Consider the following 247978-nt stretch of genomic DNA (forward strand, 5'->3'; position numbering starts at 1 on the left):
CTGACTCATCGGAAAAGACCCTGACGCTGACTGGGAAAGATTGAAGGCGGGAGAAGGGGACGACAGAGGATGAGATGGTTGGATGGCATCACCAACTCAATGGACATGAGTTTGAGTAAAACTCCAGGAGCTGGTGATGGACAGGGAGGCCTGGCATGCTGCAGTCCATGGGGTTGCAAAGACTCAGACATGACTGAGTCACTGAACTGAACTGAGCTGAAAGATAATAAAATAAGCTAATATTATAAAGAGTAATGGTAATAGTGGTAATATGGAGAGTAATAGTAATAGTGGTTACTTTTACTTTAGAAAAGATCTTTGTGAGGTGGTAACATCTGGGCTTGAGTGATGAGAAAGTGCCAAATATCTAATGATTTGGGGAAAGAGCATTCCAGGCAGAGGCAAGAGAAAAGGTAAGAATTCTGAAGTCTGAACAAATTTGCAATGCGGTGTCAGTGGATTGAAACACAGTGAATCAGGAGTTACAGACTTAGCAGGGACTAGTTCATTTATAGCCTTGTACATCATGGTAAAAGAGTATGGATTTTATTCTAAATGCAATTGGCTTTATTTTTAATTAAATTTGAAATAGGCTTTGCTCTATGCTTTTTTCTGGCTAATTGACAGATGTTATGGTTATTACTTTTAGTGTGGAGCTTAGCTTGTCAACATAATTCTTCTGTTAAGTGCAATGTTGACATTTTAAAGGGAAGCATTATATTAAGCTTTCGCCTTATTCTTATTTAAATTCTAATAATTGCTATTCTTATATGTTATTCTCAAAAAATCAGTTTAACTGTTTGGGGGCTTGCTGATGAATAAAAGTTTTGGATTGTGGGGTTCTAAGATTAAGTCTTATTTGATTCCTATAGAAGTAATATTCTTTATGAAAGTTTTTGCTCTAACTTGTGTTTTCCTGTTCTGAAATTTTGAATGTGGATCCATTTGCCATTCACTATTACCATATTTTATACAGGAAATTCCCATTACCTTCCCTAGCTAGGAAAGACATATGAGAATAAAAACAGTCTTAAATCTTGAATCAATTAAAATTTGTTCAAATTAAATAAAAATTTAAAAGAAATCTCTACATTGATCTTATCTATCTCATTTCACAGAGAACTGACAAAAATCTCTCCATCACTGCTCCAAGAAAATATTATAAATGTGTAGAGGATACTTACTTTCGATTCTCAAGTAGACTCTGGAAAAATGTGCTTATTGGTAATTGTAAGAATAAAAAAACAACTACAATCAATTTCATTGTCTATTTAAGTTTCTCAGAAATAAAAATTAGTACGATAAATAAAATATGCAATTTAAAAATTCTGATTATTATTCCTTAATGGACTTAATATCTTCCCCAAATCTGTGATTATCCTTTTGTATAGGAAATGATTTTCCAAGTAACTTCACAAGCTTGTGCTTTAATTAACTTCAGTTAAAAAAATAAACATGAAAACATTTTGGATTTTTTTACTTGGCTTCAAAATTAATTTGAATAAATATTATTGCCTTAAAATGTGATCTAAAAATGAAACCTATCTCTACCTAAAAATGAAACCTATGAGTAGTACTTGTATAAAGACTAAATCATTTAAGCCAGTGATTTAAATCAAATTACTCCATCTCTTACTTTTTTTAATGCTTGGAAGCTAAAATATATGCTTCTGGGTTTATACATATTTGCATTTTGTCTTAAATATAATTTGATACTAATTATGGATCAAGGGGGAATATAAAGGCAATTGAGCTGTATCAGAATAAAGATGATAAAATGGTTTAAGGTCTTACATGGTTTAAGGTCTTTAGAAGTTACATGTGATGGTAGAAATTGAGAGTTTATTCTCATTAATAGGATTTGTACTTACAGAATTTAGTGAGACTATTATTTTTTACATTTCCCATTGCTGTGATATTTGAGACCTAATTCTACTTTTAGCCCGGCTTCACATGACCTTATTTCTAGTGCAAGAGCCCAGGGCAGTTTCTCTGTAACATTAGATTGGAATATCCAAATGGACCTATTACTGGGGCAGAGAAATCTCAATTTAAGATTCGAACAGAGGAAACAAAACAGCTAGTCTGATGCATTTACATTCTGTACTTCCCAACAGAACACTCCACTTTCTAACAACTTCTTATATTGTCGTTCAGTGCTATTCATTCAACAAACTTTTGAAGGTTGTCTATGTCAGGCATTGTCAGGATAGAGCGATGCAAAGATGAATGTCACAGGCCCCGTTCTAAAGTATCACTAGCTAGTATAAACTAGCAAAAACAGAGTGAGTTTTCATAAAAGCATTGACAGTGCAGCCTGGGAAAGCTGGGGTGGGGGTGGGGGTGGGGAAGCATCAAAGAGAAGGGGCATCTTGTGGGATTAGGCCAATAGCAGAAGAGTTGGAGAAAACATCTTTGAACATCAGAAGTAAGATACTACCTCCTCTTATAATCCAAGGTTACATACTCTCATAACACTGTGCACCTTTCCTTCATTGCAGTTATTTCAATGCGTATGTTCGGATTTTGGTTTTGTGATTAAATGATGCTAGACTGAAAGTTCCTTGAGGAGAGCACCATGTCCATTTGTTGTTACTATTATACATCCTAGCGACGACACATAAAAGATGCAGGACAAATAAGTATTGAGAGGGAAAATAAAGTGGGTGGGCAAATTCTCAGAAGCATGACTGGTCATTTTTTAATCCAGTGTTCTCAAGTGAGAGAGCCACAGAAAAGCATTCCTCTCACCAAAAAGGACTGCCTGATCTTTGGCAAGGTATAATTCATTAAACTTTTCTGTGGCCAGAATTAACATTTCCCTCCTACCCTCTCTCCTTATGAGATAAATCACCCATTTACCCTGATTTCAACCTTTTGGTTACCGATTTAGCACCGTGGATCACACTATGAACACCTTCCAGTAACTAGAAAGGTCAGTTGAAGGAGTTTAATAGCCATGATACCTCGCTCACTCACTGTCTGTTGCAAGCAACATAGTTTATGGGAGATAAAGTTCTCACTTAGGGCGTTCAAATTAGCTTGCTAAAAATCTAACTCTATACTAAATAAAATTCCAGTCTAATGTAGCAGACAAGAAAGCCTCCAATGTGAAAAAAATGAAACTGCGGTTTGGGAACTTCTGGATTATCGCTGAGGAAATAGAAATCCTTTATATGACATTTCTGATACGTCCTCCAAATTGTTCTCCCTGGAGGTTCACCCTGGTCTCGCAGCCTAAAGCATATTCAAGTTTGCTAAGATCAGAGACACTGAAAGTCCACCAACACCCCGCCCCGTGCGTCCCAGTGGAGTCAGTAAACAGAGATTGATTTCCGCAGCTCAAGGGGGAGGGGATCTAGGGGAATTTAGACACCACCTCCGTTGTGGTTAAGCACAGCACACTGGCTGGCGTCATTCAGCCCTCGTGCGCAGGCGTACTAAGGATACACTCCCCCTCCCCTTCCTGTGCACGCGCTCGGAGCCTGCAAGTCTCGCGAGAGAAGCGAGATTTATTCCTACGTACCGGGCCGTGCTGCTTATGGCGGCGCTGGAGAGGGGGCGCTGAGCTGTTGGGGTGAGTACGACCTCAGGGTCCAAATGGGGGTAGCAGGAAGCCAAGTTAAGGGCGGATGAAAAAATCAAGACAAACGGGAGAGACCTCTGAGTCAGGGTGGGCACTCCTAGAGCTCCGGGTAGATAACACCTCGCCCTGAATCCCCACCCCGGGCTTTTCCACCCGTCCCCCGTTCAACTGTCTAGGCCTGACATCAGGCTGCAGAGCCGAAGTGAAGATTGGAGGCCAGGAGGCAGCGCGTGGTGGTGCTGGTGACTAAAGTGGGGGGAGGGAGCGAAAATGGAGGCTCCGACCGCAGCCAAGATGGAGGCAGGGGTGCGGGGCTCGGGCGCGGAGGCTGTTGGGAGTTGTAGTCTGGCTGTTTCCCCCTCAGCCGCTTGGTGGGAGAAACGAGAACTACAAGTCCCGGCGGGCGGGGCGAGGGGGTGGTGGCGCGGTCCTTTGTGTGAGACTGGAAGAGCCGGAGGCGGAGGAGAGCGGCCTACTCTGACTCTGGACACTATAGTTTTTTAGCCATCACCTGCTTGCGGAACTGCCTACTAGTACCAGAGCGCAGTGCGGCAGTGGCCCTTCCTTTGTGTATGAACTGAGACCCCGCTCCATCTAAGTTGCTTAGAGACACCTCCTTTCTTCGGCCACTTCTGGCACGGTAGCCCAGCCGAAGTGTCATCTTTATTGCCATTCACCCGGAGCTGTTTTATCTTGGGTCTGAACCCCAGCTTCCCCGTCTAACCCTCTCCTTTAGCTTCTTGAGAAAGAGAACCGGCCACTGAACTTAGGCACAGGGCTCTCACCCGTCTAATTCTAGGGTTAAAACAAACTCTTTTAAGAGCTCGGTGGCGTTCTTCTTACCACCTTCTCGGGTTCTTGCAGTGTAAGAGCCTGGCCCATGTTGTGCAATGAAAGGCTTGACTTGGTCATTCTGTGTAGTTTTTTTGGAGCTCTAGTCGCAGACACTTTGAGGTTCTTACCATTCTATCCTAAGTAGGAAATCTTAATGCCACGGTTCTTTGTGCTTTAAGGTTTTCCTTTGGAAACACCCGGATAGCTCCTCCCTTGCTTAACTTACAAGTAAGGGAGGGAACATTCTAATAAAACAGCCTTCATTCCGCAAATAGAAAAGGCTGAACGTTATCCGAGGTAATTTCCTTGTTTTGCACCTAAAATGAGCGAAACAATGTGATCCTCTTAAACAGTTGGTAGGCAGGATAATAAAGCAGGAGAGGACGCCTGTGATAGTTAAATCTTGGAATATTTCCTGTGATTAAGCTTTTTATCAGGATGGTGTGAACTGGCAGCTATTGACTAGAGCTATTAATCTGTAAAATGTAGTGATCAAATTATTGGCGCAAATATTAAGTTACTGTTAAAAAACGCTGAGTAATTTTCAATTTGAGTTTCTAGAAGGCGAGCATTTTCAATACTACATTGAGGGCCAGTGTAATGCCTTGGTGTCATTTTGGTACTAACCAATATTGGGTATTCATGGTGTGGGTCAGGAGGGGGTTTATATACTTGAACAGGCGTAGACGAGTCATAAAATCTTGAAAATTTTTCAACCTTGTTTTTTTTTTTTTTTTTTTTTGCCTTGTAGCCATAGGCCCGAAATAAAAGAGATGGTAGTGGTTTGAGTGATTTTGCAGCTGCTCTGGATGCTTACCATCCAGATGAGTATTTATAGCAGCTGAGTTGAAAAGTAAAGTATTTGAGGCGCAGAAGATAGGTTTTCCTTTTTTGTAAATAAGTTCTGACTTAACAGGTATGACCTTTAGAGTTTGGTTGAAAATTCTGGTAAATTCCTACCAAATAAAAAATGAGAATGTGAAAACTGACTTGTCCTGCTTTATCTTATTCCTGTTTTCCCTTCTCTCCACTTAAAGACACACGATGTAGGGCCAACATTTTTAAGATTATTTTTTTCTTTCAAATTGTAAAATACAGAATGGAATTTACCTTTTTAACCTTTTTTTCAAGTGTACAGTTCATTAGCATTAAGTTCATTCACATTGTTGTGAGGACCATACTTTTAACAAGGTAGTTTAAAAATGGAAATGTGGTGTGGGCAGATTTCTAAGGAGTTGAATTTAAGGACTTTATTACAAAATAAAAATCTTGATCTTGTAAAATACAAGGTGTTGATTTATCATCTTCTCAAAAAACAAAGTGGGAACTACTTTGAGATCTTTAACCCAGACTGTCTTATGGAGAGCTCTAACTTGTAGGATTTTTCATAATAGAGAATTATAACTAGAAGAATTATAACTATTCTTTAAGACTTAATAGCAGGAGTGTCTTCAGTGGTGACGTTGCTGTGTTGGGAGTAACTTGTTTTCTTGAATCCCATCATTTCTTGCTGTTAAATAATTTCTGCCAAATTACGATTTTTAAAAATTTCTTTGTCTTGTATTGGAGTGTTTTCCACTTGCATGTATGAGTGTCTAGTTAAAAAACTGAATAATTCAAAACTTTTCCCATTTACTTAGATGTTTCTCTTGTGATACATTTTTTTAGAGGTATTAAACTGAGTACGGTGCGTTGAAAGATTATTTTGGGAGCATTATATGCCCTTTAATATTGAGGTAAAACATTATAGTTGAAAATAAATTCAGCAATTTATTCACATTGAACCTGTGGACTATCCATTGGTTTGCGGTTGCAGCTGGTATATAACAAGTTAGTTGTTTGGACTTCTGCTTCTTGGATGTATTGATAGTAAGTGTAAACTGCCAATTGCAAACTCTTTCTATGGGCAAGTTTGCTAGGTACTGCTGCTTTTTATCAGCGAAGATCTTTGCCCAACGGCCTTACATTTGCTTTTGCTTTATTGGGCATGGCAATGCCTTTTCCCGTAATTAGTCTGTACCTGCTCCGGCCACTGTGGTAGCGACTAGCTTTGTGTGGCCTTCGTGCCCTTGAACTGTGTACAGTTCTGAATTGAAATGTGCTGAAATATAAAACAAACATTCGATTTCAAGGGATATTAAAAATATGTCGATTGCCTGTGGGAAGTGATGACATTTGGATTTGGCTAAATAAGACACTTAATTAAAATGAATTTCACTGGTTTCTTTCAGCATTAATATGATTATTAGGATATTTTAAGTTCCATATGTGACTTGTACAATATTTCTGTTGGACAGTGCTGGTCTGCACTGTTCTGATTTTTGTGTCTGGAGGATTTCTTCAGCTTCTTTCCACACTGCTGTTTGTCCTATTTCAAAGTATTAGTGTATATAAAAGAAGTTAAGTGATGGGAGGGTATAATTTTAAGTGTCTAGTAATCACAATTGTTTTTACTACAGTGAACCTATATATACAAAAAGATAGTTGCAGCAATTTGATATTCTTTTATTTCCACTCAACATGGTGATGACTTAAATTGTTTTGAGGTGGTTAATTATCTAAATTTTTATCACTTTCCTTAGATCCCAAAGTGAAACTGAAAACTTAGTTTATATAAAATTAAACTTGTCTTGAGTTACTGCATCAGGAAATATGAACTGAGGGGAAAAAAAAGAATTATGAACTTCGGAGTTAAGGCAGGAATGAGTATTGGTCATAAATCAACAGAGAACCTTTTCAGTTCCATGCTGTCTATTTGGGTCTTTGCTGTTGTTTTCAATGAAAGTAATTTAAACAGAGTGGATTAGGTGGAGAGACTTAAAGACTGGTTTATCATTTCTTTAACATTCTTCCCAAGTGAATGCTGTACAGACTTTGAGTATAATTTGTCAAAATGATAAACTAGGTTATATGATAGCACTTTAGATGAAGTAATGCTGTAAAAATGTACTGGTTCAACATATGTATTATTTTAGTACCTACTATGTGCCTGGCTTCAGCTAGCTCTTTGAAATAAAGCAGCCAACTAGAGGAGACAGTAAGACAGGTGATGATAATTTTAAGGAAGGTGAAATAGGGCATGACTCTTTGGATTTTCAGTTCAAGTAAAAGAATTGGCGTTAATTGCTAAAACAGCAAGGCATAGTTGTTGATAATTAGTGGTGATAGTGTTCCCATACAGAGCAAAGGGAAAGAAGTTAATTACCTAGTGGTCAGGAAGACTCTCAGATTCACATTTAAATTGCTCCTTAGATTTTGTGGGTTTTTTGGCCACACTGCAGTATATGGGATCTTAGTTCCCCGAGCGGGAACCAAACCCATGCCCGATGCAGTGGAAGCACAGAGTCTTAACCATTGGACCAACCACCAGGGAAGTCCCCTAGTTTTTTTAAATTAGTGCTCTGTATATCAAGTGTCTGGGGACAGCGGGGTACGGGGGATGCTGTAGGGGGTACACTTAGGATTAAAGCAAAATTATTCGTCAGTACCACCCATGAATCTAATAATCTTGGCATGAGTGAATAGCCAGTTTATTTCAATTCCAGGTGGGTGTCTTTTTTCAAAGACACTTCAAAACTTCTTGGTTGGATAATTAAGACTATCTAGTTCAGTAAAAACAAAATTTTTTACAGTTGGTAGAACTGTATACCAACTTGAATTGTCTTTTGCTTATTATCTATCATTGTCTTTTTGCTACATTAGTTTCTGCTGTGGTAAGTTTAGTACCTAGTAAGGTACCAAAGTGGCCTGTGATAAAGAAAGAAACTTGAGTTTGTCTCTCAGAAATTTGAAGCGTATTAAAGGAACACGATACATAAACCTGTAAACCAAGTGCAGAAAATTTGGTACCAAAAAAGAATGATGCCATCAGTGGGAGTTAATGCCCCCTTTAGTGGGAATTAGGTAATCTGTGCTAGAATGGTCAAGAAGGGATTTCTTTTTTTTTTTGGTAACGTTTAAGATGACAAAATATATACTTTGTGGCGAGACCCATATGCATAAAGAAATCTCCCAAGAGTTATGTTTTAAGAATTAGGAAGGAAAATGTACCAATCTAGAATTGGAGAGCAGAAGAAAGATGTAAAGTAGAACAAAACACACCTTGAGTGATGGTGGTTCAATGCTGGCTGGAAGTCAGAAACACCTTGGGGAAGTGGGTGGAAGAGGAAAATATCCCAGTGCCTAGGACCTAAACCCAGTTAAATTTGAATCTCATGTTGGGATCCAGGCTTCGATTCCCCATGCACCCCCCGCCCCAAGTTGTCCGAGTGGGTTGGATTTGCAGTCAGGATTAAGAAATTCCCATTTAGAGTGCTGGGAAAATCACTGAGGATTTTGGATAAGGAGATGAGTGAGATGGAATTTTAGCTAAGTCAGTCTGGTAGTGTTATGTGACAGAATGTGGGAAGAGTTGATACTGAAGTTTAGCAAATGTGTTGTCTGACTGGACAAATAGGTCATTTAGAACAAAAGATGAATATAAAAGATACCTTGAAATATTGATAAGACTTGCACAATTGGATGTGTAGATGGAGACGGAGGGTCGTTACAGAAGTGGCCCTGAGTCAGGCCATTCAGGTTACTGTTTGAGTGGGGACTGGACATAGTCTTCCCAGTGATTGGAGAACCATTGTTCAAAGAAGCGTCTAGTCTGGGTAATAGGTGAATGATCCAAATAAAACTGAAAGATTGAACAAATGTAACATTTGATATTTGAAGTTACAGTATAAAGTCATGGAATATTTACCCAATGGCAGTAGATCAGCTGCTACTGAGTTTTCATTTTGCATTGTAGAAACTGAAATTCAGGGAGATTAAATAACTTTGTAGCATTTACTGGTGATTAGTATTGAGCTCTCCTCCTCTAAGCTGTTTCACCAGCTCTGACCTCACCTTGTAGTCATTCTGATTTCTGATGTTCTTCAAATATACTGTCCATTTCTCCGCATATCTAAAACCAAATCCTCCTTTACTTTTCCCCGTATGTCATTTTGGTTAACAGCACCATTTTAGCTAACATTTGAGGCACTGCAAAATAATCATTTTTGTACAGCTAATAAAAGCACAATTTTGTGGTGAAATAGACATTTCATTTCTCTTTTGTTTTCTTCTCAATTGTTTCTCTTCTCAAGACATTTCTTACCTGCTTATGGCAACAACTCAAATGAGATGTCTGTTTCCTTCATGAAGTCATCTCATAGGATTTCAGGACTTCATATCGTTTCATCAAGAATTAATGCTCTCTGTTTCTTGTTATATATCAAGTTGAAATGCTTCATAATCTGGCTCTGGTACATCTGTCAAACCATATATCTCATTTCACTTTAACCCAGCACTCTGTTCTAACCAGGCTAGTCTATTGATTCCTCTGCAGCAACACACCACACTTGTTGTAACAGTCATTCACAAATAAAGCTCCCTTGATGTCAGGTATAGAAAATCAAATACATGGTCTCTGCTTTCAAGGGACTTATGATTTAATTGTGTATTCTAGTTTGGTTTATGTTACAGTTTATGCCTAGAATACTCAACTGTTTTCTTTTTCTCAAAAATCTGCCTATTTCTCCTAATTAAACTGAAATAATGCCACCTCTTTAAAAGCCTCTGACCATGTAGCTTTAATGCCCAGATAGTGATGAATAAACCATAAGTAGTATTTCTCAAATAGTATGTCAGTAGTAGATATCCATATATTAGTTGAGCAAATTAATTTTTGATATTTTGTTCTATAATTAATTTTTTTCTCATGTGTGACTTTTTCAATGAGTATAAATTCTCTGACGACAGGAAATTCGTTCATATTTTCCACAGTTCATAACACAGTGCTAGGTAGTTATAAAACGCTACATTAAGTAGAACATTATATAACTGAATTTATTTGTGGGGAAGGCATATCAATAAGGAATGTGAAATAATTTCAGAGTTTGAGTGTACAATACCACAAAAGGTATCCATTAACACTTGAGAGATTGCCTAAGTGATGAATGTGTATGCTTCCAAGTTTTCTGCATTGCTTGATTCTAAGTTAATGAGATGAGCTTTTCCCTCTACCTACCTTCTATCCCTGATTATTTACTTAATGTCTTAATTTCTTATCTCTAGTATGAAGTGTAACAGAACAGACTTTACCACCTGAAACTGCTGCTTCAAGTTCAGATCAGGCAAGGAACAAACCTCGAAACAACCAACAAGACCAAAGAAGAGTACACTTAAGTTGAAGACACAACACTTGATCTGAAACAAGAAGTTTGTGCCTACTCAACAGCTTCGAAAGAGCACTTCCCAACGCTGCTAGTAGTCTTTGTTTTCTTCAGTGCTGTACTGTGAGATTGCCCGGTGCAGCAGCAGTTGTATTCTTTATTAGCTTGATAGATCGTTTTCTCTCGCTCTTTTTTTTTTTTTTTTTAATACTAGCAACTTTCATTCTTTGAAACGTCTGCTGAAAAAGAAGAATCAGCAAATACTACTGAAAGTGCAATATTTGATTATCACTGCGAGGTAGGTTTATCGTTTCCTGTTGGCAAGAGTTAGTTTATAATTCTGGATTTCCTAATTATTTGGTTAAGTATAAAATCTTAATCTACTCTCTTCTAAAAGTATTCTGAAAACAGTTTATATTTTTCAACTCTTCGTCTGAAAATATCAACGCTAGTTTATTTTATTTAACTTAATTGTCTTTTCTTAGATGAGGACAATATTTATGGCCAGAACTGGGATTTTTTCACCCAAGATGATATTTATTCATATATGCAGATCTCTTGATTTCTTGGTCTCATAGAAAACTCCATTGGTACTATTTAGAAATTAGGGCTTCAGAAAGGAAAGCCCTTTGCAGTCTTGTTTGCGGTAATCTTGGGTAAAGAAAATGTGCAGGAAAAGGGACGTTTGAAGGTGAGTAGTACTTTGTTAAGAGAGAGAAGGGTCTTTGGTAGAGATCTAGAGATAACTTCATCCGGCTTCCCTGGTGGCTCAGAGGTTAAAGCGTCTGCCCCCAATGCGGGAGACCCAGGTTCAGTCCCTGGGTTGGGAAGATTCCCTGGAGAAGGAAATGGTAACCAACTCCAGTATTCTTGCCTGGAGAATCTCATGGACGGAAGAGCCTGGTATACTACAGTCCACAGGGTCACAAAGAGTCGGACACGACTGCACGACTTCACTAGAGATAACTGAATGAACTGATCTAGGGAAATCTGAAAGCCCATGATGTATATTGAGTAGTCTGTTATTAACAGAGTAGAGAATACAGGTTTATGGGACAGAAAGATTAACTGGAAAGGGATGCTTGCTGGACAGTTCTAAAGGGCCCACTATATTTGACTTTATTCTTCAGGAAAGATATCAGCTGTTTATAAGCAAGGACTTAGTGGATTTTGTAGTTCAAACCTAAAATAGTTTATTAATTCAGATTTTAAAGTTATATATTCACAAGTGTATCTTTAAAAGACGAACGGTACTGCTTTTAAGGGATAAGTTGACAATGGGAAGGTGTGTTACAAACAGTGGACAGAGTGGAGGAAAGATAAAAGCTAGGGTAAAGGCTGAGAAAAAGGTAGACACTGCTTGTTTTAATGGTAGAAGTAATAGTACTGGTGACCAGTTGAATGTGAAAATGAGGCTGGAGGGAATTAATTTAGTCTATCCAGTTGTCCAAGTTAGAAACCTTTGTTCATAGAAATAGAGAAGTTCAAGTGGGGACTTGTGGAAATCTATTTTGTTTGTAAGATAGTAATCTAAAGTTGAGAAAATACTGTAATATGGAATGCTCAACAGTGGTTGTTTGGGGGAGGTAGGATTGTGAAGGGCAGTTGTTCCTTTTAAATCTTTAGTTTCTAGATTTTCTGAAATCAGAAATAAAGACTTGGAATTCAGAAAGGAGTCATCACTTTATAGGTAATTCAGGAAGAAATGCCAAAGAGAAGAGTGTTTAAAGAAATAGAGGTAGCCAGGAAGGAATGCCAAGGAAGATAATTTCGGGGAGCACTTGGTAGTAATCCTTTTGTAAAATGCATGCTTCTCTGGCAGCTCAGTGACAGACAGCCTGCCCGCAATGCAGGAGGCGAGGATTTGATCTCTGGGTCTGGAAGATTACCTGCAGGAGAAAATGGCTACCCATTCCGGGTGTTCTTGCCTGGGAAATCCCATGGATAGAGGAGCCTGGTGGGATACAGTCCGTCGGTGGCAGAGTCGAACCCGACTGAGTGACAGAGCATGCATGCATTGATCAAATCAGATGGGGAATGAAAACAGATCATTCTTAGATTGTTGTCTTAAAAAAGCTTCATTACTGTTTCAAAAAGCACCTGGACCCATACCTACAATTTATTTAAAGGTTGAAAGCTTAATTGTGGTAATCACCTTAACTGTGAACCAGCATTATTTCTTAATTTAGAACTACCAGTAATACCAATTTATTTAAATTACCCATAAACAGACATTTAGTTACTTAGTTTTAAGGCTATTTCACCACTTGCTTCTTCTGTTTGTTTCTTTCTCCCTCCTCGTCTGACTTTTTAAAAATAATTTTAGACTCCTACCAATTGTGCTGAGTTAGATAAAATAATGGAGATTGAAATTGCGCAGCTTTTATCTTTATTCATAAGGGTAAAAGACAAGATGCTAGAGCTTTGATTGCCTTGACATGAATTGTGAAAATGGATTTAAAGTAGAAGTGCTTTTTGTTTAACCTAATCTTTGTATTCTTTTTTCTCTAGTAAGCAGTTTAGTTCACGATACATAGGCTAAATACTAATACAGTAAATATTTACAAACAGATAAATGAGTGGGGATATTGACATTAAAACATGTTCTCATTGTACAGTTGTGAATTCCAATTAAAAGGAGTGCAGCTAACAAAACAGATTTGGTAATGCAGTAGATCACAGATTTTTTTTTTTTTTTTAATTTTTATTGGCATATAGTTGGTTTACAATGTTACGTTAGTTTCTTTCTATACAGCAAAGTGAATCAGGCATACCTATACATATATCCACTCTGTTACAGATTCCCTCCCCATTTAAATCACCACAGAGCATTGAGTAGAGTTCCCTGTGCTATACAATGGGTTCTCATTAGTTATCTATTTTATATTCAATAAATAGTAGCATATATATGTCAGTCCCCATCTCCCAATTCATCCCACCTTCCATACACCCTTGATAAGGTTACTCTCTACATATGAGAACCATGTTTAAGAGATGTTTGTTGTTTGTTGTTGTTGTTTTTTTTAACAGTTTAAAGTAGTACATAATTAGGAATGAATAAATATTGAAGAGTGGGATTGACCCTAAAAAGTACCAAGAAAGAATAAGGTTTATAAGAAGTTTGGTTGGCATGTAAAGATAGACATGGATTGTTTTGGTGAGTATTTTGATCAAGACAGTTTAAGATGACAGAAGGAAAGCAAAGCTAGAAACATTAAAAGAAAACTAAAGCCCCCAGTGAATAAGATGACAGGGTAACTTGCTGGAGTGTGCTAGTAGTTAACGGAGACCCATGACAGGAACTTTACATGTCTTGATTGATTTTCAAAGTCAGGTGTACAAACTTTCGAGCTTGCTCTTTGTATCAAAAGTCCAGGAGCACAAGATAAAAAATTTTCAGTAAGATTTGACAGAGTATCTCATGATAGCATAGTGATCAGTACGCAGAAATATAGATTGCATAATAAACATTAAAAGACTTTGAATAATGGACTGATTTTCATAGGGGTCTCCACATATGTGCTGCCAGATTCTGTCATCCTTCCATTTCAAGATTTAGTAATAAATAGTTATGTGTATATTTATGTATAAGCATTCCAGGGTTTTTGTATGAAGTAACTAACCCTATTAGGTTAGTTTTTTCTTTAGTAATAAATGATCAGTTATAAGAAATAGAAGGAGAAAACCTGATTTTACTGATTTATTAAGAAGTAATATAGAGGATTTTTTTTTTCTTAGTTATATGAAGTTACTGAAACTTTTTAGTCTACAGAATCAAGAAACATAATCACTCAGCGCTGTCTGTATTATATTATTGGTCACAGTACAATAAGAGAAGTAGTGGCATGTACCTCAGTGGATAACTATTTAGAACATATCCAGAACACAGCAGTTAGTCTGAAAAACGGTTGCATTCAGAAAACTGAAAGGAGCAGAGGAAGTTAAGGGAAGGTATGTTTAGATTAAGAAAACAGTAATTTTCTAAAACCGTTGTACAGTGAAATAGATTGGGGTTTTTTTGATAAGAGTTTATTTGAACATTTATTGATTTCAGTCGGGCAGTGGCAAACTGGAAGTGGTAAGGAGTGCTCGAGGACGTTATTGTCTGTAGCTTAAAGCCCAGTTGTCTGTGATTAGGTGACCTTGGTTTATTTTTGTTTGTTTTTTAATTTTTATTGGAGTATAATTGCTTTACAATGTTTAGATTTGTTATATCGCAAAGTGAATCAGCTATATATTTAGAAATATCCCCTCTTTTGGATTTCCTTAGCATTTAGGCCACCACAGAACATTGAGTAGAGTTTTCTGTGCCAGTAGGTTCTCATTAGTTATCTATTTTATACATAATATCAATAGTGTAAATGTGTCCATTGCAGTCTCCAATTCATCTGATTCCTTCCCCCCTTGGGAAAGGACTACCTTTTCTAAACTAATGAGAGCCAAGCAGACTAGGTTAGGAGAAACAATTCAAGAAATGTTGCAAGAAGAAAAAGTCTAAACTTGGACTTGGTGATGTTTGTTTGTTGTGTTCACTACTATACAGGTAGAACCTAGAACGGCATTGCCACATTGTAGGCGCTCATCATGGTTTAGTGCATAAAGCAGCTGTTAGGAATGTGAGTGGTGGAGTGAGAAGGGAGTACTGGATTCTGTTCCCATTTACCAATTTTACCTCTGTGCCCTTAAAACACCCTCTAAGTATTTTATTGTCTGTGAGTATTAAAGTAGATTTTAATGGTCTTTTTGTTTTTAAAATACCAGTTGAAATCATATAAATATTTTTTGTTGTTTTATAAATTACTGTGACTTATTGACCCATTGTTAAACTTTAGAGTGTTTCTAGAAATTTGTTATTAAAACATTTTAGTGAACACATTTTGCATAAAGCCTTGTTCACATTTCCTCAGGATGGGTTTCCTACAGTAGAATTATTAAGGAAAACACCCCCATGTTTTGGTACATGTGGTTAAATTGTATTTCAGAGAGATTACACCAGTTTACCACCATGAAAAAATATTAGCGTGTTCTTAACCTACTTCCTCAATATTTTTTAAATCTTTTCTTTGGTAGTTTGATAAATGAATAATTTGCTTTATCTAAATATTTGCTTGCCACAATTGAAGCTTATATATTTTGTCTTTAATGAATAATCTTTTAAGACTAATTTATTTGTCTTCCACAGTTCAGCAAATGAGTGCTTACTATGTGCTAAACACTGTGTAACACTGGAGATTTAGCTTTGAATAAAAAGTACCTGTTTTCATGAAGCTTATATTCTAGTAGTTTAATTCTTACCTGATTTGCTTAAGTTCTTTAATGGTGCACTTACATATTTACATGTGCTTTTTTGTTCTCTTTAGGTTTGAGAATAAAAGTTTATACTTTTTACATAATCGAACATTGATCCTTTCCCTTGCACCTTTTTCTTTTGACTTTAAATCTAGAAAGTCCCCTTTCCAAAATCTTTATAAATACACACATTTTTATTTAATATTTGTTAAGGCATTTAACTCAGTTCATCTGAAATATACTTTTTGTATGCTGTGAGTTGAGCAACTATAGAATTTTCCACCTATTTTTAAAAAAAGCCAAATAACATTTATATACTGGTTCATTCCTCCCACCACCACCTCCTTTTTTTTGTCTTTAATTTTTTTATAAACAAGCATCTGTTGCTGAGCTACCTGCTTTTTCCATTGAACTTCTTTTTTTATGTAATTGTTTGGTTTTATATGCTTTTTTCTTTTTTAAATGACCTACCATTTTGTCTAATGGTGTTTTCTTTAAAGTTTTGTTGGTGGTGGTTTAAAAAAGAATTTAAGTGTACTATTAGGAATTTTATTAAGGGTTAACATACTCTCTTATCTAAAGTTGCTTGAAAAATACATGGTTTTCCATTTTTAAAAAGTAGTTCTCAAATTGGATAAAGGGTCGAGGAAAAAAACCTAAGATACTAGGAGAAAAGAGACGTTCTGTTTCAGTTCCGTTTGATGTGCACATCTAAAAGTGCGATGAGACGCAAGTGATACAGCCTAGATTCCAGTGCCCTCCCTGGGGAACAGTTTAGTCTTAGAAGGAATGACAGCTGTAATCCCTTCTGATTTGGGTTCATTTTCCCTTAGGGTGAGAAAAATGAGTTACTACCTCCTACGTTTAGCTAGATTGCTAGGAGTGGAGATGTGGTTTTTGCAGCTTGCTGGCCTATGTATTACAGATCATATCATTGCATTCTTACTTGAATGGTTAGAACTATAGTCTAAACATGAGAAAAGCAGAGATTGAAAGTCATGATCTAAGTAAGTCATGGTGAAATAGTGGTTTTCAAATTAATTTGAAAATGTACATGTGTATATTTTTATAAATTGTGTGATTATACTTGCATTACAAAGCAGTGGCACAAATAGGACAAAGTTAAAATAAGCAGTATTATAAAAGTAGTTTACCTGTTAACAGAAACTTTCCAGCCTCACTCAGAATACATATCTGGATGCTTAGTTTGTAAGTGTTTAATTTAAAAACTTTATACTATCATGAATTAATATCTAAGGCACAGTATGGATTTTGTGTTTTATCACTACTATTGCTGGCATAAGTATCACAGTCTTGATCTTAGTTTTTTTGAGACTTGTCAGATCTCATTAATGGTGATTTATTTCATAATGTGGAAGTACAAGAACTAATGAGAAGTGTTGGCTCCCACTACTCTGCCTTTGCTTGCTTTATTAGCATTATCTTCTAAGATTCTTCTCTAGGAATCTTTCTCAACACCTTTTCTATTTGTGAGGGCAGTTTAATTAAACTAGATAACTAAATTTGTATGTGTACTTAGTCAGGGAAGTGTAAATTTAATACGCTGAAAGTAAATAAAGGAGGGCTTCGCTGTCAATCTCTGGTGAGGCTCTCCACTCAACCTCAGAATACTTTATGTTTGATCTGTGATATGATCTGACAAAGCAATTCAGCAAAGCCTTTTCTATAAATACGTAATAACCATTTAAAAAGCTAATTGTTATCTCTTGACAAAATATATTTATTCTAGTTAGGATTCTTTCTTCCTACACACCATTGAATTATCCGGTGTATAACCTTCTTTAGGGAGACAAGTGATTGAGAATATTGGATTCTGTGTGAAGTTGTGAGACATTTTGAAGACTTTGGGCTCAATTGTCTCATTGTAGCAACTGCCAGAGTCCTTACAGCATGTTAAAAATTATAAATGTTGTGGATTAGGGATTAAGTAAGTGCTTTAAAAATGCATTTCGGTTTGACCTTTTAATGTTAATGCTATAATTTATTTTGTTGATAGAAATCTGGTTAAATGATTTCTATTTTGCTGAAGTAACCTAATGGTAAAGGTAGATACACAGGTTGATTGTCAAATGTGTTAAATTTTTATTGATGATAGTTATAAACATTGTGTTATGTTATCACAGCTGTTTGAGATGGAGAACGTTTTTACTGTGTCATCCGATCCTCATCCCCCTCCTGCAGCCCCTCCTTCACTTTCTTTACCTTTATCTTCATCTTCTACCTCATCTGGGACTAAAAAACAAAAGAGGACCCCCACGTATCAGAGATCTGTAAGTCAGGGAAGCAGTCATCCTAGCTTTTTTTCTTTGTGTTAAGAGCATGACTAAGAAGCATCACTCAGTTTGATTGAAATACCCTGCAAACTTACTTTCTAACTTCCCTAAGCATTTCTTTCACCTTGAATCTTGAAAGGTAAGTTTAGTAGTTTAGGGCTTGCTACTCAGAGGGTGTCCAGGAAGCAAAAGCATCGGTATCCCCTTGGGAATTTGTTAGAAACAGATAATCTCAAACCCCTGCCAGTGAGTCAGATTTTGTATTTTAACCAGATCACTGGGTAACTTCACTTTGACGTGCCCTAGTTTAGAGTCTATATTGTGCATATGGTTTTGAATCCTCTGTCATTTGACTTTTGTAAGTCATTTAATCTCAGTGTCTATTTCATCATTAGTAAAATAGGGACAGTATTACATGCTCCTGGGCTTTTGTAAAAATTAAATGAGTTAACACATCCAGCACAAAACAGTGTCTACCATGAAAGAACTGGAACTAACCACCTATAGATGTGATGGCTTTGTTTTGCATGGTTTGGCTGTCCCACACAGTGTTTAACTACTTGAAACTTGGGTTTATGTTTCTATAATTTCAGTGGTCTCTTTTTCCTAATGAAAAATATTCTTATTAATGCCCAACATCAGACAAGTAAAAATGCTTATGAGTCAAATTTTCAATGAAAAGGTCTAAAACTAGTTGTAAGGATGTGGATATGTTGCTATAGTAGATCAGTGATAGACCTAACCTTCCCTAGGGATTTTGTCCTGTGTCCTGCTTCACTTAAATAAAATGAAATACACACTGTGATAGACAGTATCTGATGATTAAATAGGTCCCAGTACATTGCATTTAAATAGCCCCTCTTATATTAAAGAGTGTTTTATTTTGGTTTATCTAATCATAGAAACAGATGACAGTATTTGGAGATTTCATCAGTGTCTGAAACAAATGAAAAGATTTCTTTTAATTGTGCCTGTGAAGTGATTGATTATTTTTAGGATTGAAGAGCTTTTGTTGTCTTGGAGTACTTAGAAAACTCTTGTCTAATCACTGTTTTCAGTCGTCTTCCATTAAAAGACCTGAGCATGCATGCATTTTCTAGTTTGAAATAAGTATTGCATAGAAGGTTTCTTTTTTTTTTTTTTAGAAGGTTTCTTTTATTCTTTTTACTAACTTAAGTAATTGCCTTCAAGATGCATGGCTTACCAAATAGCATCAAGGTTTCTATTTCTCTTTCAAAATAAATAAATTCCTTAATGATATGTCTTGGTAGTTTGGTTTTCCATCTTGTGAATATTAGTTACCTTTGTCCTGATGATGTTTTAGTAATTTAATTAAAGGCAGCTTTTACTTATGTGGTTGCTTTGTCTTAATATTTAAACTCCAGAAATTTGATTTGTGGGAAGTGAAAATCCTACCATAAATTGGGACGGTTCCCCAAAATAATTTGAATTACTTCCTCTGAAATGTTTTATTGGCTAAATTAACATTTCAGTAATAAAAACATAATCTTCCCTTTACTTGTATTACCTTTATTTTCTTTGCCTTTTCATATTAAAAGTTCGGTGATTTGTTAATCAGACGTAGTATGCTACAGAGAGAATGTACAGATCTGTATGTATTGAGTTCTTTCTCTTTTTAAAACAGATGAGCTTTGATCCAAACCTTCTCCACAACAATGGACATAATGGGTACCCCAATGGTACTTCAGCAGCACTGCGTGAGACTGGGGTTATTGAAAAACTGCTAACCTCTTATGGATTTATTCAGTGTTCAGAACGGCAAGCTAGACTTTTCTTCCACTGTTCACAGTATAATGGCAACCTGCAGGACTTAAAAGTAGGAGGTAATTTGTCGATTCTCCTTTTTATAAAACTGATCCCAAATTTTTCTTGCATATCAACTTATGCCTGACAGTGCTATGGTTTTGGCCTTTTCATTGTACCAATTACTGAAGTTTGTCTATATAAATCAGCAAAATGCTGATTTTACTTGTGGTGATCTTTTTGAGGGATGAAAGAGTTATTGAGTAAAAGATACCTTTGAATATTTTTTAAGTAAATACTTGGTAGCTTTGTTACTCCCATAATAATGATTGTTTGGCTATTAGGTTTTAAGCCAGTAAAATAAAACTTTTATATTGTTAGTTTTCATTGTTTTGCCTGTTCCTACTTTGGGTAGTAGCTGAAAAAAAATAACTCTTCCGATGTCACCATTGAACTATATGGAAATTCATTTTGGCTGACATCATAGAAATTACTTTCATGTGTAGAAAAAATGTGGCTTATTAAAGGACTGAAGTTACAGGGTCTCTGTGTGTGTTATAAAATATCTTTGAGAAAAAAGAGCAATAGTTAACTCATTACTGACCAAGGATTTTTGCAGAAACCAGTGTCTGATATTTTTATCTTGACTGGCCAGAAATTAATTCTGTTATTTCACTAACACTTTGTGGATTATTGTGTGCAGTAGTTAACACCTGACACACCTGTAAAGGCTTCTCCAGCATCATGAGTTTCATTTTCACTTTCTGTATCAGAATCTGTCACTAAGGATTTTTGTGTTTTTGTTGGTCTAATAGTCACATTGTCTGAACTATATTTTGAAGAACTGTTATCTTCTGAGCCACTAGTATATACGTCTCTCAGATAAAGAATCTGTAAAATTCACCAAAAAATTCTTCACTCAAAATTTTGCAATGTCATTTAAAAAATTTTTACGGTGATAAACTTGCATTTATAATATACACAGGGTTGGCACAAAAAGCAAAATGAATGATAAGGACAGTCATAACTTGTGTAATGAACCTGTGATAAATTTTAAGATCTACTGACTTTGAACAGTGATGTTGATTATCTTTTTCTAAAAATGTATTGATAACGTCTCTGGTCAATAATGTGTTAACGTGAATATTTGGCATTCCAAATATTGTATAAGAGTGTTATATTGGTTAATCCTCATTTTACAGATGAAGTAACTGGGTATAGAGGGATTTTAAGGTGGGGGGAAGCTTGCCAAATCACATCATCATTACGTATTTGTAGTATGTGTAAGTGCCATGAAAACTAAGACTGAGATACTACTAACTTAGTCTAAAGCAGTGGTTCTGAAACATTAGTGTGTATCAAAGTTACCTACAAGGCTTGTTAAAACATAGATAGCTGTACCTGATGCCCAGAGTCTGTTTTTGAGTAAGTCTGGACTGGGCCCTGAGAATTCACCTGTCTGCTGTGCTTCAGGTGATGTTGCTGCTGCTTCCATTGGTCCAGGGACTACACTTAGAGAAAAAACTCAAATGCAGCATTAAGTTTAACTCTAAAGTGAGATACCATTTTACCAAAATTAGTTTAACAAATATAACACTCTTTATTTTAGATGATGTTGAATTTGAAGTATCATCTGACCGGCGGACTGGGAAACCCATAGCTGTTAAACTGGTGAAGATAAAACAAGAAATCCTCCCTGAAGAACGAATTAATGGACAAGTTAGTGACTTTGGTGTTTATATTTTCTTAGGGCCCTGAATTTGCTTATCTTTCACATTAGAAAAGGAAGATTCACCCCATCTCCTCAGTTTGCACGCAAGAGAGCTATAGTATATAAAAGTTACTATTTTAAAATTGTATCAGAAGCACTGGCATTTCTTGACCTGAAATAAAAATTTGGTCAAGAGTCATTTGGGTTTTTACATATAACCCTAAGTCTATACTTACAGTCAGTTGATGTACTGTAAGTTTGAAACTTGGCAGCATGACATCCTCTGTGGATCATATTAAAATGCATCCCTATGTATAGTATAGAGGATATTAAAATTCAGTTTATATTGAACAGTGCTGCTCCTGAAATGATTAGCAATGGAAATTTTTTTTTTTTTGACTGGTAGGTTGTGTGCGCTGTTCCTCACAACTTAGAGAGTAAATCTCCAGCTGCCCCGGGTCAGAGTCCAACAGGGAGTGTATGCTACGAACGTAATGGGGTAAACTTGTGTATTTTTCTTAAACCTTTGCCTGATCCACCATGTGATCTATAAGCGTACTTTAAAATTCAAAATAGAAAACGTAAGCTGCAGTTGATTAAAAATCAGTTTTAAATTTGGTTTCAAAGAGGCTTTGAGTGCAGCATAATCAAAAACTTTAAAAAGAAAAAAAAATCCATAGGACTTCCAAGTGTCTTAGCTTGCCCAAGTGTGACCTTAGTTAGAACATTAAGGTAAAATGCTTCTTTTACTTACTTTTTGGGGGGGTTGTGGGAAGGGATCTTTTTTCTGGTTCCTTTTAAGCACTAACTCCAGCTTTTTTGTTTGGAATGCCTTATATAAAAATTGTTTTTTTGAAATGTAACTACAGCCTCTGGGCAAATGCTTCCACGTGTTTAAGCTTTTTGAAGTTGGATTGCTGCTCAGCTGTGGACTCGCAAAAGTCATCAGCACCTTGGAGGGAAAGTGTGTTTATATGAATAAGTTAATTTACTTGTCAAAAAGTCATTTAATTTTAAGAGATTTGGTTTTAAATGCCAGTTTAAGAAGTATTTAACAAAGTAAATCACATTATACAGTGAACATGCATCCTGCAATATAGTAATAATAACTTGTTAATTCACAGGAAGTGTTTTATCTGACTTACACCCCTGAAGATGTTGAAGGGAATGTTCAGCTGGAAACTGGAGATAAAATAAACTTTGTAATTGATAACAATAAACAGTAAGTTCTCCCATTTAAATGTATTTTTTCTTTTTGGAAGTAAGAAGTTTGAAGTGAGTCAAAACCTAACTTGTAAATCTGGATAATTGTCATGATCTTTTAAATTGGTATTCATCAGCTAAACATCTGAGCATCAGTTCTATGATAAGCACTATGCAGGGTGTCAGAAATAGGATAATTAAAACATGATCAGAACTTTGAAGGATCTCTACTGGAGATGAGTGAAAGTCTTACCAAACAGCAGTGCTTGAGGCGTACTTTGAGATGAGGAGTCACTAGGGAAATGAGAAAAACATTCTGGGTAGAGGAAGTAGCATTTGGGCAAAATGGCCAAAAGTTTGAGTTGATTGAATTGACTGGATCATAGAAGGATGAAGTTTGAAGTTTATTCATTAGTAGTAACAGGAATCTTTGAAGGATTTTAATTGGGGAAGTATGATTTCAATTGTTGGAAGTGGTGGGGATGGTAGGCTTTTGGAGAGTAGGGATCCTCTAGATAAGAGGCAGAGATTTGAGAGTTAATATGAAAGATAAGGGTCTAATATGGATAGGCCAGTGGTGGTAGGGTATAGAACTCAAATCACGTAAGAGAAAAAAAAAATGACCAAGTTTAATAACTTGAGAGAGGAGTATATTAGATCTAAGGGAAGAGGAGTCCCAAATGCCATTTTTCTTGCTTGGGCTACTAGACAGCTAATGATGGCAGTAACTGGACTTAGGAGGTACAACAGAAAGATTAAGGGTGGGAGAAGAATTACGCTTATTTTGGCATTTTGAATTTGAGGTGTCTGTAGGTGAAGATATTAAATATGTAGTTGTATGTATAGATCTGAACAAGCTAGTGACAGGCAGGAGATAGAGCTGTTGAATTCCTTGGCATAAGCAGTTAAGGAAAGTGTACTTAAGAAAGCCCAGGGATGGTTATTTTTACTTTAGACTGGAAAAGATAGATATAAGGGAACTTAAAAATAGGAGAAAGTGCTGGGAATGGACTTTCACTGGCAGTACAGAATAAAGTTCCAGTAGTTTGTGCAGAATTATTAGCCTTGAGCTTTACCTCTTGTAAGACTAGAAGAAATCAGATTGAGTAACAGGTACGGATATTAGTAGTTTTAGTCTGAGACCTCAAATTAATCTTAAGTAGGAAACTAGGGAATAGGGCTTGAGGTGGATGGGGAGCCAATGAAAGGGTTTTATTTAATCCTAATAAAGTCTTGAATGTGCTAGGTCTTGTACTAAATATTTATGTACAGTTGTTAATCCTCAGAACTAAGTCTTCCATGTGTAAAGTGAGGTATGTTCTCATAAAGTGACTTGCCTAAAGTCACACAGCTTTTAAATTGACATTTCAATCCCAAATCTGGCTCTAAATAAGACCTTTTCACTATAGTGAGTTGCAAAAGCACATAGGATTTTTCCAGGATCTTCTGTTAGTCTGTTAAGTTTCTGAAATAAAAAGGACAGTTGTCCATGAAGGACTTTGTCCATAAGCTTGGTCTGAAGATCTTAAAAACAACACCAACAAATACTCTTCCACCTTATACAGTTTGTGCCATCTTTAAGGGCTTCCTGGTAGCTCAGATAGTAAGGAATCTGCTTGTAATGCAAGAGACCTGGGTTCGATCCCTGGGTTAGGAAGATCTGGAGAAGGGAATGGTTACCCATTCCAATATTCTTGCCTGGAGAATTCCACGGACAGAGGAGCCTGGTGGGCTAGTCAGTGGGGTCACTGTCAGATTTACATGCTGCTGCTCAAAGATGGGGACAGTTTAGCAACATGACATCTCTCTTTTCAGTGGAGGTGAATGTCACTTTTTTTTAAAGCATAGCAAATATCTCCTATAATCACTGCATTTACTCAAGGTTTCTTTGCTGTATAATTGATGGGATAGCTACTAAATTCAGTATTCATTGTAAACAGGACCATCTCTTATCTCTGTTTTCCCATGTTTGTATGCAGTACATAATTCCTACTCAGTGTTTGTTCAAGTAATGGCCTTTCTAAAACCTTAGCATTCCCCATCTGATGGCATCCAATTTGTGGACTTATTTTCAACAGCCCAAAAGGAAAACGGTCACATATATATATGCCCCGTTTCAAAAGCTAGGAAGTTTGGGCAAAAGTCCTTTGCATGTGAAGCTATATGAAAAGGATTGTGTATTAGGAAATCTTATATTAGTGATAATGCAGAAGTGTTAAGGGCTTAGAAAACTATTGTTTCTCTAAAGTCATTGTATCTAACCAGATCAATGCATTTTCCACCCCTCTTTGTTCCCCACTATCCCCACCTGATTCTTTTTTTCCAGTACTGGTGCTGTAAGTGCTCGTAATATTATGCTGTTGAAAAAGAAACAAGCTCGCTATCAGGGAGTAGTTTGTGCCATGAAAGTAAGTGTCATCAAATTTGACAAACTTGAGTTTTTTTCTTTGGCTGTGTTAAGTCTTTCAAACTCAAGTCTTTTGATTTTCTTCTTTGTCTTTCCTTTAAAAAATATTAACTTCAAAAGCAATCTGGTTACTAATTATATTCTTTAAAATGGCCATTTCATTGGTATTAATATTAGACTTTACCAAATAATAATGTTGCCACTTAAAAGGCTTCTTAATTGTAAATTGTAATCATAAATATATATGCTGAATAGTGCCTAATATTCCTGCTTTTTTTTCATATTTGTTTGCCTCTAGGAGGCGTTTGGCTTTATTGAAAGAGGCGATATTGTAAAGGAGATATTCTTTCACTATAGTGAATTTAAGGGTGACTTAGAATCCTTACAGCCTGGAGATGACGTGGAATTCACAATCAAGGACCGAAATGTAAGATAGTTAAATAACTTGACCTTTGACCTTCTTTTAAAGTAAGTAGTTAAAATGTATGAAACACTTAAAATGACATGTGTGCCCCCTATGCTCCTTTCTGGTTTAGGGTAAAGAAGTTGCAACAGATGTCAGACTGTTGCCTCAAGGAACAGTCATTTTTGAAGATATCAGCATTGAACATTTTGAAGGAACTGTAACCAAAGTCATCCCCAAAGTACCCAGTAAAAACCAGGTAAATAGTCTTTTTTCAGGAGAGTCATCTTTTGCCTCATCAGAAATAAGAGTAATATGGTGTGGTATACAGAAGTTTTATTATATTCAATTAATGTAATTTTGTTTTAAGTATTAAGTATTTAATGTGTAGAATTTAAATAGGAAACCATTGGTAGGTACATTCATGAATATATTGTTTGTTTGTTTTAGCTGGGTGATATGGAGAAAGGGACCAAAAAAAATTGCTGGTTAGATGGGAGGGAAAACAATTCATGTCTGTGTGCTTGGGCCCCAGTTGGGCTTGTATGTAAGGGGTCTGGGGGGAGTGAAAAGATGAGACCAGTGGTATCATTGTTAAGGAAATGTAAAACATAAGAGATTGGATTTTTTTTTTTTTTTCCCCCTTAAATAAAATCTCTCAGTATCAGAGTGCAGGATCTTAACTGCAGTATCATGAGTTCATGGTTGTGTCATGTGACCACAGAACACAAAAGCTTTCAAATTGAACATAGGTTTTCAACACCTTTTTTTCCTTTAGGGAGTTATCTATTATAAATAACATGGGTTTACTATGTGTTCTTCTTGTTTGACTTAGAACTAGGAAGGATGAGAAATCTCCAGCTAAAATAGTTTTTCCTTCTCATCAGAATGACCCATTGCCAGGACGCATCAAAGTTGATTTTGTGATTCCTAAAGAACTTCCCTTTGGAGACAAAGATACAAAATCCAAGGTGACCCTGTTGGAAGGTGACCACGTTAGGTTTAATATTTCAACAGACCGTCGTGACAAATTAGAACGAGCAACCAACATAGAAGTTCTATCAAATACATTTCAGTTCACTAATGAAGCCAGAGAGATGGTAAGTGTTAGATGCGTATCCAAAGTGGAAGGTAGGTGGGACAATGTTATATGTAAGTTTGTAATATGGTATTGAAAATTCTTTGAGGCATGACAATATTGGGTAGTTACCTTATTAAGGTGATTAAGAATATAGACATTGAATCAATCTTGGTTTGACACCTAACTGGTTACCTTGAAATATATGTGAGAAGGTTTTAGAATGGAAATTTGGAGAGGATGATTTCTAAGGTCTTTTGAGAGTCAGTGCTTCTCTGGCCCTTAAATATGAAGACTGAGTTGATTTAAGTTCATCATTGTAGAAAGTAGATTTTTCCAGATTGTTCCATAAAATACTCCACAAAGTAGGTTTTGTTTTTATAGTAGGACTTGAAATTTTTTATTAGTGAATATATGTCTGGAAATGATGCCCGTGTTGCCCAAACATATTTTTAAAGTTAAGCTTTGATGAATTAGTTTTATCAGATGTAATATACATTTGGTGCTGTTTACAGTTAATAGCTACAGCAGGGCGGTGGACTGGTTGGTCCTCAGCCTGTTAGGAACCAGGCTGCACAGCAGGAAGTGAGCAGCAGGCAAGCCCTCTGCTCCCCATTGCTCGCATTACAGCCTGAACCCCCTCCCTACCCCCCACCTCTAGGTCTTTGGAAGAGTTGTCTTCCGTGAAATGGATCCCTGATGCCAAAAAAGTTGGGGACTGCTGATCTGTAATATTTCCCAGTGTTTGACATTTGCAGTGTTTGCAAAAAAATGTTTCTTAGATGTGTTTGGCTTTACAGTATGGAGAACATTGTTGAATAGCTTGGTTGTCATCAGGATTTAGCAAGGATTAAATGTCAGAATGTAGCTTAGGCTGTATTCAAAACTGATTATAGAGTAATCATCTCTGTAATATGTAAATATGCAATATGTAAGTCATTGATGTGTTGATAGTAATTGTGTTTCAGTAACTATTCATGTATCTGTCATGTCCAGTTATTCTGGATATAAGGCCTTTACAGAGCTGATAATTTAATACGAAGGAAAAAAACCATGAGGATGGGACTTTATATAGTTTATTTTTCAAACCTAAATCTTAAATCCTCCTGTGCCTAAGCTCAAAAGATTTTTGAAATTGAGATTATAAAGTTGCCTTTAGTTGACTTTTGAGGTATTTGAAGTATTGTTCTGTAGATTTTTAATTTCTGGAAGTTACAGTGTCATAAAGCTTGGGCATTATTTGGAATCCATTGTTTGCCACTTAGTAACTATGTGCTTTGGGCAAATTGCTTAACCTCTTTCGACCTCAGTTTCCTCATCTTGTAAAACAATATTTTTGACAATTGAAAATTAAATGGAATATGCTGCATACATTTACTTCAGAAATACTTTTTCTACTGTTTATTGGCCAAGGAGTAGCATCTGGGGAGTCTCAGTTGCTTAGGGATTATTTTATTGAAATCAGTGAATTTGTATTTAAATGGAAATTTTTAAATGTGGATACAAGATTTGGATATTTAATTCCTGACATTTGATGTGATGATACTTCCAAATTTGAATGTTGTCTTGACAGTCTTCACAGCCAGTATTATTTTGGTTTCAGGGTGTAATTGCTGCCATGAGAGATGGTTTTGGTTTCATCAAGTGTGTGGATCGTGATGCTCGTATGTTCTTCCACTTCAGTGAAATTCTGGATGGGAACCAGCTTCATATTGCAGATGAAGTAGAGTTTACTGTGGTTCCTGTGAGTAGTTTTTGAGAAAAGTATGAGAGGTTTTCTTGGTCCTTCCTTTTTCAGTTTTAAGTTACTTTTTTTTTTAATCATTTGTAGGATATGCTCTCTGCCCAAAGAAATCATGCTATTAGGATTAAAAAACTTCCCAAGGGCACGGTTTCGTTCCACTCCCATTCAGATCATCGTTTTCTGGGCACTGTAGAAAAAGAGGCCACTTTTTCGAATCCTAAAACCACTAGCCCAAATAAAGGCAAAGAAAAGGTAAGTTTTAATCAAAATGATTTTTACAGTTTGTCTCTTCTCTTTAAAGGAAACCACTGTTCACACAATAATGGAGTGTTAGTCTTTCAGAATTGCCTATAATATGAACAGTGAATCAGTCTAAAGCAAAGTTTTTAATCTCAGCAATATTAACATCTTGAGCTGGATAATTCTTTGGGAAGGAGGAGGTGGGTAGCTGTTCTTTGCGTTTGGGGATGTTTAGCAGCATCCCTCTCTGGCTTTTACTCACTACTACTACTAAGTCGCTTCAGTCATGTCCGATTCTGTGCGACCCCACAGACGGCAGCCCACCGGGCTCTGCTGTCCCTGGGATTCTCCAGGCAAGAACACTGGAGTGGGTTGCCATTTCCTTCTCCAGTGCATGAAAGTGAAAAGTAAAAGTGAAATCACTCCGTCGTATCTGACTCTTCACGACCCCATGGACTGCAGCCTACCAGGCTCCTCTGTCCATGGGATTTTCCAGGCAAGAGTACTGGAGTGGGGTGCCATTGCCTTCTTCATTTACTCACTAGAGGCCAGTATCTTTTCTCCCGCTTTGTGACTGCCAGACATGTCTCCAGAATCTGCCAAATGTCTCCTGATCACTCCCAGTTTAGAACCACTCATCTGAAATGATAGTGTTTGTCATCCAAGAAATTTAAAACTTTGAAATTTTGGTAGACTGAATTCACACACTGGAATTCCCCATTTTTTAAAAAACCCACTGAATCTAAATATGAAGCTATCCATAAGATTATTTTTGCTCTTAGGTAACAGATTAAAAATTGTATAGAAACAGGTTAATTCAAACAATTTTAAATGCTGCTGTAAAAGGTAAGGGATCTTTGTCAAAAATTAATTCTTAAGCTGACAGCATCTGGGACAGTTTCACTAAGGACATTGACATATAATAGGTGGAGATAAATGAGGAAAGGATATTCCTCACGGAATAGAGGTACAGATGAGAAAGTCTCAAGGTTTCTTTATAAAGCACTAATTAGTTTAACAGGAAGATAGGACTTTTTCTTTGGGGAGGTGATTTCTGATTGGCTGTGAAAACTAGCATAGACCTGCCAGCAAGTTCTCCCTCTCAGTGTTAAAACTAGGATAAGACTTTAAGACCAGATGATAGCAGATTGAGTTGGCCTTGAGTTAAGGTAAGACCATATTTTTATTCAAATGAAAAATATTTTAGAGAACCCTAAGTAAGAAATTTCTGCCTGTTTTCTGGCTCAGGATTCTATAATAACTGTAATTGTGCTGATACTGTTTTTTCAGTTGTTCTTGATTCTTTTCATTGTTTTCTGTCTGTATCTCTCTAGGAGGCTGAGGATGGCATTATTGCTTATGATGATTGTGGGGTGAAATTGACTATTGCTTTTCAAGCCAAGGATGTGGAAGGATCTACTTCTCCTCAAATAGGAGACAAGGCAAGATAATTCTTACTAGAGAAAGGAGAGGGAGGGAGAGTTAAAGGTTATCATCTTAATCTTAAATCCTGAAAACATGGTTTCTTTAAATTTTATTAAGTTGTGCTCCAATTCTTTTGTGCTTACAAGTTTAATATATATATATGAACATCTTCCTATTTAAAAGCAGTTTATTCAATTAGAATAGGGTCTAGCAAGCTTTTGTTAAAAGCTTTTTGAAGAGTTAGTGTTTAAGCATTAGATATGTCAAAAGAATTACCTTATTTAAAATAAATAATATTGGTAAGAAAGTTAAAACATCAAAGTAAGGTTTTTACATTGTGGTTAATTTTTATTGTACTTGGTTAGAATGTCTGGTTTTCTAATTGACTTCCTTTAAAGAAAGTGAGATCTGTAAGGAATACACACTGGAGAGCAACAACTTGATCCTTGTGAAAAATGGAATGAGAAATAGAAGTAATAGTTCTGGTGGAAATCTGTTCCATCAAATTATTTATACAGACTATTTAAGTGGAAAGCAAGGTCTGGGGGTGTTGTCATTTCCACACATCCTTATTTTTCACAGGTTGAATTTAGTATTAGTGACAAACAGAGGCCTGGACAGCAGATTGCAACTTGTGTGCGACTCTTAGGTCGTAATTCGAACTCCAAGAGGCTCTTGGGTTATGTGGCAACTTTGAAGGATAATTTTGGATTTATTGAAACAGCCAATCATGATAAGGAAATCTTTTTCCATTACAGGTAAGGATTGCCTTTTAGGAACTTGGAGCTTCCATTCTCTGGTTTTAGAGTCAAAAATATTAATATTGGGTGGTTATGTAGTTTTTAATCTCAGATTTCATATTGGTAAAATTTTGGCAGTATATAAAGTTAATTGTCTACCTCTATATAGAAAACATGTGGTCAAAAGATATAAGAAGACCTGTATCTGCTTTGAACATTGTATAGGACCCTGTCTACTTCAGTAAAAGAATTCTGTTTTATATGTTGCTATCAGAGAATTGTGTATTTGATTTGGTATTATAGCATAGTGGTTAGCCATAGCCCATAGCATGGGCTCTTAGAACCATACAGTTTCAGTTTGAATCCAGGCTCTGCCACTTAATAGCTATGTAACTTTTATTATCTTTTTATTGAATGAAAATAACCTCCTAGCATCTTAGTTTCATTATCTTGAATCTGGGGATAATGGTACCTCTTCATAGGATATTCTTGAAGATCATATGAGTCAGTGCTTAAAACCGTATCCAATTTGTAAGCACATCGTGAATATTACAATAGAAGAAATAAAGGCTGCTTGCTCCCGTTGATGTTTGTGGTAAATATTTATTCAAATATCATTTCCTTCCCCTCCCCTGCAGTGAGTTCTCTGGTGATGTTGATAGCCTGGAACTGGGGGACATGGTCGAGTACAGCTTGTCCAAAGGAAAAGGCAACAAAGTCAGTGCAGAAAAAGTGAACAAAACACACTCAGGTAATGAATTGTGACTTCTAATGAAGTCAAAGGCCTATTCTTTAGGTAAAAGGGTGAAGGGTAAGGTGGGAGAGGGAGCAAAAACCCTATTGTTCTAGGTCAGTGTTCTCTAGGTGTGATCCCTAGATACAGCATCATCACCTAGCCACTTGTTAAAAATACATGTTCTTTGACCCCAACCCTACTGAAACTTTGGAGATGGGTACCCTGTTTTAACAAATCCTGCAAGTAATTCTGATGAACACTGAAGTTTGAAAACCACTGTTCTAGATTATTTAGATCATTTGCTTTGAGTTTATTGTCAATTCTATATCTCTTTTTCAAAAATAACCCCAAGATAATCTCCATGGGATTAGAGAGGGAGGCATGCCTCTAGAAGACTTACTTAAATAAGAATGAGTTTAAATGTGAAAAATAATGGGAACTTCAGAAAATCGTTGCTGTTTAGAATCTTTGATTTCTTGCAGCTTCCTTTTTGGGTTTTATGTAATACAATTCCCCAAATAACACTTTCCCTTAATGTTTTTCTAGAGAAATAGGAGTTAAGAATGTTCATTCAGTTGAACAAATAACCTAGATGTATGCTGTGTTTTAGATACTGGGGGTACAGCAATGAAGAAATAAGACAAATTGGCAAGCAAGATGAGTGAAATACTATATGTAGTATGTTCAGAAAGATATTAAGATAAAATAAGTTGGAGAAGTATATAAGTATTGGGGTTGCCACTACTTCTAGAGACCAGGGAATACCTCACTACAAAGGTGACATGTGGTCACCTGGAAAAGGTGAGAGGGTGAGACGTGTTTAAATATGAATACTTACTAATTCTTTGAACATCTTTAATAAGAGCTTAGAAGTATTTTAAGACTAGCAGACAACCAGCTAGCCCTCTATTAACATTTGTCCTGATGATTTTTGCTTTTTGATTTTTAATCCTGTGGAATAGCATTTCAATATAATTGTTGAGAGAAAGGTATACATGCTTTTGTTTTGTAGTGAATGGCATTACTGAGGAAGCTGATCCCACCATCTACTCTGGTAAAGTCATTCGCCCCTTGAGGAGTGTTGATCCAACACAGAATGAGTACCAAGGAATGATTGAGATTGTGGACGAAGGTAAGAACATCTTTATCATGTTTTGAAATTTGCCTTACCTTCAGATGAGCATGTCGAAGATTTAAAAATGTGGTGTTGCATTTGTCCTTAAAAACTGAATTAAGGAGAAGTGATTTTATTTTCCTACCCATGCTTGGCTGTTTTTTTTTTTTTTATTTCTTGGAAATGAGATCAGCCTGGGTTTATGTGAATAAATGACTGATATGTGAGCTACTAACTGAGTTATAATAGACTAAGAACAAAATCTCACACTAAAAATATGCATTTAATGGTTGATAATCAGACATTGACAATTGGCTGGGTTTAATACAATTTTGTCCTCTATTATTCACTGGTTATTTACATCAGTATTGACAAAATGTTCTAGTAAGTATTCAATTCTATAAACATTTTTGCTTCCTGTAAAATTTTACTATGTCTGTTACTTACAGGATACCATGAAGATCCTACTACTTGTCTCTAGGTCAAGGCTCCCTATATTTTCATTTTTCTGCCTTTTTTTTCCCATTCTTTGACAACTCCCTGAGAACTGCTATAATGGCTTGCTCCAAACAATACCAGAAAGACCAACAGGTTTGCAATGGAAATACAGTAGGGAATACTGGATGATTAATATAGCAGAATTACTGTAAGGATGAGGTTGATAAGAGGGTTTGAAATGCCAACAAAAGATGATAGCTTGATTTAAAAAGAGAATAAATCTTGTGCCATCTGGGAGTCATAGAAGAACATAAAGTGGAAAGAGCAGATCATATGAGAGAAGGAAATTAGCCTTGATGGACCTGTTCTTTTATCACATGAGTTCTTAGGAATTTCTTTTTTCTGTGAAACCAGTATCCTCATATATGCACATCTCCAAATATGAATTAACTTTATAGCAAGTCATTATTGAACTATGATGCCATAATGTTTATCAAACCCCTAAAAGGGCCATGTGGGTGTGGGCAGCTAACTTTAACTCATGAGATAACATCAAAATACCCTTTTTCCTCTCTTTCATTTTCCCTTTTACCTTTTTTTGCATTCCCAACCCCTAATCCACTTAATCTTCAACACTTCGATATAGTCTAAAAGCAAGGTTTTGTAGAAAAGGAAACTTTCTTGAAATCTCCAAGCCTAGAGTTTTCTGGGACTATACAGATCACATTTTCCCCACTTGGTGGTGAGAACAGCTCTTTTAGGAAGACAGCTAACCTTAATATAAGACCAGGGGTTTCAGTGTTGGACAGACGTAGATCTGCACACAGGCTCTTTCACTTGCTAGCTGTATAACCTGACAAATCTTTCCTTACTCAGTTTCTTCATTTTTAAAATGAAGATAATATCTTCAACCTCAGAAGGTTCTATAAAGATTAAATATGAATCAGTATAGTGTTTAATAAATGGTAGTTACTACCAATATCACAGTCTTTTGCTGCTACTAAGTTGCTTCCGACTCTGTGCGACCCCGTAGACGGTGGCCCACCAGGCTCCCCCGTCCCTGGGATTCTCCAGGCAAGAACACTGGAGTGGGTTGCCATTTCCTTCTCCAATGCATGAAAGTGAAAAGCTAAAGTGAAGTCACTCAGTCGTGTCTGACTCTCTGCGACCCCATGGACTGTAGCCTACCAGGCTCCTCCGTCCATGGGATTCTCCAGGCAAGAGTACTGGAGTGGGGTGCCATTGCCTTCTCCGTCACTTAGTCTAGTTGTCTCTAATACTTCTGTATGACTTGCTCTATTTGGCAGTGTTTCCTCAAAGTTTTTAGTTTCTCTCGGTTTGAAAAGAAAATCTTCACTTGCCTCTGTAATCATCAAGAGAATGGTTAAATGCATTCCCAATTTTGAAGCTACTTCTTCCATCTGATATTTTTACCCTCATTTCTACTTTTGTTGATTAAGTGGTGAATTCACTATCCAGGTGAACTGATAGGTAGCTGAATGAACCCTTTGGCCTGGTTTTTATCTGTAGCCTGCCTTGACTTTCAGCCAACTTTTTATTCCAGGGCAAAGCTCAGCAAATAAGATGACTTGTTTTTATTAATAAAATTTTCTTGAAACACAACCACAGCTGTTCATTTACATACTGTCTTTGCTTTCTCACTGCCAACAGCAAAATTGAGTACTTGTGACAGAGATAGGAGTCTGTAAGATTAAAATATTTACTATCTGACATTAAGAAAAAGTGTGATGGTCCATCTAGGAGAAAAGTGCCTTAGGTTTGAGACCGCCACAATCAGAACAAAGAAAGGAGGTGGAATGCCAAAAAATTTGTCTACGTTGTGCTTTTGCTTGTGCTTGGCTTGTTTAATGCCCAGTTGGGTATGGATCAGAAATGTTTTTGACTCGCTCATATTGTGCACTTGGAAAGAAGATAATCCAGTGGATCATGTGAGCAATCCATAGTGCTTTAAAATTAGGTAATGAGATGGTAAGTGATAGTGTTGTTGGAGTTTTTCATTTTCCCTATACACTTGGTTTAAAGCTGTTCATTAGCTAGTACAGTGACAATGAGCTACAAGTTTTCCTTTATTTTCATGGTAGTGTTTAGCATTCAGGATTTTATTGAAGCTTTAAAGTAGAATTTCTCAGGTATTAAAAATCTTAGTGAATATAATATTTTTAGCAAATTATTTAGAAATTTATTAGGACCATCAACAGAGAGGGCTGTTGTGAAATATTAGCTTTTAGACTTTGTACTTGCTTCTCCCTACAGGGGATATGAAAGGTGAAGTCTATCCATTTGGCATAGTTGGGATGGCCAACAAAGGGGATTGCCTACAGAAAGGGGAGAGTGTCAAGTTCCAGTTGTGTGTCCTGGGCCAAAACGCACAGACTATGGCCTACAACATCACACCCCTGCGTAGGGCTACAGTGGAGTGTGTGAAAGATCAGGTAAGTGGTAATACCTCCGGATCCAATTGGATCTTTTTATGAGTTGGTAACCAAAGCCTTAAATTTTTCAGCCAAGCAGGAACCATCGACATTCAGTTTTTTTTTTCACTTTATCTTCCTTTTCAATGATTTGAAGATCATATTAAAAACTGAAAAACCACATGGAAAGAAAAAAATGGCAATAGTAGCAAAAGGAAAGTAAAAGTAGTACTAATAACTAACATAACGGGGAAAATAAGTTCAGAGTGAGACGTCCAGAATAGAAAGACATATTAACAGTTTTTCATTCTTGAGCACAGAGCTTCTTTTATAGACCACACAAAGAAAGAAACCATGTATATAGAAGTTTTCATAAAATAAACTTTGGGCAAAGAAAACTTTTCCTCGTACTAAAGATCTCAAGGGAATCTGTGAGAAGACTTTTTTTTAAAATTTCAGTACAGTGAATATAACATTTTGTATGGCTGTTTCTAGTAATACCATAACCCAGCTTGATTTTGGAAGGGAGCAGAACAAGCATATGTTCAAGTAACAACTTTTCTGATTTTGCTTAATTCAAAAGCTTGGTTCATGCATTATATGTAGGCACAAGATAACCTTTGTTACTCTGGCTGTGCTAGAGTGAATGGCAGTGATTTCAAAGATACATTTCTTCCCTAAGTTTTGCAGACCCAGGCAGCTGAACTGGAGCATCAGCATTGACATGTTTTATAAATCCCCTTCTAATTAGGGTCATGCATTGTGTTTCATTCAAAGTGAGTTTCCTTTTCCCTCCTATGGTGTGTCTTTTTTACACTACTGTCTTTTTAAATTTTCAGTTTGGCTTCATTAACTATGAAGTAGGAGATAGCAAGAAGCTCTTTTTCCATGTGAAAGAAGTTCAGGATGGCATTGAGCTACAGGCAGGAGATGAGGTGGAATTCTCAGTGATTCTTAATCAGCGCACTGGCAAGTGCAGTGCTTGTAATGTTTGGCGAGTCTGGTGAGTTTGTTGTTGTTCATTAGTAACCTTTGTCTTTTAACTTTTGCAATCTCTGCTTTATCATGTTCCTTGACTTTCCATCACTGCTTTTTGTAATTTGCTTCTGCCACTTTGTGGTAAATTCTTCATTGTCTAGATTTTATAGTTTACCATTTCTGGCACTATGTTTTGTTTTCATAACACCATTAGCATGAGAGGAGCTAAGAGTCTCTGGAAATATTTCTTCATATTTTTCCTTTTCTATGGTTTTTTTTCATACCCAGTACCTTGTTTTATGTGTCTGCGGAACTGGTCTTTCTGATTGCAGACCAGTCTAGGGATGAACCTCACCCAAATGATTCTTTCAGCTCCTACACAGTAATAAACCTGGAGTTGGGAATGAAAAGATAAACCAACTTGTCTGTCCTGTCTTGCTAGCCAGTTGGCTAGGTGAGGCAAGAGTCCCCCCTCATTAACACTGAGTCATTTGGATAGTTAGGTAGAAGACACATTCTGCATGTACTTACTTCTTCCCACCAAGTGTTGCTTATTCTCATCTCTTGACTTTGTTATAGTGAGGGCCCCAAGGCTGTTGCAGCTCCACGACCTGATAGGCTGGTCAATCGCTTGAAGAATATCACCCTGGATGATGCCAGTGCTCCTCGCCTAATGGTTCTTCGTCAGCCAAGGGGACCAGATAACTCAATGGTATGAAGGCATACAAGTTTTAGGGGGTAAATGGGGGCAACTGATAAACCAACATACTACTTGAGGTCCTATTTTAGTGTAGCTCAAAGAGCTTAATTTACGAAAGTGCTTCAAGTATCACTATCATAATCAGTTAGGATCCTTACATATTGGGTCAGCCCCTGACACAGTGGTTGCTTATAATAAGAGGAACGTTTGTTGGTGTTCTGATACTTTGAACATAGTTTAGGTAATAGATCAGGAAAGCTTACTATAGATTTCCTCCTCTGCAAAAGAATTGGTGGTGATAGAGAGCAATACTTTGGTATTATATATTAATATCACACATACATATATGTGATATATGTATCATGTTACATTTTGGGATTGTGAATGTGCCGTGATTGTCACGCACCTGGGTCATTAACTGCAATTTTATTTCTTCACAGGGATTTGGTGCAGAAAGAAAGATCCGTCAAGCTGGTGTGATTGACTAACCACATCCACAAAGCACATCATTAATCCACTATGATCAAGTTGGGGGGATTCTGGTGAAGGGTTCTGAATATCTCCCTCTTCATCCCTCCCAAAATCTGGAATACTTATTCTATTGAGCTATTACACCAGTTTTAACACCTTCCTCGTGTTATGTTTAAAAAAATAAATAAATTTAAGAAAACCATTTTAAAATTATGCACAGTTGCAGCCTGGAAAACTTAAGGTGGCGCCTTATAGTATCAATTTTAGGAGCTTTATTTGGTGCATTTAACGCAACTGGTAATTGCAAAATCCACTTCGCCTGTGTAAGAGAAAAATATAGACTGTTAACTTGTTGGCCCTATGAAATTCTGCACTTGATATTTAGTATATACTCTACCTTCATTACTTCTGGCAAGATTTCTGCCTTAGCACTCAGTTGCATTCTTTTTCCTTTTCTGTTTATTATGCTTTAATTCTGAGGACCATATGAGGGTAGAATATATTAAAAATTACCAAAATTTGTATAGGCAAACCATTTCCTTAAGTTGATGGCCAAATGTTAAAATGTTATTTTTCATATCATTTATAATCTTGTCACAGTCCACTTAACGAAGTTTGGTTAGATTTCAGTGAAAATTATCTTCCAGAGTAGTTTTTTTTTTTTTTCCTGGCGTGGGGGGTGGGTAACTTTACTACAATTAGTATGTATGGTGCAGAATTTCATGCAAATGAGGTGTGCCAGCAGTGTGATAATTTAAACGTATTTAAACAAAAACAAAAAGACGAATGCACAAACTTGCTGCTGCTTAGATCACTGCAGCTTATAGGACCCAGTTTCTTTTACTGATTTCAAAACAAAACAAAAGAAAAAATAATAAAAAAGTTGTGCCTGAAATGAATCTTGTTTTTTTTATAAGTAGCCGCCTGGTTCCTGTGTCCTGTAAAAACAGGCACTTGACCCTTGGTGTAGCTTCTGTTCGACTTTTTATCACGGGAACGGATTGGTCTGATTACTTGGCCCTCATCTTGAATTGGCCATATACAAGGTCCCTGGCCAGTGGACTGAAGGCTTTGTCTAAGATGACATGGGTCAGCTCAGGGGATGTGGGGGAGGGTGTTTTATCTTCCCCGTTGTCGTTTGAGGTTTTGATCTTCTCTGGGTAAAGAGGCCATTTATCTTTGTAAACACATAACATTTTGCTTTCTCCAGTTTTCTGTTAATGGCGAAAGAATGGAAGCGAATAAAGTTTTACTGATTTTTGAGACACTAGCACCTAGCGCTTTCATTATTAAAACGTCCTGTATGGGAGGGGCGGGTCTGGGTGCGGTCTGCCGCGTGACTCCTGGGTCAGAGGCCCACGTGGCCGGGGCGGGGACTTGGGCGCAGACTGATTACGTATCGGGCGGGGCCGGAAGTGCCGCTCCCTAGTGGGGGCTGTTCATGGCGGTTCCGGGGTCTCCCAACAATTTTCCCGGTTGTGGTCGTAATCTACCCGAAGTGGAGGCAGTGGAGCTAGAGGTAAGGCTCTGGCGTGTGTAGCGTTCAGCTTTCGAGCATAGTGATAATTCGTTGTTGCCAGAAATCGAGCGGAATCTACGAACTGGAAACAAAGGCCCTGGGCGGAGGTGTCCTTCGATTTGAGCCCTACGGGGGAGTTCTCTGGGGAAAGGCGGGCGGGGTCGAGGGGTACTAAGACAGGGAGACAGCCTGGCCGCCGTCCCCCAAAGCTGAGAAGATTTACAGGAGGAGTAGGAAGGGGGGTTTCCTTTACCTTAGGCTGAGGGCGGGGCCCAAAGTCTTGAAAACGAGGTTGAGGGTAGCTGGAAGGTTAATCCAGAATTCTGAGCTCCGCAGTAACCTGCAAGTGTTTTTAAACTCCTGAATCACTTTGAGAACCAAGCGGAGATGAACGTGTACGGAACCAATTCATTTCAAATTCTGGTTTTAGTTACTGTTGATTACAGAAAGCTTTGAAGTTCTGTGATTCGCCAGTTAACCCTAATTGCTGCTTTCCCACAGGTTCTTGCTGGTGTGAAATGACTGAGTACAAACTGGTGGTGGTTGGAGCAGGTGGTGTTGGGAAAAGTGCACTGACAATCCAGCTAATCCAGAACCACTTTGTAGATGAATATGATCCCACCATAGAGGTGAGGCCCAGTGGTAGTCCGCTGACCGTACCTCTCTGTTTCCATTTAGTCTTACCCATTCCCTCCCCCGTACCCTTCAGCTGTTCTTTAGCTAAAGGAATGATCAGAAGACAAAAAGTAATTTGGGGCTCTGTGTTTAGTAATACAGTAAATTAAGCTTTTTTTACATGTTTGTGGGAAAGAGTTCATTTTTATTAGCTGCTGAAGATTTTATAAGAAGTTTACAGTTTTTAACCGTTTTGTAAACTGTTGCAAACTCATTGTTGAACTCGTTTAGTTTCTTCGCATGATAGCTCTGTTAAAAAGAACACAGGTCATAGTATAAATATCTGAATAATAGCAGGAAGGAGAAAAAGGATTGAGCGGTCTAGGTGTTTCTTACATAGTTGGAAGCAACTGAAACTGGGGGTTGAGGTAAAAAGAACATGAGATTTTGAGTCACTGTGCCTTGGAGTACTGTCCTGTTTTCAGTTTATTAGTTATGTGATAGTGAGCAATCACTCTCTTCGTCTAGTAAAGTACCGTAAATTTGTCTTGCCTGACACACAAGCAATGTGAAAAATCAAGTATGTTAAATGTTTGTGGATGCTGATGCAGTGTGATTATTACTTATTTAAGGATTCTGTTGTGTTTGTAGGAGTTCATGTTACAGATTGATTTCAATAAGTGGTATCTAAAACCCTTTACATAAATAGTTTGTAATGTTATTCAATTTAGAAATGTAAAACTCTAGAGATTATTTTAATCCACACCCTGGTCTTTGTACTACCTAACCACTAAGTGTTTAATGCAAGCTATCTCTAATATAGGCATTCTTAAAAATTAGTCCTTAGCAAAATTTTATTTTAGGCTTACCAGCTTTAGTAGTAATGGTTGTAATATTTTGATGTTTTTCAGAGTTTTATTTGTTAAAATGTAGTTTACATAAAGTAAGTCTTATAGGTACAGCTCAGTGGCTTTAAATTTGTGTACACCATGTAAGCATCACATAGATAACAATATAGACTGTTTCCAATGCTCAGGAGAGTTCTCTCATGCCCCTTTCTAGTCAGTAAACCCCCTTGTCCTGCCAGGAAATAACCACTGCTCTGACTTCTGTTATCTTATTTTAGTTTGACTAAAACCTACCTTTATAATTTTAATTTTGCTTATTTTTGACTAAAACCTATCTTTATAATTTTAATTTTGCTTATTTCACCAGAGCACTCATACACTTGACCATATTTCATGCTTCAGGGAAGTTTTGGCAATGTGAATTCTCTGTTAATTTGAAAGTATATTACAGTCCTGAAATGCAGTAAGTTACTGAGGAGCTGTTGAATAGGCTGGCAAACTGTGTTACATACTGTTCCTGAATCCACATCTTTAGTGTGTGATGAGGTTATTTTCTTTGAATTCCCAGAACATAAATTTTTTTTTTTTAAATAAAAATTTTGCGTTTGAGCCAAATTGAAATTTTTTTAAATATGATCTGTGCATCTCTTTCTTCCCAAGGAATTAATGTAACTTAACCTCGTTTGGAACTTTCAGGAATTTGATTCATGAATATTTGAAAAATATTCATGTGGATGAATATTCCCAAATATTCATGATGACATCTGTCATGATGAGAAAAATAGTTTGGTGTTATAACCTTTTCTGAAATAAATGATATTTGTGTATATAATCTTGAACACAAAAGACACTGTATCCTAGGCCAAGTTGTAATTGGTGGTAGAATAGTAAATTGACAATAGACAATTCAAACGAGAGAAGTGCAGCTCATACTTCAGTGAAATACACTGTGAACCTAATCTCTATCTTATCTGCAATAGAACTATCCTTTGAATTACCATGTTTTCTTCATCTTATCCAGGAACAGTGACCACAGTTTCTTTTCTGCAGGCATATAGCATTTGGGACTTTTTCCTAGGGTGACATTAAGTACTTTCTGTGTGATTATGTATATATTAGCAGTTTGAGGGACAAAGCAAAGAGACAGAGTTGGACTTGATTAGAGTTTGTTTAACCTTGGCAGTAACATTGCATTCCCTATGATTTTTAATAAAAATGGAATCTCCCTCTCTCCCTACCCTCCTACCCTCCACACCCCAGGATTCCTACCGAAAACAGGTGGTTATAGATGGTGAAACCTGTCTGTTGGACATACTGGATACAGCTGGACAAGAGGAGTACAGTGCCATGAGAGACCAATACATGAGGACAGGCGAAGGCTTCCTTTGTGTGTTTGCCATCAATAATAGCAAATCATTTGCAGATATTAACCTCTACAGGTACTAGGAGCATTGTTTTTTCTGAAAGGATGATCTTTAAGTGTGTTCTGAAGTTTTGGGATAGGGATGAGGATACCACACTAGGGAAGATACAGATTTTTAATTATGAAAAGAATTTCTTTTAGGTTGTGGTATTGGAAATCTGGGGTTATTACTGAAAGTTAATACTGGGATTTATTTTACATAATCTACTTCGGCTAGAATGCGTGGTAATACATACAAGAGGCTTGCTAATGGTAGTGATTTAGAACTAGAGGTTTTGTTATGAGAGATCACTAAGGAATCTCAAGAGCAGAAGACACCTCTGAAAAACACTCTTCAGTAACAGAGACAATAATAGGAAGCAAAAAATGGGGAGAGGGTAGATAAAGCAAGCCAAAGGAATGTAAAGATGGCCTTTCTGCACAGAACTTTAACTTTCAAAGCTCGATTGGACCATATAAATTCTGGTATGACATTCTTATTTTACAGAAGCAAAGTTCAGAAGGAGGTTTGTTAGATTTTCATAGTCATGATTGTTATTAATAGACCCAGAACCAAAAACTCAGGGCTTCTTTTTCTTAGACCTGTGGTTTTAAGCAGAATAATATAGTGGTTAGGAATATAAACTCTGCCTGGGTTACAGCTTGACTCCATCATCTCTTAGCCATGGAAGCTTGGGGCAAACTATTAAATCTCTGAGCCTCCTTATCTAACAGTATGAAGACAGTGGTACTTACTCAGAGTTGCTGTGAAAATTAAATTAGTTAATAAATATGGGAATCCCTCAGAGCAGTGTTTGCCACAGAGTAAATGCTACGCAAGTGTTCTGCCTGTAACCTTGAGTCCTGTTGTACACTCCAACCATATGAAGATGTCAACTCTCAGAAACTAGTCCAAAACTGGTTTTCTTCCCCTAAACCTGTTCTACTTTCCATTTTCTCTCTGGAATTAATAAACTACTGAATAAAATGCTCAGCACTTGGCAAGCACCTAATAAATATTTGCTAAATTTCTACAAATCATTTTCCTCTTCAGCTCTCTTGTCTTATCCCTTCACATAGGGTACTGCCATCACACCAAACAAAGCTCAGTTCTGTAGATAGCCAGTGAAATGCATTTCAAGTTCATGATTGTGTGTGTAATTCAAAGGGAGAGTCTAGAGCAGTGCTGTGCAGTATGGTAGACAAGCCATTTGTGGTTATTCAAATTCAGTAGAATTAACAATTCAAGAGTTAGTTCCTTGGTCCCACGTTAGCAACTGACTTTTCAGGTGTTGTTCAGTAGATTCATGTGACTAGTAGATGTAGTTGGACGGGGCGGCTGGAGAATGTTTCCGTCATCATGAGAATACCCGTTGGACAGGGTTGGTCCAGAGAATCTGGAGCAATAGTTTCCACACTGCTGTGTCGTATGTCTTGTCATTGAAGAGAGTACTATCAGTTGGGAGTTCCAGATCTTTTAATCTGCTGTTAATAAGAGCAGTTATAGTGTGTTCTAATTTATATCTTGGACTTCCAACTGTAATTTTGTTTGAAGAAAATGTTTGGACACCACCCATCCAGAGAAGTGGATAGACTGTCTTTCATTAAATACTGTCATACTCTAGGAATCTTCAAAAAGTTATTTGGAGGCAGTAAGCTTTACTTTTTATACTTCAGACCTTAATCTAGAGTGTGATTTTGAGTTGCCAGTTAAATCCAGAGCCCAGCTCTTCAGAGAATCAAGAAACCTAAAAGGGGCCTGTGTCAAGATAGAAAGTGAACTGGTACTTGGCTTCCTTGTGGCTATTGCATCAAGTCTAAACCAGTCTTCTTAGTATGCAAATAGTTAAAAACAAAAACAGGGAAACACAATACTAGAAGCCAGTAGGGCTAGCTGAAGTTTGTTACATTTTATTTTTTTACTTTAGACTGTTTATTCCTTCCTAAAAGTTTATTCTTATGTTACCATAATACATTCCCTTCTTTTAGGGAACAGATAAAGCGTGTAAAGGACTCGGATGATGTACCTATGGTGCTAGTAGGAAACAAGTGTGATTTGCCAACAAGGACAGTTGACACAAAACAAGCCCATGAACTGGCCAAAAGTTATGGGATTCCATTCATTGAAACCTCAGCCAAGACCAGACAGGTATAGTACAGCTTTCAGCATCTGGCAAGGGTTTGTTTAAGCAGAAAAAGTTTGATTGATGGACTCTTCACTAGAGATGTGATCTGCATTCTTTGTTGTTTGGGTTGGTTTTGGTTTTGTGGGGGTTTTTTTATGAATTTGACTGTGTCTGGTCTTAGTTGCTGCATGTGGGATCTAGTTCCCTGATGAGGGATCAAACCCTAGCCACCTGCATTGGGAGCATGGAGTCTTAACCACTGGACCACCAGGAAAGTCCCTGGTTTGGGTTTTTTAATAGAGTTCTATTTTTTTTAATCTGCAGTTTAAACCCAAAATAAATTTATTAATATTCTGATACGGTTTCTTTTTTACGCCTGCTTTAACATGCACAAGTATTTCTAAATGAAGACCCTTGATTAAAGATACTTAAAACGTTAGTCCTTTCTCCATCAACACCAGCTACTGTTTAAGGTATAGGCCCTCCTGAATGAAATCTTTAGATTTGAAGGTTCTATATGTCTCCTGTTACCCATTTTCTTTTGCTTGAATGTTATTTTTGCAAAAAGTGCTGTTTGTATATCAGCCTGCTAATGTGATACAGTAGGAACGCTCAGCCTATTTTTCAACTAGTAATTGAATAATTGCCATTTTAAATCCACATAAGGAAGTACAAATTAGAGCTTACAGCTTGGGCTGTGTAAGCTGTCTTTATTGTTTTCTCTGTTTTATAGGGTGTTGAAGATGCCTTTTACACACTGGTAAGAGAAATACGTCAGTACCGAATGAAAAAGCTCAACAGCAGTGATGATGGCACTCAAGGCTGTATGGGGTTGCCGTGTGTGGTGATGTAACAAGGTGAGTGAGCATGTAGTCTCTTGATGTTGGTATAAGTACTGTTGAGGCAATTTGGAGGAGTATTGCTGTTATCTTTTCTGTGTTGCTATTGAACTGAGAGTTTCACCTCATTTAAAAATCTAAAATTAACTGCTTTCCTTTTGGCAGCCTTTCTGAGAGTACTGCAGCCTAAACTGTTTTTAAAACGTAATTATTTTACAGACAGTGTTACCTTTTCAATAATATTAGAAATTAGAAGACTTTGTTTATGAAATATATTACCAGAAGCGTAAAGGATCACTATTTGATGATGACATGGTATATATTCTTTTCTCATAGATACTTTTAAAGTTCTCACATCAGAAAAGAGCCACTGTCAAGGTAGGACAAGTTTGGAAATGAATGGATTATCATTTATGTTGATTTCGTAACCTTGTTTTTCCAATACTCTCTATGTGCCATTTATACAGATTCCATCTTTATTTCAGCTGCACTGACACCCTGGTCCTGACTTCCCTGGAGGAGAAGTATTCCTGTTGCTATCTTCAGTCTCAAAAAGAAGCTCCTGCTATTTCCCCAACTCTCAGTAGATCAATATAATATTCTCTATTTGAGAAGTTCTCAAGAATAACTACCTCCTCACTTGGTTGTCTGACCAGAGAATTGAACCTCTTGTTACTCCCAGTATTTTTCCACCCTGGGTTCTCCCCCAGCACACACAAACGCACCTCTGCCACCCAGGTTTTTCATCTGAAAAGCAATTAATACTCTGAAACAGAGAACCAAACTGTAGAAACATGAAATTCTGTAGAAAACAATGTCTTGAGCTCTAAAGTAGCAACTGCTGGTGATTTTTTTTTTTTTTTTCCTTTTTATTGTTGAACTTGGAACTATGTTGGTTTGTGGAGAAATGTCATAAATTACTGTTTTGCTGAGAATATAGTTAATGTTGCTCTCTGGTTTGTTTGTAATGTTATCAGCTATATTCTATAAACTGGCATCTACTCTGTATTTAGAAATACAAAAATGAATACTGACCTTTTGAGTCTACCCTCATCTTCTCGACTTTCTTGTAATTAAATGTAACTTTCACGATGAAGTGCCTTTTGCCTGGGAGTGACTCGTAGACTTCCTTTAAAATACTTCAGTGGAATAGATGTCTCAGAAACTGTTATACATAAGAATGAATGTCTGAGATATGTCTATGACCCATCTAGCTTTGAGGGAAAGATACACCAATATGATAGCAGATGCCATTTCTTACATCTATAAAGTTGATTTTCTGGAGACCTATTTTGGGGCTCTCCGAGAGAAAGATGAGACTATAAATGATTAGGAATAATTTCACTTAATTTTTACCTAACCTCCACTTTTTGTTTTGTAGTTTACTACCTGCAAAACATATAATTTGATTCCTTTTAGCTTACAGATAATCTAATGTTCAATGAACTTCCATTCATATTTTAATTTGGATCATATCAGGAAGTCTACATTTGCAGGTGTTCAAAAATTGTAAAAGTGTGATGCAGTTTTATTTAATAGCTGTGATCAATGATTTTCAAGCCTCAAATATGTTAATAGACACATTTTCACTGTATATCATGGTATTAATAATTATTGATGTATATAATTGTCCTTGGTCCCCTTCTCTGTTCATCACCTCATGGCAGTGGCTTGATTAATTATTTCAGCTGAGTAAAGCATGGTGCTAATAGACCAGGGTCACAGTGTCAAAACTTCAGTGAGCCAGTAAGCATCACAGAGAAAGAAATTCTTTCACATTTGCTCACCATTAACTCCAGCTAATAGTTTTGCCAGATGTGTGTGGTTAGTCCTGCAAGGAAAGGAGAAGTCAGTTAATACAAATTCTTAACCAGGACTGGAAAAACTTGTTTTCCTGAGAAGGGTCAGCTTAGAAGTCTTTATCTGGACTCTATTTTTAGCCACATGGAAATCAAATTAAGCTGATCTTTTTTCTCAAGTTTTTGAGAGTGAGGATGCCTCAGATCAACATTTTTAAAATATTCTTTATTCTTACGTTCTTTTAAGGGTTTAAAACAACGTTGAGTAATTAGTCTGGGCATACCAGGTAACAAGCTGATAAGTTTGTGCTGAACAAGAAGTAGCCTTTGGATTGAAATTGCTGTTTTGAGAAGGGATAGAAAATATAATTAATAATTATGAGACTTGACTTTTCTATTTGCAGATAATATCCTGATAATTCTGATGAAAATAGACTTGGATAATTTTTGATAAAAGAATCGTTCCAAAATGGCCACTTGCTGTTCTCGTCTTCTAATGTGTAAATACTTACTGAGGTCCTCTTCTAATATGAGTTGTCATTTATTAAGCAAATTCCACATTGCCTTGAAATGAATTCGGAAGAGAAGAAAAAGTCATAGTATACCCAGAGAATGAAAAATCCAGAGAATTGTGCTCCTTAGTGTTAATTCTGAAGCCTTCGTAGTCCACACCCATAGACAGAAACTCTCTGCCACTTTGCTTCTGCTCCTCTTGGAGCATTGCGCTGTCATTTCCTTGAGGATAGATTGAGGCTTGTCAACTCAGTTGTATTGTCTTCCTCCTCTTCTTCCTCTTGTCTGTGTGACTGACAGTGTGACTCTTACTAATGTCAGATGCAGGGATGCGGGGAGGTGGGGGGGAGTAGCTCATTTTAGGCTCTTGCACCCTTTACCATTGTATGTGTGTATCTTTTAGTTTTCTCAAGAATGTTCTAAGCACAGAAGTATCTAAATGGGGCCAAAATTCAGACTTGAAAATGTTCTTTTAATAGCTTCTTAAAAAGTTACACTTTGGTGTGAGTTTTGGCAGGATAGAGTGACAAACTTTTAAACGCTGAATAACTTCAGTTAGTGTGTTATAGTTTTTAGAATATGTTTGTGATTGCTGAAAACAATTATAGTTTACCTCAAAATCTGAAAGTCTCTTTCCCCAAGTTAAGTGCCTGGCCAGCTGTCAAAGATTACATATTACTTTATGTTTGTTTGTTTTTTAAAGGTTGCACATTCAAGATTGTGAAAATAAGGTGTTCTGTCTGAAAGCTACCATGCCTGTCTGTAAATGAATCCACTGAGTGCTGTACTTGTTCCAACAGCTTACTACAGAATGCTACTTGGTGATATCATACTCGTTACAGTTTTCACTTCAGGAGTGTACTAGGTAGAATGATCCTGTGTGTATTGTAGTGGGCTCCATGTTTAGTCTTTTCAGCATCCTTTAAACTGCTGTGAATTTTTGTCTTGACTTGAAAGCAAGGATAGAGAAACACTTTAAAGAGATACTTTGGGTTTTTTTCCATTCCAGAATTGGTGAGCATAGTTAGATTTTGCTTTACATTTACAGTCATGAACTCTTAAGCTGGCAGCTACAACCAAGAACCAAAAGAGGGTGCATTCTGCTTCTTGTAATTCATCTTTGCTAATAAATTATAAGAAGCAAAGATAATTAATTAGAGAAACTATTTTATTTGGGTGGTTTCTATAAACAAGGGACTATAATTCTTAAACATTATTTTTCATTTTTGCTGTTTCTTTAAGAAACCTAATGTGCCACAACATTATTTTAAGGTGTTTCTTAAAAGAATTGTTTTTAAAAGTGTTCTCATTTTCAGAGTAATTGTAGATATATTTCAAAATATAACTGATAATTTTTAAAGGCCTGAGTACTGACCTAAGAAGCAGTTGTATGAATTCTCTGGGGGGAAGGGAGGAGCTCAGTGAAAGTTGTATGACTTTTATATTTCTGTGCCATCAAATAAAGGTAAAAATGTCTTTTGTGCAGTTTTGCTGTTCAAACAGAAACTATTGGCCTCCTTGGCCCTAAATGAAAGGGCTGGTATTTTAAGTTGACTATTTTATTGTAAATTAATCGATCCTAATTTTTTAAAATTTGGTTGAATGTTCTCTTGTTAAATGTTTAAAAAATAAAAACTGGAAGTTCTTTGCTTAGTCATAACTGTTTTTGCCACTGATGTGCCTTTGTTGAAAGTTAATATTAAATTCAGACTTTTGGATGTGATGTTTGGACTATATTGGAAGGTCTGAGTTCCTCATTTTGTCAGTATAAAGTAAGTCAGAGCCTGCTTTAGTATGTCAAGTATGATTCATAGCTATATGTCAGATTCTCACACATTAACATGAAATGTTAGAAACTACCATTGGATCTTTTGGTCTGTCTTTGTGCTATTGCACAGTCTACCAATCTTGGTAGTTTTTTTTTTTTTTTTAATTAATTTTTATTGGAATATAGTTGCTTTACAATGTTGTGTTAGTTTCTGCTGTGTAGCAAAATGAATCAGCTATATGTATACATATAATCCCCTCCCTTTGGATTCCTTTCCCATAAGATGTGCGCTATTTTTGATGGTTGTGTAAGATTCCACCAAATGAATGAACTGTAATTGATTTACCTAGTTGTCTGTTGATGGATTAAGTCATTTCTGGTTTTGGGGGTCAGTGTGTTGGGGAGGCTATTTTAAATAGTGCTGAGATAAACATCACTGCACACATACCATTGGGCACATCTTCCAGTTTTTCCTTAGGATAAATTCCAAGAAATAGAATTGCAGATTCTGAGGTTTCAGGCTTGAATCTTGGTGTAGTTTTGAGAGCCAGAGAACATAGGTTCCAACTATAATTTTGCTCCTCTAGCCAGTAGTTTCCTCATTTTGCAAAATAGGGAAATTGAATAAGGATATCACAGATTTCCCAGTCCTAATTTAGGAGATATAAAAGAGTGATTTCAAACCTAGACTTTTTCAGTCAATACCAGAATACTGTGATTATGAGGACCTTGGTTCATTCTACCAAAGACATCAAATTTATTTTCACTTTTTTTTTAAAGGCAGAGATGTGGATCATTAGTATTTGACTGAATTAATCTTAAGGAAACCAAATTTAAGCAACAAAATAATGTTTCTAGCTACTGGGATGAGTATAAATACTTTAGATTGTAAAATGTATATGCCAAACAAAATCATAGACTTGGTATATCTAAAACAGATTTCCTCCTGAGTCAGTTATCTATGCCTCACATCAGGTGTTTTGTTCTAATATTTGACCCCCAGATAACTGAGAAAGAGGAAAGAATATTGTCTTACTGATGAGAGCTGCTGTTTGCTTAGCAAAATGAAGCTATAGAAAAGACACACGATGAAAAAGCTAAGGAAACTTGTTTATTTGGAATATAAGGGGACCTCCCATATATCTCTGTGCTTTTAAGGTTCCTATTCTTAGGACTAGCAATTCTCAAGGTCATTAAAAGGCCAACAGTTGCATGAGTTATTTGATATCCATGAATACATGTAAAGGGGCCAGGAGGTCATGCTAGTGATCATTTTGCAAAACTACTTAGGACACATTTCAGATTCTGTCCAGCCCCTTGACTTGAGAGCATGGAGAGAATCAGTGTCTAATATCCAAATCAAAGGGTATGCTTTTGTAATGCTCGCATTGTACTCTGGGCAATGAAATGTGGTCCTATACCTTAGTAAAGGAAAACTGGAACTCCGGGAGCATCCTAGAACATCCAAAATACAGATAAATACCCTTTGCAGTGCCAAAGGGAGTATCAATGGTTCAGATGCGGGAACTGGAAGTAGACCTAGTGAATTAATCTTTCTTATCTGGAGACGTTGCGTTCATGATTTACTTGGCATTTGCACCGAAATAGTTAACTTATTAACCTATAGTGGGGAGAGGGGAGATGTTTTCAATTTAATGTTTAATCTGTTCTTAAAACTAGTATAAATACAGATTGTCATCAGTTTGTAGGCATCATATAAAGAAAACAAGGGATAGTGCCTGCAGTATTGGGGGTTAAGGTGATAATAAATGTTTCTAAAGATAGAGGCAGCTACATGCCTAACCAGGGAGGATGTGGTTGAAACTGAGCAGTTGCCTGCTAGAGCCTTCAGATGCAGAATGCTGAAATACTATCCTGGTCAGGAAAAGCAGTCTTCTAAAAATAGCTCCTATGGATGTGATAAAATTGGCACTGTTGACACTTTCTATAGGAGCTCGAGATGTGTGAGTTCTGTATGATACTTGTCTGAAGGAAAACGGCACGTTGTTAAAGTCCAAAATGAAACTCTAGCACAGCCTATGAACTGAAGTTACCAAGGTCTGTGTCCCTATCGCCGCCTGGTTCTATAGCTTATTCTCTCACATTTCCTCTCGGAGAACCAAGTTCAAATTCCACTGGGAGACAGCCATGTGATGATTTTGTTTCACTGGTTTGGTAAGTTTTCCTTCCTAATCTACTTAGCAGGTTTTTATTGAACCTACTACCTGCCTGGATGCTGCGCTACTCTTGAGTGTACAGCAGTGAACCAGATAGACTGTCTCTTCATTCATTCTGTATTGAGAAGAGATCTCAAAAACAAACATTTCTGAGTTACAATTTGGTGATTATTTCAAAGGAAAAGAACATTGTTCCTGAGACACAACTTGTCTAGCCTTGCTGATCCGGCTGCCACCCTCATGACACTGCCCAAGGTCACCTCCTTCCTGATTTTTCTGAGAATAATCAAGGCTACCCAAGAGGCACTAGAACCTGTCTCAAGCTTCATTGCTTCCTGTGTCTCTTCTTTTCAAGTCAAGGCTCTCAAAAAAGGAAACTGTATATTGTTTCACAGTTTCAAAGTGCTCTTACATGCATCTTGTTGAACCTCCCATAAAAGCCATGTGAAAGAGGAATGGTCTTTTTATACTGATGTAAATCACATAAAAATAGATTGGTTTATTCCAGATTTGAACCCAGGTCTTTTGACCTTAGATTCTGTGCTCATTTTGGATCATCGAGTGCAAATGACCCTTGAACAACACACATTTGAACTGGGCAGTTTCCCTTATATGCAGATTTTTTTCAGTAGTAAGTACTACAGTACTGCACAGTCCAAGGTTGGTTAAGTCAAGAATACAGAGGAACCATGCACACTGAGGGCTGACTGTAGGTTATAGGTGGGTGGTCAACTTCGTACAGGACTTAGGGCGCCCCTAAGTCCTGCGTTGTTCAAGGGTCAGCTGTAATTTTCAAACCATGCTGCTCAAAGCCCTTGAAGTATCATAAAGGAGATATCTGAGAAAGCCTGAGTGGGTGGGGTCTTCTCTTCCTCCCTTGTCCTTCAACTCAGGCTCCATTTTCATCAATTTTGGGATTTGGGGTTTGTTTTTTTTTTTTTTTTTGGCATATTAGATATTTTATTTTTATAGGCTTAAATATCAAGAATGATAATTTTTAATTTACCTGAAATTTGGTATGAAATGACCTTATCTTTCAAGTAGTTTTACTAATTTTTAATAGTAATAGAATCTGCCTTAAAAAATTGAAAAGAATTGGAAACCACATGTAGAATTGCAGTTAACCTTTACGCAAAGTTAATCACTTTAAAGTTTTGTTGTTGTTCTGTCGTCTTTAGTGACAATTCTTATGCACAGAGTTATAATTCATATGTACGCAGTCATCTCTGTGTGTGAAAATTTTGTAATTTTTCACAAACCATCTAGTTCTGTACCTTATTCATTTCATTTAATAACATAAATTCCACACCTTTTCTATGTCAGCGTATTAATAGCAACATCTTTCTTTTGAAAAATATGTAATACTATATATAACCTCTCTACTGACAAATACATAGGCTATTTATTTGATGATTTTCACACATCAGATATCATTATATTCAACATATATTTGCCAGTATGTGCATAGAGCCAATTCCCACAAAATAGTTGTTTGTACTTGATGCGTTTTTTATTTTAATACATACAACCTTACTTTTCCTCCAAATAATTTTTTAAATTATTTATTTTTGGCTGTGCAGAGTCTTTGTTGTTGAGTGCAGGCTCTCTGGTTTCAGTGAGTAGGGACTCTCTAGTTGCAGTGCGTGGGCTTCTCATTGCAGCAGCTTCTCTCGTTGCGGAGCACAGGCTCTTGTGCATCCCAGCTCAGTAGTTGTGGTGCGTGGGCTTAGTTGCTCCTCGGCATGTGAGGTCTTCCCAGACCAGAGATCGAACCCATGTCCCCTACATTGGCAGATAGATTCCTAATCACTGAACTACCAGGGAAGTTCCAGATAATGTTTTATGAATATATTCCTTCCAACAGTACATGAAAGGATGTTTTATCCCAGACCTTGGGCAACTCTGGGACGTATCAAAATTTCAAACTCTAACCAGATTAATATGTAAACTGTGATACTTTGTCTACTGTCCAATCTGCATTTCTTTATCAATATAAGCATTTTCATCTTTTCATTTTAGGCTTCCATTCAAGATTTAATTTGAACATTTCATAAGTAAACGTTTTAAACACCCTTCGACTTCACCAGTCTCCTCCTCTAACTATCTGTCAAGCTGGAATCACTAGTCACATCCTCATGTCTAGGTTCAAAACTAAACACTCTGGGCACAGTCATGGTCATTGCACAAGTAAGCAAGAGCGAGGCCATATATAACACCATGGTTAAGAGCCCTGACTCAGGAGCCAGAAATCCTGAGCTTAAATCCCACCTCTACCGCTTAATAACTATGAGACCTTGGACAAGTCAGTCTTTGTACCTGAATTTCTTCAACTGTAAAATGGAAGTAATGATACTTCCTCAAAAGATTACTGTGAAAATTAAGTGTATTAATATATGTTAAACAAAAAAACCTCAGAACAATGCTAAGCATTGTTGCTACTGCACAGACCCCAGGGCATGCTTCCCGTTCTCTCCTAACAGAACACAGTATACTGTTGATGTTTTGATTGCTTTGTTAAAAGCAAATTACTGAATTTTAGTTCCATTCGAGAGACAGAAGACAAAGTCAGTTTGTCTCATGGAAAAGGATGAGTCTTAAAAATTTGACTTCTTCATTTTTAGGCATGTGTGGGAAATTATGACTGACAGAGAAATGAGGCTGAATCCAGTAAAATACCATAAAATTTCATAATTTGATTATGTTCCAAACTAAAACTCATCCCTTAGGTTTAAGTTAACTTTTACACACCTTTAAAAGGTGACCAAAAAAGCCCACAGTTAAAAGGGTTATTATATTCCAAACTGGAGTTGTGAGGAACTCAGAAGTGCTGCCACTGAAGCAATGTTACAAAGGATTAAGCTTATCCTGAACATTTACTCTGGTACCCTGAGCCCTGTAGAACACTGTGGCACCTGAACTGTGAGTGCCTGTGAGGGCATTGAAGGGGGTGAGGTGAAGCGCAAGTTGGAAAGGGCTGGGAACTCCCTGCAGGTTTTGCAGCAGGGGGGGTAACCAGCTATAGAATAGAAGAAGGGCTTTCTGGACAAAAGCCAGGCAGCAGTAATCTGTGTACACAGCTCGTTCCTTTTAAGTGTCTGATACCTCCTCCCTGTAGAGCCTCAGATTACAGGTGTCTCTTAACTTGATAAAATACAAGAAATCTCCACTTTAAAAAATAGTCTGTAAATTTGTTACTTGGTACTCTGCTTTCCATTGGAATAATGTTCTGAATGATGGAAAGTGTGAGCTCCAACCAATGTAGCCATAATTTGACTGAAATATTTAACATTAACAATTTCTAAAAGACATATAAAATAGTTTTCTTTTGCTAAAAAACTAAAACAAAAATAAATGAAACATTTATAAACTGATACTTGAAGAAAAAGCAAGTTTAATTACAGAAAAAGAATGAGTAGAGAGATTTGTCTCATTTAAGAGGACTTCTGGACATTTTTATTTAAGGGCTATACATGATAATAGGACCAGATTAAGTTTTGTTTTAAATTCAGTTTTTTTTTTTATGATAAAAATACTTGTTCATGGTAGAAAATGCAAATAAGACAAAAGAAAAAACAATCGCCATCATCCCATTGCCCAGACAGAACACTTGTAGAAGTTGTCCGGGGTGTTTTCAATGTCTATACTGAATACATAAATTAAATGTCTTTCTGGGACTTCCCTGGCAGTCATGGTTAAGACTGTGCTTCCACTGCAGGGGGCGTGGGTTCCATCTCTAGTCAGGGAACTAAGATCTCTCATCCCTCCTTGTACAGCAGATAAATACAGAGGTGGGAGAAGAGGCCCTGGTGAACAGCTTCCAGTTTCCATACCTTTTCACGTGCCACCTTGAAGCCATGCTCAGCACCCACTCATCCTGCAGTCAATGATCAAGCATGGTGAGGGTGTAAAGTTGGACCGATTCTGCTCAATCCTGAATTCCTACCATGGGCAGTCTTTATGGGAGCTCCCCATTTGCCTGGCTAAGATTTTCTCAGACTTCAGTCTGAGGCTCGTCAGTCCCAACCATACTGAACTAATTACAGTTCCTCAGGTGGGTTATGAATTCTTGAAAAGAGTACATCCATGGGACTTCTCTGGTGGCGCAGTGGATAAGAATACGCCTCCAGTGAAGGGGACTCAAGTTCAATCCCTGGTCCACCCTAGCCCAGGAAAATTCCACAGGACACAGCGCAGCTAAGCGCTTGGGTCTACTACTGAACCAGCGGTCTAGAGCCTGAGCTACAACTGCTGAGCCAGCATGCTGCAACTACTGAAGCCTGTGTGCTTAAAGCTCACCAACCCCAACAAGAGAAGCCGCCACAGTGAGAAGCCCTCGCACTGCAACCCAGAGTAGCCCCCGCTCACCACAACTAGAGAAAGCCCGCACAAAGAAACGAAGACCTGGTGCTGCCAAATAATAAAATGTTTTAAAAAGTGCATTCTATGAACAAGGGACTAGACTGTAAAATAGGTGGATTTATAATAAATACCTGAGGAAGCACCAATGGAATAAGAGCATGAAATAGCAAAGATGATCCCATAGGTTCAAGGAACCTTGTTTTCTCTCTAGTGCTGCGTAATCATGGGGAAATCTACTCAAGAAGTTCTGCCATTCATATGGATAGAGTCTTTGATGATAGAGTAGAGAAGTGTTGGAGGTATCTAAAAATCTATACTACCAATCTGAACAGTTCTGAGAAATGATCTACTCCTGTCCTCCATTATATTGATAGAATTGACTGAAAACCATCTCTCATCATTAGAAATCACCTTATTTTGTTTCACAACACCCATTACTACCTGAAGTATTATTGTGTACCAGGATATAAGCAGAGGGCTTGTCTTTCTTGTTCACTAAATGCCAGTGCTCAGCACAGTGTCTCGTTAGGCTCAAAAGTTGAGGCCACACTACTGGTAAGAGGAGGAGGCGGAATTGGAACTAAGTCTTGTTTACCTTAACCACTTAAACTTGGTCTTCTTAAGTGCCCAAGAAATTTGTTGAAACAATGAATGAAGAGTTAGCAAATGTTTTTGAACTGAAAATATAATGATCAAATATAATTCATCAAGGTATACTCTGGCATTGGAAGATGGATTGGAAGATGGGAAAAACAATTAGAACCTATTGCAGTGTCTGAATTTGAAGTCATTCATGTTACTCAGAATTACATTGGTTACGAGTAGCTAAAAAAAAAACCCTGACTAATCAGTGGGTAAAACAAATTTATTTTTCTCATATGTTAAGAAGTCTGGAGGTGGGCAGTCCAGGGCTGCTTTGGTGGCCTCAGGACACTGTCCCTTTCTTTCTGCTCAAGCATTCTTCACATGTGGTTTTTGTCCTGCTTGTAATTTGTGTTACAACAATGGTTGATTTGCACTCACCCTACCCTAATATTTTCTTATTATAGGCAGGAAGAAGAAGAGCAAAAGGCAAAACATATGCCAACTGAGTTGGCCTCTTTTATTCACTTATTTTTTAAATATTTTTATTGGAGAATAATTGCTTTATCACGTTGTTACTTTCTGCTGTACAACAAAGTGAATCAGCCATATGTATACGAATATCCTCTCCCTCTTGAAGCTCCTTTCCACCCACCTACCCCCATTCCACCCCTCTAGGTTATCACAGAGCATCAAGGTGAGCTCCCTGTCCTATATAGCCTCTACCCACTAGCTATTTTACACATAGTGGTGTATATACATCAATGTTACTCTCTCAATTCATCCCACCATCCCCTTCCTCCACTACCCTGTGTGAGTTGCCATTTTTTTAAAGAGTTTTTCCAGGCAGCCGACCCAGCAATTCTGCTATTCTATTGGTCAGACTGTGTCACATGGCCACTCTCACTGCAAAGAAGTCTAGCAATATAGTTTTTTGGCTGAGCACATTGATAACACTTGTCAACATTAGTTAACTTTTGTTAATAAGAAAAAATAGAAATTATTTTTGAACAGACAACTAGGGTATCTGTCACAAAAAAATGGGAAAATTGGAGGGTAACAAATAAAGGGAAGAGTCATTTGAAGGGGAAGCAGATTTGAAAAGGAGAATGTTTGGTTTGGCTATATCAGTTTGTCAGTTCCGTTGGGAAATCCAGGTGGAAATGTCACACATACACACACACACACACACACACAGTTCAAAAGGGACAAAAAATATTTTGGTTCAGTAACAACTTTGTAATGTGTTCTAATATAGCTGACTAAAAGCAGAGGATGGCCAAAAAGCTAAGCTACAAAATGGTCTCTTTTTTGCAAAGAGGCTTATTCCAGTTTTCAGTAGGAAAGCAAAGATAAAAGATTATTCAGTTCAGGCCCACAATTCTGTTCCAGATCAGAAGTTCCACACTGATATTACTGTCTTTAATAGACATTGTTACAATTTCATAAATTCTGCTGAATCTACCAAAGGACTTTATTTACCTAACAGTAATTATCGCAGACAAGTGTACCTCAGAGATATTGCAGGTTTTGTTCCAGAACACCACAAGAAAGTGAGTATCCCATAAAGCAAGTCACACGACCTTTCTGGCTTCCCAGTGCATATAAAAGTGAAGTTTAAAGTATCCTATAGTTTTAAGTGTACATTAGCATTATGTCTAAAAAACAATGTACATATCTTAAGTTTAAAATACTTAATTGCTAAAAAGTGCTAGCCATCATCTGAGCCTTCAGTGAGTCTTAATCTTTTTGTTGTTGGAGGATTTGCCTCGATGTTGGTATGGCTGCTGACTGATCAGAGTGGTGGTTGCTGAAGACTGGAGTGGCTGTGGCAATTAAATAAAACATTAATGAAGTTTGCTGCATCAATTGACTCTTCCTTTCGGAATGATTTCTCTGTAGCATGTGATGTTATTTGATAGCATTTTACCTACAATAGAGGTAGGAAGTTATATCATCTACATCTGTTTAGTGTGGCCACCTTCATTAATTACTTAGGTATATCTTCTGGATAGCTTGCTGCAGCTTCTTCATCAGTATTTGCTGCTTTACCTTGCACTTTTATGTTATGGAGACAGCTATTTTCCCTTAACCCTCATGAACCAATCTCTGCTACCTTCAAACTTTTCTTCTGCAGCTTCCTAATAAATCTCAGCCTTTGTAGAATTGAAAAGAGGGCCTTTGTCTGGATTAGGTTTTGGTTTAAAGAAATGTTGGGTTGTTTGGATCTTCCATCCAGACTAAAACTTTCTACATATCAGCAGTGAAGCTGTTTTTCTTTCTTACCATTCATGTGTTCACTGGAGAAGCACCTTTTAATTTGCTTCAAGAACTTTTCCTTTGCATTCACAACTTGACTGTTTGGCACACAAGGCCTGGCTTTTGATCTATCTCAGCTTTCAGCTTTTCTAGCTTTTGATTTAAAGTAAGAGACATGGGACTCTTCCATTTACTTGAGCACTTAGAAGTCATTAGGGTTATTCAGTGGCCTAATTTCAATACAGTTGTGTCTCAGAGAATAGCAAGGCCCAAGGAGACAGGGAGAGATGGGAACCAGCCAGTCAGTGGAGCAGTCAGAACACATACAACATTTATCGATTACGTTCTCATTTTATATGAGTGTGGGTTAATGGTGCCCCAAAACAATTACAATGGTAACATCAGAAATCAATAATCACCAAACACTATAGCAAACAATAATAATGAAGTTTGAAATATTATAATTACCAAAACATGATACAGCGATATAAAGTGAGCAAATGCTATTGGAAAAATGGTGCCAGTAGACGTGCTCCATGCAGAATTGCCACAAAACTTCAATTTGTAAAGCAAAGCACTATAAAATGAGGTCTTTCTGTATTTAGGTGTATGTAACCCAGACTTTGTGTTATTGTGAAAGGAGCATGAGATTTTGGTCCAGAGAGCCTTAGCTTTGCATTAACAATTGGAATGCTTTGGGCAGAATACATCTCTCCTCAGAGCCTAAATTTTCTCATTTGCAAAATAAAGGTAAGGTACTCCTTGCCTTACGGGATTTTAAGAAGCATAAATAAATGCTTTGCATACTATAAAATGTTATATGTAAGAAGGATGTTCTCTTTGTAACAATATATTTAGTAAAGGTACCTGAGCACTCTAGGCTGCAGTTGGGTTTCCATAAGATTTGAAGTAGGATTTCCCTGGTGGTAAAGTGGATAAGAATCCACCAGCCAACGCAGGGGCTGTTGTTCCGTCGCTGAGTCGTATCTGACACTGTGACCTCATGGACTGCAGCACGCCAGGCTTCTTGTCCTTTACCATCTCCTGGAATTTGTTCAAACTCATGTCCGTTGAGTCAGTGATGCCATCCTCTGTTGTCACCTTCTCCTCCTGCTGCCTTCAATCTTTCCCAGCATCAGGGTCTTTTCCAATGAGTCGGCTCTTTGCATCAGGTGGCCAAAGTGTTAGAGCTTCAGCATCACTCCTTCCAATAAGTATTCTGAGTTGATTTCACAGGTTCAATCCCTGATCTGGGAAGGTCCTACATGCTGTGGAGCAACTAAAGCCTGTGCTCCACAACTACTGAGCCTGAGCTCTAGGGCCCACAAGCTGCAGCTACGGAAGCCTGTGCACCTAGAGCTGGTGCTCCACAACAAGAGAAGCCACCACAGTGAGAGATCTGTACTCCGCGATGAAGAGTGACCCCTGCTCCAGCAACTAAAGAAAGTCTGTGCGCAGCAGTGAAGACCCAGTGCAACCAAAAATAAGCAAGTACTTTTAAAAAAAGATTTGAAGTAAATTTACCACTTATTAAGTAAATTCTGTCAGGTGAATTTCTGCTAAGTCAGGGATATGTCTTACAAAAGTGTGTGTGTGTGTGTCTGTGTGTTGAGACTTGATGAATGTATCAGCATATTCACCAACCACAGATGGCTGTTCTCAGGACTGAAATCCTGAGAACCTTGACTTTCCAGAGCCTGCAAGACTTCGTTGTGTTCCGCTAGGGTGGAAAATAGTCATCAGTGGTCCAGTCAGAGAAGAACACTATGCATTAAGAGAATCCAATCCGCAGGAAGATTTAGAGAGTATTGAAATGCAATTCTTGGCCTACCACAGATATCTTGTCTAAAATCCCAGGGTAAACACTGAAGGCGTCACCTGTTATTCACTGTCAATGCCTAAAGTTATAAATAGGTCTACAGCTCATCTGTCTCCTTTTAGAAGAGAAGGGTCAAATTACAGAGGCAAAGCAAAATAATAAAATGAATGTCAGCGTGTTTTACAGTGTCCGTCAGTCATCCCTCCAGTGTCGCGTCTCTTCCTTTCCACTGTGCTAGAATACAGGATCCCAGCACAATGTCTCTGTTGAAACTTCCAGGTAGGTGTGCAAAAGTGTTTGGAGAGTTCAATTCTTTTGATATGCAATCGTTCCTTTAACTATCATTTCAGGTCTGGGAATCCTTTATTTGGGGTTCATAGTATTTTTAATTAATACACTTCAGGAAGAGACAAGGCAGGGTTTTCAAAGGGTTTCTGGTTTTTAGTTTTAGGAGGGAGGTAATCTTCTAAAACTGTATCATGCAGTAGCATCCTTGATGATCCTGGTAGAAAACTATGTAAGATATTTATTATCTACTCTGTTAGTCTAAACAAAACCTGTGCTGCCACACTTCTGAGAAGGGTCATAAATAATGTCTTTAGCAATAGTATTAGCTGAAAATCATGAGAATAACAGCAGTTTTAACCCAATCTGTATATTCTGATGGTTCACAATCCAGGTTTACACACAGAATAATTTTCAAAATAATAATAAAAGCCTTTTTCATTATAAAAGTAATACACGATTCATGTGAAATAAAAGAAATTTCACTGAAAAATAAAAGTGATAAACACTCATTTAGAGAAATTGGGAAATCTAGAAAAGGAGTAATTTTTTAAAAACCCACAATCCCCATCATCTAAAGATAACACTTTTAACATGTTAGTGTTTTTCTTTCAAACTATATTCTTTGCAAGTGTAAAGAATTAAAAAGCACACTCACAGTTGAGATTATATTATACATGTGACTTTGTATCCTGTTCTTTTGGCTTCACATGATAACTTAATCATTTATCATGGAAGTCTAAACATCATGTTAAATGGTTCTATAATATTTCCAATTTTCTTAACCAATCCCTAGGTTCTTTATGATTTTTTAAGTATAAATATGCTCTGACAATAATATTTGTATCTAAGTTTTTTCCACACTAAGGATTATTTCAGTAGAATAGATTCTCAGAAATAGCTGCTTGGTAGGTGTTACTTAATTGTTTACCAAGTTATCTATTTTCATTTACTTGCTACCAGCATTGTATAAGATTTTCCATCCCTCTTGATCATGTTTTTAAAAATCACATTTTACAAAGAGGACTTCTTTAAAATTATAAACATAAATTTAAAGAGAGAAGTTAGAAAGGAAAAGAAAATGAAGAAGTATATGATGACTACATCCCCAGGGTTTTCTAATGGCAGCAAGTTGTAGAAAAACGGAAGAATGAGCTCTAATAACACATCCCACCACCCCCCTTCCTTGTACCAACCTACCTATTTCTATTCCAAAGCACTGATTAGCAGCCATGATTTCTGAAAGTTGTTCACATATTTTATCTTGTTCTATTTTACTTCATACAGCTGAAGGAAAACGTGAGTATTGGGGCTATTTTCCCTGCCATTTGCCAAAGTATCAATATTTTAAGGATACTATTCTTTAATTCAGAAATATGGATATTTTTCAGCAGTGTTTAATAATGATATCATTGAAAGCCAACAAAGATTTATAATGACCATAGATCTTCCAAAGCGTAGCAAATGAACTCATGGATTTTCCTGACTCAAAAAAAAAAAAAACCTACATTTTTGAAAAAGACACTTAGACATTAGCTAAGGGGATTTACTGAGTCCTGCCTGAGTAAACCCTCTCATGGTGAATTTTTGTGATTAGATAACATAAAATCCCATTTTTAAAATAAAATTGTAACTTTTTATGTATGCTACCTTCCATCTCAAATCAGACTTGTCCTTTGACTGACTAATAGTACTCATGATGCCTCTGAGTTCCTCTGAGATGTGATGTGGCAGATGAGAGGCCTACGACCCATCTTTCCTACATATTAATAAAGCACTGCTGAGAAATAAGCATGTTTTTCTGGACCTGTTGGATGAAAAAGCAAGCATGATATTCCTTTTCTCAAGAGTCTTGCACTTCCCATGTTGATAATAATAATCCTCGACTTCTGGATAGTACTATGTAGTTTCTTGTTTAATCTTTATTAAACAAGTCTCTGAAGTTGACATTATTATTATAACATTCCTCTTTTATGATGATGAGCATTGAGGTTCCTAGTGATGGTATGATTTGCCCAAGGCCACCCAGCTGTCACAGACACTTTCCCCACTTGTAGCCCAGGGTCCCTTCTGCTTCACCACTCTTCTTGTTTCGCTCCTCTCATCTATACTCTATCTAAATGTGGATGTCCTAACCTCAAAACATTGCCACTCAGATGTTCCATTATCTCAAACATGCTCAACAAAGAACTCCACGATTATCTATACAAACCCAAGGGAGCCCATAAATTAGGTTGTCACCCAATCTTATCTACTCACCTTTTGAAATATCAGTTTCACCTTTTTCTTTCTCTAATCACCACCACTCCCTAAAGTATTTTTGGAGGGCAGAGCTCTTGAATTAGGAATCAGATTTCAGCTGTGTTACATGAAGGTAAAACAATTGGTTGATTTAGTGGAAGGAAATATCAACCGTATAATTTTTGGTGTTAATGTAAGCTACTTGTTGAGAGTAGAGTTTCTACTTTTCGACTGTCTATAGTGACTTAGGGAGATACAACCTTAGTAAAAACCAGTGTTTAAAGACATGAAACTAATAGACGTGTGCGGTCCCAAATAATGGATGCTTGTTTTGGAAGAGCCAAGTCTCGAGCAAGTAGGATTTGGTCCTTGGGGCTCTGTTGCCATACTGTACTTCCTGAGGCCTCCAACAGCTCTGCCACTGACCCATCATGACAAATCAGTTGCACACTCATCTTCATCCTCCTCCTCCTCATCATCATAGCCAACTGGCCTATTTCCATTTGCTCTCCATGGTGCATGAAGAAGTCTCTTCTGACTTCTGCTTGTCATTCATCCTTGAGGTGCATGTGCTTGCCTGTGACGCTGCGGGAGGAATGATACTATTTCTGGGGAACAGTTGGCTGTGGGATGGGGAGGCATTCTCAGGCCATCAAATGCATCTACTTAGTGTTTTGTTTGTTCCTTCGTGGATCATGGCGCTTGCCAAAACAGTAGGCATAGCATCCAATGATGCTTTTTAGTTTCAGGAAGTGCTTGAGTTTAATGAGACAAATAGATGCATGAAGTTCAGCCAACATAGTGGGCTTCTCCGTTACCCTGCTGTGACGAGCCAGGTTTGAAAACTGGCTGACCTGACTGTTAAGAGTTGGTGAAGTTATGAGTCAATCACTATCATTTCCAGTGTATGCTTCAGCCTATACTAAGCCATACCATTTATCACTTTCTTAATAACCCAAAGCTAATTCGAAATACTAAATATCTGTCTGATCAATGCTACCAAATCATATCATTCAGTTTAATCTGATGTTTTATTTTCCTTTAAAAAATGCTTTAAAAAAGCAAATTCATAGACATTATCTCACCTGATGTCACAAGAGCCTTGTAAGGTTTGTAGGTAATAGTATTGCCACTTTATAGATAAGGAAACTGAAGCAGAAGAAGGTGTAGTAATTGGTAAGTACAGAACAGTACTTGAATACATTACACTTACCTAAGTTATCATTGAAAATGTGTCATTTTGGAGACTTGTATAGATGTCAATGGGGCAAGAGTGGGGGGATCTATCTTTATGTCTGCAGTTTGCTTTGTTATTACATAAAGAATGTTTTTGTCTGCTACTATTGCTCCAAATATTTAACTATATGCCATTCTTATTTGCTCCCTGCTCTTTTCTGGAAATACCAAGAGATTTTTACAAGTATTGGGTTGACTAGAAAGTTCGTTAAGGTTTTCCCTGAGACCTTATTGGGCCACCCCAATATCAGAGGTAATGACTACTCAGATGGAAACAATTGGGTATCTGGAAAATAGAATGGAGCTTAACAGAAAAGCAGATACTTGATGGCCATCACCACCCTATTCAATAAAACTGGTTCTCTTTTCTCCTAAAAGTCTTGGGGTTATTCATTGCCAAGCCAAAGATCATTCTTCCACCCATTGTAATTACAACATGTAAAAGTAAAATTGGCATTCCGAAGATCATTTATTATGGAAGCTACATGTCCACAAGAAATGGGATTCCCAACACTGGGCAGTAAATTTTAGTGACTCCCTCCCCTGACATCACCAAGATGTGAGGATTTGAAAAAAATGAGGTTGTGATATGTGACAGCAACACAATTTCTGTCTTAGGAGGAAGAAAGGCTCTAAAGTACACATTTATTTATCAAAACTACTGATATCACTGGCTCTCTTTAGTAAGAAAACACCAAAGATCAACAACCCTACCACATCTTCATTTTACTTGTTTATTTGTCCATGCCTTGCAGCATGCAAATCTTAGTGGCTCGATGAGGGATCAAACCTGTGCCCCCTGCATTGGGAGCCCAGAGTCTTAGCCACTGGACCACCAAGGAAATCCCTCCACATCTTTAAAACCATCAGAAAAACTCTACTAACCTAATGAGAAGGACTATGCTGCAAGGTTACTATGAACTCAAACTTAGTCCCACCAGAAACAGGTGATCTTAGGTGCTAATCATATAAGAGCCCAATCCCATCTTTCAGTTCAGTTCAGCCACTCAGTCATGTCCGACTCTTTGCGACCCCATGAACTGCAGCACGCCAGGCCTCCCTGTCCATCACCAACTCCCGGAGTTCACTCAAACTCATGTGCATCGAGTTGGTGATGCCATCCAGCCATCTCATCCTCTGTCGTCCCCTTCTCCTCCTGTCCCCAATCCCTCCCAGCATCAGAGTCTTTTCCAATGAGTCAACTCTTCTCATGAGGTTGCCAAAGTACTGGAGTTTCAGCTTTAGCATCATTCCTTCCAAAGAAATCCCAGGGCTGATCTCCTTTAGAATGGACTGGTTGGATCTCCTTTCCAAGGGACTCTCAAGAGTCTTCTCCACCACCACAGTTCAAAAGCATCAATTCTTCGGCGCTCAGCCTTCACAGTCCAACTCTCACATCCATACATGACCACTGGAAAAACCATAGCCTTGACTAGATGGACCTTTGTTGGCAAAGTAATTTCTCTGCTTTTGAATATGCTATCTAGGTTGGTCATAACTTTCCTTCCAAGGAGTAAGCATCTTTTAATTTCATGGCTGCAATTCCATCTTTAAGATTCTCCTAAAGTGTGCTGTGGGCTTCCCTGGTGGCTCAGACAGTAAAGAATCTGCCTGCAATGCAGGAGATCCAGATTCAATCCCTGGGTCAGGAAGATCCCCTGAAGTAGGAAATGGCAACCCACTCCAGTATGCTTGCCTGGGAAATCCCATGGACAGAGGAGCCTGGCAGGGTATAGTCCATGGAGTCACAAAGAGTCAGACATGACTGAACGACTAATACTTTCAAAATGTGCTGTAAGAATTTGACTTGTGATTCTGAGAATGAATTTCCTAGCTACCCACACAGAAACCCACTAAAGAGAAAATAGGCATTAAGCTCCATGAAGTTTCTGGCACACTTGTCAGACAGCAGGGCAGATATGTCTCCAGGGCAGTCCTTACATGTGCCTTACATGTAGCAGAAACTGTTAGATGAATTCTGAGAAAGTGCTTGAAGACTAACACATGAAAACTTCTTCTAGCTATTGATGATGCAATGCGTAGCTTTGCTGAAAAAGTGTTTGCCTCTGAAGTCAAAGATGAGGGAGGCCGTCACGAGATTTCCCCCTTTGATGTGGATGATATCTGTCCAATTTCTCAACATGAGATGTTTGCTCACATGTTCCACCTGGAGGCTCAGTCCACCCCTACAGAAACCAGGAGGTAAGTGGTGTAAGGGGAATGCTTCGCACATTGGGACACGAGGAAGGGGAAGTGTCAGGACCAATGGTTCACTCTGAACGAAGATTCAACTTGGAGGAAAACTCTGCCAGAACTAAAAATCCCCCCCGTCCACCCAGACACACACACATACACACACACACTATACCCTAGGGCAAAGTGACAAAGACTAAAAAGAAAACAATGGCCTTCCTACCTTCATCCTCATCTGCCTTTAGTTGAAGCCTCCCTATCCACCCAAGCCCTATCCAGGTGGCTCAGTAGTAAAGAATCTGCCTGCGAATACAGGAGACATAAGAGACCTGGGTTTGATGCCTGAGTTGGGAAGATCCCCTGGAGGAGGAAATGGCAACCCACCCCAGTATTCTTGCCTGGAAAATTTCATGGACAGAGGAGCTTGGTGGTCTACAGTCCATGGGGCCGCAAAGAGTTGGATACGACTGATCACACACACATCACACACACACACATCCACCCAAGCAAGAGGAAATGATCTACCATGTGATTGTTGTGGTTATTCCAAAGCAAATGTGATGGATGCTGTCCACACATTCAATTTCCACACTATCAGTGTAGAAACTGGAACTCAAGAGCCTCATCTTCAGACTCTGTTCTTAGTCGACCTTACTGCTGTGCTTCCTGACAGGAATCCTTCCCTCCGGCCAGTCTAACCTCCTCCAGGCCTCAGGGATACAGCCCTCTATTTTCGCCCTCATGTCCTACCCATCCTATGCTTGCGACTCATGGTTACTGCCTTCCCTGAACAGATCCCTCTCCGCAAACTCTATTTTCCCTTATTTGAATCGCTCTAGTACTCACTACCTGTTGCTGTGTGCCGCAGTTTAGTCTTCAAACCTATTACTGACCACTTACTTGGAACTCCCTCCTCATAGTACTCCCCTCACTACCCCACTCCCCGCTCCCAGCCAGCTTCACTGGGAAAGATTGTTCTGCTGTCCTTCCCTTCATTGTGTGTCTTTAAGGAAAGAACAGGCTTCCCTGGTGGCTCAGCTGATAAAGAATCCACCTGCAATGCAGGAGACCTGGGTTCTATCCCTGGGTTGGGAAGATCCCCTGGAGAAGGGAAAGGCTACCCACGCCAGTATTCTGGCCTGGAGAATTCCATGGACTGTATAGTCCATGGAGTTGCAAAGAGTCGGACACGACTGGGCGACTTTCATTGTCACTCTCAAGGAAAGAACAGTAATCCACCTCCTTTAGTATCCCCTGTAGGACCTAACACAGAGTATGTATCAAAGTAGAAACTTAATGCAGACATGTTGATTTGAGGAAGTAACATTAATTAAGCAACTTATAAGTTCCAGGTATTATGCTAAGCATTTTCTAGACATTAAATCTCACAGAATTCTTATATAGTAGACATTAATACACCATTTTTTTAGATAGACAAGTTCACAGAATTTAAGGGACATGCACAAAATGGCACAGGTACTAAGTGACACGGCCTGTGCTTATGCAACACCCAGACTGGCTGTTCTGCTGGGAGTGGGCAACACCCAGACTGGCTGTTCTGCACTGTGCAGAACAGTGTCTTGCTGGGAGTCTTCTGGTATATCCCCTAAGGCCCACTATTCCCAGGTATTCAGGAAAAGAGGAAGACTTAGGTGACACCCCCTTCCATTTGGTTAGATCCTGTTCCTGACTCCCACCCTACATTGAATTTTCACTGTTCGTCCTCAAAATTGTTTCAAAATAATAAAACATCAAATTTATCACTATGAAACTCCCAATGAAGATAAAGTGAAATGTTTTTATTTTTCAATTTCAAACTCAGGAAAAGGCGCTTCTTCGGACGGAAGACTATTAGTTTGTCCGTTCCACAAACTGAAACATCGTCCACCAAACTATCCCTTATCGATGAGTACATTTCTTCGTCTCCCACCTACCAGACTGTGCCTGATTTTCAGAGAGTGCAGATCACTGGCGATTATGCCTCTGGGGTGAGTTGCTTCTTGCCTCCCAGATGTAGCTGCTGGGAGATACTCAGCTTGATTGTCTCAGCTTCTTTTCTTCCTCCCCTCCCTTTTGAAGGTGTCAGCTCACTTGCCCTTTGTTATACTTCATTATCTCATTTCAATAGCAATATGCTATGAATTCGGGAAATATTTTATTTTACTTATTTTTGGATGTGCTTGGTCTTCATTGCTTTGCACAGCTTTTCTCTAGTTGTAGCAAGCAGGAGCTACTCTTCGTAGCTGTGAGCAGGCTTATCCCTGTAGCTTCTCTTGTTGCGGAGCACAGTGTCTAGGCACTAGGGCTTCAATAGGTGCAGCACACAGGCTCAGTCGTTGCAGTTCTTTGGCTTAGATGCTCTGCGGCGTGTAGAATCTTCCCATATCAGGGATTGAACCCGTGTCCCCTGCATTGGCAAGTGGATTCTTATCCACTGTGCCATCAGGGAAGTCCAGAAAATTTTATTGAAGTATTGCTGATTCACAATGTTGTGTTAATTGCTGCTGTATAGCAAAGTGATTCATATATATATATATGAATATACTTACGAATATATATTTTTCCATTATGGTTTATCACAGGTTATTGAATATAGTTCCCTATGTTATACAGTAGGATCTTGTTGTTTACAACATGCTATGACATATTTCTATTTTGCTTTGATCATCTCACATAATTTCTCTTTATCGCATTTGCTTGCCCATGAGAATATGCAGTAGAATGTGGCTGCATATTGTGTGTTACAGAACATGTGTTACAGAAAACAGTGGACAAATTTTGGCAAAAGAACCAAAGAGAGTAGCTACTGATCTAGTCTCACTGAGGTATCATAAAGCAAGACAGGGAGCCTCAGGAAGGCATGGAGGCTCTTGGTGGAAACATGTACCCAGAGCAGACCTAGGATGGATAGAAGGGCTGCAGGTAGCATAAACCAATCAAAGAAAACAGCTCAGGAGAAAGAGAGGGAGAAGAGGAAAGAAGCGTGGAGAGACTGAGAAAAGAAGATGAGAGAGGGGTTAGAACATTCTCATGGGGTTATTGTTCTTCGACCAACTGTCCTCTCCAATTTCATTGCAGATGCTTACACAGTAGATTACTACTTGGAACAGATACTAGTATGCCACAGAGATAGTAAACTCATGTTACAAACAACTTGATCTGCCTGTCCTGTCCAGAACAGTTGTTCAATTAATAAATCTTTGCCACATGAGCTTGCAGAATCAGCATCATATTGGTGAAACTTCTGTTTAGCCATCAGTCTATGCTCCAAATATAGTTTTAATGACCAGTCCTAAGCCCTCTTATCATGTAACGGATCCACTTAATGTCAGTCCCAAGATATTTAAAAGTGACAGAGCAATCTGAGACAACCTAAAGGGGTGGGGTGGGGTGGGAGGGGAGTTTAAGAGGGAGGAGATATATATATACCTATGGCTGATTCATGTTCATGGCAGAAACCAACACAACATTGTAGAACAGTTATTCTCCAATTAAAAATAAACCAAAAAAGTGACAGAGCAATGAAATGGACACTGTTTTTATTTGTTTTCTGTGTGGTAACATGTGTGCTCTACAAGTGGCAGAAATTTTAGATGCTAGATAATTGAAATGAAATGTTTAATAGCAATTTGGAAGAGTCCAAAGTTCCATAAAACCACCAATATTAAGAGACAAACTTGATCCCTATGTGCTTGGTGGAAATGAAAACAGGAATGAAAAGAAAGAAGATGAGAAAAAGGACAAGGTTCACAGAAGGTGGGGAGTAGCTTCTCCTCCTATAAAAGCTGGAAGGCACCTGAAACCTCGGCCTAGAGTTTTTAAAGAACCAAGTATGTGGCTACACCTGTTGGCTGAAGGTGGCTAAGCTGTTGAGCTGCACTTCACCTGGTCATGGTCTGTACCTGACCATAGTCTTCACCTTCATAACTGAACAGAGAGGTAAAGGGGGGAATTAGGGTTCCCAAGGCCTCTCATCCCAGATAAACAACAATTCAATGTTATCAGTCCTTATTGCACACCTCCTCTGTGCCAGGCACTGTGCCCTAAGTGCTGAGGATGCGAAGGTGAATAAGATCCAGCTCTTGTCCTCAAGGAGCTGATAGGTAGCCTGTTAGATGGCAAAGAAACAAACATGCCCTTGGAAGCAGATCCCTTAGACCTAGTACCCCTGTCAGAATCTCTTGGCTAAGGTCAGCAGGTCTTTAAAAAGAATTCACCTGTTTAGGATCAATAGCTGGACCTCAAACCATCAGGGGCAACCTTATGTTGGGGTTGGTCCCAGAAAGTCGTCAGGCTCTCATGATGAGCATGTAATGATTTCAAATTACAACTTCTTGGGCATGCCAGGCCTGGCTGGGAGTCAGGTATGGGGCAAGAGAAATAGACCAGTTTAGGAAATTTGCTGCAGTTCTAAGAAATTTTTACTCTAGAATCTTTCTATTTGTAATTCCAGATTAAATTCTCTTTGAAACCATCCCAAAGAATGAGTTCTTACAGGATGATGCTCTGTCTCTAGCTACAGAAGGCAGTGTGTGCATGGCAGGGTTTGAAGGCCATGTGACACCTTATTCCTCCCCCAGTATTTCCCACACTGACCAGCAAGTGGTTTGAGTTCTCAAGTTTGACCAACTTTGTCTTTCAATTGAGGTACTATCTTCAGAAATGCATACTTAAAATGTTTGTTTGTCACCGGGAAGAAGTATTTTCCATGTTAGAATGGGTTCTTTTCATCATATTTGTTGGATGATTGCTTATATCTAACAAAAACCAAAAACAAACACAGGACTTCAAGGAAAGACTCATAGGACAGATATGTCTTGGTAGAAATAGAAGAGCTAGAAGAACTTCTGAACCTGCTCCTGGAGGGAGACCCAGGGTCCAAGTCAAGTGAGAAGCAGCTGGGTGGGCAGGGGAGGCTCAGCAGGGCCAGCTCACCAGGAGAGCTGGAAGATGCCAAAGACAAGCTTTACCCACTTCTGCAATTTTTATAGGTGCTACTCTGAAATTTTCTTGGTAGGTTACAGTTGAAGATTTTGAAATGGTTTGCAAAGGTCTTTATCGGGCATTGTGTATACGGGAGAAGTATATGCAGAAGTCATTTCAGAGGTTTCCAAAAACCCCTTCCAAGTACCTGAGGAACATTGACGGTGAGGCTTGGGTAGAAAAAGAGAACTTCTATCCAGGTAAGTAATTTTCTTATATAATTTCTGGAATATAGTTTGAGGTTTAACTTGTTATTGTTCAGTCGCTCAGTCATGTCCAACTCTGTGACCCCATGGACTGTAGCCCACCAGGCTCTTTTGTCCATGGGATTTCCCAGGCAAGAATATTGGAATGGGTTGCTCTTTCCTTCTTCAGGAGATCTTCCTGGATCAGGAATCAAACCCAAGTCTCTTGCATTGGCAAGCAGATTCTTCACCACCAAGCCACCAGGAAAGCCCTTAGGTTTAACTGCTGCTGCTGCTGCTAAGTCGCTTTAGTCGTGTCTGACTCTGTGTGACCCCATAGATGGTAGCCCACCAGGCTTCCCCGTCCCTGGGATTCTCCAGGCAAGAACACTGGAGTGGGTTGCCATTTCCTTCTCCAATGCATAAAAGTGAAAAGTGAAAGTGAAGTCACTCAGTTGTGTCCGACTCTAGCGACCCCATGGACTGCAGCCTACCGGGCTCCTCCATCCATGGGATTTTCTAGGCAAAAGTACTGGAGTGGGGTGCCATTGCCTTCTCCGTAGGTTTAACTACTAATGATTAAATATGCTCCCATGGTTTTAAGTCTAAACCATAAGTTCATGGTTTATAAACTTAAGGTTATAAGTATAAACAGTTAGAAGTATCATAGTCATCTTCAGCTCCATCCTCTCTTCTGCCCCAAAATGCCCAATTATCTGATTCAGTCTGTATAATATCTCTCAGAAACTCCTCTTTTCACCATTCCCCAAGCCTAAATTTAGGCCCATATTTCTCTTTGTCTGGATCATTGCAGTGGCTTCCTAATTACTCTGTTAAATGCTAATCTTGTTCTCTCTCAGTTCATCCTCATTTTGGTACCAGTTACTATAACACAAATCTGAGCACATCCTTCTCCTGACAAAAGTCTTTAATGCCTCCCCCAACAAAGTTAAGTCCAGTCTTTAGACTGGCATTCAAGGCCTACCACCACATCTGGCTTTCTTCTGTTTTTTTTTTTTTTTTAATTAAACAAAAAATTTTTTTTGGCCATGCTGCACAGCATGTGGGATCTTAGTTCCCCAGTCAGGAATCAAATCCATATGCCCCCTGCAAGTGTGGAGTCTTCCTTAACAACTGGACTGCCAGGAAAGTATATATCTTTTATTTGTCTATTACTTATTTATTTTTGGACTTTCACACTCAATCTATTTATAAACTTACCTTCTTTACTCCTTTGAACTTTTTGTTCTGGTTGGAAGCCACTTAGTCCAGCACATTCCTGTGCCTGTACTGTTTCCATGCTGTTCCCTGTGCCCACTGCCCTTCCCTTCACTTTTCTACTATGTGTCCACATATCCAGATCCAATGTCATCCTTCAAGGTACTGCCCAAATGTGATCATTTCCTGCCTTCCTCTGACCTCTGGATAAAAATAATGCTATTGACTTTCCATAGCATTTTATTTACATGTCTCATTTTTTACTTTCTGTCTAGTATTAAGTACATATTTAAACATAATCAAATTTTAATAATTTCACAATTTAATAATTTCCATAGTATATCATAATTTATGTAATCAATTCCTATTTTTAAGCTCTTACATTTCCAACTTTTAAAAATTTACTTCCAACAAGGTTACAATAAGCATCTTTATCATTAATAAATCATCTTTGTGTAGTTGCTTTTTATCTTTAGGATTAAGCTTCTAGAATTGAAATTTCAGATGAGGCAAATATTTAAGGTTTTTTAACTATCAAACTATGTTGTTAAAGATTTCCAGTTCTAGAACCTCCTCTCCTTAATTCCTTTTATTATTAAAATCATATTAAACGTGTGTCCAGTTTGATAACTGGATTGGTTTGTTCATCTTCTATAATATTGACATTTAGGTTGCTTATCTCACCTTTGTTTCTCCTAAATTATATTTTATATCTCTAGTATATTTAAGTGTAAGTATTTGAAAGTTGATATTTGACACAGTAATGTACTATTTTATTTCGTGTTCCTTATCTCTCAGCTTTGTATAGAAAATATGCAAGCTTTTTCTTTCTATATTATTTTTCTTACTCTGACCTTTTAGTCATCACTTGCAAACAGCAGATTTTCTGATGCCTTGGACACATATTTATTTAAAGTAAAAGGAGTGCTCTAAAGGCTATAACAATGTGGAATTTGTCCTCAGCTTTCTGAGGTTGAAATTGTTAGCCGTGGAAAGAAGGGGACTTTCATCCACATTATCCCTTCTCAAATCCTTTAGCAAAAATTGCATGTGCTTTACAAGATGGAAAATATAAGTATAATAAGAATTACGTTTAGAATTTATTTTATATCTCCATTTGTATTAAAACCACTCTAGATGGAGAACAAAGGATTTTAGGGCAGGGAGACTATTTTGCATGATACTATGAGAGCAGATACATGTTATTATTCATTTGTTAAAATTCATAGAATGTGCACTACCAAGAGTGATCCCTAAGGTAAGCACTCTGGACTTTGGATGATAATAATGTGTCAGTGTAGGTTTGTTGATTCTAACAAATGTACCATTCTGACTGAAAATGTTGATAGTGGAAAAAGCTATGCACGTGTGAGGATAGGGGTATATGAGGACTCTGCACTTGGTGCTCAATTTTGCTGTGAACCTAAAACCACTCTAAAAAATTAAGTCTATTAAAAAATAGCCATTCTAAATAAAGACTGATAGAGACAGTTTAAATAAAGGAAAAGTCCAAATTCTACTTTTTAACTCTATTTTTATTTCTGTGCAATCATTTCATATGTTAATAAAATACTCTATCAGGAAGACTTTGGTAAACAACTTTATTAAATAATTAAAATGATTTGTAAGTAGTATAGCAAATTAAACAGCATTCTAAAGAACTTGAAAATCATTTTTGCACTAGAGAAAATGTTAGGCTTATTTTATACTACTAAATTAGTCACATTTGAAAAATAATGTAAACATGAACTTTAGCTTAGCTTTGGATAATTACAACTTAATGACGTACAGAATTGCAAACAAATGAAATCTTATAGTATTTAACTGGCTATTTTTATGTGGTTATTCATTCTATATGCTGATATATTATTGTGTATTTTATTGAAAAAGTCTTTACCCCTCCTATGAAGAAGGGAGAAGACCCTTTCCGAACAGATAACCTCCCAGAAAACCTGGGTTATCAGCTCAAAATGAAGGATGGTGTGGTTTATGTCTATCCTAACGAAGAAGCAGCCAGCAAAGATGAGCCCAAGCCACTTCCTTACCCAAATCTGGACACCTTCTTAGATGATATGAACTTTTTACTTGCTTTAATTGCCCAAGGACCTGTGTAAGTGTTAAGACCTAAACTACTGCTACTGTTACTACTACTGATGGTAAGACTAAGGATTTAAGAGCTTACTATGTTCAAACACGCATTAAACGCTTCATGTGCGTTATTTCTTTCACTCTTAATAATCATTGTATGAGGTGGATATTTTTTATAACTCTAAATTTATAAGCTGAGACTTTGATGAGTTAGGTAATTTGCCCAAAGTCACACAGGTGGCTAAGCCAGGATTTGAACCCAAATCTTCCCTCATTGTTACTTATGTCCAACCTTGATGAAAAGATTAAGTCCTTGGAGCCCAACGCTTTTCAAATTAATGCAGAATAAGTCAGTTCCATTTGGAAACAAACATAATTGTTTATGGTAAAGGTGATAAGGGTACTGATGGTTTTGAAATTGTGTTCCTTAAATGTCTGCAATTTTTTACAATTATGTGATTTAATTTTTCACAGTAAGACCTATACCCATCGGCGCTTGAAGTTTCTTTCCTCCAAGTTCCAGGTCCATCAGATGCTCAACGAGATGGATGAGTTGAAGGAGCTGAAGAACAACCCCCACCGGGATTTTTACAACTGCAGAAAGGTAAACATGTTTGCTGCTCAGAGATCATTCCTGGACAAAAACATTAATGCAGTTATTTCTTGAACAGGATAAGAAAGATACTGTTTTTCTGATTAATATAAAATTTCTACAGATTCAGTGGAATTTAGTGAAAGCAAATAGATTATGTCTAAAAGATGCAAATGCCTTTCCTACTGTTTTCCACAGACAGGATTACCACATTATTGCCATAAAAGTTATACTTGTCATCAACAACAAAAATAACAAAAACAAATAAAACCTCAAAAGCCACTCTTCTAGGATTTAGAAGGCATTCATTCTAGTCTTTTTCCTTCTACTTCCTGACTGTAAAACATTGGGGGAAGTGATTAAGTATTTGTGAGTTTTGGTTCCCTCATTTGTAAAATTGGAAAATATATCTGCTCAATCTAGCTCACAGGAGGATTGTGAATATCAAATGATCCAAACCTTGAGGAAAACTAATCAACTAGAAACATTTTGAAGATGTACTCTGATCATTTAAATGATTGCAAGGACGTGGGGGTAGGAAATATATGAACAGAGATTTGGGACCAAATCGTGGCTCTGTCATCCGTATAAGCTTGGGCAAATTGCTTAATCTATCAAAACTTCCACTTATAAAAATTGTTCTTATAAAAGTACCTAACTCATAAGTGTCATCTCTGTACCATGGATGCATTATTTCAATCCTTTCTCCCCTTGGGGCTGAAAACTCTGGCAACTAGTTCACTTCTGGCTGTGTCTCAGGGGTGGAAAATTGTCCCCAAGAATTTTGTGTGGATCAAATGTACGAAGTAAATTGGATATTACAGATATGCAAGAGAAGCAGGCAATATTATTTCATCCAGCCTAAACGTTCACATTCTTACAAGGGCACAAAAAGGTGCTATGTGTTCATTGTTGCTTGACCACCTATACCAACTGTCAGGTCACACCCCTATCATTTACTCCTTTCTCTTAGCACAGCGGGATTTGTGGGCACTGTAGCCTCTAACAGAGCAGCATAACGAAGCATTACAGATTGTTGGTTTTTCTTGACCTGAATGTACACACAGGTGGACACTCATATCCATGCAGCTGCTTGTATGAACCAGAAACATCTACTGCGCTTTATTAAGAAATCTTACCAAATTGATGCTGACAGAGTGGTCTATAGCACCAAGGAGAAAAATCTGACCCTAAAGGAACTTTTTGCTAAATTAAAAATGCATCCCTACGACCTGACTGTTGATTCTCTGGATGTTCATGCTGTAAGTCGATGATGTCAGTTTCATCTAATACTCAGAACCCACGTGCATTTCTCCTACAAACACTCCCTTCTCAGAGCTTTAACCATGTGGGCTTACCATGCTGACAGAAAGAACCCATGCACAATTTCAAGGTTCTCTCATTGTCAGCTATCCTGTATTCCATTCTTGGAGCCCGAGCCCTTCCCCTCATACCACGCCCTGGTTCCTTGCAGTCATTCCCTAACTCTCTGTGTCCACGCAGCTCTCATAAGGATACACTTGTGTTCTGTTTCCTGATGCAGGGACGTCAGACTTTCCAGCGTTTTGATAAATTCAATGACAAATACAATCCCGTAGGAGCAAGTGAGCTACGGGACCTCTACCTGAAGACAGACAATTACATTAATGGGGAATATTTTGCCACTATCATCAAGGTGAGGGGGAACCAGCCAGATCTACGGTACCTGGCCTGATTCTTGGGGAGGGGGAAGAAGAAAGGGAGGGAAGGAAGAAGGAAGGGGGGAAGGAAGCAGGGGAGAAGAAGGGGAAGGAGAGAGGAGGCGGAGGGAGAGTGCTGTCACTTGGGTCAGGCACTACCCAAACGAATGGCATCATTTCTTGTGAAACATCCACTGTAATGACATTTGAAGGCCTTGATTCCTAGGACAGAGAAGCTGAGGGTGTGAATTTGGGATTAAGGACCTGGTTCTTCTAGACTTTTGGAGTTGTAATTTCGGGAAGAGTCAGGATCAGAACCCACCCTGATCTTCATGACACTTGAACATTAAGAGGCAGGAATGACAGATGCAGTTGGGAGATGTGTGTTTTGGGAGATAAGGGTCATATGAAAGTTGAATTTGTTTGCAGCAGTGCCTTGGGATTGCATCATCTGCAGTCTGACGCTTTCTGTCTGTGGAGTCCATCAGGTCCCATCAGTCTTTCACTGCAACTAGACGCCCCTCACCTCTCGGTCTCCTTAAATCTTAACCTTGATAGTTTTCCTCTGACTTCCTTTCTCATAACCTCTGTTCTTCTTAGGACCTCTAGGTCCTAAGAAGTTTCCTCTCCCTAGACCCCTAAGGTTCCTCTCACTAGACCCCACAGGTATAGACTCCTGAGAGACTCCTCTCTTGGCTTTGCAGGAGGTAGGTGCAGACTTGGTGGAGGCCAAGTACCAGCATGCTGAGCCCCGCTTGTCCATCTATGGCCGCAGTCCTGAGGAGTGGAGCAAACTCTCCACCTGGTTCGTCCAAAACCGCGTCTACTGCCCCAACATGACATGGATGATCCAGGTCCCCAGGATCTAGTACGTAACCGCTCACTGGAAACCCTAACGCCTGCTTCATCCCACCTGCCCTCACCTCCTCCACACGAACAAAGAACAGGCAGCACATCTGGACAGATACAAGCTTTGTTGACAGCACTCAGTGCTGGGTCTCCAGAGGGTGCCTGTTTTTGTCCACTCTAGGTTTAGCACTTTTAATCACAGACAGGAGTTAGGAAGATCATTTCAGTTCAGTTTTCTAACCAGGTTGTTTTTTTAAACAGGGCACTTGATGCAGATCACAAAATAACTTACTAAGAATGATTAAAACTTAGCTAGGAGAAAAACTACATACACTTTAGTATACGTTTTCTTTCTCTTGGTCCTCTTCTCTGTGTCCAGCTCCTTCTTTCCCAAGCACGTCTGTACTGGGGTGTAGCTTTCTTGTATCAGAACTTCAACTACTGTCTTCTGATTATCTTATCTACGAGTGCTCAAGTTCTCCATAATCAATGAATATTTATCAATGGTATTATCACCTGCTGATTACTCATTCCCTTCAGGAATATTCATATCCCTTATTTTCTATCTAACTTAAGTGTTGATGTATTGTCTGGCCATCTGCCTCTGTGTTCTGTGTGCCCTGTGACAATGTAAGAGCTTTATCCTCTCTCTTTAGCCAAAAAAAAAAAAAAGGAACACTTTAAAAAATTGTTGTTTATTATTTTATTTTTGGTTCCTCTGGGTCTTCGTTGCTCTGTGTGGGCTTTCTCCAGGTGCAGAGAGCAAGGGCTACTCTCTAGTTGCAGTGCGTGGGCTTCTCACTGGAATGGCTTCTCTTGCGGCAGAGCACAGGTTCTAGAACACGTGGTCTTCAGCAGTTGCAGCATGTGGGCTCAGTAGTTGTGGCACATGGACTTAGTTGCCCCAAGGCATGTGGAATCTTCCTGGCCAGGGATTAAACCTGTGCCCCCTGCATTGGCAGGTGAATTCTCATTCACTGTACCACCAGGGAAGTCCCAAAAGAGTAACTTTTTGAATGGAGTAAAACTTCCTATCTAATATCATTAAGACAGAGAGGCAGTAAAGTGTGGTGGTTAGAAGCATGGGCCCTGGCCCTGGGCTTGGCTATACTTGAATCATGACTCTACCAGTTACTAGCTGTGTGACCTTTGGCAAGTTTCATGACCTCTCTGTGCCTTAGTTTCATCATCTTTAAAATGGGGTCATAAGGGTATTTAATTTATTGTGTTGTTATGAGGATTAAATTAGCTAATACTTCTGACCACTCAAAAGAGTGGGTGGCAAATACTGAGTGCTGTATAAGAGTTTGTTAGATTGCCTCTGGCTACAGCACATCAGAGGTGTTCTTGATAAAGTGTTTCATGTTCACCATCTTGTATACCACACACAAAAAAATCATTGACCCTTTCATGACATAGTTCCCATGTTCTTCATTCTCTACCTGGCCTTAGCTGTGAGGATTTAAATTTTTTTTTTTTTTTTTACCACAGAGCATTCATAGAAGATACAGTATAGGTTCATGTGGTCCAGCAAGAAATTTATACCTCCTATGCCAAAACTAAGGTCCCCTGGAGAAGGAAATGGCAACCCTCTCTAGTATTCTTGCCTGGGAAATCCCATGGACAGCTGAGCCTGGTGGGCTACAGTCCTGAGGGGTCACAAAAGAGTTAGACACAACTTAGAGACTAAACAACAACAAATGTCAAACCCAAACTGCATCCTTCTTTATGGGTAACCAAGAAGAAGGTACCAGGTGGACCTAAGATGGAAACACTAGGTCTTTTCTTAAACAAGGCATTTGGCCCTTTGCTTGTCTTTGGCCTTTGCTTTGAACTATCAGTCCCAAAATCTTCTCCTCCTAAATTCTCTTCATTCCTGCCTCTAGTGATGTGTTCCGATCTAAGAACTTCCTTCCACACTTTGGAAAGATGTTGGAGAATATTTTCATGCCAGTGTTTGAAGCCACCATCAACCCTCAGGCTCACCCAGACCTCAGTGTTTTCCTCAAGCACGTAAGCATGACCCTGTGGGCCTTCCTAAAGCTGCACAGGAACCAGCCTGCGTACCTAGCTGTGATGAATTCTTGATGCTTATCTCTGACATTTGGTCCTTGCCTCCGGGAGCCAAAAGTCTGTCTGAGGGCCGGGTCTCTGCTTTCAGACTAAATCCACCGCCTGTTCATTTTTCCTGACAGATTACAGGCTTCGACAGTGTAGATGATGAGTCCAAACACAGCGGCCACATGTTCTCCTCCAAGAGCCCTAAGCCCCAGGACTGGACCATGGAAAAGAACCCATCTTACACTTACTATACCTACTACATGTATTCAAACATCATGGTGCTCAACAGCCTGAGAAAGTAAGTAGATGAGAACTGGAAGGAGAATCTATCTGACACACTTCTTTCCTCATACACTGGCACCCTCGGTGGTTGAGGGATGCTGCCACTTGGCCCAGAGAAGAAATTTCTTTCCCTTGACTTTTTCTTCAGTTTCCTTACTTATTTGAGGAGGGGGGATGGACATTTTGGAGTCTTCAGTAACTTTCACAATTCCTTTTCTTTGGAAGTTTAGGAATCTACACTTATCACTGTGCAATTTATGATAAAATTGCATACTTTTTGCCCATCTTGGTATATCTGAGCAAGGAAGAAATATAGGACTATTATAAGGGAGTTTTCTGGAAACCTTTCCCCGCTAAAGTGTGAGTAGCAGAAAAAATGACATGGTGATATTGGTAAACTTTTGGTGGTAACTCAAGATGTTTCTGTTCAGGTAATCAAATCTTAACTTTCCTCCATAACCTCATATCCTATATTGCCTCTTTTCCCAAAAACTCTGTGTTTTAGGAAGAGGTTTGGGGCTTCCCAGGTGGCTCAGTGGTAAAGAATCTGCCTGTCAATGTAGGAGATGCAGGTTCGATTTCTGGGTTGGGAAGATCCCGTGGAGGAAGAAACGGCAACCCACTCCAGTATTCTTGCCTGGAAAACCCCCGTGGACAGAGAAGCCTGGTGGGCCACAGTCCATGGGGTTGTAAAGAGTCGGACATGACTGAGTGACAAAACAGCAAAGATTATGCATTGGAATTGTCTGGTTTGCTGAATCCTTTGGATGCCCCCACTTCCTTTCAGAGTGTTAATTTTTCCTACCAGATTTTCTGTAAATCACTTTAGGCCCAGAATGGTTGTCAGGTTCTGGTCAGTCACCTGTGATTCCTATAATAACTCCATCTCCCTAGGGAACGAGGCATGAACACGTTTCTGTTCCGACCTCATTGTGGGGAAGCTGGAGCTCTCACTCATCTCATGACAGCGTTCATGACAGCAGATAACATCTCTCATGGCCTGAATTTAAAAAAGGTGAGTTGAAAAAAAAAAAAAAAGGTGAGTTGGAGGCTCTCTTCTCAACCTGAACTTTTATGTGGGAGCAAGAGGGATAGCTTTTTTCCTCCTTATCATTTTGTCACAAGTCATTATCAACACTGGAATCAAAATAAAGGAGAGCAAAAAATATTTTTGAGATTATTTACTGCATTTCATTTTACAGAGGCCTGGAGAAGTAAAGGAACTTGCTCAAGATTACCTAGCTAGTCAGTGTCAGGGAGGGGTTAATGCAAATCTTCGGACTTTTACTTTAGAGTTCTGACAAGGGATAAATGCGAGGCAGGTTGGCCTACCTTCAACTGGTTTTTGCCAGATTTCATGTTGTAGCATGTTTCGAAATGCCTCTTGTGAGAGTCAGAACTTTCTTGTAGAGAAAAAAAGTTTCACGGTGAATTCTTTTGCCTAAGATAGACCATTAACTTAGACAATTAAACAATCTGGTTTGACTCAATGCTTCTGAAAACTGATCTCATAAATTTATTCTAAATAGTATTTACATTTAAAAACTATTCTTTTATACAACAGTATTTAAAGAATAGGTGATAATTTTGTTGAAAGCCAAAATCTGAAGTAGATCATGGGGTTTTAACATTTCTAGTTTGCATACCTTTTCCAATATTTTAAAATTTTTTTTCACTTTTCCTTTTCAGAGTCCTGTGTTACAGTACTTGTTTTTCTTAGCCCAGATTCCCATCGCTATGTCGCCATTAAGTAACAACAGCTTATTTCTAGAATACGCCCGAAATCCTTTTTTAGATTTCCTCCAGAAAGGGCTAATGATCTCACTGTCTACAGATGACCCAATGCAATTCCACTTCACCAAGGTACACATATGGAATTTTGAGCAATTAAAGTATATTTTGCTGAACTGTTATTTACCGTCTAGAATTTTAAAGTTGAATCAATGATATTTCACTATTCTTTTGTGCAGGATGTGTGTTATTTCTTTTAATGCATCCCTTTTTCTTTCCCTCTTTTAAATAAATAACCCAAGGAGCCCCTAATGGAAGAATATGCCATTGCTGCACAAGTCTTCAAGCTGAGTACCTGTGATATGTGTGAAGTGGCAAGAAACAGTGTTCTGCAATGTGGAATTTCTCATCAGGTAGACCTGCCTTTGACTGATTATCCTTCTGAGTCTGGAATTTGGTGACCTGAATATTGAAAAATTAGTTGAAGAAACACTTGTTGAAAAATTATTTCAGGAATCATGTGCAGTTACTAGGGACAGGGTCTAGAAAGAATTATTCTTTCTCTCTGGCCAGGACCTGTGGGCAAGGAAGATAAAATACACTTATTTCTCAGCAGACCATGCACATTGAGGCACTGGATGAGTGTGCTTAGTGGTTTATTGTTTTCCTCTTGCCTGCAGCTAATATAAGGAAGGAACCTTGTGGAGGATGTAATTATTGTCCATATCAGGGTAAAAAGTGACAACAATCATTCTGTTTCCTTTTTTCTTATAGGAGAAAGCAAGATTTCTGGGCAACAATTACCTTGAAGAAGGCCCTGCTGGAAATGATATCCGAAAGACAAATGTGGCCCAAATCCGCATGGCCTATCGCTATGAAACCTGGTGTTATGAACTTAATTTAATTGCTGAAGGGATTAAATCAGGAGAATAAAACAAACAAAATAATGACATGGGTGAGATTTTCATTGTAAGGTATAAATAGCAATGGTTACTAGTTATCAAATCCCTATTATAAGCCAAAGATTGCATTAGATATTGACATTATTTCATTTAATGCTTTGCACAACTTTATAGATATTATTGTCCCCATTTTGGGGAAGATAAGTAAACTGAGATTAGTGACCTATATAAAGATATACCTAGGAAGAGGTAGCAATGGAAACCTGGGTTTGTCTGACTCTAGAGTCATGACTTTCAGGCAAAATAGTTATTAAGGCAAGGCAAAAATACAAGCAAATGATTAGTTATAGGGAGAATGCAGGCTTTTGGTTTACAGAATGGAACTTGCTAAAGGCATTTAGACCACTGAAAAGTCCTTTTGACAGGATACAGCTGAAGAGTGACTTTCTTAGACAAAAACAGAAGTGGTGTAACCCAATATAGAAAATCTGTAATTATGAGTTGTTACGGAGAATTTATCTTACAAAATGATTCTTAGTTTTAAGAATGTAATTCACAATTAAGTTATACTCAGCAGTAGTGGTACATTTTAAATGACTTTATTTACCAAAAGAAAAGTTACATGTGTAACTTTTTAGAATCATTCCTGTTACTCAAGGTCAAGTGGAATTCCTATTAACCAGACTATACTTCTATACACACACAGTTGTGTTGCCATCTAGTGGTTGGGCTGATAACTTCATTCACCTTATTCAATAAACAATTACTGACCAAACATCTAAAATATCAGTCTGGTACATACCTAGACAGCAAAGGTATAAGGAATAAGATCTCATTCTTTTATAGACTACAACTAGTATAAAACTGTTCACAGCATGAAGTTACAGCATGAGTAGGTACAAATGTGAAAAGGAACATTTTGTGAAATATCTTAGAAAATAAAGACATTTCAAAAGGAAAAAAAAAATTAAAAGCAAATTCCTATATGCTTCCACATTCTGTACAAGTGGTCCTAAGCATAGGTGTGATTCCAACAACATGTTTGTACTAGCCCTGGTGTGTGAAATCTCTCCCTGGTTTCTGAAGTTGAAGTTCTCTTTGCTGAGTATTTTTAAGTCCCTTAGACAACCTGATTTTTTCTTTTACCTTGACCTCTTTGTTACCAAAATAATACAAACTGCCAAATTAAACTTTCTATTCTCAGATTTAAAAAGGCATGAACTACCATTATGTATATCTCCATCTTACCCATGAGAGGGCAGTAGAATACACCCACGTCATTTATTACATCCATAGAGAGGATGAAGATGAAGATTTGGTTTCATATTTAGTACTTGGAATTTGATCTACTCATTTTGGCTTATAATCTTCCTGAATGCAAAGTCTGGAATAAATCTGAATTTTGAAATAAATTTCAAAACCACACTATTTTAGCCCAACATTTTATCTTAAACAATTGTTTGGGGAGTTTTCTAAATACCCAAGGATTTTTTTGGTGGTGAGGGGGAGGGGTCCGATCGTTGTTCAAAATTTACTGCAAACAATATTCACATTTATTTCCTCATTGAGAAGTGATTGAAAATATGTCTTGACATTCCTTCCCTCCCCTCCCCCACCATTATAGAAGATAATTCCTGTTTTATTCCCCATAGCTCATGGTTTCACAACGGTTTGGGATATGCAGCTTTTACTCCTTTGGCTAAGTTGGCCTGTGACAGTCATCTGTGATGTGTGACCAAACACCGCTCTTTCTGGTCTTCTATTTTGGTACCTTCATGTGAACAGTTGTGGGAAGAGTTTGGTCACCAGATCCAAGAGGCTCCAGTGGCCTGGCGCGGGGTAGGGTGGAATCGGGCGGGCCCAGGTGGGGTGGGGTAGTTAGCAAGTGCCTGGGAAACAGGCTCAACTCATCCTTGACTAGCAGCCTTAGTGAAACTGGGCTGCTGCTCGCAGTAGGCACCGCGCCATGCACATACCTGAGGACGAGCGTGTTGCAGGCGCAGCGCTTAATCATGTCACAACAGGGCGTGGGAGCCGACCTCAGGCACTGGGAGTATCAAAGGCAATTCTGCTCTGGGATTTCAAGCCTCAAGTGTCGGGAGCGTTATATTCAGCTGTACATTTCAAGTTGGGGCTGTATTGCAACTGCCGGAGACGTTTTTGCCCCCCTGAGCTCAGCCTGAGAAATGATGCTGCTCTTTCACTGGAGACACCAGGCCTTCTACATTCGTTGGCAGGAGACAGTACGGTTTCCTTGAGTGAGGTGCCATTTGAATTTCTTGATTAGGCTTTGTCTCACGGGTAGCTGTGAAGAGTCAACATTATGTAAAGTTCTTGTCCATCGCCGTGGAGCCTGTTGGACGGCAGGCACGGTGACTAAGGAACTTTGTCTAGAGGCTCGGCCGGACGACAGCCGTGGCTGCCGCTTGCCTGCCGGAGCGCAGCCTCTTGGAAACCAGGCTCCTGAGCAAGGTTCTGGCCCCGACACTGGACTCGAGCGGGGGCGGTTCCCCGCAGGAAGGTCCTCGGGCGGTGCCGGGGGCGGGTCCAAGGGCGGGTCCAAAGGTGAGGGGTGGGAACATGAGCCAATAAGAACAGGGCTTGGCCGGGCCGGGGCGGGGCCTGCGGCCGGGTCCGCGGGGGCGGGACAGAGCCCACCCCAAGTGGAACTCAGCAGACCTGGCGCCTCGGCTGAGAGGACTAAGCCCGGCTGCCCGGAGGCGGAGGCGGCCTCGAGGCCCAGCGCAGGTAAGAGCGGGGTGACCTGGGGCGGGTTGTGAGGCAGAGGCTTTGGCCCCTCGCAGCGGAGGGTGTCGCACGTTGGGAGCCGGACCTTGGAGCGTTGGGAGCCGTCCGGTCGCAGAGCGGGAGCCGGCTGGCGGCGGTGTCGGCACCTCCCCGGCCTGGAGGGACTCACGAGCGTGCCGCCCCGCGCCCAGCGAACTCTGGATTTGGGAGCCCGCTGGTCGGCGGAGGCGGCTGTGATGGAGCCTGACTGAGGGTCTCCCCGCCGCTCACCTCGGGGCGCGGGGACCTTCGTCCGGGTGGCGCTCGGGGGCGCTCGGCAGTCCTGGGGAAGAAGCAGGGAGCTCTCCGCATTCAGGAGGAAACGCGGGGCTTTCGTCAGTATTAAGCCGCGACAGGCTGAGACGGTGGGTTTTTCAAACATTTTTGCTTTTCTGTGTTTTGAGCCTTAACAGAACCTGACGAGCACAGTAAAGTCGTCAAGTAGGATTTTGATTTAAAAAATCGGACAGTGGAACATCCAAGAGTTTCTAACTATTATAGTATGACAGAAGATGATCAGAATATGAGTCAGGGGCGGGAGTTTCGGCCAGGACCCACGTACCAGATGTGATACCTCGGTTAAAGTCGACTTTTCTGGGCCTCGTTTCCTTAGCTGTAAAATCGGGATGCTTTTGCCAGGCGGTATTCTTAGGGTCAAATGAGATGAGTGAGAGGGTCCTATAAATGTTAGGTATTGTATATTCTGTGAAACAGCTATTAAGCGCCAGGCACATAGTAGGCTCTTTGTAAACCTTTACCCTAAAGCTAGCGGTTCACCTATGGTGTTTTAGATAAAGTCCTACATCTGGGTTTACTGTGTAAATTGTTTAAGCTCATTTTTTACAAATCACCATTGTTGGAAGTGTGGTCCATTTTTCATCAATTAATGAATTTTTCTAGAATGGCACGCTACACTGTTACTGAATCGTTTACCAAGAAGTTTGTTAGCAGTTAATCTGTGTCTTTGCTTTAGGTAAATAGTTGTAGTTTAAGTTACCTGGTAAAGTAAGCTAGGAGTATTGCTTCAAATCGAGACTTATATTAGCTTTTGTAAGATTTAAGTTGTCCAAAACAAAATATATTAATATATAGCTGCATTTTTTGGTACAGCTTTTATTATAGACATTTGCATTCTTTTCTGTGGGTTTGTGAATGTGTGAGGAGTTTTGGGGGAAGACTGGAAAGGAAAAAAGGAATAACAGTTTGTAACCAGCACACTTTGACTAGGGATAAATGTAGGCGTGTTCTGAAGTCGTTTCCCAGGCAGAAACCAGGAAATGTAGTAATTGTGTCCCTTGGCTTTTCATTAGTTTGTGTATGTGTGTTGATAGATTTTATTAAATAAGGATATAAAGGAAGAATATTATTTTTTCTGATGTGACAATAGGCAGTTTTCTAAAACTTGAAATTATATTTTATTTTGTTATTAAAATAATTTCTTAATTTTCTGGTGACTGTGCCCGGTCTTGCCTGCTGCACAGCTTTTTCTCTAGTTGCAGCAAGTGTGGGTTATCTCTAGTTGCAGTGCCTGGGCTTCTCCTTTTGGTGGCTTCTCTTGTTGTGGAGGACCAGCTCTAGATCGCACGGGCTTCAATAGTTGTGGCACATGCGCTCAACAGTTGCAGCTCCCAGATTCTAGAGCACAAGCTTAACAGTTGTGACACATGGGCTTTGTTGCTGCATGGCATGTGGGATCCTCCTGGATCAAGGATCGAACCCATGCCTTCTGCATTGGCAGGAAGATTCTTTACCACTGAGCCACCAGGGAAACCGTGGAAATTTTATTTTAAATGATCTGTAGTAAGTCTTGCATTATAGACAAGAATTTTAGATCACTGGGTACCAAGACCAAATTAAATGGAGAAGTAGAGGGAAAATTTCTAGTGAATATAGTTTTTGTTTTGCTTTAACAGTTTTACATGTTTCAACAGTTCAGTGCAAGATGGATGTTTTGAAACACCAATTACAAGCATGTACTCCATATATAAGGTTTGCTGTGATTTCTAATCTGTTGATCTTGGCGGACTGAAATCTTATATTCACATTATTTATTAAGCATTAATATATTCTAAGGCACAGTTTTAGCACTTACGTTCCTATGTGGGCAGCTTCCCTGGTGGCCCAGTGGTAAAGAATATGCCTGCCAGTGCAGGAGACGTGGGTTCGATCCCTCGGTTGGGAAGATCCCCTGGAGAAGGAAATGGAAACCCACTCCAGTATTCTTGCCTGGGAAATCCCGTTGACAGAGGGCCTGGTGGGTGTCTGTCCATGGGATTACAGAAGAGTTGGACAGGACTTATGAACTAAACAACAATATCTGAGTCACCAGAGAAGCCACCTATACACTAATATAAGTGCTAAAACTGTGCATTGGAATGTATTAGGTGCTCAGTAAATAATGTGAGTATAAGGCTTCAGTCTGCCAAGATCAACAGACAGTAAAGAATCTGCCTGAAATGCAGCAGACCTGGGTTCAATCCATAAGTCGGGAAGTCAGTCTCTTCTCCCTTGAGAAGGGAATGGCTACCCACTCCAGTATTCTTGTCTGGATAATTCCATGAACAGAGGAGCCTGGCAGGCTACAGTCCATGGTGTTGCAAAGAGTTGGACCCAACTGAGAGACTAACAATTCTTGTATGGGCAGGATTTAATTCCTTCCATCTAGGAGATTACATTTTACCCCATGCTGCTGCTTCTGTTAAGTCGCTTCAGTCATGTCCGACTCTGTACGACCCCATAGACGGCAGCTCACCAGGCTCCCCATCCCTGGGACTCTCCAGGCAGGAACGCTGGAGTGGGTTGCCGTTTCCTTCTCCAATGCACAAAAGTGAAAAGTGAAAGTGAGGTCGCTCAGTCATCTTAGCGACCCCATGGACTGAAGCCCTATAGGCTAGCATAAGTACAGAGAAAGTTGTTTAACAACTGATGATAAGGATAACATCAACCAGCATTTATTGGGATGTGCTTTGGGCTAGGCAGTGTTCTAAATTCTTACATGCATTAGCTTATTGAATCCTTAGAACCACCTTGAGGAGTGTTATTACTATGATCTCCTTTTTAAGCAACATAGAAATGTTGAATGACTTTCCCATATCAAACAGCCTATATGCCAGAGCTAGGTAGGATTCAGACAGACAGTTGGGCTCCAAAAATCCTGATCTTAGCCCTTTCACTATACTGAGTTTAGAATTCTGTGAGTGAGATACAAATGAAATCCAAGGAGTACTTAAAAGAAAGTTCTGTGAAGAACTTCTTCAAAAAGAAGGAAAGAGAGAGAGAAACTGATATTGCAAGGTATAGATGAAGGCATATCCAAGCTTCAACTTAATTATGCTTTATATATATATGAAAATTTTTTTTCCTGGTGAATGACATGAGATTCTTTTTGTTTTTTAGCTCTCTCAGTCACTCAATTACTGCAATTATGGCATTATCTTAATACTATGAGAGGTGATTATTTTTCAATAAGAAGTTTAAAATGTCCTTTTGCAGAGGATAAGTTAAATGTTAGAGTCAAGAAAATGTTTCCCTGACTTCAAGATGCTTATAACCAGACATGTAAATAAGTCCCTACAATTTCAGGGTGATAAGAGTTATAACAGTGATACATGCCATGTGGTGCTTAGTCGCTCAGTTGTGTCCCACTCTTTGCGACCCCATGGACTGTAGCCCACCAGGCTCCTCTGTCCATGGAATTCTCCAGGCAAGAATACTGGATTGGGTTGCCATACCCTCCTCCAGGGGATCCCAACCCAAGGATTCCCAAACCAGGGATTGAACCCAGGTCTCCTGCATTGCAGGCGGATTCTTTATTGTCTGAGCTACCATGGAAGCCCAAGAAAACTGGAGTGGGTAGCCTCTCCCTTCTCCAAGGGATCTTTCTGACCCCAGGAATTGAACCAGGGTCTCCTGCATTGCAGATGGATTCTTTACCAGGTGAGCTAGCAGGGAAGCCCATAACAGAGATATAGTTAAGAGTTTAATTGGACCATTGATGAGGGAAGATGATTCTATATATGGTAAGAGGAGGATTAGTGAGATGATACCATATTTGAATTTGGCTTTGAAGGATGAATAGGAGTTTACTGAGTTAGGGAAGGAAACAGAAGATATGGATGCAAACCAGGAATATTAGGTGGAAGTATATGGTATGTTTCAGGAATGTGTTTTGGTCCACATTGTCACTAAACTTCAGAGTGTATAGAGATGAGGGATCGGGCTAAAAAAGATGGTGCCTGGAAATAAACTGGAAAAAACAAAAAGGTTGCAGAGCTTGGTTCCCAGTCATGTTAGGATTGCTGAAATTTCTAGAAATTAGGTTAAATATGGGATTTCAGTGCCTTTCGTTTGAAATAAAGAAGATTTTTTTCCTGTTTGACATAATCTTTCACTATAGAATATGATGTTAAAGGTGGTTTTAATACTTTGAAGTATAGGATGTGCTATAAAACAACACACAGATTAGGCATGTAAAAAGTTATGATTCAGAGAAAGAGAGTCTTCGCTTGGTGAACGGCCTGTGTATCATGTTGAGGACTTTGGACTTGATTCTAAAGACAACGAGCCAGTGAGGGACTTTATGTAATTAGGAAAGATAACATGGCGGTGGTGTGATATAGATGCTGGATTGGATGGAGAGGCAAAAGGTAGAGAGATAAGTTAGAAAGCCGGTGCTATTGAAATAGCTCAGATAAGAGAGGTTAAGAGCTGAGCAGGAAAATAGTAATAGGGATGAAAAGGAGAGGACAGATGATAAAAATATAGAATTTACAAGTGAATTTACCTGTGGAATTTACATTTGCAAACGTAGAATTTAAAAAGTGATTGGCTTTGAAGGTCAACAGAAAAGTGAAAACTTAGTTTCTCAGCTGGGAAACTGGATAGAAGAGCTTGATTTAATTTTTAATGGGAGGGGGAAGTTAATTGTTTAAGATTTGAACATGATGAGTTTGAGATGTCTATCGACCATCAGATAGAGATGGCAAGAGAGGATCAGAGCCCAGAGGGGAGGCTGAGATTGGAGATTCAGATTTAGGAGTTAGCCAGAGTGGGAATGGCAACACACTCCAGTGTTCTTGCCTGGAGAATCCCAGGGACGGGGGAGCCTGGTGGGCTGCCGTCTATGGGGTCCCACAGAGTCGGACACGACTGAGCGACTTCACTTTCACTTTTCACTTTCATGCATGGAGAAGGAAATGGCAACCTACTCAAGTATTCTTGCCTGGAGAATCCCAGGGACGGGGGAGCCTGATGGGCTGCCGTCTGTGGGGTCGCACAGAGTTGGACATGACTGAAGCAACTTAGCAGCAGCAGCAGCAGCAGAGTGGGAATTAAAGCCCTAAGAGCAGATGAAATTGCTCTGGGGCAGGGGCTGCAGGGCGGGGACACAAAGAATTTTGCTTTGTATGAATGGAAGGGATTATTCATTCATTTATACTTATTTTCTTATTAATTATGACTATAAAACAATTAAATGTGTTTTATTTGAAGATTAAATAGCTTTTACATCCAAGTGAATCCTGTTTTTTTAAAATTTCACTTGACAGTCATTCGTTTATTCCCAAAGTGTTTTGCCCAAACTATTATTGGAGTATCTCTTTGTGAAAAAAAAAAAAAGGCAAATTCACAGCCAGTCAAGAAAGTAGATCCTCCTTATTATAGAGTTATTTTTCATCCTCTGTACTTTGTAATTCCATGCTTATACAGATGGAATTATAGTTCTGTATAAACTATAGCTTATATAGTTTAAGTTGGTTCCACTTCTGTTACTTCAACTTTAGGATGGTGCAAAATTGGTGCGTATTCAATAGAAACTATACTTGGAATTTTTCCTGGGCTAGCAGTATGCTTGTGACACCCTCTCCTAATGCTGGGCAGAGGCAGGGAGTCAGCTCCTAGTCAGCCACACAATCAGAAGGACAACCAACTGATGCACTTATAACCATTTAGTACCCATACAACCATTCTCTTTTTCACTTCCAGTTCAGTAGTCAATAAACAACATGAGATATTAACATTTTATTTTAAAATGGGCTTTTATCAGATCTTCCTGAACTTACTGTGGGGTTATGTTCTGATAAACTCATGATAAGGTAAAAATATCAAAAGTCGATATTTGGTAGGTTAGTACATCTAACCTACCAAACACTGTAGCTTAGCTTCAGTTCAGTTCAGTGTTAGTCGCTCAGTCGTGTCTGACTCTTTGCAGTCCCATGGATTGTAGCCTGCCAGGCCCCTCTGTCCACAGAATTCTCCAGGCAAGAATACTGAAGTGGGTTGCCATTCCCTTCTCCAGGGCATCTTCCCGACCTAGGTATCCAGCCCGCATTGCAGGCAGATTCTTTACTATCTATCTTAAATGTGCTCAGAACTCCTACTTTAGCCCCAAATTAGGCAAAATCATCTAACACAAGACCTATTTAAAAAAAAAAAAGACCTATTTCATAATACGCTATTATTTCATGTAATTTATTGAATACTGTATATGAAAAACAGAATGACTATATATACAGAGAGGTTGTGAGTGTATTGGATTTTCAGCCTTATGATCCTGTGGATCCTATGGCCTGCTGGGAGCTGCAGCCCTGCCCAGCATGATGAGTATCACACTGCAGTCACTGCCCCTGGAAGTTTGTACACTATCAGAATCAAAAATACATTTGAAAATATTTTTCTGTATTCAGTACTCCTTATTGAGCCAGTAAAATGGCAATCTTTTTCCTCAGTGAAAGTGAGGACATTGAAAGCTGGGTGGAATAAAAGACCAAAATTGGAAGTGTCCTGCACTGGTTCCCAGAGGATTGGACAAGATGGAATCTTTTGTCTTTTTTCTCTTAAAGCTGCATGAATAATTTTTCTCCTAAGGAAAAGGAAACATGAAATTTTTCTTCACTTCAGGGACATTAAACCGGATTATAAGATTGAAGAATTAAAAATAATGGTGAGATAAGAGAAAGAAGTTCAAAGGACTTACTTTTTCACATTTGGCATCTGAGATGTTTCTCTTGCACCTCATGTTTTTGAGGAGGAAATTTATATTTTTTTGCTTATAAATCTTAGATTCCTGGTTAGGAACCTGAAAGTATAATTTTAACATTCAGTTCAGGCAGTATTAATCCATTTATATCAGTTATATATTTTATTTATGCTCTCCTGTATTTCTTTAAGTTAGATTTCTGACATTCATGGTTTTCATAGCAGAGATAAATGTTTATAACAGAGGACATGGGGGACAATTACTAGTTTTACTTCGAAGTTTAAATTCATAAAAGTGACATATTTGTAATTTTTTTTTCTTGTTTGGATGTTAATGTTAGAGGATAGTTTTGAGGAGGGTGAGATTTACTCTTGGTGCTGCTTAAAAGAAGTGTGTTTTTTTTCTTTCTCTCTCTCTTTTTCTCCATTAGAGTGAAAAAAAACAAAACAGTCCAACTGTCTAGGATATTTTTGAGTTGGTTACTTAGCAATATGAAGCATAATTTTGTATTTAAATATTTATCTGTATTCTTTGATACTCTGATTAAATAAAAGTCTATTAAGGCTGATGATATTAGAGCCTGCTGGGAGGAAATGACACAGCCTGGTTTTCAACAATATTTACTGCAAATCATCTTTTCCCTGGTACCTACTTAAACTGTAAGGGGTACCATGGAACAAAAGAGCAATATTATATGAATTAGAGTGATGATCAGTTTGGTGATGATCGTAATGCAATGGTTATTGCACAGTTAATTTATATTAATGTAATTAAAGGTCAAGCAGAATGTAGCAGGATTTTCTTTGCTGTTGGTAACAATGGTGAGACTCTTTTATTTATTAACTTTAAATAACTTCTTCAAGTGTGATGTTTTTGAGTTCAGTGATAATTGTTGTTCAAAAAGAAACTAGACCAATTTGCCCTCTAAATGTACTGTCTAATTATTAGGAGAAGAAAGCAAGCATAAAACAAAAAAATCCAAGGCTTGCTGCATCTGGAAGTACAAAAATGTTGAGGAAAGGGTGACTCAATAAAAAGTATAAGATATCTTACATGAAGATCTTCTCTTTCACGAAGATAATTTTTAAAACAGGTTTATCAAATGTGCAAAACCACATGAAAATGACTCCATGTATTTGTGTTAATGTTGCAAATGAAAGTTATGATCTTTAACAATGAACAGATTTTTGGAAGCAGCATTCTGGACTTTTCAGTAACCTTTTCAAAGAAAGAAAAGTATATAAAACTATGTCAATTTCCTTTTTATTTCAGTTTCATTGTTATTTTATTTAGTTGCATTATCAGTGGCATGAGAGAAAAAGTGCTACACACTTATTGAAAAAAGTTTTTGTTTAAAATGCATGGATGAAAAATAATGCATGGATGTTACATGTATGATGTTTGGTGTTTAGTTGGTGGAAAATAAAAAACTGCACCTTTTCATATTGACATATCTCTGTTCTATCATTATGGGACATTTCAATAGTGCTTATAAGGTGGCTACAATCTGATACAGACTTTACAATCCAAATTGATGGGATCTCTATTATAAGTTTCTAATATAATATTATTTTAAAAATACTTTTAAGTAGTAGAATCTCAAAAGCGACAGAATGATCTCTCTTCGTTTCCAAGGCAAACCATTCACTATTACAGTAATCTAAATCTATGCCCCAACCAAATGCCAAAGAAGCTGAAGTTGAACGGTTCTGTGAAGACCTACAAGATATTCTAGAACTAACGCCCCCAAAAGACCTCTTTTCATTATAGGGGACTGGAATGCAAAAGTAGGAAGTCAAGAGATACCTGGAATAACAGGCAAATTTGGCCTTGGAGTACAAAATGAAGCAGGGCAAAGGCTAACAGAGTTTTGCCAAGAGAACACACTGGTCATAGCAAACACCCTCTTCCACCAACACAAGAGAAGACTCTACACATGGACATCACCAGATGGTCAATATTGAAATCAGATTGATTATATTCTTTGCAGCCAAAGATGGAGAAGCTCTATACAGTCAGCAAAAGCAAGACCGGGAGCCAACTGTGGCTCAGACCATGAACTCCTTATTGCCAAATTCAGACCTAAATTGAACAAAGTAGTGAAAACTACTAGACCATTCAGGTATGACCTAAATCAAATCCCTTACGATTTATATAGTGGAAGTGACAAATAAATTCAAGGGATTAGATTTGATAGACAGAGTGCCTGAAGAACTATGGACAGAGGTTTGTAACATTGTACATTTGCCCAAGAAAAAGAAGTGCTAAAAGGCAAAATGGTTGTTTGAGGAGGCCTCACAAATAGCTGAGAAAAGAAAAGAAGGTAAAGGCAAAGGAGAAAAGGAAAGATATTCCCATTTGAATGCAGAGTTCCAAAGACTAGCAAGGAGATAAGAAAGCCTTCCTCAGTGATCAATACAAAGAAATAGAGGGAAACAATAGAATGGGAAAGACTAGAGATCTCTTCAAGAAAATTAGAGATACCAAGGGAACATTTCATGCAAAGATGGGCACAATAAAGGACAGAAATGGTATGGACCTAACAGAAACAGAAGATATTAAGAAGAGGTGGCAAGAATACACAGAACTATGCAAAAAAGATCTTCATGACCCAAATAACCACGATGGTGTGGTTACTCACCTAGAGCCAGACATCCTGGAAGGCTAAGTCAAGTGGGTCTTAGGAAACATCACTAAGAATAAAGCTAGTGGAGGTGATGGAATTCCAATTGAGCTATTTCAGATCCTGAAAGATGATGCTGTGAAAGTGCTACACTCAATATGCCAGCAAATTTGAAAAACTCAGCAGTGGCCACAGGACTGGAAAAGGTCAGTTTTCATTCCAGTTCCAAAGAAAGGTAGTTCCAAAGAATGTTCAAACTACCACACACTTGCACTCATCTCACAGACTGGCAAAGTGATGCTCAAAATTCTCCAAGCCAGGCTTCAACAGTACGTGTACTGTGAACTTCCAAATGTTCAAGCTGGCTTTAGAAAGGGCAGAGGAACCAGAGATCAAATTGCCAACATCTGCTGAATCATCAAAAAAGCAAGAGAGTTCCAGAAAAACATCTACTTCTGCCTTATTGACTATGCCAAAGCCTTTGACTGTGTGGATCACAACAAACTGTGGAAAATTCTTCAAGAGATGGAAATACCAGACCACCTTACCTGCCTCCTGAGAAATCTGTATGCAGGTCAAGAAGCAACAGTTAGAACTGGACATGGAACAACAGACTGGTTCCAAATAGGGAAAGGAGTACGTCAAGGCTGTATATTGTCACCCTGCTTATTTAACTTATATGCATAGTACATAATGTACTGGGCTGAAATGCTGGACTGGATGAAGTGCGAGCTGAAATCAAGATTGCTGGGAGAAATATCAATAACCTCAGATATGCAGATGACACCACCCTTATGGTAGAATCAAAGAACTAAAGAGCCTCTTGATGAAAGTGAAAGAGGAGAGTGAAAAAGCTGACTTAAAACTCAGCATTCAAAAACCTAAGATCATGGCATCCAGTCCCATCACTTCATGTCAAATAGTTGGGCAAACAATTGAAATAGTGACAGACTTTATTTTCTTGGGCTCCAAAATCACTGCAGATGGTGACTGCAGACATGAAATTAAAAGATGCTTGCTCCTTGGAAGAAAGCTATGACCAACCTAGACAGCATTTTAAAAGGCAGAGACATTACTTTGCCAACAAAGGTCCATCTAGTCAATGCTGTGGTTTTTCCAGTAGTCATGTATGAATGTGATAATTGGACTATAAAGAAAGCTGAGCACCAAAGAATTGATGCTTTTGAACTGTGGTGTTGGAGAAGACTTTTGAGAGTCCCTTCGACTGCAAGGAGATCCAACCAGTCCATTCTAAAGGAAATCAGTCCTGAATATTCACTGGAAGGACTGATGCTGAAGCTGAAATTCCAATACTTTGGCCACCTGTTGCGAAGAACTAACTCATTGGAAAAGACCCTGATACTGGGAAAGATTGAAGGCAGGAGAAGAAGGGGACAAAAGAGGATGAGATGGATGGCATCCACCGACTTGATAGACATGAGTTTGAGCAAACTCTGGCAGTTGGTGATGGACAGGGAAGCCTGGCATGCTGCAGTCCATGGGGTCGCAAAGAGTCAGACACGACTGAGCGACTGAACTGAAGTAAAGTAGTAGAATTGCAAATATGGTTAGAAAACATGGAAGAATTATTTTAAACATTGTTTGAAGCTACTGATAATAGTGCTTTCTCCCACCTCCAAAGATCCACACTTTATGTTTTATTGTTTCCTCACAGCACCCTCCCAACACTCAAGCAAAGGGAGGAAGGGAGAGACAGAGACAGTGATAGACAGAGATGGACATAGAGACAACAGCCAAAGCAGCACAGCTGACAGTGCAGGCATCCTCCTCCTTTCTTCTGAATGTCCAGGGCAGCTGTTTTCCTGGTCTCCTTGAAGCTTGAGGCAAAAGCAGTAGACTGATCATGAGTGAGCATACTGCTCAGCAGATCATCACTGGACTCTTGTTTCTGTCTCATTTGTTCTAAGTACTTAAGAGTCCCCTCTGGAATCACTGTTTTATGTATACAGAGCTTTGGTATGTGCGGAAAACTCTCCGAATCTCTTGGATATATTGAAAAACATTGCAAGTTATTCATTATTGTAAAGGAGACTTGCTGAGTAGCCAAGATTTTTAAATGTATTATTCAGAGCTAATTGTACCCGTTCCCTGGGTGTACCCACTCATCCTAACAGCAGAGTTTGATAGATGTTAAGAGATAAAGAGCTGAGCAGATTGTATGGATCTAGAATTTTTCTAGTTGAAAGACATTCTCATTTGGCAGATGTTTTCCAATATTTTTGGATAACAAAATTGCATATTTAGCTGATATTTTTGGCAACCTAGTGAACTAAATTGGAAGCTCTATGTCTCAGGGTTCCAAAACATTGTTTTTGCAGGTACTACTCTTGCTGTTTTACTCTTTCAAACATGTTGCTACATCTGAAAGAGAGCATTATCTCTGAAAAAAACTTGAACAAAATAAAATGTAGAGATATTATAAAATTTTCTCTTGTCTCCAGACTTTTAATTATTATTTTCCTGAGGGGAAGTTTAAAACGTTGAAGAAAAACATTTGGCTGAAAGATCCATTTGCCCTGCATCAATAGAGTTCAGTATCGTGCATCGAACCTGGACTGGCATCTCGTTTCATACATGATATTTTACATGTTGCAATGCCATTCTCCCAAATCTTCCCACCCTCTCCCTCTCCCACAGAGTCCATAAGACTGTTCTATACATCACTGTCTCTTTTGCTGTCTCGTTCACAGGGTTATTGTTACCATCTTTCTAAATTCCATATATATGCGTTAGCATACTGTATTGGTGTTTTTCCTTCTGGCTTACTTCACTCTGTGTAATAGGCTCCAGTTTCATCCACCTCATTAGAACTGATTCAAATGTATTCTTTTTAATTGCTGAGTAATACTCCATTGTGTATATGTACCACTGGGACGACCCAGAGGGATGGTATGGGGAGGGAGGAGGGAGGAGGGTTCAGGATGGGGAACACATGTATACCTGTGGTGGATTCATTTTGATATTTGGCAAAACTAATACAATTATGTAAAGTTTAAAAATTAAATAAAATTTAAAAAAATAAATAAATAAAAAGCAAAAAAAAAAAAAAACTACAATGAAAAAAAAAAATTGAGTTCAACGTGTATTCCAAGGAGAAAAGGAATTCTTACAGCTTAGTTCTTAATGTACTCTGAAGTGGTTATGAATAATACTGCTGACCATCATTTTGTATTAAGACCAAAGAATTTCCGTTACTAAATAGAATAAGTTCAGTACTATTTTTACCTTTCACAACAACTTATTGTTTCATCTAGGGTTTTCAACCCTGACCCAATTTCAAGCAAGCGTACCAGACTCTGTTGTGAACCTGCTAAGTATGTAACATGGTCCTTGTGTTTTGCAGACTGGAATTAGTTTATGAACAGGAAAGGTCACTCACTGCATTACATAGACTCTTTTCTGATTTTAATGTTTATATTGTGTATTAATTTTTGAATTTTAAATGTATTTAAATAATGATCAAATAATATTTGATGGTAACTTTATGTTTTACTTTATCATATGTAATAAGGTTAATTGTTTTGTGAAACCTGTTTCAGCTGTGTGTGTGCATGTTTTGTGACTCAAATGTATTTCTTACCATGGGTTTTGATGAAAAGCCATGGTGATAACTTCTTTGCACACCAAGAAGCAAGGTATTTCGCCTGCTGGATTAATTGCTAGTTTTCCTATCTTTGACTCCAGTTTGCTTTGTTCACTCTTGTGCCCAGGTTTAGGACACAGATGAACAATCATGTAGGCCTGGCCCTCTATGAATCATGTTTCCAACTTCAATTGAATATACTACCATTAATCTATTAATTACTGAGATTGTTGTTGAGCAGCTCTTAAAATTTTTATCCTCAAGTAAATGGGCTTTTTCTCTAAATCTTAATATGGTGTTTGTAATTTTTATAGGTTAAAGTTATATAATACGACCTTAACTAATTTGGCTTGGGTTTTGTACTGTGCTGTGCTCTGCTTAGTCCCTCAGTCATGTCCAAGTCTTTGCAACTCCATGGACTGTAGCCTGCCAGGCTCCTCTGTCCATGGGGATTCTCCAGGCAAGAATACTAGAGTGGGTTATCAGGCCCTTCTCCAGGGGATCTTCCCAACCCAGGATCAAACCCAGGTCTCCTGCATTGCAGGTGGATTCTTTACCAGCTGAGCTACCAGGGAAGCCTGGTTTGGGTCTTAAGCATATACAAACCTTATCTTTTTTCTAGTTCCATAAGAAGTGTCATCTTTCTCAAACTCCTGACACCTCTTTTTTCCATGTGACTTAACTTTTCCCTCCCTCTTCCTTGTGCTTATTATATCCTTCATTAATTGTTTGCCACAGTTTTGAAATACATAGTTTTTCTCCTGAACTTTAAAGCATTGTATTTATTTATTTTTATTGGAATATAATTGCTTTACAATGTTGTATTAATATCTGCTGTACAGTGGAATGAATCAGCTATAAGTACACATATATCCCCTCCCTCGTGGCCCTCCCTCCCATCCCTACCCCTATGCCGCTCGTCTAAGTCGTCACAGAGCTCCGAGTTGAGCTCCCTGTGCCATACTGTCTGTCTGACACATGATGTGTATGTATGTCAGTCCTAACCTCCCAGTGCACCCCAGCCTCCCCTTCCCCCTCTTGTGTCCACATGTCCATTTCTCTACGTCTGCATCTCTGTTTCTGCCCTGGAAATAGGTTTGTCTGTACTGTTTTTCCAGATTCCACGTATAAAAGCGTTGTATTTAAAATTGCTTCTCTTTTTTGACCTTACTCTTCTTCATATTGACTTTACAATAAATGTTGTGTTCATACTTGACCCCTTTTCTTCCTAATTTTCTCCCTAAGCTTTAGCTGTTATCTCTGTCCTCACTGCCCTTTTGGCATTTATTTAATGTCCTGTTACCAGATACAAGGACGCTTTCTTAGTCTTCATTCTCCTTACCTTTCTTTTCTTTGTAGGACCTTTTCCTTTAATGATTATCCATGATTCATATTTTCCTGGTTCTGTTACCACTCACTACTCTTTTTTCCACTCTTTATCTGATTCTCCCTTTTCTTTTCATCTGTGGTCCCTAATAATGATTAATGTTCTCAAAGGTTTAGTTGCTAATTCTTTGCCTTTTAAAACTCTCTGCTTATGTAATGTATATGTAACTAACTATATGTCTTCTTGCTTTTTTTCTCCAAGATGTCTATTTTAAACTTTCTTTACTTTCCTTAACCCTTTGACTTTTCTCTCACTTTACTCTCAGTGAATAATTGTACATTATTATTTCAAAGAGAAAACAGAATCCATTAGGGGGCATGTTAATAAGCATGCAGACCCCAAACTTGTAAATGTACCTGTGTCCTTACCTTTCCTTCCTAATTACCTTCTGTCCCAGTGGAAGAGCTGTCCCTCTTCCTGTCAGATGCTGATTCCTCCAGTTCCATTTGGAGGTCTGTGCCTTCTCTCCCATTTGGGGTTTGCTTTCTACCTTTATTTCTTCTCTTTTCTACCAACTCCTTCCCACCAATGTTTAAACAAGCATTTTAAGAAAGGTATTTTCTTTCTTAAAAAAAAAAAAACAAACTTCCCTGGACCCCATGTTCCTGTCTAGCCACTACTCTGATGTCCACTTGCCTACCTGGATGAACTCCTTGAAAGCGTTTTCTACAGGTGCTGTTTCCATTTGTTCTTTCCCATCAGCTTCTCAGTTCACTGTGCTCTTCCTTCAGTCTTTTCCATGCCACTGAACCTGCTCTTGCCAATGTCCTAAGGACCAGTAGACACTCAAGTCTTTACCTTATTTAACTTTTGATGGCACATCAGCCACTGTTGACCTTTCTTTTCTGTTTGAAAGGTTTTCTTCCTTTGGATCCCATGATTCCACATACCCCATGTATTTTTCTCTCTTCTCTTACCTATTTTTATGACTTAAATGGCTATCTGTGATAGAAGAGGTCTGACCCTGAATGTTCTACAACTGACCTGTTTTGTATTAGTAATGTTTTTGCAGTTTATAAAGCCTAACTCTTAACAGAGTATGGTGATCTATGAAAGTCATTTTAAAGTAAAATATATATAGTTATTTAGTAATAAAGGATTTGTGACATGATATGGTAAAAAACACATTTATTTTTTAAAACTTAACTATTGTTCTTTTTTATTTCCCACAATGCCTTTTATGAAGTGATTGCTCAGAACGAACAAGTGCTATATGAGTAATTTATATTTATTTTTTAAAATTAGATAGCCAAAAGAAAACTCAGCCATAGTGCTAATACCCAGAGATAATCACTGTTACATTTTGGTATATATACATATTTATTTTAAATTTTATTTATTTATACATATAGTTTTGTGTTTTGTTTTTTTTTGGCCACAACACATGGCTTGTGGGATCTTATTTCCCCACCTGGAATTGAACCCAAGCCCTCTGCACTGAAAGTGGGGAGTTCAAACTACTGGACTACCAGGGAATTTTTGAGTAACTTATGCTACACAGTGTTTTATAACGTTATTCTTTTACTATGAACATGTTATGACTTCATAATATTTCATTATACTAGAGACCTCTTCAAGAAAATCAGAAATATCAAAGGAACATTTCATGCAAAGATGGGCTCAATAAAGGACAGAAATGGTATGGACCTAACAGAAGAAGAAGATGTTAAGATAGAGGTGGTAAAAATACACAGAATTTTTGGTTCACACAATATGTGAACCGTGAACTTCCTGATGTTCAAGCTGGTTTTAGAAAAGGCAGAGGAACCAGAGATCAAATTGCCAACATCCGCTGGATCATTGAAAAAGCAAGAGAGTTCCAGAAAAACATCTAATTCTGCTTTATTGACTATGCCAAAGCCTTTGACTGTGTGGATCACAATGAACTGTGGAAAATTCTTCAAGACATGGGAATACCAGACCACCTGACCTGCCTCGAGAAATCTGTATGCATATTAGGAAGCAACAGTTAGAACTGGACATGGAACAACAGACTGGTTCCAAATAGGAAAAGGAATACATCAAGGCTGTATATTGTCACCCTGCTTATTTAACTTATATGCAGAGTACATCATGAGAAGTGCTGGGCTGGAAGAAGCTGCAGCTGGAATCAAGACTGCCAGGAGAAATATCAATAACCTCATATGCAGATGACACCACGCTTATGGCAGAAAGTGAAGAACTAAAGAGCCTTTTGATGAAAGTATAAGAGGAGAGTGAAAAAGTTGGCTTAAGGGTCAACATTCAGAAAACTAAGATCATGTCATCCAGTTCCATCAGTTCGGTTCAGTTCAGTCGCTCAGTCGTGTCCGACTCTTTGCGACCCCATGAATCGCAGCATGCCAGGCCTCCCTGTCCATCACCAACTCCCAGAGTTCACTCAGACTTACGTCCATCGAGTCAGTGTTGCCATCCAGCCATCTCATCCTCTGTCGTCCCCTTCTCTTCCTGCCCCCAATCCCTCCCAGCATCAGGGTCTTTTCCAATGAGTCAACTCTTCACATGAGGTGGCCAAAGTACTGGAGTTTCAGCTTTAGCATCATTCCTTCCAAAGAACACCCAGGACTGATCTCCTTTAGAATGGACTGGTTGGATCTCCTTGCAGTCCAAGGGACTCTGAAGAGTCTTCTCCAACACCACAGTTCAAAAGCATCAATCTTCAGTGCTCAGCCTTCTTCACAGTCCAACTCTCACATCCATACATGACCACTGGAAAAACCATAGCCTTGACTAGATGGACCTTTGTTGACAAAGTAATGTCTCTGCTTTTCAATATGCTATCTGGGTTGGTCATAACTTTCCTTCCAAGGAGTAAGCGTCTTTTAATTTCATGGCTGCAGTCACCATCTGCAGTGATTTTGGAGCCCCAAAAATAAAGTCTGACATTGTTTCCACTGTTTCCCCATCTATTTCCCATGAAGTGATGGGACCAGATGCCATGATCTTCGTTTTCTGAATGCTGAGCTTTAAGCCAACTTTTTCACTCTCCTCTTTCACCTTCATCAAGAGACTTTTTAGTTCTTCTTCACTTTCTGCCATAAGGGTGGTGTCATCTGCATATCTGAGGTTATTGATATTTCTCCTGGCAATCTTGATTCCAGCTTGTGCTTCTTCCAGCCAGCATTTCTCATGATGTACTCTGCATATAAGTTAAATAAGCAGGGTGACACTCTACAGCCTTGATGTACTCCTTTTCCTATTTGGAACCAGTCTGTTGTTCCATGTCCAGTTCTAACTGTTGCTTCCTGACCTGCATACAGATTTCTCAAGAGGCAGGTCAGGTGGTCTGGTATTCCCATCTCTTGAAGAATTTTCCACAGTTTATTGTGATCTACACAGTCAAAGGCTTTGGCATAGTCAATAAAGCAGAAATAGATGTTTTTCTGGAACTCTCTTGCTTTTTTGATGATCCAGCAGATGTTGGCAATTTGGTCTCTGGTTCCTCTGCGTTTTCTAAAACCAGCTTGAACATCTGGAAGTTCACGGTTCACATATTGCTGAAGCCTGGCTTGGAGAATTTTGAGCATTACTTTACTAGCGTGTGAGATGAGTGCAGTTGTGCGGTAGTTTGAGCATTCTTTGGCATTGCCTTTCTTTGGGATTGGAATGAAAACTGACCTTTTCCAGTCCAGTGGCCACTGCTGAGTTTTCCAAATTTGCTAGCATATTGAGTGCAGCACTTTCACAGCATCATCTTTCAGGATTTGAAATAGCTCAACTGGAATTCCATCACCTCCACTAACTTTGTTCGTAGTGATGCTTTCTAAGGCCCACTTGACTTCACATTCTAGGATGTCTGGCTCTAGGTCAGTGATCACACCATCGTGATTATCTGGGTCATGAAAATCTTTTTTGTACAGTTCTTCTTTGTATTCTTGCTACCTCTTCTTAATATCTTCTGCTTCTGTTAGGTCCATACAATTTGTCCTATATTGTGCCCATCTTTACATGAAATGTTCCCTTGGTATCTCTGATTTTCTTGAAGAGATCTCTAGTCTTTCCCATTCTGTTGTTTTCCTCTATTTCTTTACATTGATCGCTGAGGAAGGATTTCTTATCTCTTCTTGCTATTCTTTGGAACTCTGCATTCAGATGCTTATATCTTTCCTTTTCTCCTTTGCTTTTTGCTTCTCTTCTTTTCACAGCTATTTGTAAGGCCTCCTCAGACAGCCATTTTGCTTTTTTGCATTTATTTTCCATGGGGATGGTCTTGATCCCTGTCTCCTGTACAGTGTCACGAACCTCAGTCCATAGTTCATCAGGCACTCTATCTATCAGATCTAGTCCCTTAAATCTATTTCTCACTTCCACTGTATAATCATAAGGGATTTGATTTAGGTCATACCTGAATGGTCTAGTGGTTTTCCCTACTTTCTTTAATTTAAGTCTGAATTTGGTAATAAGGAATTCATGATCTGAGCCACAGTCAGCTCCTGGTCTTGTTTTTGTTGACTGTGTAGAGCTTCTCCATCTTTGGCTGCAAAGAATATAATCAATCTGATTTCAATATTGACCATCTGGTGATGTCCATGTGTAGAGTCTTCTCTTGTGTTGGTGGAAGAGGGTATTTGCTATGACCAGTGCATTTTCTTGGCAAAACTCTATCAGTCTTTGCCCTGCTTCATTCCATATTCCAAGGCCAAATTTGCCTGTTACTCCAGGTGTTTCTTGACTGCCTACTTTTGCATTCCAATCCCCTATAATGAAAAGGACATCTTTTGGGGGTGTTAGTTCTAAAAGGTCCTATACGTCTTCATAGAACCGTTCAGCTTCTTCAGCATTACTGGTTGGGGCATAGACTTGGGTTACTGTGGTATTGAATGGTTTGCTTTGGAAATGAACAGAGATCATTCTGTCTTATTTGAGATTGCATACAAGTACTGCATTTCGGACTCTTTTGTTGACCATGATGGCTACTCCATTTCTTCTGAGGGATTCCTGCCCACAGTAGTAGATATAATGGTCATCTGAGGTAAATTCACCCATTCCAGTCCATTTTAGTTCGCTGATTCCTAGAATGTCGACATTCACTCTTGCCATCTCTTGTTTGACCACTTCCAATTTGCCTTGATTCATGGACCTGACATTCCAGGTTCCTATGCAGTATTGCTCTTTACAGCATCAGACCTTTTTTCCATCACCGGTCACATCCACAACTGGGTATTGTTTTTGCTTTGACTCCATCCCTTCATTCTTTCTGGAGTTATTTCTCCACTGATCTCCAGTAGCATATTGGGCACCTACTGACCTGAGGAGTTCCTCTTTCAGTATCCTATCATTTTGTCTTTTCATACTGTTCATGGGGTTCTCAAGGCAAGAATACTGAAGTGGTTTGCCATTCCCTTCTCCAATGGACCACATTCTGTCAGACCTCTCCACCAAGACCCACCGGTCTTGGGTTGCCCCACGGGCATGGCTTAGTTTCACTGAGTTAGACAAGGCTGTGGTCCTAGTGTGATTAGATTGACTAGTTTTCTGTGAGTATGATTTCAGTGTGGCTGCCCTCTGATGCCCTCTTGCAGCACCTACCCTCTTACTTGGTTTTCTCTTACCTTGGAAGTGGGGTATCTCTTCACCACTGCTCCAGCAAAGTGTAGCCGCTGCTCCTTACCTTGGACGAGGGATATCTCCTCACCGCCGCCCCTTCTGACCTCGAACGTGGAATAGCTCCTCTAGGCCCTACTGTGCCCGCGCAGCCACCGCTCCTTGGAGGTGGGGCTGCTTCTCCCTACTGCTGCCCCTGGCCTCGGACGTGGGTATCTCCTCTCCGCCGCTGCCCCTAACCTCGGACGCTGGGTAGCTCCTCTCGGCTGCCTCCTCTAGGGCATGGGGTCCTCCCGGCTTCTACCCCTGACCTCCGACGTGGGGTAGCCGCCCATGCTAAATGCGCCGGTCGCAGCCGCCAGCGCTAAATGCTATCCATGTTATTACAAGGATAATCAAAAACAATATTTTTAAAAATATAATCTGATTGTATAAAAAGCACCAATGTGAAGATAATAGAACTTTTGTTGACACAATCAGCCATATACAGAAGTGAGAAAATCCAGATGATCATAGAATGATCACTTCCTAACCACCTTCTTCTTCCACTTTGAGGAAGATAAGAGATCTATCCCACCCACTCCCATTTCAGAAAAGGGGACTCTACAGAGTAGAGGTCAGCTGTGTAACATCCAAACTCACATTATTGCAAGGTATTTGTGTGAGTGGGTATGTATAGATATATGTGTATCCTTTTTTAAATTCTATAGAAAAGGAACCATAATTGAGAAATGTTTTTCCCCATTGTTTTGGGGACATCTTTCCATATCTGCACACAAATCTCTACCTTATTCTTTTAATACTTATGTAGTATTTAGTCAGGATGGCCTATGTAATTGAGCAGTTTGTGTATTACACGTAGACACCCAGGTGAGGTGTTGAAGGTCCACTTGTCAGTACTCTTGACTAGCTGCCCCTTCCCAGAGGTCCTCTCTTCACCCTGCTCTGGCTCTGACGGCCCCCACCATCCCACCCATCAGGCTGGGACCCCCTTGTTCTGCTCCAGCACTGACATTTCACAGAGGCGGCCCCTTTGTGGAGTCATCCCCTTTACCCTTTCAGAGTCCTGACAGACCACATTCACCTCCCTGTGGCACAGATGCTTTTCCTGCTCCTCCTGCTCTAGTGCTTTGGTGACCTGTCCCGCCATTGTGGCTCCATAGCATCAGGCAGGGAGGCCTAACTCACTCTGTTCCACTTAATGACTTTCAGCTAAATTGTTCAGGAAGAGAGGAAAGAGCTGGTGATAATTTTTTATCTTAGTAATAACTTCATTTCTAAATGATACTGTTGGGCCTGAGGGTTAATATATTGCAGAGTTAATACTTTTATGTGTTTTAAATGGTAATTTGAAGAATAGCATTTACATTTAATAACCATGTGAATGCAGTTTTACCCAATGAATGTGTAATTTGGTAATGTGATTTGAAAATCTGAGAAATCTGTCTTCTTGTTTTTTAAAAAGCTTTAGTATAAAATGGGAATTTGCATTGTACAGTGGATATGAATGTATGCTTTTAGGAGAGCTTGTTATATTTCAGTTTTAAACCTTGAAAAGTACATCTTTTTATACAACCCTGAAAAGAAAAGCAGGATACAATTATATATATACTATAATTGCATCTATATAAAAATATCTTATGAAATAAAACAGGAAGGAAATATACCAAAATATACGAGCGATTATGCTGGATGTGGTAGGCTTATAGATATTTCCCCCCTGTTTTCTATATCTTCAAAATTTCTGAAAAGTAACAGTATTATTTTATGACTTTTAAAATCCCTTTTTGAAAAATTGCTTCTTTTTAGTTTTTAGAAATTTGTTTCAACCTTTGAACACTCTAGGAAGTGAGAATTTTGCTTTTATTTTCTAATGTCTTACTGAGAACTTAACCAAGTTTGAGTTTATGATTTAAAAACTAGGTTAAGTATTTACAAAGGTGAAAAGTTCTGGGACAGTTATTTCTTACATTAAGATTTTTTAAAGAATAATTAAGTCAAACAGATTAAGATAAAACTTAATTTAGAAGATATACAGGTGGTCAACAACACATGAAAAGTTGCTTAATATCACTAGTCATAAGGGAAATGCAGGTCAAAACCACAATGAGATACCACCTCTTATCTGTTAGAATGGCTGTTATCAAAAAGATAACCAGTAAAAAGTGTTGGCAAGGATGTAGAAAAAAGAGAACCCTTGTGCACTTTTGGTAATAATGTAAATTGGTGCAAACTCTATCAAAAATAGTGTGGAGGATTCTCAAAAATTAAAAATAAAACCACCATCTGATCTAGCAATTCCACTTCTGGGTATTTTTGTGAAGAAAATGAAAACACTGATTCGAAGAGATATCTTCACTCCCATGTTCATTGCTGCATTGTTTGCAATAATGAAGATATGGAAACAACCAAAATATTCATTGATAGATGAATGGATAAATAAGATGTGGTATATACATACACAGTGGAATATTACTTAGTCATTAATTTAAAAAAGAATGAAATTCTGCCATTTGCAACGTAGATAGATCTTGAGGCATTGTGCTAAGTGAAGTAAGTCGGACAGAGAAAGAAAAATACTGTGTGATCTCGTTGATATGTGGAATCTAACAGGCAAATAAGCAAAACCCAAGCTCATAGATACAGAGAACAGATTAGTGGTTAGGAGAGAGGGGAATGGTGGGCAAAATGGGTGAAGGGATCAAAGGTACTTACAAACCTACAGGTATAAAAAAAAAAGTGGTGGGAAGATAATGTACAGCATGAAGACTATAGTTAATAATATTGATTGCATATCTGAAAGTAGCTAAAAGTTCTCATTACAAGAAAAGATTTCTTAAAATATTGTAACTATATATGTGGGTGGATGTTAACTAGACTTATTGTACTGATCTTTTCACAGTGATAGGCATAACGAATCACTGTGTTACGCACCTGAAACTGTTACATGTCAATTATACTGCAATAAAAAAGAAAAGATAAACTTCATTTAGTTATGCAGATAGTTACTAACATTGCATTCATGTAATGAAATTCTATAGTTTCATGCTCTTAAAGTTAATTTTATGTGTGTTTTTCCACATGTGGCATTTTGTAAAACTTCCTATTAAAATTTAGCTCTGAGCCAGTTCTTTTCTTACCCACCCCACCCCCGCCCCCAGCCAGGTTTGGTACTTGTCCTGTCCCTGCGACTTCAGGATACATGTTAAAGCACTCTGAGTGGTTATCTGGTTTCAGTTCCTTGGCTTGAGGTGGGCAGGAAGTATCTCCCCCTTTTCCCTCAGGAGGCAGAGAAATATACACCACCTGGTTTCTTTAAAGTCCTCTCTATTATCCCTTGAAATCCTTATAATTAAAGAATTGAAGTTCATCTCTTATCATCTTGGCAAGGGTAATGTACTGATGTTAGCAGAGCCAGGTTTTGGCCGCCCTACTTGTAAGCCTTGCACTTCTCTTTAGAATAGGGAAGTACTTGACTTCTATTGTTTTGATTTTGGCCTTTGAGGCCCCTTCTGAACAGAGAGGACAGGAAGAGTTGCATTTGACATCCTGTTATATTAGCTGATATTGTTATGTCTACAAAAGCAAGTAATATATAGTCATTAAATGCACAAGCTTTGGAGTAAAGCGGAACTAAGTTTGTATTACCTTCAGTAACCTTTTAATACTTAACCTGTTCAGTCTCAGCTTCTTCATTGACAAAATGGAGATGATAATGACTGTCAAGAGTTTTGAAAATTAAATATAATAATGAAAATAGGTACTAAGCACAGTTCTTGACAGATATAGTCACTTAATAAATAATTGATTATCTATATTTAGGGCTTCCCTGGTGGCTCAGATGGTAAAGAATCTGCCTACAGTGTGGTAGACCTGGGTTCCATCCCTGAGTTGGAAAGATTCCCTGGAGGAGGGCATGGCAACCTACTCCAGTGTTCTTGCCTGGAGAATCCCCATGGACAGAGGAGCCTGGTAGGCTACAGTCCATGGGGTCTCAAAGAGTTGGACATGACTAAGTGACTAAGCACAGCATCAATATTTAAAATATTACACTACTATACAAATGTATCTTTTGTGTACCACCTGGATTTTTCCTCTCTATTTTCTTATTGAAAATATTTAAACAGTGATAATTAGGTTCTACTGCAGATCAAAAATATGTAGGAACTACATTAGACTGAGAGAACTGCTTTGACCTCAGCCATGCAATTAGGGAACATTAAATACCTGCCTGTTAAATTATAGCCTTATTTATGGGAGAGGAACATTGATATATATGATAAACCTTGTCAGTAGATTATTTAAGAAATATATTTTAAACTTAGATTATATGTTTTCCAGTTTTTCAGATTAACTTTACAAACTTATTTTTCTTGGATAAATTTAGTTGAATATCTTCAAAACACTGGTATTTAGTAAAACCTTATAGGTTAACTGCATTACACTAGTCTTTTATTCAATATAATTGTTATTTTTCAGTTCAAGGATGTGATTTAATCTATTTACTAATTAGCATATATAACACTGGTTCTGCAACAAGAAAATTAGTTTTTCTGTAAATCCTGATACAGTCTTGGCTAACCTGGTGTCTCAGTGGTAAAGAACCCGTGTTCCAGTGCAGGAGATGTGGGTTCGATCCCTGGAGAAGGAACTGGCAACCCACTGCAGTATTCTTGCCTGGGAAATCCCATGGACAGAGAAGCCTGGTGGGCTACACTCCATGGGGTCACCGAAGAGTCAGACACGACTTAGTGCCTGAACAGCAGCAACAACAACAACAAAAAATCATAGTATAAGAAGCTGGTTTGGGAAGTTAGTTCTTTTCCAACTTTATTTAAGGTCTATTTCTCCAGTGGCCCATATAGCCTTTTGGGACCAGTACATTTCTGGGTAGGGCCTAATTTGCAGTCATCATACCTTGATTGTCTCTAAACTAGATTACTAACTGGAACACTAGAGTAAGGTCCAGCTGCAATGGAAGTATAGCTACTGTTGTGATTTCTAACCTCCTTGATATTTAGTTCTCCCAAATCACATTCATCTTTTCTTCTGCCTGTAGTGTTTTAATATATCTCCCCTATTATAGACTTCCTTTATGTTTCACTGTCATTCAGGAAAGCCTGAGACCTATCCAGATGTAAATGACCTCTGTGGGCATGTACACCTTTCAAAAAATAGTTCTTGGTGACTGTAGTTAACAATGCTGTTTTAAGAGAGTAGATCTTACATGGTCTCACTTAAAAAGAGGTTATGTGAGAGAATGAATATTTTAACCAAACTTATTGTGCTGATCGTGTGTATATATACTATGTATGTATCAAGTCATCATGTTGTACATCTTAAACTTATACAGTGTTTTATGTCAGTTATATCTCAATAAACCTGGGGGGGTTGGGAAACAGTTATTGCTTCTCCTGACTGTTCTTACTTGATTTTCAAAGGGAAGAGTGTTTATATTGTCTATTCATAGAATTTGGAGCCACCTGGTTACTTTAGCAGACCCCTAAATATCCTCAGGTTCCTTTGTAAAATGGTAAGCATTAAAGCTAATGCATATATAAGTTGGAATATCTTACTCTATACTCATGGTCTTCTGTGGGTGTGTAAGATGATATATTAAGATGTAAAAAGAGCATTCGAGTTGTTACTTACATTTGTTTTCACCTTAAAAAGTAGTTAGTTAAAAAAGAAAAATGTAATAAGTTAGGCTTTGTCAAATATTTAATATACAGGTTGACACTGCTGCGTCCAGTCTTATCAGATTTCATCTAAGGCATTAATCCCAAGGGGAAAATGGTCATTCTCCAACAAAAAGGACTTGACAGTAACATCCTTACTTGTCTTTTAGCTATTGTTCACTTTTAGTTATTGCAAATAATAATGGTCATATGTGTCCAGTTTATATATGTTTAAGTGGATTTAGAAATTATATTTTAAATGATAGAGTCAGTATAGTCCTTGAACATACGAACATTGGCATGAAGTTGCCAGACTTAAAATGTCACACAGTTTTCCTTTACCATAAGAAGGATTCAGAAATTGTTGATTTTCTGTGGTAAGTCATAATCAGCAAAAAAATTGAATATAAACACATTTAATGTCTTCCTTAAAGACAAAAGTTAATAATCACTGAGAAATCATTTGTTTTCTAAAGAAACTCATGAAATTTAGAGAGGGAATTTTGATCATTGAGAATATTCCCATTGCTATTTATTGTTGCCCAAGACAAAGTATCGGAGAAGACAATGGCACCCCGATCCAGTACTCTTGCCTGGAAAATCCCATGGGTATAGGAGCCTGGTGGGCTACAGTCCATGGGTCGCTAAGAGTCTGACACGACTGAGCGACTTCACTTTGACTTTTCACTCTCCTGCATTGGAGAAGGAAATGGCAACCCACTCCAGTGTTCTTGCCTGGAGAATCCCAGGGACGGCGGAGCCTGGTGGGCTGCCGTCTATGGGGTCGCACAGAGTCGGACACGACTGAAGCAACTTAGCAGCAGCAGCAGCAGCAGCAAGACAAAGTATGTGTGTCATCTGTAAAACTTCCATATCTGCACACTTAGCATGCTTGGAAACAATTTTCTAATCTGTTTTGAAATCTTTCAAAGTAGTCTTGGGATTTTTAATCAGTTTCTTAAAAATTTAAATAATATAATACTGTCCAATTAGTTTGCAAGTATAGTTGACAAACATTGGATAAGATGGAGGTTACTAATCAGATTTCAGTAAAAACACTCTCTTAATTGGTGAATGAAATTGACCAATGAGTATTTTGATTCTGTCCATGAAGCTCTTCTTTCATTGACTCTATGTACTGTGGGGAGTTAATCCTATTCAGTTACTGTTTATGTAATTTATGTTAGTCAGATCAGGCTGCCATAACAGAGTACCACAGGCTGAATGGCTTAAACAGCAAAAATTTATTGTCTCACACTTTTGGAGGCTAGAAGTCTGAGATTAAGGTGTTGGTGTTGGCATAGATGGTTTCTTCTTAGGCCTCTCTCCTTGGCTTTAAATCAGTAAATGACTGCCTTCTCCGTGTGTCTTCACAGAATCTTCTTTCTGTCTGTAACCATATTTTCTTTACTTATAAAGACACCAGTCATATTGGATAAAGGCCCACCCTAGTGACTTCATTTTAACTTTACTACCTTTTTAAAGGCTCTCTTTCCAAATATAGTCATATTCTGAGGTTTTAGGAGTTGGGACGTCAGCATGTGAATTTGGACATAATTCAGCTTATAATACCCTTAGAACCAGGAATTGAAATAAACTGAATTTAGAACTAGATCTTTGTATTGCTGTTTCAAGGCAAAATCATCATGTTTAATCACATTGCTTTTACTAATATTTGTAATTAATCATATTTTAGTGATACGGTTATTTTACCCTCCTTTTACGTATTTAATTTAACATGATTTTTAAAATACCTCATGCTTTTAAAGTTTTTATTTTTATGTTTATAATATACATGATGTGGTTATAGTTGTGTATGTCTATAATTTATAACATAAATCATTCTTGTTTATAGGGGTTTAGAATAGAAATTTAGAGACCCCTGACTTAGATATTCCCCCCCTTTAAAATGTCTATCACGAAGGTAATGTGTTACATGTTATTAAAGATAGCAAGGGTTTTGGGGTTCAAATTCTACTTTTCCTACTTAACAGTAATATACACTGTGCTGTGCTTAGTCCCTCATTTATGTCTGACTCTTTGTGGGTCCATGGACGATAGCCCACCAGGCTTCTCGGTCTGTGGGGGTTCTCCAGGGAAGAAAACTGTATTGGGTTGCCATGCCCTTTTCCAGGGGATCTTCCCAACCCAGGGATCGAACCCAGGTCTCCCACATTGTGGGCAGATTCTTTACCATCTGAGCCACTAGGGAAACCCAAGAATACCGGAGTGGGTAGCCTATCCCTTCTCCAGAGGATCTTCCTGACCCAGGAATCAAACTGGGGTCTCCTGCATTACAGGCGGATTCTTTACCAGCTGAGCTACCAGAGAAGCCCCTATAATAACATATATGAGCTTAAAAAGTTATCTAACCTTCTAAGCCTAAGTTTCTTCATCTAGAAAATGAAGATATCTTCCTCTAAGTATTATTGTAAGGATTAAATGAGATTATACATGTAGTCCTGGCAAATAGGAAATGTACAAAAAAGTCTTTATTGTAATGCTTATAATTATTTAAGTCACTTGTTTTGGTATTATTCATTTATCTTTAAGAGCTTCCCTAGTAGCTTAGCAGTAAAGAATCTGCCTGCAAAGCAGGAGCTGCAGGAGACATGGATTCGATCCCTGGGTGGGGAAGACTGCCCAGAAAGGGCATGGCAACACACTCCAGTGTCTTGCTGAAGAATCCCATGGACAGGGAAGCTGGCAGGCTACAGTCCACAGGGTTGCAAAGAGTTGGACACAACTGAAGCAACTTAGCACGTGTGCACATTTATCTTTAAAGTATTCTAAGATGTTTTCGTATTCTATGAATGGTGCAATTTCAAATCATTAGAGGCCCTTAAAGTAATAGGCACTGCTAATTTTCATAAACCTTTCCTTATTATATATTCTTATAGTCAGGATTTAGTCATTCATTTAAGTATTTACTGAGGGGTTACTGTCTGGAGCATAGTCTTCTAGGTGCTGGAATACAGTAGTGAAAAAGTTTATGTTCCAATAGGGGAGACAAACAAGTAAACAAATAAATAACAATTTCAGTTAAGCGATAAGCTGTATGGAGAAAATACAGCAGGGTGAAGGCATAGAGAAATATGTGGGGAAGGAAGCCTTTGAGATAAGATGGACATGGAATATGAAAACTGAGTAAAAATTGAAAAATGAGAAAGGGAGAAATGACAGTGACGTGGATTAATGTGATAGCAGTGAAGATGGTAAATGGTTAGAGTTACAGATATGTTTGAAGGAGGAGCCAATAAGAGTAACCATTTGTCCTAGTAAGTTTGGGCTGCTGTATAGCAAAAATTCCATACACTGGGTGGCTTGAACAACAAAATTTTAGTTCTCAAAATTCGGAAGGCTTGGAATCCCAAGATCAAGATGCCATCCTATCCAGTTTCTGGTGAGGGTCCTCTTCCTGGTTTGCAGATGGCTGTCTTCTCATTGAAACCTCCCAGAGTGGAGAGAGAGATTGTCTTTATTGTGTCTCTTTTTGTAAAGACACTAATCTCATTCATGAGGGCTTCAACCTCATAATTACCTCCCACCTCCAAATACTGTCATAATGGCAGTTAGGGTTTCAACATATGAATTTGAAAAGTGAAAGCGCTCAGTCGTGTCCGACTCTTTGCGACCCCATGGTCTATACAGTCCATGGAATACTCCAGGCCAGGTTACTGGAGTGGGTAGCCTTTCCCTTCTCCAGGGGATCTTCCCCAACCCAGGGATCGAACCCAGGTCTCCTGCATTGCAGGCAGATTCTTTACTAGCTGAGTCACGAGGGAAGCCCAAGAATACTCGAGTGGGTAGCACATCCCTTCTCCAGGGATCTTCCCCACCCAGGAATGGAACCCAGGTCTCCTGCATTGCAGGTGGATTCTTTACCAACTGAGCTATCAGAGAAGTCCTATGAATTTGGGGGAAACATAAACATTCATCATTGGGTTAGTTATAAGGATAACCCGTAAGGTCACACAGCTGTGGCAAGTAAAACCTCCAGTTGTACCCAGTAAAATCAGTGAACAGCAAAGAAGAATTATAATCATTTGGAAATTTTTTGAGTAACGTGGATAACCAACTATATAACACTATCCCAAAGTTAATATTATTCTAAGTCTTTGGCTTGTGCCTCAAAATTCTGAATATAATCTGCATCAAATCAACTATCATTTTTTATTCTTTCATTTTAGAAAAACCTCAAAAATTCCCATGACAGATGTCTCAACAGAGTTTATAGAATTGTTAAAATTCAGTTTTTTTGAAGAATCATATTTCTTGCTTTGTAGTTATGCAGAATAACTACTGGACATGTTTATGTTGTCTATTATTAGTAATGTTTGGGTTTTTTTACATTTCTTTGCTATTTTGGGAGTCACTTTTAGTTACCTATAAGGCTGTTTCCTCTGATAGGAGTGAGATAAAAGGCTGATATCTCCCCCCCTCCCCCACCAAAAAAAAGGCTGATATCCTGTGTGTGCTTGCTTTGAAGATTTGTTTTTCAAGAAACACCAAAATGGTAAAAATTTTGAAAGGCAGAAGCCAGTCTGACACTTGATTTTTTTTTTCCTTTGTTACTTTATTCCTTTATCATTTGCTTTAAAATATTTTTTGCTAAATTTAATGACAAATTTTAAGCAAGTTTTTTTCCTGTGGGTTTTACTAAAAATTTATCCTGAGGCTTTACAGATTAAATGCTGTATTAATATTTAATTAAATATGTTTAGTAGAAATTTAAAAAAGCAAATACCATGAGCAGTTCAAATTCCTACCCATCCTCCTGAGCAGATTTTATTATGTTCAGTTTTCTCTGATGCATGTCTTAGCATCCTCTGCTGTAACAAGTACAAGAGTGACTTTCTGAGATTAAAGACATTAGGTCTTTCAAGACAGCATTGCAGGAGCTTCTCTGATGGTCCAATGGTTAATAATCTGCCTGCCAGTGCAGGGGACGTTGGTTTGATCCCTGGTCCAGGAAGATCCCACAAGCCGTGAGGCAACACAACTACTGTTGTGTTGTAAGTAAGCCTGTGCACCACAACTACTGAGCCCACATGCCATAAATAAATAAATCTTTAAAAAAAAAAAAGACAGCATTGCAGAAGCATTTGCTCCGCTTGGCTGTTAATGCTATCTCTCTTTTCATTTTCATCCCTGAGTTTCTTTTTTTTCTAAATATACCCAGGAAGAATGACTCCAAAATATTAAGATTCTTGAGGTCATGGACCAGTATAAAGAAGTATTTGTTGTAAGGAGTATTCAGTATTGGGAAACAATTACAGAATACCGTTAAGTGTAATGGGAGCACACAGAAAGAGGGATTAACTCTGGGTAAAGGGCTAAGGAAGATCTCACAGGAAAAGTTTTGAACTGGTCTTAAAAGTACATTGTATGTTCATGAAGTAATTAATAGTGTGAGATGAGTGTAATTGTGCGGTAGTTTGAGCATTCTTTGGCATTGCCTTTCTTTGGGATTGGAATGAAAACTGACCTTTTCCAGTCCTGTGGCCACTGCTGAGTTTTCCAAATTTGCTGGCATATTGAGTGCAGCACTTTCACAGCATTATCTTTCAGGATTTGAAAGAGCTCAACTGGAATTCCATCACCTCCACTAGCTTTGTTTGTAGTGATGCTTTCTAAGGCCCACTTGACTGCTAGTAAAGTAATGCTCAAAATTCTCCAAGCCAGGCTTCAGCAATATGTGAACTGTGAAATTCCAGATGTTCAAGCTGGTTTTAGATAAGGCAGAGGAACCAGAGATCAAATTGCCAACATCCGCTGAATCATCAAAAAAGCAAGAGAGTTCCAGAAAAACATCTATTTCTGCTTTATTGACTATGCCAAAGCCTTTGACTGTGTAGATCACAATAAACTGTGGAAAATTCTTCAAGAGATGGGAATACCAGACCACCTGACCTGCCTCTTGAGAAACCTATATGCAGGTTAGGAAGCAACAGTTAGAACTGGACATGGAACAACAGACTGGTTCCAAATAGGAAAAGGAGTACATCAAAGCTGTAGAGTGTCACCCTGCTTATTTAACTTATATGCAGAGTACATCATGAGAAACGCTGGACTGGAAGAAACACAAGCTGGAATCAAGATTGCCGGGAGAAATATCAATAACCTCAGATATGCAGATGACACCACCCTTATGGCAGAAAGTGAAGAGGAATTCAAAACCTCCTGATAAAAGTGAAAGAGGAGAGTGAAAAAGTTGGCTTAAAGCTCAACATTCAGAAAACAAAGATCATGGCATCTGGTCTCATCACTTCATGGGAAATAGATGGGGAAACAGTGGAAACAGTGTCAGACTTTATTTTTGGGGCTCCAAAATCACTGCAGATGGTGACTGCAGCCATGAAATTAAAAGACACTTACTCCTTGGAAGGAAAATTATGACCAACCTAGATAGCATATTGAAAAGCAGAGACATTGCCAACAAAGATCTGTCTAGTCAAGGCTATGGTTTTTTCAGTGGTCATGTATGGATGTGAGAGTTGGACTGTGAAGAAGGCTGAGTGCCGAAGAATTGATGCTTTTGAACTGTGGTATTGGAGAAGACTCTTGAGAGTCCCTTGGACTGCAAGGAGATCCAACCAGTCCATTCTAAAGGAGATCAGTCCTGGGTGTTCTTTGGAAGGAATGATGCTAAAGCTGAAACTCCAGTACTTTGGCCACCTCATGCAAAGAGTTGACTCATTGGAAAAGACTCTGATGCTGGGAAGGATTGGGGGCAGGAGGAGAAGGGGACGACAGAGGATGAGATGGCTGGATGGCATTACAGACTCAATGGATGTGAGTTTGAGTGAACTCCAGGAGTTGGTGATGGACAGGGAGGCCTGGCGTGCTGTGATTCATGGGGTCGCAAAGAGTCGGACACGACTGAGTGACTGAACTGAACTGAATGGTGATAAAAATGAAGAGAGGTGGAGGGAAAAAAAAAGAAATGAAGAGACTCGTTCAGGAGGTTAGGTTGACGAGGCTATGTACTGATTCCCATACACATACAATATTTAAGTAAGTTGTGACAGTAATGTCATAGGCTTTATTGCATACTTTGTGCAAGATATTTTATATTAATATATTCTTTCATTTTATCTTTCCAATAACTGATGGTAAGTCTTATTCCTTTGTTATAGACTAAGGCTGAATTAGTTAAGAGTACAAGACCATACCACAGAGTAAATTGTAGAGAATTTAAATCCAGATGTCTTCCTCCAAAGCCTGCCTTCTTTGTACCATAAGCCATGATGCTGCCCATATAAATTAAATATTGTAGTCTCCATATACATTTATGACACTTCTGTGGTTTATTTCATTGATTTCTGAGTTAAAAGCTATTTATTCTCTTCACCAGTAATAGCTTTCCTACATTGAGAGAATATGCTTGGCTTTTTCTCCCACCCTTAAAAAAGAGATTTTGAAAAGATTTTTATTAAGGAAGCAAAATATAAAAAGAGCATATTTTCTCTCCAGAATCTTTCTTTGCACTCTTAACCTAATAATAGGAATCAGTAACAACAAATTGAATTACAATACATAGGTCCAGACTGGATTTAATTAAAAAAATCAAAGACTGTTTATTATTAAAATATCTGAACAGTCTTCTCTAACAGCAGTTGCCTATTATGATAATTTTGAGTTTTATGTATTTTTACAGGGACTTATTTTGTCTGTGTTGATATGTAAAAGCCTTTGAGTTTCTGAAAAGTTTGAATACATGAAGTTGATCTAGCACTAGACTGTTCTTTTTGCACATTGGTGTCCTAATATCCTTTTTTTAAACTTGTGCTTTATTCTGAGGCAGACTTCAATGTCTCTAGAGAAGAAACTTTCCAAAAACATGATAAATACATTTGTAAACTATTAGGAACACATACACATCTGAAATAAACATATCTGAAGTGATATTTTTCCTTATTCACATGCAGTGTATTCTGATTTTTTCTATTTTGTACTATTCTATTTCATTAAAAACATTTTATGACTTTCTCTTCTAATTAGGTTTAGAAGGACTCAGAAAACATTTGCTCCCATAGTAGCAAGAAAATCTTGGACAAAATAAAAATCACGTATTTCTCTGGGGCTTCCCTGGTGGCTCATATGGTAAAGAATCTTCCTGTAATGCAAGAGACCTGGGTTCGACTGCTGGGTCAGGAAGATCCCCTGGAGAAGGGAATGGCTATCCACTCCAGTATTCTTGCCTGGAGAATTCCGTGGACAGAAGAGCCTGGTGGGCTATAGTCCATGGGGTTGTGAAGAGTTGGACATGACTGAGTGGCTAACATAGAGAAGTGCATAAAGAAACTTCAGTGAACTGAATTCCAAAATGAATTGTTTATAAGTGAGTGGAAAGCCACAGCAACTTTCATACCTGGGGACAAGCATGTGGTTTGGATATTGGAACCCTGACACAGATGGTAAGGCTTTACAGAGTCAAGGGGAAATCTGCCAAGCCTTAGTAAACTGTATGGACTCTTGGAATTGGAATGTGGATTGGAATTTGGAAGAATCCCAAATTCAACAACAAACCAGGTGGCCCAACACTTATCTGCTGTGTCTGCCATCTTCAAATTTTTACTAAGAAAGCAGCATTGCAGGTGAGTGTGGGAGGCATAGAGAAATTGTGCATTGATGCTCTGCCAGATTTGAGTCCAAAGGTGAACCAAAAATACCTGAAACTATAACCAGCAAGAAAAGCAGATAGAAAACACCAACTCAAAATCTGAGAATCTCTACAGACCTCAAGCAAGATAAATATAACTGAAATAACACTTGGGCCAGATTGCTGAAAAGCAAAGATAAAGAGTAAATCTTAAAAGAAGTTAGGAAAAAATAGCTATATTATGTACAGGAAAACTAACATAAGAATGGCTGCAAAATTCTCATTCTGTAGAAAAAATGCTGACTGCAAGTCAGAAGAATGATAACTAAACTAACTAAAGAAAAATACTATCAACCTAGAATTTTGTATCCAGCAAAATTATCCTTCTAAAAAATGAAGGTGAAATAAAGTTATTTTAGATTAATAAAAGAGGAGGAAATTTGTTCACCACCGAAATGAACTACAAGAAATATTAAAGGAACTACGTGAAGATCAGTGGTAAATCAGAATTTATAGATGAGAAAACTGAAGCCCCAAAAGGTAAAGTCACACAGCTCTGGTCACACAGCCAATTAAATTACAGGGTTAGGACTGTACTCCATTTCTTCTGATTTCAACAAACTCTTTGTTTGGGGAACAGTGTAATATACTGAGTGGGAAAAGCAAATGACTTTGGGGTAGGCACATACAGGTCTGAATCCTAGCTCCTCCAGCTGTTGAAACCTTGGGCTGTTGAGAAAATCGCTCATCTCTACTTTTCAGATGGAGAGTATGCAGAGAGCAATTAATATCTACTTCATATGGTTGAGAGGAACACTATAATTGTTAAAGGACCTTGTACACTGTAGGCATAAAATGAATCTTAATCTCTTCACCTCTTTGTAATATGATACCTTTTTGAAAAATCAGTAGAGGTTGTTTTGGGGTGGGGGAGGGAATCATCTTTCTCAGAGATTTTATCTTTAGTTTTATCTCTACTGAAATAAGCCATCCTTATGACATCAGTTCAGTTGTGATTCTGTTTTCATTTGGCTGTGTTCCTTCTAGTGTCTGAGTAGTTAGAATCTTTTTGGCATCCATTTTCTTCAGATAGCAGTAGTCATTCTGGCATTACACCTGAACCTGGTATTTAAAAAATAGGCATCTATACCTAAGCCCCCTCTTTTCTTCGGTCAAAGGAATAGCTAAAAGCTTAATGGAAGTTTTGCAGTGAATAGTGTAGTATTATTGGGAGCCAAATGCATTTATGAGAAAGAAATGTCAGATTATTTCAATGTTTAAGAATACAGTTGTATGACAACTCATTTTAGATTTCCTGACCAGTCGGTTGTTCAGAGAAAAGTAATACTGATCCTACAGAATTTAGGCTTGAATACAAAGAGTGATTTTTATTTATAGTTATTAACATATCTTATTCATCATATGTTCACTGTTTCCAAGGTCTAAGATTCATTACACATGGGTTTGCAATTCATTACAAATATGGGCCCTTATTAAGTAGAGAACTTCCTTTGCATCCAAGTAGTAAGCCTTATGTGAAAATTGAATAGAAGATTATTTTACTGAAAGTTAAATTGTCCCTAAATTGAAATTCATTGTATTCGGGTTTTGTTTACTTTAGTAACAGATTAAACACTGTTTAATTCAAAGATTCTCACTTCATTATTAAGGATAAAGAAGATCAGTAACACCTGTTTTGAGGGGCATTAACTTCAAAGAGGAGAGCTTTTGTTTTTAAATTTGATATTGGCAGTGTTTTCCCCTAAAATATTCAGATTCAAGAGGTTAAATCTTGTTGGCTTTTTTTTTTTTTTTTTGGAATGGCATACAATTAGAGAGCTCAGTGTCTCTGGCTTTGACAAGGGAAAAACAGGTTGAAATGAACTGAACTGTCAAGTTTTTAATAATAGCTGCGATATAGAAGAAAACCTTGGACTTTGTGACCTGGGCAATTCATTTATCTTCTCTGAGCACTAGTATCCTCACCTACAAAAAAGTGCCCAATAATATAATAATCAAGGTTGTTATGAGGAGGAAAGGAGATAGGCTAACTGAAACTGCTTTGTAACTGAACTACTATGCAAATTACTTTTGAAGTAAATGACATGTCTTATCTTTTCTGTTGTTTTTTTTTTTAACTTTTTATTTTGTATTGAGGTATAGCCAATTAACAATGCTGTGATAGTTTCAGTGAACAGTGAAGGGACTGTTCACATACATATGTACGTATCCATTCTCCCCCAAACTCCCCTCCCATCCAGGCTGCCGCGTAACATTAAGCAAAGTTCCATGTGCTATACAGTCGGTTCTTGTTGGTTATCCATTTTAAAAATAGCAGTGTGTACATGTCCATCCCAAACTCCCTAATTCTCCCTTCACCCCATCCCTCCCACCAGCAACCGTAACTTCATTCCCTAAGTCTGTGAGTGTCTTTCTGTTTTGTAAGTCAGTTCATCTGTATCATTTCTTTTTAGATTCCACATAGAAGGGATGTCATATGTATTTCTGAAGTAAATGACATGTTTTAAATGTTTTAAAAGTCAGGATGATTTTTCTCATTCAAATTAAGAGCAAAAATACGTAGGATTTTCAGTGTACTAAATTTTTTTCACATTTAAAAACTAACTTCACTGAGATAAAATTTCAAACAGTAAAATATACCCATTTTATAACACGTATAAGATCAGTAGCTTTGACACATGTATACAGCTGTATAACTACTATCCCAATCAAGATGTGTAATATTTCCATCACTCCACAAAATTCCCTTATATGTCTCTGTGGTTAATTCTTACCCTCCTGGCCCTAAGCAACCACTGATCTGCTTTCTTTCATAATAGATTAGTTTCGCCTGTTCTTGAATTTCATATGAATGGAATCATACTGTATGGACTCTTTCGTTTATGAATAATGCTTTTGAGAGACATCCAAGTTATTGCTCATATCATTAGTTCTTTTTAATTGATGAGTAATACCCTATTGTATGATTATATCACAGTTTGTGTATTCACTTAATGATCTTTTGGTTGTTTCCAGTTTGGGACTAGCATGAATAAAGCTGCTATGAATATTCATGTAAAAGTATTAATATTTGTGTGAACATAATATTTTCCTTTCATATGAAATGCCTAAGTGAGATTGTTATAGAGCCTGGTTTTTGGACTCTTTAATCAATAGAGAAGTTGATGAGAGGCTAGATAAGAAATTTGGACAAGGCTTTAATGGTCCTCACAAGGAAACAAAATCAAGTAACAGGTTTCCTTGCTTGCTCCCTGAGGTTGGGGGATGGGGTGAGGGAGTGAGCTGGTTCCTTAAGTAGGGTGAGGGTAGGGGTGGCTTCGGTGGTCTGCCCACCCCTTTGGTGATGCATTGTGTAGCGATCATGCCCTGTACCTTGCTTTTGCTCCCAGCACCTTGGATGTGGCAGTTACATATTTGCTCACTTTGTATCTTGTTCATTATTTAACCCAACTGCTTATGCACACAATTATTTTTAGTTCCTTATAATTTCTTTGTATTCTGTTGCTCTAGGAGACATTTTTCCAGTCCTAAGGACTGCAGCAGTGTCCCAGGTCCCAACCCCCAGCCTGTCTGATAATTTTCTCATATGGCACTCATTGGGCTTCCCAGGAGGCACAGTGGTAAAGAATCCACCTGCCAGTGCAGGAGATGCAAGAGACATGGATTCGATCCCTGGGTGGGGAAGATCCCTGGAGTATGAAGTGGCAACCCACTCCAGTATTCTTGCCTGGAAAATTCTGTGGATAGAGGAGCCTGGTGAGCTACAGTCCATGGGGTCACAAAGAGTCAGACATGACTGAGCGGCTGAGTGTGCACACACATACACAAGGCAATCCTGTTTATTAGTAACGTTATAAGCAACTGCCATGGACGGAGGAGCCTGGTGGGCTGCAGTCCATGGGGTCGCTAAGAGTCAGACGCGACTGAGCGATTTCACTTTCACTTTTCACTTTCATGCATTGGAGAAGGAAATGGCAACCCACTCCAGTGTTCTTGCCTGGAGAATCCCAGGGACCGGGGAGCCTGGTGGGCTGCTGTCTATGGGGTCGCACAGAGTTGGACACGACTGAAGCGACTTAGCAGCAGCAGCAAGCAACTGCCAGACTGTTTTCCAAATAGCTGTACCATATTACACCAGCAGTGTTAAGAGTTACATGCGCTCCGATATTTGGCACTGCAGTTCTTTGTAATTTCAGTGATTCTAATGGGTATGCAGTGCTACCTTGTGTTTTAATTTGCACGTTTTTGATGGCTAACGACAGTGTACATTTTTCAGGTGCTTTATTGTACTTACTGGCTACTCCTAAAATCTTTTGTAAAGTGTCTGTTCATATCTGATGCACATTTTAATTGAGTGAGTTACTCATTTGTTATAGTTCTTTATATAATGAATTTAAATCTTTGTCAGATGTATGTATTGTGTATAACACTTCTCACAGTGGTTTGCCATTTCATTTTTAAAACATCTTTTGAAGAGCAGAAGATCTTCATTTTGATTAAATCCATTTTAGCAAGTTTTTGCCTTTATGGCTAGGACTTTCTGTATTCTAAGAAATCGCTTCCCTTCCTAAAGTTAACAGAGATTTTTTTTTTTCCTGTTTTTTCTTCTAGAAGGTTTATAGGTTTATCTCTTAGGCTTAGGTTTATGATACAGTAATCCTTCCCTATCTGTGGTTTCAATTTCTGTGATTTCCAGTTACACACAGTCAATTGTGATCCAAAATACCAAATAGAAAATTCCAGAAATAAACAGTTTATAATTTGAAAACTGCATGCTGTTCTGAGTAGCATGACGAAATCTCCCACCATTTTGCTCTGTCCTTCAGGGAACATGAATAATCCTTTTGTCCAGAGAATCCATGCTATTTCTGCTACCCACCCATTATAGGACAAAACAATATATATGGGATTTGGTATTATCAGCCATTTCAGCATCCACTGGAATGTGCCCTTCATGGATAGGGAGGGGACTCCTGTACATTTCAAGTTAATTTTGGTACATGGTGTGGGTAAGGGTTGAGGTTCATTTTTTCCATATGAATATCCATTTGTCCCAGTGCCACAGATTACTCCTTTCCAGTTCTGTGGAAATCAATGGTCTGTACACATGTGGGTCTATTTCTGGGCTCTGTACTGTTCTATTGATCCATTTATCTCTGCTTTCACTGGTACACATAGTCTTGATTACCACAGCTTTATAATGCCTTGAAAGCACTTTGTTATTTTTGAAAATTATTTAAGCTATTCTAGGTCATTTGAATTTCCATGTATATTTGAAAATCAACTTGTCAGTTTCTACTACAAAGCCTGCTATGAATTTGATTAGGATTGTGTTGAATCTGCCTCTCAATTTTGAGAGAATCAGACATCATAACAAAATCAAAGCTTTTAGTTCATTAATGTGGTATATCTCTTTTAAAAATTATTCTTTAATTTTTCTCAGCAGTATCTTGTATTTTTCAGTGTGTAAGTCTTTTACTTCTAAGTATTTATCTCCTATTTTTCATGCTGCTATAAATGTTATTTTAAATTTTATTTTTCAGCACTCTCAGTATCTATGCTGCTGCTGCTAGTAAGTCGCTTCAGTCATGTCCGACTCTGTGCGACCCCATAGACAGTAGCCCACCAGGCTCTATAAGTACAGTTAAATCTCAGTATCTATAAGTACAATTAAATCTTAAATACTGACCATGTATCCTGAAAAGCGAAAGTGAAGTCATTCAGTCATGTCTGACTCTTTGTAACCCCATGGACTGTAGCCTACCAGGCTCCTCCGTCCATGGGATTTTCCAGGCAAGAGTACTGGAGTGGGGTACCATTTCCTTCTCCAGGGAATCTTCCCAACCCAGGGATCGAACCTGTGTCCTCCCACATTGTAGGCAGACGCTTTTACTGTCTGAGCCACCAGGGAAGTCACCTGAGACCTTGCTAAATTCTCTCATGAATTCTACTAGCTTATAATAGTGGATTTCTTGGAATTGACTAAATATATCATCATGTTTGCCCAAAAAAATGTTTTACTTCTTTTCCAAACTTAAAAAAAATTTTTTCTTGCCTTATGGCATTGATTAAGACTTTTCATACAGGGTTGAATAAAAGTGGGGAAAAAAGACATTGTTGCCTTTTTCCCAGTCTTAAGGGAAAGGTGTTCAGTCTTTTACCACTTAGTATGATATTACAGTTGTTTTTTTCATAGATGCCCTTTATCACATTGTAGAAATTTAATTACTCATTTTCTAAAGAGTTCTTTTTTTTTACAATTATGGATGGGTAAGAATTTTTTCAAATGCTTTTTCTGCATCTGTTTTAATTGAGATATAGTTGGTATATAATATTATATTAATTTCAAGTGTGAAACTGAGAATTTTTATACATTATACTCCATTTATACTTATTATGGAATATTGCCTATATTCTCTGTACTGTGCAATATAACCTTGTAGCTTATTTATTTTATACATAGCACTTTATGCCTCCTAATTACCTCCCTTTATTTTGCCCCTCCTTCTTCCATCTCCCTCCTGATGTTTTCTATATCTGTGAGTTTGTTTCTGTTTGGTTAGATTCATTCATTTGTTTCAGATTTTAGATTCTGCCTGTAAATGATAGCATACAGTATTTGTCTTTCTCTGTTAGACTTATTTCACTAAGCATAATACCCTCCAAGCCCATCCATGTTGTTACAGATGGCAAATTTTGTTCTTTTTATGACTGAGTAGTACTCCATTGACTTCGCTGGTGGTTCAGACGGTAAAGCATCTGCCTACAATGCGGGAGACCTGGATTCGATCCCTGGGTCGGGAAAATCCCCTGGAGAAGGAAATGGCAGCCCACTCCAGTACTCTTGTCTGGAGAATCCCATGGATGGAGGAGCCTGGTGGGCTGTAGTCCATGGGGTCGAAAAAGAGTCGGACACGACTGAGCGACTTCACTACTACTACTACTACTTCACTAGTACTCCCCTGGGAGAAGGCAGTGGCACCCCACTCCAGTACTCTTGTCTGGAAAATCCCATGGATGGAGGAACCTGGCAGGCTGCAGTCCATGGGGTCACTAAGAGTCGGACACAACTGAGCGACTTCACTTTCACTTTTCACTTTCATGCATTGGAGAAGGAAATGGCAACCCACTCCAGTGTTCTTGCCTGGAGAATCCCAGACACGGGGGAGCCCAGTGGGCTGCCGTCTATGGGGTCACGCAGAGTCGGACACGACTGAAGCAACTTAGCAGCAGCAGCAGCAGCAAATACAGAGGTATTCAGAATTCCTAGATCTTACTTCAGTTTTGTCACTTTGTTTCTTTCAAGAAATTTGTCTAAGTTGTCAAATCTACTAGCATAAACTTATTTATAGTAGTCCTTTATGTCTTTTAATGTGGGATCTGCACTGATGCCCCCTTTTTCATTCCTGATATTGCTAATTTTTCCTTTTTTTCCTTTTTATTTATTTTATTCTCTTATTTATTTTATTTTATTTATTTTATTTTTATTTATTTTATTCTCTTATTTATTTTATTTATTTTATTTTATTCTCTTTATTATTTATCTACCTAGTGGTTTATCAATTTATTGATCTTTTTAAGTAACTTTTTTGTCTTATTAATACTTTTCCATTATTCATGTGTTGCTGTTTCATCAATACTAACTATTATTTATTTCCTTCTATTTGCTTTGGGTTTTTTTTTTTTTTCCTTTTTGAGGGAGAACATTAAATCATTTATTGTTCATGTCTTAGGTGAAATGATAACACCCAAATTTCACCGCATGGTTTAGAAAAATGTAGATTTGAAAAGAACAGTAGATTTTGTGCTGGATTGGCTGTAAAATAATTTAGACAAATGTTAAGCTAGAGTGTTTAATCTGGAGAGAAAATTAAAATAAAACTTGAAACTTAATGGGGTAAAATGTGTTCCAACTTAAAACACCAAGAAATAATATCCTCATTCATTGTTTTTAAACTTCTTTTTCCTTTTGTAATATAAGTGTTTATTTCTAAGTATTTGGGGATTTTCCTTTTGGTTTATAACTGATTTCTAATTCAGTTCCATTTGGGGTTAGCAAACATTCTCAGAATGATTTCAATCCTTTTAAATTTATCAAATCTTTTTTTATGGCTCAACATATGGTCTGTTGGTAAATGTTCTATGTGTATTTGAATTATATTGTTGGGAGTAGTATTCTAAAATATCACTTGTGAGTCAAGTTGATTGATAGTAGTATTCAAGTCATATATTTACTGATTTTTTGTTTTTCTGTCAATTACTACTGATGAACAGTGATGAAATACTTACTAAAATTGTGGATTTGTCCATTTGTCATTTTTAGCTCTGACATTTTGGGTTCTTGCATTTTGAAATTTTATCATTAAGTACATAAACATTTAGGATTATAGTTCTTCTTGATGAATTGACTCTATTATTTGTTTGAAATGTCTCTTTTTATTTGTGCTAATTTTCTTGCCCTAGAAGTCTACTGTTAATATAGATAATGCAGTGTTCCTAGATAGTGTTTGGTATTTGTATCTCTACTTTAACTTGATCTGTGTCTTTTTATTCAAAGTACAATTTATAGAAGTGTAGAATTAGGTCTTGCTTTTTTATCAAGTTTGATCATCTTTGCCTTTTATTTAGAGCTTAGCTTATTTATTATACACCATAATTATTAGTATGGTCATATTTAAGTATATCATCTTGTTTTCATTTTTTGTTTGTCCCATGTGGTTATTTTGTGGTTGCTGTTTTTCTTGTGTCTCTTCTCACTTCCACATCTTTTTTTGCATTGAGTATTTTTTAGAATTTCATTTAATATTTTCTTATTAACTTCTTGGCTATTCTTTGTTTTTCTTTTAGTGGTTGCTTTAGAATTTACACCATACTACTACTTCAACCTATTCAAGTAATATCCCACTTGATATGTAAAGTAAGAAACTTAGTGCTGTACTTCCATTTTTCTTTCCCTCCTTTGTGTTCTTGTCTTACATTTATTTTGACATTATTTTAAATTCCACAGTACCTTATTATGTTTACTGTAAATAGTCAATCAGTTTTAGAGATAATAATGGCAAAAATGTGTTTTTCTAAATTTATTTATTTATTTTTGGCTGCATTGGGTCTTCTTTGCTGCACAAGGGCCCTAGAGCACAGAGTCATCAGTTGTGAAACATGGGCTTAGTTGCCCTGCGACATGTGGGATCTTCCCAGAAGTGAAGTGAAGTGAAGTTGCTCAGTCATGTCTGACTCTTTGCGACCCCATGGACTGTAGCCTACTACGCTCCTCCGTCCATGGGATTTTCCAGGCAAGAGTACTGGAGTGGGTTGCCATTTCCTTCTCCAGAGGATCTTCCTGACCCAGGGATCAAACCCAAGTCTCCTGCACTGTAGGGAGACGCTTTACTGTCTGAGCCACCAGGGAAGTCCGGGATCTTCCCAGACCAGGGATCAAACCTGTGTCTGCTGCATTGGCAGGCAGATTCTTTACCACTGGACCACCAGGGAAGTCCCATGTGTTTTTTATTTATCTATGTGTAGCATTTTTTGGTTCTCATTGTTTCTTTGTTTATATCCAGATTTCCATCTGGTATCATTTTTCTTCAACTTGGATAACTTTCTTTAGCATTTCTTATGGTGTAAGCAGGTCGAGCTTCATAGGCATATGATCAGTATAGTTACATAGGTTCCCACACTTAGAAGAGCCCTGTGGGATTTTATGCTGTGCAGTAGCCATCTAGAAATTCTGATAAATGTTATCTTTGAATTTGAGTTTTGTAAGTGAAGTCTGATTGGACAATGTAGTGTGTACTAGGGGCTTGGAGTCACAATTCATAAACAATCTGACTTCCTGCCATCTCCTTAGTATGGATTCTCAGCTGTCTTCTCTCTCTGACTCCCTGGCATATCTGGCCCTGCCCTATTGCCCCTTTCTCACCTGTACCCTCTGACTACTGCCACTCTCTACTCTCAGCAGACGCTTGGGTGTTTGAGGGTTGAAACTGGTTGTATAAATGGCTGTCCCATCCCATACTGACAGCACCATGGTATATCTGGCAAGCCACCAAGCAAAGGTGTTGGTCTTGCAAGGACAAGTCTATTGCCCACCTCCATCCAGAAATCAAATGTGTTCTGGCAGAGGTTTAAAGACTCTCAGGGTTACCTGTCTGTCATGAGTTAAAGAGACAGGCCTGTGAAATGGGGAGATACCTGACTGTACTTGCCCAGACCTTGCCTCAGCTAGAGCGTGGCCTCTTGGTTTAGTGGGTAGCAGGCAGGGGATTCCAGCAGCCATTAGGCCCAGGTTAGCATGTGCATGCCCCACATCACAGGACTGGGCTCCCAGGTTCTTGTGAGGATCTGCACTCGTCTCCCAAGTATCCCTAGGCTTGAGAGCATTCTCTTGGCTAGATTCCATGTCTGAGGGGACCCTCTCATCCTTCTTCCAACCTTCCTGAATCTGGCTACATTTGTCTCTTGTGGCCAGCTGGAGTAACCCATCAGGACAGGCCACAAAATAGGAATTGTTTACGTTCATTGATTCTGCATTCAAGTTACACGCTCAGATGTTTGCATTTAAAATGGTGCTCCTAAATATATAGATGAATGGTAAAAGCTTGCAAATGATTTAGATTAAAAAAATTTTTTTACAGAAAACATTAAGTAATCAATTTAAAACTGAGACAAATTGAAAGGGAGACTTCTAGGAAAAAGGAAGAAGCTTCGTATATACCTTTAAAGCACTTTGAATAAGGCGCCTCACATTTTCAACTTGTCCTGGGGCCCACAAATCACGTCACTGGCCCTGAGTGCAGATCAACAGTGACAAATTCACAAGTCTTGAAGGATTTGTCTAGAATTCTAGATTCGCAGTTTTTTTCCCCTTAGCATTTAAAATTTTGTGTGTGTGTGTGTGTGTGTGTGTTTGGTGAGGGGCGGAGTGGGGGAGAGGTGAGCCATGTGCTTTATAGGATATTAGTTTCCTGACCAGAGATTTTACAAGAGACTCTGGGTCAGAAAGATCCTCTGGAGTAGGAATTGGCAACACATTCCAGTATTCTTGCCTAGAAAATTCCATGGACAGAGGAGCTGGCGTGTTGCAGTCCTTGGGGTCGCAAAGAGTCAGACATGACTGAGCAGCTGAGCGCACAGGTCAAGACAGGACCAGGAACTGAACCCAGGCTGCGGCAGGGAAATCGTCCAGTCCTGGCCACTGGGCTTCTATGGAAGTCCCTAAATATTTTCCATTGTTTTCTTAAAAAAAAATTTTTTTTAATTTATCTGTTTGGCTGCACCAGGTCTTAGTTGTGGCATGCAGGATCTTCCATCTTCCTTGTGGCAGGCAGGGTCTTTAGATGAGGCATGTGAATTCTTAGACATAGCATGTGGGATCTAGTTCCTTGACCATGGATCCAACCAAGCCCCACTGCATTGGGAGATCGAAGTCTTAGCCACTGGGCTTACCAGGGAAATCCCTCCATTGTTTTCTGATTTACCCTGTTGTTCCTGTATGTAAGATATATCCTTTCCTTTGGCTCTTAAGAATTTTCTATCATCAGTTTTCAGCAGCTTGATTATGGTTTGCTTTAGTAGGGCGTTCCTTATATTTATCCTGTTGGCACTTGTTGAGCCTCTTGGCTCTATGGGATAAGAGTGTTCATCAAAGTTAGAAAAATTTCAGCTGTTATTTCTTGAAATATTTGTCCCCTGACTCCCACCCCCTCATTTCTAGTAAGACTTTTTTTTAACCTTTTCTGCTCTCTGTGCTTCAGTTTTTGTTTTAGTTTTTGAGTTTCTGTTACTGCTTACTCAACTTCACTGGTCATTTCCTCTACAGTGTATAAAATCTGCTGTTCAAATAACCCAGCAAACTTTTCATTTCAGGTCAAGTGTTTTTAAGCTCCAGAAGTTCTCTTTGTGTTCTTTTTTATATCTTCCATTTCCCTACTCATTATGTTCATATTTTTCTTTAAGTTTATGAATATATTTAAAATATTTGACTTAAAGCCTTTCTCTGCCAACTCTTGAGAGTCTTCTCCAACACCACAGTTCAAAAGCATCAATTCTTCGGCACTCAGCTTTCTTCACAGTCCAACTCTCACATCCATATATGACCACAGGAAAAACCATAGCCTTGACTAGACGGACCTTTGTTGGCAAAGTAATGTCTCTGCTTTTCAATATGCTATCTAGGTTGGTCATAACTTTCCTTCCAAGGAGTAAGTGTCTTTTAATTTCATGGCTGCAATCACCATCTGCAGTGATTTCCCTTGGACTGCAAGGAGATCCAACCAGTCCATTCTGAAGGAGATCAGTCCTGGGTGTTCTTTGGAAGGACTGATGCTAAAGCTGAAACTCCAGTACTTTGGCCACCTCATGCGAAGAGTTGACTCATTGGAAAAGACTCTGATGCTGGGAGGGATTGGGGGAAGGAGGAGAAGGGGACGACAGAGGATGAGATGGCTGGATGGTATCACCGACTCGATGGACATGAGTTTGAGTGAACTCTGGGAGTTGGTGATGGACAGGGAGGCCTGGCGTGCTGTGATTCATGGGGTCGCAAAGAGTGGGACACGACTGAGTGACTGAACTGAACTGCCAACTCTATCATGTCTGTCACTTTTGGTTCTGTTTCTAGTAACTGATTTTTCTCCTGATTATGAGTCTCATTTTGGGGCTTCTTTACATGTTTAGTAATTTTGATTGGATGCTGGATATTGTAAATGTTATATTGTAGCACATCTAGATTTTGATGTCATGTAAAAATTATTGACTTATGTGGATATTTAATTACTTCTGAATCAACTTGATCCTTTTAAGGCTTTTTTAAAGATTTTCTGTGGTGGCTGCAAAGCATCCTTCACTCTAGGGCTAGTGTAGTCCAACTGCACTATGGGAAGCTAGGACCTCCTACTGTCTCTACTGAATTACTGGCTGTTTGACAAGGCCTCCCTTGTGTAGATCATTGGAAGTTGAACATTGCCCAGACCTTCGTTAACTCTGGGTACTAGTCTTACTGGGTGCCATTAGCTATTCTTTCCCAGTAATTTGTTGCCCAGCCTTGTGCAGTGTTACCCTGCACATTACCCTGTACATATTCAGCCCACGACTCAGGTAGATCCTCTAGATTTCTGGAGCTTTTCCTCTGTGCTGCTCCCTCCTCTCTGATACTGTACCCTGAAGGTTCCATTTGCCTCGGCCCCTCCACGCGCTGGTCTCTTTTTCCTTAATTCAGCATGATTACCATGTTCTATGCTGTTTTTTGAAAAGAACCTCGAAGGTGAAAACTGGACCATCTTGGTGTCCACTTCATTTTTCTTTTTCAAACACCAGAGTTCTTTGCTGTTATCCAATATCTGAAAGCATTTATTTATTAACCAGTTTTATTGTTATCTATGTTGAGAAGGCAAGTCTAGTCCACTTATTATGTCATACCAAAAGTGGGGGTCTTCTTGGTCCCTTTCATCAACCTTTCTGATTGAGGCAAAATTCACATAACAAAAAATTAGCCATTTAAAAGTATACTCTTGGGGACTTCCCTGCCAGTCCAGTAGTCAAGATTCCACACTCCCAGGGCAGGGAGCACTGCTTTGATCCCTGATTGGGGAACTGATATCCTGCATACCACCTAGTGTAGCCAAAAATAAAAGTATACCCTTTTATCAGTTTTAAAATCAACTTTGAGAATGTAAAGAAACTGCTTGCAATGCAGGAGACCCGAGTTCCGTCCCTTGGTCAGGAAGATCCCCTGGAGAAGGGAATAAGCTACCCAACTCCGGTACTCTTGCCTGGAGAATTCCATGGACAGAGGAGCCTGGTGGGCTACAGTTCATGGGGATGCAAAGAGTCGGACACAACTGAGCAACTAACACTTAGAATGTTCCAAATGCTTCCTATTTTGCCAGATTTTATTTAATCAATAAAATAGTTTAAAGGGTATGGAGTGAGAAACTTTCTTATGTAGATGTGAATTTAGTAAAATAGAACATTAATATTCTCTTTCTTACAGAGAATTTCACTTACCTGAATGGATTTTGGTTGGTTTCTCTTAAAGGGCTAAGAACACCAAATCCTATATATGATAGTTTATATTATGAATTACATCGTAAGCTGACAAACTATAGTTGAGTATTTCTTGGATCAAAGTAATACTCACAGAATCAATAGATAATAAAAACAAAGGGACATGATTAAGAATCACCTCTTTGGGAAAAAGAATAGGGGAAAAAAATTGATTAGTACCTTTTTTTCTCCTAGTATTTACTCCCAAGTATTCTGTTTTATTATATTTTAAAATCATGCTTAGTTTGTCACATTTACACTTTTGCTCCCCTGAGGGAGTAAGTTGCTGTTTTCTTCTGCTGAGGTTGTCCATCGTGCTTCTCGTGAGCTCTGGTTTCTCTTTGTGCGATTCCTCCCTGACTTAATGGTCTTTAATAGTTGGAGAAGCCTTTGACTCATTTTGTAGTATTAAGAAGCAAAATTTTAAAAATTGTTGGAGCTGTTACATTTTCTTAAGCTGTGATTCTGTTAGAACTGTTGAGGCAAGCTTGAGAGAGCAATCTCTGTGGACGAATATGTGAATAAGTTGGCTTAGGAAGTTTTCTAAAGATGAAGTTTGGAGAGAGCTAGGGCTGGAAAGCTGGACCAGCACTTAGGGGTTAGAATGTCTAATGATAGTGGAGGTCAAGGCAAGAAACTAGAGGAGTGGGGGAAGGGATATAAGTCTTGCAGGCTAGGAGAGCCATGGGGGAGGAAGAGGTGGGTAGCAAAGCAACTCAATTTAATTAGGCTAAAAAGGACCCTCAAATGTGAGAAGGCTATAAGGAAAAAACAGGTAACTCTTGGTTTGGTGATTCTTATTTTTTGAATAGGACAAAATCACAGCTTATATATAAGGTTAGGCAAGTCACATTCCAAAAAGTTTAATTTGGCAAAAATTAGAGCTTTGCATTGATGTATAAAGATAGATTCTCTGTAATATCAATGAAGGCATCAATCTAGTTAGAATGCATTAAAAATTTTTGGCTTTGAAATAGTTTGTCAATTTTAAAAAGCTCCTTTTTTTAGGAGAAAGTAGTACTTCTCTGCATACTGCCTACCAATTAATATATTAGGAGTTTCATGGTGCTATGCCGCTCTGTTGCCCCTGAAACACCATGAACACTCATCATTTATATTTGTATATGAATTCTATAGACAACAAATTCCATTTGTTGCCAGTACTTTTCGAGTTAAACATTTTTTTTTTTAGCCCAACCAGTTTTCATCTTTTTCTTCACAATTTGACCCATTCATACTTGAAACACATTAACAAGGGAAGAGTAATGAAAAAGTTAACAAGAAGTATCAAAAACCTCAACTAGTCTCACAGTAAAGAGAAAAAAAATTCCTATTTTGTCTGTAGTGAAGAAAACCTGAGTCTCAAGGACACCTTTAAAAAGCCTTAGGAATCCTCTGTAAACATCAGAAAGTAGAAAAGGAGTTTCAGAGTTTTAATAATGAGCAGTAGAAGCTGATTTGAGGTTCAGAGTCTATGCTTTCATCTTTTGTCAAGAATTCTGCACAACAGCTTTTATATTTAGGTGCTATGTTTTGTTTTTTTTTTTCCACTCATGTGAGTTTAATTTCTTAAGATTTTTAAAAATCTTTTTCTTTGTATCAGACCCTCATCAAAGTTTACTTGCTAGCAGAGCTGGTTTTTCTACAAACTTAAAGAAATATTTTAAATTGATAGAAGTCCTGATTAGCAGTTGCTCTGCCTACAATAAATTGTGTATGTGTGTGTCGTGTATGTTTCGGTTTGGTCAGGGACATTGACAGAGCTGGGCCAAGACTTCTTCCTGCCTGTTAATCAAGGCCACACAGACAGAGCTCAAGGAAGGATGACCCCTGCCTCAGGAAGTATTGAATCAGTTGCTATTTTTAACCAGTATACAGTAGAACTTGAGACCAGATCCTTTACTCAGTTACTAGGAAAAGTTCTCTGCCAAACTTTGCATTTGAGCAAACAGTTAATGGGCCTAAATGAGTGAAGCCTCTGCATGAAAGGAAGAGATGTGACAGTGGCTGTAAGTATTTTTGCTGATACGGGTCAAGGATGTGGTGGCAGAGATGTGGAAAGTTCAGTTAGTGATGAAATAAGTAATTACATTTCAAAGTAACTGTAGTTGACGGCACCTTGGATTGTCTTTAGCTCTGCATATATGGAATTCTTTCCTGGTGGTAAAGAAACTGCCTGCCAATGCAGGAGATGTGGGTTTGAATCCTGGGTCAGAAAGATCCCCTGGAGAAGGAAATGGCAATCCACTCCAGTCTTCTTGCCTGGGAAATCCTATGGACAGAGGAGCCTGGCAGACTACAGTCTATGGGGTGGCAGAATTGGACACGACTTAGTAACTAAAAAACAAAACAATATGAAATTCTGGGCTGCTAATAGCAAGGTTGAAATATGGGTATATGATGAGCTAATATTATCTCTCAACATAGGACTAGAAAAGGAAATCAGCTGTTGGTGTGTTTCCAAACTAATTGACTCTTCCTCTGAAATTATACATAAACTTTTGGTATTTGAGATGTATTTCTGATAGTAGTCTGTTGCTCCTGTTTTGTTAAGTGAAAGTTTCATAAATAGTTGATTTATGGGGACTTTCCTGGTGGTCTTGTGGTTAAAAATTCAATCCCTTGCAATACAGGGGATGTGAGTTCAATCCCTGGTCAGGGAACTAAGGTCCCACATACCACAGGGCAGCTAAGCCCTCACGATCCAATATGCAGCCAAATATCAATAAATAAATATTAAAGTTTCTTTTAAAAAAAGAATTGATTTATTACAAAATAATGTTGTATAGTACTATTATAATCTCTTATAAAACCTCATTCTACTTAATATTAGGAACTATGCAGAACATGAAAGCAGATAGTTTGAGAAATGCCATAAATAATATTTTCTCTATAATATTATGCCACTATCTTAGGAATGCCTTAATGAAGTTGAATTACTTAATGGATGACAGGTACATCTTTACATATGAATTATAAGTGAGTTATTTAGGGATAGGTGGGCAGTGTTTTAGTGGAATTTAAATTAGGAAATTATAAAACTGTGTTAACATATTCATCTCATTTTAATAGGATTATTCAAGATAGAGTTGTAGCCATTTTCAACAAGGATCGATGATAAGAATTTTTCTTTTTAAAAAAAGATTTTCAAGTTAAAGATGAAAGGAAAATACTGGAATTTTTCGGATTCTAACTTGTGAGATAATGAATATAGTTTTTCACAGTGACTTCTGATGGAACCTTAGTAAAATTCATTGTTTGTCATGCACCCAACTGGGAACATGGATGTTGGCTTTTCTCGTTCTGCTGTTCATACACTGTCAAGAAGCCACTGCAAAAACATCAAGCAAAAAATTTCCCAGTGGGAAGGAAGAACTAATGGTATATCTAACCCAGATAAGTGGCATGCAAAGGACTTTGGAGTGAGATATAATAACTGTAATCAAGAGAGTCTTCTTAAGAAAATGCCTATTGCTGAGGGAAAGAGCAAAAAGCTGGATGTAACCAACACTCAAAATGTTGATCAAGGTATTAATGAAGACGCCAAAAGCCACAATCAAAGTGAGGATGAAAGTGAAAAACGTGAATATGATGATACACACTTATTTAAAAATGAATCAGAACCCAACTGGGTATGTTCTCGGGTCAAACAAATTGAAAACTGGAAAGAAGTTTTAGATCCAGAGACTTCATTACCTCCGGGAAATTTCTATACCTCACAGATATTGTGGAAGAAAATAGAAGCACTTTCCCCAGATAAAGTCTTAAATTTGGCTTTGGAGCATTGTGGCTCTTCAGAAAAAGAACTGAATTTCAGAGTTCTGGATAGTTCATATGGAGTAACGAAGAGCTTAGAAAACATTTACTCTGAGCCTGAGGGACAAGAATGTGGACCTTCTATAAATCCTTTGCCAAAACCTCGTAGGACATTCAGATATTTATCTGAATCTGGCCCTATGCCATATAAAGAAAGAAACTGTGACAGAAAATACTGTGAAAATAATTCTTGTGCAGAATCTTCTTTGGCCTCTTCTCAGGAACCTGAACCAAAGAAATATGGTGGAAAAATCAGAGGGAGATCTAAAAGGTATGTTTTTATTTGAAAGGTAATGATTTTCAGTATTCTCCTTATAGAACCATTGAGCTTTTTCCTTTTCAAACCAATTTCCATTTCCATGCATGGGTTACACCTCTGATTTGATATATAGATGTTGATTGACCCAAGGGGAAAATACCTACAAGAGTATCAGGAGTACAGGTAATATCTACTGACACAATCATAGAAAAACTTTTATTTTTTAATTAAAAATTTTTATTGAAATATAATTGACATGTAACATTATATGAGTTTCAGGTGTACAACATAGCAATTTGATATGTTTATGTATTGTGAAATAATCACCACAATAAAGCTAGTTAATAACACAATAGTGTATATTTGAAAGTTGTAAGAGATGTTAAGAGTTCTCATCACAAGGAAAAAAATGTGATTACATGTGCTGAGATAGTTTAATGGTCATATCAAGTAATATTCATAAAATATATGTACCTGGAAGAGAGTGGATCTACATGTTAGCCACATTATTTTTAAAAAACTTTTTATTTTGTATTGGAGTGTAGCCGATTAACAATGTTATGTTAGTTTCAGGTGGACAGCAAAGGGACTAAATAATACATATACATGTATCCCTTCTCCCCCAAACTCCCCTCCCAGCCAGGCTGCTCATTACATTGAGCAGAGTTCTCTGTGAGGTCCTTGTTGGTTATCCATTTTAATTATAGCAGTGTATACATGTTGACCCCAAACTCCCTAACTATCCATTCCCCTCATCCTCTCCCTGGCAACCATAAGTTCATTCTAAGTCTGTGAGTCTATTTCTGAAAAACTTCCATTTTCTATGTTTAAAAATATATAGGGAAGCTAGTGCGTTCTTCTATTTCATTTAGGGCATGCTGGCTCTAGGCTCACTTTTTATTCGAGAGTAAATTTAATAAAGTACCCAAAGAAGAACATGAATGTAATTGGCTGTGTGCGTGGTAAGTTGTTGCTTCAGTCATGTCTGACTCTTTGCAACCCCATGGACTGTAGCCAGCCAGGCTCCTCTGTCCATGGGATTCTTGAAGCAAGAATACTGGAGTGGGTTGCCATGCCTTCCTCCAAGGGATATTCCAGACCCAGGGATTGAACCCAGGTCTCTTGTCTCCTGCATCAGCAGATGGGTTCTTTACCAGTGGCACCACCTGGGAAGCCCTTCAGTTTTCTCATGGTTCATATAAGGCTCCAGCCTAATTTATTACTTTTAGGTATATGATAAAAACATCTTTGTAATTATTCACACAAGTCCTTTACTTATTAATTTCTGTCATGCCATAGTTTTAAAAGATACAACCTTAAATTATATCTCCTTTCTTAAGGAAATCCTTTGAGTTTGAGGACATTCAGCACTTTCGAAATCGGAACTCTCAGAAGATTCATGAAGAACTTGGAAGAAATTCTGGCTCAGCACTTTATTACACACAGTCTGAGGACAATATCTATGAGGATATCATATGTAGGTGTTCACAAACTCTGCAATTCAATTTAATGAGTGTGTAGTTGGGGCAGCCCTTAAATAGAATGTGATATTTTGTTTTACAATCAAGCATGTCTTGCTCTAGATTTTCCTTTTTAATACTGAAACCTTTGTTATATAAATTCCTTTATTCTCTAACATCTAGTTTAGTGGACTCTTCAGTTCAGAAGTAGACTTTTGTTGGTTAGATGCCTGAGTGGTTTGTAAGTGTAAAGTACCACTGATTTTAAGACCTATATCCCTAAAGCAGTGTAGAGTAGAGAGCTGAACCAGTCAGTTTTTTCTTTTCCTTTTACATGTAGTCACTTTGTCCTCATTTAATTATGTTCCTCTAAACTTCTTCATTTTCCTTTTTTTTTTTTTTTCAAGATCCTACCAAAGAAAATCCATATGAAGACATTCCAGTGCAGCCTTTGCCCCTGTGGAGATCCCCTTCAGCATGGAAGCTCCCACCCCCTAAAAGTGCTTTCAGAACACCCAAGGTATAACCAGAGAATTAATATTAAAAAAATTAGAATCTTATTTATGATCCCTACAAAAAACGGTTAAAGTGGTTTAATTAGGGCCAAAACTGAGAGGCACTGAAATATGGGTTTGTTGTTCTTTGTTTTGAGGGGGCAGCACAAAACTAAATTTGGTTTTGGGGAGGGGTTTTGTTTGCTTTTTAGCACTTCAGAAAACTTGAATGTAAACACCTCTGGACAAGCCATAAACCTTTCAGTTCACTCTAGTTACCACAGCTCCGTAGTAGGTTTGCATCACCTATGGCCTAAATTACCTGTCTGGTCCCTGAAAGCACTCACCACCCCCAAAAGCAAAGACTGCCTTGAGCTAATGAGGACTCTGAGCTGTTGTTCTCTGTAAATTCAATTACATTGTTGTAGAAGAACTTTGGATTAGAATCCTGAGAAATTTCTTTACAGTGAAAAAGAAAGTATGGTATCCTCACTTGGAGGTGGTGGTAGTTGTGGTTTAGTCACTAAGTCGTGTTCGACTCTTGTGACCCCATGGACTGTAGCCTGCCAGGCTCCTCTGTCCATGGGATTCTCCAGGCAAGAATACTGGAGTGTGTTGCCATTTCCTTCCCCAGGGATCTTCCCCACCCAGGAACTGAACCCGGGTCTCCAACATTGTAGGCAGAATCCTCATTTGAGATGATTTTAAAGGAAAGATAAATATCTGGGAGAGAATAGCTTTGACTTTGAGAACATAGGCATTACCTAGATGATCTTACCCTTACCAATACCTCTTCTTTTTTAGCTTCCTCCCAAACCTCATTTCCTTCACCGGAAGACTATGGAACTGAAGAACTCACAAGCTTATATAAGGTCAAAGCTCACAAAGGATACTACATTGCCAGTCACGTTAACAGAATGGAAGCTTTTCCGAGCTGGAGAAGTTGCAAACAGGAAAAGGAAAAATCTTCCAAGGGTAAGAACTCCAGTATTTTCATTCTTTGACTCTTATTTCAGCATTTCCACAAATGAGAATAAATAAACTTTAGACTGAAATGAATAGCAGGATAAAACCTGACCTACTGGAATTCTAATTCTTCTAAGATTTGGAAAGCAGCCTTAAGTTTTAAGTTTTACTCATGCAAGAAAAATGCATGAATGGCTTTTGCCAAGGTTTTTGTGTGTATGTGTGTGAATTTGTGAAATTGATTTTAGGTGAGTGAGTGAGTGAGTGAACGTTATTCAGTCATGTCCTACTCTTTGTAACCCCATGGACTGTAGCCGCCAGGCTCCACTGTCAGTGGAATTCTCCAGGCAAGACGACTGGAGTGGGTTGCCATTCCCTTCTCCAAGGGATCTGATCAACCCAGGGATCGAACTCTCCTTTCCTGCATTTCAGGCAGACTCTTTACCATATGAGCCCCCAGGGAAGCCCTTAGAGGGCTTCATTTTGGTTATCTTTGTTGTTGTTTAGTCGCTCAGTCATCTCTGACTCTGTGACCCCATGGACTATAGCATGCTGGGCTCCTCTGTCCTCCACTGTCTCCTGGAGTTTGCTCAGATTCATGTCCATTGAGTCAGTGATGCCATCTAACCATCTCATCCCCTGTGCCCCCTGCTCCTTTTACTTTCAATCCTTCCCAGCTTTGGGGTCTTTTCCAGTGAGGCAGCTCTTCACATCAGGTGGCCAATGTGTTGGAGCTTCAGCTTCAGCATCAGTCCTTCCAAAGAATATTCAGGACTGATTTCCTTTAGGATTGACTGGTTGGATCTCCTTGCTGCCCAAGGGACTCTGAAGAGTCTTCTCCAGCACCACAGTTTGAAAGCATCAATTCTTTGTCGCTCAGCTTCTTTATGGTCCAACATTCACATCCATACATGACTACTGAAACAGCCACAGCTTTGACTATATGGATCTCTGTGAGCAAAGTGGTGTTTTTGCTTTTTAATACACTGTCTAGGTTTGTCATAGCTTATCCTCTGAGGAGCAAGCGCCTTTGAATTTCGTGGCTGCAGTCACCTTCTGCAATGATTTTGAGGCCCAAGAAAATAAAATCTGTCACTGCTTCCACTTTTCCCTCTTCTATTTGCTATGAAGTGATGGAACGGATGCCATGTTCTTAGTTTTTTAAATGTTGAGTTTTAAACCAGCTTTTTCACTCTGTTCTTTCACCCTCATCATGAGGCTTTTTAGTTCCTCTTCACTTTTTGCCATTAGAGTGGTATCATCTGCATGTCTGGGGTTGTTGATATTTCTCCCAGCAAACTTGATTCCAGCTTGTTATTCATTCAGCCCAGTATTTCACATGATGTACTCTGCGTGTAGGCTTCCCTAGCAACTCAGCTGGTAAAGAATCCACTTGGAATGCAGTGACCCCAGTTCGATTCCTGGGTTGGGCAAATCCCCTGGAGAAGGGATAGGCTACCTACTCCAGTATTCTTGGGCTTCCTTGGTGGCTCAAATGGTAAAAGAATCCATCTGCAATGCAGGAGACCTGGGTTCAATCCCTGGGTTGGGAAGATCCCCTGAAGGAGGGCATAGAAACCCACTCCAGTATTCTTGCCTGGAGAATCCCCATAGACAGAGGAGCCTGGTGGGCTACAGTCCATAGGGTCACAAAGAGTCGGACACAAATGAGCAACCAAGCACAGCACACAGCACTCTGCATATAAGTTAAATAAGCAGGGTGACAGTTTACAGCCTTGTTGTACTTTCCCAATTTTGAACCAGTTGTTCCATATGAGGTTCTAACTGTTGCTTCTTGACCTGCATACAGGTTTCTCAGGAGACAGATAAGGTGGTCTGGTATTTCCATCTCTTGAAGAATTTTCCACAGTTTGTTGTGATCCACACAGTCAAAGGCTTTCGTGTAGTCAATGAAGCAGAAGTATACATTTTTCTAGAACTCCCTTGCTTTCTCCATGATCCAATGAATGTTGACTATTTGATTTCTGGTTCATTCCTCTGCTTCTTTGAAAGCCAGCTTGTATATCTAGAAGTTCTCAGGTCATGTACTGCTGAAGCCTACCTTCAAGGATTTTGAGCATAACCTTGCTAGCTTGTGAAATGAATACAATTGTATGGTAGTTTGAACATTCTTTGGCACTGCCTTTCTTTGGGATTGGAATGAAAACTGACCTTTTCCAGTTACCTTGCTACTGCTGCTGCTAAGTCACTTCGGTCGTGTCCGACTCTGTGCGACCCCATAGACGGCAGCCCACCAGGCTCCCCCATCCCTGGGATTCTTCAGAGAAGAGTACTGGAGTGCCATTGCCTTCTCCGTTCCAGTTACCTTAATTCTCATTAAAATCAGCTGCCCATGTGAAGGAAGCACTAGAATCTCATGTAAAAGAGCCTTCTATTAGGCTGGCTTCAGTGATTCTCAGTCATTTGTGTAATAGCCAAAGTTAACTCAGCTTTGTGCCTGAGTTTATAAATTTTCAGTAATGACAAAGTATATGCCAAAAATTTCCATTCAGAGGAAGGAAAAAAGAAATTTTACTCTTAGAAATATAAATTTTTGCCAATTATACTGAAAAAATGACTTCTCTCTCAAAGGAGAAAAGGAAGTAAGTGTGTAAATCATCTTGATGAGAGCCATTGAACCAAAATGAAGAAAGTTGGGTTATTTGTAATACATAATATTTTTAAGAGACATGATAATATTTAAAAACTCTTTATGTTACTCTGTTCTTCTGTAATTCAGAATGTTTTCAGAATTACTATCTTGGATTGCAAGGAGATCCAACCAGTCCATTCTAAAGGAGATCAGTCCTGGGTGTTCTTTGGAAGGAATGATGCTAAAGCTGAAATTCGAGTACTTTGGCCACCTCATGAGAAGAGTTGACTCATTGGAAAAGACTCTGATGCTGGGAGGGATTGGGGGCAGGAGGAGAAGGGGACGACAGAGGATGAGATGGCTAGATGGCATCACTGACTCGATGGACGTGAGTTTGAGTGAACTCCGGGAGTTGGTAATGGACAGGGAGGCCTTGCGTGCTGCAATTCATGGGGTCGCAAAGAGTCGGACATGACTGAGCAAATGAACTGATGCTGAAATGAAGAAATGAAATCTTTTAAATAGTATTTATTCTCTTAACCCCATCTCAGTTGTATGTATTCATTTAGCCCATGATTTTTGTATCTGATTTTAACTTTAAACAAAAGTGATAGCTGTTTCTTGGTTTAGTAACTGCTGATTGGTTCCTTGGGAAATACTCTTTCCACAGTTACTTTAATTCTTCTGATCCATTTCCTGCCCTTCCCTCTTTAACATGTGAAGTGTTAAAGACACAGAGTTTTTTAAAAAATATTAAACTGATCTCTCTGGGAAAAAAAAATTTCAGGTGTTTATTCTCCTGTGTATGGTGAGGACTACTTAAAAATCAGAGGTTTAAAGAATTGCCAGAAAAAATAAATAAATAAATAATGAATTGCCAGGATATACATAATATATAGGGCTTCCCAGGTGGCTCAGTGATAAAGAATCTACCTGCCAATGCAGGAGACGAGGGTTTGATCCCTGGGTCGGGATGATCCCCTGGAGGAGCAAATGGCAACCCACTCCAGTATTCTTGCCTGGAGAATCCTGTGGACAGAGGAGCCTGATGGGCTACAGTCCATGGGATCACAAAAAGTCAACAGGGCTTAATGACTAAGCAACAACAACAATGTATATATAATGTATAACTGAATCACTTTATTATTCACTAGGAACTAACACAATATGAAGTCGACTGAGCGACTTCACTTTCACTTTTCACTTTCATGCACTGGAGAAGGAAATGGCAACCCACTCCAGTGTTCTTGCCTGGAGAATCCCAGGGACGGGGGAGCCTGATGGGCTGCCGTCTATGGGGTTGCACAGAGTCGGACACGACTGAAGTAACTTAGCAACAGCAACACAATATTGTAAATCAGCTATGAAAGTGAAAGTCGCTCAGTCCTGTCTGACTCTTTGCGACCCCATGGGCTATACAGTCCACGGAATTCTCCAAGCCAGAATACTGGAGTGGGTATCCGTTCCCTTCTTCAGGGGATCTTCCCAACCCAGGGATTTAACCCAGGTCTCCTGCATTGCAGGCGGATTCTTTACCAGCTGAGCTACCAGGGAAGCCCACAACATTGTAAATCAGCTGTACTTCCAAAAAAAAAAAAAAAGAATTGCCAGGCATTCTGCATAGTTCTCTTTGATAAATCATGCTGGCACAACAAAACAGATCCTGTGTTCACAGGAGCTAGAACACAGACACATAAGGCATTATATTAAGATATGGTTCTTGGAATAACATTAGCAAGTATTTAGAAATTGTGGATTGTGGAGTTCGATGAGCCCCGAGGAAATTTGCAGTGCTTTTGATTTCATCCCTCAGTGTTTATGTACTGTGGATCCCTTGAGCACTCAAAGCTTGCTCTCTTTCTGATTATAGGTGAGATGATTCAACTTTTCCTGTTCTAATATTTTCCCAAAGGTTTTTTTGAGAAGTAAGGAAGACAGAATGGTTTTGGGAATTCTTGATTGTCAGGCAGGAACAAACTGTTAGCATTTCTGTTTGTAAGCCTCGTTGGATTAAACCCCTGTAGGATATTCCATTTGCAATACAAATTTTGGTTTTGGACTATCTTTGGGAGCAACATTCCATGAGGAAAGCAGTTTTTGCTTATTTCCTCTTTGATGACTAGAGCTCTCCCTGGAAGGGAAACTGGTTTCATAGTTTGAAAATAACTGATCTAGTCCATATGCTTCTTCCCCACCCTTCCTTTCTTTCTCTGCTGTGGAAATCTGTGTAGGATTGTTTGCTAGAGTAGATTTCCTAATGTTTTATGTTGTTTGTCTCTAGTGTGTACATAGCAATATGGTTTCCATCATTCTTAGGAAAAATATTCTATAGTATTTTCTATAGCTAGAAGGTAATTATAGGCTCCTCTTTCTAGCTCACAATCAAAATTTTAATTTTATTACTTTAGCTCATATTTCTGGAATAGATAGTTCCCTTTCCTTTATAACATTTCAGTGTACTTTTGAGTATACTTCTCAAATGTACATGAATATTTTTACTATTTTTGGTCCTTGTGTACCCAAAATACATGTTTACTCTCAAACATCTTTCCTATAACCCCTAACAATAACTTTATATGTCTGGATCCTCATATTTGTTTATAATGGGTTAAGAATATGGGTGACTTTTCATTTGAATTACAGCTACAAATATCATTAAAGAAAAATCTTTAAAAGAATAAACTCATCCAAAAATGTGGGAATAATCTGTGTATTTAAAACACATGTTTCTCACATGTTATTTTTCTTGCAGTGGACTGACTCACTGCTTATGGATTGCCAGGATTGCTAGAGAGACAAGGACAAAGGAAAAAAGAGCATTTTTCTCAAGCAACTTTGTTGGTTATCATCTTACAGTAATATAATGCTCCTAACAGTTGTTAATTCTGGGCACTAAATATGTTAAATCAAGATTAATAGTTAAGAAATAACTTGGAATTTTAAGAAAAAAGAAAAATATCCGTAGAAAACCTAATCAGTTTCTCCTTTTAAAAGTAGCTGTTGATCTTTCCTCCTTTTTAAGCCCAGTCCAGTCTGTATCTCTCTCTTGCTCTCTTTTAAATATACTTCCCAGAAGCAAAGCAAGAATTGTAATGAATAATGCATGTTAAATGGAACATGGTTTTTGTATTTAGGCCTATTTGAGAATCTCCTACTTTTATGACATGTTTCTAAATAAATTGTGATATTAGTGTTCCTGGTAGTAAAAAGAGTATTTCTTTTGACTAAAACTTTCTAAGTGTGATTATCCTCTTTTTGCAAAAGTTCATGGGAGCAAAAATAACTGCTCCTCACCCTGCCTTCCAAATGAATAAATGTCTCACTTCTTACTCTGGGCATGCAAAAACTTGAGCCCATTGGTGAGGCTTGGTAAATACAGAGAGTGCGGTAGCCAGATTTCCTGCATGTTGTGACATGGAATGACAAGCAATCTCTCTAGGAGCCTGTGCTGAATTCCTCTAGAAAGGAAATATCCTTTCCCACTTATCTTACCCATATTAAATGGATTTTGTATTAGAATAGCATGTCATCTTACTAAAGATAATTTTAGATTCAAAATTGAAAAATGTAAAGGCTTTATTTTTAAAATGGATCTTTCTCTGAATGAGAATCACTAATAAGTTAATATTATCAAGCCACAAAACTTGTTGGTGTTTGTTTTAACTTGTACTTTTCTGGTCTTTTTTTCAGTTTGTATTAAAAATAGATGATATATTTGAGTCTAAGAGAGGGAAGAAAAAGGTAAAGTTACACCCTTACACTGGAAAAGATGCACCTCCCTCTAAAGGTAAGAATTGTTACAGCTGTTCATAGCTATTGCATATGTTAGGCAGATCATTATATAATTTAATGGTTGATGTGAATTATAATTTTTGGTTTACTTTCCTGTCTCTCCCACTTAAACATAAAACTTCTTTAGCCTAAATTTAGGATTATTTCTTGTTCTTCCTCAAATCCCTTTTATTTAGTTCTGGTTGTTGATGTTCACTCACTAAGTCATGTCTGACTCGGCCAAGTAATAGCTACTGGATGAATAAGTAAATAAATTTAAAAATAGTTATAAACCAATGAGAATGATTTTTCATAGACAGACTTCATCCTTATTTTGTAGTCCTTTGATTTATAGTCTTTTGTCAGTGTAGACTCATTCAGTGGAGAAATGAAAATATTAAGTATATATATACTGAAGGTATGTGGTATTCAACCTACAGTCATCCAATAAGTTCAGTAGTTTTGTCCTTCAGATGCCTAGATAAAACTTAGATTGTCTTGACTGAGAACCTTTCAGCACTCATGATGAACTATTAGACTTTTCTTTACAACAAACTTGCTTGTCTGGCACAGAATGTGTAGAAGTTAGCAATTTTTATATATGAGATTCATAAGTGAGAAACAACAGCCAAATCATACCAGAGAAGAATGTTTCATATTTTTGCGAAGACTTCCAAAGACAGAAATTTCTTAATTTCCATTAAAAATCTATTCCTCATTCTACGATTGAACTACGTGAAAATAAACTTCTGCATTCAACAATTCAAAGCTCTTTCTTCTTTGTGATGATTAAAATCATCCTGTCACCATTTAAAATGTGAATTTTCATATTTTCAGAAGCAATTATTAAAACATTTTAGTCTTTATAGAAGAAATACTTCTGATTATTGTTAATAATAATAGCTACTAAATTGAATGAAGTAATAGTTTCTTTATGTACTTTATCTAGTGTATAACATATGACCACACTGGGAGGTGAGGGACTATCCTAATTTTACAGAGTAAGAAGCTGAGTGAGAAGAGGAAGCATCGATTTGAATCAAGGAACATGACACCACAAAGTCTTATTCTTCTTTATCACCAACAATTACTCAGTTTTTCTCATAAGTCTTGATTTTTGGCAGTTTGACTATCTCCTCTCTAGATGTTTTCATACATCCAGTAAAGATGTAGTCAAATGCTTTTTATTTGTATAATTCAAAAAGAGATACAGAAGATGAAAAGTAATGCCAGATATTCTGCTGGATCCTTTCAGATACATTATGATTGTCTTTTCTAAATAACTGTATGTAGCAAATATTATTATTTTATAGATTAGGAAATAAATTAAAATTGCAAATTATATGAAATATCAAGACACTGGAACCAGGACAAATTCTTAGAAAAGATTATCAATTTTCCCAGATTAACAGCAGCCCCAGATTAACTGCTATTAATCTGGGAAAATTGATAATCTTTTCTAAGATAAGTTGATAAGTATAATATCAACTTATTATATAATATCAAATATATTTATATCAAATATAATATATGTCAAATATAATAAATATAATATCAACTTATTGTATAATATCAAATATAATATAATAAGATAATCTTTTCTAAGATAAGTCGATAAGTATATTCACCAGATATGCTACTCTAGGTACATTATCACTGATCTGTTATTTTATTTGTATGCTTTATAGATTAGAAAGATTTTAGTAAATTTGACTTTAAGAAAAGTTTTTGAAGAGTCAAATCCTTTTTTTCACTGTATTTATTGAAAAGAACAAAAAATCAACAGCATAAACTGCCAACTTGTAACATATACACACGAAAGGAGGAGTCCCTACAAGTTTATTTTCTTTTGCATGGCTCAAAGGAAATGTGCATTTACCCAGTCTCTGGCCAGCTTCTTCAGTGGACAGGAGAAATTTCTCTCATGCTTGAGGACTCCTGGCTCAGTAGTCACAGTTCTCAGGTTTTTGTTTTCCTCCGTAAGCTTTTGTCTGTGTATCAACAATGCCTCATAGAACCAGATAATTTTATTTACCTACTCTGCCAATACATGCTAGGTTTTAGTGAATCTATTCCAACCTAAACATTTCCTAACTCTCAGTTCTCAAGTATCACAAAATGATTTACTGCCCTTCTTCAAAAGTACAGTTTTGTGTGTTGAAGTCACTTATCAAAAAGGGACAACATAGTACTTTTTGATCCTTACGGATTTTCAATATTAGCTTATAAACCCCTTAACCTTCATTCCATGTCTTGGAATGCAGGTCATCAAAACCCAGAGGTGGATATGTTAAAGCCATATAAATGATCTTTTGTAAGGTCTTTGCCAGATAAATTACCTTTCCTCCCTTCCCATTTTCTCCTTCCTTTCTTTTCTTTTTTTCCCAGACACCTCACAGGCTCCCAAGAGGTGCCTGGTGCCAAGGATATAGATAGGGTTCAATAGCTCACAGTGTTTATTCTTACTTATTGATCAGTAGGACAGAGCCCCAGTATACTTTGTGCCATTGTGGTTAGTTTGAAGGTATAAAACCTAGATAGTACACAATATTTAGATAGCTACCTTTTCTGTAACATTTCTTGTGTACTTTTCACGCGTGTCTTATGGAGAGACAGCATTTTTTTATCTTCTCTTCTTGCTTATTACAAAACTAAAATGAACACAGCAAGACATTACAGTAATATAGAATAAGATAAAATGGAAAGCCAATGTTTCCAGAACTTCCTGCTACTACTCCCAGAAAATTTTATGTACATGCAAATGTTTTTTTCCCCAAATAGCTTTATACTGTGTCTTGCTTTTTTTTAAAAAAAAGTATAATTAATATACTTTGGAGCTCTTTCAGTATCAAGACACAGAGATCCACATATCTGTACTGCATTTTTTTGTATAAATGTAAAAGAATGTATTTAGCTGTTTCTAACGTTTTATTTAATCTGTGGATAATTAAGGTTTATAAAGAGATATAGGTTTTTTTCTCTTCAAACAATGCTGTGATGTACACTTTTTACTTATATATAATTTTGTGTATTGGTTAGAATATATCTATAGAATGAGTTCTTAGCAGTGGACTTAATCAAAGCACACATACTTTAAAGAACACATAAATTAATATTTTTATAACTGCTAACCGAATTGTCTCATAAATAGATTGTAACAGCTTACATTTCTATGAACAACTTTTGAAAATGATATTTTCCTCATTATCTTAGTTAATACTGTGTTTTATTAGAGATTTTTATTTTTTACCAGTGTCATGGTTGAAAAGTACATCTTACTTATTGTCTTAGTTTACATTTCTTTAATTATGAATTTGGACAGTTATGTTTATCAAGATTTATCAGTCTTTTTCTATAAATTGCCTATTCCTACCCTTTATTCATCTTTTGTTGTGCTGTTTTTCCATATTCATTTATGACAGCTATTTGAATATTAAGACAGCCTGGTGTCTACAATGTATACTACAAATATTTTCTCAGGTTATTTGCCTTTTGAATTTACTAATGATTTTTTGTTAGATTAGAAATTTTACATTTTTATACAGACTTACATACATTTTTCATTTACGACTCCTAGTCCTCGTTTTTCCTGATACTTAAAACTTTTTCCCTTTCTTTACATTTTAAAATTTTGCTTTAACTTTTTAGATTTAATTTAGAAATTTTTCATTCACTTGTTTACAATGTTTTATCTTTTGGTTGCTTTGTTGTTGTTGTTTTATAAATTGACAATACACCTAGTATTGTACAGAATATTCCCTTCTGAAAGCAAAGCCCCTTAGCCCCAAAATACTTAAAATCCAATTGTGGAAAATAAGAGCAGTTCAAAGCCATCTGAGTACTGTAAGAATTCAGAGTAAAGTTCAGTTCAGTTTGGCCTTCGAGGTGGCTTAGAAGCATCTTAAAAGAGGTAGAATGTTACTTCATAAACTCATTTGGTAATCTTTCTTAACTTCACATTTTCATGTTAATCTAAACTCATAGTTTGTTCCACGTTGAGACTTCTGATTAGCCAGGTTGATGCTTCTACCTGTGATACCTTATTTAGGAATCAAAAGACAAATACGTCTACATTCTATGAATGTAGAAATACAATCTACTCTAACCAAGACTTCCTGCAGCTAGTTTGGACTGCTGTTAAAGTCTAGATTTAGGGGTGAGGGGAATTAAGGAGGGAAGTGGGTGTGGGAAGAAGGTGGAATGGAGTAGTTTCTTCTCTGAGCCTTGATACAGCTAAGTGGTTTGGAGAAAGTTTCAGCCTCCTTATTATTCCTTGCTCTTAAATCCCCAGGTCTATGGAACTTTTCCATTATTCTCTTCCTCGTGTTCCTCCTGCTGTTGTTGGACAATACAAATGGAAATTCTTTCTTTTCAGGTGAACCCGGTGGGTACGAAAGTGATGCCGAGTATCTACCAAAGAGTGAGTGAGTCAGTGGGGCTGCTCCCTTTCGCGTGATGATCCTGGTTATAGGTGGAGTCGCACCTACCTTTGTGATGAAGCATATTTTCTACACCAAGTTTCACTTTGTCGGTGATTTCTTCATTATAAGATCCTGTTGAGATTTAGGGAACTAAACAATACACTGTCAGATGTTGTGACAGCATTAAAAATCTCCCATAATTGAGAATGGATACATGTATATGGCTGAGTCCCTTTGCTGTTAACTATCATAACATTAATCAGCTATCCCCCAATACAAAATAAAAAGTTTAAAAAAATCTCCCATGGTGGTGTGAGGCAAACCTATATAGTTCTTAAGATGGAATGTTCTGAGGGGAGCGGCAGAGCTGCGTGTTCAGACACATATGCAGCCATTTCCCAGCAACCAAAACAGAGCATGTGAGTCATCCTCTGAGACAAAAATATCTGATTTTTTCATAGTCACTCAAGTGTAATTCATTAAGTGTCTTAGCTGCCTCTGACATTGAGATAGGCAACACTGATCTGTTTCTTATTCACAGGCATTTATATTCTAAATTACTGTGCCATTTACTTTCTGTTAGAGTATAAACTACGCCATGCATTTTTGGTGGTACTTGTTCGAGTACTCAAAGGCTCTGTATCCTGCATCTAATGGATTTTCACAGCAAATTATTTCGTTTCTGTTTAACTGAGGCATGGAAAAAGTAGGAGACGTGAATTGTCAAAGCCAAGAACAGGGCAGTTCTAAGTCTGATACTCTGACTTTATGATTAATAATCATGTGCTCCTACCAGTAGCCTCAGTTGCTTCAGGTGTTTGATTCAGTAGCCTGATTTAAGGTGAAACCTAAGTCATCATCAAGTTCAACTTGGATGTGTAAAGATGACTAACTTAGTGCTGTCGCTACTGAGAATCAGGCCCTAAAATTTTCTTGATATGAGCTAAGCCCTTTGGAGTAAGAAGGCTTGCCTAGAGCACTTTTTTAAGTGTTCTTAATATTTTGATCCACATCATAACTTCTTTGGGGCAGAATGCATCACATCTCGAAAGAAAAGCAAAACAATTAGAGGGTGAGTCTTTCGGTCATTGGCTTAGAATGACAAATAAGCAAATCTCTGGGATGCTTAGATTATTTCTTCTGCAAGTACTGTGTCCCCCCTAGTGGAAACTATCCCAAATTATCCAGAATTTAGAGTGATGAAAATAAAGGATAAATGTTATCCACTTTTGAGTGGGATTGCTCACACTGTATAAATAGTATGCTTCTATAAATTCTTTCTTTTGAGAAACAATCTGCTGATTAGTATCTTTTCCTCTTGTGTTTAGCACCATTTATTGATATAAGTATATGTCCATCATTCATAATACATGCCAAAGAGAGAAGGGAAAACAACAGTTTGTTTCATGTGAGGATAGTTTTGTTTTAATTTTATAAAAATTGTCTCTTTATATACTTACCTTCTATAGGACTCAATTATTTTATCAGATCTTTTCCCCCACCTATGATTTCATGGTCTCAGCAGTGGCATCTGTGGTCTGGCCAGTGCTTTTACTGGTGTCATGCCATGAAAGATGGGATAACACAGAGTGTGTGTTGGTACATGCCTAGGTATCAGTTGGGACACAGAACATCAGTCCCACTGCAGAGCCCCCAGGTGCCTGTGAGAATCTGCACTTGTCCTCCACGTGTGTCATAGCCCTAACAAGCACGTCTGGGTGCAGATGTTCGTTAGTCAACATTCATTAACAATGACTGAATGCAGGTTAGCCCCGCATGGGTCGTGACCTCTGGGTGCTAGAGGGAAGATAGGGCTACAAAGGAAGACAGTGCTCCATGATCTCATCGCAGGTCGCCACAAGCGCGTAGCACAACTGCAGCAGTCTTCCAAGAGGAATCCGCACTACCAGACTTTAGAGCGGGATCTGATTGAATTACAGGAGCAGCAGCTCTTTGAACTTTTTGTGGTGGTGTCTCTACAGAAGAAGCCATCAGAAGCAAGCTACGTTCCCCAGGTCATACAACAATTCCCTAGCAAGGTACGTGCACAGAGACCATGAGGCATCTAGGAATGGATGGCATTCCTGTGTCTCTGTGTATTTATCCCTCTCCTCTTGTTTACTGTTGTCTCCATCAGCTTTTACTAACTCTATACTTCTTGTAGGACATGGATCTGATGATATCTTGTGTCAGGCGTGAGCTGCAACCAAGGGGGAATAAAACTCATTATTCAAGTTGGGTTTTTATTTTTTGCTCTACTACTTACTAAGTGACCTTTAGCAAGTTACAAAGCCTCAATTTTCTCCTCCTTAATGAGAGTGAGTGAGTGAGTGAAAGTTGCTCAGTCATGTGTGACTCTGACCCCACGGATTGTAGCCCACCAGGCTCCTTTGTCCATGGAATTCTCCAGGCAAGAATACTGAAGTGGGTTGCCTTGCCCTCCTCCAGGGGATCTTCCCGACCCAGGGATTGAACTCAGGTCTCCTGCATTGCAGGCAGATTCTTTACCCTCTAAGCTACCAGGGAAGCCCCGTTTTTAATGAGGGAAATGATAAACGTGGCAGAGTAAGGTAGCAGTTCAGAGCACGGACTGTGAGCCAACTGTCTGCAATTGCCACTTATTAACTCCGTGACTTAGAGCAGTTAAACTGGTCTGCGTCTTGTTTTCTTCATTGGTGAAGAAGGGGTAATCATAACAGTGTCCATCCCATGTGGTGAGGATTAAATGAGCTCATTATATAATAATTAATATAAGGCACTTAGAACAGTGTCTAGCATATAGTAGCACAATATAATGTTATCCCGTATTAGTGAGGACTTAATGAGATAATGTATATAACATGCTTAATGCAGTTTCTGGCACATAGTAAGCACGTGATAAATGGTTACTATTATTAATAGTATTATTTCCTTTACTCTGCCGTTTCCACAAAAACATTCATTCATTAATTGCATCAGTATTTCATAAATACCTACTATTTGCCAAGATTACATGTGGAGAACACAACTAAAATAGATATTCTTGGTCCCTGCCTTCACAGAGCTTACAAAGTAGACCCTAAATGTGGCTCTGAACTTTGTGACTGTAAAAATAAAGAACATGATCATTACATCAGGGCTTACAAAGTGATGGCCTCTGAGCTTATTAAGCCCACAGACATATTTTGGGGGGGTTGCTGTAATACAGTAATAAAATAATAATAAAGTTTTTGTCGTCAGTTTTTTGTTTAAAAGTCAAATTTCACATAGAAATCTGTATTTCGGTTTTGTCCTGAGAAACTGGAAAGACCGCCAGCACTCAGCCCACATTCCTAAGTGGCAGGAGCAGGACTGACTTCATGGGTATGTGACCACTGCAGTCACAAAAGGCCTCTGTCTCCTAGAAGGGCCCTGCTCCACAGGCAACTCTCAATTTATATTTGAATTTGTGTTTTGTAAGCGAGGAGTAAGGTCTGATGAGACAGTGGGGCGTGTGCCAGAGTCTTAAAGCCTGGCTTCATGCATGGTCTCACCTGCTTCCTCCCCAAAATGGGTTCTCTAGGTGTCCTCACTCCTACTTCTTGGTTCCCCAGGTCCTGTCAGGCTTCTGCCTTTCCAGCCTCACTCACTGGCTGCTGCCACCCTCTGCAGCATGCATGGGGAGGGTCAGGATCAAGCAAGCATTAACCCCGCAGTGTCTTAAGCAACGCATGGTCTTGCTTAATGCCTTAATGCAGTGTCTTAATGCCCTGCCCTGGGCATTGCTACTCCTATTCAGTGGGTGGTCTAGAGGTGCAAGCCTTTTCATCACCCCCAGTCCAAGTACTGAGCATGTGCCTGTGTGGAGGTTACAGCCCCTTGAGGCTTGCCCAGCTGCTGTGGGTTGGAGTGGCGGGCTCATGGTAAGGGAGTTACCCCGGCTCAACTTCCCTACCCTAGTCAGGACACAGGGTTTGAGTCCTGCGCCTGGCCCGAGGTGAAACCCCGCAGCTGGTGGGTCAGTTGTGCACCAGATTGTGAGCCAGGGTCCCTGAGCACCTGTGAATGTCCACATTTATCCCCAAGATCCTCATGCCTGAGGAAGCATGCCTTTGAATACAAAAATCAAAAACCCTGTTTTGTTTTAGAAATTAAAAGGTAGGTCATTGACATTAGTTACATGAAGGCAATATGGTAATTAGACTTATCTGCTTATTTTTGTACTAATTTTTAAATGTCTTGATTTAACTAAATTTAGACTGTTCTCTAAAGTACAATACCAAACTTGCACAAAAGGGTCTTCCATGCTAGAATTTTACAGGAAGTCACAAACCCATAATTAGGTAACAAAGATTATATGCTAAGGAAAATGATTATATATGGGGTGGATTCTAAAAATATGGTTTTTTCTAAGTAACGGTCATCTGACTTTTCAAAACATCTTGGATTATTGATCAGAGTATCTTGAGCTGGCTAGGTTTTTGCTATCACTGTATTATAACATAGATTTTCATTTATTTCATAGTTCATGATTCATAAAAATATTCTGACTAGTATGTGAATACTTGAATTAAGATTCTTTCTCTAGATAAGAAACTGTTTTCAATAATTTCTCTCATATCAGATTATAGGATCTCCTCAAGTACCCTCTCTCTATAAAAACAGAATTCTTTTTACTTAGAAACTGTTCCTTAGAAAATTTCAGTGATTAACAGTCTTGGCCCTCCTGTTTTATTAAACTGCACAAAAGCACTCTGAGATTGCTGCTGCTGCTGCTACTAGGTCGCTTCAGTCGTGTCCAACTCTGTGCGACCCCATAGACGGCAGCCCACCAGACTCTGTCATCCCTGGGGTTCTCCAGGCAAGAACACTGGAGTGGGTTGCCATTTCCTTCTCCAGTGCATGAAAGTGATAAGTAAAAGTGAAGTCTCTCAGTTGCATCTGACTCTTCGCGACCCATGGACTGCAGCCCACCAGGCTCCTCTGTCCATGGGATTTTCCAGGCAAGAGTACTGGAGTGGGTTGCTACCTCGACTTATTGGATACCTCTTTTCCTGAGAGCAGGCTGAGTTTTTTTGTTTCTGCAGTCCACTTACATAGAATATTAGTCACTTCCAGTGTTATTTTTTTCAGGGTGATCATGGCTTTAAGCAATCCAGAGACACTGAAGAAAGGCTCAAAGTTATCCCTAAATTTTGTTTTCCTGATTCAAAGGACTGGGTGCCAACCTCAGAACTCAAGAGGTAAATAGACTACTTTATCTGATTTCTTTTGTTGAAACTACAAAAGTAGAATCAGAATGTTCGAAAAACAGATAGAACCAGTAGTGAAGCTATGTGTACTCTGTGGCAGGGAAGGAAGGAACAGAATTAGGACATTTCCTATGTGGGGCTCCCAAAAGAAAAGCACAGTGTTAATGGGAAAACAAGTTTGAGAGTCTCTTCAATTTGCCAATTCTGCAGAAAAAGAAGTTCCACTTTACATACAATCAGAAATGCCACCAAGTGGACATAAAAGGAAAAAAACACTGAACTTAAGAACTCAAAAACAAAAATAAAACATGGCAGTGTCTGCATCTTGTATCTCCCTCAAATTGTTAGAAACAGCTATAGCCCAGATTGTATGTTCCCCTGTCAAACTTGTACAAAAAGGAGGCTGGAGTTTGGAAGGTGTAAGTATATTGGAAAGGAATTATAAGAAATTTCTCCCCAGTATCTAGAGGAAATTACTATTTTCAATTAATAAGACATCATCATCTCATATCCTGCTTGTAAATAGATGACTGCTTCTTTCAAAACTGGAATTACTGGTCATGTATTTAGGCTGAAAAGCATGATTATGTGAACCATATCACATGCTGATGACCTGCTGGAAGACAGCCTCAGCTGTTGCCTAACTGGCTGTGCCCTTCCACGCTGCGTTGCCTCCAGACTAAGCTGCTGCCTCTCACAACCAGTTTAGCCTAATCGCCACTGTCATCTCTGAGCCATCAATCCTGATGCTTTGTGCTGTCAGTTGCACTGCTGACCACATAGGCAGCTTCTTTCATATTGACCTGGCTGCTCCATGGTTGGCTTTTCCCTCTCCCCAAGAGTTATGTGTGTTCATTCTAAAATATATGGAAAATACAGAGAAGTAAATAAAAAGCAAAAATTAGAAATCACTGGCATTCTGGTTTACTCAGAGATAATCATTGTGTTTTGAGATGTTCCCTTCCAATCTTTATTCTTGTCCGTATATAGATGTATGTATATAATGTTGTTCAGATTTGAATTCCTTTTGATTGTTAATGAATTTATTTCTTGAGCCTCTCTAGGTCTTCATTTTGTAAGTTACCTATGCATTTTATCTTTTGCCTATGTTTCTAATGAGATATCAATTTTCCTATTATTTTTTATATATTAAGGATATAATCTTTTGCCTATCACTGTTCCATATGACCTCTCAAAACTAAGTAGAAGAATTTGGAAAGGAAGAATAGCTTATTAAAATCCTTTTTAGCTTACCTATGTGTTTGGCTAAACTGAGCATTCAACAAAAGGAAAATAGACTTGATCAATAGCTGACCGGATAAATAAGAAAGTGAAAGGAGGTGATGGCTTCAGCAGCTCATCCCATACCTGTTCTCTCACTCCAGTACAAAGTAAGATATTCTCAAGGGCTGGACCTTTGAGAATTTGAGAATTTTCCCTCAGGAAGAACATGACTTGCAATAAATGTAATATTGATGCTTCCTCTTACATCACAAAATTGCTGCTGTTAGACACTAATTTTTAATTTCTTGTTCCAAGGAATGTCATAAGTAGTTGTTTGAATCTCAAACTATTGACTATTTTTTTCAGTGAAACCTTCTCCTTTGTCTTAACTGGTGAAGATGGGAGCCGGTGGTTTGGTTACTGTAAGAAGCTCTTGGTAAGTCCCAGACCTGTGTTCCAGGCAGCTTTGGTCAAGAAACAATAGAGTCAGACTGGGAACTTCAGAAGCATAATTTCTAGATGAGTCTGGGGGCTACTCAATGATCTGTGTATTACAAAGAAGCTATGTTAGCTTTAAACAGTAAGAGCAGGGTGGAGGTTAGCCACAGAGTGTTTTGGAATAGAAAGGGTATGGATTTATTTTATTTGTCGGTAATAGATAATGAAAGCACTGACATTGTAACTGAAGTCAGTCTGCTTATGTTTGAGGAATGGAGTACAATGAGCTAGTCGAGGGAGCTCTGAGTTACTTTCTTCTTGCTTAGATGCCTTCATTAAGCTGGAATGAATCATACCATCTTTTTTTTTTTTTTTAGCATTTTTCCATCTTTCAGTGTTCCCTGAGAATGAGACCTTTGGTTCCTACTCTATACTAAGGAGTATTAAGAGGTATAAATAGTCCAAATTAGTAAAGACTTGTGCTACTTAATTTTTGCTTTGTTGTTGTTGTTGTTTAGCCAGAAGGCAAAGGAAAGCGACTCCCTGAGGTATACTGCATGGTCAGTCGCCTAGGCTGCTTCAACCTTTTTTCAAAGGTGAGTGGAGAATGGGTGCTATGAAAGATGGTGTCCTTTCTGAGCCCTGAGTACATCTTTGTTTCTGATGGCTTCACTAGGCAATGTTAAGTGGCATAGACTTTTAACATTCTACTTTAGAAAGGGTTTTCCTTTAGTAGATTCGAACTACAGGTTTGAAGGCTTAAACTTAGATCTCTAAACCACATGATGTTGCCCTGTAATCCTCACTTGGGTTTGCTAAACCTTGCTGCTTAAAGCGGAACTTTGCCTGAAGTTTATCTTGTCTCATGTCTCTCCCAAGCACCAAACTGCAGGATATTATTGTGTTACTTTCTTTGCCCCTTCCTTGGTGATATAAAAAGGGGCTCCTTTCTAAAATTAAATTGATCTATTTTTGTAACTTTTCTTAGAGATTTAAAGATACCTCCAAGAGAAAGGAGGCCTTTAATGAACTTTTATTAAAGGTGGCAGAAGCTTATCTGTCTTAAAATCTGGTGATCGTATTATTTTCAAGTTTGTGCAGTTCCTTTAATAGGATTTCAGTTTTTCAGTTCCTTTAATAGGATTCTTTTATGTTTTTGAACTGAGTCCTTAATTAAAAAAAAAAAAGATATGTTTTGTGTATGTAGATTCTAGACGAAGTAGAGAAAAGAAGAGAAATGTCTCCAGCTTTGGTTTACCCCTTCATGCGAAGTGTCATGGAAGCTCCTTTCCCAGCTCCTGGACGCACCATCACAGTGAAGAGCTACCTCCCTGGGGCTGGAGATGGGGTAAGTTAGTTAATTTTGAGGAGACTCGCTAGCTGCCAACACGCAGTCCTTATGCTAGTAGACCTTACGTGATAGAAACCTTTCTCCTTTTCATAAATTACACAGAGTGTGTTTCAGTCGCAGAAGCACTAGAGAAACATCCAGTTCATCTGTGAGATTGTTGATCCTAGACCCCAAGAACCAGAGGTTTCTCTACCATTCATAGATTGAACCACTCATAAGTTGATCTGCAAGAGGTCAATTTCAATATGACAAATGTTGTCCGGTGGGATAAAAGATTTCACCAGAAATTTATGGCATGAAACTATAAAGTATTAAGTCTTGAGATCAGTGTAGGCTGCTTCACAAACTGCAGCAGCCCCTCTCTCTTGAATTTAATCTGTAAAAGAGTGATAGGGTCCTTTAGTATTGTCATTAGGGATCTTTTCCCACCTCAGCTCCCCTAATTGAAGTGTTTGCATTTCAGTCCATTGAACTGTGCCGACCACTGGACTCACGGCTGGAACATGTTGATTTTGAGTGTCTCTTTAAGTGCCTGAGCGTGTGCCATCTCATTCGAGTCTGTGCCTCTCTCCTTTTGGAGCGGAGGGTAATCTTTGTCGCCAACAGCCTAAGGTGAGAAATAAGTAAGATATGTCACATCAGACTGGGGTTTTACTTGTTCTTAGTGTTTTAGAATTTGGCCATATTAAAAAAAAAACAAAAACAAACGTTTAGGTAGGATCTCAATTACTTAATGCTGTAGAGACATGGATAATACAAAAGCTAATTGTGTTCAGCTATACCAGTCTCTTTTGAGGATTGCAATTAATTTACCTTTAAAATGTGTTTTGTTGAAACTTGTTAAAAATTGGTATTGATTCTCTGAGTATACACTAGTTTTTAGCAATATAAATTGTGGGAAACAACTGGATTGAGATTAAAGATTTTCAGAAAATTAAGTTAAAAATTAAATAGAATGTTAATGAGTAATCACAGAATTGTTCATCTGCGATCACTGGTTTGTAATGCTGTAATGTCATATCTGACATGCTCACCATATGTTGCTGTTTATGTGATATCAGTTTGCTTTCTCCTCTGGCTAGCACCCTGTCAAAATGTGGTCATGCAGCGGTTGCCACACTGTATCCATTCACCTGGCAGCATACCTACATCCCGGTCCTGCCAGCATCTATGATTGACATTGTGTGCTCACCTACTCCATTCCTTATTGGAATCCTGTCTTGCTCCTTACCACAGCTCCAGGACCTACCCATTGAAGAGGTAATATGGGAGAATTAGTACCTGTGAAAAAGATTGCAGCACTGGCAAATGAAAACAAGTGATTTTTAACAGTGACGGATATGTCATTAATTAATGATAATATGTACTTATTATTGTTATGCTATCATATTTTTGTATCTGCTTATTAAAATGAGAAAAATACTATAGTACACATGAATCTGAAGTTATATCTTATTTATAGCATTGAACCATCGGCTAATTCTTGTGTTATTCTGAAGAATAGGTCTTTTTTTTTTTTTTAAATCATGCACAAAAACTACTCTGGGTTAATTTTTAAATTCTTTCAAATATAACATACATATAGAACAAAATGTATAGCTCAGTTAATTATCACAAAGTGAATGCTAATGATAACCAACATTAGAATAGAATAGAGACATTACAGCCCTGGAAACAAAGTCCTCATCATGCCTTCTTTTTCTTGTTTTAAAAATTTTTTTTAATTATTCTTATTTATTGTTTGGCCATATTGTGTGGCATGTGGGATCTTAGTTCCTGACCAGGGATCAAACCTCTGCCCCTACACTTGGAGCTTGGCATCTTGACCACTGGACTGCCAGGGAAGTCCCCCTCATGCTTTCCTCTAATCACTGTTCTCTAACCCCACTCCTTGCAAAAGGTAACTATTATCTTGAATTTTGATGCTCATTTTCTTGTTTTTCTTTATAACTTAACATCCTGGGCATGTATCCCTAGACAATATAGTTCAGTTTTGCCTGGTTTTAAGCTTGATATAAATGGATTCATACAGCAATATTTTTCTTTTCTTTTTTTTTTCTTAGTCTGGCTTCTTTCAAGCAACATTATATCTTTAAGATTCACCCATGTTGTGAGTTTAACAGTAGTTTGATCATTCTGATTGTGTATAGTAATCCATTGTGTGAATGTACTGCAGTTTTCTCATCCATTCTACAGTTGATGGACATTTGAGTTGTTTCTAGTTTGGAGTTATTATTAATAATGCTGCTATAAATATTCTTGTTCATGACCCTTGGTACATATGTGCATACAGTTTTATGGGCAAATATTTGGAAATGGAATTGCTGGGTCATAGAGAAAACATATCTTCAACTTTAGTAAGTAAAGTCAAGCTTTTCCAAAGTACTTGTGCCAAGTTAAACTTCTTCCAGCAGTGTATGAGAGTTCCTGTTGCTCCATATCCTTGTCAGCCCTTGTTGTGATCAGTTCATATAATTTAGCTTATCAGATAGTTGTATTTTATTTTGGTTTTATTGGTATTCCTTGATTATGGTTGAGGGTGAGCATCTTTCTATATGTTTATTAGCCATTTGAATGTCAATTTTTGTAAAATCCATAGGCTGTCCTTCTGCTGAATTGATTACTTTCATTGATTTGTAAGAGGCCTTTTCATACTCTGAATATGAACTCCTTTGTGGTTTGGCTTTTCATTCTCCAAAAAGATTTTTTTTAAATATGGAAATGCTCTTAATTTTAATGTGGCCAGAACTGTCAATCTTTTTTTTTTTTTTTTTAAATGGTTAGTGTTTTTGTGTGTGTGTGTGTGAACTGCTTAAGTTTTTCTTAATATTAGCTTCATGGAAATAGCCTCCTCTGTTAGTTCCTGAAAGCTTTATTATAATGCCTTTAATTTTTGGCTCTTAAGCCTGGGGATTGATTTTTTATTTTATTTTTTTGTATATAATAGGAGGTAGGGAGAATTCCCTGGCAGTCTAGTGATTAGGACTCAGCACTTTCACTGCTGAGGATGTCAGTTCAGTCCCTGGTTGGGGAACTAAGATCTCACAAGCTGCGCGATATGACCAAAAAAGAAAGAAAGGAGGTAGGGATCATTTCATTTTTTTAAATATGGATAGCCTACTATCCGAGTACCACTTACTGAAAAAACTCTTCTTTATTACACTGATGGGTTAACCTCCCCCCTCCAATTTTTTTGAGAAATGATTTACATATAACATTGTGTTAGTTTAAATGTACAACATAATGATATGATTTTAGAAAAGGCAGAGGAACCAGATATCAAATTGCCAACATCCGCTGGATCATGGAAAAAGCAAGAGAGTTCCAGAAAAACATCTATTTCTGGTTTATTGACTATGCCAAAGCCTTTGACTGTGTGGATCACAATAAACTGTGGAAAATTCTTCAAGAGATGGGAATACCAGACCACCTGATCTGCCTCTTGAGAAATCTATATGCAGGTCAGGAAGCAACAGTTAGAACTGGACATGGAACAACAGACTGGTTCCAAACAGGAAAAGGAGTACGTCAAGGCTGTATATTGTCACCCTGCTTATTTAACTTCTATGCAGAGTGCATCATGAGAAACGCTGGAGTGGAAGAAACACAAGCTGGAATCAAGATTGCTGGGAGAAATATCAATCACCTCAGATATGCAGATGACACCACCCTTATGGCAGAAAGTGAAGAGGAACTCAAAAGCCTCTTGATGAAAGTGAAAGAGGAGAGTGAAAAAGTTGGCTTAAAGCTCAACGTTCAGAAAACGAAGATCATGGCATCTGGTCCCATCACTTCATGGGAAATAGATGGGGAAACAGTAGAAAACAGTGTCAGAGTTTATTTTGGGGGGCTCCAAAATCACTGCAGATGGTGACTGCAGCCATGAAATTAAAAGACGCTTACTCCTTGGAAGGAAAGTTATGACCAACCTAGATAGCATATTCAAAAGCAGAGACATTACTTTGCCAACAAAGGTCCATCTAGTCAAGGCTATGGTTTTTCCTGTGGTCATGTATGGATATGAGAGTTGGACTGTGAAGAAGGCTGAGAACTGAAGAATTGATGCTTTTGAACTGTGGTGTTGGAGAAGACTCTTGAGAGTCCCTTGGACTGCAAGGAGATCCAACCAGTCCATGAAGGAGATCAGCCCTGTGATTTCTTTGGAAGGAATGATGCTAAAGCTGAAACTCCAATACTTTGGCCACCTCATGCAAAGAGTTGACTCATTGGAAAAGACTCTGATGCTGGGAGGGATTGGGGGCAGGAGGAGAAGGGGACGACAGAGGATGAGATGGCTGGATGGCATCACTGACTCGATGGATGTGAGTCTGAGTGAACTCCGGGAGTTGGTGATGGACAGAGAGGCCTGGCGTACTGCGATTCATGGGGTTGCAAAGAGTCAGACACGACTGAGCGACTGAACTGAACTGAACTGAATGATATGATATGATATATACCTATATTTGAGGGCTTCCTTGGTGACACTGGTGGTAAAGAATCCACCTACCAATGCATTAGGCATAAGAGACGTGGGTTTGATCCCTGGGTCATGATGATGCCTTGGAGGAGGAAATGGCAACCCGCTCCAGTATTCTTGCCTGGAGAATCCCATGTACAGAGGAGCCTGGCAGGCTACAGTCCATAGGGTCACAAATAGTCAGACATGACTGAAAGGACTTCATACACACACACACATGCATATATTTCAAAATGATTACCACAGTAAGTTTAGTTAATATCCATCACCTAACATAGTTAGAAAAAGTTTTTTCTTGTGATGACAACTTTTAAGATGGACTCTTAGCAAGTTTCAAATATACAATATAGTATTGTTAACTGTAGTCACATGCTGTACATTACATATCCAGCACTTACTTACCTTATAACTGGAAATTTGTGCCTTTTGATTCCCTATACCCATTTTATCTATCTCCCAACCCATCTCTGGCAACCACCAATCTGTTCTCTGTATCTATGAATTCGGTTGTTTTAGATTCCACATGTAAGTGAGATCATATGGTATTTGTTTTTCTCTGCTTAACTTATTTCACTTAGCATCCACATTGTTACTATGGCCGGATTTCCTTCTTTGTATAGCTGAATAATATTCCATTGTATATATTGTATGTATATATTGTATGTATATATATACACCTCTTTATCTAGTCATCTGTATGGACAGTTAGGTTGTTTCATTGTTATGGCTGTTGTAAATAATGCTGCAGTGAACATGGGGGTGCAGCTATTCTTCAAAATAGTGATTTTGTTTCCTTTGGATACATGCCCAGAAGTGGCATTGCTAAATTATGTGCTGGTTCTATTTTTAATTTTTTGAGGAACCTCCTTACTGTTTCCAGAGTGGCAAAACCAATTTACATTTCCATAAAGAGTACACAATAGTTTCCTTTTCTCTACATTCTTGCCAGTATCTGTTATCTCTTGTCTTTAGTTAATAATCGTTCTAACAGGTGATAATATCACATTGTTGTTTTTTGGTCTGCATTTCTTTGATGTAGAGTATCTTTTCATATGTTTATTAGTCATCTGCATGCCTTCTTTGGAATAATGTCTATTCAATTCCTCTGCCTGTTTTTTGTTTTTTTTCCCTCTACCTGTTTTTAAATTGGATTCTTTGGAGTTTCTTTTTTTCCTGTTGAGTTGTATGAGTTCTTTATATGTTTTGGATATTAACCCCTTAACCAGTATATGAATTTCAGGTATTTTTCTCCCATTCTGTAGGTTTTCTCTTTATTTTACTGATGGTTTCCTTTGCTATTCAGAAGCTTTTTAGTTTGATGTGGTCCAACCTGCTTATTTTTGCCTTTGTTACCTGTGCTTTTGGTGTCAAATCCAAAAAATCATTGCTAAGACCAATGTAAAGATGCTACCCCGCTATGTTTTCTAGGAGTTTCATGATTTCAGGTCTTATGTTTAAGTCATTAATTCATTTTGAGTTGATTTTGTGTATGGTATAAGATAGGGATCCAATTTTATTTTTTGGCATGCAGCTAATTTTCCTATAACCATTTGTTGAAGAGATTGTCCTTTCCCTGTTGTATATTCTTGGCTCCATTGTCATAAGCTAATGGACTATTTGTGAGGTTTATTTTTGAACCCTGTATTCTGTTCCATTAAGCTATGTGTCTGTTTTATACTAGTACTACACTGTTTTGATTGCTATAGCTTTGTAATAGTTTGAAATGAGAACGTATGATGGCCTCTACCTTTATTCTTCTTTCGTAAGATTGCTTTGGCTATTTGGGGTCTTTTGTGGTTCCACAGAAATTTTAGAATTGTTCTATTTCTGTGAAAATTGCCATTGGAATTTTGATGGGGATTGCACTGACTGTAGATTGCTTTGGGTAGTACAAACTTTTTAACAATATTGGTTCTTCCACTCCATGAGCACAGAATATCTTTCCATTTATTTGTGTATTGTTCAGTTCCTCTTACCGGTATCTTATAGTTTTCAGCATAGATATCTTTTACCTCCTTATTTAAATTTATTCCTAGGTATTTTATTCTTTTTGATATAGTTGAAGATGAAGTTGTTTTCTTAATTTATTTTTCAGATACTTTATTGTTAGCATATAGAAACATTCCTAATTTTGGTATTAACCTATTTTTTACTTTGTTACTATGGAAATTTTAAACATATGTAAAAATGAAAAAAGAATAAAATTAATTACCCTCCTTAAATACTTATAAAGTTTAGACTAATTGTACTACCTCTCTCCCATAATATTTTGAAGTATATCCTTATGTTATTTCATAATTCTAAATATTACAATATGAATATCTAAGCCTAAGATCATTTTAACATAATCACAATACCATTATCACACCTAAAAAATTTAATAACAGTTTTTAATATCAGAAAAATTCAATATTCAGATGTCTAATTATTTCGTAAATTTTTCATAGCTTGAATTAGGTCCCAGATAAAGTCTATACACTGTATTTGGTTGGTGTGGTTTTTTTTAGTCTCTTTTAATCTCTAGGTGTGCCACCATCATTTTTTTTAACTTGAAATATTCTTTACTAGTGTTGATGAGTTAGCTTTTAAATGGGCTAAAACTTTAATGCATAACAATATCCAATCACTTTATATACTGGAAACTATTATAATATTTAAGTCAGTTATATTTCAATTAAAAACAAAACCAAAAAACCCTTTAAGTTTAAAACTATTCCCATTGCATGAAAGAATCAAAGCATTCTTCCTGATCTAACAACGCCTAATGTATTTCTCTCTGAATGTCTCTGGTTTAACTTGTCTGGCTCCTTTATTCCATAGGTGCTGATAGTTGATCTCTGCGCAGACAAGTTTTTACAGGAGGTGGGTGACAAAGGAGATGATTACATAATGTTTGGGGATAATTGGCCAGAAAATATGTGAAAGTACTTAGAGAAGGTGACTCAGGCAAGACCTATAGTTCCTACATACACACTTGACTTGACACTGTGGCCAATCATACGAGATTGACCTGAAAAATTTTTCTTGGGTTCATAGCTGTCTGTCTCAATTTAAGGAAGGAGGAAACAGATTAAATGTCATTCTCAAAAGAGGTGACCCTCCCTTCAAGTCTTATGGGTTGATATATAGGCCTCTAATTTAATTAAATTTAACAAGCATTCAACACCAATTATTTCTAGATGTTCTGCTAGTCGGTCAGAAACTAAAGATGAGTAAGACACTCAGCTTGATCCCTCAGGCCTTACAGTTTAAAGGGGGAGAGGGAGCAGATATAGCCATAAAGTTTTAGAAATGATATATATTTTGAAATTTGCACAAGATACAGTAGGGGCAAAAAGAAATAGTCACTTATTCTGGATAGTGAAGAGGAGAATTAGAAAAGCCTTAGAGCAACCCTCTGTATGTAACCTGTATATAGGTTTGTGAGCATTGAACATAGGGTGAAAAGAATGTTTCTTGTTTCATAATCAATCAGCTCATCACATTTGAAACACCATTTATTTGGGAATGATCTTTGGAATATATCATATGACTTGGAGATGAGAACTATTTGGTTTGGAAACTTCCAAAGAGTCTTATAAGACATATTATTTATGTTTCTTAAATTTAATTAAGATGTTCCCTGGTGGCTCAGATGGTAAAGAATCTGCCTGCAGTGCAGGAGACCAGGGTTCAATCCCTGGGTGGGAAAGATCCTCTGGAGAAGGGAATGGCTACCTACTACAGTACTCTTGCCTGGAGAATCCCATGGACAAAAGAGCCTAGCAGGCTACAGCCCGCAGGGTCATAAAGAGTCGGACACGACTGAGCAACTAACACTTCCACACCAGAAACATCATGGATTCTGTTCAATGTAGGGAAGGAAGCTTCAGACAGACTCCTTTTAGCCGAAATACATACAAAGCCACCTGTGGCACCTGGGGGACTTTAATAGGGCCCTAAGTTTGAGACTTTCTCTCTCAAAGCTCATGAAAATCTCAATTTTCTTCTCTTAAGGTATCTGATGAGGATGAAATTCTACCACCTAAACTACAAGCTGCCCTGATACAGATTTTGGAAGAACGAAATGAAATATTGGCTCAGGAGCAGAATTTTTCACAAGGTATGAGACAAGTGGCTGAGGATTTAAGGTCAACACAGTAAAAACCAAATGCCCAGCATCCTGCCAAAGCATATATAAAAGTAATATGAGATTGCCTGTGCCTTCATAAACTGATAGTCAGCTTCCTTGCTCACCCTCGATGTGCCAAGTCCTCTTCTTTTTCAGGACTTTGGCATTTGCTCAGTTCCATGTATGGAATGCTATTCCCCTAGGCACATGGCTCCTGCTCTTTGTTCTTGTAGGTCCATGCTCAAATGTCAGTTTCTTAGTGAGGCTTTTCCTGACTGTCCTGTTTACACTTGTCCCCATTCCCTTAGCACTTCCTGTCCTCCTTCCTGACCTAATTTTTCTCCATGGCCTTCATCACCATCTGATGTGCTAGAGTGTAAGTTCTATGAGAACAGTGACTGTCTGTTTGTTTTCTATTTCCAATACTTTGAACAGCATTCACTAAATAGGTACTCAGTAAGTATTTGTTAAATGAAAAGATGAATAATATTTATTGGGTGGCTTACTGTATGCCAAGCATTATTTTAAGCACTTAGCATACATCTTATTTGATCCTTGTAATATCTGTATGAAGCAGGTATTATTATTTAATCCCCATTTTACAGATGAGAACTCAAAGGCTGTTTACTGATGGGGATCATTAGAGAAGGAGCAAGTTTAGAGGAGTAACTAAAAGTTCAGTTTTGAACATTAAGTTTGAGATACCTGAACGTGAAAGTCACTCAGTTGTGTCCGACTCTTTGCAACCCCATGGACTATGCAGTCCATGGAATTTCCCAGGCCTGAATACTGGAGTGGGTAGCCTTTCCCTTCTCCAGTGGATCTTCCCAACCCAGGGACCAAACCCAGGTCTCCCGTGTTTCAGTCGGATTCTTTACCAGCTGAGCCACAAGGGAAACCCAAGAATACTGGAGTGGATGGCCTATCTGTTCTTCAGTGGATCATCCTGACCCAGGAATTGAACAAAGCAAACTGGGGTATCCTGCATTGCAGGCGGATTCTTTACCAACTGAGCTATCAGGGAAGCCCATTCATTCTCTTAACAGTTTCATCTTCCCAACTCAGGGATCAAACCCAGGTCTCCCGCATTGTGGGCAGGTTCTTTACCAGCTGAGTCATAAGGGAAGCCCAAGAATACTGGAGTGGGTAGCCTATCCCTTCTCCAGTAGATCTTCCCAACCCAGGAATCAAACCGGGGTCTCCTGCATTGCAGGTGGATTCTTTACCAACTAAGCTATCAGGGAAGCCCCTTGAGCTACCTATTGGATACCTATCTAATATCTGGCAGACATTCACCTGGAGATATCAAGTAGGCATTTATATACAAGAATTTGAAATTCAGAGGAAAGATTTAGGCTAGAGACATACATTGCTATTTTAAATCTGAGGAACCAGATGAGATAACCCAATAGAGTGAGTATAAGTAGAAAATTTAAACAATTTAAGGATTGAGCCCTGTTTGGGAATGATGTGCTTGAATTTATAACTTTTGACAGTTGGGAAGAGAAGAATCCAGCAAAGGAGACTAAAAAGAGCAGCTAGTGAAGTAGGTGGAAAACACAGGAGTATGGATTGCAGAAGCTGAGTGAAGAAAGTATTCCATGAAGGAAAGAGTAAACAGTTATATTTAATGCCACAAAGAGGCCAATAATATGAAAACTGAGAATTGACCAGTGGATTTGACAATGGGAAGGGCTCTGGAAACCTTGGTAACAGCAGATTCAATGAAAAGGTGGGAAGAAAGTGAGACGGGGGTAAGTTCAAGAGAAAACTAGAATGACCTTCATCTTTTTGTAAAATTTTAGCAGAAGAGCAAAAGGCCAAGAATAGCTAAGACACTCCTGAAAAAAAAACAAGATTGACGAGCTTGCGCTACAGAACATCAAGATTAACTATAAGGTCATAGTAATTGAGATTATTTGGGTTCAGAAGAAGCAAACAGAGCAATAAAAATGGGAAGAATAGAGAATGCACATGCATAAGGAAACTTGATTTGTGTCAGTCAGTGCCAGCACTGAATAGCAGTGGGAAAAGAATGAACCGTTTGGTAAACAGTTCTAGGGCAACTGGTTTTCCACATGAAAAGAAACAGAGATGGATCTGTACTCCACATTATACACAGAATTAATTAGGATAAATTAAAGACTTAATGTTACAAGTAAAACATTTAAAATGTTTAGAAAATGATAGAAACTATTTTATGTTTGGGGACAGTAATGGATTTCTGAAATGTGGCACAAAGAACACAGACTATAAAGGATAAGATTGATTAATTTGACTGTGCTAATTTAAAAATTTTACTATTTATTTATTTGGCTGCGTTGGGTCTTTAGTTGCAGAAAAATGTGGGATTTTTTTTCTTTTTAGTTGTAGCACGTGGAATCTTTTTGTGGCATATGAGATCTTTTTTAGTTGTAGCCTGTTGGGTTCCACTTATTGGACCTGGGATCAAACTCAGGCCCCTGCATTGGGAGCATGGAGTCTTAGCCACTGGACCACCCAGGAAAGTCCCTGACTATGTTAAATTTTAAAATTTTCTGTTCATCAAGGGACACCATGGAAAAGGAATAAAAAACAAGATACAAACTAAATGAAGACATTTTCAACAAATATAACTAACAAAGGAATAGTATCTAAAATTTAGTTTTTAAAATTCCTCCAATTTAAAAGTAAAAAGATGGTCAACCCAAGAGAAAAATGGGGGAAAGATATGAACAATCATTTCATAGAAGAGGAAATATGAAAGGCCAACAAATATATGAAAAGATATAGAACCTCATCAAAATCAGGAAAATGTAAATTAAAACCACACTGAGATACCATTTTATATCCACCATATTGGTAAAAATTTTAAAGTCTGACAATATCAAGTATTGATGAGAATGTTTAAATTAGTTCAGTACCTTTGGAAAAACAATTTGGCATCATCTAGTAACGTTAAAGGTGTATATATCCTGCTACTGCTGCTACTAAGTCACTTCAGTCGTGTCCGACCCCGTGCGACCCCATAGATGGCAGCCCACCAGGCTCCCCCGTCCCTGGGATTCTCCAGGCAAGAACACTGGAGTGGGTTGCCATTTCCTTCTCCAGTGCATGAAAGTGAAGAGTGAAAGTGAAGTCGCTCAGTCATGTCCGACTCTTAGTGACCCCATGGTCTGCAGCCCACCAGGCTCTTCCCTCCATGGGATTCTCTAGGCAAGAGTACTGGAGTGGGTACAACCCAACAATTCCATTTTAAATATATACACAAGAGAGCTCTTGCACATGATAACTAGGAAACAAGTACAGTAATTTTTGTAGTGGTATTATATGTGATAGCAAAAACTAGAAACAACCTCAGTGTCCACTGACAAGAGAATATAGCGTTAAAAAAGAATCTTAAAAACACACACTGAGGACTTCCAGTGGTTAAGAGTCTGCCTGCCAATGCAGGGACACCAGGTCTATCCCTGGTCCCAGAAGATTCCACAAGCTGGAGCAACTAAACCTGTGCGCCACAACTACCGAAGACTGCACACCCTAGAGCCGGTGCTCTGCAGTAAGAGAAGCCATTGCAGTGAGACGCCCACACACCGCAACTCGAGAGTAGCCCCGCTCATCGCAACTAGAGAACGCCTCTGCTCAGAAACAAAAACCCAGCGCAGCCAAAAAAAAAGATTAAACATACACACACACTGAATAAAATAATAAGTTTCAGTAGAAGATAATGTTTTATATAATGTTCAAAGACATACAGAACCTTGTTAGGGGTTGGGGTTAAGTTGTTGGGGTTGCATGTGTGTAGTAAGACTACGTAAAGTAAATGAAATACCAAAATTCCAAATAACGGTCACCCTCTATTGGAAAGTAGGGGAAGAATACCACTGAGAGGACATCACACAGAGAACTTCAGAGATACACGTGATGTTCTGTTCTAATCTTGATGGTGGGCATTTGTGTGGTCATTTCATTGCTGGGCTTATGAAATATTCATGCATGTAAAAGAATGTATAATGTATATACATTAAAAGAGAAACAAAGGATGGGAGATAAGGTATTGAAAAACATAATTTTTAAAAGAAAGGGAATTAGGTGTAAGAAAGTGGGTTGTTGTTTAGTCGCTAAGTCGTATCCTACTCCTTGTGACCCTATGGACTGTAGGTCGCCAGGCTTCTCTGTCCGTGGGATTTCCCAGGCAAGAATACTGAAGTGGGTTGCCGTTTCCTTCTCCAGGAGATTGTCCCAACCAAGGGATTGAACCCAAGTCTCTTACATTGGCAGGCAATTCTTTACCGCTGAGCCACTAGGGACCCCCTAAGTATAAACAAATCTTCCGAGAAATTTTTTGCTGTAAACTGGAGGAGGGATGGGACAATAACTGGAAGGAATGAGAGAGTGGGGCAAAAGTGTTGACCATAAAAGCAGTGATGGATTCTCAGTTGCAGAAAAAAACAGATGAGAAGAAAGTCTGTTGAACAAAATATAATGGAAATCTAGATTAGAATAAAAACATAAGGACTTCCCTGGTAGTCCCAAGGCTAAGACTCCGTGCCCCCAGTGCAGGGGGCCCAGGTTCAGCCACTGGTCAGAGAAGTACATTGCACATGCCACAACTAAGACCCAGCATAGCCAAATAAATAAATAACTTAAAAAAAATTAAAAATGTAATGTCAAGAGTGGGGTTTAGGGGAGAATGGATACACATATATGTATGGCTGAGTCGCTTTGCTGTAAAACCTGAAACTATCACAACATTGCTAATTGGCTACACTCCAACATAAAATAAAAAACTTAAAAAATGTAATGTCAGAAGAGACCTTAGAAATTGCCTAATCAGCCACCTCGTTGTGCAGATACAGAAAGAGAGGCCCTGAGAGGTAAAACAAGTTGCCCACTATTATACAGCTGTTTCATGGTAAAAATCTGATTAAACCTCAGTCCCAGATTCCCAGTCAGCCCACAGGAAAGAGCAAGAGACACACTGTGCTAGATTACAGTGGTTAAGAATCACCTGACTTGGGGGTTCCTGCAGCTTCTCTCTGGTACTGGGTGAGGTGACCTGAGAATGTCTTTGATTTGAGCTTGATTTTCCTCAGCTGTAACAAGGAAATGATACGTCTGCCTGTCTGGATTATTACTACATTTGTAAAAGCACTCATTAAATTATTATTTATTATGGAATAATCATGATGCAATATGAAATGAGAAAGTTGAGTGAGAAACTGATTTGGTGGAGAAATATAATGAATTTGGTTTTGACATGCATTGTTTATTTATGTGATTTATAGTCTACCAATTTCCTAAAAGGACCTGAGATGGTGACTTTTTGTTTTTGGCTGAGCCCTGTGGCTTGTAGCCAGAGAAGGTAATGGCACCCCACTCTAGTACTCTTGCCTGGAAAATCCCATGGACAGAGGAGCCTGGTAGGCTCCAGTCCATGGGGTCGCTAAGAGTTGGGGACAACTGAGCGACTTCACTTTCACTTTTCACTTTCATGCATTGGAGAAGGCAATGGCAACCCACTCCAGTGTTCTTGCCTGGAGAATCCCAGGGACAGAGGAGCCTAGTGGGCTGCCGTCTGTGGGGTCGCACAGAGTCGGACACGACTGAAGCGATTTAGCAGCAGCAGCAGTGGCTTGTAGCATCTTAGTTCCCAGACCAGGGATCAAACCCGTGCCCTGGGCAATGATAGCACAGAGTCCTAACCACTAGACTGCCAGGAAATGCCCTAGATGGTGACTTTTAGACAAAAGGAATATAAATGCTAATGGGACAGCCAATTGATGATCACCTAAAATGTAGCCTGAAAGTGTGGAAGGTGAATTTTTGTGAAATATCAGGACTGGAGATCTGAGGTTGAGAATTATTGACAAAGAAAGTCAGCTCTCTCTCCATGCCAGTTAGCTCTTTAAGGAAAGGAATGTTGAAGAGAAGGGGTCCAAAGACCAATCCCAGGAAGAAGAAGAAGAGTCAAGAGTAAAACAAATATTTGGTCATAAAGGCAGGAGAGGAATCAGGAAGACCATCAAATTGTGGGAGACAGAAGGAATGAGGAGGAGGGCAGCACAAGTGCAGCATAGAGTTTTAAGGAGGATTAAAAATTGAAGAGTAGATTAAACTCAGCTGGTTCTCACTGGTCTTTGAAAGAGCAGTTCCAGGGAAATTACAGATGTGCAGACCACAGTATGTGTGGGAAGACAGTGACGGTAAGGATATAAGCCATTTGCTATTTTTCTGGTCATGAAGAGAGCAAGAAAGCTGAGAATGAGGATTCCTATATTTATTCTCTGACCTTTAATCTATGATTCCCTAGGTGTCACTTTTATAACCAGAGCCAGTGTCCCTATAAACACAAAACTTAGGGGATTTTTTTTCCCCTTTCTATTTTCTTTCATTTTGCAGAAGATGTGACACTCAACTCTCTGGTGTCCGAAGCATTTGTCAGGTTTTTTGTGGAGCTGGTGGGACATTATTCTTTGAGCATGACTGTCACTGAGCGTGGGGAGCGTGTATTCCAAAGGGAGCCATTTCGTAAATCTCACACCTCCCGAAGTGTACGCCACTTCCTGGATCTCTTCATGGAAACTCAAATGTTTGCAGGATTCATCCAGGACCGAGAGCTTCGGAAAAGTGGGGTGAAAGGTCAGTTTCATCCTAAAGGTCTCCCTCTGTATTTAGTGAACACTTGAAAGATTTGAAAATAATATAAACAAAAAATAACATAAGGCTACAAGGACTCACGATCAGTTGTTTATTATGGGAAAATTTTTATTTTGTGATATTGTTTTAGCTCCGGAAGCACACTGGTAATGAGCACAGAGTTTTATTCAGTCGATTTTTCAGTCTTGAGTGTATGACAGTTTGAGCAGCATGAGTTTTCTTTGTAGGTTTGTTTGAGGTCCGGGCGCTCCAATATTTGGAAACAATTCCTGAGTCTGAGCCCAGCGGAGTGAATAGAATTTTGCGAAGTCTTGGTAAGTTGCTGTGTTTTCCTATTATTATTAGATAAATATAGTAAAAAAAAAAAAAAAAAAAAAGATAACAAACTTTTGTGTAAGCATGCCTCATCACAAAAGCTTTACCATCACATCAACAATATAACCTCGCATACAGTGACCAGAAACCATTACCCTATTTCCACAGTGTTTGGAGAATGACAAGACTCTCAGACGTTAGGATTCTCCGTCAGAGTTGTCCATGGGACTGTTTTCCTCAGATGAAGCTTCCTTATAAGAATTTTGCATACCATAATTATTCATCTTTTTCTAGACCACATCCTATGGAGAATCTTATTAAAAACTGCACCTTTTTCCAGAAAAATACCCTTGGAGCATATAAACACATTTTGCATATACTTTTAGGGTGTTCATGGACCCCCTTGAAGCCCAACCATGCACTCCAGGTTAAAAATACCTGGTTAAGGGCATCTGAAGCAAAAGAGGATTTCCTGCAAGTCTCTAATTTTACACTTCAAATTATGCCTAGGGCTGTTACTTTATCTTTATACCACGGTGTTAGATTAGATCAGTGGTTTTCAGCTGTGACTACAATATTAGACTCTCTGGAGAACTTAAATGAAAATTCAGGGAATTCCCTGGAGGTCCTGTGGTTAGAACTTGGAGCCTCCACTGCAATTGGCATGATTCAATCCCTTCTCGGGAAACTAAGATCCCACACTGCAGGGTGCATGCTGCGGCAAAAAAAAAAATTAATAAAATCCACTCCCACCCCTCACCAGGCTCCAGGAAATCTCTGGAGAGCAGGAAAAGCAATTTTAACCTGCAGTCAGATTTGAAAATGGCAGGATTAGATAATGTCTGAGTTTCCTTCTATGTCTACAAATAGACGTTTGGGGGTTCTGTGTGTGTATGTTTGGTTTAGGTTTTTTGGTGGTTAAACACATCAACTGATAACTTGAGATGGCAGCTTACTCCTGGGCTGTTCTGAATGACTAGGTTTAATCCCTTGCATCAAATAATGTATCCTAAATAAAAATTAACTAATGAGAGTTCACTCTTTTTTTCCTTTAGGAAGTAAAATGAAATTTCTGCAGAAGAAATGAAATCTTGACTGCCTCCATCCTGAATAGAACAGAAACTGCCAAAGAAACTATTTTTCCAAGAGTCAGGATGCCCTGAAGTATTCTACAAAATGTTGAAAGGTTACAGAGTGGGCCAGGTTCTTGGAGGAGGATTCTCCTGTTGCTGCTGTAGTAACCACTGGAGAATTGTTGGGAGTAGCCTGGAACCTATACTTCCTTTACTCTGTCTGCCTCCAGATTTTTTCAAGTGGCCTTTTGAGTCTTGGCTCATTCTTTGTGTTTTGAGTTTAGCCTATGAAGACACTTGTCTTTTACAAGAGAAGGACATGGTGTTGCATTTTTTAAAACAGCTCAAAGTCGAGCACAGTGAGAAAAGTACTGCATTTAAGGTACTAGGGAGGCATGATACAAGTAGAGGACACAAGCCTTTCACACGTAATTCTCATCACTGAAATACCATGGCAGCTTTAAACCTATGGGCTGTTTAAGGAATATACTCATCTCTTTTTTGAGGGGCGGGGTGGGGGGGAAGTGTTTAAAGCTAGGGGAATCTCACATGGAAGTCCTATTTATTAACACTGTTGTTGAGTATCTTATAAAAATAGATACCCTACAACATTCCTTCCACATTGTGTGGCACTTCGGTAGCTTGTCCCTCATGTATCGACATTAAACATTGGGAAATTATAGCTAATAGGGGGACTTCCCTGGTGGTTCAGTGCATAAGACTCCACACTTCCACTGCAGGGGACAGTTTCCATCCCTGGTCAGAGAGCTAAGATCCCACGTGCTGTGTGACATGACCAGAAGAGAAAAAATATATAACTAATAGGAAAATTTTGTCTCAAGGGCATGAAAACTACCTTCTTTTTCAGGGTCCATCTTGCGCCGTGAATGCTACGTGTGTGTATGTCATCTTTAATTTACTCTTTAAATCAACTGTTTGCATCTCTCATTTCATTGATGAAGAAAGTGGAATTCAGAGTTTAAATAACTTTAAACTGAAGCCAGGACCATTCATTTTTTTAAAACAAAACTGGTTATTCCTACAGATGGAAAATTGGGCTCTGTGGGATTATAGCTATTGGAAAAGGTTTTTTTGTTTTGTTTTTTGCTTTAAGCTGAAGTGCGCCAGAGCCAACTTGCAGCTCTGAGGATACAGGACTTCATGCTACAGGTGTCCAGCTGAGACTCTTTTCTTGGTTCTTCTAGAAATGTTGGACTTTTTCTCTAAATTGGACTCAGAATATGGACATTTCCTGGGCACACACCACATAATCACCCCAACTTTTAATATCTAAAGTAGTAGCAGTGATTTGAAAAGAGAAATTTGTCAGCCATGGTGTAATTTTAATAAATGTTATAGCAAGTGTCAGTTTGTTTTCTTCAACTCCTGCTGATGGCTTTAACTGCATAAAAAATATTCAAACTTAAAACATCGTTAAGTTGTGTTGTGATACAACTTACTGACTTTTGCAGTATTGTCATTACAACCCATTCAGGTGTGTGTGGATGGATCTGAAGCAGACAACATGTAAGATGGGTGCTGTCTAATACAATTCCTATAGATGTGGGTCCAGAAAAATAGAACTGAGCCCGTGTCTTAAAAAAAATAAATGTTTATTAAGCAGCTTACCCCAGTGGGACTTTTACCAGACATTTCCCCATTTGGTCTCTTCTGACACTCCCACCCTGAGGGAACAATCAGTAACTGGGAATTGAGTGTTTATCCCTCTGTGAGGAGCCCTTTACTTCAGGGATGGGAGTCTTATTTTTATCCCTCCCATCTGAAGCTGCTTCCTTAAGTCTGTTTTGTTTTGTTTTTGTAAAGAATTACGAATTCTGGACATGTTTGTAAGATAATCGCTCAAGATTTGTATAAAATATTGTTCACAGATCTTTTAATGAATAAACACAAAAAAATACCATGGAGCTCTTGGAGAATTTAAAATAAAATTGCTTAAGTTGTAAAGATGTTTTACTTCATTTAAATCGAAAGCTAACACACTTATCTAAAGGTAGGTAAAGGATAAACAGTCCTAAAGTAACCAAGCCTGATAACCGTGGCCAACATTTTCAAGCTCTTGGCGAAGTCCGGGTCTAGATTTTCACACCCGCACAGGGTATACTGCTGCTACATTACTTGGTCTTTCCCTGCTTGGTCGAAGGGAACTAGAAGCCAGGGACCAGACGAGCATCAGCAATAGCAGGAATGGTTGGAGGCAATGAGAAGAGCTCTTCTTGACCGAAAGATGTAAAGGCAAAATGACTGGATTTTAGACACGCCCTGAAGGCAAAAATAAGCCTTTTTAAAACATGGGATTAATGTGCAGTCACCCATCTCGCCCTGGGGCGGGGAGATCAGGTTCATTTCCTTCTGCAGGCCTAAAGCCTCGCAATTTTAACCGCAGACTAGAGCCCACTCCCTGCATTTATTCACTGCAAAGCTTCTCAGGACGCCGAGAACAACGAATAATGGGAATACAGGAAGGAACTGCAAAGGGAAAGAAGTTTAAGGGAAGAAGGTGGAAGGGTAGGGGAGTTAATGCCGAGGTGGGAACCCAGTATCTTTCTCCCCGCCAAATCCTGCAGCCAGTTCCCTCCAAAAATTTTAAAGGATTCCACTTCCAGATACTCAAATCCTGGTCGAAACCGAAAGCCCCAAATCCTCCGCACTTCGCTGCAAGTCGACGGCAAAAAAGATGGAGCAAGCGGGGACAGGAAACCGACGCAACGGGGACTCTGGGAAACCACGAAGTGACGTCATATCCGACCAAAACAAAAAATGGCCGAGCAATTTCTAGCGGGCGTGCCCTCTGAATTAACAACTGGGCGTGCACCAAAGCAGATGCACGAGTGACGTCGTTACGTTAGTGTCGGGCGCAGGTGACGTGATTACGTTAGCGTCGGGCACTGGAGTATTGAAGTGAACCTGAGCCCGCGCGGACTTAGAAAACGCCAGTGAACTTAAGGATGGCGGGTACTGGTTTGGTAGCTGGGGAGGTTGTGGTGGATGCGCTGCCGTATTTTGATCAGGGTTATGAAGCGCCTGGTGTTCGCGAAGCGGTAAGTTCGGGATTTTGTGTAACTGGCCCAGCGCTTGCTGGCCCATAGTGCCGGAAGAAGCGCCTAACAATTTGCTGCTCCTACCCTGGCCCCTTCTCGTCCTTAGGCTGCGGCGTTGGTGGAAGAGGAAACTCGCAGATACCGACCTACGAAGAACTATCTAAGCTACCTGACGGCCCCGGATTATTCTGCTTTTGAGGTAAGTGTGATGTTTTGAGCCCAGCGCACAGTGAACCCTTTTGGATCGAGAGCCTTTGCCACTTAAAAGTGAATTGTAAATTCCAGCTAAGTGTTACTTGCTTCACTACTACTTACCCTGTTGTCAGTATTGTCAGTCAGTTGAAAATAGCTGCATAGATAAGCCTTCTCCAGAGTTCTGAGACCCACAAGACTTCCTAGAGCTCCGCAGACTGACCTAACAATACAAAAATTAGTGTTACGTCTTTCCAAGATAGGTTTTTTGCGTAAATTCTCAAAGGTATCCTCTTCCTCTAAGTATAAAACAAGTGATCTAGGCTTTTTTTTTAAATACACAAAAGCCTAATTACCTAAGCTTCTGAGCGCCACAGGATTGCGGCCTTTGTTTCAAAGCCTAAATATTTACTGAATGTATGTCGTTGATTGTAGAGACAAATAATATCTAAGTGAACCATATCGAACCGTTTGGATGTTCAGCCTAGAAGTGCAACCAAAATACTGTGGGTGGTAGCTTAGTCGCTAAGTCGTGTCCGGCACTTTGCGACCCCATGGGCTGTATGTAGCCGGCCAGACTTCTCTGTCCATGGGATTCTCTGAGCAAGAATACTGGAGTGGGGTTGCCATTTCCTTCTCCAGGGGATCTTCCCAACCCAGGAATCGAACCTGAGTCTTCTGTACTGCAGGCAGATTCTTTACCAACTGAGCTACAAAGGAAGCCCATCCAAAATACTGTTTAGGGTCTAATTGTTGTTTAGTCGCGTAGGAGTGTCTGAGACCCCATGGACTGCGGCGCACCAAGGCCTCCCTGTCCTTCACTATCTCCCAGAGCTGGCTCAAACTCGTGTCATTGAGTTGGTGAGAAGTGGGCGGCAGAGGATAAGATGGTTGGATAGCATCACCGACTCAAAAAAATAATGGTTAAGTTTTAAGTAGGAGAGAAATGTTCCTACTGGCACGCTTGTTTTCCCATGATTTTTTCTAAATGTTGTTACCCAAATATAGGTGTTAGCACATTAAGAACTAAGGACAGTAATGAGTCCTTATTAGCTTGATTTCTGAAAGTTTCAGATAATTGCATTCAGTCACAAACTTAAATACTTGAGCCAGTTTTATGTTTAGCTCTCTTAGATACAACCTGTGCTTCCTATGTTTATAGTTAGTATACTGATTATTTCTGTCTTCCTATCTTTATAATTAGTATACTGATTATTTAGCGCTTTTTATAGTGGGAGCTAATAGTATACTGTGCTCACTATCTCAGTCCTAAAAAAACTGTGTAAACTATATATGTTTAATATCCCTATTTTTTAGATGGGAAAACTGGAGCTTAGGCTAAGTAATTTGCCCAAGACCTTAAGCACTCCTCAAACTGCCTTTGAAACTGCTCTTTCATTAGTTCATTTAACAACTATTTCTGAAGATTGGTTCTTCACAAATTATTAGAGTACAAGAGTTTACATTCGAGAGTGTGGAGACAGATAAATCAGAAAATATCAAATTGTTGATAAAGCTATACAGAGAAAGAAAGTAATAATATGATGTAGAGTTACTAGGTGATTGCTTCAGATAGTGTGATTGAGGAAGGGCTGTCTAAACTGAGATGAGAATGCTCCATGAACAGGGATCTTTTTCATCTTCTTCACCACTGTATTTTCATCACGTAAAACAGAATATAGGCACTCAAATATTTATCACTGAATGTATGAAGAGCTTCTAAGCCAGTTTAATGAATGCTTAATGTATGCCATTCATGCCTAGAATTTCTTTTATAACTTAGCCCTGTGAGTGCTGCCTCGGGCTTTGAAGAGAGTTAAGTTAAAAGTTCAGGTCTGTCACTTGTCACGAGTTAGGTAAGGGCTCTGATGTTACACAGCTGAGGACAGCTTGTACTGTACATTTGTAGTTTCTTTCTTACCTAATTGTTAATTTTTACTCTGTCACTGTGCATAGGGTTCTATCTAGAATGCCTTAGTCTCTACTGGAAACTAAATAACCATATTTTCTTAGAGTTATGTGAAGCTCAGCAGTAGTCCAGAAAAGGCTTTCTCCAACGAAGACATATTTAATGCAGAACTTTTAAACAGTGAATATGGACTTCTAGAACACCTTTTTAGCTTACTTTTCAGTCTAAATGAAATAGAATGTTGACTAAAACATTGGACCTAAAGAGGTAGAACTATACCACATTTTTTTGAAAATAGTAAGATTGTTAGAGGCTTCTCAGGTGGCTCAGGGGTAAGGAATCCACCTGCCAATGCAGGAGACATGTTCCATCCTTGGGTCGGGAAGATCCCCTAGAGGAAATGGCAACCCACTCCAGTATTCTTGCCTGGAAAATTGTATGGACAGAGAAGACTAGAGGGCTATAGTCCATGGGGTCACAAAAAAGTCAGGCACGACTTAGTGATTAAACAACAAAAACGGCTTTTCTTTGAGGGCCCCTTTCCATATGAAATGGGTGTATGCCTGTGTACTTTTCACATTCTAGAGAGCAGTGACTCCAGAGAAGAGTTGGGGGTGGGGGGTGATCTATTATAATAGGTAGTAGTAAAGTATAAATATTTAAGTAGGTTAGATCCATTGTTTGTTTGGTGGTTTTTAATTTGTTTGTTGATATGGTTTTGGAAATAATTCTTTCTTCAATTTATATGTCAGACAGACATAATGAGAAATGAATTTGAAAGATTGGCTGCTCGACAACCAATTGAATTGCTCAGTATGAAACGGTAAGTCCTATTCTTGGTTCAGCTGGGCTCAGATCATTCTTTAATTTTAATTTATTAGTAAAACTTCTGTCAGTTCAGTTCAATTCAGTCTCTCAGTCGTGTCCGACTCTTTGCAACCCATTGACTGCAGCACACCAGGCCTCCCTGTCCGTCACCAGCTCCTGGAGTTTACTCAAACTCAAGTCCATTTTAAGTTGGTGATGCCATCCAACCATCTCATCCTCTTTCGTCCCCATCTGCTCCCACCTTCAATCTTTCCCAGCATCAGGGTCTTTTCCAATGAGTCAGTTCTTCACATAAGGTGGCCTAAATATTGGAGTTTCAGCTTCAGCATCAGTCCTTCCCATGAATATTCAGGATTGATTTCCTTTAGGATGAACTAGTTGGATCTCCTTGCAGTCCAAGGGACTCTCAAGAGTCTTCTCCAACACCACAGTTCAAAAGCATCAATTCTCTGGTGCTCTGCTTTCTTTATAGTCCAACTCTCACATCCATACATGACTACTGGAAAAACCATTGCTTTGACTAGACGGACCTTTGTTGGCAGAGTAATGTCTCTGCTTTTTAATAAGCTGTCTAGGTTTGTCATAACTTTTCTTCCAAGGAGCAAGTGTCTTTTAAAATTTCATGGCTGCAGTCACCATCTGCAGTAATTTTGGAGCCCCCAAAAATAAAGTCTGTCACTGTTTCCACTGTTTCCCCACTATTTGCCATGAAGTGATGGGACCGGATGCCATGATCTTAGTTTTCTGAATGTTGAGTTTCAATCCAACTTTTTCATTCTCCTCATTCACTTTCATTGAGAAGCTCTTTAGTTCTTTGCTTTCTGCCATAAGTGTGGTGTTATCTGCATATCTGAGGTTATTGATAACTTCTGTAGCCAAGTTCAAATGTGGAAAAGGAAAAAAAACTTGTCTGCTTTTGTATTAATACATGTTTTTTCATATAATAGTTACACTCATGGTTATATAATCTTTTGTTAATGTTCAAAAATGTTCTGTCCACCATCATTAAAATATAAACTCTTTTAAAATCCAATAACAAGAGAATGGAAAATTATAATTAAGTTCATGTTTAAGAACTCCCAAGGACATGTTCCTGATTAGACATGTAGTGCTTCACTCTTACACAGACAGTGTTAGTAAACTCAGAGTGCCTGCATAGTTTGACTTTGGTTCTACTGTCTCCCTTCCCGTACCACTTTACTACAAAACTGTTTCTCCTTCCTCAGGGAAAAAACCCCAAACATTCTTTTGTTACTTTCTCTAAAATGGAGAATTCGGTTGCTTACCGTCTGAGGTCCCTTCAGCTCTAAGATAACTCTGAAATGATGAGAATCAATATATAATCTGTCAGAGTGGAGAGGGCCACATGAACAGTGGAGTTATCCTCTCAGTATATGTACAGATTATAAGGGATTTGAGCCTATAGAACCAAAGGACCAGATTTCTTCTTTTCTTGTGCTCCATTTCCTATCTGGCCTGACATGATAAAAGCAGAAAAACTTCCAAGACTCCTTAGTTCTCACATTTCTAGGTGCTTCTGCTCTAAAGGTTTTCACAATAGTAGCTCTTTCATAACAGCATATTTTAAACCCATAAGTAGGTTATAATCCATTAAGCAGTTGATTGTCAAGTTTAGTAAGACATCATAGCACTTTTTTTAAGGAAGATAAAAAATATCAGAATGCATTGCATGTAAAGTTAAGTACTGCTTTGTGAAACTTCCGTTCAGTTATGTGTATTTGTATACTGTGTCACAGTGTAAAATATTTCTTACTGTGGGTTATGACCTGAAGTTCTCAAAATGCTACATTTATGATGCATGTGTAAAGTTTGCTTTAAAAAAAAAAAGAAAATGGTTTATCACTTCTTAGTCCCAGCTGCATGTCCCTCAATTTTTCATAGGAATGATGTGAAGTTTTTACAGTATCTAATAAAAATAACAAAATGGAAATTGAAGGTTAGTTTGTAGCAACTCAGTAATGAGCTGGGGTTTATGAAGAGTGTATGTTGCTGGCTATATTGGCAGTTTTGAAGGACTGGGTATTATTAAAAATAGAGAAAAGACTGAGTGTGAAATGTAAAAATCATTATATACTTTTGCCATCTTTTTCTCTAGGGGGTGTAGATATGTGGGTAGGAGGGTGGATAGATGTAGGTGTGTTTTACAAAATGATAGCATAGTTTTTCATATCCTGATTTTTTCCCTTAATGTATTGCAAACAATTTTAATATTCTAAGTATTCTTTAGTAACATTTAATAGCTAATATAACAGCCCTTTATGTGAATGTATACTATGGCTTATTGTATCATTTCACATTGAAGTGAACAGTTTTTTGTTACTGTATATCATAATCCTAAATCTTACTTGTAAATTGATTCTTAGGATAAATAGGCTTCTTATTATTGCAAGGTCTACATGTTATCTTCAGTCTTCTGGTTGGCTTTTATTTTTCCAGTCTTCTGTTTTTACAGTGTTCGTAGACCTATGAGGCATTCTGTTGGGAGTAGAGAGAAAGATTTGGAGGAATATGTGGTTTTATTTCATTGTTGTTTAATTTCAGATATGAACTTCCAGCCCCTTCCTCTGGTCAGAAAAATGACATCACTGCATGGCAAGAGTGCGTAAACAATTCTATGGCGCAGTTAGAGCATCAGGCAGTTCGAATTGAGAATCTGGAACTAATGTCCCAGCATGGATGCAATGCCTGGAAAGTGTATAATGAGTAAGAAACCTTTTTTTTTTTAACCCATCCCACCTGTTTAAGGGGACCTAAACCTAACACATATATTGTGTAACATTGCAATAGCAAGTTCTGAGGTCTGATTTACAAAACAGCTTGGTAGTAGACTATAATCCTTAATGTGAGGGGTTGCTTATAACAGTCAGCTCTCATTAGTTGCGCTTTCTGCTTTTTAAAGTGGCCTTGAATACTGAATTAGCAAATACTGAACCATTTCATACATGTGTATGTATATATACACATCTCATATAGACGATAATCTTACACACTTTATAACAACTCACCCTGACAGGTTCTGTATTTTATTTATTGTATAAAAGAGAAGACAAAGTTGAGAAGTGTTAAGTAGCTTGCCAGAGTTGGAAATTACACTCTCTCCTCTGGTTATCTCTTCATGAGACCTGGAACAAGAAGGTGGAGTATCTCCTTGTTCTGCTTTAGCTGGAAATGTGCATGTCCACAACTCTGATTTTTTTGCTGCTTTTGAGCACATCCACGAATGATCACAGAACTCTGCAAGGATTGATTTGGGGGTTACAAATAAATTTGAGTTAATAGGCAAATTCACTTGTACAGAATCTGCAGATAATGAAAATTGATTGTGAATAGAGAATTAACACTAGAAACAAGAGTGCTTCTGAACTCCTGTTTCTTTTCCACATAATTAGCTTTAGGTTTTGCTGTCTATAGTATTTAAAGTTCAGTTTCCAGTTCATAAAAGTTAGTGGTTAGATGATCTCCATAGCTTCTTTGAGCCCTAAAATCCCACGTTTCTATTAACAGGTTAAGGCCATTGAACCTCATGACTGCATAAAACCGTTTGTTAGAGGATGATTCCTGAAACAGTAAAGCAAAAATCACAAAATGATAAATAGCTTTTCTCAAGTTTTCAGAATCATCATTAAACTTTTGTGGTCACATAAGGATCTGTGGGCAAAATCCAGAATTTAAGAAACTGCAGAGCAAACAATTCAGTTTCTGTTGTGAATGCTGCAAGGCAAATAAAGAACAGTGGAGTTGGGACGAATAAGAAGTTTAAGAGAACAAATCAATCCAAAACAACGTGTATTTCATAAAGTGGGAAAATGTGACTTTTCTTCTCAAGAAGCTTTCTTTATCTAGTTGAGGAGGCAAGATATTCTAGCCCAGATAACCAAGTAGTGCACTTTGGTGGTATGGAGGCATGTGCTGCACTGTGCACTGTGGTCTGTAAACTACAGAGATCCAGAGAAGGACGTTAAGGACTAGGTCCATTGTACAAGGAAGAGATGTGAGGGTGGGGATTATTGAAGTACAGTTGAGTTTTGTGTTTGAGATGTACGGCATAGTGATCTGGTATTCTTTCAGATTATCATAGGTGATTACAAGATAATGGGCATAATTCCCCATGCCATACAGTATACCCTTGTTGCTTATCTACTTTACATATAATAGTTTGTATCTGTTACCTATCCCTAATTTGTCCCTCCTCCGCTTCCCTCACCTCTGTTAACCACAAGTTTGTTTTCAATATCTGTGCGTCTGTTTCTGTTTTGAGTGTATATTTTATTTGTATTATTTTTTGAGATTCCATATATAAGTGGTATCATACAGTATTTGTCTCTGACTTATTTCACTAAGCATAGTATTCTCTAGCACCATCCACATTGCTGCATATGGCAATATTTCTTTTTTTGACTGAGTAGTAATTCCATTGTTGATGTATACATATATGCCACCTCCTAAATTCAGTCATCTGTTGATGGGCACTTGGGTTGCGTCCATGTTTTGGCTGTTGTAAATAGTGCTGCTACAAACATTGGGGTGCGTGTGTCTTTTCAAATTACAATTTTCATTTTGTTTTCAGATATATGCCCAGGAGTGGAATTGCTGTATCATATGGTATTAATAGTTCTATTTTTAGTTTTTTGAGGGACCTTCATACTGTTTTCCATGGTAGCTGTACCAGTTTACATTCCCATCAGCAGTGTACAAGGTTTTCAGAAAAGGGTGAAATATGGATGTTTAGAGGAGAGTGAGAACATTCTAGGAATGGAGGAAAACATAGATGTGGGGCGGAGGAGAAAGAGATGCCTCAGATTGAACATTGCTTCCATAATTAAAGCTGTAAAGCTTTAATAATTATTCTTTACTTAAGGTCCAGGCTATTTTTTTCTTTCTTTTTTTTTTTTTTTTTTTTTTTGAGAAAAGCCAGCATAAAGCACTTTTATTGCAGTCATGTGTGGTGCAGCCGGTGGGGGTCCGCTGCGGGAGTAGATAGCCATGTCTCTCACCAGATCACCACACAGGACAGCACAGAGGGGAGACGGGGCAAGAAGCGCAGGGGGTGGGGGTCGGCTGGGGCAGTAGACAGCGATGTCTCTCACCAGATCACCACACAGGACAGCACACAGGGGAGACGGGGCAAGAAGCGCAGGGGGTGGGGGTCGGCTGGGGCAGTAGACAGCGATGTCTCTCACCAGATCACCACACAGGACAGCACAGAGGGGAGACGGGGCAAGAAGCGCAGGGGGTGGGGGTCGGCTGGGGCAGTAGACAGCGATGTCTCTCACCAGATCACCACACAGGACAGCAAAGAGGGGAGAGGGGGCAAGGAGCAGAGGGGGTGGGGGTCAGCTGGGGGAGTAGGCAGTGATGTCTCTCACCAGATCACAGGACAGCAAAGAGGGGAGAGGGTCAAGGAGCACAGGGGGTGGGGGTCGGCTGGGGGAGTAGACAGTGATGTCTCTCACCAGATCACCACACAGGACAGCACAGAAGGGAGAGGGGCAAGGAGCGCAGGGGGTGGGGGTCGGCTGGGGGAGTAAGCAGGGATGTCTCTCACCAGATCACCACACAGGACAGCAAAGAGGGGAGAGAGGGCAAGGAGAAGCCAGGAAACTCTGAGATTAGCAGGGGGAGCTGAGCATCAAAAAACAGGAGATGCTGAAGCTGTGATGACCAGCAGCATTTTCTTGACAACACTCAAGGATTTGTCATGATGGCTGCACTTTCATGGGTGTTAAGTGTCTGCAAACAGCACCTTCAATTTAACTTTCGATTAAAGTTCTTAAAATTTAGGAAGTAAAGCTTGGATAGCTATGTGATTACAAAAATCTTGGATATCCATTAGAAAAACCACAGGATGGAAATAAAAAACAAAGGCCATGAAGGTATCAGAGGTCTCTACTGGCCCAGGGAACAGACGTCTGCAATGTCCAACATCTCAGTGAAAACAATCTGCTTTCAAAAGGCAGAGGGTCTACGAGGAGGGTGAGGGTGGGGCAGTGGAGGCAAATGCTCTCCCCCTTCCCACTGCAGTTTTGGGTAGGGCTTTCAGTTCAACCCGAGGACATCTCTCAACTTGGAGAATAATTCGGCCCTCAAAAGCGCCTCGAATCTGCTATGGCTTTGCAGCATAGCAGCAAGAGTGTTTAATATATAATAGATAAAACTTTCATCCAAAAAAATAAAGATTATTGGACCCCGCCCCCCCACCCCAACACCAATTCCTAGTCTAAAATTAACCCATTACTTGTGCTGGAGAAGGCAATGGCACCCCACTCCAGTACTCTTGCCTGGAAAATCCCATGGATGGAGGAGCCTGGTAGGCTCCAGTCCATGTGGTCACTAAGAGTCAGGCACGACTGAGTGACTCCACTTTCACTTTTCACGTTCGTGCATTGGAGAAGGAAATGGCAATCCACTCCAGTATTCTTGCCTGGAGAATCCCAGGGACAGAGGAGTCTAGTGGGCAGCTGTCTATGGGGTCGCACAGAGTCGGACATGACTGAAGCGACTTAGCAGAATACTTAATTGGAAACTTAGATCCAAAGGACTGAAACTCAGTCTTCACCCCAAACAAAAACAAACTGAGTAATTTGAGGTTTATGGCATTTGGTTCAGGTCAACACACATACAAGGAGTAAGGGGAAGAGCAAAGCCAGTGACAGAACACATTCAATCTGGGAAGATGTTTATACAGAGTGTAGTGGAACATCAGGAAGAGCTCCATACCGACTCTCTGTGTGTGTCTGGAGGTGGCAGATCCTTCTGTGACACATCCAAGAATGGGGAGCTCAGGGCCGAGGCCACTTCTGTCATTCCAGTTTTAGAAGTTCCACGTCAAAGATGAGAGTGGCATTTGGTGGGATGATGCCTGGGTGCCCAGTGGCACCATAGGCATAGTCTGGGGAGATAGTCAGCTTGGCTGTCTGACCCATGCTCATCTGGGCAACCCCTTCTTCCCAGCCTTGGATCACCTCCTGCTTGCCCAGCACAAACTTAAAGGGCTTGTTTCTGTCCCGGGAGGAATCGAATTTCTTTCCATCGTCAAGCATCCCTGTGTAGTGCACCACGAAGGTCTGGCTGTGCTTCGGGAAGGTACGCCCGTCTACGGGAGAGATGGTCTCCACCTGTGCTCCCATGGCTGTGGTAGTGGCGGACGCTGGGTTGGCCGATGGGCTCCGATACGGGCAGCGTGGACCAAGCAAGGTCCAGGCTATTTAACGTGATATTCAAAGCAAAAGTCTAGTCCTCTCTTTGGTGACTATCATAAAATCTGCCTCCGAGCCTTTACTCAGGCTTTACCTCCTCCTGAAATACCTTTTAACTTATCTACCCAAATTCAACTTATTCAAGTTGACTTTAATTATTATTATTAAATTATTATTATTATTAACAGATTAAAGCATGACTTTAATCTGTTTCCTTTTCTTCCCTGATTAAAATTCTGCCTCTGTTACTCTCCCTCTTTTGGGGAACTGTACAGATCACTGTGCGCATCACTTGTTTTCCATTTAATTGCGTAACAGTTTCTAGTGTCGGGCTTTCTTTTGCCTATTATTTTGTCTCCTCCAAACCCAGTGGATGTTTCTCCAGAGGAACTATACTATGTCTTATCAAAAGTAAATTTTCTGTCTTTGTGATAGGATTCACAGATGTCCAATATACTGGGCAGAAAACTTTTCAGTTTTAAGTAGGTCTTGGTGCAGAACTGCTTTAAAAAAAACAGTATTTCATTAATAAGAAGGGAATTCTTTACTTGAAACTGAAGGGAAACCTTCAAGGTCAGCCCCTAATTTTACAAATAAACAGATTTAGCCCTCGTGATATCGAATGACTCATCCAAGGAAGCATAGCTATTAGGGCAGAGCTGAGACTAGACCCCAAGTCTTCTGATTCCCATGGTACGGTGTGGTCAGTTTCAGCGTTCAGAATACTTGAGGAGGGACCTGTGTGTTTAAGAGGGAAGCTAGAAGAAGGAAGAAGACAGCAAATACGCTGGGCTTCCTGAAAGAGGTGATTCAAAGGAAAGTTCCCTATTAACGGTCAGAGGTCAGGAATAGAGTACTGAGCTTTATTGTCTTCAGGGTAGAATAATTGTCAAAATGGGATGAGCTGAAAGAAAGCCTGGAGAGGCACCACTGTTTGAAGATGAAATTTCTATAGAATTATAGTTAGTTTTTGAAAATCAGTTGGTAGAGATAGGAGAATTAACTCAGAAGGGAAGCAGGAAATTTGAGCCACAAAAGCCCGGAAATAATACTGAATCTAGAGCAAGAGCATAGCAGAGCCAGTATGGTTGAAATGGACTCTACTGTCTTAAAAGGAAGTTGACAGGGTATGTGAATTATATCTTAGTAAAGCTGTAGTTTAGGAAAAGAGAGAGATTGAACTCTACCCTTGAGTCATTTCTTTAATGATAATTGCAGGGAACTCTGTATAACTCAACTTCTCCCCTCTGCTGGTTAGAGCTGATTTGGACTGGAATCTGAATCTACAGCCTTCCACAACAGTTCTTTTCTTCTCTGTAGTTAGCTGTAGACAGGAGGAGAGAGTGACACACTAAATGTAGGTGAAGAAATAGAGATAAAAGGAGGTGTACTCATGAGTGATGAAATGAGTGTACTCATCAGATATTCCCTCATCTTTTCCATGTAAAGGAAATAACAGTTTAAGACATGATATAAGTCCACAAAATCAGAATTATCAGTAAACAGCTTGGGTTCAAGAGTTTATAAGACCTGAATTCACCTCTGAGACTGAATCATGTATGTTACCTTGACCAAGTTACTTAATCTGAATATAGTGTCCTAACCTGTGAAATGGGAATAATGATGTCTACCTCAAAGAACTCTTGTGAGAATTAAGTTAGTATTGTAGAGTGTCTAACATGATGTTTGGCACAGGGAGCTCAAAAAATAATGGCTTATTTTTAGCAGAAAAACTTGGCCTTGTGTCAAGTAGACAGTGTACTTTTAGTTAGCACTATTTAATTTTAATGTACATTAATATGATTTTCTTTTTTAGAAATCTAGTTCATATGATTGAGCACGCCCAGAAAGAGCTTCAGAAGTTAAGGTAAATTGTTTTTCTTTCTATTTTAGAATGAAGTTTAGGTGAATCCTTAGTAAATACAATAAGAAGGAAAAGGAACCACTGGACTGTGGTCATATGAGAGTAAATAATTGATAATCCACTCTGTCTACCGTTTAGTGTTGGGTTTGCCCTACCTGAGTTGAAAAGAAATAGACCTGAGATCTGAAAACATCTCTCCGGGGTCATTTGCAGTTTGCAAGTTTGCAGTTACTGAAATGATACTTTTAGAAGGAAAAAGTAGTAGAATAATATGTATAATATGATTTATATTAAATTAAAAACACACACACACCCTAATCTCTGTATGCATATACACATACAGGAAAGTATCTGAAAGAATACTCACCAAAAACTGAACAGAAGTTATCAGAGAGAAGGAAAAGCACATGGAAGGAAGGACTATCCATTCTTAAGCAATTAAAGACGTATTAGTTACAGACTTTTCTGTTGATTTTAGTCTTATGTTAGAATGTAGGTGGGTTATATAAATTTTTTTTTTTTTTTTTTTTTTCAGGAAACATATTCAAGACTTAAACTGGCAACGAAAGAACATGCAACTCACAGCTGGATCTAAATTAAGAGAAATGGAGTCAACGTGAGTATCTGTAATTCCATCACCTTTTAAATTGTTTGCCACGTGTTAAGATCAAGATTCAACAATATGATTCAAACACTATTCAAATGGAGTGCCACAAGTATCAAAGAAATGCTTTTCCGGAATCCCAGTCTTCACTGCTTCTGCCTGTTTCTGAAGTATGGGCTTGAAAGGAAGTTAGAGTTACACACAAAAAACTGAACCACTGCCAGTTTATTCTGATTTTAGAGCCCCCTGTTTTCCATCCACTACTACTGTTCTGAATGGAATTCTACCTTTTAAAAGGAAAAAAAGTCTATTTTTAAACTCTTAAAGGAGGGAAATTCCTTACTTTCTTGATCATTTGTGTATGTCTCAGGAGTTTTTCCCCTTTGTTTATATATTTTGTTTTTTAATGTTGTTCTTCATATACTCAAATTTGTACAAATCTCTGAATACAGTCATTTTTTTCATCGTTTCTTTTCTTTTTTGACTTGCTCTTTCCCTGATCTCCCTGCCTCCATCACCCACACCGTTGTCCTTACTCCACCTTCCCCTCACCCATGTTATCAGTCTGTTACTGCATCTTTCCACACTGTTCTTCAAGCTGATACAATCTTCTGCGTGTCCATGTGTGTTTGTTTCATTTGTCCTAGAGACTTTTTTCTGGGAGAAGGGGAAGATTCTTTGAATCTGTGGAATTCTATCTTAGCAGCTGTAGAAATTTCTTCATCATTTTTAACTATTGCCTTTGCCCTATTTTCTATCCTTTTCTAACCCAATTTAATACTAACTTCAACCACTTTTTCATATCTCTTCAGCTCTTTCTAATTTGTTCTTTTTTTACACTTTTTATTTTGAGATAATTGTAGGTTCACATGCAATTTAAGAAGTAGTGCAGAGAGGTCTTATATACATACCCTTTACTCACTTTCCCCCCTAATTGTGCCTCAGCTTTGAAAATGTAAAGCTAAAAGTGAAGGTTAGTATTATGGTTAAATATATATATACTGGTTAAAAATGTGTGTACTATAAATGTGTATAGTTATGTGTATACTATAAACATCTTGAAGAGAAATTTTGCTTTAGGTAATTTTCCCCTCTGTTTTCTTTTCTAGCTGGGTATCCCTGGTCAGTAAGAATTATGAGATTGAAAGGACTATTGTACAATTAGAAAATGAGCTCTTTCAAATGAAGCAGCAACACGGAGAGGCAAACAAAGAAAACATACGGCAAGACTTCTGAAATAGACTGGCTCGGTGGGTAGAGAGGAAGGTACGCTGGGCTTTCACAGATCGGGCGTCTTAGCTATGAAGAACAGCATCTTTTGGAAACCATCAGTGGTTATATGTTTAGAAACCATAAAATGTGGGTAGTTGTATTCTATTTGTACATTTTAGTAAAATAAAAACTTAAACATGATGGTGGTTTGTTTTGTTTTGTGTTTTTGCTATTTAAAAAGGAGCTTTAGATTTCCAAGATTAGTATGGCTTTAGAATAATGTTTTTTTCATAAAATTAATTTTGAGTCACTGGGACCATATTTTGTACCCAAGAGATCCTTACTGAAAGTTATCAACATGTACAAGAAGTTGGAAATTTTGGTTTATTAATATAAGTATTTCAAATCAAGAGGTAGTTCTAAACAAAGTTTTAATTACCAAACAAGACTAAAGAAATACAGTGGCTCCATATATGTTATCTGTGATCATCATCACTGTAAGCAACAGTTACATAAAGCGTGGTATGTGCTGAGCACTGTTGTAAGCACTTTAGGTAGATGAACTAAACTTACATGAGTTAAAAAAAAAATGGATCCTCACAAAAGCCTGTGGAATTACATATTCTTCTTATATACAAACTGACAGGTTCTGATGAAGTAATTTGCTGAAGTTTTTTTAGCTAGAAAGTGTCATCAAATTTTTGAATCCAGTAGTTAGCACCATGGGTGTGTTCTTATCCCTCTACTTGTAAAGAATTAAATTATAAAAGATTCCTAACCAATTCAGAAAAAATATTTGCAACATATCAAAGGATACATAGTCTTCCTGTACAAATCACTTTTACAAATCACTGAGATGAACTCCCACCAGAAAAAAGTTAAAAGATGTTTAGCATTAAAACCTAGAACTTGTCAAACCTATTATATTAATAGTGCTTTTTGTTGTTCAGTCACTAAGTCACATCCAACTCTTTGTGACCTCATAGACTAGCACACCAGGCTTCCCTGTCCTTTACCATCTCCTGGAATTTTCTCAAAATCATGTTCATTGAGTCAGTGATCCCATCCAACTGTCTCCTCTGCTGCTGCCCTCTTCTCCTGTCCTAAATCTTCCCCAACATCAGGGTCTTTTCCAGTGAGTCACCTGTTTGCATCAGGTGGCCAAAGTATTGGGAGCTTCAGCATCAGTCCTTCCAATGAATATTCAGGGTTGATTTCCTTTAGGATTGACTGGTTTGATCTTGCTGTCCAAGGGACTCTCAAGGATCTCCAGCACCACAATTCAAAAGCATCAATTCCTTCGGACTTGGCCTTCTTTATGGTTCAACTCTTGCATCTATACATGACTACTGGAAAAATGATAGCTTTGACTCTACAGACGGTATAGTCCTTTTTTTGGGGCAGAGTATAATTGACAATATTAAGGGTCAGTGGTTTTAAAGCTACAGAAAAGTCCATAATTTGTATATGACTTTTTTTAAATCAAAATTTTTGTGTCAACACACTCATACTTTTTCTCGATATATAATAATACGGAGTTTCATTTGTGATCTATCAAATATTCAATATTATTAGGTAGAGCTCATACCATCAGCTTTACTCATCTTTTATATGGCAGTATTTATATATTAAATATTTTCATATGTTGCTCTTAAAAATGACTGGAAAATGAATATATGAAATTTGTTGAAACTGGCAAGTCTTTAGCTTCAGTCAGAAGCCCATTGGTCCTGAGCTGTTGACTGCTTAATTAGAGAAGGACAATAGGGAAATGTATGAAGTACTTAGAAAACGTCCAAAAAAAGGTACAGTGGTGAAGTTTAAAAATCTTAAATGATTTAGAATCAGCATCTAAAATGCACCACAATAGCCCAAACCCTAGGAAAAGTTCAGTAGCATGTTAAGACTGTTGAAGATAAAGCTTGCTATGTATGTCTTTATCATGGGGAGGGGAATTAATTACATTTTAATTTCAAAAATTTTATAAAATTTTATGATGTGTTGAACATGACTTGGTCAAACATGACTGAGCACCATGGGTTGGTGGTATACTTTTCAAAGTTAGCCACATTCAAAGGGAAAAGTCCTTGTATGATTTAGGAATTTTCTATGTTCTAGTTTTCTGGAAACAGCATCCTTCTCCCACCCTCTCCATTTCTACTTCTAACTTTTCTCAATTTACTTAGGAAAATTCCTAAATAATACACAAAAGGAAGTGATTTTCTATCATATGGGCAAATATCTGAAAGGTTATACACAATATTTTTATCTGGTTCAAGATCTATGAATAGTTTCAGGGGTTCCATGAACTACTTCACATCCTGTTATATGTATGTATGCATTTTTAATAGAGTATAATTTACATCAGATTCCCAAAGGGCTTCGTATGCAAGAAAGATCCCTCCCCTGATAGACATGACTATTCTGTCACATCAAGTTCCATTCTCCCCCATTCTTTCTCTCCCTTCTCTCCAGATTCAACCTCAGCTGAACTGCATAATTTTTAATAAGCCCATCATCTCCAGTTTTTTTCTGCACTGCCAAGACTGAATGGTTGGATGGGAAGCACATGATTTTTGGCAAGGTGAAAAGAGAGTAAGGGACTTCACCAGTGGTCCAGTGGCTAAGACTCTGCACTCCCAATTCAGGAGGCCCAGGTTCCCTGATCAGGGAACTAGATCCTACATGCCCATCCCACACACCACAGCAAAGATGGAAGATCTTGAGAGCTGTAACTAAGACCTGGCACAGCCAAATTAATTTTTTTAAAAAAGAGTATGAATATTGTGGAAGCCATGGAGTATTTTGGGTCCAGTAATAATAGCAAGACCAGCAGGAAGACCACCATTGCTGACTGTGGACAACTCAAAAATTTGACGCCCAGACCATTTCTCCTGTAGCTCAGGCGAGCACCCTCTACCTCCATCTGCTCACAGTCTCCTATAATCTTTGTGCTTTTGCTGCAGTTCCTTGGGTTCCATGTTTTCTTCACCTTCTGCTGGATTGCAGAGGTAAGTTTATGATTATGATATAATGACAGCAAAGCCTGTCCTGCAAGATCGCAGGGAGGGGAGATCTGTAACATATTTAAAAAAAAAAAAAATCAGTCAAAATATCTTCCAGCTCATTCAACATCATTTCTGGAAGCTAGAAAGAAAAAAAAATGGAGCCATACCTTCAGAATTCTTACAAGAAGTTTACAACCTAGGCCTCATCAGGTGGTCAAATTATCAGTTAAGAATAAACAGAACAAAGACATTTTCAGTCAAATGAAATCTTAAAAACATTTACTTCCTGAGCATCATAAGGAGCTACTGGAAGATAAACTCTTCTGATCTAATGCAGGGGAAAGGTAGAGGGACTCTTCCAAGGAGATGGGTGAAAGAAGATCCCAGGATTATATCTGTACACTCAGTAGAGGGTAACCAGTTGGGATTGGAGTGGTGTGATTAAAGACAAGCATTTTGAGAGCTCTCATCACAAAGATGTTTACTACCATGGTACCATCTTTATACCTTGAGGAGCAGGATGCCCAGGTGAGCTGGCACACATTTCTAACTTGCACATGACTTGCTCAATGTCCTTATGAAATTCCTATTCTCCCCCGCCTTGACCTATTGGAAGTGTTCTGCTGTGTCCTACTTCTGAAGAGTTTTAGTTCAGTCGCTCAGTTGTGTCCGACTCTTTGTGAACCCACAGACTGCAACATGCCAGGCTTCCCTGTCTATCACCAATTCCCGGAGCTTGCTCAAACTCATGTCCACCGAGTCGGTGATGCCATCCAACCATCTCATCCTCTGTGTCCCCTTCTCCTGCCTTCAATCTTTCCCAGTATCAGGGTCTTTTCCAATGAGTCAGTTCTTCACATCAAGTGGCCAAAATATTGGAGCTTCAGTTTCAGCATCAGTCCTTCCAATGAATATTCAGGACTGATTTCCTTTAGGACGGACTAGTTTGATCTCCTTGCAGTCCAAGGGTCTCTCAAGAGTCTTCCCCAGCACCACAGTTCAATGGCATCAATTCGTTGGTGCTCAGCTTTCTTTATGGTCCAACTCTAACATCCATACATGACTACTGGGAAAACCATAGCTTTGATTATACGGATCTTTGTCAATAAAGTAATGTCTCTGCTTTTTAATATGCTGTCTAGGTTTGTCATAGCTTTTCTTCCAAGGAGCAAGTGTCTTAATTTCATGGCTGCAGTCACCATCTGCAGTGATTTTGGAGCCCGAGAAAATAAAATCTGTCCCTATTTACATTTTTTCCCCATCTATTTGCCGTGAAGTGTTGGGACCGAATGCCATGATCTTAGTTTTTTAAATGCTGAGTTTTAAGCCAGCTTTTTCACTCTCCTCTTTCACTTTCATCAAGAGGCTTTTTAGTTCCTCTTTGCTTTCTGCAATAAAGGTGGTATCATCTACATATCTGAGGTTATTGATATTTCTCCCAGCAATCTTGATCCCAGCTTGTGCTTCAGCCAGCCTGGCATTTTGCATGATGTACTCTGCATATAAGTTAAATAAACAGGGTGACAATATACAGCCTTGACATAACACCTTCCCCAATTTGGGACTGGTCCATTGTTCCATGTCCAGTTCTAACTGTTGCTTCTTGACCTGAATACAGATTTCTCAGGAGGCAAGTAAGGTGGTCTGGTATTCCCATCTCTTGAAGAATTTTCCACAGTTTGTTGTTATCCACATAGTCAAAAGCCTTAGTGTAGTCAATGAAGCAGAAGTAAATTTTTTTTTTTTAATTCTCTTGCTCTTTCTATGATCCAGTGGATGCTGGCAATTTGATCTTTGGTTCCTCTACCTTTTCTAAATCCAACTTGAACATCTGGAAATTCTCAGTTCATGTACTGTTTTTTGTTGGGTTTTTTCTCCCCTCACCTCTACTCTCCTCCCACTGGTTAATGTACTGTTGAAGCCTAGCTTGGAGAATTTTCAGCATTACTTTGCTAGCGTGTGAGATGAGTGCAATTGTGTGGTAGTTTAAACATTCTTTGGCATTGCCTTTCTTTGGGATTGGAATGAAAACTGAAAGGGGTAAACTCAGTTTCCTCTCTCAGTGACTTACTGTAGGAGGGATAACTTGTCTCTCTGGTGTATGTTATCCTCTCCTATAAAGAAGTTTTAGCTTGGCACACAGCTGCTCAATTAAAAACTGATTTTCCAACTTCCATCCAATCATTCATGTGTGCCGTGTGGCTGGGTTGTGTTCAGTAAGATAGGAACTGAGTAATGTTTACAACTTGCAAGTCGTGCTCTTTTTAAAATGTATAGTTGATTTGCAGTCTCATGTTAGTTTCAGGTGTACAGCACAGTGACTCAGTTGTATATATGTGTGTATATAACTGAATATACATATTCCTTTTCAAATTCTTTTCCCTTATAAGTTACTACAAAATATTGAGTATAGCTCCCTGTGCTATACAGTAGGTCCTTGTTGGTACAAGTCTTGCTCTTAATTTTTTACCAGCCAGGAATCTTACACCTGAATAGCGATGACATATCTAATATCATACCATAAATTACTGTCGAGCTACATTAGAAGAAATGGTGGTATACAGACAAGGAAAAAGGAGAATTCTGTGCTTATATGATGTGAATGATACACTTAGTACTTGTTTTACTTAAATGATTAAATAGTCTGTGTACAGTAGCAGGAAATGTTCATTTTAATAAGGTTTGGCTACAACATAGCAATTGATATTTATTAAAATGGGATTTTACTGCACAGTAACTGACATTATTATCAATTGCAATGTTTTGAGTTACCTTTGGTTATACTTTGGCTTTCCCAAAGTTGATTTTGCACCATCAGTTAAAAATTGATTACAAGAGAATGTCAAACCAATTGAGAATAGAAAGAAGTATGCTAGAAATATTAATTTATATGAAATTTGCTACAGATAAAAATGCCTTTAAAATGGGCATCATCATTTGTTACAACCAAATTTTGTTCATGTGAGTGTGTAATCTGCAGAGCTAGCAATGAAATGGATGGTACTGCAAATGTACTATTATATCTCAGTAAGTGAAAAGAAATGCTTTAAATACAATATGAGAAGGAAAGGTGTTCATACCCCCAATATGAGATTTCCTGTCTCTTGATCTTAAAATTTTTTGTTCAAGTGATTTGGATATGGAGTTTAAGATTACACAATTCAGGAGAGTAAAAAGCTCAGCTTCACAGATTTAATGCTATCTGTATCAAGTTACCCATGACATTTTTCACGGAAGTAGAATAATCCAAAAATTTACATGGAACCATAAAAAACTCAGAATTGTCAGAGCAATCCTGGAGGGGAAAAAAAAAAAAGAGGAGGGAAAACTCTCCCAGACTTCAGACAATACAACAAAACTACAAAGTTGTAGTAGTCAAAACAGTGTGGTGTTGGTACAAAGCAGACATGTGGATCATTGGAACAGAATAGACAGCCCGGAAACACACCGATGATCAATTAGTCTTCAACAAAGGAGGCAAGAATATCAAATGGGAAAAAGACAGTATCTTCAGCAAGTGGTGCTGGGAAAGTTGGACAGCTGCGTGCATGTAAATCAGTGAAGTTACAACACACCCTCACACTATGCACAAAAATAAACTTGCTTAAAGACTTAAACATAAGACATGACACCATAAATCACCTAGAAGAGAGCTTAGGTAAAACATCCTCTGACGTAAATCCATACAAATGTTTTCTTAGCTTAGTCTCCCAGGGCAATAGAAATAAAAACAAAATTAAACAAATGGGACATAATCAAACTTACAAGTTTTTGCACAGCAAAGGATACCATTAAAGAAAATGAAAAGACAACCTACAGAATGGGAGAAAATATTTGCAAATGATGCTACTGACAAAGGCTTCATCTCTGAAGTATAAAACAGCCCATACAATTGAACAACAACAACAACAAAACCCAATCAAAAAATGGGCAGAAGATCTTAACAGATATTTCTCAAAAGAAGACATGCAGATGGCCAACAGGCACATGAAAAGATGCTCAGCATCACCAATTATTAGAGAGATGCAAATCAAAACTACGAGGCAGTACCATCTCACGTTGGTCAGGATGGCCATCATTAAAAAGTCTACAAATAACTAATGCTGGAAAGAGTGTGGAGGAATGGGAACCCTCTTATACTGTTGGTGGGAATGTAAGCTGATACAGCCACTGTGGAGAGCAGCATGGAGGTTCATCAAAAGGAGGATCATCAGTAATAATAAACAACTACTGAGCCCACGCAGTCTGGAGCCCGAGCTCTGAAATGAAGGATAACTAAGACTTGATGCAGAGAAATAAATAGATATTTTTTAAAAAGAAGAACAAAATAATGTCATCTGCAGCAACATGGATACAACTAGAGATCATTATACTAAGTGAAGCAAGTCAGAAATAGAAAAATACCATATGATATCACTTATACATGGAATCTAGAATATGGCACAAAGGAACCTCTCTACAAAACAGAAACAGACTCATGGACATAGAGAACAGACTTGATTGTCAGAAGAAAGGAGGGGAGGGGGCGGGATGCACTGAGAGTTTGGAGTTGGTAGATGCAAACTATTACATTTAGAATGCATAAATAACAAGATCCTAATATATAACACAGGGATCTATATTCAATATACTGTGATAAACCGTAATGGAAAAGAATATTTTAAAAGAATGTCTCGATATGTATGTGTGTAACTAGGTCACTTGGCTGTATAGCAGAGATTGACACAACATTGTAAACCAACTATGCCTTAGGGGGGAGTCTCACCTTCCTTTCCCCTCAGTCTTCCTTTTATCCTCCATACTGTACAAACAAACTCTTTCAAAAGAAAGATGTATGTACAGCTTAGGAAATAACTTTCTTAAATTGAATTCTGTTAATGGCCATATATGTTAGGCTTTTGCTATAGCTGTAATTAAATCTTGGGTTTCCCGGGTGGTGCGGTGGTAAAGAATCTGCCTACCAGTGCAGGAGACACCAGAGACAGGGGTTGGATCCCTGGGTCAGGAAGATCCCCTGGAGGAGGGCATGGCAACCCACTCTAGTATTCTTGCTCCTCTGTCCATGGGATTTACCAGGCAAGAATACTGGAGAGGATTGCCATGCCCTCCTCCAGGGGATCTTCCTGACCCAGGGATCCAACCCGCATCTCTGGTGACTCCTGCATTGGCAGGCGTGTTCTTTACCACTAGCACCATGAGAGCACACATACGTAATTAAATCTTAACCACTCACTAAAATTGGCCCTAAGAACATCTCTCTAGCCACGCTTAAATATTCTTTGCCTTATTTTACATCTTGTACTTTTCGCTAAGTTGAAGGTCTTTCCTTCAATCCCATTCTGTTATGCTCTCTTAATTTGAGAAACTGCTTATTTCTTGTAGTATTTTTGTCTGACCATAGTGGGCACAAGGTCATAAAAAGTTAAGTAAATTATTTATGCAGGAATTCATAATACCTGTCTGCTCTCCTTTTTATGACTTGAGAAAACAGAGATAATTAACTTACTCTGATGTTTCACATATTGAAGGATCCTTCTGTTTTTTCAGAGGTTAAATTTAATTTCAAGACTTCACTTTTGATGTTAAAACTATGAAGTGTGTCCTTAACAGAAACTTCTCCAAAGACATGCAGCTGGCCAGTAGGCACATGAAAAGATGCTCATCACTAATTGCTATTGATAATAGCAATATGTCAGTTGCAGAGCCAGCACTTTCAATAGATGTTTCCCTTTACTGAATTTGTATATATTATAAAGAGTACAGGATAAATCTATTTACTTCAGGGTTAAAAACTATAAAGACAACTCCTGGATTATCAACTTGTTCTGCTAAACAGTCAAACGCATACTTTGTAGATCTGCAAAGAAGCAGAGTTCTACTTTATATAGAATAGAATTACTTTGTCACCTTTAATGTCAATTTCTAATGAAAAATAAACAGTAGTGGATACTGATATACTCCACTTATTACAGTTATTTTGTGTTATTTTGTTCTATATAGAAATTTAGTGATTAAAAAAAATGCAATGATAGTATTCCAAAAGCGCAAGAGAAACAGATTAGAAAATTAGAAATCACAGTAACATAAAACAATGAAAATTATAGCATAATTAAATAAAATTTCATCATGGGTAATACAAATTCCCAGTGTTCTTCCAAGTTCACTGAATTTAATCAACAATAAAAAGGGATTTTAAAGAGGAACAAGATATCTTCATACATGAGTCTTCCTGTGGCATAAGATAGTACAGTATAATAAAATGAGCACAGTTTTAAATGTTAATACCAACTAATCAATTGTAATTGGTATAATTACTACTTTGCTATTTTCTCCTAGTATTCATTATTGCTGAATACATAATTACAGCGCAGGATATAATTTATTCTTTGGCAATATGTCAATTGCAGACCCAGCATTTTCAATAGATGTTTCCCTTTACTGAATTTGTATGTATTACAAAGAGTGCAATGTAAGCCTATTTACTTCAGGGTTAAAAACTTGATAATTTCAGTGAGCAATGAATGTTGCTGCAGCTAAGTCATTTCAGTCGTGTCCAACTCTGTGTGACCCCATAGACGGCAGCCCGCTAGGCTCCCCCATCTCTGAGATTCTCCAAGCAAGAACACTGGAGTGGGTTGCCATTTCCTTCTCCAAAGCATGAAAGTGAAAAGTGAAAGGGAAGTCACTCAGTCATGTCTGACTCTTCGCGACCCCATGGACTGCAGCCTACCAGGCTCCTCCGTCCATGGGATTTTCCAGACAAGAGTACTGGAATGGGGGCAATGAATGTTACTTGTTTCTAAACTACATCTATTAATATTGTTTAGAAAAAGACATTTTGAAAAACAAGTTATCATAAGGACAAAAAAGTGTCTGTAGCCCATCAGCATTATAGATGGCCAATCTCTCCATCCCCAGTCCATACCACTTCTTTCCTTCAAAAACTGCCAGGCCAAGAATTCCCTGGCGGTTCAGTGATTAGGACTCTGAGTTTTCACTGCCATGGGCCTGGGTTCAATCCCTTGTCAGGGAACTAGGGTCCCACAGGCTATGCAGAATGCCAAAAGAACCAAAAGCTGCCAGACCAGTCATTGTCTTAGTAAGATATGTTTCACAGGCATTTTGATGCTGTGGACACACTGAGGCAACCTTTCTAACAATGCTAACCACTTTTCCACCAATTTTAGAATGACAATGTTTTGTTGCCCATTTTTATTCCAAGTTTTAAATTTCTGAACTTCTTTCTTGATGCTTTTACATTGAAGGACAGCAATGTGTTTAGCTGAGAGCCATCTGGCAGTATAATTGTTAGCAAAATACATAAAAGTAAGAGATTTTGGACAACTGCAAAAAAAAAGAAATCAAATGGTGTTGCAATTTCTTTGTGACCTGAAATAGCACTCTGTAAAATCTTCAGCTATGGACTACCTCTGCAGAGCACCTGTGACTTGCAAGAATATTACTATACAAGGCACCCAACAAGTGCTCCATTAGCCAATCATATGTTTTGCCAAGCCATGGTTACAACAAACTCAGTATTTCCTTTTGATTGGTGTTTATTATTTATGCTTAGCTGTTTGTAGCTATACTCTCTTCCCAAACTGAACTGATGTACATTACCAAAAAAGGTATGTGATCATAGATATTACAGGTTTTCTAAAAGGTAGTTCTTGGTGTTCTAGACTACAGATGTCAACATTATTGAGGAAAACTGCTCAAATCAAAATCTGGGTTCAAAAACTTTCTTCAGTGCCATTGTTAAATAGTGTAGATGAAAAGCTGAGTGAAAATATAATTATCTTGGGTGTTGCAATGTGGTTCACCAGGAAAAAAGTCCAAGATGGAGATTAGCATGCAAGAAGTTTATTAGGGAGTATTTCTGGGATCCACACCTGTGAGAGAATGAAAGAAGGAGTGGGCAGGAAAAGAAGTTGAACTGTTGCAATAAAGACTTTGGTCAATCCCTACTGGGAGCTCTCGAGCTGGGATGACACTTTTGGAGTTTTCTGAACTGGGATGGTTTGGTTGGGCCATTGTAAATGCAGTCAACTAGTTATTAAATGCAGGCTGCTCCCTGTGAGGTAGCATTACACTGGACAAGGTGACTGTCTTCAGCCCAAGGCAAGATCCAGAGAAGGACTTAGCTGAGAGTTACCAGCTGTCTACTCTCCCAGAAGCTGGAATGCTTCAGACTTAGAGGAGAGTGATAAGGGTAGCTCACCCCAGCATCCACCACATTGAAACTGACAGCAGTAAACATTCTGTGCAAAAATCACCCTCAGAATCTGCAGCAGCGCTCTGCTCATTCCAGGTCAATTCTAAACCCCCTCCTCTGGTTTATAGGAACCACCATACTGTGACCTTACACTACCTAGTAAAACCCTACTTCCCATGAATTCCCAACTGTGATCTTTAAGTTCAGTCAAGCAAGTGGGCTCACATCTTTATTTCTGTCCATACTTTTCTTCTTCTCTATCTAAATCCCAATTCCACTCTCTCTCCATTAAACTTTTATACACACATTATCTTACTCTCCTCTCTGAGTTTGCATCCCACAGGCTTTGCCGCAAAATTCACTCCTTAATTACAAATGTCATTTCCAATGTTTTTCATCTACCATATTAGTGGGTGTATGATAGACATTGAATGGATTCAGAGGTTTAGAGACAAAAGAGATTTCAGAGACCATTTAGTCCAACTTAATTTTACAGATGACTTAACAGAGGCTCAGAAAGATTAATCTTTCTCTGAACTCCCACATTACTTTGTTTGTAACTCTTCTATAGTATTTATTGCTTTCTATTTTTTAAAATTATCTTCCTACCTGTTTTACCAGTCTTTATCTGTGTTTTTAGAGACTACTTCTCTTCTTCTGCTTATTGCTTATATTCTGGTATTCCCTAAAGCTCTCTTTTGTTGTTTTATGTGGGGTTACTATTCCCATAGGCTTCAACTACTACCAATAAGCTGATGACTCAATAATCTGGATCAGAGGTCAATAAGCCTGACTCCCCAGCAGTTTTTTATCTATTTGTTTGTTTGTTTTGGCCAAGAAGCTTGGTTTGCAGGATCTTAGTTCCCCAATAAGGGACTGAACCCAGACCCCAGCAGTGAATGTGCTGAGTCCTAACCACTGGACCACTGGGGAATTCCCTCTCCACAGTAACCTTGAGACAATTCCACCTGGATGTTTTGCAAGAGAGGTGTTAATACCTCTGTAGCCCTTATATCGAACTGGCCACCCAATCCTATTCATTTACTTTGGACATGTTGCACTGATCCTGGTTTCTTTTGTATTCACTGCCATTTGTCATGAATTCAGGTCCTCCTTATCTCTAAATGATAGGAATAGCTTCTTCCCTATTTTCCCTATAACCATTTTTTCCTACTGCTGCTGCTGCTAAGTGGCTTCAGTCGTGTCTGACTCTGTGCGACCCCATAGACGGCAGCCCACCAGGCTCCCCCGTCCCTGGGACTCTCCAGGCAAGAACAGTACTACTCACCCTCAAAGCGGCTACCAAAGTAATGATCCTTCCAAAGTTAGCCTAATAAGTCATTCCTTCCTTTAAAATTCTTAATTGGCTCTTTGTTACTTATAATTAAAACCTAAACTTTTTATAGTGACATACAAAGCTTTTCAGAGAGAGGCAGATCGTGAGCCTAGTGCTTAAGTCAAGCTTCCAGGAGTAAATTTTGATGCGCACTCGTAGCCATGTGACCTCAGGCAAGTTGATTTATTCTTTGTGTCTGCTTCCCATGTGAAAAATACATACAACAATCGAACCTGTCTGACAGGGCTGTTGTAAGGAATATGTGAATTAACATACATAAAGTGCATAGAATGCATGGAACAGTATGTGGCACATGTTCAGTTCTGCTACAGATTCTAAAATTAAGACAAGTTATCTTTCATGTCTCATCTACCAATTCATTATCTGAATGCAATTCTTAAGCCATAGTGAAATTTTCATCATTCTCCAAACCTATCATGACATGCCCTTTCATTATTTTGCCTCTTTTCATATGCTTTTTCCTCTCCTTAGAATACTTTCTCCACGTGCTGCTGCTGAATTCATGCTTATCCCTCAAGGATCAGGTAAGGGCCTTAGTCTCCTTGCGGTCTTCCCTAATATCCTTCACCATGTAGCAGTTACATTCTTTTGTACCTGTTCTCTAGGTTGTAGACATACTTTTATATTTACTTATCACATTTTATGTTAGAACTACTTGTTTATCTGTCAGTCCTGCTGGGCATCAGGATGTGGCTCCTAGAGGCCATGTTTTTATTTTTTTGGCCACACTGCTCAGCATATGTGGTCTTAGTTCCCTGATTTGGTATTGAACTTGTGCCCTCTGTGGTGGAAGCTTGGCGTCTTAACCACTGGACTATCAGGAAAGTCCTCCTAGCATTTCTCATAGGGCAGCTCTACTGATAACAAACCCCCTCAGTAATTGTGGTTTGTTTTTAAATCTGGTAATGTTTTAACTCCCCCCTCATCGGTAGGACAGTTTTCCCATGGATTCTTGGTTTAGTGTTTTTTTTTCTTTTGGCACTTTAAATATATTGGCCTGTTGCCTTCTGGTCTCCAAAGTTTCTGATGAGAAATCTGCTAACAATCTTATTGAGGGAAGTTTGGAACCAATCACTTCTCTTTTGCTGCTTTCAACATTCTGCCTTTATCTTTTAACAGTTTGATTATGTCCTTCGGTGTGGGTCTCTTCGAGTTCATTCTATCATACTTGGATTCATTAAGCTTTTTGGATGTTTATACTTAGGTTTTTCAATTTGAGAAGTTTGGGGCCATTATTTCGTCAAATAATTTCTCTGCCCTCTTTTCTCTCTTGGATTCCTACAATGTTTGTATTAGTCTATTTGATGTTGTCACCTAGGTTCTTTAGATTCTGTTTAGATTTTCTGTTCTGATTTTCTTCTTTTTCTTTCTATTCCTTAGACATGATAATTTCTGTTATCCTATCTTCAAGTTCATTGATTCTTTCCTCCACCTGGTCTGCTATTAAATTCCTCTAGTTACTGTTTCATTTTTTCCCCTCATATTTTAAATGATTTATTTACTCATTTATTTTGGCTGTGCTGGATCTTTGTTGCTATGCGGGCTTTTCCTCTAATTGCAAAGAACAGGGGCCACTCAAGTTGTGATGCGTGGGCTTCTCATTGCAGTGGCCTCTCTTATTTCAGAGCACAGGCTCTAGGGCTCACAAGCTTCAGCAGCTGTGGTTCCTGGCTCTAGAGCACAGGCTCAATAGTTGTGGCACACAGGCTTAGTTGCTCCTCAGTATGTGGGATTTTCTCAGACCAGGGATCAAACCCGTGTCTCCTGCACTGGCAGGCGGATTCTTCACCACAAGCCACTGCGGAAGCCCCACCTGTTTCGTTTAATTTATTGTAACTTTTGGCTTTGGAATTTCTTTTTGGTTTAATTTTATGTTTTGTATCTCCTTGAATATCCTTCAGACAGTTATTTTAAATTCTTTGACTAATAGACCTGCCATTTTGTCTTTCCCAAGGACACTTCCTGTTGGTTTATTTCTTTCCTTTCAGTGAGTGTACTTTGTTGTTTCTTTGTATGCTTTGTGACTTTTTGTTGAAAACTGAACTTTTGAACCTAGTAATACAGTAATTCTAAAAATCAGATTCTCTACCTTCTGCAGGGCTTGCTGTTTTGAACTTTTGTTTTTATTATTATAGATGCCTCTGTGCTGATTGGGCTTCCCTGGTGGCTCAGAGGGTAAAGTGTCTGCTTACAATGCGGGAGGCCCAGGTTCGATCCCTTGGTCGGGAAGATCCCCTAGAGAAGGAAATGACAACCCACTCCAGTTCTCTTGTCTGGAAAATCCCATGGACTGAGAAGTCTGGTAGGCTACAGTCCATGGGGTCACAAAGAGTTGGACACGACTGAGGGACTTCACTTTCACTGTGCTAATTAAAGACAGGGCTAATATGATGAAGAAATCATCAAGAGGTAAATACAACCCACAAGATTTTTTTAAAAAAGCACATTAAATGACGCTCAGCATGGTGAATTATTACTGCTGCTACTGCTAAGTCGCTTCAGTCGTGTCCAACTCTGTGTGACCCCACAGACGGCAGCCACCAGGCTTCCCCGTCCCTGGGATTCTCCAGGCAAGAACACTGGAGCGGGTTGCCATTTCCTTCTCCAATGCATGAAAGTGAAAAGTGAAAGTGAAGTCGCTCAGTCGTGTCCGACTCTTAGTGACCCCATGGACTGCAGCCCACCAGGCTCCTCCACCCATGGGATTTTCCAGGCAAAGTACTGGAGTGGGGTGCCATTGTCTTCTCCGGGTGAATTATTAGAGACATGCAAATCAAAAGTACAATGAGGCATCACCTTGCACCACTCAAAATGACCATTAGCAAAAAGCTCCACCTGAAACCTATTGCTTATGGGCACTTAAGATTCCCAAGGACTTCTGGGCTGTAAATGATACCTGCTCTCAAAGAATTTCCATGGCAAGTTTTTGAAAATAATTGTTTTCAAAATACACAGATTTTTCCAAAGACAACTTCAACAGGTAAATTCTACTTTCACTCACTGTTGAAAATTTTAAAATGCCCATGAAAACTTGCTCAACATTGTGAATTCTCAGAGACATCCACATCAAAACTACAACAAGGGATCACTTAACCAGTGTGAAAGGCCATCATCAAAAGTCGACAAAAAGCAAATGGTGGCGATGGTGTGGAGAAAAGGGAACACTTTTATGGTGCTGCTGGGATGTAAATGGTAACAGCCATTGTAAAGAACAGTAAAGAAGTGCCTGTAAGAGTGAAGTAAGTCAGAAAGAAAAACATCAATACAGTATACTAACGCATATATATGGAATTCAGAAAGATGGTAACAATGACCCTGTATGCGAGACAGCAAAAGAGACACAGATGTAAAGAACAGGCTTTTGGACTCTGTGGGAGAGGGCGAGGGTGGGATGATTTGAGAGAATAGCATTGAAACATGTGTATTATCATATGTGAAACAGATCGCCAGTCCAGGTTCGATGCATGAGACGGGGTGCTCAGGGCTGGTGCACTGGTGTAACCCTGAGGGATGGGATGGGGAGGGAGGTGGGAGGGGGGTTCAGGATGGGGAACACATGTACACCCATGGCTGATTCATGTCAATGTATGACAAAAATCACCACAATACTGTAAAGCAATTAGCCTTCAATTAAATTAATTCAGTTCACTCAGTCATGTCCACCTGCAATGTAAAATTTAAAAATTAATTAATTAAAAAATAATAAAGCTACAAAAAAATAAATAAATAAAACGCCAAAAAGAAAGAAAGAAAGAAATGCTTGTAAAATGTAAAAATTCAGCTTCCTGGTTATCCAGCAGGCCCCTTCTGAGAGTATATTGTGAGAAAAGCAGATTTTGAACAGACACATGCACCACGTGTATACTGCAGCACCATTTATCTCTTCTGAGCCTGGACCTTCCCCTCGGCATGACTTTATAAAATCTTTTGTATATGTGGTTGCTTTGGAATATCCTAGTCCTTAAATGTCCCAGTCTGACTTCCAAAAGGGAAACAATAGCAAAATAAAGAGTAAGAAAAAAAAGAGTATCAACCCTTTAAATACCTTGGAAGTCATTTCAGACAGAGCTGGAGAGGCTTGTAACAACGTGGGGCTGATGTAGCAATAGCTGCCCAACTCTGTGTCTGCACTTACTCCATGAAAAGCAGCAATCACCAGTCAGAACAGATTTCCCCACATTTAGAGGACAAGATCCTGTTATCTACCTTGGTTCCCACAAGCTCCATCCAAGTTCCTTCAGAAACACGTCCACAGCTGCCTGCTGTGGGACTAGGATATACAGATAGGGGACTGCTGCTGAGCTACGAGCTTAGCTTGACCAGAATTAACCACAGTTTACTGTCCAAGCCTTCCCCTGGAAGTTGCAAGCCTTTCTACAGATGTCATAATTCCAAAATGGCTACACCAGACAGATTTTGCCAGTGCAGCTATTGCCTAGGTAGGGAGACAGATTTCTGGTGCTTTGTACTTCACCCTTTCCCCCAAATCCTCCTTCCAATGCATCACTTTTTACTCTATTAAATTGGTCAATATAAAAATAATTGATAATAGTGTTGTAGATGATTTGGGGGGAAAGGAACTTTCATAATGCTGAAAGTAAGGTTGGAGCAAAAAGTACTATTGATTGCTTTAGCTTTTTAAGAAGGAAATTGATAATACCTATAAAAATTTTTTGAATGCATCTAGTATTTGATCCAAGAATGAGTTCTACAGATTTACTTGCAAAAAGACCCAAAATATGTAGAATAGTATTACAGAAGCATTGTTTGTAGTAGAGAAAACTGGCAATATCCTAAGTGTGTGTTAATGGAGAACTGGTTAAGTCATTTATACAGCATTCGTACAGTGAATACATTGCAACTATTAAGAACAATGAACACACAAAACTGGATTTTTTTTTTTTTTGGTCGTACCACACAGTTTCTGAAATCTTAGTTTCTCACTTAGGGACTGAACCTGGGCCCTTGCCAGTGAAAGCACAGAGTCTAAACCACTGGATTGCCAGGGAATTCTCAAAACTTGACACTTTTGAAGAATAATATCTCTCTATCTATTGTGCTCCTGCTCAGTCAAGTCTGACTCTTTGCAACGCCATGGACTGTAGCTCTTCAGGGTCTTCTGTCCATGGGATTTTTCAGACAAGAATACTGGAGTGGGTTGCCATGCCCTCCTCCAGGGGATCTGCCCAACCCAGGGACTGAACCCATGTCTCCTGTGTCTCCTGTATTGCAGGTGGATTCTTTACTCACTGAGCCACTGGGGATGCCCTTTTGAAGAATACAGTTATTTTATACACTATCCCACAATTGGGACAATCATCTCACAGTTTTCTGACGTTTTCTTATAATTATTGAGGTTCTACATTATTTGGAAGGATACTACAAAGTGATGTACCTTTTTTAATGTATGATATCTGAAAATACAACACGATGATTTGATATCTTACTGGTAATGTTAACCTTGATCACTTCACATCTTCATATGTTCACTTCATATATAGGATTGTCCACTATAAAGTATTTGTTTTATAAAAGGGTAAAAACCTTCAGGGATGAACAAAAAAATGTCCAGGGATTACTTATGAATATATTGAGGAATACTTATATGTAATGTGAACATAAAATTATAACTTAGATGTACTGAATTTGTATTATGTGGTTTCTATGAGCTGGTTCTTTCAGAACTAGACAATAACACTATAAAAATATGGATCTTTGAACAGTTTTAAAGGTTTGTAATGATTCTTTTGTCGTTGTGGTGGGTTATATTTTCTAAATTCTTACAGAGTTTTTCAAAATTATATATTATTTATCCAAACACTTTAAATAAAGAAATTATATTTAAAAAAAAAAGATGTTCAGGATAAAATACAAGAAAAGACACTAGAGCCCCCCGTTTAAAAAAAGAAGAAGAAGAAAAGACTTTGAAGAATATTTAGGCAAAACCTCAGACTTCTATTTGGGGATTTTAGCTGATACACCAGGAATACTGTTGAGTGTATTGTTTAGTTTTCCTTTGGAGGAGGATTGAAATTTCTTTTTCTTCTTGGAGAGTTAGTCATCAAATGAGGCTGTCAAGGAGAATTGTGTGTATTCACACGCTTTGGGAGCCAAGACTGTGGGGCCTATGTATGCCAAAACTGCCTATGTCAAATTCATCAAATAGTACACTTTAAATATGTGCATTTATTGGATGTGAATTATGCCTCTTTTTTTTTTTTTTCTGGGTTGCTACCTATCAAAGGTCTAGAAAAATAGAGTTCACAGGGGCAGGATTACTTTTGACCAGGGTCAGTTTAGTCACTCAGCCGTGTCCTACTCTTTGCGACCCTGTGGACTGCAGCACGCCAGGCCTCCCTGTCCATCACCAACTCTCAGAGCCTACTCAAACATGTTCATCATGTCGGTGATGCCATCTAATCATCTCATCCTCTGTCGTCCCCTTCTCCTCCTGCCTTCAATCTTTCCCAGTATCAGGGTCTTTTCCAATGGGTCTGGTGGCCGAAGTATTGGAGTTTCAGCTTCAACATCAGTCCTTCCAATGAATCTTCAGGATGGATCTCCTTTAGGATTGACTGGTTTGATCTCCTTGCAGTCCAAAGGACTCTCAAGAGTCTTCTCCAACACCACAGTTCAAAAGCATCAATTCTTCGGTGCTCAGCTTTCTTCACAGTCCAACTCTCACATCCATACATGACTACTGGAAAAACCATAGCTTCAACTGGACAGACCTTTGTTGGCAAAGTAATATCTCTACTTTTTAATAAGCTGTCTAGGTTGGTCCTAGCTTTTCTTCCAAGGAGCAAGCATCTTTTAATTTCATGGCTGCAGTCACCATCTACATTGATTTTGGAGCCCCCCAAAATAAAGTTTCTCACTGTTTCCATCATTTCCCCATCTATTTGCCATGAAGTGATGGGACCAGATTCCATGATCTCAGTTTTCAGAATGTTGAGTTTTAAGTTTGACCAGGGTAATAATAGTATTTAAAGAAATAAGCAATGAAGGCCTTTCCTTGGCCTCTGTTATTATTCTTTGCAATGTCATTTTAGGGACTATCAGAAGAACTGCTAGAACCAATGATCAATAAGTAAATTCTAGTGAAAAGTGAATTTATCCAAATTTCAAGGAAGAATTGTTTGGTGAGCCACAAGATAGCGCTTCCCAGGTGGCGCTAGTGGTAGAGAACCTGCCTGCCAGTGCAGGTAGACATAAGAGACGTGGGTTCGATCCCTGGGTTGGGAAGACACCCTGGAGGAGGGCACAGCAACCCACTCCAGGGTTCTTGCCTGGAGGACCCACGGACAGAAGAGCCTGGTGGGCTACCGTCCATAGGGTCACAAAGAGTCGGACTAGACTGAAGTGACTTAGCATGCACATACGCATGCAGAATGTTAAAATCATTTAAAAGGAAAGAAAAACAAATTGGCATAGACTTCCCCAAACAGCAAAATTGAATGCCAGAAAACACAAGAGTAATAACTACAATATACTCAAGTAAAGAAAAGCAAAGATTATTTTTTATTCAGCCAAACTGTTCTTTACACATAAAGGTTACTGATGAACAGCTTTAAGTCAGCAAGAACCCAAAGGATATTGATTATACAAACCTTTCTTAAGGAAACTGCTCAAGAACTAATAGCAGAGAACATAGGCAAACTTGAGTTGAAGGAGAATCATTTAGCTGTCAGTGAGAATCATCTCAGATAAAAAACAAATACACAAACATAAAGGTCCAGATAAGAAAAATAAACTTATGAGTGAGGATGATGCCATGTTACATGCTCTGACAATGTAAGAAAACTAGAACCATCACAAAATGGAAGGAGACAATTTGGAAGTAGAATAAGTTTTGGAAAACTTCAGCTCAGAATCAAAAAGGTATCATTTAAGGGTGACAAACCAAGGAAGACTGGGATATGCTGTGCTGTGCTTTGCTGCTCAGTCATGTCTGACTCTCTGTGACCCCATGGACTGTAGCCCACCAGGCTCCTCTGTCCATGGGAATTCTGCAGGCAAGAGTACTGGAGTGGGTTGCCATGCCCTACTCCAGGGAATCTTCCCAACCCAGGGACCGAAATCAGGTCTCTTTCACTGCAGGTGGATTCTTTACATCTGAGCCACCAGGGAAGCCTAGGAATAGAATAAACATATTTAATATGTTCAATACCGAGTCAGGTAATGTTACTAACTGAAACTGGATGAAGAGAATGAGGTGAGAGACAAGGAAAAACACCCAGGCTCACGTTGTGCATGGCAGGGAAGTAATAAATATTGCTTACAGAGGGGGAACGGATAGCATATAAAGGTGTAATGATAAAGATAGTGAAAATCACTCGTGTCGTGTCTGACTCTTTGTGACCGCATAGGCTGTACAGTCCCTGGGATTCTCCAGGCCGGAATACTGGAGTGGGTAGGCTATCCCTTCTCCAGGGGATCGTCCCAACCCAGGAATTGAACCAGGGTCTCCTGCATTGCAGGCAGATTCTTTACCAACTGAGCTATCAGGGAAGCCCATGATAAAGATAACCTTGAGAAAAATAAATAAGGAGCATTTTAAACAGCAGAACTACAGTAAGCAAAGATGTAAGCATAGAAGACAAAAAAAAAAAGGAATTAAACTGCTGATTATAAATATAGCACACACAGAAAAATACATAAAATATACAGAATAACCAACCATTATAAAGCACACACTCCTTAAACACTACCCATGTCAGGAAATGCAACATTACTAGCATTCCTTACTGATGGTAATCTCTCTCTACTATCCTGACTTTTATGGTAACTGCCTGTTTTTTCACAGGAATACCTCATTTTATTGTGCTTCACTTTATTATGCTTTGCCGATATTGCGTTTTTTTTTTTAATTATTTTTAAACAAATTGAAGGTTTGTGGCAACCTTGTGTTGAACAAGTCTATCAGCCTCATTTTTTTTCTTCCCTTTTTATTTATTTAAAAAATTTTCTTCCAGCTTTATCGAGATATAATTGACATACAGCTCTGTATAAGTTTAAGGTGTGACAGCATAATGATTTGACTTACATACATCATAAAATGATTAATACAGTGAGTTTAGTCTACATCCATCATCTCATATAGAAACAGAATTACATAAATAGAAAAAATATGTTTTTTCCTTGTGATGAAAACTCAAGATTTTTTCTCTTAACAGCTTTTATGTATAACATACAGCAGTGTTAACTCATCCTGTTATACATTCCATCCCTAGGACTTACTTATCTTCTAACTGGAAGTTTGTGTTTTTTTGACTGCCTTCATCCAATTCTCCCCTCCCCTGAACTCTGGTAACCACAAATCTGATCTCTTTTTTTTGAGTTTGTTTTTGAAGTACAGTTGACCTACAACACTACTATAACTCCTGTTTCACAACAAAGTGATATTTCTATATGTTTCAAAAATGCTCACCAGTTACAATATGTCAGCATACAAAGATATGACTTGATTATCGCCCATATTATCTTAAGGTAGTTATCGTTGTCTGATTTATTTCCCTGAGCATAACGCCCTCTATGTCTGTCCATGTTGTAAATGTGTCAATCCCATTTTCCCGACATTTGTCCACTTTGTGTCTCTGTGTCACACTTTGGTGATTCTCACAATATTTCAAACTTTTACACTCTTATTATCTTTGTTATGGTGATCTGTGATCAGTGATCTTTCATTTAACAACTATGATTCGTGGAAGGCACAGATGATGCTTAGCCTTTTTTAGCAATAAAATATTTTTAAATTAAGGTATGTACATTGGTTTAGACAAACGCTATTGCACACTGGGAGAAGGCCCTGGCACCCCACTCCAGTACTCTTGCTTGGAAACTCCCATGGACGGAGGAGCCCGGTAGGCTGAAGTCCATGGGGTCGCTAAGAGTTGGATACGACTGAGCGACTTCACTTTCACTTTTCACTTTCATGCATTGGAGAAGGAAATGGCAACCCACTCCAGTGTTCTTGCCTGGAGAATCCCAGGGACGGGGGAGCCTAGTGGGCTGCCGTCTATGGGGTCGCACAGAGTCGGACGCGACTGAAGCGACTTAGCAGCAGCAGCAGCATTGCACACTTAATAGACTTTTACATGCCCTGGAAAACCAAAAAAGTTTATATGACTTGTTTTATGGTGATATTTACTTTATTGTGGTGGTCTGGAACCAAACCTACAATATCTGTGAGGTATGCCTACACATATATTTTATACATATAAAATCTATATGAAATTTTACAATTTATGTATACATTCCTTATTTTTCCTGACTTGGGACTTTATGTAAATAGAATCATACTATATTTACTCTTTCGTATCTTGCTTTTTTATTTAAAAACGTGTTTCAAGATTTATCCATTGTGTTACATGTATCTTTAATTTGTGCATTTTCTTGGATGTATAGTACTCTATTGTTTGAACATAACAATTTACTAACGATGCTTCTAGTCATAGATATTTGCATTTGTACAATGGATATGTTGTGGTACCTCACTTAGATTTTTATTTGTATTTCATTGATTCCTAAAAATATTAAGTATTACTTCACATGTTTGTTCGATGTCCTCACTTGTGAATTGCCTGTTCAGGGTTTTTTGCCCATATTTTTCCAGTGGGTTGCCTTTGTTTTCTTAATGATTTTTACAATACCTTTGTATATTATAGTTTTGTTATGAACCTGTTGTGGATTATATGTGTTGTAACTCTATATGTCTTGTCTTTCTACTCTTTTTATTATGTTTTCAGATAAGCAAAAATTCTTATATTTCATGGAGACCAATTTATATTTTTTTCATTTGTAATTTATATTTTTAAAAATTACATTAAGACATCTTTCTCTACCCTGAGGTCATTATATTCCTCTATGTTATATACTAAAATTTTACAGTTTTGTTTTTCGTGGTAGATCTGTAACGGTTCTGGGGTTGATTTTTGTGAATTATATCAGTTATTTTAAAAGGTGAGAAAAAGGATCTGGGCTGAAAATAAGGAAAATTTTTGAAAGTCTACACACAAGGCAATTAGACCCACCAGGCCCCTTCTCCACCTGGATGTAGCTCAACAACTTCTCCAGACAGATGCCCAGGGAGAGGCTTCAGAATTAGGTACACCAAACACACTAGAAGGCAGAGGTTTGCTTTGGGGCTAAAAATGGGGGGAATAAGTGAAAGTTTGGTCCCTTTTCCAGCTCTGGCCCCTGAACTCAGCCAGGCGTATATTCTCTGGGAGATTGGAGAGTTCTTCAAAGAAATTGAATGGCCTCAGGAAAAATACCTACAGATTAAAAACAATTCTGGACACTCAATACATAGGATCCTCCTAATCACCTTACATGATCACCCACTGTGTAACAAATTGCTCCAGAATTTAGCAGCTTAAAACAACAAAATTTATTACCTCACCATTTCCAGGCCAAGAATCAGAGCATAGCTTAACAGAGTACCTCTGGCTCAAGGTCTCTCGTGGGATTGCAGTCAAGCTGTCAACTGAAGTGAGATCCATTTCCAAGCACATATATGTGGTTGCTGGACTCTCATAAGTGAGCTTCTCCTTGGACAGTGAGCTTCTCCATGTCTCAGGACATGACTGCTGTCTTCTCCCTGGGCAAGCAATGCAAGAAGAAGCACCCAGAACGGAAGCCTCAACCTATATATAACTAATCTCAGAATGGACATCCCATCACTTCTGGGATATTTTCTTTGCTAGAAATGAGACCGTAAATCCAATCCACACTCAAAAGGAGAGGATTACACAACGGCATTGCATATTTAGGGGTCTCCAAGACCAGCTTCAGGTTTGATAAATTGCTGAGACTGACAAAATTCGCTGAAAGCTATTACAGTCATGGTTACAAGTTATTACAGCAAAAGGAGAGAGATCAAAATCACCCAAGGGAAGAGGCATATAAAGCAGTGTCCAGGAGACAATGCAATTTTAAGTGCAGAGAATCCAGTCTTCCTTTCCCCGTGGAATTATACAGATACCGCTTACTTCTTACAGCAACAATATGTGACAATACACATGTAACACCACCAACTGAGGAATTTGTATTGGGGCTTAATCATGTAAACTTGGTTGCCTGTTTGGCTAACCTTAATCTCTAGCCCCTCTGGAGGTTGAGCTGATACTGCATGGTTGAGAGCCACTACTAGAAATCACACTGTTAGCACAGACTATCTGGCATGGCCATAGGACCCAGATAAACAAGATACTCTTATCAGGCAGAAAATTTCAAGGGCTCAGAAATGACTTCCCAGGGACTGAGAGCAAAGACCAACCTCTCTCTGAAAAAATAATCCTGTTGCAGGGAAAAGCCAATTCTGACTCTGTGTTGGAACTGTTTCTCTGACTTGATTTTGGTTGCTTTTGTTATTATAATTGTACATAAAGACCTGCTTCAGAGAATCCTGCCCCTCTGCTTGACAGTTAAACTAAAGTGCTTATGTTCAGAACCCTGTCCCCCTGTAGATGGTAGGAAGGAAGAAATAACACATTCTTTGCCTGTGGCTTGCTATTCTAGGAGATATTTGCAAGATTAATGGCCTTTTTACTGTATTTCCCTACCTCCTCCCATTTCTGTTTTATAAAAGAATCTGGCATGCAGACCCTATAAGATGGTTATTTGAAGACATTAGTCTGTCATCTTCTCAGTCAGCTGGCTGTCTGAATAAAGTCATATTCCTTGCTGCAACACCTCATCTCTTGGATTTATTGGCCTATCATGAAGCATGCAGAGCAAGCTTGGATGCAATAACAATCATTCACTCCAAAGGCAGGACCATTGGGAGGGAGCTGAGGATCACTAGGAGACATCTTAAAGCTTGCCTACTAAGAGAAAGGACATGCTTCCCTGGAGGCTCAGTGGTAAACAATCTGCCTGCCAATGCAGGAGATGTGGGTTTGATCCCTTGGTTGGAAAGATCCCCTGGAGAAGGAAATGGAAGCCTACTCTAGTATTTTTGCCTGGAAAATCCCATTAGCAGAGGAGCCTGGTGGGCTACAGTCCATGGAGACCCCAAAGAGTTGAACACAACTTAGTGAATAAACAACAACAGCCACACCCACCATTTACAAAACTTCCATCTATGTTCCTGATCATTAAGTACTTCATTTTAAAATGTGATTGGGTTACCATATATTTAAGGAAAGCCTACAGTATAAGAGAGAGACCTAAACAGACCATGAAGAAGGAAAGAACGTTGAAGAAACAGAGACAATTTAGGGAGTTAAACTAAATTAAACTGTAAAACCAACCAACTATCCAACAAAACAAACCAAATCCTGTAATATTACTGGAGAGATAAAATATTGCATCTGATGCCCCAAAAGGCCTCTTTTTACCACTGCCAAATCAAACCTCAGAAACAGAGTTTAGGATGAAGTAGAAAAGAATAGCTGTATTGCTTTACCAGGCAAAGGGGGATGCAGCAGACTCCAAAACTGTCCAAATCAGGATTTTGTGAGGAATTTTATAGCAACACTTCAAGGGTGGGGTTGCTGACAAGATTACTCTGAGTACAGGGACTACAGTTCTTTAATCTGATCACAGGTAATCTCATGATGAGCTTCTTTGGTTCCCTTAACCCAACCTCAGGTGGTCTTCTCTGGTATGAAGAATGCTGATATCTTCCACTTGTTGCTTTTAGTTCTATAAAGAGCTCAAAGATATTGTTATGTATATCCCTGGAGGCAGAACCAGTACTCTGCCCCAAGGCTTTACTATTATTTCTTGGCTGCTCCACTCTTATCTTATATCTCCTCCCTTCTCTGAATAGCAACTGTTCAAATCTGCCCTTTGGAACTAAAGGAAGGTCATGCAGGCTGGATCCTGTTCTCTACAAAGATTGGGGACATGGAAAGGCTTCTGTGCCCAGGAGACCTGGAGTCCTGCTTGGTTTCACATCCACAAGACGAAACAGGATAACGTGGAAAAGAGAGCACAGAAGAACGTCTGTGGGTTAAAACATGGTGAAGTGAAGTGAAAGTGCTCAGTCCTGTCCGACTCTTTGTGACCCCGTGGACTGTAGCCCACCAGGCTCCTCTGTCCATGGGATTCTCTAAGCAAGAATACTGGAGTGGGTTGCCATTTCCTTCTCCAGGGGATCTTCCCGACCCAGGGATCGAACCCAGATCTCCCGCATTGCAGGCAGACGCTTTAACGTCTGAGCCACCAGGGAAGCCCTGGTGTCAGGAAGATCTGACGTGGTAGATGATCTAAAATTTAAAAACAGAATATTGTTGTTCAGTCGCTCAGTAATGTCCAACTGTTTGAGACCCCATGAACTGCAGCACCCCAGGCTTCCCTTTCCTTCACCATCTCCCAGAGGTTGCTCAAACTCATGTCCATTGATTTGGTGATGCCATCTAACCATCTAATCATCTGTCATCCCCTTCTCCTCGTGCCCTCAATCTTTCCCAGAATCAGAATCTTTCTAATGAGTCAGCTCTTCACATCAGGTGGCCAAAGTATTGGACCTTCAGCTTCACCGTCAGTCCTTCCAATGAATATTCAGGGTTGATTTCCTTTGGATGGACTGGTTTGATCTTACAGTCCAAGGGACTCTCAAGAGTTTTCTCCAGCACCACAGTTCAGAAGCATCAATTCTTCGGCACTCAGCCTTTTTTATGGTCCAACTCTCACATTCATACAGAACTACTGGGAAAACCAAGGCTTTGACCAAATGGACCTTTGTTGGCAAAGTAATGTCGCTGCTTTTTAATACACTGTCTAGGTTTAACATAGCTTTTCTTCCAAGGAGCAAGCGTCTTTTAATTTCATGGTTGCAGTGATTTTGGAGCTCAAGAAAATAAAATCTGTCACTGTTTCCATTGTTTCGCCATCTATTTGCCAAGAAGTAATGGGATCAGATGCCATGATCTTAGTTTTCTGAGTGTTGAGCTTTAAGCCAACTTTATCACTCTCCTCTTTCACTTTCATCAAGAGGCTCTTTAGTTCTTCTTCACTTTCTGCCATAAGGGTGGTGTCATCTACATATCTGAGGTTATTGATATTTCTCCCAGCAATGTTGATTCCAGCTTGTGCTTCATTCAGCCCAGCATTTCACATGATATACACTGCATATAAGTTAAATAAGCAGGATGACAATATACAGCCTTGACATACTCCTTTCCCAATTTTTAATCAGTCTATAGTTCCATATCCAGTTCTAACTGTTGCTTCTTGACCTGTATACAGAAGCATGTAGGTATTCTTATTTCTTGAAGAATTTTCCACAGTTTGTTGTGATCCACACAGTCAAAGGCTTTAGCATAGTCAATGAAGCAGAAGTAGATATTTTTCTGGAATTCTCTTGATTTTTCTATAATACAATGGATGTTGGCAATTTGATCTCTGATTCCTCTGCCTTTCTAAATCAAGCGTGTACATCTGGAAGCTCTTGGTTCACATACTGCTGAAGCCTAGCTCCAAGGATTCTGAGCATTACCTTCCTAGCATGTGAAATGAGTGCAGTAGTTTAAACATTCTTTGGCATTGCCCTTCCTTCTTTGGGATTGGAATGAAAACTGACCTTTTCCAGTCCTGTGACCACTGCTGAGTTTTCCAAATTTGCTGGCATATTGAATGCAGCAGTTTCACAGCATCATCTTTTAGGATTTGAGATAGCTCAGCTAGAATTCCGTCACCTCTGCTAGCTTTGTTTGTAGTGATGCTTCTTAAGGACCACTTGACTTCACACCCCAGGATGTCTGGATCTAGATGACTGATCACACCGTTGTTGTTATCTTCATTAAGGTATTTTTTGTATAATTCTTCTGTATATTCTTGCCACCTCTTCTTAAAATCTTTTGGCTTCTGTTAGGTCCATACCATTTCTGTCCTTTATTGTTCCCATCTTTGCATAAAATGTTCCTTTGGTATCTCTAATTTTCTTGAAAAGATCTCTAGTCTTTCCCATTCTATTGTTTTCCTCTATTTCTTTGCATTGGACACTTAGGAAGGCTTTCTCATCTCTCCTTGCTATTCTTTGGAACTCTGCATTCAGATGGGTCTATCCTTCCTTTTCTCCTTTTCCTTCTGCTGCTCTTTTCTTAGCTATTTGTAAGGCCTCCTCCGACAACCATTTTGCCTTTTTGCATTCCTTTTTCTTGAGGATAGTCTTGATCACTGCCTCCTGCATAGTGTTACAAACCTTTGTCCATAGCTCTTCAGGCACTCTGTCTATCAGATCTAATCCCTTGAATCTATTTGTCACTTCCACTGTATAATCATTAGGGATTTGATTTAGGTCATACCTGAATGGTCCAGTGGTTTTCCCTACTTTCTTCAATTTAAGTCTGAATTTGGCAATAAGGAGTTCATGATCTGAGCCACAGTCAGCTCCTGGTCTTGTTTTTGCTGACTGTATGGAGTTTCTCCATCTGTGGCCGCAAAGAGTATAATCAGTCTGAATTCAGTGTTGACCACCTATCTGGTGATGTCCACGTGTAGAGTCGTCGCTTGCATTGTTGGAAGAGGGTGTTTGCTATGACCAGTGCATTCTCTTGGCAAAACTCTGTTAGCCTTTGCCCTGCTTCATTTTGTACACCAAGGCCAAACTTGCCTGATACTCCAGGTATCTCTTGACTTCCCTCTTTTTCACTCCAGTCCCCTATGATGAAAAGGACATCTTTTTTTGGTGTTAGTTCTTGAAGGTTTTTTAGATCATCATAGAACTGTTTAACTTCAGCTTTTTTGGCATTAGTGGTTGGGGCATAGACTTGGTTTACTGTGGTATTGAATGGTTTGCTTTGGAAGCCAGCGGAGATCATTCTGTCATTTTTGAGATTGCACCCAAGTACAGCATTTTGGACTCTTTTGTTGACTATGATGGCTACTCCATTTCTTCTAAGGGATTCTTGCTCACAGTAAAAACAGACTATAATTATGGAATATTGAGAATGAAGAAAGTGTGTGTTTTGGTGGGTGTTGAAGGGGATGGGATATAAGTTAGGTAAGACCTCACTGTCCAAAAAGTCAAAGTGTTAGCTGCTCAATTGTGTCTGCCTCTTTGCAACCCCATGGACCATAACCCTGCAGGCTCCTCTGTCCATGGAATTCTCCAGGCAAAATACTGGAGTGGGTAGCTAGTCCCTTCTCCAAGGGTTCTTCCTGACCCAGGGACTGAACCTGGGTCTCTTGCAATACAGGCAGATTCTTCACTGTCTGAGCCACCAGGGAAGCCTCAGCAATAAATCAGGGATGCATTTGAGTTTTGTAGAGTCAGAGGAACCCATGATGTGAGCGGTGATCTTTAAGAAAAATAATACAAGCTTACATGTTTGAAGTTAAGAATGGGGCCTTTAAAAGATCTATGGAAGTGAGGTACTCAAACTCAAACTCTATTAGTATAACAAAAAATATCCCTCTATGGTCAATGGAAAGCATCTAAAATTGGAAAATTAAGATGTAAGAGTTTAGGGAAGTGTTCTTGTCTGGAGAATCCCAGGGACGGGGGAGCCTGGTGGGCTGCCGTCTATGGGGTCGCACAGAGTCGGACACGACTGAAGCGACTTAGCAGCAGCAGCAGCAGATGGTCCAGTGCTTAGGACTCTATGCTTTCACTGCTGATGGCCTGGACTGAAATCCTGGTTGGGGAACTAAGGTCTTAGAAGCTGTGCAGTGTAGCCAAAGAAAAAAAGAACTAAAAAATAAGAAATAAGAGTTTTAAACTTTTTTTTAGAAATACAAGATAAGTACCAGAAGAAAAATCTGAAAGAGTTGAATGCTCGGGATTGTAGAAATTGCAGTAGAGTGTAATGTGGCAAGGAATTACTATTTTTATGATAAAATTCAGAGTACTGTGTGGCTTTTTGCCCCATTCAAGACCCTTCTCCTGTTTAATTTATTTATTCAGTCATTCCCTTTAAGTTCCATCACCTAGCCCCAACTCCCCTTTTCTCACATTCTAATGTGTCTAATGGCATCTTTTGACCGATATGGTGAAATAGATAGGCTGTTGGCTCTTACTCTTAGGATTAACCTTGGATAAACTATGGGTTTTCAGGGAATAACAGCAAATCATAAGAACCCCCTGAGCAGATAAAAGGTTGTTTTGAACTTTTAATGGGTGTTTATGTTGGGACTGAGCAAGGGAAGGTGGTGTGAGCACTAGTTTTGTAGCGCCTATGGCTCTACATCCTAAGACTTCTCCCTTTCTGTCTACTTATATTTCTTTGGGTTGACAAAGACTATGGCCTGGCTTTCCAACCTTTTCCAATAGGCAGTTTCAAAAAGACTGGCCAACATACTCAGGGAAATACGTACTCACAGGTTAAAATAAAAAGAATAGAACTGACCGAAAAGGAAGAAAAATTAGGGAAGGAAAACACATCTATCAAAAGAAGCAGAGGAATTAAAACAGATGCTAAATAATCTAAATAAATATTTTGAAAAGTGCATCTTTGTACTTGTTCTTATAAAATGTATACAGCTTTTTAGTATGAGTAACAAAGATGGAAAATCATGTATGTTCATACCTCTGATTTCATTTTTTTATTGTGGTAAAAAAAATTTACTGTCTTCACTATTTAAAAGTGTATTGTATCATTCAGTTTCTTACAACTGTTTACTTAAAAATGTGTTTTTCAGAACCATCCATGTTGCTAATTATATATCTAGCCTATTGTTACCAAGTTCTACATGAATCTTCATGGTGGGTAACCCCTCTCCCAGCCAGGGACATCCAGACAGCCTCCAGTTATTCATGATCACAAATAACACTGCAGTGAATATCTTTGTTTATTTCCTTGCATAGTCCCATGGGATAATTTTATTTATACACACACACACACACACACACACCCAGGAGGGAAGATGTTGGAGGATGGATATCCTTAGTTTGACTAATTTGAGCAAACATGCTCTCCACAAGTGTGCACCAGGCTACATTCTCCACCAGCAGGGCATGAAGTTCCTGGGTAATACAATAACTAAAAAGACATACCTGTTTTGTTTCAAATTAAATGTCTGACTATCAGTGAATCTGAGCATTTCTTCATATACTAGGTAGCCTTCTGAGTTTCCTCTTCTCTGAATTATCTGTTCATATCCTTTGTTCATTCTTCTGTTGGAGTTACTGATGTTCCCTGTTGCTTTACCAGAGTTTATATTCTAGATGTTTATCCCTTATTTAATTTAAATTGCAAATATCTCATTTAGTCATTTGTTAAATTTGTCTGTGGTGGGTTTCTTCAAACAAAAATGTTTACCTAAAAAAAGTACTTATTTTGAAGTATTGGGTTGGCCAAGAAGTTTGTTCAGGTTTTCCCATAAGATCTTATAGAAAACCCTGAATGAACATTTTAGCCTACCCAAGAATATTGAACTTACAGAAAAATATATTTCAAGTATATAGCAAGAATAGTTCAGAAAACTTTCATTTGAGCCTATGATACACAACTCTCCTGAACAGATTGGCATGTGATTCCTACAAACAGGATGTTCTCCAATATAACTACATTGCAATAATCAAAATCAGGAAATTAATGCTATGTAAACCCTAGGCCCCATTCAGATTTAACCAGGTGTCCCCAAAATATACTTTATAAAAAAATAATCCAACCCAAGAGCATACATTGCTAATAGATGGGAATTTCCTCAACCTAATAAAGGACATTTATAAAATCTGAGATCTAGCATCGTACTCAATGGTAACAGACTGAAAGCTTTTCCCTCTAAGATCAGGAAAAATTCAAGGATACTTGTCAACATTCTAGGAATCAGTGAACTAAAATGGACTGGAATGGGTGAATTTAACTCAGATGACCATTATATCTACTACTGCAGGAAGGAATCCCTCAGAAGAAATGGCGTAGCCATCATGGTCAACAAAAGAGTCTGAAATGTAGTACTTGGATGCAATCTCAAAAGTGACAGAATGATCTCCATTCGTTTCCAAGGAAAACCATTCAATATCACAGTAATCCAAGTCTATGCCCCAACCAGTAATGCTGAAGAAGCTGAAGTTGAACGGTTCTATGAAGACCTGCAAGACCTTTTAGAACTAACACCCAAAAAAGATGTCCTTTTCATTATAGGGGACTGGAATGCAAAAGTAGAAGTCAAGAAACACCTGGAGTAACAGGCAAATTTGGCCTTGGAATACGGAATGAAGCAGGGCAAAGACTAATAGAGTTTTGCCAAGAAAATGCACTGGTCATAGCAAACACCCTCTTCCAACAACACAAGAGAAGACTCTATACATGGACATCACCAGATGGTCAACACCAAAATCAGATTGATTATATTCTTTGCAGCCAAAGATGGAGAAGTTCTATACAGTCAACAAAAACAAGACCAGGAGCTGACTGTGGCTCAGACCATGAACTCCTTATTACCAAATTGAGACTTAAATTGAAGAAAGTAGGGAAAACCACTAGACCATTCAGGTATGACCTAAATCAAATCCTTTATGATTATACAGTGGAAGTGAGAAATAGATTTAAGGGTCTAGATCTGATAGATAGAGTGCCTGATGAACTATGGACAGAGGTTCGTGACATTGTACAGGAGACAGGGATCAAGACCATTCCCATGGAAAAGAAATGCAAAAAAGTAAAATGGCTGTCTGAGGAGGCCTTACAAATAGCTGTGAAAAAAAGAGAAGCGAAAAGCAAAGGAGAAAAGGAAAGATATAAGCATCTGAATGCAGAGTTCCAAAGAATAGCAAGAAGAGATAAGAAAGCCTTCCTCAGCGATCAATAAAAAGAAATAGAGGAAAACAATAGAATGGGAAAAACTAGAGATTTCTTCAAGAAGATTAGAGATACCAAGGGAAATTTTCTTGCAAAGATGGGCTTGATAAAGGGCAGAAATGGTATGGACCTAACAGAAGCTGAAGATATTAAGAAGAAATGGCAAGAATACACAACAGAACTATACATAAAAGATCTTCACAACCCAGATAATCATTATGGTGTGATGACTCACCTAGAGCCAGACATCCTGGAATGCAAAATCAAGTGGGCCTTAGGAAGCATCACTACAAACAAAGCTAGTGGAGGTGATGGAATTCCAGTTGAGCTATTTCAAATCCTAAAAGAAGATACTGTGAAAGTGCTGCACTCAATATGCCAGCAAATTTGAAAAACTCAGCAGTGGTCACAGGACTGGAAAAAGTCAGATTAAGACAATGCCAAAGAATGCTCAAACTACTGCACAGTTGCACTCATCTCATACACTAGCAAAGTAATGCTCAAAATTCTCCAAGCCAGGCTTCAACAGTACCTGAACCATGATCTTCCAGATGTTCAAGCTGGATTTAGAAAAGGTAGAGGAACCAGAGATCAAATTGCCAACATCTGTTGGATCTTCAAAAAAGCAAGAGTTACAGAAAAATGTCTACTTTGGCTTTATTGACTATGCCAAAGCCTTTGACTCTGTGGATCACTGTGGAAAATTGTGAAAGAGATGGGAATACCAGACCACCTGACCTGCCTCCTGAGAAATCTGTATGCAGGCCAAGAAGCAACAGTTAGAAATGGACATGGAACAACAGACTGGTTCCAAATAGGAAAAGGAGTACATCAAGGCTGTATATTGTCACCCTGCTTATTTAACTTATATGCAGAGTGCATCATGAGAAATGCTGGACTGGATGAAGCACAAGCTGGAATCAAGATAGCTGGGAGATATATCAATAGCCTCAGATATGCAGCCTGTAGTCAGGTAGGTTGATTCCTCCAGTTCCTTTTTTCTTTCTCAAGATCGCTTTGGCTATTCGAGGTTTTTTGTATTTCCATACAAATTGTGAAATTATTTGTTATAGCTCTGTGAAGAATACTGTTGGTAGCTTGATAGGGATTGCATTGAATCTATAAATTGCTTTGGATAGTATACTCATTTTCACTATATTGATTCTTCCAATCCATGAACATGGTGTATTTCTCCATCTATTAGTGTCCTCTTTGATTTCTTTCACCAGTGTTTTATAGTTTTCTATATATAGGTCTTTAGTTTCTTTAGGTAGATATATTCCTAAGTATTTTATTCTTTTCGTTGCAATGGTGAATGGAATTGTTTCCTTAATTTCTCTTTCTGTTTTCTCATTATTAGTGTATAGGAATGCAAGGGATTTCTGTGTGTTGATTTTATATCCTGCAACTTTACTATAATCATTGATTAGTTCTAGTAATTTTCTGGTGGAGTCTTTAGGGTTTTCTATGTAGAGGATCATGTCATCTGCAAATAGTGAGAGTTTTACTTCTTCTTTTCCAATTTGGATTCCTTTTATTTCTTTTTCTGCTCTGATTGCTGTGGCCAAAACTTCCAAAACTATGTTGAATAGTAATGGTGAAAGTGGGCACCCTTTTCTTGTTCCTGACTTTAGAGGAAATGCTTTCAATTTTTCACCATTGAGGATAATGTTTGCTGTGGGTTTGTCATATATAGCTTTTATTATGTTGAGGTATGTTCCTTCTATTCCTGCTTTCTGGAGAGTTTTTATCATAAATGGGTGTTGAATTTTGTCAAAGGCTTTCTCTGCATCTATTGAGATAATCATATGGTTTTTGTTTTTCAATTTGTTAATGTGGTGTATTACATTGATTGATTTGCGGATATTGAAGAATCCTTGCATCCCTGGGATAAAGCCCACTTGGTCATGGTGTATGATCTTTTTAATGTGTTGTTGGATTCTGATTGCTAGAATTTTGTTTAGGATTTTTGCATCTATGTTCATCAGTGATATTGGCCTGTAGTTTTCTTTTTTTGTGGGATCTTTGTCAGGTTTTGGTATTAGGGTGATGGTGGCCTCATAGAATGAGTTTGGAAGTTTACCTTCCTCTGCAATTTTCTGGAAGAGTTTGAGCAGGATAGGTGTTAGCTCTTCTCTAAATTTTTGGTAGAATTCAGCTGTGAAGCCGTCTGGACCAGGGCTTTTGTTTGCTGGAAGATTTTTGATTACAGTTTCAATTTCCGTGCTTGTGATGGGTCTGTTAAGGTTTTCTATTTCTTCCTGGTCGAGTTTTGGAAAGTTGTACTTTTCTAAGAATTTGTCCATTTCTTCCTCGTTGTCCATTTTATTGGCATATAATTGTTGATACTAGTCTCTTATGATCCTTTGTATTTCTGTGTTGTCTGTTGTGATCTCTCCATTTTCGTTTCTAATTTTATTGATTTGATTTTTCTCCCTTTGTTTCTTGATGAGTCTGGCTAATGGTTTATCAATTTTATTTATCCTTTCAAAGAACCAGCTTTTGGCTTTGTTGATTTTTGCTATGGTCTCTTTTGTTTCTTTTGCATTTATTTCTGCTCTAATTTTTAAGATTTCTTTCCTTCTACTAACCCTGGGGTTCTTCATTTCTTCCTTTTCTAGTTGCTTTAGGTGTAGAGTTAGGTTATTTATTTGACTTTTTTCTTGTTTCTTGAGGTGTGCCTGTATTGCTATGAACTTTCCCCTTAGGACTGCTTTTACAGTGTCCCACAGGTTTTGGGTTGTTGTGTTTTCATTTTCATTCGTTTCTATGCAAATTTTGGTTTCTTTTTTGATTTCTTCTGTGATTTGTTGGTTATTCAGCAGGGTGTTGTTCATCCTCCATATGTTGGAATTTTTAATAGTTTCTCTCCTGTAATTGAGATCTCATCTTACTGCATTGTGGTCAGAAAAGATGCTTGGAATGATTTCTATTTTTTTGAATTTACCAAGGCTAGCTTTATGGCCCAGGATGTGATCTATCCTGGAGAAGGTTCCATGTGCGCTTGAGAAAAAGGTGAATTATCAGTAATTACCTTAAACGTAATTACCTTATCAGTAATTACCTTAAACGTAAATGGGTTGAATGCCCCAACCAAAAGACAAAGACTGGCTGAATGGATACAAAAACAAGACCCCTACATATGTTGTCTACAGGAGACCCACCTCAAAACAGGGGACACATACAGACTGAAAGTGAAGGGCTGGAAAAAAATTTTCCATGCAAATAGGGACCAAAAGAAAGCAGGAGTAGCAATACTCATATCAGATAAAATAGACTTTAAAACAAAGGCTGTGAAAAGAGACAAAGAAGGTCACTACGTAATGATCAAAGGATCAATCCAAGAAGAAGATATAACAATTATAAATATATATGCACCCAACACGGGAGCACCACAGTATGTAAGACAAATGCTAACAAGTATGAAAGGAGAAATTAACAATAACACAATAATAGTGGGAGACTTTAATACCCCACTCACACCTATGGATAGATCAACTAAACAGAAAATTAACAAGGAAACACAAACTTTAAACAATACAATAGACCAGTTAGACCTAATTGATATCTATAGGACATTTCATCCCAAAGCCTCAGATATGCAGATAACACCACCCTTACAGCAGAAAGTGAAGAGGAACTGAAGAGCCTCTTGACGGAAGTGAAAGAGGAGAGTGAAAAAGTTGGCTTAAAGCTCAACATTCAGAAAACTAAGATCATGGCACCTGGTCCCATCACTTCATGGGAAATAGATGGGGAAACAGTGGAAACGGTGACAGACTTTATTTTTGTGGCTGCAAAATCATGCAGATGGTGACTGCAGCCATGAAATTAAAAGACGCTTGCTCCTTAGAAGAAAAGTATGACCAACCTAGACAGCTTATTAAACATCAGAGACATTAATTTACCTACAAAGTCCCATCTCGTCAAAGCTATGGTTTTTCCAGTGGTCATGTGTGGATGTGAGAGTTGGACTATAAAGAAAGCTGAGCACTGAAGAGTTGATGCTTTTGACTGTGGTGCTGGAGAAAACTCTTGAGAGTCCCTTGGACAGCAAGGAGATCCAACCAGTCCATTCAAAGGAAATCAACCCTGAATATTCATTGGAAGGACTGAAGCTGAAACCCCAATACTTTGGCCACTTGATTCAAAGAACTAACTTGTTGGAAAACACTCTGATGCTGGGAAAGATTGAGGGCAGGAGGAGAAGGGGATGACAGAGGATGAGATGGTTGGATGGCATCACTGACTCAATGGACATGAGTTTGAGTAGACTCCGGGAGTTGGTGACTGACAGGGAGGCCTGGTGTGCTGCAGTCCATGGGATTGCAAAGAGTCGGGCACAACTAAGCGACTGAACTGAACTGATTCTAAGCAACTATTTAAGGATATAAAAATAATACATAAAATATATTCATAATACTGAAACATTAGAAATTACCTAGAACCTTTTAAGAGGAGTGGTCAAGAAGTAGGGCAAACTTTTTATTAAAGTCCTAGAATTCTGCATCATAGAGCATAAAAGAAATGACACATTGGCCTGGGAGACTTGGAATAAAGGCATTCACAGGGATCCATTTTTCCACTTTGACAACAAAAATCACATTTATACAGCTTCCATGTTAACTCAGTTTTTTTTTTTAAAGTTCAAATCTATAGAAAAGTTGAAAGAATAGCACAATGAACATTTTTCACCTAGATCCACCATCTGCTAATATTTTGCCACACTTGCCTTATTTAAAAAATTTTAATCTATTTATTATTTTTCAAACTCTGTATTACTTCATTTATTATTGCTAAATCTTTTGGAAGTAATTTGTAGATATTATATTACTTTATTCCTAAGTAAATGGGGTAAAGAATCCTCTTCCTTGGAATAAGAACATTCTCCTATCACTGCATTGCTTTTATCACATTTAGAAAAATGAACAATAGTGTCTAATCATCTAATATTAGGCTCATTTAAATATTCACAATTGTCTGTAAAATATCTTTTTTACAGCTGCTTTTTTTTTCAAAGTTCACAATTTGCATCTGGTGTTATGTCTCTTCACTTTTGAAAATTTTTAGAATGGTTCTCCTGGCCTTTTAAAAATATTTAGTTATACTGTTTGAAGAGTCTGGGGCAGTTTTCTTACAGAATGTTCCACATTCAGGATTTATTTCTTGCATAACATTAGAAGGTACATAATGTCAGTTTGCTCAACTATTGTGATGTTAAGTGTGATCTTTGGTGAATGCACTGAATTTTGTTTCACCAAAATTCATAAGTTATGACTTCCCTGGTGGCCCAGTGCTTAAGAATCCACCTCCCAATGCAGGGGACATGGTTTGATCCCTGTGCAGGAAGATTCCACATTCCAAGGGACAAGTAAGCTGGTGTGCGGCAACTATTGAACCCGTGTGATGCAACTGCTGAAGCCCAACACCTAGAACCCGTGCTCTGCAACAAGAGAAGCCGTGGACCACGACTGGAGAGTAGCCCCTGCTCCCTGCAACTAGAGAAAGCCCACGCGCAGCAACCGAGACCCAGCACAGCCAAAAATAACGAAGAAATAAAACTTACTTAAAATGCATAAATTAAAGCCCTAACCGTAAACTGATGGTATTTGAAGATGAAGCCTTTGGGAGGTAGTTAGATTTAGATAAGTTCATGAATGTGAAGTCCTTATTGTGGGATTAGTGTCATTAAAAAATGAAACATCAAAAGTTAGGCACAGTCTCTCTCTCTCTCTGTCATGTGAGGATACAGCAAGCAGGTGACCATGTGCAAGTCAGGAGAAGAGATCTGACCAGGAACCAAACCGGCCAGAACCTTCATTTTGACTTCCCAGCCTGCAGAACGGTGAAAATAAATTTCTGTTGTTCAAGCTACCCAATCTATGGTATTTTGTTATAGCAGCCCCAGCAGACTAATACACTTGTTAGAGTTGGTGGCCAGTCCTTCCACATAACACGTATGTCTCCTTGTAATCATTAAGTAAACTGAGGGGTGATATTTTGAGAGTGTGTGAATATCTTGTTCCCCATTAACCTTTCATAATAATTTAAATGTAAATTAATAATAGTTCTTGCCTGAATCAAATTTTAATTTGAGGTTGCAGAATGGTGATTTTCCCAATTCTTTTATTTCTTTTATATGTATTAGCAGGCATTCTTTTATAAAGCAAGGTTACCCTTTCCCCCTTTTGTCTAGCCTCTTTAACTCTTTTACTTTTTGTGTCTTTCAAAGCAGTCTCTGACACAGGAACTTGGTTGTCGATATTTATTTGGGAGATGATACTGGAGGAACAGAGAAAATGGGGAAAGTTAGGGTAAGGAGAAAAGTTAGTAAACAGTGTATCAGTGAACAGTTCTGCTGTGGATAACTGGGGTTCTGTCCCACGGAGAAACCGCATGGAATGCTTTAGAATTGTCTCACTAACCCCAACACACGTTACTTAAGACCTGTCCTGGAGGTATTAATGGTCCCACCTTCCTCATCCCTCAGAAGCCATGTACTTTAAGTGGTCCCTGAGAAAGATCTCAAGAAGAGGATAAAGAAAACAGGCAAGAAGATGGGAATTATCAGGGTGATGTGAATTGTGGCTAGAAAAAAAATGCAAGTGGGTTGTGAGGGTAAGGTGGAGCAGGGAATCAGCAGCATCTGCTTCTCTCCCTCTTGCTCACATAGCAGTGTGAACTTGTGGAATTAAAAAAAAAAATCTCAGTATATTATAGCCCTTTCCCATCATTATGCTGTTTGATTCCCATTTTGCCTCAAATCTGGACAATGGGATACCCTTCACATTGGTTCCTTTGTCCTTTTGTTCCCAGTAGTCTTTTGAACAGTTCCTTGCTTTCTGGCACAAGAAAACACTGCAGGCTTACCTTGTGCTTTCTCTGCCCCAGACCTGAATTCAGCCATTTCTTTAAGGAGTTCTGGTTCTTCATAGTAGAAAATAATACATAGAAACAGTTCTGAGTTGTCATTGCTTCTAGGCATGGCATCCGTTCCCATCACTTCATGGGAAATAGATGGGTAAACAGTGGAAACAGTGTCAGACTTTATTTTGGGGGGCTCCAAAATCACTGCAGATGGTGACTGCAGCCATGAAATTAAAGGACGCTTACTCCTTGGAAGGAAAGTTATGACCAACCTAGATAGCATATTCAAAAGCAGAGGCATTACTTTGCCAACAAAGGTCCTAGTCAAGGCTATGGGTTTTTCCAGTGGTCATGTATGGATGTGAGAGTTGGACTGTGAAGAAAGCTGAGCGCCGAAGAATTGATGCTTTTGAACTGTGGTGTTGGAGAAGACTCTTGAGAGTCCCTTGGACTGCAAGGAGATCCAACCAGTCCATTCTAAAGGAGATCAGCCCTGGGTGTTCTTTGGAAGGAATGATGCTAAAGCTGAAGCTCCAGTACTTTGGCCACCTCATGCGAAGAGTTGACTCATTGGAAAAGACTCTGATGCTGGGAGGGATTGGGGGGCAGGAGGAGAAGGGGACGACAGAGGATGAGATGGCTGGATGGCATCACTGACTCGATGGATGTGAGTCTGAGTGAACTCCGGGAGTTGGTGATGGACAGGGAGGCTTGGCGTGCTGCGATTCATGGGGTCTCAGAGAGTCTGACACGACTGAACGACTGAACTGAACTGAAGCCTTTTCAATGGCAAAGCTAGGAAAAGAACTTAAAACAGCGGCTTCCCTGGTGGCTCAATGATAAAGAATCTGCCTGCCAATGCGGAGGACAACAGGTTCAATCCCTGGTCCAGGAAGATCACACATGCCGCGGAGCAACTAAACCTGTTCGCTGTAACTATTGAGCTTGTACTCTGGAGCCTGGGAATCGCAACTGCTGAGCCCAGGCGCTACAACTACTGAAGCCGGGGCACCGCAGCAAGAGAGGCCATCGAAACGAGAAGCCTGTGCACTCCAACTAGAGAGTAAGCAGCCCCCGCTCACTGAACTAGAGGAAAGCCTGCGAAGCAAGGAAGACCCAGTTCAGCTAAAAATAAATAAATAAATAAAATTATAAAAAATAAATAAAACAAAACAAAAACCATCAGTTTACATAGACCCCTCCAATTTAATCAAACATCACAAGGTCTTTCCTCACTTTCCCCAATTCCGTATTTTATTTTCCTTCTCTTGCAGAGAAAACTCTGGGGTGTCAGTCTGTTATTTTCTCTTCCCTATGTCACACACAAGAGTTTCAGAGTTACAACACCAATATCACTACCAACAACAAATCTTCTAAGTGAAATTTTAAGATTTAATTGTAGTTCTGTTTGTCTTCAAATCATATCCCACTAAATGTATACAGTGAGAAATGTGTACTCAAAATTATTTGAATTCTTTTTCTCTCTGAGGTTATATCATTGGTATACAATTAAAATTTTCTGTTTCAAAATTTATTGAACTATAGATGATTTATGGAGAAGGCGATGGCACCCCACTGCACTACTCTTACATGGAAAATCCCATGGACGGGGGAGCCTGGTAGACTGTAGTCCATAGGGTCGCTAAGAGTCGGACACGACTGAGCGACTTCACTTTCACTGTTCACTTTCATGCATTGGAGAAGGAAATGGCAACCCACTCCAGTGTTCTTGCCTGGAGAATCCCAGGGACGGGGGAGCCTGGTGGGCTGCCGTCTATGGGGTCGCACAGAGTTGGACACGACTGAAGTGACTTAGCAGCAGCAGCAGCATAGATGATTTACAATGTTGTCTTTAATTTCTGCTGTGCAGCAAAATAACTCATTTATACATATATATATGAATATATTCTTTTCCATTGTGGTTTATCACAGGATATTGAATATAGTTCCCTGTGTTATACTGTGGGACTTCATTGCTTATCCATCCTGTATATAGTAATAGTTTGCTTCTGCTAATCCCAAACTTCCAGTCCTTCCAGGGGTGGGAGAGGGAAGGACTAGAAATTTGTTTTTCTTTCTATTAAAAGTTGAGGTTTGCATTCAAAGTTCACGCAATGGAATAATATATGGCCATTAAAAAGAACAAAGAAGATCTCTATGTACTAAGAAGGAGAGAAATTGTAAGCCACAAAATAATATATATGTTGTGCTAAGTTTTGTATAATAAAAAAGGAGAAATATGAATACGTACACATTCCCCCCCCCCAAAAAAAACAAAACCAACACACATATATAGCAGCTTTCTTACTAATGGATGCTGTGCAACAAATATTTTATACATTCCAAACAGGAAGAAGGAAAAAAAAGAAAGCAGCAGCAGATTTCCACTTAAATTTCATTAGCCTGAATTGAGTTGCATCCTCACACTCAGCAACAACAGGGCCTGGGAGCACAAGCCTCTACAGTTAGATTAAGGAAAGCAAAAAAGAGTTCAAAATGAAGGCTGAATGAGCCAACCTATTGTATCTGCCACTCCTCCCCTTTTAGATTTTAAAATATGTAAAAGCAAAACTGAGGATAGTTATTAGTTAAATCTATTAAACTATAATTTGTTTGTCTAGTAAATAGTAAATTATAATCTGTCTTCATTGATCAAGCTTGCAAAACTGCATACTCTTCAAGCTTCATGTAGCTTAGACAATGAATTATAAGACTCACTTCACCGCCTGCTACAGATAGCGTCTCTGGCGTGATATGTGCTCAAGTTGTTTTTCAGGAACTCTGAGTCAGCTTTTGTCCAGTTCTAGCCTGTTGAGACCATGGACCCATTAACTGGGTGTGCTCATGTGCTCCATAGGTGACCTTTTGAGTCAGAGGGCTAAAAATTCCAGCTTTGGATCATGCCAAAACCAACATTTTCTGAACACACATCTTATGAAGGAGCATGAAGCCCAGCTGCACCTGTGCAGAGCAACAGTTACTTTGCTTCCTTTTTTATTACCTCCAATCACCTTCCCCTGCACTTCTGACCATCCTGTGCCCTCTACCCATAAATATTTGAAACCCCTCGTCTTTGAAAGAGTTGGATTTGAGATTTGTTCCCGTGCCTCCTTTCTTGACTGTCACGTGAATAAAACCCTATCTCTGCTGCAGACCTCAGCATCTACCTGGCAAATGAACCTGGTTCAGTAACAGAAGGATAAGGATCTAAATAACTAGCAACAGCATTTTTCAAAATTGTAAAGGTAGTTATAATAAAAACCAGCCTATTTGAGAAGCAGAAGCCAGGTGAGAAGCAAATTTAGTGGACTATATTACAAAATAAGATGGATAGCTATTAAAATTTATTGTGCCATGTGTCTCTGTATCTTTCTCAAATCAATTAATATCTATTTCTCTGGCTGAGTTAGCTGTCTATCTGATTTGTGTTTCAATTTACATCCAATAATATCTGCAGTCAATTAGACCTGTTTCCTCCCCCACCCCAAACATGGCAAAATCGTATGGTGTATAAATAGGGTTTTCTCAGGACAATCACAGCATAATTATTAATAACATCCCCTTTCATCATCAAGTATTTTGGTTTAGATGATAAATTATATAGTTTATACACAAAGAACAAGGGCATTTGAACTGATCCAAGTGGAGCTGTTAGTAATGACCTGAAAAGGGTCAGTAGAGAGTCTACCTTTTAGAAATGATTCAATCATACTTACATTTCATGTGAAGCCCAGTACAATTTCCCTCATGTTAGTACAAAAGACCTTGAGTTCCTTATAGCTACAGACAAAGTCAAAATTTTTAGACTGAGAAATCCCAGTTCTTCCTGTTACCAAACCAAGTTCCTTTGCCTGACACACAGCAAACCAAACACTTCAATTGGAAATGAGGAAATTATCAGGTTATCATTCTATACAGGTGAAAGTAAACTACAGGCTTCTTTATGGAACAAACGTTCAGAAAATGTTGGCAATAGCCATGTTCTAGCGTGGAGTTTGGGGTCTTCTGTCATCAAAACGTCATCAGTTGGATACTTGCATTTGTTCAGTTGGACGATCCGTGGTCTCAGCCAGTATTAACCAGCTCAAAATGGACAACAGCTGACTCAAAGTTCCTGAAAAACAAACTTGGGCAAACATTTTAAGACTCAGGACACTGTTTAGGCTACATGATGCTTGAAGGATATGCAAGTTTTTGTAAAAACAAAGTGTACTTGATCAATGAGAGCAGTTTATAGTTTATTACTTATTTAGCAAGTTATCATTTAATGGAACTGATGATTACTCTTGGTTTCACCCTCTTTTCGTTCCTTCTTATTCAACTTTGATACTTTCTTTTGTTCTTATCAAAAACAGTTGACAGGATTTCCAGCAAATTAGGTATAGTTGGTAGGACTTGGTAGTGGATGGCAGTGAATGAGTTTCCAATAATATAGACATTAAACAGAAGGGAAGTTTTAGGACTCTCATAAACTTGGAAGGCATTGCACCAATCTCTTTTATTGAATTGAACTCAACTCCAAGACATAGACTGATCTATTGAACTCATGAATTGTATATATTATCTAATAATGCTACAACAAATGTTCTCATATCTTTGGGTGCTTGTCCAATTACTTCCTTATAAATCCCTCTTCTATTGATTTTCTAAAATTAAACAAATATTCATATTATTTATTTATACTTAATAACAACTTGTGCAGCCATGAAATTAAAAGACGCTTACTCCTTGGAAGAAAAGTTATGACCAACCTAGATAGCATATGCAAAAGCAGAGACATTACTTTGCCAACAAAGATCCGTCTAGTCAAGGCTATGGTTTTTCCAGTGGTCATGTATGGATGTGAGAGTTGGACTGTGAAGAAAGCTGAGCACCGAAGAATTGATGCTTTTGAACTGTAGTGTTGGAGAAGGCTCTTGAGAGTCCCTTGGACTGCAAGGAGATACAACCTGTCCATTCTGAAGGAGATCAGCCTTGGGTGTTCTTTGGAAGGAATGATGCTAAAGCTGAAACTCCAGTACTTTGGCCACCTCATGTGAAGAGTTGACTCATTAGAAAAGACTCTGATGCTGGGAGGGATTGGGGGCAGGAGGAAGAGGGGATGACAGAAGATGAGATGGCTGGATGGCATCTCCGACTCGATGGCCCTGAGTTTGAGTGAATTCCAGGAGATGGTGATGGACAGGGAGGCCTGGCGTGCTGCAATTCATGGGGTCGCAAAGAGTCGGACATGACTGAGCGACTGAACTGAACTGAACTGAACTAATAACAACTTGTACCTCTTGACTTATACATGGGAATACATATATTTTTTCACGTCTACAACACTGAATAATATCTTCTTGAACTATCTGATCTGTGACAAATAATGTCACTTTTTATTTGTACAGTTGTTTTCTTTTTTTTGATTACCAGTGCATCTTAAACATTTTTCATGTACTTAATATGCATTTATTTTTGTTTTTAAATAATTGGTTACTCATGCTTTTTGTCTATTCTACATTGAATGCTTATTCCTTCTTGATTTTTTTCTTGAGGGGGGAGTCTCAGTAGCTTTTTAAAAAAAATTTTAGACTTCTTTTTTTCTGTTCATACTCTTTTTCTTTATGGTTTATCACAGGATATTGAATATAGTTCCCTGTGATATACAGTAGTGTTAAAGGAAGGGGGAGCCCCGCCAGGGCCCAAGAGTGGGCTCTTCTCTAACACTCAGAAATGAACCGTCCAAGCAGACACATGTGCTGACAAAACAAGAGACTTAGTAGTGTAGGGGCATCTGAGTGGAGAGCAGCAGGGTAAAGGAACCCAGGAGAACAGCTCTGCCACATGGCTCATGGACTCGGGATTTACGATGGTGGAGTTAGTTCTGGGTTGTCTCTGGCCAATCAGTCTGACTCAGGGTCCTTCCTGGTGGTGTGTGCATCACTCAGCCTAGATGGAATCAGCAAGAAGGATTCTGGGAGGTTGATAGGACATACGGACTAGCGTCTCCTCTCGCCTTTAGACCTTTCCCGAATTCCTCTGGTTGGCAGTAGCTTGTTTGTTCTGCTTTCCTTCCCAGTACCTTCTGTTGTAAAGATAACTCATGCAAGTGGTTTCTATCTTGCCTGGCCAGGACAGGTGGTTTCAGTCAGTGTTTCCCTAACAATAGGACCTTTCGTCTTGATTTTTAAGAGTTCTTTCTATATTAGTGTAAATAGTATGATCTGCTCCACAAACTCAAGATACAAGTGTGGTCACTTACATGCATAAAATTTCTCTGTTGTTGTTAAGGTCTTCCACATGCTCTATTAGGGCTTCCCTGGTGACTCAGCAGTAAAGAATCTGCCATCAATTGAGGAGCTGCAGGAGACATGGATTCAATCTCTGGGTTGAGAAGATCTAATGGAGAAGGGAATGGCTACTCACTCCAGTATTCCTGCCTGGGAAATCCCATGGACAGAGAAGCCCAGCAGGCTACAGTACATGTGTTGGGGCCAGTGTGAGAGAAGCAAGAGAGACTCCATCTTGAAGCCTGTCATCCATCTTAAAGACAAGGTGTGAACTGGGCATGAACTCTGCCCAAGAGTTAGGAAACTGTTGCTAATGAAAACCAGGTCACCTGGAGACTTCCCTTCCTGCAGATGACAAACGGAGATTGTATTGAGGTCAGGCTGCCCCTGTTAGATCAACCATGGAGACATCCCCCCTTGATGTATAATCGTTGTTCCCCCCACTTTAACCTTAATTGTTTGTTCTCCTAGCACCTATTTGTTGTAAAACTCAGTCATATACAACAAAGGGCTTGCTAACATGTAACCAGTCACATAGCTGCCGCTGCTAAGTCGCTTCAGTCATGTCCGACTCCGTGCAACCCCACAGATGGCAGCCCATCTGGCTCTGCCATCCCTGGGATTCTCCAGGCAAGAACACTGGAGTTGGTTGCCATGTCCTTCTCCAAGGCATGAAAGTGAAAAGTGAAAATGAAAGTGAAGTTGCTCAGTCGTGTCCTACTCTTCGAGACCCCATGGACTGGAGCCTACCAGGCTCCTCCGTCCATGGGATTTTCCAGGTAAGAGTGCTGGAGTGGGTTGCCATATTGCCTTCTCTGAGGAAGACATCTGTTTCTGCTTTACTGACTATGTCAAAGCCTTTGACTGTGTGGACCACAACAAACTGTGGAAAATTCTGAAAGAGATGGGAATACCAGACCACCTAACCAGCCTCCTGAGAAATCTGTATGGAGGTCAAGAAGCAACAGTTAAAACTGGACATGAAACAACAGACTGGTTCCAAATCAGGAAAGGTGTACTTAAAGGCTGTATATTGTCACCCTGTTTATTTAACTTCTATGCAGAGTACATCATGAGAAATGCTAGAATGGATGAAGCACAAGCTGGAATCAAGATTGTAGGGAGAAATATCAACAACCTCAGATATGCAGATGACACCACCCTTATGGCAGAAAGTGAAGAACTAAAGAGCTTCTTGATAAAAATGAAAGAAGAGAGTGAAAAAGTTGGCTTAAAGCTTAAATTTCAGAAAACTAAGATCATGGCATCTGGTCCCATCACTTTATGGCAAACAGATGGGTAAACAGTGGAAACTTTGACAGACTTTATTTTGGGGGGCTCCAAAATCACTACAGATGGGATTGAAGCCATAAAGTTAAAAGATGCTTGCTCTGTGGAAGAAAAGCTATGACCTACCTAGACACTTATCAAAAAGCAGAGACATTAGTTTGCCAACAAAGGTCCACATGTCAAAGCTATGGTTTTCCCGGTGGTCATATATGGATGCGAGATTTGGACTATAAAGAAAGCTGAGCGCTAAAGAATTGATGCCTTGACTGTGGTGTTGGAGAAGACTCTTGAGAGTTCCTTGGACAGCAAGGAGATCCAACCAGTCCATCCAAAGGAAATCAGTCCTGAATATTCATTGGAAGGACTGATGCTGAGGCTGAAACTCCAATACTTTGGCCACCTGATGCGAAGAACTGACTCATTGGAAAAGACCCTGATGCTGGGAAAGATTGAAGGCGGGAGGAGAAGGGGACGACAGAGGATGAGATGGTTGGGTGGCATCACTGACTCAATGGACATGAGTTTGAGTAAACTCCACAAGTTGGTGACAGACAGGGAGGCCTGGCATGCTACGGTCAATGGTGTAGCAAAGAGTCAGACATGACTGAGCAACTGAACTGAACTGAATGTGGGGTTTTATATAAAAAGTTTAACTTTTTTTTTTTTAGGAGTAACATTTTCCTTAATTGAGGGCTCAGATCAGTTCATCCATTAAATATTCACCCATTAAAATTATTTTTACCTTCTGGGAACATGCAAAAACAGGCTAGATTTGGTCCTGACCTTTGATATCTTACCTCTGCACATTAAAGAGCTGCCTCAGAACATTTACCCACTAGGGCCATTTCAGGATCTCAGTTCTTCCCTGCTTCTTCCATGACATTATCCATCAATCTACATAACAACTCTATTTCAATCCCAAGTGAACTTCCTGGACCATTCCTTTCAGTGATTAATTTGTTTGTTTACATAATAAAAGACAGTCATTGAGTGTTTTTAAGGCCAAATAAAATGTGAAAGTAATTTAAAATAGGTAGGTTGCACTTTCTGTTTGAAGACAGCATATTTACAACTAAGGAAAGTTATTTGTAACCAACTTCCTGTAGTAAATTCACACATTTCAATGACAAATATAACGCAAAATAACAAAAACGTTAAAAATCACTGGTAATTAGATTTAGAATGCAGACAGAATTTTTGGTACATCAGCCTTGCTTTCCTATTTCCATTGTCTTTTCCTTATTATTAACTTATGACTATCTAAAATAAAGGACAGAAATGGTATGGACCTAACAGAAGCAGAAGATATTAGGAAGAGGTGGCAAGAATACACAGAAGAACTGTACAAAAAAGATCTTCACGACCCAGATAATCACGATGGTGTGGTCACTGACCTAGAGCCAGACATCCTGGAATGTGAAGTCAAGTGGGCCTTAGAAAGCATCACTATGAACAAAGCTAGTGGAGGTGATGGAATTCCAGTTGAGCTATTTCAAATCCTGAAAGATGATGCTGTGAAAGTGTTGCACTCAATATGCAGCAAATTTGGAAAACTCAGCAGTGGCCACAGAACTGGAAAAGGTGAGTTTTCATTCCGATTCCTAAGAAAGGCAATGCCAAAGAATGCTCAAACTACTGCACAATTGCACTCATCTCACATGCTAGTAAAGTAATGCTCAAAATTCTCCAAGCCAGGCTTCAGCAATACATGAACGGTGAACTTCCAGATGTTCAAGCTGGTTTTAGAAAAGGCAGAGGAATCAGAGATCAAATTGCCAACATCCGCTGGATCATGGAAAAAGCAAGAGAGTTCCAGAAAAACATCTATTTCTGGTTTATTGACTATGCCAAAGCCTTTGACTGTGTGGATCACAATAAACTGTGGAAAATCCTGAAAGAGATAGGAATGCCAGACTACCTGATCTGCCTCTTGAGAAACTTACATGCAGGTCAGGAAGCAACAGTTAGAACTGGACATGGAATGACAGACTGGTTCCATTTAGGAAAAGGAGTTCGTCAAGGCTGTATATTGTCACCCTGCTTATTTAACTTCTATGCAGAGTACATCATGAGAAACGCTGGGGTGGAAGAAGCACAAGCTAGAATCAAGATTGCCGGGAAAAATGTTAATAACCTCAGATATGCAGATGACATCACCCTTATGGCAGAAAGTGAAGAGGAACTCAAGAGCCTCTTGATGAAAGTGAAAGAGGAAAGTGAAAAAGTTGGCTTAAAGCTCAACATTCAGAAAACGAAGATCATGGCATCTGGTCCCATCACTTTGTTAGGGGAAGCACACTGATTGAAACCGCCCACCTTGGCCAGGCACCATAGTAACCATTTGCATGAGTTGTTTTATGACAGGAGATCCTGATAAGGAACACAGAACTAATAAGCCACCACCACCGGACGAATTTGGGAAAGGTCGAAAGGAGACACCGCATGTCCGTCCACTTTCCAGAATCACTCTCACCAGCATCCATCTTGGCTGAGTGATGCCTGCGCCACCAGGAAAGACTCTGAATTAGAATGATTGGCCAGTGACCACGTGAAAACTAATCCCATCACCATAAAACCCGAGACTGTGAGCCACGCGGCAGAGCGTTCTGGGTTCCCTTACCCTACTGTTCTCCACCCGGGTGCCCTTTCCCAATAAAATCTCTTGCTTTGTCAGCAGATGTGCCTCCTCGGACAATTCATTTCCGAGTGTTAGACAAGAGCCCAGTTTCAGGCCCTGGATGGGGTCTCCCTTCCTGCAACAACTTCATGGGTTATAGATGGGGAAACAGTGGAAACTTTGACAGACTTTATTTTGGGGGGCTCCAAAATCACTGCAGATGGTGACTGCAGCCATGAAATTAAAAGACGCTTACTCCTTGGAAGGAAAGTTATGACCAACCTAGATAGCATATTCAAAAGCAGAGACATTACTTTGCCAACAAAGGTCCGCCTGTCAAGGCTATGGTTTTTCCGGTGGTCACATATGGATGTGAGAGTTGGACTGTGAAGAAAGCTGAGCGCGAAAGCATTGATGCTTTTGAGCTGTGGTGTTGGAGAAGAGTCTTGAGAGTCCCTTGGACTGCAAGGAAATCCAACCAGTTCATCCAAAGGAGATCAGTCCTGGGTGTTCATTGGTAGGACTGATGCTGAAGCTGAAAGTCCAATACTTTGGCCACCTCATGCGACGAGTTGACTCAGTGGAAAAGACTCTGATGCTGGGAGGGATTGTGGGCGGGAGGAGAAGGGGATGACAGAGGATGAGATGGCTGGATGGCATCACCGACTCTATGGATGTGAGTTTGAGTAAACTCCGCGAGTTGGTGATAGACAGGGAGGCCTGGCGTGCTACGGTTAATGGGGTAGCAAAGAGTCGAACAGGACTGAGCGACTGAACTGAACTGAATGTGGGGTTTTATATAAAAAGTTTAACTTTTTTTTTTTTTAGGAGTAACATTTTCCTTAATTGAGGGCTCAGATCAGTTCATCCATTAAATATTCACCCATTAAAATTATTTTTACCTTCTGGGAACATGCAAAAACAGGCTAGATTTGGTCCTGACCTTTGATATCTTACCTCTGCACATTAAAGAGCTGCCTCAGAACATTTACCCACTAGGGCCATTTCAGGATCTCAGTTCTTCCCTGCTTCTTCCATGACATTATCCATCAATCTACATAACAACTCTATTTCAATCCCAAGTGAACTTCCTGGACCATTCCTTTCAGTGATTAATTTGTTTGTTTACATAATAAAAGACAGTCATTGAGTGTTTTTAAGGCCAAATAAAATGTGAAAGTAATTTAAAATAGGTAGGTTGCACTTTCTGTTTGAAGACAGCATATTTACAACTAAGGAAAGTTATTTGTAACCAACTTCCTGTAGTAAATTCACACATTTCAATGACAAATATAACGCAAAATAACAAAAACGTTAAAAATCACTGGTAATTAGATTTAGAATGCAGACAGAATTTTTGGTACATCAGCCTTGCTTTCCTATTTCCATTGTCTTTTCCTTATTATTAACTTATGACTATCTAAAATAAAGGACAGAAATGGTATGGACCTAACAGAAGCAGAAGATATTAGGAAGAGGTGGCAAGAATACACAGAAGAACTGTACAAAAAAGATCTTCACGACCCAGATAATCACGATGGTGTGGTCACTGACCTAGAGCCAGACATCCTGGAATGTGAAGTCAAGTGGGCCTTAGAAAGCATCACTATGAACAAAGCTAGTGGAGGTGATGGAATTCCAGTTGAGCTATTTCAAATCCTGAAAGATGATGCTGTGAAAGTGTTGCACTCAATATGCAGCAAATTTGGAAAACTCAGCAGTGGCCACAGAACTGGAAAAGGTGAGTTTTCATTCCGATTCCTAAGAAAGGCAATGCCAAAGAATGCTCAAACTACTGCACAATTGCACTCATCTCACATGCTAGTAAAGTAATGCTCAAAATTCTCCAAGCCAGGCTTCAGCAATACATGAACGGTGAACTTCCAGATGTTCAAGCTGGTTTTAGAAAAGGCAGAGGAATCAGAGATCAAATTGCCAACATCCGCTGGATCATGGAAAAAGCAAGAGAGTTCCAGAAAAACATCTATTTCTGGTTTATTGACTATGCCAAAGCCTTTGACTGTGTGGATCACAATAAACTGTGGAAAATCCTGAAAGAGATAGGAATGCCAGACTACCTGATCTGCCTCTTGAGAAACTTACATGCAGGTCAGGAAGCAACAGTTAGAACTGGACATGGAATGACAGACTGGTTCCATTTAGGAAAAGGAGTTCGTCAAGGCTGTATATTGTCACCCTGCTTATTTAACTTCTATGCAGAGTACATCATGAGAAACGCTGGGGTGGAAGAAGCACAAGCTAGAATCAAGATTGCCGGGAAAAATGTTAATAACCTCAGATATGCAGATGACATCACCCTTATGGCAGAAAGTGAAGAGGAACTCAAGAGCCTCTTGATGAAAGTGAAAGAGGAGAGTGAAAAAGTTGGCTTAAAGCTCAACATTCAGAAAACGAAGATCATGGCATCTGGTCCCATCACTTCATGGGAAACAGATGGTGAAACAGTGGAAACAGTGCCAAACTTTATTTTTTTAGGCTCCAAAATCACTGCAGATGGTGACTGCAGCCATGAAATTAAAAGACGCTTACTCCTTGGAAGGAAAGTTATGACCAACCTAGATAGCATATTCAAAAGCAGAGACATTACTTTGCCAACAAAGGTTCGTCTAGTCAAGGCTATGGTTTTTCCAGTGGTCACATATGGATGTGAGAGTTGGACTGTGAAGAAGGCTGAGCGCGGAAGCATTGATGCTTTTGAGCTGTGGTGTTGGAGAAGAGTCTTGAGAGTCCCTTGGACTGCAAGGAAATCCAACCAGTTCATCCTAAAGGAGATCAGTCCTGGGTGTTCATTGGTAGGACTGATGCTGAAGCTGAAAGTCCAATACTTTGGCCACCTCATGTGACGAGTTGACTCAGTGGAAAAGACTCTGATGCTGGGAGGGATTGTGGGCAGGAGGAGAAGGGGATGACAGAGGATGAGATGGCTGGATGGCATCACCGACTCTATGGATGTGAGTTTGGGTAAACTCTGGGAGTTGGTGATGGACAGGGAGGCCTGGCGTGCTGCGGTTCATGGGGTAGCAAAGAGTCGAACAGGACTGAGGGACTGAACTGAACTGAACTGAATTGATATTTCCTAAGGATATATTGTCTGGAGGATGGTGACTCATAACCCAATAAGGTGCCAAGTAGTTAGAAAAAGTGAACCTTTAACAAATAAAGCCCTGTATATATAAAAATACATACTTGAAGTCTTTATTATATTAACACTGTATTGACTATGTACGAAAGTGCTCCAAGACTATAATCCAGGAGACCTGTGCTTAAATCCTGAAGTGAAAACTAACCCAGGATTCACTTTTCTCAACCGTATCACAGATCACTGCTCCATTTATATTTTACCTTTAAATTTTTTAGAGAAATAATCTTTAATTTGTTGAAGAGTTCACAACACAAAAATGTTTTTTCCCTGGATCATTGAGAGCAAACAGAGATGCGTCTTCATTCTGAAACATTTTCATGTATTTCCTACAAAGAAGGATATTTTCATAAGTAGCCTTAGGACAACTGTCAAGACCTGGAAATTAATATTCGTGTATCACTGCTACCTCAGACCCATTCAAGTTTTACTAATCAGTAAACTTCCTCATAAAGTTCCCGAAATGTCTTTTGTATCAAAACAAATTTATCATTTTAACCATTTAAAAATATTTACATTTAGCCATTTTAAATATATGCAGTGGCATGAGTACCTTTACATTGTCATGGAGCCGTTGTCACCATCAGTCTCTAGAATTCCTTCATCTTTCCAAAATGAAGCTCCTTACCCATGAAGCAATAACTTCCCACATTTTTCCTTCCCACACCATGACAACCACCATTCTTTCTGTCTCTATGAATTTGATTACTCTAGGTACTTCATATAAGTAGAATCATAGAGTATTTGTCTTTTTCTGTCTGGTTTTTTTCCACTTAGTATTATGT

At 38.7% G+C, this 247978-nt stretch overlaps 6 protein-coding genes across 9 annotated transcripts; 5 read left to right on the forward strand and 1 right to left on the reverse strand.

The window, feature by feature from the left end:
• The first annotated feature begins 3467 nt into the window (after window positions 1-3467).
• Window positions 3468-39050, forward strand: CSDE1 (cold shock domain containing E1). 2 transcript variants are annotated; one of them, XM_061410508.1, is made up of 21 exons: window positions 3468-3577; window positions 10523-10918; window positions 18054-18200; window positions 19849-20047; window positions 21577-21686; window positions 22085-22177; window positions 22803-22900; window positions 25208-25289; window positions 25587-25715; window positions 25825-25950; window positions 26579-26791; window positions 28373-28513; window positions 28601-28765; window positions 30088-30195; window positions 30761-30936; window positions 31557-31669; window positions 32667-32786; window positions 35481-35659; window positions 36478-36641; window positions 37196-37328; window positions 37757-39050. In XM_061410508.1, the coding sequence occupies exons 3-21, from the start codon at window positions 18063-18065 to the stop codon at window positions 37802-37804; spliced, it is 2535 nt and encodes an 844-aa protein (XP_061266492.1). In that variant the 5' UTR covers window positions 3468-3577; window positions 10523-10918; window positions 18054-18062; the 3' UTR covers window positions 37805-39050. The 2 variants fall into 2 exon arrangements, with proteins under 2 accessions (XP_061266492.1, XP_061266499.1); XM_061410515.1 differs by lacking the exon at window positions 22085-22177.
• Window positions 39051-39169: 119 nt separating this feature from the next.
• NRAS (NRAS proto-oncogene, GTPase) lies at window positions 39170-66376 on the forward strand. Its single transcript, XM_061410466.1, has 8 exons — window positions 39170-39306; window positions 39808-39935; window positions 42030-42208; window positions 44161-44320; window positions 45031-45154; window positions 45473-45514; window positions 45622-60691; window positions 66196-66376. The coding sequence occupies exons 2-5, from the start codon at window positions 39825-39827 to the stop codon at window positions 45148-45150; spliced, it is 570 nt and encodes a 189-aa protein (XP_061266450.1). The 5' UTR covers window positions 39170-39306; window positions 39808-39824; the 3' UTR covers window positions 45151-45154; window positions 45473-45514; window positions 45622-60691; window positions 66196-66376.
• Window positions 60561-82985, forward strand: AMPD1 (adenosine monophosphate deaminase 1). The gene is given in 17 exon segments (XM_061410406.1): window positions 60561-60611; window positions 60613-60691; window positions 61985-61996; window positions 66196-66376; window positions 68190-68355; window positions 71385-71550; window positions 74644-74863; window positions 75316-75445; window positions 76501-76695; window positions 76977-77108; window positions 77817-77980; window positions 79848-79974; window positions 80157-80320; window positions 81199-81319; window positions 81994-82167; window positions 82338-82448; window positions 82810-82985. Coding segments are annotated over 17 exon segments (2337 nt in total). The 5' UTR covers window positions 60561-60575; the 3' UTR covers window positions 82969-82985.
• A 2604-nt stretch (window positions 82986-85589) lies between these two features.
• Window positions 85590-178791, forward strand: DENND2C (DENN domain containing 2C). 3 transcript variants are annotated; one of them, XM_061410394.1, is made up of 19 exons: window positions 85590-85685; window positions 137281-138295; window positions 139624-139760; window positions 140151-140263; window positions 141042-141212; window positions 147487-147583; window positions 151943-151987; window positions 153840-154027; window positions 157080-157189; window positions 158789-158858; window positions 159379-159456; window positions 160068-160208; window positions 160675-160823; window positions 161294-161471; window positions 167509-167550; window positions 168685-168790; window positions 175184-175420; window positions 175666-175752; window positions 176809-178791. In XM_061410394.1, exons 2-19 carry the CDS (start codon window positions 137472-137474, stop codon window positions 176838-176840), a joined length of 2805 nt encoding a protein of 934 aa, XP_061266378.1. In that variant the 5' UTR covers window positions 85590-85685; window positions 137281-137471; the 3' UTR covers window positions 176841-178791. The 3 variants fall into 3 exon arrangements, with proteins under 3 accessions (XP_061266378.1, XP_061266359.1, XP_061266369.1); XM_061410375.1 differs by having other exon boundaries at window positions 85600-85685; window positions 175181-175420; XM_061410385.1 differs by lacking the exon at window positions 85590-85685 and adding an exon at window positions 85891-86089 and having other exon boundaries at window positions 175181-175420.
• A 902-nt stretch (window positions 178792-179693) lies between these two features.
• Window positions 179694-193912, forward strand: BCAS2 (BCAS2 pre-mRNA processing factor). The gene is made up of 7 exons (XM_061410437.1): window positions 179694-179885; window positions 179992-180084; window positions 182739-182809; window positions 185377-185538; window positions 191848-191898; window positions 192431-192511; window positions 193609-193912. The coding sequence occupies exons 1-7, from the start codon at window positions 179793-179795 to the stop codon at window positions 193733-193735; spliced, it is 678 nt and encodes a 225-aa protein (XP_061266421.1). The 5' UTR covers window positions 179694-179792; the 3' UTR covers window positions 193736-193912.
• Window positions 189339-190364, reverse strand: LOC133243515 (peptidyl-prolyl cis-trans isomerase FKBP1A-like). The gene has a single exon (XM_061410500.1). The coding sequence runs from the start codon at window positions 189960-189962 to the stop codon at window positions 189636-189638; it is 327 nt and encodes a 108-aa protein (XP_061266484.1). The 5' UTR covers window positions 189963-190364; the 3' UTR covers window positions 189339-189635.
• Window positions 193913-247978: the final 54066 nt, after the last annotated feature.

The sequence above is a fragment of the Bos javanicus genome, chromosome 3 (assembly GCF_032452875.1).
Source record: "Bos javanicus breed banteng chromosome 3, ARS-OSU_banteng_1.0, whole genome shotgun sequence".
Classification (NCBI taxonomy): Eukaryota; Metazoa; Chordata; class Mammalia; order Artiodactyla; family Bovidae; genus Bos; species Bos javanicus.

What these genes read in the sequence shown, in the direction of transcription:
- CSDE1 (XM_061410508.1), top strand. Translation starts at nt 18,063, where the DNA reads ATGGAGAACGTTTTTACTGTGTCATCCGATCCTCATCCCCCTCCTGCA. An exon ending in CCCCCACGTATCAGAGATCT is followed by an intron (nt 18,201 to 19,848) that starts GTAAGTCAGGGA and finishes TTTTTAAAACAG; the next exon opens with ATGAGCTTTGATCCAAACCT. An exon ending in TATGCTACGAACGTAATGGG is followed by an intron (nt 22,178 to 22,802) that starts GTAAACTTGTGT and finishes GTTAATTCACAG; the next exon opens with GAAGTGTTTTATCTGACTTA.
- DENND2C (XM_061410375.1), top strand. Translation starts at nt 137,472, where the DNA reads ATGCACCCAACTGGGAACATGGATGTTGGCTTTTCTCGTTCTGCTGTT. An exon ending in TGCCGAGTATCTACCAAAGA is followed by an intron (nt 151,988 to 153,839) that starts GTGAGTGAGTCA and finishes ATCTCATCGCAG; the next exon opens with GTCGCCACAAGCGCGTAGCA. An exon ending in GCTTCAACCTTTTTTCAAAG is followed by an intron (nt 159,457 to 160,067) that starts GTGAGTGGAGAA and finishes TTGTGTATGTAG; the next exon opens with ATTCTAGACGAAGTAGAGAA.
- NRAS (XM_061410466.1), top strand. Translation starts at nt 39,825, where the DNA reads ATGACTGAGTACAAACTGGTGGTGGTTGGAGCAGGTGGTGTTGGGAAA. An exon ending in AATATGATCCCACCATAGAG is followed by an intron (nt 39,936 to 42,029) that starts GTGAGGCCCAGT and finishes TCCACACCCCAG; the next exon opens with GATTCCTACCGAAAACAGGT. An exon ending in GCAGATATTAACCTCTACAG is followed by an intron (nt 42,209 to 44,160) that starts GTACTAGGAGCA and finishes CCCTTCTTTTAG; the next exon opens with GGAACAGATAAAGCGTGTAA.
- BCAS2 (XM_061410437.1), top strand. Translation starts at nt 179,793, where the DNA reads ATGGCGGGTACTGGTTTGGTAGCTGGGGAGGTTGTGGTGGATGCGCTG. An exon ending in CGCCTGGTGTTCGCGAAGCG is followed by an intron (nt 179,886 to 179,991) that starts GTAAGTTCGGGA and finishes TCTCGTCCTTAG; the next exon opens with GCTGCGGCGTTGGTGGAAGA. An exon ending in GCCTGGAAAGTGTATAATGA is followed by an intron (nt 185,539 to 191,847) that starts GTAAGAAACCTT and finishes TTTCTTTTTTAG; the next exon opens with AAATCTAGTTCATATGATTG.
- LOC133243515 (XM_061410500.1), bottom strand. Translation starts at nt 189,962, where the DNA reads ATGGGAGCACAGGTGGAGACCATCTCTCCCGTAGACGGGCGTACCTTC.